Source organism: Triplophysa rosa, linkage group LG7 (assembly GCF_024868665.1).
Source record: "Triplophysa rosa linkage group LG7, Trosa_1v2, whole genome shotgun sequence".
In the NCBI taxonomy this organism is placed as follows: Eukaryota; Metazoa; Chordata; class Actinopteri; order Cypriniformes; family Nemacheilidae; genus Triplophysa; species Triplophysa rosa.
Window position 1 is genome coordinate 2598295 of NC_079896.1, and position 264994 is coordinate 2863288.

Here is a 264994-nt window from a genome sequence, read left to right on the forward strand (position 1 = left end):
TAAACAAGATCCTAAAACATTTCCTAAAAATAACTATATGATACATTAAAAAAAAAAATGTTTTTAATTGTGTTATTGTGTTAATTAGCTGTAATATTTTGAGTTATTATTACTTAATCGAAACAACCCAACTGCAGTTTGATTGATATTAATTGGAATGCACAATAAAAACATGATTTTTGAAAATAACATCTGTTTTTGCGAATGAAACTCTTCATTTGTAGTCGATCTTCTGATATTATTCACAAACGTGACCCTGACGGTAAAATCCAGGCTGAAGTCGCATAATCTAAAAATGAGACTTTAGGAGCATTAAAGACACCATAAACATAAAAATTACAAAAAATAGTCTGCATTTATTTATAAATGATAGATTTTGATAGATATACAGTACTTACTTTTCCATTTATAAAATGATAATTAAGTGATTTTAATGACTGCATTAACACTATGTATTGTAATTATTAAAAAAAAACATTGTGTTCAATTTTTAATATTGACCGAGCAAAGTCATGTCAAAGACGTCAAAGTTATATTTTCACAGAATGTTCTTTACATTATGTAGGATGATTTTATGTAAAACAACAACAACAACAACAACAACAAAAAACAAATTAGCCGTGTTTTCACAGGCTGGGTCACAAATGTGTTGTCAGATTATTTACAAAAGTGATAGTCTTTCAATATTAATTCAATTCACGTTTAATCTGATTCTTAATTCACTAAACTATTCCTAGCATGAATTAATATTATAACAATCTACAAGTCACAAACGAGTCACTTCTGCATCGCTTTAATTGCGTGAAATAAATGAGGTGTGGAGTCATCACGTAAGCAGTACATCAAGATAAGTTTATCTGAAGACAGCTTGTTCTTATCGAGGATAACCATATTTGTCGGAGATGAAAAATAGCCATGCCTAGCAACAGAGACATATGATTGATTTATAAATATGCCCAAGGCACCCGTGTCCTGAGCTGTCAACCCCCAACTAGAAGCACCATGGCTCTTCTTACCGCTCCAACACTTAAATGGCACATTTTATGACTTTGTAAACTCTGTCTTCCCGTCCCCTGATTAACCTGGATTTAGGGAACATTTGGAGAACATTTAACCAGCATTCAGAACAATGAACAGTTAGCATTACTTAGCATTACAACATTAGCCATTTATAGTTATTATGCCTATAACATCAAAAAGTGCATTGTGTATCATAATGACTTATAAAATACGATGCAGTTAACAATTAATAAAGAATCTATGGAAGACATCACATTGCTTGCACGATTCAGTAATCTGAATGAATTAACCGCTTTAGTCAAATTTAAGATTATGTTACAGTAATAACTGCAATTATTTAACGTTTTATATCATAAAAAGAAGCCAAGTACACACAGTGTAATTTACATCTTCGTCAAGTGTGGGATTTTTTTAAATTTAGAAAATAAAACGATCTTTGTCAGGTGCATACCAACACAATCGCCCAGCAATCTCAGGACTGATGAAAAAAACCAATCGCTTCAGAGATCAGTTTATATGATCTACATGTCTTACAAATATGCCTGAAACTAAACTTGGGTTTACGCTAATAGAGCAAACCAGACAGTGTTTAAAAACAGAAGTTTTCTGTGGGCTTCAGTATGTTGGGAATCATTTTTACACTACCCTTACCATGTCAAATATGTTGTTTGTCTGTGGTGTGTAAAACCGTCTTAAGACAACAGATGGTGCAGCATCAAGCGGTCATAAGATGATAATAGGAAACACTTTTGAGTGGAATGAGACCAACATGAGAAAGATATTTTTACACCATCACGTCTGTTTTCAGCTTATTAGGGACTATTTCACTTTCTCTCTGGAATCAAACATTTTCCCATTATAGTTTGATGTGACAAACTGATAAAATGGGTTTACCACAAAAGAAGTCTCTTACATGTACAGTGTTTTACATGTACAGTATATGTTGTCTTTGCAAAATTTTGTGCCCAATCTGTATGAACTTTTAGCAAATTTTGCATTTGCATTGAAAATGCATTTGGAGCAAAAGTTCTTAGTCACACCATACTCAGAGCTCTTATCCAATCATATGCATCCATCCAGGGCCACCATTAAGTTTAACAAGCATCCACGAGCGATCCTGATTGGTCAGAAGTTCCTAAACTAATCCTTGTAAAATATTGTGGAAAGAACTTACTTTGTGAAGCGTTCCCCGCGCTCTTTCTGCCGGCTCTTCACCTTTGCAGTTCAACTTGAGATGGTCCACCAAAGGTGTCCTGTTGCTCCTTAGGGCGGATAGATTTACCCTTGAGCACCCATCAAAGACAAGATGAGGGTGCGTGACTCCTCCCTGACACATGAAATAAGGCCGGAGAATGCAGCAGAGAAGGTCTACTAAACTATCTTCTTATAAAGGAGGAGCGCTGAAGGAGAAGGACGACGGCGATGGAACGGCTTTCTTGGACGATGTGAGGAGAAAGGTAAGTTTATTCTATGACCGTGTAGAAACGTAAGAAATACATGATGTAAAAGATATGGAAAAAAGGTACAAACATTTCACAAAAAGCTATTTTAAAAGGAAGTCATTTTTATTGTGAAATGATAGAAAATATTGATATAAATGCTATTGGGGTTTGGATATCTATACTTAATTGTGTGTGTATATACAGTATATATATATATAGTATTTATACTGTAAACCTTTTCAATTTTTGGGAATTCGTTTTTCACAAGCAAACCTCTCTAAAGTCTTTAATTGGCCAGGACTGAACACCCTTTTCAGTTTTAGGTTACACTGGTATGTTCAGGCCAGGCCTTTATGGTTCATATATGTAACAGAAGAGATGGAGAGGTCATAACTCATTTTGATATAGTGAGTCGTAAGTGTGACACATGAGCACATAACTGCGCCACGGGACCTCTGCACTGATGTTACACTGCTGCACGCTAACTTATGCCAATTTGACAACTTAATGGCCTTTAAAAACCAAAACCAAACCAAATATAACGAGGACAGAACGTTCCACAACGTAGATCCTAATGTTGTCTTTAAGCATGCAAGACTAAACATGACTTCAAACGTTGCATTTTGGACCCATATGTTAAAATGGTAACACTTTACATTAAGATACCCTTTATGAAGCATTTATAAATGTGCTCATTAATGATTAATAAGTCATTTACAAATGCATTATAAAGCAGTTATAACTGCATGAATAAAAAGGTAGATTCTAACGAAATACCTGCCAAATAGTGAGCAGGTATAAGAAAAACAACATAACACCCTACAGTGTCCAGTCTGACGGCCTATATTGCAAACAACATCAAGATAATAACGAACCTGCTTTCGAGTCAAATAAATAATGAATAAATACATTTACAAAGCATTTATAACATGTGAGATAAAAATGGCTTCGTTAGAATCCCTCTTTTTATTCATGCAGTTATAACTGCATCATATTGCATTTATAAATTAGTTATTAGCATTAATGAAGACATTTATAAATGCTTTATAAAGGGTACCTTAATGTAAAGTGTTACCATTAAAATCTTTGTTCATGTAACTTATTAATCTACAGAATCCATAAAAATGTAGTGAAGTTAATTATAGACCACTTTGCAAGATGGTCCAAAAGGGTTTTTTAATCTCACATATATTATTAAATCGTAAAGATATTTGTTTAACATTTTGATTTGGTTATGTTTTTGTCGGTTGAATTTAAACGTTTGTGTAGTGTTAAAAAAACTGAAACAACACCAGTCCAGGGCCCAGTTGCATAAACTTAGCCGCTACGTTAAGACTGCGTCTTAACAACTAGTCTCACTGACTAGCTTACTTTTCATATTTCAATTAGCCCAATCTATCACATTTACATTTATGCATTTGGCAGATGCTTTTATCCAAAGCGACTTACAGTGCATTTATGTCTTTTTTTATCAGTGTTTGTTCCCTGGGATCGAACCCACAACCTCGCGTTGTTAGCGCATGCTCTACCAACTGAGCTACACACAAACACAACGAAACTGATTTGAAGAAGTTATTGCCAAATAAGGAAAATGAGGAAGAAAAAATGAGATGACTAAATTCTAAGACTAGTCTAAGCAGTTTATGCACCCGGCCCCAGAAGAACTTCCTGTTTGAAAGTGACCTATTTGTCAGTTATGGTGACCTCTGCATCACGTTGTGAGGGTTAAAGGTTTTTTTAACCTTTAACCCATCCAGTGAGTAGTGAACACACACACACGGAGCAGAGGGCAGCTATCACTGCAGTGCCCGGGGAGCAAACGGGGGTTAGGTGCCTTGCTCAAACGCACGTCAGTCTCTACCTGCTGGCCCTGAGAATCCAACCGGTGACCTTCTGGTTACGTGTCCGACTCTCTCTATGACCGCTAGGCCACAACTGCCCCATGTTTAAGAAATTCATCTCTCTAAGTGGTCTATAGGTATGAATTGCTGTGAAAAATACAATAAAAATGAGAAGAGCTTTTATAAATGCAACCAAAATATTTATTTTAGCTATTTCTTTTTCTGTATAGTTTAGACGAGGATCTCGGGTAAAGGATAAATAATAAAATCCTTGCTTGTTGTCCTTTAATAAGCAGATTAGTGGTTTTGTATCAGACGATGAGAAGATAAATAACTCCGCAATCACAGTAACAGTTTGTACATACAGAAAGTGGATTATTTAAAGATGAATATATCCATCATGATGTTTGAAGTATATTTTATTTATACCAAACCATTTGTTTGATGATGCAAATCGGAATATTTGCAGGCTCTTGTGTTTCCTTGACACTGTAGCATTTCAGGCCAAGAAAGAACAAGAAAAAAGAGGCGAGAAAATCCAACAGTACAATTCTTTTCCCTATACTGTAGTGCATGCTGAGAAAAATAACCAAAGGACAAATAAATAAATAAATACAATTTTGAGCGACAGTAAAATCCTAAAATCTTAACAGGGTTCAAATGAAATCTTAGTCAAACTGAATTGAGAGCATGCTGCCACAGCACAAGCACAGTACAATGTTTTTTTCCCCTGTAAAACATGACAGTCAGATTTTTGTGCTATGAACTGTATAATGACACACAATCTTTCACATGCAGTTGGTTTTACCGTTATTGTGTAGGTGATGAAATGTACTGCAAGGCACTCTACGTCACTTTGCATGAAAGCATTAAAACAAAATGTAAAAAGGTCATGGCGTAGACCAATTCCCATGTGCCACAAAAATATGCTATTCTGCAAAAACGTTTTTAATACTGTAGTTCTACAAAGAGCCCAAAAACCAGTGAAAACAGCAGAAACGATGGCTGGCAAGCGGCGTGTTTTGATAACCTCATCATGTTGTGGTTTTATTCTGAAAAACAAAGAAAATCATAGTTAGATGATATGGGAATATTTTTAAATGTATATCTTTTTCTAACTAAAGAAATAACTTAACTAAATAATTGAATGTAGAAAAAAAGTTCAGCGCAGCTATTGATAGAACTGTTAGCGGTGCATTGATAGGGCCTTTATAGTACTAAGCAATTTTGTAGTTGTTTTGGGCAAATTTGCAGGAATGATCATAAACTAAATGGGCTACCCTGCTTAAAAATCAATCAAAAAAGCAAAGTCGTACAGCAGGCGAGTGTGTAGAATACATGTTTTAAAGTCTTACCTCTGACGTTGAGTTTGGTAGCGCACTCGGCTCTTCCTAACGGGTTCTCGGCGGTGATTTTGTACTCTCCCATGTCTTTGGGTCCGACTCTGAGGATGAGCAGGGAACACACTCCGCAGGTGTTCGTGATGAGGTAGTTGGTGTTGGTGTTGATGCTGATGTTGTCGCGGTACCAGGTGATGTGGGGCGTAGGGCTGCCCCTCAAGGCACAGGTCATGTAGCACTCGTAGCCTTGCGGGGCCGTGTGGATTTTCAGTGGGACCATGAACTTCGGAGGCCTTTCCAAGTTGCATGTCTTAGACTCCAGGATGTTCAGCTTGAATTTTTCTGCAAGAGATGAACCAGATGGATTTGTAAGGTATATTTCAGACGTCAGGTGAATGGAGATGTTAATGTATAACACACTATGGGTGAGGTGGGTTAAACTTCGTAAGAACCCCGAGGTGAGGTTCTGGGGTAAACAGACACCCCCGGTGGCAAAACATCTGTAAGAGCGAAAAAGTATTTGCAGTACACCAGTACAGTGGTTCTCAACTTGTGCGTTTGCAAGTTAAATGCAAAAATGAAAGGGAAAATGGCTGTTGACATTGTGTATTTTGGCAAAATTTCATCAGTTATTTTGTAATATGCCTAATGCTACTATAATTTTTGACTCTGGGTTTGATCCAAGTTGGTTATAGTTTACTAAAACAAAAACAATTTAAACATTTCTGTTTACAGAAAATCAAACAAAATATTTTCCTAAATATTTGTTTTAAAAACTAAACTAAACAAAAGTCATAAATGTTGCCTTAGGAATAAACTGAAATCATTTTAAGCGGAGGCACTACAATTATTAACAAAAAATAATTAACCTTTTATTAAAACTAAAAATAAATTTATAAACTTATATATCAACAAGGGCTGTTCAACGATTTAACGTGATTAATCGCATCCAGAATAAAACTTTGTGTTTATAATAATATACGTATGTCTGTGCAGTGTGCATATTAATTTTGACTTAATATAAAAATTAATAATATTTTTATATCATTTAAATTATATTATTCATGCAAATATTTCCTAAATATATATATGTCTGTGTTTATGAATACAAAACAAATATGCACAATGAACAGACATATATTACGTAAACATAAACCTTTACTCAGGATGCGATGAATCGTTGAACAGCCCCAACTCAATAAAACAATAGAAAATGACAAAAGCACACAACAAAATTTTACATAAAAAAATTAACATTTACAACTAAACATAGAAAAATAAAAGCTCCTTCAAAATATGAATAAAACGCACAAACAAAACTATAATAACAAACCTTTCTTGCATGTGATGAGCCACTTGGGTGACTCAGATGGAGCAGACAGGCCGATATCGTTTTTGGAGTAGACGCGGAACTGGTATTCTCTCCCTGGCATGATGTTACAGGCGGTGAAACGGTTGTTGAAAATGCGGTCAGCTACCGTGTGCCAGGTCCTCTTGCTGGAGTCTCTCTTGGTCACCATGTAATGCAGGTGATCATCGCGCTTCTCGTCTGGTGACGGTTCCCAGGAAACTGTCACGGTGCCCGGCACGTTCTCATCCAGCTCCGCGGGCCCGGGAGGCTTCGGTTCATCTGCATCAAAACAAACCGGTACTTCATTACCGGAGCTGGCAGTTGACAAAGCCATTACTTGTACATTGTTCCACAGAGCAAGCGTGTTTTGTTTTAATAACTATTAAGCGTCCACAGACGAGAATTCCCTCATCTTACCTGTGACTCTAATCTCAATACTGAAGGTCTCCTGTCCCACCACGTTCTTGACTAAGATGGTATAGATTCCTGTATCGGAGCGTTCTGCAGATGGGATCAGGATTTGAGATCCTCCCTCAGCATTGCTGACAGTGACCCGTTTAGACACTGGACTTCCATCTTTAAGCCAGATGACATCGGGCCATGGAGACGCCTATACAAATATAACAATACATCAGTGTCGAAATAAGACACATGGGTCTCTAGAGGTCTGGTTTTAGAATTTCTCTATACCTCGAAGTTCATGTTGAATCGTGCAGCATTTCCAGCTCTGACCACCATGAAGCTCTTTACCTTAGCGTCCGTGAATCTTGGTCTCACTAAGATCATAAACAAGCGCAGGGATTGAGAGGTGGATGTTACTTTAAGGTTAAGTATTAAGGTTACTTAACCCAGTTTACCCAGGGTAGAAAGGACCCGGAGTTAACAATTGAAACCCCTTGATGCCAACTACTCACCTGGAGGGGGCATTGCCAACACGTAGTTGTTTAGTTCTTGTGGTTCACCTTCTCCACCTTCATTGGTGGCAACCGCTCTAACCCAATACATGCCCATCGATTTCATTCCCTTCACAGTGTAGGAGGTCATGATGATAGCGTTCGTGTTGCATCGATTCCACTCGCGGTTCTCAGCAGGCCTGATATCAACAAAGTACCCTTTGGCTTCGTCCTGCACACCTGCCTGCTCTTTTGGTTTAGTCCAAGACAAGGACAGGGTGGTGTAGGTGGAATCTGTCACTTTAAGATCAATGACCTTACCGGGAGGTTCTAAAGAGGAAATGGAGAGCGTCGGCGTGAGCATTTCCACAACACATTGGTGAGAGAAAATATGGAGAAGCTAGTCAAACCAACAATGTGAGAAATGCGGTAACTTACTTTTTGGATCTCTGGCAAATACAAATTCTGAGGGAACGCTTGGTTCTCCAGCTCCTGATATGTTGACGGCAGACACACGGAATTCATAGTGCATTCCTTCAACTACATCTATGGCAGCGTATTTCTTTGCTGCGGATGGTAATTGAGAGGAAAAGTTGATATGAAATAGTAGTTTGAAATAAAGCCGGGTGTGCGATGTACGATATTTACTTTCCTTTAGGATTGTTGCTCGTCAGACTTTCTTGATAAATAATCACAGAACTTTATTTTTTAATATAATCCACGACACATCAACGTTCTTTTATGTCACAATTGTGTTTTTACTTCATAATATATACAATAAACATTACTGTTTACATTCAGAGGCTGTACTGATGCATTTACTTCCTAAGATAGAATATCTAACATGTATGTTAGTTATATCATTTTAAGTAAATTAATTTGACTAAAAAAAAGAATTTGACCTTAATCATTCTTGTATTGCATGTTGTACATTGCATTATTTAGCAACTTTAATATCGTTCATCACTACTGTAAAATGTTTTTTTGTTCACTCCACACAATTTTTTAAACGTGGTCTCGAATGGACAAAATAGTGCACTGTACACCCGATCTAAACTATAAAAACGTGGGATACTGTTCAAACCTTGGATGAGCTCCGCCTGTGGATTGACCTGACCCCACAGGTTGCTTCCCTTCTTGCGTTTCTCCAAGTTATAACCCAAAATATTAGTTCCTCCGGTGTTGGATGGGGGAGTCCACGTCAGGTTAATGCAATCCTTGAAGGCACTGACTATTTTGGGAGCAGACGGCGGACCGGGATACGCTGTAAAGTAAGACAACATTTTGATGTTTACTGAGACACATCTGGGTGAGCAGCACAACGGTTGAGTGAGTGAGTAAATATGTATTCAAATCACCTTTAGTGCCAGCCTGAACATCTTCGGTCTCCATCAGTTCACTGGTGCCCTCTTCAGTCTGGGCTCTGATACGGTAGCAGTATCTCCTGCCGTGGTCGACGTCGCTGTCTTTGTAGTGGGCTTCAGGTGGGATCTGGCCTATTTTATTCCACGTGTTGCGCCCGATTTGATTGCGCTCAAGTATGTAATGTTTAATTGGACATCCGCCGTCGTCTTTTGGAGGTCTCCATTTGACCTCGATGCAGTTGGAAGATGCCTCAATGATCTCCAGAGGACCAAGTGGAGGGTTAGGCTTATCTAAAGTCATTTAAAGACAAAAGGTACGACAATTATTTACCAAAATGCTATTTATTTAGTTCATGTGGATAATTGGTTTCTACTTACCGAGTACAACTAAATTAGAAAGTGCTTCAGTGGTGCCAAACTCATTTTTGATTTTGATCTTTATCTGCCCGGTGTCTTTACGCTGTAGTTTGTTAAGAAGCAGACGGCTCTGACCCTCTAAAATCTCAATCCTGCAGTTGTTGTCTTGCATAATCTCCTCGCCGTCTTTGTACCACTGAACTTTGCATGGCTCACGGCCAACAAATGACATTTTGAAGGCCGCTTTTTGATTATGCTTCACCACAATAGGCTTGGCGAATTCTTCACTATCATCAGCATTGAATCTTGGTGGATCTTAACAAGAAAGTTGTGAAAATGAACAGATGTGCAGAACATTCCCGCAAACTGAACTGGAATTGGAAAACACACCTTCAACCACAATTGAACATTCCGTTTTTCGCCCATCAGCCTCAAATTTGTATTTTCCCGCATATTCCTCTGTGACTTTGTGAATTTTCAGTTTATGATTGACACCATCCTGGCTGATGGTCATGCCCTCAGTGGTGTCAGTAATCTGGAGAGAATTAGAAAAAAAATCCAGATTATGGTTTACATACAGATGGTCATAATAATATATTACATTACATTACATTACAACATGATATAATAAACTATACAAAAAAGCATTAATTAAAAATAAAAGTTAAATTTAATAAAAAATATTTAATAAAAACATTTTGCAAACTAATAAAATAAAATATTATTATTATTAATAAATCTATTTTATTTTATCCATCTATACAAACAAATATATATATTTAATATGCCTCGTGATGGTTGCAGGACCTTAAAATACAAAATATTTTTGCAAACTATGGTAATAAACTGGATTTTCTGCCCTCTGTATTTATAATATAATTTGAATATCTAAAGACTTTTTTTCAGGTGTAAGGAATTCATTTCTAAAGCCATTAAAGACAGCTTTTTTCTAAACATGTATGAAACAAAAAAATACAAAGAACAAACATTTCTTAAACGTGTCTAGACATTTCATTTTAAAGCTTTCTATTTGTATTAACCGTCTTGCATGTCTTTCTTCGTGCTTGACTCAGAAACACAGTCTATATGTGTGTATGTGGTTGGTACCTCAGTGCCATCTTTGTACCAGATGCCCTTTGCCTCAGCACTGCTAAGTTTGCAGACCAGTTCAGCCGCTTCTCCTACAAAAGCTTTACAGTCATCCAGGCCGGCAGAAAAATGCACACCGGGATCTGCACGTGATTCATACACAAGATTAGCATTGAAAAACACACTTGAGGCCAAAACTGACAGTGAATGTTGCAAATGAAATGGATTTTAGCATGTAATGTGTTACACGTTCAAATGTGAATTCCACAACCTCTCTATCGCCCTCTCTGTTTGAACCATATAATTGCAAGTTACATCATGTACTTTTTTATGTAGGTTGCAGTCAAATGACATCAACTTAAAATTGAATCCAAAATTGTACCCTAAGGTTTAAATTAATAATCATAATTATAAGCGTACCGTTGCAAATCGGGATAATCGTTATGTACTTGCTATATTACTCTTTATTTTTAACAAAGAAGATATAAATCGCAATTTTAACATTGCAATTTGTGAAACGTGAAGCGTCTTGGTAGTACCTTACAATCGTCTTCAGTGTTGACTTTGAATCAATCTTCTTAAAATCCATGTCCGGTCCTGACCGGTTTAAGTAAGTTGACAATTAAACTATTCATGAGCTTTACCACTAGGGACATACCAATTGAAACCTGAGCGGTATTTCAAATTCTACTCGTCTAAAGCCAACATTATATCATCCGAGTGCAAATTTTCTGATTGTCATTTAGTATCATTTGTTGTCTGGGTATCAACCAAACTGAACATGTGTTGAACTGTGCACGACATAAATGTTGTGTGAATTTTCTTGTGGAAAACAGTTGGTCCTAATAATCCTGCTGTAAAGTCTTCATCTGGAACATCTTCAGGTCTTTAGGTGTGAGATAAGTAAACATCTTCTCTTGGTCCTCACGTGTAACACAAGATTCAAGTCGATTGCATTTAAGACTTTGTTGTTGGTTGACTGGCTCTTAGTAACACAAGCCGAGCACAGTGAGGACAATACACGCATGTATACACACAAACAGCAGACGCACACAAACAAGGCATAAGAAATATTTGTTATATTGCAGATAGGTTGACTATGATGTTGAATCTCTGAATTGCACATTTTTTCAAACTGTTTGAAGCTCTTCAGACTTTCTGACATTAGAAAAATAAAGTGCGAATGATTTCATTGTTTTACGAACAAAGTTATCAAACACCAATTGTCATTATGTGACCTGCTATTGGCCAACTAACTTTTTCTACCCAAAGACGCACGTTTTCTAAATAAGGCTGTCAGTTCATCCATTGCTTAGAAAATGTTTTAAACAAAATGTGACTGTGCAAACAAAACTAAATTTAGCAACCAGTTTTTACCCGATAACGCTGAACAATTTTTTCGAAGAATGTGCAAAAATGGTCATCACTGTTATTAAAAGTAATTAAAAGGAAAATGGTGTTTGAATAACTTTGTTTTTTATTATATAAATTAGACCCAGCGGTACATCACACAGTTATTCCAAAACCCTCAAATCGCGGGCAAAGTCATTTTTGTTCTAAATGACTTTGATCACATTGCATTCATGCAACTGTCAAAATTGCTAAAAATCAACCGTCTCTTACCAACAACCTTCTCTGCAACCTGTGATCCTTGCTTTGAGCGACCCGAACGCTTTCTGGCATCACCTGACTCTTTATCATCTTCAGTCCCTTTGTCGTCTTCTGCAGCTTCACCGCTGCCGCCGTCTGATGGACCCCCTGAACCTGGAGGCTTTCCGGGACCTGGTGGATCCCCAGAACCCGAAGCGCTACCGGAACCCGACGGGGTACCGGAACCTGAAGCGTTGTCAGAACCGGACGGGGTTCCCGTACCCGATGCGCTACCAGAACCTGATGGAGCTCCAGAACCGGGTGACTTTGCCGAATCGGACTTCTTGCTGGACCCGGATGGCTTGCCGGTTCCTTTATCTGATGGATTACTTCCACCTTCAATCACACCTTGAGTCGGTGAAGAGCATTTTTAATGAAAACGATGAAGAGGGAACAAAGAATACAAGAAAAAAGAACTAACAAACAAATAACAGCAATTAAAAAGAAGAGTGATAATAGGACAAAAATGAACAGAACAATAGAAACAAACAACAGCGTCAGACATCTTGAATACAGTCACAGCAGACATCTTACACACAAATTGAGCATCCTATTATTTCTTTTTTAGTGTGTATGCAAGAATTTCTGTGAAAAATGATGATGGTTAATATTACAATCAATATATCAATAGGGCTGTCACGATTATGAAATTTGGCTGACGATTAATTGCCTATTAAATAATTGCGATTATGGCGATTAATTGTCTGTTTAAAGGCTTTGACAATTATAACGAATAATTACAATTAATTTTTCATTGAATAAATATAGATCAATTAAGAAATGTGAAAATTCTGTACAGGTATATACTGTAACTCGTAACATTTCCTAAAGAGTGACCTTAACAGAAAAAACTGAGATATGAGGATGATGTCGTCTTTCCGTGTAGATGCAGCAAATCTGGAATCACTTTAATAAAACTCATAAACACAAAAAATACAAATCTGATAAAACTCAAATGATGAAGAAATGTCATTGGAACGTAACAGTGAGTGCAGGTCAAGGACGGTGGATGTGAAATGCTGCAGATCACCTTTGTTTTCGATGGATTTACAATATTGCGGTAATCTGAAATAATTGCAATATGTCAAATAATTGTGATGAGACGATTATTTAATAATTGTGACAGCCCTAGATGTCAATGCAATTTGCTATTTTTATGTTTTGAGCTTTAAAGTGGAGCTGTTGAGTGTCTGAATGTTGACACACTGAAAAACAATAACAAACCAACATCACACAGGAACACAATAAACAAACAAACAAATTCAACAGACAAACAACGTGGTTGAACACCAAACACAAGTAGCATGTTTACAGCAATATCAGTTTAGAAAACTGTATATTTTGTCTGATAATCTGAAAACATTTTGGAAAAGAATTCCCCGAGCAATTTATTGCAATATATAATATGTTGTGATTTTATTTCTCTCCCTATGTTGAACACATTATTTTATCATTACAAATTATTATTATTATTATTAATAATAAGATCTTATACACCACTCCGATTATTAACAATCATTAGCAAAAGCTACAAAAGCGCTGCTTTACAGATGATAAAATGGCCATTTTGGGATTGTATTTAAAGATATAAATATTATTTTAGTTGCTGATTTTATAGTGAGCTACACCACAATGCACTACTTTATTTACCTTAGACGATATTTGTTTGTTATTTGGAAGCAATAGAGCCGTTTAAAGAAACTCAGAAAGTCATTTCGAGCCACGGATTCCCTTGAGACCTTTGAATGGGTTTTCAGAAAAGCGTTTTTCCTTTCATAAGTAACACAAGGTCTAGGGTCTTTATTACTTGAAGAAATGCTTGTTTTGTTCTGCAATATAATATACACACAGTCATCCCTCAAATTTGAATTCTGAAACCAATGTATTCTTTGAAAATGTATGCTGCTTACAATTGGCCTTCAAGATGACATCACTAAACAGCTCTGTTACTCTAAAATAATTGTTGGACGAAATGTTTCCTTGTTAGACTGTTTTTTAGGAGAACCATTACCAGCGTGTTGTTTTTAAAATAAGAGATGGAAACACAACTATGTGTCTGAATCCATCATTCTAAACAGAGAAGGAACATGTGTGACAAAGAAAGCGTCAGGCCCCTTGGTGTAATAAATCCTTACCTATTACAGTATCAGGCACAAGAGGTCCTGTTCTCTGGCGCTTTTTGTCTCCACCTTCACCTTCGTCATCTCCAGCTCCATCACCACCTTCCCCTCCTGAACCACCAGCTCCGGCGCCTCCTGCCCCACCGGCACCTGCAGCCCCACCAGCACCTGCAGCCCCACCGGCTCCTCCAGCGTCTCCTGCACCACCAGCACCACCAGCTCCACCGGCAACTCCCTCTCCTCCAGCTCCACCGGCCCCACCTGCACCTCCAGCTCCACCAGCTCCAACAGCTCCTTTGGCTTCTGAAGCTCCTCCTGCTCCTGTAGCTCCTTTAGCCCCAGCAGCTCTTCCAGGGCCCCCAACACCGCTAGGGCTCCCGACACCGCCAGGACCCCCGACACCGCCAGGACCCCCGACACCGCCAGGACCCCCGACACCGCCTGGACCACCGACACCGCCTGGACCACCGACACCGCCTGGACCACCGACACTGCCAGGACCACCGACACCGCCAGGACCACCGACACCGCCAGGACCACCGGCACCGCCTGCCTTTCCAGCTTCAGCCCCTGCAAGGCCTGCAGCTATCACAGCAGCCGCCACTGCTCCGGCCGCAGCCGCCTCCTCCGCACTCAGGCCCTTGCTAAGGGCTTTAAGCTCCGCTGCTTTCCTTGCTCCATCCTCAGCTTGCGCTTTGGCTTTAGCGGCTGCAGCCAGCGCCGCTTTATCAGCCGCAGCTTTAGCTTCCGCCGCAGACATTCCTTTGGCTTTAGCAGCTTTAAGAGCATCCTCTGCAGCTTTAGCAGCCGCTGCCGCGGCCGCCTGCTCAGCCGCATTAGCTGCTTCAGCTTCGACCGCCGCTCTGGCTCTTTCTTCGGCTTCTGCCGCTTCACGTTCGGCCTGAGCTTTCTTAGCAGTCTCCATCGCTTCCACCATCTCCTTCTTGTGCTTCTCCGCCTGCTCGGCAGCAATCTTCTCCAGATGGGCTCCACCGCCGCCAGCCTGAGTGGTCTTACGGGCTTTCTTCTTGCCCTTCTATGCAGGATCTTTGTCAGCTGATTTAGATTTAAGAATTTCAAAGTTTTTAAAATAGCATTTTAAATGATCAAAATGTTTAATAAAAGTAAAAAAATACATTAAAAAAATTATTTGTGATTTTCCTGTACATACCTTCTACAATAAGCCAAGCATTGCTGGACTTTATTCCAGCTATGGCAGCGTAGATTCCAGTGTCAAGAGGCATACAATCAATTACTTTTAACCTGTGGATCAGTTTATCCTCCGAAACAGTAATCTCAAATTTCTCACTGTTGGTCAGCGGGGTGTTTTTTAGGGTCCAAACAATCTGATTGAGGGGTTGAGTTAGGACACACTCAAAGAGGGCTTCTTCTCTCTCTTGTGCCTTCACCTCTTGAATCTTCAGTGCAAAGTCCACAGGAGCAACTGCAGGTTGAATATGAAGAGATAGAACTGTGGTCAGTCTTCTGAATGACAATATGCAGTTTACTGACATACATAGATCTCATGTAATATCAAAGCCTAAAATATGCTAAATGCAACAAAAATATGTAACTGAAATCTGAAAAATGGCATCTGAATCTGGCCCAAGATGCGCTATGAAACTTACTCTTGAAATCTGTTGAGAAGACATTGACGCCCTCAACATCCACTTGATAAATTCCGGCATCTTCAGGACTGAGATTTTTAACAGTGAAGATGTATTTTTTGCCAACTTGCTTCAAACCGTGCTTCATTTCACCCTCAATGTCTCTGCCAAATGGAATCATGACACCATCCTAAACAAAATGTGACGAAAAAATGAATCGGACCCGTTTGTGACTGTCAAAGCCCTGATGACTGATTCACCGTTCTCACCTTGTAAAGGAAAATACGACTGTTGGGGTCTTTAAGTTCCATTTCCAGTTCAAAGGTGGCAGCATCTTCGCTCTTCACCTCAATGGGTTTCAGATTACTCAGATGTTGGATGAACTAAACCAAAGAAACAAACAGAAAATGTATGTTCAGAGTGGCCAAAATGTGAAGCCATTTTCTTTTTTAGAGAAACCTTTTTACCTGTGCCTGCTCCTCCTCTCTCTCCTTCTTCATCTCCACCAGTTTCTTCAGCAGCCCACGGAAATCCTTGATACCGTACTCGGCGCAAATGTGCTCGTAATCTTTCTTCTCGGCGCTTAGCAACAATTCCCATACTGCTTCGTCAATGTCACCTTCTTTCTTCTCGTCGACATTTTTGCCAGCGCTTTAGTAACATTAGGTTGACAAATATAAGCTCCAGGCCATAAGATAGCACCTAATTTTATTAGCATTCTTAGATAATGCATATGAGCTTCGTTTTAAGTGTATATTGGTGTACTTCAAGACATTCTCTAATGCATGGAAAAAGGATGACTCATCTTGCACTTGCATTTTGGTCCAATCATATAACCTCTAGAATGTGAATGTCCCTCCCCCAATACCAAACAAGGAAGTAGCAAATCATCAGCAAATTCATGTCCGTGACACAACTAAAGTCTGTATTTTAAGGCTTAAAGGATATTGCAAACTAACTGTAGGAGCTTTTTCAATATATAATGGTTTCCTGTTTAAATAGAAAATATGTCATCATATGAAAAAAATGCATTCTTCAAGAAATTTTATGAGGTCTGTAATATGAAAAGGGCTAATGGACTGTGGCAAAAATCAGACATATGAATCAAAGCTAAAGTAAAATTGCATAATTCATGACATGCCGTCAATGACCACGTTTACATGGACAACATTAATCTGATATTAACACGATTAAGACAATACTCTGATTAAGAATTGACCTTGTAAACAGATCTTTTTGATTAGCTTAATCCGTCTAAACTCATAATCGTATGAAACACAAATCGAATTAAGACGGGTGGAGTACTCCTACTGTATTTTAGTCGCATTATCGAAGTGCGGTATAGACATGTACACACCTTAATCGCACTATTACCGGCAGTTTGCGACAGGTTACACACACGCACGGCAGTGGACAGCCGTTTCGCTTTACGGCAAACAACATGGCTTCAAGCAAGAAAGCACAAGAAAGATGCCAACAATTCTAGGAAATAAATGAAACACCAAAAACAGTTTGTTGATACGTGAAATTATGGAGGGAACGTCGAACGGCGTCGCTTAGGGATGTAATGACGTATGCCATTATCCAAACTATATAGTGTAACATGTAAAACGGGAACATGAAAGGTATATTCTTAAAGCAACTCATGTAAACACCTTAATCGTAATATTATCTTACTCAGAATAAGGCAAATAATTTGATTACTGACGTCCATGTAAACGTGGTCAATGTCATATATAACTGAAACAATGTCCCACCTTCTTCTGAGCTTTCTTCTAAACTCTGCAGGGTCACCGACTACAGTTTAAAAATGCAAAAAACGAACAGAAGGAAATTAATTCTTGTTTGTCGTATTTATTGTCAATAGTATTCCCTTAAACCACTGTGATAAATGTGTGTCACGAAGATCTTACCCACTTCAGCTTTTTTCAATTCTCTGTCCTTTTTGAATCCGACTAAAAAAGAACAAAAAAACACTCTATGACTACGGTTTGATATTATTTTGGAATAACCGTTCACTCTATAACATCCAATAAAGTACCAAATTGTATGAAGTCATGTTAGAAGAAAGTACCTTCGATGATGTTGAGAACAACAGTACACACGGCCTTTCCGAATTCATTGGTAGCATAGCATTTTTAAGTATCAGCCTCAGCACCGGTGACTTTGGGAAACTGCAAAAAGAAATAATCCAATTGGAAAAATCAAGCAACGAGTGAGTTGTTGTCATATCACGAAGAGCATGTTGGGAAGAAGATACCTCCAAAGTATATTCATTGGTTGATGGGTCATATTTGCACTGAAACTTTTGCGGGTCTTTCATTTCTCCTTTGGCTCTACTCCAGGTTACAGTAGGTGTGGGATCGCCGACCACTTTGGCTTTAAAAACAGCTAGCTTTCCTGTTTAATGACAACTGAAGTTATGACCGATTTATTTATATAACATTATTTATTCAAAACTACTGTACGTGTGAACAGGATTATCAATATTTAATGAATTCTACATCTTTTTTTTAAAAAGTTGAGGGTATTGAGTCATGGGTGTTGGAGATTAACAATCATTTTTGTTTCATTTCTAATAACTTACATTTCACTTTCCAATTTTTATTAAAATTCATGTGAGAATGTGTTCAGGGATTCAAACATTTTGGACACATTTGACAACATTCAAGCTTCTCATATATACATGTTTTGATGCTTGAATACTTGTTTTTGTAAAATTGTGCCTAGGAATTGTTCTCAATTCTTTAATAAATAAAACATTGAAGTTTAAAATAGTTGAAATAAACTCCAATATTGTCCAAAAAGCATCCCAGGATTCATCTCACTTAGTTGAATGAGAGAATGTCCAAACTTAACTAAACGGTAATAAAACCAAAATGTGGTTATTATTTAAAAAATACAACATATTTTCATTCTCCCATTTGTGTTATTTCATTTATTTATTTATTTAGGATTATTATTTTTTATATACAGACAATTATAATAATAAAGAACAAGTAGGTCAGTCCAAACTACTCATTAAAAAGGATAGAAAACAACAAGTGATCTTCTTGAAAACATTCCTGAGCTGCACTGCATTAGAAGGAGAAAGCAAGGTCAAAATATAATGAAACGACAAAAACATTTAGCTTGAAAGGTCATAAAGTAGGAATACATTTCTCGGCTCGCTCTGAGCCTTCAAACCAGCGTTACATTGGATATATGCTATTTGGTTTCGCTCCCTCAGTACATATACAGTATAACCGTAGTCACATGTTAAAGCTGGAAGACATGCAGTGAACACGGTAACTCAATCACCTGTTAATTCGCTTTATGTGTACATGTTGGACATACAGAACAGGCGTGTTAATCCTGCGTATGTGCTCGCGGCTTGTTAACGGCACACATGAGATTAACATTCAGCTGTCGCACCTGATCGCACGTGCCTTCACTCACTTTTGTATTTTATTCTTCTGTTTTAATGTGCTTACCTTCTTGAATGGTTAAGGCGATGGGCTTACGGGTGAAGTCGGGAGTAGTTTTCCCCTCGGGAAGTTCCTCGATGTACTGTGTAATCATAACACCGGGAACCTTCGATCTCCTCTTGATGCCTGAGAAAAGCCACATTCAGAGTTCAGTGTTACAAAAAACATAAGCAGGTGCACACAGACACACTGTAAAATATACTGAACAATTGTTGCTTAAAAACACTTTTACTTCAAAACGTATAACAGAACCGTGGATTGCATAATGTGAAATACATTTGAAGGCACGAAGCAAGATTTGCTTGAAATGTTTGTCACATATTTTAGAGCTACGAACGAACTGAAAACATGGTTTTGGTTTCAAATGAACACAGCAATTGTTGCCGTTTTGACGATTTAAGACCCAATTAAAACAAAATCGAAGATTTGGGAATTTATGCTGAGTTACTTGTGAAATTTATGTAAGGGATAATGTACACGCAGCCGGTTGTTATCGCAAAATAAGCCCCGACAGTTTGATCACACCAAAGGGGCTTATTTTGCGATAACAGCCGGCTGCTTGTACATCATCGCACTTGTTACACGCTACTTGCCACATGAGAAAAAAATTGGACATGAAATGTGATTTTGAAATATTTTATTAGCTCGTTTTTACTGGATGCAGACCTTCCGCGAGGAAGCCGTTTACTTTCTGTTTTAAGGTAAGAAACGACGTTCAAATGTCACGAACAGGCAATTTGATTTAATCATTTGTAAATATAATGTCATATGTTATTAAAAGACATTTATATATTTTTTGTGTAATATTAAACTATACCTGTCAAAATGATTCGTAGCATCCGGGTTACCGTGTGTTATTAGTTTTGAGCGGTTGTTATCTGGGAATAAAGAACCTGCAAATGTCGCGACTGGCCAATCAGAATTAAGCATTCCAACGAGCCGTGTAATAAAGTACTACAAACTCTATGCACGCAGGGTGATGACGTACGTCTGCTAAAATCTCAGCCGGCTAAGCCACTTCCGCTCTCATAGGGCTGAGGTAATTTGTCAGCAAGCGATAAGGATACGTTTACTAAAAAAACTTTGTCTGAAACAAATCTGCAGGTTATTTGCTAAAGTGAAATGACATGAAACCGGCATTTTCCAGAAAATCTGATCCGACAGCTTAGGCCGTGTTCACATCGGACTTCTTTTCTGACAAGAAAAAGTTGACTTCAATACTAATTTCTCGCTAGAAATGCAATCAAAAGTTATTGAAAGTGAAAATTAAACTTACATTCATACAAAACTATGCTCCAACTGGCGTGTAGGCCGCCATTTTATTTTTTCGAGCTTGAGCCTTCTCGACCAATAACGTTCCTCGCATGTTGTTATGGAAACGACAGGTCTCTGTCATTGGTTAGCTGTGAAAAAGGAGCTTGACGTAGGACATATTTTTCAGAAAAGTTGAACTTTTTCAACCTCAAAAGACGCTCTGAGCTGCAGAAAAAGACGCTGGCGTTTAAAAAAATCCTCAGGACTTTTTTTGAAAAACGGTTTACTTCATAGGATTATAATGTAAAACAGATGCTAGCAGCTTCAAAAAAGAAGTCAAATGTAAACATGGCCTTAATGTATAAATCATTATTATAAGCTTACCAAATCAATAAGATTTTGGTTTATATTTAACAAAAAAGTTACAGATTGCAGCATTAAATACCTGGTTTGTGAAAAATGCATCAGTTAAAACAATTGTAATCTTAATCATGCTCATCTTCTGAATTAATTTAGCTTTTACACCGAATTAGGTCATGCAGTCTATTGAATAATGTCAACCGACAACCATCAGCAAACTTTCTCACTGATTGTCCTGAAATTCAAGACAATACAAAAGTATAACAGGTCGCAATTTAAAAAAACAGGGACAAGGCTTTTGAAATGTCCTGTCTAAATATTTTTGTTTTAATAGGAAATACATCACCACTGGATTCAACAATTTCATTGTGTTTTGAGATGACACCAATCTGAAGATTTGCATGCGCATGATGAAAGACACAATGGCGTGCATTCGTGTGGCACGTTTGACTTTCAATGTGTGCGTGCAGATGTTCAGGCTGCTGTCATTCAGAGACCTTACCTCGTCTCGAGGGCAGAATGTGCAGTCCTGGTACAGACACAACATTACAGTTCAACAGCGACAAAGGAGCAGGGAAAACAAGGAGGGAGAACTGAAATTATAAATCCTGGCAAAATGTCTCAGTTGACAGGGTAATGGACAAACATTGAATTACTCACAAATACAACCAAACACACAGGACAGGGAAAAGACAGGGCAGGTTAAAGCAATAAAACTTTGAATTTGAATGTGAGATTACAATAGACAAACATTAAAAAAGAAACAAAACCAACAAACAAACTGGGAAAACAAAAAAAAGCGCAAAACGTGTTGGCTTTGCGATTAAAAATGATCACCCATGGTTGCTTAAAGAAGGAGGAGTACATAAAAACCGAAGTAAAAATCATTTAAAACAATAAAATCTTTAGATCTTTGGCTCGGTGTGTCAGTGGGAAATATCAAATATATTTGTATTGTTTGACTCCTTGTTTATACAGAAATCTTCCTCTTAATTGTTAAAGTAAAGGGAATTGTTCAGCAAAATACGAACTTTTAATATAAACTTTTCTCATAATTTACTCATTTTATAATTATTTTCCTCATCCCATCCCATATATACATTTCTTTTCTTTGTACATGTTTCCTCACACAAGCAAATCATTTTATATTAAAATGTTAATGTTATCTTATCTTATATATTTGCACCAACAGGACAAAGCCCCCAAAAGCACATGCACGAACAAATCATTTAACAATGTTTGGAAATCAAGGGTTGCACAATGATTAGTTGCGACTAATCGTTTACAAAAAAAGGTTTTGTTTACATAATATATGTGTGTGTATACGGTGTATAATAATTATGTATTTATAAATACACACATACATGTATATATTTAAGAAATATTTTATTTAATTAGTTTATATTATTAGTATACTATTATAAGTATTTAATATATAAATATATATTTTTCTAAAAATTATACATGCGTGTGGGTGTATTTATATATACATATTTATTATACACAGCACACACACATACATTATGTAAACAAAAACTTTTATTCTGCAAACCTATGCAGCCCTATTATATTCCTCAATGACACCAAAATAAAATCATTTTAACCCCTCCTCAAAGGAAATAAAAAATGAAGTGAATACGTAAGAAAAACTAAAATAATCAAACATAACAAATGTTTCATGGGTGGAAGTTTTGAAATGTTCAGCCGGGGCTGAAAATGAAGCAGAGCTGCAGCACGATGGAAATAGTTGTGGGGAAATGCAATCCTGTACAATATGGAATAAAAAAACGGAGATGGTTGATGGCTTGTCCCTTGCATCCATGGTTACACAATTCAAAGAAACCCAACCTAAAAGATGGCAAATGCTTGCGGTTCGCTGCACTCTAGATGAAGGCCACACGAGGCACGAATAAAGGCCCGATTGCGTAAGCCATATTTACAGCATCCTCTTCATTTGCATCTTGTGCAGCGTGGCGCGTTTCCAACCCACAACCCACGACAATCAACAGCTGCCTGATCATTCATGTGTTTAAATAAATTTGTCCGGCTAGGTTAGATTCAACACTTGCTTTTATCTCGTCTTCTTGCAGGCCCTCGGGGACAGATATATTATTCACTCTGCCATAGAGAGGAGGTCATTAGATTTTATCGGGGAAATCCGCCATCACGTTTTAGCGCGGGGCTTACTGTGGTAGAAGTTCTATAAATGAGGCTCTGTTCTTTCGAGTGTGTCAAATAATCATAATGAATACAATAAAAACTGATGAACTAAATTACATCCCTCGAGACAAGTAACCGTTGGAAAAGTAAAATAAAGAATTACGTAAGAGAATAAGAAAAAGCCTTTTTCTCCGCTGGGCTTTTCTACTTTTCCTTCACGTACGACGCCGTGGGATTTTTTGTTCCAGTAATTCAGTAATGGAGCATTTGGACAAGGTTCGGTGCCCGTGTCAGCCTGCTATATGGGAGAGAGGACAATTATATTGTTCTTACCGCCCTGCCCGGCAGCAGTCGGATCCGAAACCTTCGCTTTTTTCCACATCTTGATGTAGACTAATGGCTCGAGACTTCAGAAGCTGCTCTGGGTGTGAGAAAAACAAAACAAAAAGGTCAGATTTATTTCATTCGTATTAAACATGTTTGCTCAATACAAGGTTACGTTAGAAGATGTGTTTGTATAAAAAAAGCTAACACATGAATTACTACCAGTCCTCTAATCTAATTGGCTACCGTGAGAGCTTAAATATTTCCTTTTGGCCCATTCTGCTGTGTTTAAAGACTTCAAAACATTTATTGAGATTAAGCGGGCAGCGCTTCAAAACACAGAAGAATGAACATTTGTTAATGTAAATAATGTAACCATTACAGTAAGTTACCTGTCAGAGAAATTCATGTAAAAACGGAGAAAACGTGCACAAAGATAAGGGCGAAGCAGAGAGAATGTTATGCCGTTCGTTGAGATGTGATGTAGTATGACAGCGCAGTGCATTATTGTCCATTAGACAGGCTTTGGGCCCAGTCAGCAAAACTGCCACAGCACTAGTCAGTCATCCTTTAAAATCCATTCACATGTACAGATTAGATCCAGTCAGTCTTCACTAGCACTTGTGGAGAACCAATATAGGAGTTTGACATATTTGGATTTAACCGTCCCCATCGGGGAGGCATATTTCATTTGAGGGAGAGTGCTTTAAATATTTCATAGCGCCAAATGATTTTTAGCTTTCTTCTGAAACCTAGTGAGCTGTCTATGTAGGTAAACGCCTTCTAAGGCAACATCCTAACTAAAACATAACCTCACGAGTGACCGTTTTGGAATGCTATACATGGCATCATCCCGGGAATAGCTCTCCTCATGTGAAGCACAATTGCTTTCAATTGATCTTATATGTAGAATTTATACTTTAATAAGCATTCAAATACATAACGTACAAATATTGGAATCGGTTTAGTCACTGTGCTCATTTAGGTGCATTCTGGAATGGATCTTTTTCTTGAAGTATACGTGATGCTAGGTACAATTTGGTTGAAATATTGTAAAATAGAAAATGCGGGATTTAAAGGTCCAACGTGTAATTTTTTGGATTATCTATTGACATATATGCCATATAATATACATAACTACTTTTGTCTTCAGAGGTGTATAGAGGTGTACAGAGGTGCTTATTACCTCAGAATGAGCTATTTCTATCTACATATACCGCAGGTCACCTTACATGGAATTCGCCATGTTGTTTCTAAACGGACAAATTGCTCTACAGAGCGCGTTTCATAATTACGTTATCTACTTTAGTAAACGTGACGACATCTTCTGTGTCAGCCAGAGTCTTTTGTACCAAATACTATGAAATTAAATAACTCCAACTGTTATGAAAATACAAATTATTTCCCAGTACTGTTTATTGTTTGCATTTTAACAAACTGCCTTTTAAATGATTTTTAACCCCTTATTCTTTACATTTTGGATCAGCTTGCACATCTTAAGTGTGCTACACCTTCAGCCATCCCTTAAAAAACTCTCTTTAGACATCTCACCATTTTTAAAACAGAGCTTTTGGATTTCGAATCATCCAGTCTTCCAAAGTCTTTGATGATTCTCTTGTCATCAATAGCGTTCCCTATCTCTGAACCTGCGATGCAGGTTCTTTTATTCACTGGATCTTTATTTCTATGCCGTGCTGTGCTGTGCTACATCAGTCAACTGGCCAAGAAGCGTATGGCAGAACGTTTCGTACACAATAGTGTCATGATTGACCTCTTACAGACACTGCACTTAACATAATGGGCTATAAATGCATGCGTTACGGCATCACAATTCTGAAGTCTGATGGATGTGTCATCCATCCGCATGCACACATCATTATGGATGATTTTACTTGTCATTTCGGTCAGACAATGTTTCCATTGCTTGCATAATTGACAGGTGCACACTATGACGCCATTATTACTACTTTCAATAGGTTTTTGCAAATAATTTGCAGCTTTGTTTTTAACAAGTGAATAAAAATTGATGTCTTTTATAATTGGTCAGATACTGCTGCGTACGGTCAAAAATGCAAATTTAATGCAAAAAATAAATATTGTGTATGGTTAGGATATGAAAACATAAAGGCTTTCAAAAAAATAGACTACTGTTGCCACCAATTCATCTGCCACCTGGTAGAAGAAACAAATGCCAAGATGGCTCCAGATGCCAACGTCTTTGAAACCATGAAAAAAACCAAGGAAAAACAAATTACAACACAGACCAAAGTAAATACAGGTTCACTCGCAGCCTGGTGTGTGGTTTTGTTTCGTGGAGTAAATTATTGGCTGTCAAAAGTATGAAACCATCAAAATTTGAGAGGCATTTAGAAGACAAATTGGCCAATTTTCCCACTGAGCCCATGTCAGGTTAATAATTTCGGCTGGAATTGGAACAGCTTTAGAGGTGCAACTGAGCCGGAGATTAAAGCAAATAAGATATATATTTTTGGGCTTGAGCAGTTCAAAATTACACAAAAATATGCTGAGTTGTTTTTAACCCATGGTTGGGTAAAATATGAACAAGCCTAAAGGAACGGTTAACCCCAAAACAAAATTATGTCTTCATTTATACTACCCTCAAGTTGTTCCAAATCTGTATACATTTCTTTGTTCAGCTAAACACACACACACGCACGCACGCACGCACGCACGCACGCACGCACGCACGCACGCACGCACGCACGCACGCACACACACACACACACACACACACACACGCACACACACACACACAAAAGATATTTGGAAGAACAGTTCTTGGCCACCATTGACTACCATAGTAGAAAAAAGGTATAAATTATATAAAACTTTACACATTTCTTGGTTCTGTTGAACACAAAAGAAGATATTTTGAAGAATGTTGGAAAGCAAACAGTTCTGGGCACTTTTGACTGCCATTGTCGTTTTTTCTACTATATATGGTAGTTAATAGTGGCCAAGAACTGTTTGGTTACAAGCAGTCTTCCAAATATCTTCCTTTCTGTTCATCAGAACAAAGACATTTATACAGTTTTGGAACAACTCGAGGGTGAGTAAATGATGATAGAGATTTTATTTTTGGGTGAACTTTCCCTTTAACCGTTGGTTTAAATTAACGTATAAAAGAACCTAGAAAATATTGAAACAACCCAGCATATGTTTATTTAAAGCAAAGGTTGAGTTCGTCCATATTTTACACATCTATGGGCTAAAAAACAGGAGGTTTTTTGGTAACTCTTGTGTGATAAACAATTTTGTCGCTGTGTTGGGTTCCCACCTGATGTCTTATGAAATAACTTGCTTCAGGGTTCAATTTGAGGTCCTAAAAGAAAACCCACTCTGTATGTTTTACTGTAATTACAGAACACAGAGACATTCATAATCTACATTTCAAAACGACTGTTTATGTTGTGTCTTGGGTGTCACATGTTTAAATGTGTCCCTAGCAGCCCTGTCTTGGCTTCTTTTCATTTCTGAAAATGAGCCACGTAAGCCTGCTGAGCTAAACATCCCAACACTTAGACCTGCCAAGCTGCGGGTCTTCTCCAGTTTACATGCAACCTGAGCCTGAGACACCACCCAGCACAATGTCACATGCTTCTGTGGAGGAAAAAATAAGCATTTCTTGACTTCATCCCATTGCTATGTTAAGCGTTCTACACTTAAGGGGACAGTTCGACCATTTTCACCCTCAAGTATGAAGAAAATTCACATCATTCTCTTTAAAACAATACCAGTTGACGGGAACTTGCTTGACAGTCCGCAACAAAGACATTCTGCTTTTATTTTTCAACAAATCAGCAAATCCACTTGCAAGTATCGCCTGGGTTAGCTTAACTTGTAGTTTTCCCATCCTGTGTCTCTGATAAAGAGAAGCGGTGCATAAATGGAAACGTTTTGATGGTGGCGAGAAAGAGCAGCCATGCTTCATAACATAATTATGTGCCAGAGGCCGGCCGGGCCGTATAATAACAGTGTATGAGTAAACTACCACTTCACACGACTATATGAGAAGCGAGTCTAATGACACGCTCAAGTTTAAAACCATACCGTTAACCCTTTTCTTCCGCGTGCAAAATTGCTCTTTTGACATGTTTAGTTGGGCGCAGTCATCTGTCAAATGATAGGCTATCATGCCTCAGCAAAGCCCTCGGTGGTGCTGGGTATTTACATTTCCTGAAACTGGTAAAGTTCATCGAGCGAGCCACTTAGTGGGTAATAGCATACGTATCATTAGCGGGCGATACATTAGTAAGGTGACATTTACGTTAACGGCGATTCTAAGGTCTGCTTAAGGCTACGCCGAGGGCCCTTTTCATCTCCATCCATGGAAATATCTTCAATTACGTCCTCTCTCTATATTTGCAAAAATGAATTTGTTTTAGAGGCATTAGCCCATTACGCTAGGCAAATGCTTTAAAAGGAATTTTTTAATAAAGTGTGTCTCATTTCCGAGCGTTGATTATTTTTGTAATAACCTTATTACGCTAAGTTACTCACACGGCAATATCGACGACACCGGTCGGTCTGCTTTTCTCTTTTTCACTGTCGCAGCATGTGTTTTAGGTGAGGAAATATCCACCATATAAATCAGCCGGCTTGTCAGTACTTTATTTAGAGAATAAGAGATGTGATTCCAGAGGGTGTTTAAGTGAGAGAAAATCACCCTCGGTAATAGGCAAAGCCGATTTTGTTCAGTCCATCAGCCCATTTCTCTGATTGGTGATAAACTCTTCTCTCCTTCTGTCTTGTCAACATCGACCAGTTAAAACGGCCCCCCTCGGATACACTCGCCAGGATCTCACATGTCCCCGTGCAATTCTTAACATTCACCGTAAGCGAGATAAAAGCAGAAAGTAGCATCCGGAGGGCAGCGTTAAAGTTGAATTTATGTAAAGTTGTGACGTGGTGAATGATTGCGGTGCCAATTTGGTTTATTTTCTTTTTCTAACGGCTAACATTTCAAGGACACCTTAAAACGTTGAGATTTGCAGAATCTTTTGACATCACCACCCCTCCAGCTGTAATTGCCTGCTTCCCCCGTAGCTTACGCATTCCACTACAGTAACGTTTTGGTGCTCAGGTTTTTTTTTTAATTACAATGGGAGGAAGTCATGCAAAAAATTAATCACTGAAGATCTATTCCATTGTCTGACAGAAAAACTCCTGTATAACATCATGCACCGATTACATATGCATTATTATACTAGCGCAGATCCATCCACCGATTAAAAATCCATCATGGCTTCATTTGATCCGATACCCCATCTATAGTTAGAACATCCGTGCAACCGTTCTGATCTGACTTCGCGCCACCTGACCACCGGCTCTCATCTCGCAGATTCCACACCCTGAAACCCAAACTGAAGGCTCGAGCCGAGACCAACTCCAATGATTTTTTTTACTCGTGAGGCCACCAGGCTATCCGAGATCTACTGTAACAAAATACACTTAACATCGTTGAATCCCAATATTGCCTATAAACTTGGTCTATAAAGTGGAAGACGGTCTATAAAGTGGAAGACAGTCTATAAAGCAGCAGCAGATCACTTTGAAGTTTAGTGTTAGGAGTGAAGGTAACATCTGAGGTTGTCAGCATTGCATTGTAAAAGCTTCGCAGGCGCTATATTAAGTCGAACTAGACATAGGCGCACCCAACCGAGTGTTGGCTTTTCTTGACAACATTCTCAGTTAGTACACTGTAAAACAACCAACCTAAGTGTCGACACACAACGCACTGGGTGGTGAGAAGGTAGGCTCCTATCACTTTGGGTACTTCATGCACTGCTCAGTTTTCTCTATGAACACCTGTGTAGAAATGTCCCAAATGACCGCATGTTTTTTATTTATTTATACAGCGTGTATGCTTAGGTAAAAATGTCTTTTTTCTACAGAGCGTGGGTTGTTCTGGCTGCAATTTGCAATGCCGAACTAGTGAAATGACATATTGCGCTGTATATGTCTATATGGGCAAATGACAAACAAAACAACCACGAGAAGAAAAAAGTCTGCAAGAAATCCCTACCTGCACACAGATCTGTGTTCCTCTGCTTCTCTCAGGCTGTGCTATGGCCTCTTCTGATATTTGAGTGCTGCCTCCAAGTTGTCCAAGGTAATAAATCCTTTGAGCCGTGTGTGTGTGCGCGCGCGTTAGAGACTCTAAAGCCATACCCTATGCACTCAACCTTGGCTTCCACCAAAATAAGGTTCGCTTTTTCGAAGGGAGGGTCCCGTGAGAAGTTTTAACACCTCTCTGCCATTGGCATCTCATAACGTACTTTGTACAATGATCAATTTGAAATGATCTAGTTCAACCAAACACTAACAGACCAGTGTACACAGAGATTTACGATGTGGTTATGTAAACAGTGAACACTTCTTTAGAAATGAAAATACACAAACTTCTCAGTGGTTTCACTTAGACTGCAATATTATTGAATGGAAAGCAAAACAAGACTTTTGCTTAAGATATTTGTACTGCGATATACTAGTTTCATAAGACATATCAATTTCAAAAATGGTTTTTAGGTACGCCAAGTCACAAATATACGACAAATGTATCTGTATTATCTTACAGTTGTTTTAAGACCAAATGCTTAACTTACTAGCACTTAAATGTCAATCTCAGTATGTTGATCCTTGTCTTTTTATTTTTCTTACAGCATTTAAAGAAGCATCTGAGATGCAGTTGACAGCATCATTCTCTTTAGCATCATTGAGAAATGAAGATTTCCTCCGGGATCAGTTTAACTAGCTAGTTAATTGCGATTATTTACATAATATATGTTTGCGTACTGTGCATATTCATTTTGAATTTATAAAACATACACATACATGCATATATTTAAGAAAAATATAAAAATTCTAAATATGTATACATGTATGTGTATGGGTTTATAAATACTAAATTAATATTCACGGTACACAGACATAGATTATGTAAAAACAAGCTTTTATTCTGGATGCGATTAATCGTGATTAACAGTTTGACAGCCTTAAGTTTAACAATGTTCCAATACCGCAGGTAATACTAAACAATGCACTGCAGCATACTTTATTCTAGGCTTTTTTATAAACGGTATTAATTAACCTCACACATCTAAAATAACTAGATCATAAACACAAAACAAAAAATGTTCCTAGTATCTCAACAGTAACAGAAATCATGTCTCTCTTTTAATTCCCTGCAAAACAAAACAATAAAAAAATTGTTTGCGATACGACTGACTTGGCAAAAACTGTGTGATATTTTATGTCGCTGATAAAATGAAGCATTTTATGTTCCTCCACTGCGAGCATGCAGTGATCTAAAACAGCCCAAGTCAAAGAGTTCTGATGGCAATTTACCATTACAAGCACCACTACATCCACTGGGGGGTCTGTCAAAACAATTACAGGCTAAAACATGGTCCTGTTTCAGACTGTATTACAAAGTCCTATTTTAAATAATGGCTTTCTAATATATCAACATGGATGATAAAGCAGTTAAGAACGGATCACTGCATGCACCTACATTATAAATAAGTCATGTAGCCCATAATGAGAAAAAATATTTACTGTCAATGAAAGAAAGACTAATGTAGCTGGATGCTAGGGGTGTGACGAGACACTTATCCCATGAAACGAGACACGAGACTGGGTTCACGAGAACGAGATGAGATTTTTAGACTTTTTTAAATGATGAAATATATAGAGAATATATGAAATATATATATATTTTATTCACTTTAAAAACACAAAATGCAAAAAATGTAGGAATTATAAAATCAACTTGTACTTTATGAAACAATTAAACTTCTTTTTTAACTAATTATATAATGCAGTAATAAACCATATGTAAACACAAACTCAAATGACAGGCACTAATGGCACAAAAATGAAATGATACTGTGTTTTCTTAACAGGTGCAGCTTTGTAAAGAGCGGTGGTTGTTTTCTCTTTATTCTTTTGCAGAGTGCTGGTGTTAGCAGAGGTGGTGATCATTTACATTTTACATTTAGTCATTTAGCAGATGCTTTTATCCAAAGCGACTTACAAATGAGGTAAACAATGGAAGCAATCCTCCTTCCTCCACTGACAGATACCTCTTTTTTTTTTTAATGCATTTGGCATAACATTTTTATTTACTAACAGATTTTTATCCAAAGCGACTTACATTGCACTATACCACACATTGTATGCGAGTATGTGCAATCCCCTGGGATCGAACCCATGACCTTGGCCTTGCTAGCTCCATGCTCTAACCGCTGAGCTACAGGAAAGTTAAAACTACGTAAACACATCATATTTTATGCTTACATTGCACATATGAACGAGACAGATGATCTGTTTTTGAATAGGTTTGCCTGTGAATGTATTTAAAATAACGTAATGTGAACTTGCAATCGCTATACTGTACTTGTGGTACAGTCACCTCAGCTGCTGTTCAGCCGCGGTTAATTTTATACATGACTTTGAGAATTAGGTCTGAAACATACAGTACAGTAGTTTGATCCACATTGCACTATTCTGTATAATTCTAAAAAATGTGAGAAAAAATACTCTATTTTGAGTGCCCTGGCAGCAACGTTTTACTATATTTTTGGTGATTATAAGGTACGCCATGATGTTTTAAAAGTGGGCTGCTTTCTACTGTGGTTTAAATATTGATGACAAATTTAGGAGAACAGCAGAAAGGCACTTGGCATGTTCAAAACGTGTGAATGTGAAAGAATGTAAAACAGTTGTAGCCAAATGATTGATTTTGGGAACGGTTTATTTTCCACACACATTGTAGCTTCAAATGAATCAGGCTTTGACCTGCTGGAGGCCTTCTAATACTCTCACACTTGGTTATCATTAAGCCATGGGAGAGCTGCTTAATAGACTCTTGAACTTGATTTCCAACACAAACACACCACTGAGAAACTGAGACCGGTGAGAGCAAAACCTAAAACAATTTCCTCTGTATTGCGACAAAATCGCAGCCTGCAATACATTTCATATACAGCAGTTTAAACAAATGAGGAAGCAATTTTAGGTTTTGAAATGAATTGAGGCGGAATAGCTTTATTTCAGCTGCATGTATAGCTTGTATTGAGTTCGTGTTTGTGATCAAAGTCATTGCCGCCGGTTTGAAATGCCATTAGATAATCAGATAAATCTTTAGGAAGAGATGTAGACAGCGTTGATATTTAAAAATGATTGTGATGCATCGTGTCTTGTTTGGAAATATTTGCATGCGTGACGTGATATATTTATAACTACAAGATCCAGCAGTTCTAACTGATTAACTTTGGTGCGACTCTGTGTCCTCACTTGCTGAAATTCACAGATAAGCTGTTGACATTTCATTACGCGCATATGCTATTTTTCCCCCGAAATACAGATGTGTGACAAACAAGAATGTTCCTTCCTGGATATCTAGGATGGTTAAGGTAATAAAACCTAATCCCGTTGAGTGTTTAACTGACAATTCATAGCTAAAAATCATTTTATGTTGGCATAAACAACATAAAAAACAAACCGTTTAGAGGTACCTCTGGAGTAAAATGTATATTTCTCAGGAGTCTGGTTGCTTTTTTATAGCTCAGGAGGTCTAGTAGTGTCAGGGAGTTTTCATTTAAGTGTCAACTTTATCGCAAATGTTTCCTTCAAAAAGTCCATAGGAGCAATAAAATAGAAGCAGATGAGAAGTGTGATGTCTAATATGAGTGCAAAGCTTTGAAATTGAGTAGTAATACAGCTCATATAACTTAAATAATTGTGTATATTCAGATCTGTTCTTCTGAGAGCGTTGGGAGCTTGGTATGCTTCTGGATCTGAGCACATTGTTGAGATTTCTTACAAAGATTTCTTTCTTTGGTGGTCTCAGCAGATCAGATCGAGCTGGCAGCTCATATATATAAAATATAAAATTGTAGACAACATATGACTCACAATTTTATATTTACCCATACTTTTTTTTAGGTACAACGTGTACGAAGTACAATGTGAACATTACATGATAAAACATAAACGTTATGAATGACCACATTTAGGCTACAATGATAAAAATGTGCTTTCAACGACAGCACTGTTGGGTGTCAATAGATCCAGATTACTTTGAAGCAACGTGTATGTGACAGACTTTCCCACCTTCCAGCAACCTCTCCACAGCCAGTCGTTTAATGAGGTCTTCTCCAAAAATAACCTCAGATTTACATGCTGTCTGGGGTTGTGCTCGGCGCTGGGTGTTTTGGAATAGCTGCTGTGAAGGCGCTGTAAATCAGGCGTCTCGTGTTACGGTTTGAATGGATGACCTTTTGTCACTAAAGGCTTTGGAAGTGATGTCGTCCCAACCGTTGCTTATCACTCACTGCTGCTCCCCACACTTAGGACTAGAAAACCAACTGCTTCCTAGAAGTCCAGAAGTACTGTAAAGCATGCTTACGTTACATTATAATACACTTTGCTGTAAAATAAAAGGTTTATGCATTGTTGTACCCTGTACCCTTTTTTGATTTTCTGGGCCATAGGAGTAAAAATAAAACAAAACGAAAAGCCTTATAAATGCTGCCCAATTCTTGGAAATGTAATTGAGTATTCATAACTCAGGTTTCAAATATATTTAAAGTCCGTTAAGCATGATTGCAGCTTGTGAGAAAAAGTATGCTAATATCTACTTTTCACAATGGGACAAAAGTGTAATTTATGGGTTAGGACATGTGACAGAAATTATATGTGTATGAAATCCAACCGTAGTCATGCAATTAAATAAAATGAGGTTTCTGCAAATCGAGTCATTGTATGCAGCGTCTGAGCCTTCTCTGGTTAGATTTTAAGCCTCAAGTTTAGCTGTCCTTGCAAGTACATTATCTTATGATATTGTAATATTTACAAGAATAATATTTTCTGTAGTATTGAATTTGAATGTGCTTCGAACAGGATTATTACAAATCTATTGGAAACGAGAAGAGCAGAGATGATGATTCAGCTGTTGGGTCTATATTAGAATAAAGAAACAGCCCTTGAAATGTACCCTTCAAAAGAGATGAGAACCTGTCTTAAGATTTACTTATAAAGCTTGGAGTTATCGAAAGGACCGTGCTATACTTTGGAGTACTGAAAAATACAACTTCAATACATCTTAACTCAAAAGTGGACTTACCCATAGCCTGCTTTCACCGACTGCATCATCTTAAGCGTTTTCCCATTATTATATTATTTTATTCTAGATTTACAAATGATATTTGTCCACATTGTTGTAACTCCTAACCCTCGTATTCTTGTTCAGAAACCAAGGCCCTTAAATATAAAACATACTTAACATTGAGGAATCCGTGGGGTCTCTGGGACCCCAAACATAAAAACCGTGGTTAATGTAAAGGTACATCTATAGGTTAAATGAGTGCAACCTTGCATTGACTTTATTTTGTTCTTTTTATATATAAATGCACATGACTATTATCTGCATTTGCATATGGACGATAGGCTAACACTTTGAAATCAGCCTTTGTCACTTCCTCTCTTATTTGCATATGTAGCACAGATTAACACCCTGGGAAAAATATAATTGACTTTTTCTCTTTCTACAGATGTTATTAATTAACAATTGAGAAGGCATGAGATAGAGAACAGTGGCTGAAAGACACAGTTACAGAACACATTTGTTTTACATATTTTTAATTTTATTACTCCGTGTATAATAGCTTATATTATATTGAGGTCATGGGCTTTATTAAGGCGATAAAGCTTGCCTGTTTAGCACTTTTTCCAGCTAAAACCATACTGTTTACCATTTAAAAAGAAAGTCTTGAGAATCTAGTTCTCAAGATATATATATGTGCCGTTCTGTTACCAACATTTTTCAAAATATCTTCTTTTGTGTTCTGCAGAAGACAGAACGTCATCGAGGTTTGAAATGACAAGAGGGTGAGTAAATGATGACAGCATTTTCATTTTGAAGGTGAACTACTCCTTTAAGCACAGTGATAAGTGAAAAACCTGCCAGTTTTACAAGACAAAACAGACTTTCTGTGTATTCAAGACACATTGTCTAAAAATGTATTTTAACTAGAAAACAAGACTTTGATATGATTATATGAAGAATATGCTATGGGTTTATGTATGTAGATTATCAAAGAAAAGAGGCAATAATTGAAAATCTTTCTTTTTGTCTGTCTCATTTTAAGTTTGGCACATTGGCAAACTGCATTATACAGTCTTATAACTGGCATTCAGTTTGCTATGCCATGATCTTATGAACATTGTTCATTTACTACCAGCTGTGTGCGCTGGGTTTGTTGTATTAAAAGGAAACTTGTTAAACCAATAGCGCAGCATCACTGAAAGTTCAAATGCTTACTGGAGTGTTTTAAGAGCGCTCCATATTCAGGTCATCAATTTATTTGCAGCCTTCTGTAGTATACGTTTAAGGATCATTTCAATATATTATATGAAGGTGCTCTCCATATTCTCCATATGGGAAATAACATGTGCTTCTTAAACAGATGCATTATTAGTTAGATTTATTTATAAGGAAGGAAAGGCTGTGCTATATTGTAAATATATTCACAGCTGGCAAGCCCTTCAGCCTTCATTATACCCACAATATGGCACAACCTCAAGTGTGTTACTTTTTCTGTGCTCACCACATAATAAGGGCACAAATGTTAATTAGAATGTTGTTTTTTGTTTTTGTCAGCAATATCCCTCCTTGTTCAGATCCCTAATATGTAAACAGTAACAGAATGTTGTTTTGAAACACAAAGCTATGGATGCTGAATAATGATACAAATGAAAGAGGGTCACCATTGAGGTCAGAGAGTTGTTCTTTATTTCTCACAACAGATATTTACATATTCCACAAGTCGAAATAATTCCATTTGCACAAACGATATGGTGTGTCGTTTCTCAATTTTCAAAGATCTGTTTCTATGTTGTTTTGTGATAGAAGTCTCAGCTTTGTGAGAAGTGAAGCTGCCCTCCTCCAGGTGCTGCAGATTTTTTACAGTTTCCAGCATCTTCTGCACGTTTGAGATCTTCCCAGCAGTGGCTGTGTGATGTCGAGATTCAGTTTTTCACGCTTGCAAAAGGTGCAAACATTGCGATGGCAACACGCTATATTAAGAACCAAGGGAGAATAAACTTGAGAAATATGTACTGTATATGGTATGTGGTGTTTCTCTTTAGAATCTACGCAAGAAATGTAGATATTCCTAAAAAGACAAAAGAACAATTCAAACCAAAATCAATAATCCTAAAATCAGGTTGAACTAAAGTTGTCCAGTGCATTTAAAATCTTGCAGGAATAACTCCATCTGTTTTTGTCTCTGAAGCTGAAGGTCATGTGCTTGCGGTCTCTTTGTGATGAAAGAATTCACAATTTTTCTTTGCTTGTGTGTACTCAGCACCACATGTTGTTGCTTATGAGTAATACAGACAAATCACTCATCAACAGAGAATCTGATTCTTCCCTGCATAACTTTGCTCAGTGCACAATGTCACCATTTGTCCTGCTTCCATTTGTAGACTGCGTTACAAGGCCACGTTTCACTTTAATGGGGGGGGTAATAAAAAACTGTGACCTTTGTCATTCACGGCTCCAAAAGGATTAGCTGTCTTCCCCCCATAGTGCAGGTTAGCCTTTACATGCCTAGGATAAACATTTACCGAGTTGCTCAGAATATCAAACGAGTCATTTCTATAGAAATTCAAGTGCTTAGTGTTGGGCTCGATTCAGAGTACACAGGAAGTGACATCATAGAATGTCAAGGAATTGCACGGAAACATGAGTGACTAAAATGAATGCACATGTGCATGGTATATTTCGATTTGCTTTTTAAAAGTATAATGAAGGCTGTGGAGGAACATTATCGCATGCATAACTACATGCCTCCAACAGAAGGTTACTGCCAAGCCAACCAGCAAAACTTTGACCATTGGTCGCACAGACCCCGTATGCATCGCCTCATTAGGTACGTGTCCAGTAGGGATGTGACGAGATCCGACTGGTGTTTTATGATGGAGTGCTGTGCTCGATATTGCGACCATTTTAGAAAGATCTGATGAGCAGCAACAACAAGCGATCTGTAAACAATGCCATGAAACAGTTATGTCAAAAGGTGGAAGCACAACAAATCTCTTCCACCACCTGCAAAAATGACGCGGCACAAAACGAAACGTGATTGGTTGCTTTACTGTCAGTCACGTGGCCTCTTGGGCGGGCCTTGGCCAAAGAAAGCGGTGATAAGAGGCTTGTTCGACTTGATGCGGCGCCGCAAGATCCGACAGGCGGATGACATCAAAGTACCGCGAGAGCCATTCGAAAGCAAACTATTTATCGTTTTTCGAATCTCTCTCGCGGTACATTGATGTCATCCGACAAATGTTATAATTTTTGTTTACAATTTACATGTTTTAAACAAGTGGTGTGCAGCTGTATGTTTTCAAATAGGGAAAAAAACCCTGTCATTGAATTTCTTTTCACAAGCCATTTTAATAAAGGTGATTGTGACATCTCACATGAGGCTTTGACTTGCTAGTAAACATTTATTCCACTTTGTAGAAAATATCGATATACATATCGGATATCGCCTTTCATAAAAAAAAAAAATACAGAGATATGAATTTTGGTCAATATAGCCCAGCCCTATATTAAATGTGTGGTTGGTTACTATGGTTTTGCTACAAATACCATAGTTAAAATATGATTAGTATACTCATGTTTAAATTTCGTAAAGTAAGATGAAGCTCATATGCAGATTTGTGTTTTTACCCTGATATTTATGTTCATATTGAAAAGGTGTATAAGGTAAAGGTGCGTTTTGACATTTCCACACACCAATCCAACCCAATGAACGGAAGTCATCACGCGCCATCTACAGACTTTCATCAATGTAAACGTTGTTAAATCAATGTCGCATTCACTTACCTGTGTCAAACACCATCCTTCGATCAATCCTGGAGACCGTGTCGTCCAGTCTTGAAGTTGTGACAGGATTCTTGAATATTTGGATTTCATTGACACTCCAGAAAAGTCTCTCTTCACTTGTTGATGTGGTTTAACGTTACTCCAAACGGACTTGATGCTGTACAACAATGACGCTGAATTTCAACTCTGATAATAATTGTATACTTATGAGAAAGATTTTCGATAGTTAACTAAAACTTGAATATATAACAAAAGACAAAAACACTTGTTTTCCGAGGAAATTAATTTGAGCAGCATTTCACACAGGCGTGAGACGTTGCGTCATTTGAATATTCAGTCAGTTGCCCTGAACATACGTTGTTGTCCCGCCCTTGCATTCTCCTGCTTTCGAGCTGCCATCTGAGAGAAAAAATGATCTCTCCACGTTGTATTATGCTTATAAATTTTAAATGTATTTATTTTAATCGATTAATGTCATTAATACATTTTTTTGCTTGCCTCCCCTCACGGTCCGCCCCTGCGGTCTGTGTTTGCCTTTATGCAGACCGATCCGCGTATGACATCAAAGTACCGCGAGAGCAAGTCTAAAGAGTACTCCGCAGTCTACTCTCGCGATACTTTGATTACACGCCGATTGCAGATGAAGTCCAACACACCAATGTTGATTCGTGACTGAACGGTGGAGGCGGTGTAAAGACAGTCCTATATTTAATGCGCTGTAGAAACATTGGTAACTTCTGTTCTCTTACACTAAAGCTAGCAGTTAATTACTGTTAAATGAGGCTTGTCCTGTCAGTTGTCTCTGAATCCAATGTTAATCACGTTACTGCCCAATTTAACAAGTCCCAGCAGATAAAATGTTACACTTCAATCCAGCACATAAGGATTTTTTATTATTTTTGTGCACGTTTTACAGAAATGAAAACTTGAATAGAAATTAACCATGTTCAACTACACAGTATGTTTTTTTGGTGGTAAAACCATAGTAATCAGTGTTCACCATGGTTTTACTACTGTTTAGAAGCGTCAGGTCAAGTTGTATAATCATGTTGTTCCTCTGATCTTCACTTTGCAAGTTGACACCAGAACAATCTCAACCTTGAACACAGCAAAAACGTCCCGTCGCATTCTTAATAAGCCTGACATATCACGTGTATCACTAACCTCATGCATTAGGCACAGATCTAAATATATTAAGCACATTAGTCGTGCTTGCGTCGCTCCAAATTCTTGTCCACCTGGAAGTGTAATCAACAGTGGGAGGAGCATGTGAGTCTGTGGGCGGGGAGATGGCCTGGTATGTTCTGTGCATCATGTGATCTGTAAGGCCAGGCTGAGAAGTGAGATGTGTCTATTTACAGCTGCAGTCAATACGTTTCATTTTTCAGCCTGGGATATTGAAATGGGAGATGCCAAAGCTAATTGATATGCTGCTCGCCTCGCCGCAACGTGTTTTTCTCATATGTCCCCCCTCCCTTATTAGACAATCCTGGATATTTGATCTTACCATCATGCTTAGTCGACACAGTTTTTCTTTATTTCTTCACATTGGGGGTCAAGAACGCTGCTGGGACGTCCTCGCACAAGAAGCCCATCTCTTGACCGTGAAACCTTCAGGTCTTTAGCCAGAATCCTGCAAACACGGTAACTGTGTTGACTTGATCCGACAGTCAGGCGGGTGCATTGGTTACGTGTCCGATTAATGCCACTAGATCCCGTGTTAAGACTTGAATAAATGCCTTTTAAAAGGCGAAAGATCACCAGGACATGACTGTATGTGAGAAGGGCTTGTAGAGGTAAAGTAAACAGTATTATTACGGGACGGGAATGCTCAGGAGAGAAAACCAACCACTGGATAACCCCAAGGGCTTTATGGTCTACTTTGATATATGTGTTCAGCATAACAAGGTGACAAATAGCCAACATTACTATATAGGAAGTATATGTTGAATGTAAATGTACAGTATGAAAATAAATACACTGTGTGTGGTGACAACCAGAAGTGTAACATGATACATACTGAGTCATGAATATTATTTTTGTCTTCGTTTTTGTACAATTCTATGTCAAGAACATATGCTATGCACTAGGCTACTAGTGTTCTTTGGAAATATTTCCTGTTAATTCATTAATTGACATCCACTACTGCTTTTGTATTTTCCCGGTGACGTCTATCCATGACTTAATGACTTATAAAATCAATTCATTAAACTGATTAAAACTTACGACCGTTTGGAAAACAATTTAAACGCCTTCAAATCTTTTGACATTTCGCAGGTCGCACCGAGCGTGAGGCACCACTGGTCCGCGAACACAAATATGTTTTAATTATACACCGCTAATGTAGGAGATCGCTGTCCTGTATCTTGCGTTTGGCACGTTACTCGAACATCTTCCCGTTTCCATCTTTCAGCGCGTGTAAATTAACACTGTCACAACAGCAACATGAAGTAATTTGCAGCGTGCGGCCCACTAATCGAGATGTGATTACCGCGTATATCCCCGGGGGACCAGTGACAAGTGCACTGGTCAAAATGACCCACTCCCAATCTGCTGACAAGTAAAAAGCGAGAAATTACACCAGATACTCCAGTGACAAGCCGGGTGCTGGCTGTTAATCAAAACAACTGTGCTTCGGCTGTAATCAATCAAACAGCTGCGCCGCGCTTTTACCCAGTAGCACCGAGTTGGGAACGCGTTGGCCTCCCGAGGCTTGACACGGCAGTCTACTCGACATTCTCTACGGGGCAAAACCAGTGGGCTGGCTCTCATATTGACACTGCCTATTGCTTATCAACTCTCCTCATTTGTCATTTGATGTAATGTCAGTAAGTCAAATAATATGCGCAAGACTGAACTGTTTAAAAGTTGGTTCACATCACAAGTTGGTATCACGAATGATGACTATGAAGTAGGCTGTACCAGCATTCACACCAACAGACATTAAAGGGATAGTTCACCCACAAATGAAAATTCTGTCATTATTTACTCATTCTCAGATTGTTCCAAACCTGTCTAAATTTCTTTGTTGTGCTAAACACAAAGGAAGATCTCATTGACCAAACAGATCTCATTGACTCCCATAGTATTTATTTTCCCCACTATGGCTGATCTGTTTGGTTATCGACATTCTTCCAAATATCTTTCTCTGTGTTCATCAGAACGAAGAATTGTATATTGATTTGGAACAACTTGAGGGGGAGTAAATGATGAAAGACATCTTCACTTTTGGGCGAACTGTCCCTTTAAATTTATGTTTATTCTAAGCTCCTAGTTTCAATGCATTTAACCTTTTAAATAAGGTTGTGTTGTTTATTAGCTTGAAAAATAATCACCCTGAAAGTGATCACAAAAATATTGCTCCTATTATTATGCCACTATTCTCTTAAATTTAGAATGATTTTTTAAACTAAAGTTAGCTATCAGTATCGTCATTGGTGTGAAAAGATCTTGAGATGATGACATCAATGAAATTTGAAGAAATAATTACCCAGTTACACACGCTAAGCAAGCCACGAGCTACTTTTGATTGAAAGCAATTAAAAGATAGTAAAACAACGCTTTGGAAAAAAGTATAGAGCAAAATTAAACATATTTAAGGGGACAATTTTCCGTAATAACACTCACAATTACACTGATGATTTCATCAATTCGTGAAATCCAGAGTATATTTCTGGCCATGAGAATGTGAATTATAATTACAGCATCAAATTGAAAACTCAATACTAGGAGTAAAACCACCAAATGTACAATCTAATCACATTTCTAGATTAATATATCAAGTTGCTATAGCAACCCAGTGAACTGCATCATATGGAAAAACTATCTACAAAAGCGAAAACCCACTTTGTTCGAAGGAACATTTCTTATAATAGAATCACTGTAATGCACATGGCTTTATGTGTTTTGCAACATCACTTTAGTGTTGGAAAATATAGCCTGTTGTTGTAAAATCACACTTTTCTGAAAGCAACTAGACATAATGTCCAGTAGAAAGTGACAAGTTACTTCTCAGTACTTGTAATAAGTACAGTAGATACTTCTGCCCAAAATGATCGTGTTGAGTGACTGAGGAGATTTTCCCTAGAGAACAGAATAGGTAATGCAGAAGTCAGGTGACACTCAGCAGTGAGATTCAGATCAGCAGTAAGAGGGATGATCTAATAGTCTTTATGCTTTAATATGCACAACTAGGGGACGATTATGAGTGAATTTATGGCTTTGTAGATAGGAACAATCCCCTAACAACATTTGACCTAATTCTGTATTATAACACCCCATTGAATTCCTTTATTCAATGCTCACAATTTTAAATATCTGCAAAAGAAGAGAAAAGAATTAAATGTCTAAACCAAATCTAATCATATCATAAATCATATGATTTTATATCAAATCATAATCGCATAGATTTGTTTTTAAAGAGAGTATGATGACAATATACTGTATTGTACCTTGGTATTTGCCATAGTAAACTGCCGTCAAATTCCTGTATACTATAGTAAAAGTCTATTAAAGTATACTAAAGCAATAAGCCCAAAGAAGAATATAAATCGGGGTGTTTTATATCGTCTTAGAACTCGGCTCAGCCAATCAGAATCAAGGACCAGAACTGACCGTTTTATAATACAGTATAATACACTATAGTTAAAGGAAAAGTTCAGCCAGAAAAGAAAATTCTCACATCATTTACTAATCCACATATATGACTTTTTTTCTTTTGCAGAACACAAATGAAGATATTTTGAAGAATGCCGGTAATCAAACAACACTGTCCCCCATTGACTTCCATTGTATGGACACAAAATCACTGAGACATTTCTCAAAATATCTTCTGTTGTGTTTTACAGAAGAAAGGTTTTGAATGACCGAAATGTGAATAAATAAGCACAGGATATTATTTTTGGCTGAACTATACCCACTGCTTCAGAATACTGTATATACATCAACACAGTAAATACCCCAATACTGCAGGATACTCCAATGTACTACAGTAAATACGAAAGCATACTACCAGATATTTTTCTAGATTGAGTGACATTTTGGTACTGTTTGTAAAAGCATGTTAGGAGTACAACCTGGAAAAACATCTGCTGATGTGATTTTATTTTTGACATTTTAATCATAAGACGTGTTAAACTAAACGAAGAGCGAAGGTAACGCCTCCATCAGGAATATTCCCCCAGGAAAAAATTTCACCCTGCAAAAGCTGCCATTTTGATAGATTGAGACCTGGTGCAAATTGCTCGGCTCGACCATAACTTGACACCTCTGGAACAGTAAACAAAAGCGCTTTTCATCACAAAACATTCTGAATGCTGAGCACGGGCAAACACACATTTTCTCTACACGGTCTAATCCATCCTTAAGTGTGTGTGCAAAATTAGTCCGGGAGTCTGGGAATTTAAAAGGTTTAGTGTCTGTTTTATGTGATGATAAGCTGCAGGGATGTTCTTACAGTATTTACGCCAGAATGCAATGAGACCAGAAGATGATAAACAAACCACTTGCCACCGTGAGGTGCTGTTTGACCTGGGCAGAGCTGAATTCTTCTTATTTGAAATGAAATCTGATAGAAATGGGTTAAAAAAGCTGACGTGGAATGTCACTTCTCTTTACACCACTGTCTAAAACAGAATGTGTAAAAACACAAATAAAGTGATTTTAAAGGTGTAGGTATATAAAAAAAGACTGTCTGTAAAAATGAAACAGGAGAGCAACAATCTGCAAACAACAAATACAGAATGCATACAGGATCAACCCACTGAGTCAAAAATCAACTCAAACCAAGATTTTTTAAAATCATTTTAAAGAAATGAAGAAATAATTACGTTGTAAAATGAGAAATATTAAGTAAACAATATTAAGTAAATGAGCAAAATTTGTGACACTCTCTTTGAACAAACGGTCAGATTTCTGCTCATCCCGTAAAACTCAATAGATTGTCAAATAAAGCAAATTCATGTACATTTAAACATTTACATTTGTTTTCTGATAGTATAATACAATGGAAGTTAATGGGGTCCAGTGTTTTTTGGATAAGCACATTTTTCAAAATATCTACTTTTGTGTTATGCAGGAGAGAGAAAGTCAGACAGGTTTGGAATGACACGAAGATGAATAAATGATCATTTCTGGGTGAACTATCCCTTTCAAAATTGCTCATCTTGAATAATCACAAATATCATAATTTAGACCATTGATGTGATTCGTAAATCAACTTCAAATCAAAAATAAATGTCATAGAAACGGACACCATACTGTATATTAACTGAATCAATACGAATAATAACTGCATATACACAAACTGTATAAAGATTGTGTATTTATCAGATAACACATATTGCATATAATGAAAAAAACATTTATTAAAATAAACCAATGCTCATAGTTGGAATAAGCATTATATAAGCTTATGAGATTCAACTCTTGAAAATCCGGTTATAACAACCCTCTTGTGTATGCCAACATACACACACACACGCGCACGCACACACACACGCACACACAATGTATTGATCTAACAGCATCCTGATCCTTCACCACATCAGTTTTTTTTATCAGTTTCTAAGTACTGTCAGCTTTGACAGAGATGGAGTAGCATTCCAATCAAGCGTCTGCTTCATGTCCTGGATTCGAGACGGACCTAAACAAGCCTATCGTGGCCTATAATTTATGTCCTCCACGCTGTTATACATCAGAGTCAAAGCATCTGCGCTTCTCTTTATAGCACCTGTCTTTCCGCCGCTGTTTCCACTGATGGCAGATACTGTACATCTCACACTTAATAATAGACCTTCTGAAACGCACATTATGATAGACGGCTTGCTCTTTTAAAGAATATATCTCAAATTACATTTCTTTTCATTTCCATTGAATGTGTGCTAGGTTCCCGTCTTGTCTGATGAACTAAGTGTAAGAAGAAAACATGACTGAGAAACATAAAAAGAATTATGTGAGAGAATATTTCTTTGTGTTTCTGACAGAAATAAATATAAAATACAACAGGAAGTCAGGGCATTGCGCAATACTTGATCTTTCAAAACAAATTCAAGCTTTCTGACGTTGTTGCAACAATACAATTCTTTTTAAATACTGTACGCTTTTGAAACTTTTATGACATATAATAAATGTTACGATTAAAGTGACTCATTTGGGCTCTTCTATTATTGCCGGTGCTTGTGCCAAGGCAAGCATGAATATAATTCTGTCATGTTATTATTCTTCTGGACAGAACCTTGGGGCGTGTAAGTCGTCTCGCACCGTTTGTGCTACAAATGTGAATTATACCTGCGATTGTGTTTTTATTGAGGAGAGGTTTGTTATTCTTTTCACGCCTGGCGGATGAAAAAATTGCATAGGAACAGATCTCTGGAAAAGAATATCGAAGGGAGATTCAGTAACACCATATGAAGTACATAGCAACACCCCGGCAACCGCCTCCCAAAGAAGCCTATAGCTACATCGTGGCAACAAGTTCTGCACTGATAAGCATCATTTTGCAAAAACAGATAACTCAGTTTAAAAAAAAAAGAAAATGATGTTTTTTATTTGTGCATTCCATGTAATATCAATCAAATTACAGTTGGGTGGTTTTGATTTAGTAATAGTAACAAAAAAATACAGCTAACTTACAAAACAAACATTTTTATGATCTGTTTTTGCAAATAAACTCTTCATTCTCGCCATGTATATGTATATGCCAGAGATCATTTTCAGCAAACACGATGAGTTTTGAAAAATTTCTTTATTAGAAATTATTTATGTATAAAAATTAACATGCTTCACATACCTCATATGTCTTATTTTACAAATACGTTATTTCAGGCACTGTTTCTGACTTTTTTTCTTTAGGATGAAAAGCAAACATTAGCAATCAGGAACACACATTAAGTTGCCATTTATCACGGTCAACATAGACATTTTATTCCGCAGCACGAACAGTGCAAAAAACAAAGAATATCGGAGAAATCATAAGAACTGAATCTTAAAATCACAAACATCTAAAGAGACAAATAGCACGTCTCTCTCCACCGCCCTCCATCTGGAACTTGCCCGGTGATGCTTTGCATTTCTTGCTGAATTGTTATGAACGGTACTCGCTCTTTTCCGGTTCGGTGGACGTGGATTTCAGTACCTCGAGCGGTCACACCTACATCGTGATTTGGGATTTCGTGGACGCGCTACAGATCATTTCGACAACAGGGCAATTTCGAGTTCCTCAACGGTGTGCACAAGCAAACATTACTCCAAAGAGCACTTCGTACATCTTCAACGGTTTCACAAGGCCCATGGTGAGGTAACAATACAGCGACATAGTTCAACAGCATTCCAGAAAGGTTCATTAAAAAAAAAAGATAAGAAAGAAAGAAAAAACAACACAGCACAGGATGTCAAAACCAGCATGCTCAATATCGGTAAACAATGATCTCTGTCTTTGCTGTTGTCTTCACCAAGGAGAAAACAAGAGGGGAAATAAAGCTCCAATTGATGTTTTTTACAGTTTTTTTTTTTTCATTTTTTGAAGCCACCACATAGTGTTAGCATCAATGAGACGGCAGACACTGACATGTGGTCCTTAATTAGTGAGTTTCACCTTAACAATGACATTTGGAATAGATAAAGCAAGCTGTAATGGAATTGTCTGGGTGACAACCGTCATTCCGACACATCGCCGTCTCAACAGTCACGGCCTCCCGAGACGTTCCCGATGTGACTTCACGTAAGCTTGGTTAATGGAAACGTGTCTGTGGGGTCTTCAAACCTTCGGCTGTCTCACTTCTGTCTGGTTAGCGTGAGAGTGATTTATCTTGAAATGCTATCTTCCAGGGGTCACTTCTGGGATTTCGCCGTGGCCTTTTATCACTTACCTAGATTGCATGGTTGCTGTAGCTGATGTATGTTTGTTTACTGCTGAGTTCTGGGAAAGAGAAAAGTAAGATATCATTTATGTGGTTAAATACTGTATAAACGCTGTTTTGTTGGAACGTTTTGACTTGATGTTGGTGTAACCGGGGGCGTGGAAACGCTCTGTAAAATGTTTAAACATGATCGTTTTTGTTTTATTCTGTGAACTAGTAACAATGTTTCTCCCAAATTTTAAATAAAAACATTGTTTCTATTTGCATAAAATGAAAACAGGAGAAACGGGTGAAAATAACAGAAAAGATGCTCTGTATTTTTTCAGACCTCTGCAAAGCAAACAAGTTCATGTTCACTTTTAAGCAATACAAGAGTAATATTTATAGATGTATTTAGGAAACATTAAAACATTTTATGTAATAACCTTCATTTTTATCACAGTTTTCATGTGTCTTGTTGCATGTCACTCCTGAGGTTTGATTTTCTTGAAATTCAACAGACACTGGACTGGAATGACCACAATACATCTAGAAATGCTGATTAAATGAAAAGTCTCTTATTTTTTTCTGCTGCTGTATATATTTATATACTGTATATAATGCTATAATAATGCTGTCATTTTTAACCCAGCTCGATTCAAAGGCAGTTTAGCGACTGTGATAAAGCATCAATGTCTTTGATATCGCCAGTAATTCACAAGTAAAGTGAGCTTCTTAAAGCTTGTCTGATAGTGAAGTCGCTGTCTGATAATAGATCTTGATATCAAAGTATTGATTATTTTGGCTATTTGACCGAAGCTGTTGTCAACATGCACGCTTCTGCAAACCCTGCGTCTGTGCAAGGAATCAAATGAATAGGAGATCTGTTTTTTTCTGTCAGGTTTTAAGAAACAACTAAAAACAGACTGAATCAGATTTAAAAATGAAGACTTCGGATTTCAATTCTTCAAATGACACACGTGTTCAAAATCGAGTTAGTTTACACTAAAATGCCTTTTGTTAACTTCTTAAATGGGACTCAAAATGTTAAATCTCCAAAACACACATCCAACATTAATTGAAAAAAATATTAATCCAAATGACCCAAACGGACAGTTTTGAAAAAGAATTTATTCACCCTCCATGTCATTCCAAACATGTATGACTTCCTTTTTTCTGCAAAACACAAAAGATGATATTTTGAAGAATGTGGATAACCAAACAACAGTGACGCCCATCGACTTTCATTATTTTGACACAAAACCACTGAGACATTTCTCAAAATATCCTCTATTGTGTTCGACAGAAGATAGTCATGTACAGGCTTTGAATGAAATGAAGGTGACCGATGACATTTTTATTTTTGGGTGCACTGTCCATTTAATACTTCTCTTCTGATGCAAAACAGGTTCGTGAGCGAAAACAACATTTTGAGCTTCATTTCAGATCTCGAGACAATACTGATATTTAGCAATATTTTGGGTGTCGACTCTTCTTATAAAGTTACTATACAAAACAGACATACAAACAAATAAAAGGCACTGATCTACGGTTACATTCATTTAAAATGTTGTCATTTTAATTTCTTACTTCCCAACACTACAATGTTCAACAGCTATAAACTTGGAATAAGATCACAAGCGCTACTCACATTGCCTTCAACCAAACCCCGCCAAAGAAAGGGAGTGAATGAAAAAATGGAGCTCATTGCATCTTTATATGAAGATCAGAAGGTTACTTCATGCAATCATGCAGAGCCGTCGCTATAAAGAGGGTGAGCTGCCATGTGATCCATCACTTTCCAAACTACTGGTCCAAAACGCCAGCAATTCTCCAGTTTGGATTCTCACGAGGCTCGTGGAGCACTGACCCATAGAAACGGTCAGACAGATAGTCTAACTGAGTGGCACAACCAATCAGAACCTCTGGTTCAGCCGGGGGCGGGACGAGGGGACTGCTGATGTGTCAGATATATCAATACAGGGGTTTGATTTTAGCTCCGGATAATTAAAGTTACAGTGTAAACTAGGTCATGCACTGCTCTCAAAGTTTTCCTATTGTCTGCTGCTTCTTAAATATGCGTAAGAACAACTTGGGTTTCTATCTTTAGGTCTTCTGTGAATAAATCTTGCACCTACAACACCCGGCAGAACTGAGTGATTTGCAAACACAGATATTCATCTCTTCACAATAATGCGCCTTGCGTGACTATAGCATATCGTTCCCAATGCAGATGTAACAGCATTGACAGTTTAATCATTAAAACTAAATATAACTTGATTCAGTTTAACAACCGACAACGAGAAGCTATATTAAAAGTCTGTTTACATTGTTTAGATATCACTGAAATGTATCAACAGTAGAAACTCTTTTTATCGGATCGGCTCGATTTGAAGTGTACACATCCCAAACCACAGGTGAATGAATGTAGGTAAAATAATCTGGATTTGGGTACATTTGATGAGAAATGTTTGAGATCTTCCATTTTATTGACTTTTGATTGCAGACTTGACAAACCTGAGTTCATTGTTGACATCTCTTCTGAAATTCTAATGACAAACACATGTGTCAGATTTCTCACTCTTTTTCTTAGGAGAAGTATCTGAGACGCAGATGAGTTTCCATTTCTCTCCATTTAATCTCATTGATGTCTAGAGAAATAACTATGATATCACAAACATCTCATCTGTGATGGGTCATATCAGCCAAACAAAGATGACAGATATGAATGTGTTTATTAGGACAAATAATCAATCTAATCAATGTTCAAATCAAAAACATTAAGTCATCCATGTTTAATATCACTGACCACAGACAGAAGACATACCAATGTAAATCTAAAGAAAGGTATTTTGTTCGCGGTATGCAACTGTTATTTTATAAAATATTTTTATTTTCATATGATCTCTCTGAATGAAATGTAAGCTGTTTTTGGTTCAGTGATAATGTGTGGTTCCGACCTGCTGTTGTATACCGGTAGTTGATACGAAACACTTTTGAGAAGTTGACATCCTGCGGCGTGACATGCTATACTCCATTTAAAACAATTTTAAGCAGCAGTTCACTAATTATTTTATAAATTTTGTACTTGCAGTAATTATAATCATATTAATTGAGAAACTATGTAGTATTATAGACTTTTAAAAAGACATTTGTCACACCGTGGGAGCAAATGAACTAGATGAAGTCATTGAAGGTGATGTAAAACAGTGTGAAACTTACAACTACCTCAAATCTTAAGGAAAATTTCTTGTTATTCATCAATTAGATTTTTGTTAAATACAACATTGTTTATATCATAAATAAGCACAATCGCACATTCACGCCTGAATAATGATGCTTAACCGTAGGGTAAAGTTTGAAAAAAATGTGGTAGTTATTGTAATGATTCACAAATAGAGAGCAATTGTGAGGTAATTGTGTCCTCGCCAGAGCAATCGTTTCTCATCTGTGTATATTTAGATCTTCTGCGAAGCCCGGACCGAATAATGATGTAAAAAGCACTTCAGCATTTTATCTCTGTTACAAATTTCCAAACATAAAATAATGTCATATGAAAATAAATGCAAGTTTCTGTGTCTTGAATTGAAAATATAGAGAGCTATATTTTAATGTGGAGCTTCTACTAATTTAGTAAAACAAGCATATTGGATAAAGCCGTGAATATTTCACAAGGCAAAATATTTTATGCTAAATAGTTTATAAGATAGATGGTCATGTAAGACTGGATGTTATATAAATCACAAAAGCTTTATAAAACAAGTCATTTGAATTATTATAACAAAGCAATTCAATTTGATTTAAGCAGCACCATAATACTGTTATTTGGATTCCTGCATTAAAAAATCTCTTCTTAATATTAACTTTGTTAAATCTCAGACTAATGTATTCATAAAATCATATTAAACAGAAATTTGAATGATCGATAGGCCAATGCCAAGCCAACAGAATTCAGAATACACTGTAATGTAAAATCTCTGGGTGTATTGATTATCTCTAGTGTTTAGAAACCCAGTATAAAAAAAGATTTTTATAAATATTATTCAGCCACATGAATATCCACTGAATTTTAAAGCACAAGAGGATTTTTTTCCAAACTCAAGCGACCTTTATTCAATAACCCTGCACAGAAATTGCCAGAAGGCATTAAAAATAATTGACATTAAATGGAAGTCTAAACGAATCTATATATTATCTAACACTAAAAATGCTCAAAACGCAGCTTTGCATGGTAGAATGACCCCCGAAAATCTGGATCTTTATCACATAAACAACAAATATAAATGAATTTAAGTTAAAGAAACAGTTTACAAAAAAATGACTATTCTGTCATGATTTATTTACCTTCAGGTCATTCCAAACCTGTATGACTTTCTTTCTTCCGTAGAACACGAAAGAAGATATTTTGAAGAAGGTTGGTCACCAAACCCCATTGACTTCCATTGTATGAACACAAAACCACTGAGGCATTTCTCAAAATATCTGCTGTTGTGTTCCACAGAAGAAAGAGTCATATACAGGTTTTGAACTATAGATAATGGTGTATAAATGATGACAGAATTTTGATCTTTTTAAGAATTGTTGAATCGTCTCTGTGGTTGAAATGTAAATATTATAACAAAATATGCTTTTTAAAGGGGATGTAATCCAATTATAAAATGGACTGTTTGTTAAGAAGCTTATATTTTCAATTGTCTAAATGCCGTCCAAGTTCAATTACAGTGTAAACTGAGCCTTGCCTATTAAACATATTGTTGTTTCATATGTAGTTGCAAAATTTCTTATGTTCTGGCATATGAGATTAGACTTATTTTAAGTTGGCTCTATACCGCACACAGCTGAAAAACAGCATCTCTAAGCAAAGCTCCAAAATGTAATATTGCAATATTCAATTTAGTCACCAATCAATACGCTTGTATGTGGGCCATTATATCAAACAGAGAATGCATCAGTTGATTTCAGGAGTGCAAGATCATGATATCAAGAGACCATTTCAAGGAGACAAACGTTGATACAAATACTTACACACACTCCGCTGATGTAAAATAGACTCAATTTGGTATTGATCACATCTTCAACTTACCCAAGAGCAAAACTCTTTTCCTTACAGGATACATGAGAGGTAAACCATTGATCTTCAAATAAAGGTGCTATATGAAGCGTGATCGATGGAGCTCGACATTGATCCTCGTTCTTTGGCAAGGTTGAAGCACGTGCACGTTGTCTTTCGGGATGTTTGCATTCATCAACATGCTAAATTTGCACAAGTATTGCATGATGGCTTGCCAGTTCAAATGATATCAAAAAGTGATGGTTTTACTTTCAGAAGTGTATATAGAGCTTTTAGAAAACACTGTAATGGAAGAATTCGACAGGAGATTAAAAAGTGTCTTGGCTTGCAACACTAAAAACCTGTCTTGGTTAAACAAGACATATGTTGATGTCGTGGAAGACCATCAAACTAGAGTAGTGCACCCCAAAATGGTCCCCATTGACTTTCCATAGTAGGAATAAAAATGACTATGGTCAAGTGAATGGGGACCGTTTTTGGGTGAACTATTCCTTTAATGTCAGATCTAAAAGTCTGGTGGTATGCATAGCACCCCCTAATAATGTTTATTAAATACAGAATTTCTTATACATTTTTTGCATGATTGTTTATCATTTGGATGATCACAACTCACAAATGCAGAATGGGAACAGGCTGTTTCCAGCTTATCAAAACTCTCCTACATAAGTAATAAAAATGAACGATAACAGCAATAAAATAATAATACAAAATAAAACTCTTAATTTTATTGTGGCATGCATTTGATTTTCTATTGGGATGAGTACTTGAAATGTCTCATTTGATCAAAACTGGTATAGTACTTGAAATGTCTCATTTGATCAAAACTGGTATAGTACTTGAAATGAAGAGTTTAAGAAGCACTGGAATGGATCGATCTACAGATGTTTGTCCTCAATAAGAAGTATTTACATTTGCATACGTTCTGACTTTTACGGATAAATTAATGAACTTCATCACCCTACACCAGGGGTTCTCAACAGGGGGGCCGGGGCCCACAAGGGGGCCCCAGCTGACTTCCAAGGGGGCCTCTGGAAAGATCACCAACATTTTTAAATTAGACAAAATAAGCATTGAAACACATTAGAAAAAAAAGATGTTTCTAATTATTCGGCCATTTTTATAATACATAAACGTTTTACCAGTTAATGTTAAGCTCAAAAATATTTTATTGGGAAGAAATTGTGTAGAGGGGGGGCCTTTAAATATTAGTGAATACAGTGGGGGGCCTTGGAGTCAAAATAGTTTAGAACCCATGCCCTACACTCTTCAAAATAAATATGCTTCGCAATGCCATGGAAGAACCTTTTTTTTATCTAAATGCTTCCATAAAGAACCTTTAACATCTGAAGAACCTTTCTGTTTCACAAAAGGTTCTTTGTGGCAAAAAAAGTTCTTCAGATAATTTTAAGGTAAGAAAGAGATGGTTCTTTAAAGACTAAATGGTTCTTTGTGGAACCAAAATTGGTTCTTCTATGGCATCGCTGTGTAGAACCTTTCAAGCACTTTTATTTTTAAGAGTGTACAGCTGCGTTACACCGTGACAAATAAAGAATGCACAAACACATAGACTCTATAAGAATATAGACATCAAATCGGTCTAAAACTCATCCTTGTCATTCTTCTTAAAACCTCCGGCAGGTAATATAAAACGTGTGACTGCACGTGCTTCAAAAGACACATGCGGGTTGACAACATCACAAATTTGGCACATATGCTATCTGAAGTCATACGAAACATCTGTCAGTTAAAACCTGTGAAAGCGACAGGAGGGAAATGCGTCACACAGCTGTTTCATAAAACTGAAAATAGAAATCTTGTTATGGTTCTTTACAGGTTCTGCCTTTGTAGCTCACGGTAATGGGGACTAATGGGGATTCCTGCATGTAATGCTCAAATAGAGATGGTCCTCGCTCCAGCAGAAATACAATATCGCACCACGTTATTTAATTATTTAACGCCGTGCATTTTACTTCCAAGTACGCCGCAATGGCTCAACAGTACATTAAGACACTTAACAGACACTTTTACTTAATGCAATTTACAAGAATGTCTGAAAACAAGATCGTGTATCAATTAGAATCGAGATCTAATTTTCCAACTGTGCATTGGTGTAATTGCCCAGCGTCCCTGAGCAGAGGATAGATTATCCGCGAGTTTACTTTGAGTTTCAGCGAGCAAAGAACATGCCTGCGCTTTTTAACAAGCCCTCATTTACAAAAGAACAAAGATCCACTGAAGTGAAGTACAACGTGCAAGCCGAAGCACGGCACATTTTCACAAGATTCACATTTGATGTGGCAATGCAACCAGCTGTACATATTTGTTGAGTCTGTGTCTGATCTATTTACAGAGAACCGTGCTAATTTTCATCTATGTTGCAACCTTGATTATACACATTTAATTCTGTGGTCAAAACACTTCTCATTTAAGACCCACGATGTGTTTTCTGGGTATGGCTTACGTCATAGCCAAACGAATGCAAAGCACAACGTGACGAATACAGAATGGACGCGCTTTGATGTAAATACAAAATGTATGATACATCTCAATTTGTATACTATCCATTATAAATGTTATGCAACATTATGATCAATGCATCCTGAAACACAGTACTGTAAACAGGTTTCATATTATTTGAAACATTCATGTAATTGTATTATTTTACACCATAAGTACCACTGATTTTCCACCATTTATTATTATTTTGAATTTTTTGCTATTTAAAAAAATATTTTATTTTTTATTTTTGTGTGTATTCATGTAAAACAAATATTGTATAAAGCACTATATAAATAAACAAGTCTTGAAATGAAAGAAAAAGATAAAAAACAATAAATTACATTTTTATATGCAAGTCTCTTGTGCTACTGTCTGTGAAATTTCCATCATTTTTTATATTTTTTATTATGAATTTTTTAAATAAGTATTTTTATTGTTTATTTTGTGTTTATTGATGTAAAGCTGCTTTGAAACCGTCTCTATATTGTGTAAAACGCATATAAAAATAAAGAAGCCTTGACATTATAGAAAAAGATAAAACATCATAAATCACATTTTTTATGCAAGTCTCTTGTGCTACGGCATGTGCTTTAACATTTTCATTATTTTTATTATTGATGTTTTATTATTTATTCATTTATAATTAATTGTTTTTATTATTTACTTTGAATTTTTGTGTTTATTAATGCAAAGCTGCTTTACAAGGGTCTATATTGTATAAAACGCTATAAAAATAAAGACGTCCCAACATCATTGAAAAAGATAAAACGTCACTAATTATATTTTCATATGCAAGTGTCTTAAAACATGAGGCTGCAAAATTAATGTAGTCGGGGTTCGAATGGTTCAATTCAACAGCTTAAAGGGCATTTTTTTCGCGAGCAAACCTCATAAACTGCACATTTTTATTATAATAAATGCCTTTACACTACCACATATTGTTGCTTGACCGCTGCCGCTAACATCACACAATCTGTCAAATAAACAATTATACAAATAAAGGTATAAACGGTTCTTTGCCGACTTGTGTGGTTCTATAAAAGCACTTTAACATCCACAGAAACGTTCTAACAAAAGGTTCATAATGGAATAAGATTCTACATAAAAGTGAATAAAGAAACTGTTGACGGAAAGGATTGTCGTTGTTCTGTATGGGAGGAGGGGGGTGGGACTGAGCACACTTCTGTGGTTTCCTTTAGCCATTTAGCATCGTTTTCCAAAAGCCCCAGAGTAATTAGTCACATGATGAATGTTTAGAATCGAGCGTCCATCGAGTTCCTGGTATTACAGACCCTCTTGTTCTCACCTACTTATACCTGTGACTATTTCTGCAATTACTCAGCTCACGTGTGCACACAATTTGTTCAAGTGCAAAAGAAAATGAGTTTCTTTATTCTGTTTCTTATTTCTTACAACCTTAGTCCACACTAGAACATTATGTGAACTGAGACACAGCCTTTACTGTAAAGGTCTCAGGAGTGTGTTTGCTTTACTTCTGCTGAGACAGCAGGTTTCTTCTTCTTCTGCTCTTCTTCTGAAGCATGTTTTTCAGCCTGTGTGTTTTATTGATATTCAAATTAGCCGGAGAATGTTTCTATGAGGACCGTTCTAGCGATTCAAGCGTTTTACCGCTTGATAATAAAAACACACACAGCCCCGTCCACATCTGTTAAAATCCAGCGCCAGGACAAGCCACAGAATCCATTTCAAGGTAAGGTTGATCACGGTGAGGACGTTAAATGTTCTTACTGCATTTGACATTGCAGTCATTCTTAGTCGCTTTGGTGGATTTTAAAGTTGCAGGCTTTGTGTGGTGACATTCATACCAAATGGTTTTTTGTTGTTGTTGAGAAATGCACTTAGTGGTTTGAGAATGTTAAAGATGATTCGAGAAAGCGACTGAGAAACTGTAAAACAAACACTTCAGCCTCCGGAGAGTTTAAAGGCCGCACTGTGAAACTCTTTTTTGCTAAAAAACAAATTGTGTGTAATATATCGATTGCACCTAGATTGCCCAGAACCGTGCACATTCCTGTAAAGATTACATTAACAGTTTATGTCGTTGTAAACATCAGTGTCAATAGCAATAAAGCTTCTCACCCTGAGTTTCCAGGCTCTCACAGAGCTCAGATTTGGCTTCTCCGTTGGGTCTCAGGCTGGATTTAGGGTTGAATTTGTTGGACATGGTGGCGGCGGTGACGACGGCCTTCAGGCTGCGAGTGCTGCGCTTGGTCACGTTCTGCTCCGGGTGGAACAGCACCACGTAGACCTTCGGCATGTAGAGCATTCCCAGAGACACGGATGCGCTCAAACTCACCGAGATGGTCAGTGTGGTGGTTTGTATGTACATCTGCAAAAGAGAACAGAAAAAAACCCATCTCATGAACATGATAGTTAATACTGTTTCTGTGATCTGTTAATATAAATTTTAACAAAATGATTTGATTATCACCTATTTAAAACAACAGCATAACAAAACAACAACAAAAAAACAGGAAAAACAACAACATAACATACACTGTATAATACATAGCATAACACAACACAACACAACACAACACATTACAGACAACAAAACACAGTATACCAAAACACAAAGCTTAACACAACATAATGAAGATATAACAACACAACATAACACACACTGTATAACATCAACCATTGCATAACACAAAACAAAAAATAAATTAAATCACATAACACAACATAATATAACATATAGCATAACATACCTCAAAAGAAAATATAACACACAACACAATGTAACATACACTGTATAACACATAGCATGACATAAAGCAAAACAAAATAAAACACATAACACAACACAAAATAACATTAACATAACAGAAAACAAAATATGAATTAAAACAACACAACACAACACAACATAAAATGTAAACTAAAACACACAACACAATATAATATAACATAACATAACATAACATAACACATAGCCTAACATAACAGAAAAACATCAAATGTAACAAATTTAAACAACACTTAGCATAACAAAATACACACTTAGCATAACATAACAAAATACATATCATATCATATCATAACGTGACACAACACAACACGGCCTATAGCATAATATAATATAAAACACAAAACATAACACAGAATAGCACAATATGTAGCACACTACATAACATCAAACATGACATATGGCATAAATATAACAAGCACATGAATTTTGATCAACATAGGCGAGAGCACATAATGACAGAACTCTCATTTTAGGCGGACTACTTGAACTGATAACAGAGCCACTAGAACTGTTCTCGCTATTTAACTTCATCAGCGACCTGGGACCTCAGTTTAATGAGGTCTTGACAACTTAATATACTCCTGATCGTCCTGACACAGTCAATATGTCAAACCTCAACACACAATCATAACCTCCCGACACTTCGTTACCTAATAACGGAAAGGTTTTCACGTTTATTTTATACCAACCACTTTGGGTGACAATGTTTGTGTAATGTTTTCACGGACACACATAAACAGACGCTGGAGCACTAATGGCTGGAGCCACTCCACAGCTCTCAGTCTGGAACCCCCTGCTGTTGCTGTAGAATGCTGCTGTGTGTTTTGGCTCGGGCGGACGTGACCTCTGCTGTGGTTCCTCTGTGTGCTGTGATTAAGTGTGACTCACTGCTGTGATCTCCATCCAGAGGGACTCGCTAGGAAGCCGTCCCGGCCCCGACACGGACGATGGGTTAGCGGGACGTCATCTGTGCCGGGACCCTTCTGGAAGCACTGGACACTGAGCTATCCAAATGACAGTGCCGTTGGGATATGAGGGAACATCTTAATTGCAAGATCTAATTCGTTTTTTCAAGTGGTTCATAGTAATATCTGTGGCTTAAGAATGTGTGGTTAGCAACGTTAAGAAGAAAATGTGTGGTTTGATGTACTAGTTGCCAAAAGTGATGTCCAACTTTCAAATGGATTATTATACAGTATATTGCATACCCTGCAGGTTTAAAAAAATGTGCACTAAAATTATTTAATTATAATTAGTGCACTTCCATAAGTGTATTTAAAGTGCTCTTTTCCACACATTAAGTTTGTACTTAATATACAAAAAATCTAACATGGTTTCTCAAAATAGCACAGTTGAGTACACTTACTTTTCTTGGTTTATCTTAAAAAGTACTAACGACTTTGTATAAAGAATTTGTATATTAATCTAGTGTGAAATAGAGCAATTTAAATACATTTAAGTGTATTTTAGTGCACTTTTTTCTCCTGGGCATGTTTTTAATTGATGGTGCTTTTTACAAATTTACATTACTGCAAAACAGATTTACATCAAGGTTATTTTAATGTACTAAAATCAAAACTTTTTGTTTATTGAAATTGAAATCAAATAAAATATTGGCCTAACAATTATATTAGAAAAAGTTAAAATTTCAAATAAAAAAAATATTTTGCTACAAAAATAAACTGAAATTAATTGTGTGGTACTAAAATTATAATAATAAACAAAAACTAATAATAAAGAAAAAAAAACATTTTATATAGCAACATAAAAAAGAAACAAATAAATAATAAAATAACAAAAGCTTATAACAAAATTGCTAAAAATTATACTAAAATTGCAAACATCCATAGAAAGATGTAGTTTAAAAAAATTAATATATAGAAAATATAGAATACATGGTATTATTGCAATTTTCTTAATGATGTACTTTGACAAAACTGAAGTTGTAATTAGAATGTTCTATTTGTGGTGCTAATTCAATACAATTGTATTTTATATGTAGAAAGATTACTGAGTTGATGACAAACCAAGCAAACATTGTATACAAATATTACTTTTGGCCACTACTATAAATATAAATTTTAATAAGCAGCTTTGAAAAAACATTTCTGACAAATAAAATACTTACACACATATTAACACAAGAAATGAAAAACAATAGCGAGCAGCATCTCAATTCTCCATTAAGTAAACATTACCAAGTTTCTCAAGTTATTATGTAAGCAAACAGTTTGTAACAACGGCCACAGAAATCAACAAAGAGCTTAAGAAACCTGTCAATGTTGTTTAATTAATATTAATGGCATAAAACACACCAGTAGAGCAGGAGCAGTGGGTACATTCAGCTGCATTTACGCTGCCAATGCATAGTTCCGATATTTTGACACAAATCTTATTCTTGTCCTGCTTGTTTACAAACCAACTGTTTAAATTAATTCCTCAGCAAAATGGACATGTTGACAGTGAAGTATACATTTGAGCACTCACGCATGCATCGCTGCGGGGCACAAATGCTCGTCGCAGGGCACGCGAACACAATCTCACGAGCGTTCAGGCCAGCCCCCTCTCAGTCACACAGCACTTAGATAGAAAACTCGACACTTCCATCAGTATTGTTCATACCAAGCAATATTTGAACAAACCCCCTGAGGCCAGAAAATGACCACCTGGCAGACCACCAGAGCAACCAATTAGAGCGCCTTAGCAACAGGGCTGGACTGAGAAGAAAAATCGGCCCTGGCATTTTTAGGCCCGCATTGGCCCTCCACCGAATCTGTCGGGGGGGGATGTGGGGCATGCATATGTGTCTTTGGCTTTCGCGTTGTGTGCATTTGCATTTATAATATGTCTGTCTAAGCGAGCCAATGCCTCCGTTACGGCCCCATACGTTAGCGGCCCACCGGGAAAACGCCCGGTACGCCAGATGTCCAGTCCGCCCCTGCTTAGCAACAACGTACGTAGCAACACCCTGGCAACCACACGTTATGCACATGTAAGTACAAACTACATTTTTAAATGAACTTCTAGTTTAAAGAACAAAAGAATGTGAAGAGATAGGTGCAGTTTCGACGACTGACACCGTGTCCACACCGGACGTGGCGCTGCGCGACAATCCCATTAGAACAAACCGTGTCGCGTCGCGGTGTTAGCAGCGTTGTCGCTACCTTTAGCGACCTTTCAGATTGACATGAAAAAATACGCTATTAGCGACAAATCTACCGACTTTTTCCAGTTTTAAACAGGAATTGAAAAGAACAAAAAATAAAACTAAAATACTCAACAAAAACTTTTATTGGGCATTTGGCTGTATTAAAACAAAGAATGTAAGCACACAGAGCATGAAAGTAGACGTATGATGTCATCTGACGACATTTAGCAACTTTATAAGCACGCTTTAGCTTCTTTACGTTAAAATGAATTGTCAAAATATAATGTTTTATATAACGTTCTTAACTTATGTCGCCTCTCACAGCACAATATATTGAAGCACATCCACTAACCGCAAAGCTGTGGCTCAAACAAAAACCTAAAAGTTAAATTTGGCCCCCAGTCAACTAAAATCACCCGCGCGATGCCTACGCTTACAAATTTAACCAAATCCATGGCAGACACTGGCCCACAGTGATTAAACTGGACACAAATGATTAGCTTCAGTCTATACTTCGCAAAGTCTTACTAATCTCCCTGAACGTGAAGTTGCAATTACAGTCTCAAATGAGGATTTAATGGTGCACACGACGCACGATTCATAGCGGAATCTCATCAATGCTTCAGCCTCCGGCGCTGTATGTGTCAACAGCACACCTGAAATCCAATGAGGCTCGTGAAAAATACTGAGACAGGAACAAGACGGTGAATCAAGATTAGTCCTCAGATTAGTTTCTCTATTGTCTCAACGCATATCAAGTGTTCCACTTTTGTGCCATGGAAGTGAAACTACAAGTTTAAAAAAGGACAGTGTTATTGCGCTCCAACATATAAATGTTTGGCTTGACAAAACATGGAGAAACTGGATCAACTTTAATAATATCAGATTACTGTTTTTCACAGGAGAAAACTTACACAAAGTCTCAATTTAATCATGTTGTGTCTAGGAAAAACAACTGAGATATTAAACAGATTTTTCACTTCTTTTTGTTTAAGAAGCACAAAGGCTGAGGGTTCCATTCTCAGGGACACAAATATCAATAAAAATGTAAAGATTAAATACACTTTTATCAGCTTGGATAAAAGCATCTGCCAAATGCATGAATGTAAAATCAGTGGGTTCTTCAAGCGATGAAAATAAAATAAAATAATAAATTATGAAAATATATGAAAAGTAGGTCTTGTGTTATTTTATAAAACAGAAAAACAAAACAAAACAAAACAAAACATTAACATCTGAAGCTGTTTAAGAAAAGTTGGTCTTATGTTATTATATAAAATAAACCAATCAAATAAAACATTAACATCTGAAGCTGTTTAAGAAAAGTATAGGTCTTATGTCTTTTACATTCCTCTGGAACACAGCATTCAAAAATAATGTTTGCATTTCCAATAACTCAAAAACTGGACACTATTAAATACCGTCGACTGTTACTTTCCATGAAACCAGCCACCACGTGTCTCTTTTTTTTACACCTTATCCAAAGCAGGGTTTGAGGGAATAAAAATTGGCACGACCTACATAAAAACTGGGACTTAATTGGCGGTGAAAGATTTTATGGATGCAGATTACTTTACGATGTAGTAATGAATTCTACATGACATTATTGGATCGCAGTTTTTGTTTCTTTAAGGGTGGAGTGTGTACTTTTATACCTATATTAAAAAACCTACTATCCCACTTTGACAACTATAAGACCATCTATATGATGATAATATTTGACGAACACTGACAAAATGATGTAAACATCCTTTTAGAAAAAAATGGACCTATATTCATGGATAGTAAAAGCAATGTGAAAAATATATCATTTTGCACAAATGTGTCAGTGCTGTTTCAGTGAATAAGATGCAACTGTATGAAACTTCACACTAAAGAGACAATACTGTTTAGTAAATTCTTCCCGTAATGTTTATCTCACATGACATGTGCGTCTCATACACCTGAGAGAATGAGACATATCTCTATTCTTTCTGCTTGTGTTGTCATGAATGGATAAAAAGAAAAACTCCCACTCGTGTCTATTTTTGTCAGTCTCTGAGTGACATTTAGTTTCAGGAGTCTCAGAGCAGTTTGCAAAAACATTTGCGTAAACGCTCTGAACAAACTCATTCCATCTTAAAAGCCGCCATGTGATTTGTCACGCAGAGACACATAACAAAGATAAATCACAGATGAGATCTCTTTATTAACTCTGTTATTTCTTTCAGACATCAATGACAGTAAATGGAGAGCTAACGAAATCTTTCGCTCGAGTCTCATCTGCGTCTCAGATGTTTCTCCTGAGAAATAGAGGCATAAATCTCACAAATGTCTCCATTAGAGTTTCAGAAGACAATGTGTCAAACTGAGCTCAGATTTGTCAAGTCTGCGATCAAAAGTCAACACTATTGAAGATCTCAATATTTCTCATCAAATAAACTCAAATCCAGATTATTTTACCCCACAATCTACATTCATTTTACACCTCCATACCCTTCATGAATTTTTACAATCGTCTCACTTGTTGCTATTTTTATTTCTCTTAAGCAATTTTATGAGAAACATCTGAGACTAAAATGAAAGTTGATACTAAAATGAAACAACTAATAACTCCATCAAATCTCCTGAGGGCAACCAGTTTATGTTTCTTTTGAATTTATGACAAAATAAACTGCTTAATAAGCCTCTTGTCAAAGAGTCAGTAGCAAGGTTTTTAACTAAAACTGTTAAAACATTCCTGTTATTTGAAATCAAACAAAATACAGACTTAAATATTATTTTAAAAACTCAAATAAAAAAAAGAGAAAAGTTGTCTTAGCCATAAATTGACTTTTGTTTTTAAAAAATCCATAAAAATAGGGCATAAATACTGTATTAATATAAAGAAATTTTCTGTATTTATTTTTACAGTTGTTTTACCTGTATTTAAAATTTTGCAGTGCATTGAGTTTTAGAATCAACGGAAATGTCCGTAAAATAAACAAATAAAGTACTGGCAGAAAATTACCAGTCATATCACCCTGCAGCCCTAGACTGGTTGCCCACTGGAGCTAAGCAGGGTTGAGCCTGTTCAGTACCTGGATGGGAGACCTGCTGGGTAAACTAGGTTGCTGCTGGAAGAGGTGTTAGTGAGGCAGGCAGGGGCTGCTCACCCTGTGGTCTGTGTGGGTCCTAATGCCCCTGATAGTGACGGGGACACTATACTGTCAATAAGCACCGTCCATCGGATGAGACGTTAAACCGAGGTCCTGACTCTCTGTGGTCATTTAAAATCCCAGGATGTCGTAAGAGTAGGGGTGTAACCCCGGCATCATGGCCAAATTCGCCTCTATACATCATGGCCTCCTAATCATCCCCATATGTACTAATTGGCTTCGTAACTCTGTCACTTCTCCACCAATAAGCTGGTGTGTGGTGGGTGTTCTGGCGCAATATGGCTGCCGTCTCATCATCCAGGTGGATGGTGCACATTGGTTTTGGTTAAGGGGATTCTCCCCCTTCCATGTAAAGTGCTTTGAGTGGCCAGAAAAGCGCTATATAAATGTAACAAATTATTATTATTATTTTCCATATTTTTTTTACAGTTTACTAAAAGTATACACTAAAAATAAATAAAACTACTAAAACTGAAATTAAATAATTTAAAGCAATATAAAAATTGTTAAAATCGAAAGCACAACAAAATTGCAAAAATTACAATGAAAACTAGAAATATAACAATAAAAGCCACTGTAAAAAAATCAACAAACCTCAATATAAATTAATAAAATAAAAATATTAACATTTATGAAAAGTAGGTCTTATGTTATTTTATAAAATATAACAAAAGGATAAAAACTACTGAAAATTACAATGAAAACTAGAAATTTAACAATAAGACCAGTGTAAAAAAACCTCAATAAACTAAAATAAATAAATAAAAAATGTAAATAAATATAGTGAACCAACAGTATAGTGTGTCTGCTTTCAAAGAGAGAAAAATATTTTACAATTTCAGAGGGGAAAACCTTTGCTCACAAGCTGCTCTTTTAGTTGACAGAGAGGCTGAAGTTCAATAACGTGAATTTCAAGGACGGCGACATTTAAGAGCGGTCAGGACCTCCCACTACCACAGCTGTCACATCACTGACACACACCTGTATGTAGTATATAAGAGATGTTGACCTCTTTTTGGTAGAGACGGTCATTAATCTGTCAACAACACAAAGGAGGAAAGCCTGCATGTGAACCCGAACGACATGATGGCGCCGTAATGATAGCTTCCAGTTTTGGAGGGCGGTGATGCATACAAATAGCAGTCCATGTACGCTGGAACCGGGAGGCTGAGATATGATCAAAGCTTCCTCCAAACCAGTGTATTTACAAGAGGCTTTCGATAATATTCACATTGAGAAAGAAGCTTTTGTGGAAATGCTTTCATTTACGCATTTGGCATATGCTTTTACTCAAAGGGACTTACAATGCATTCAAGCTATCAGTATACATGTGATCCCTGGGAATCGAACCCACACTTTTTGCGATGCTAATGCAATGCTCTTCCAATTGAGATACACATTGTGTTCCACTAAAAACAACACAGGGATGAGTAAATAACATACGACCGTATTCATTGAGAGCACTCAAAATATTAAGGCTGCCTAATTTGATTTATTATAATGCTTTGAATCTCTATGTATCACAATCCACACTCTCATTTTGGCTGGAGGAAAAATATCAAGCATCTCCTGTTGTGTCTGCTAACTACATTTGACTACTATATAGATAAAAAGATTTTCATCCATTCTGGGCTTTCTCGCAAATTTACCCAACAAAGCAAATCAAAAATCCATCCCGATTCTTTTGAAATGCAACAGCGATTCTTCTGGACCGCAATGAGACCTGCCTGCCAGAATAGCTCATTTAGAAAGCCTTTGGTTAAGCCACAATGCGATGACCTCCCGATTAATCATCTCACAGGCTGATCAAACTCCGTCAGGACCAGACCAGCTGCACACATTCAAATGATCCAAAAGCCTCCCAAGACATTCATTATTCACTTTGACATAAGATGACAAACAGCTGATGGAACCTGCATGCCGATGAGGTATCTGCGTGATGGGCGCGAGGCAGAGAGATAAGGTAAATCACAGGCCGGGAGGAAGTGAGGCATTTAATTGCTGGAAAAAGACATGGCAGCTCAGACTCGCCCGACTCATTGTGTCCGACGGCCTGGATGATTTTTCGCTACACTCTAAAAGTGACTATGTTAAAAAATACATTTTGTGTTCAGGTTAACAAAATGTGTTGTTCTGGGACAACACATTTTTGTGTTAAAAGTAGCACAAAATATACACAAATGATGACATGTGTTAAATAGCATAACACAAACAATGTGTTAATTTGTAGTTTTTGAGAGAGTGTATTCATTTTTCTTGAAAAGCATTGTTGTGCCCTGGCGGTGGTGGGAATCTGTGGCGTTATATTTCACCTAAAACTAATCGGCAAAAACTAGGGCTAATGATTAAAAAAATAAGACTTGAAAAGCATTTTTACGCACGCAGAGATGGAAAATTGACATATGATGTGCGCTTTATTTTCAGTATGCAACAAATTGCCAAAAACTAGGGTTGCATTTTAAAAACATTGCAACCAGAAGAGCATTGTTTGTTGTGAATGTGGCCGCAGGAAATTGTCGTATTATGTGCGCTTTATTTTTTAGCATGAAATAAACTGACCTAAACTAGGGCTGTGAATAAAACATGCAACTTGAACAGCGAATGTGGTCGAAAATTGTCATACAATTGTTGTACAGTGTGAAGAAAATTGGCATAAACTGGGGCTGTCGATTTCAAAAATACATTGCAACTTGAAAAGCTATATTTATTGCGCACGCGGTGGTGAGAAATGGTTGCGCGATGTGCGGAAATAATTGTCGGAAACTAGGGCTGTCAATAAAAAACAACGCAAAAAAGCGTTGTTTGTTACGCACATGCATATGGAAAATCATCGTACAACGTGCACTTTATTTTCAGTGTTAAGAAAACTAACAAAAACCAGCGCTGTCAATTTTGTGTAAAACGTTTGTTAAATATTTAAATGATATGCTAGTTAATTGAACAAACAGGACATATCTATCCTTGTTCGGAAAAGTTCCCGAATGAATGAACATGTTAAATTGACAGCCGTACCAAAAGCACTTCCTATGATGTACAAAGAATGCATCTGACATGTTTCGTGTGCGGAGTAAAAATAAAAAAGCAGATGGCTAGGGAAGAACCGAGAACAAAGACCATGTGATACGAGGATTCCTCCGATCGGCAGAATATATTTATTTGTTTCTTTGTGATTGGTGTAGGCAGAACATCATCTAGTGCAACGTGCAATTACCCAAGTCATCCGAATGAGTTATTCAACCTGGTTAAAAAAGCACAGCGGGAAACTGACTTTAAAGCAATAATGGCTCCCCACCAACAAGTACAACAATACTCAAATTGCTGAAATTGCGTGTTCAAGGCTTTGCTAAGGGAGACGCTAATTAAATAAAGCTCAAATTGAGAAAGGAGAAAGCCCTTATCTTAAGCCTGGGAAACAGAGGGTCTCTTGTTTTCTAATTTGAAACCAGCAATACAGTCGACGGAAAGGTAGACGCATACATAATTCAGGCCAAAAACCAAAGAGCGGTGCCTTTTTCATTCGTTTGGTATTTCGAGCGAGCTTGTCAATTGATTACATCATCTATAAAAAAGCTAACGCTCAATCTCTTTTCTATTTTCAAAGTCTCTTTTATCTCTCGGAGCACACCGCTGGATGGGAAAAAGAGAGAGCCTTTGTTTTCCCTGAAACGTACACCTCCTTTTCAATATTCTAGGCGAAACCACGTGAATACTTCTCAGCGCCACACCAGACATCATGATTCTCAATTTCTCTTTGAAATAAACTGTTTACCGCTCGGTTTGATCTGCAATCCAAATGAACACAGTCGATTTGCTCCTGCTGGTCTGTTGCCCGTGAAAGCGGGCCGCGGCGAACGGCATGTTTTGTAGGAACCCGTAAACGCCGTCATTACGCTCGAATCGAGCAGAAGAAACGTCTTACCTTTTCTGTCGACTGAGACGTCCCGAAGAAAATGGGGATGAAGGCGAGCCAAATGATGCACGTGGTGTACATGGTGAAGCCGATGGGCTTGGCCTCGTTGAAGGTCTCGGGCACCCCGCGCGTCTTGATGGCGTACACCGTGCACGTGACCATCAGCAGCATGCTGTATCCCAGAAGGCAGATGAGCGACAAGTCCGATATGTCGCACTTTAGAACTCCGCGGGACATCTCTGGATCCACCGTACGCTGGTCCTCGTAGTCAATGAGGGCTTGGGACGGGTCCACTGCGAACCAGATGCACACCCCCAGGAGCTGGACCGAGGTCAGGCTGAAGGTGATGGCCAGCTGCGAGGCCGGACTGATGAATCGCGGAGTGCTGATCGTCATTTTCCCCTGCTCGAAAATCCGATATATCCGGTTGGTTTTGGTGAGCAGCGCCGCGTAGCTGATGCTCATTCCCAGGCCGAGGAAAATCCGCCGCAGGGAACAAATCCCTACGTCAGGGGTGGAGATCATCAGGAACGTGGTCGCGTAACAAAGAAAGATGCCGGTGAGCAGGACGTAGCTGAGTTCCCGTCCCGACGCTTTGACGATTGGCGTGTCGTTGTAGCGGACGAAGGTGACCACCACGAAAAGAGTGGCTATGATGCCCAGGATGGCGATCAGGACGGGGATGACGGCCCATGGAGAGCTCCACTCCAGCTTCACGATGGGGATGGGCTGACAACCAGTGTGGTTTTTGTTGGGCCTCAAATCGAAGCGGCACATCTTGCAGTTGTACGTGTCGGCCTGGTACTGGTACCCGTCGCAGCGTTCGCAGTGCCAGCAGCAGGAAATGCCCTTCACTATCTTCTTGCGCCATCCTGGTTTGCACGGCGGACTGCATATGGATGTTGGCACCTGCTTCTCTCCACCCGGCCACTGCATTATTCTCGTCTGAAATGCACAAAACAACACTATTTAGTTTGGGGGTCACTCGACTAAGATGTTTTTTCATGATGAAATGTTTGAATCTTCTGATCTGAAGGCGCACAATTACATTTTTAAATTAGTATTGTAGGCAAAATATAATTTAGCCAACATTTTTATTTCTTCCATTACAAAAGTTCTGAATAATGAATAAGATCAATAACAGCTCAGAATGGATGTGAACTCATCGCAGGGTGAGACCTCAAGAAACCGCTTGATAACACGACAAGAAAACGTTTCTGCAAATTCAAGACCACTTCAAAGTCACTTTTGTCACAACATAATCCCTATAGGAGCATTTGTGTAACTCCATTAGACGAATTTATACTATAATCTACAAAAGAATAACAAAGAATAACCGAGTGACCTAAACTTTTAAACAATAGTGTCTAAAAACTCAACAAGTCTTTTTTTTATGTCCTAGACTCCTTGAATATTTTCTTTAGACTCTTGTATTGTCTATACAAGTCTATACTTCAATCGTCGATACAGTAAGAAGAACTCTTTACGTTCCTCGCTAAAAAAATACAAATGTCATTCTTACGTTTAGGTAAAGTTGGTCTGTCCAGTGGCCGATGATTTTATAGTCGGATGTTTTGTTCTTCATCTGATACTGGTAGATATCGTAGCGGCCCGGAGCATCTCCGTTCTCATTGAACTGCACTGGATTGCCGGCTATGCCTGAAGACGCAAGAAGAAATACGATTAAAGAGATGCAACAACAAATTTCACCCAAAATAAAAATTCTGTCATCATTTATTCACCCTCATGTGGATCAAAACCTGTGTGCGACTCTTTCTTCTGTGTAACATAAAAGAAGATATTTTGAGAAATGTCTCTGTTGTTTTGTGTCCATTTAATGGAAGTCAATGGCGTTCAGTGTTGTTTGGTTTCCAACGTTCTTCAAAATATCTACTTTTGTGTTTCGCAGACGAAAGAAAGTCGTACAGGTTTGGATGGACACGAGGGCGAGTAAATGATGAAAGAAACCTTCCTGTTTCCAAACCTTCACAGTAATAACCAAGTACTCGCATGTAAGCACATTCAGGTCAGTACGCAAAATCTGCAAACAATCCTCATCCGAGATTGATCGTGAGCTGTAAAACGCAATCTTTTGCTGCACTAAGAGCGCACAAGCAGTGTATTGAATACACCTTTGCATGCGGGCAAACTTGGTTTGTGAAATATATTGCTTCAGGGGTTATTTAATCCTCTATCTATTATACTGAATAGCAATGAGCTTTTTAATACAGCTTATTTGTAATATAACAAGCGCTGTATCCAGTCAAGAAAAAAAGCCCCTGATTTATCTAAGGAACAGAAAAGCCTGCATTAGAATAAAACGCACGACCATATTTATTTAGCTCCTCATACGCAGGCTGAAATTCCCTTCGCTGATATTTGACCTCAAGTACATCGAGCGCAATTTCTATTTGAGGCGGATGAGCCGGACAGGGTAACAATGCTGCAGCATCCCATGATGCATTTCAGATTAGTTGCCTCATTCTGTGGAAAACCCTGCTGTCTCAAGCACAAGGTTTTTTTGCGAAGTTATCTGTATTCCATGCGCCTGACCATGTCCAAGTAAATATCCTGAACCGTGTGTTGCCAAGTCTACCGAACAATAGCACAAGAAATCGTTTCTCCTTTACTCCCAACTAAAAACCAAAAACTAAATCTAAGGCCGATTATCGGCAATGGCTGATGAATATCCAGTTTGCTGCTTTGCTTTGGAAACTGAAAGAGGCTTATTTCAATAGATGATGACTCAACCGCTCTGGATTATGGAATTGTGTTTTTTTACAGCCACGCTTGATGCTTGCGCATCTCACCGTATAATGTGCAGAGAGATTCCGAGTACATCGAAGCAAAAATTATTCATCAATATATGAAATCAATTGTATTCCCAACGGTCGCGTCACTCAGTTCTTAAAGCTCTTGATGTCCCGCCAAACAGGAAGTGAGGGCGGGACATACTGAGTGGCTCCACCTCTTTAAAAACACCCAATAGGGTTTATGTTAACCACGGCCTGGAATCTGAGGAGAGGCTGAAATGCAGAATAATGTCATACAATAATTGATTTGTATTGGTGGAAGTGAGAGACTTTAGGTTTGAAATGCTTGCATCATATAAATAAATTATGTCAATGTTTTGGAGGTTAAAGCTAACATATTCATACTAAACCCGCAAATAAATAGTGATTTTATGTGGTTGATTTCATTTAAATGTGCGTATGCTTTATTTCACACATCTAGCAGGATTTACAGAAATAAACTTGTTTATGTAAATATAGCAAATCTGTTCTGTAAAAGTTTTCCTCACACTTACCATCATTAAAAACAACATTTATTTCATATTATTCGGGTATCATTTTAATCAACCAATTTGAACATATGATATGTTGAATAATATTAATTGAAATACTTTTCGTTATAATTATTAACCGAGACAAATACACAGCAAAACAATGCCACCAGAGACTATTGTTGTGCTTTTTGTTTATCATTCAGCGTAGGGCTCGCCTGTGAAGAGTGATGCTAGCAAACAGTGAACTGTCCCCAGACATATATCCTTATTAGAGCCGTGAGTGTACTCCACTGCATCAAAGGCTTTGGAGTTTTCTTCTGAAGTTCATTTGATGAGACATTCTGTTGGATTTCATACAATGGGATCAGGGGGGAACGCAAGGCAGACCTCCACCTCCAGAGAGACGGCTTACCACACAGCCTCTACATCCTTCTCCTGCCATAATATTCACGGGAAAGACACGCGCTTACAGCATTGCAATAAGAATCTTTTCGTCCTGTATAAGCTATTAAAACACACACTATAGTTAAATAAAAGCATTGCTTGCATTTTCTTCATAAAATGTAAAAATGCAATGCTTACAGGGATAGTGACCAAAAAATGAAAATTCTGCCATCATTTACTCACCCTCGTGTCATTTCAAACCTGTACGACTTTCTTTCTTCTGCAGAACACAAAAGAAGATATTTTGAAGAATGTTGGTAACCAAACAACATTGTACTCCATTGACTTCCATCTTATGGACACAAAACCACTGAGACATTTCTCTAAATATCTTCTTTTGTGTTCCACTGAGAAAAAGAAAGGTTTTGTATGACATGAGGATGAATAAATGATGACTGCATTTTTATTTTTGGGTGATCTATCCTTTTGACAATCCAGCAGTTTGTGCATTAAAATGTCTGACACTTACATTGTCACATATTTTAGAGTTATATGTGTAGGATTAGTGTAGTAGATAATGTTTCATGATGACTTTTTAATACATGTAATTATACCGTGTAACCAAGCTAACTGTAGATGCGGGGGACGGAAATGCCATTTTAAAACAGACTGACCCTTTACTTTTCAATTACAGATCCATTAAATTCAGCCAAACATATTAGGGGCGATGCACATTTCTCTTCTAAAACCGCGCGGTAAACGCGAGCCGCGTCACTTTCTCTAGTCAAATGACCAGCGGTGCACGCGCGGCACTCTGAAAACTTGAACTTTTTCCACCTCGATGCGATAGAAAAATGTGCGCGCCTGCTGCGTGCCTACACTTAAAATAACGAACTTGCGCGCTCAAAAGACGCGAAATGTGAATCGCCCCTTAATGTGCAATTCACACGTTTAGTTCCACAAGTAAAAGCGTAAATTCATCTTCATTACAACATGAAAGTTTTCTGTACGTATACCACTTGCCCGTATTGCAGAACGCATCGGTGCAGATGTAATTGACGTTTAAACAGAATACGTGTTAGCGGTTTGAGCTTCGGGAAGCACAGCCGGCAGTTTAAAGGCCATCAGACGCTGTAGGCTTACAAAGCAGAAAGCACTCTGGACAAGTGTGATAGCCACAGACGGAGAAGTGATGGGTCGGCCAGCTATTGAAGTCTCTAACTAACCTCACTCCAACTCTCATCAAAAAGGAAGACCGGGGTTACGGCGAGGGGAGGTTGTTTTTCGCAAGATTTGCGACCCGCTGCGGGTAGCCGAAGCTGTTTGAAAGCCGTGGCTCTCAACACAGCCTGTGGTTATGTAGCAGAGCAGAACACTGATAGTAAATCACTGGCAGACCGTGGATCACAGCTCATCTGCTGCTAATGTCTGCCATCGCCACTTCTCAACTGGCGCGTGTGTGATGCAAACTGATTGCATTTTGAATACCATTATGATTATCAAAACATCCCTTCTTTTGATGGAGTAACGGTGGTGCTCTGTACTAGAAAAGAATAGGGTGGATTTGCAGTAAACAGGCTTTTTGGTGTAAAGCGATACTTGGCAGATTGGTATATAATGATGCAAGAGTCTAGGACTTGAGGGTAAGATGTGCACGTGCTATTGAAGTCTAAAATACTATCATGACATGCAATATAGTATAAAATCCGAGACTACCGCGAATATGCTGTTTTTTGGCTACTTTCCCCCCCAAAACAAATGGTGCTATCAGCATAAAAACTGAGCTGTAATTAAACAATAACCTATTTACATAATTGTTTTTAAATCATCTTGTATTCATAGAATTTAGTTTCTTTCTTCAAATGAGAAACTACACACTTAAAAATAAAGGCTCCCTAATATGTTGTTTGTCAGCTGTATGGTTCCATAAAGAACCTTAACATCAACAGAACCCTTTAGATGCACGAATGGGTCTTTGTAGTGGAAAAGGTTCTCTAGACAATAGAAATGTAATAAATAAATAAAATAAACAATTGTCCGAAGAACAATGTTTAGCATTGCTGTGCCTTTATTTTTAAAGTGATAGTTCACCCAAAAATACAAATTCTGTCATCATTTACTCACCCTTTTGTCATTTCAAACCTGTATGACTTTCATTCTTCTGCAGAACACAAAAGAAGATATTTTGAAAAAGGTTGTTAACTGGACCCCATTCACTTCCATTGGGTTTTGGGTCCATACAATAGAAGCGAATGGGGTCCAGTGCTGTTCGGTTACCCACTTTCTTCAAAATATCTTCTTTTGTGCTCTGCAGAAGAAAGTCATAAAAGTTTGAAATGACAAGAGGGCAAGTAAATGATGACACAATTGTCTTTTTTGGGTGAACCATCACTTTAAGAGTTTATGCATTCAAACAAATCTAAAATCTAAAAATCTAAAATCTAAAATCTAAAAATCTAAATCTAAATCTAAATTACGCCACATTTTGACCAGCAACACTATCGCATACTGTGACAGTGCGTACTGAATTTAAATAAGTACCTACCTACCGGCCGTTAAAACAGTACGTTCTTTATAGTATGAATGAATGCATTTCGGACATACTGCGTCCACCATGTTTTATGGTCATGTGACCCGTATGCTCTTTGACCTATGACGTTTTAACATCAACCTATACGTGAGCGTTTTAAAAACATAACGAGAAATTCATTTATTGGCACTTACATTAAAAACAGAAGTCCGCCTTAACGTTTTCCGCTATATTTATTTGATTTACTTTTGAAATGTGACCGTTGCTCAGCTGCCGTGGCATCATGGGATCAAAAAGTGTCCATGCGATCCACACTCACGAATCTCGGCGGAAGTAGTACACCATCCGGGTATTTCTCGCCTACTGTTTTTTGCATACTGAGGTTTCGAACATACTACTCATGACTCATACTCATACTCACTACTTACTAGTAGGCGATTTCGAACGCAGCATATATGATAAAGGAATGTTTGCACATTGTAAAAACATAACCTTGAAATTACAAATCATGTAACAATTTTATATAAAATAACAAATACTAATGTACATAAAATATAAATAATATAAAATGTGTAATGTGTAACAATTTAACAGTTCAAAATCGAAGAAATAAACATTAGCTGACCTTTTCCATAAAATGATGCTGCAACAAAAAAATCCCCTTTAAGGATTATGCAAAAAGCTGATTCTACTTTAAGTATAAAAATGAAAATTCTGTGAAATTAATATGTGAAGTAGTTAACCTCTAATCGTAGGTTAAAGTAGTTGTTTTAAACAGAAATGGTGATATGAAAGCACACGTTACGGATTGCAGCGTTGCCCATAGCCAAATCCTAACCAACCTAGACAATTCCCATGACAGTGTGGAATATGTGGAATTCAGCTCTTAAAATAATTCACAAAACACCAGTTTTTAAACCGGTCCCCTATGACTCCCATTAAATGCTTTACATTGAGAACAAACATTCGCCAGCTGCTGTAACCAGCGGGCTCTTCATTCATTCAAACAGACCTGTATGCTTACTGCTGGCAAAAACATGTCACTTAAGTTTGGCTAAGTTGAGTCAGAACAGTAGAAAATCATTCGGTCAAATAGCACACAGACTTGTGTGACGGATTCATTTACCTAAAAAAAAATATTCCTAAAAGTCACATTTCATTAGGCTCTTAAACTGGAGAACAGAGGACCACATCATCTTCAGCCTCTGAGTAAATGTGAATACTCGCTAAATTAATTAGTCATACTTCCATTGATAGTCCACGAAGAACATGTCCGAAGGGTGTTATGAGCCCAATGCAAACTGCTTTAATTAACACGTACACGACTCGGGAGGAACCTTGGCTTAAGTGCGCTAAGAACACATGGAAATACTTTTCCGGGGACTGGGCGGCCGCTCCTCCGGGCTTCTTGTTGTTTCTCCTAACTCTAATCCCTTCCTGCAGCTAATCTTCGCCAAAACCCTTCGCCGACGATTTACGGCCAGGGGAGGCCGTGAAAATGGATTTTGGTGGCCTATGGAGAGGCATGTTTGTAAATTGTTATGTGGTAACGATGAAAGCTAAATTCATCGTCGGAGAGCTAATTATGCAAAAATACCCTTTCTTAAGCACCCATAAACAGCTGCTCGCTGTGTGCCGGTAGCTCTGTCACAGGACAAACTGAAAGCTGTAAATCAGGCGCTAAGCGGTTTACCTGCTATCTTGACGTTGCGGATGTACTTCAGCAGAAGGGCTCCGTCGACGGGGTCCATTTTCGAGCACAGTCCAACCTTGCCGGTACAGAGGTCTTTGTGCATGTTGTGGAGGGCGTGGGCCATGGCGTACACGGCGTCGATCACGAACATCACTTTGCCCTCCTGCTCGTACGACGAATCTTTCCCGATCCTCTCTTGATCTGAAAGACAAAAAAGTGCATGACAGTCAAATTAATTCTAGTATTTTTTATTGAACTGCAACACGAACATCAGTGTCTGTTCCAATTGCGGCGGTGCTAGTGACGAACCAATCAGCTTTGAGCTTAAGGCAAAACTTCAGCAATTGTGAAATGAGCAAGACATTTCTTTCCATCCCGTTTTCATAAAAATAACGAAAATCTCTCTGTTCGGGCTCCGTGTAAAACTGAGAATAAAATAAAAGATGATTTAAATTAGTAGGCCACAGAGCGCATAATGAGTTGTTCTGTGAAATACACAATCAATAAAATGCAAAGGAAAATAATAAACATTTTGCAGAGAGGTAAAGTGGCTTGAGTATGATAAAGCAAGGCAATGCACCGATGTTACATCATTGATCACCAAAATAGCTACAATCCTACCTGGAAAGGCAATAATAGTGATTTATACGTCAAACGTGCACCAAGCGCGGTGCCTGTTGACGATGAAATGTTCGCGGTAGGTGTAATGACAGTTCAATATTTAATGTAAACAAATCATTTCAAGAGTTCCTGCCCCCAGGCTGCGTTTAACCTCTGAGTCGAACACAAATGAGGTTTACCCAGATAAAATATGTTCGATTTAAGTGTCTTATTGAATTTAATTGGAGCGAAATTGAGCAAAACAGCTGTTTGGGGGGCAGAGAAGCATCTCTGTAATTTACTGACTGAGAAGACTGTTCAGAGTTGAGTACTTCTCGACTGCCGCCTCGTGACCCAGAAATCACAGCAGGTGTATTCTGATAGCGCTAAAACATTACTAAATGAAATGAATAAAGAGGAACTAAACATATAAACATGCATTACAAAAAGAAAAATGTCTAAAGTCAAAAATCCATCAACCAAAACTATCCAATGTACAAATAAATACAACCCAACTGAAATAATTATGGCTTCACAAAAATACAAATGGTTTGTGCTGACCACAGTGTGTTTTATACTGACTGCTAAAAAAGCAATGCAAGTATTTATTTTCATCATTTATGCATACTTTTCATGCATGCCAAAGCAATGCATATAGCAGCTATACATTTTAACAGTAGATGTATTCGCTCTGCTAACGCGATGTTTTACCAGTTTTGGGGCCTATGCATTTACGAGCAATTTTGTAACTTTTCTATGATGACCTGTGGTTAAAAAAAAGTAGCTGGTACTGTGTTTTGTTGGCACAAGATGCCCATGTGAAATCTGGGTCCTGAAGCAAAACCACTTCATCAAGATAACATACAGCGGCGTGACAGTTTCATTGAGAGTAATGCACTTCATTTACACATCAATTTAATTACTGAAGCTTGCCAGCGAACACACGAGCGGTGCAGCATGCATTACAGAAATGTTTTGTTTCAACTGCTTGATAGTCAAGAAGAGGAACCAGCCAAAAGGAAATCAAGAAAAAACGGAATGAAAAGTAGACGTTCTGTCAAACAGATTAATGCAGATCATGAAGAACAAATGGCATTATTCCACACAAAAAGCAATTTCCTGAACACTGACTAAACTTTTAAATTGGCTGCCGAGGATGTAAATCAGACAAACACTAGTAGCGTAAATTGTCAGGTACCTGCTGTAAAATCTGTCTCGGTTTAAGATATGCATGGTGGGATATTCAATTAAGTTAAGATTTCTAGTCACACATTATGCATGAACCTCACTTTCCTCTTCTCTTGAGTTTGGCACGGTTTTAAAATGCCTTGCTTCAGTTGGATGTCATCTTAAAATCCAAACTTTCCAGAAACATGACTCTAGCATTTTTGTTTTAAATATTTAATAAGTATGCTTAGAACGTTGTTGTGACAACGTAAAAATGCACATTTCTGTGAGATGACAGATTGCGGGAAGTTCATTTTTTGTCAGCAGCTTGGTGCGCCAACTGTGCCAGATGTGGCTTGGGTCATGAATATGAATTAGGCATAGTGTACAGCTCTTACTGGATTCTGATTGGTTGATCCAATCAGATGAAACTTAAAAAGTAACAATAATAATGGTACAAGGCACAAATTGCATACAATACAAATATTAGCACAGAAATACAATGCAGAGTGCAAAATAATAAAAAAATATATTAAAAAAATAAAGGCAATAAAATATACCAAATAGAATAAAAACATTAAATATAAATAAGCATATAAATACAAATAAAAAAAATAAAAAAAATCTAAAAACAAAATGTAGCCTATAAAAAATATAGCCAATGCAAAATTATAGTGCAAAATTAAAATGACGCATATTAAAAAATGCTAACAAATAAGTAATGAATACAGTGCAGAGTGCAAAATAAAAATAAAAAATAAAAAATTATATAAATAAAATACAATTTAGCCAATAAGTTCAAATAAAGCCAATAAAATATAATAACAAAATAAAATAAATATAAATATAGTGCAGAGTACTAACATAAAGCCCGTAAAATAAAATAAAATAAAGCCAATAAAACAAAAAATAGCAAATACAATAACATCTGTGTACATTCAGGCAGCCCACCTCCGAAGCAACTGGTTGGCAAAATCTTATGTTTTCTTTTCAAGTCATTGCTTTCTAAAACCAGATATAATGTTTTGGTCCAGCCAAACAAATCTCAAATATGGAGTACTGGAGGAATATAATTATTAGTAAACAATAGGTGATCCGTTTTAGTTTAATACATTGGTATGCCCTGGTTACATGTGCAATGCACTCAAATAAGAAGAATATATTAAAAATGATCAAATCTGTAAAATATGCCACGAGTTGCCATCTCACATGTTCAGCTATTCAGGCGTCACGTCTTGCTCTTCATGCCATGGATAAATGAGGGTCTGCTAACATATGAGGGTAGAATAATAGACAGGGAGACAGCAAGCAAGATTAATTATCTCTCAGCGCTCATATAATCATGTCAGACAGCTGTATATTCATTAGAGATGCAGTTGCTCAGCTTGGGTTATTTTGTAAGGTCTTAATTGCAAAGGAGCCGTTTCAATTATGACCCTGCCAGAACAAACCGGCGAGATAGCTGTCAGATGTCAGGTTGGCAGATTGCAGGGTACACTTTTCAGAATAAAGCCTGTGCAGTTGTCATCTGGCATTATTTCCTAGCATTTACAATAGTTCTACAGTAATAACTTTCCTCAAATCGGGTACAAAACAGGTCACGAAAGTCTTCGAGAAGTATGTTTTTGTTCTACTTAGGTCACGAGAAGTTACTTTTAGTGAATGTTGCTTTGAATACATTTTGAAACCCTAATTTCTTAAATTGTTGATAGCAATAAACAATAAAAACAACAATATACAAAACTAATATAAATATGAAATAAATTAATGTTTTTCTCCATTTTCACGCCATTGGAGTTTTGGTATGTACGGACTGCTCACTGGAGGACTGCTGATGTATATTAAAACATTTACTTTCTTAATATCTTTTTGAATACAGCAGTTTGATTACTATTCCATGGACAATCAATTATATTTAGTGTAAAGTCAACATCCTATATTATTCTACATCTTCCCTGTTTTTATATCTAATTTTCTTTCTTCTTATACGGTATACACATTTTCCACCATTTTTCGACCCTTTTTTTGCTTAAATCTGAAAATGTTGGGTTTTTTCGACCCATGTGTAAAAATGAATATTGTCCAGGTTTATTTAAACAGTTGGGTTTGTCCATATTTTACCCAACCATGCATTCACTGTAAAACAAATTGCGGCCTTGAATTTTTAAGTATAATATTATTTTCTTTAGAAGTCATTTTTAACCTAATATTTTAAATCTTGAACAGTGGTCAGCTGCTGTAATTTATCAAAATAAATTATGCAATTTCTTAAAAACTTCTTAAAATGAAATGAAATTTAGCCAATAAAATTTAGAAAAAAACAAATAGCAAAAGGGGAAAGTGCAAAATTAAAGAAACGATTAAATAAAAAAAGAACATTTAGCCTATAAAATAAAATATAGCAAATAAAATAAAATATGAAAATAAATATCAGTATATAAATACAGTGCAGAGTGCAAGAATAAAATAAAATATGAAATATAAAAAAAAACATTTATCGTAAAAAAAACAAATAAAATAAAATAATAAGATACAAATTAGTGTAAAAATACAGTGCAGAGTGCAAAAATAAATATTACATGAAAATTACAGTTATAGCATAACTGCATAGACCCATGTTGACATTTAAAGCTGCTTTGTAACAATGTAAAATTGTGAAATTCATTTGAATTTAATACAATAATGGCATTGAATATCTTTAACTGATGAATCTTGCCCTTTTTTTTACAAATAAAGCATCAAACTGCATCCTATTTACAACAAGTACCAAAACCTACAACAGAAATTGTCCCCATTCAGGTTAATGTTGGTTCTGTTACTGCTTCAAATTTCAAAAGGCTCGCTCATTCAATACCATTCGCTGGTTTGTCCAAGATGTACCATTCCCTTCCTACATGCAAAACCCTTTTCTTATCTTAACAAAGCTGCTGCAAAAAGCAGTTGTAACCAAAGGAATGTCAGTTCAATTCTTCTAAGGTTTTTAATCACCGGCTCTTCAGCCCTGCCTTAAACTGAAAACCAAACGCAATTTAACATCCCTGAAAGACCCGCGTGCCTTAAAACCCCTAAATTAAAGAGGCAGGTTATGCTTGTGTAATTGTTTGCCACCGGGGAAAAAACAGGCCGAGTTCCGTCGTGGGAGAAAAAAGCCATTGTGATGCTCCGGGAACGGGGGAGGCGGGTCGGCCCACACGCTTCTTGATGCTGTGCATACTGAAACACACACAAACGCCTTAGCAGATGAACACACGCGCAACTGTGTCATCCATGCACACAAAATCCTACAGATCCGACAAACTCCTCATCGCAGAGTCTGGGCACATCCTCACACGCCACACTGCCGGGCCGAGGGATGCTTTTCAATTAAGAGAGGCATCTCTGAGATGTTGTCTAGGACAAGGTGGAACGAGATGAAGGCCGTGATGAAGCGGCACGCTCGTAACCCGCAGACCCCTTCGCCGCCGTGGGCCGCAAAGACTTTAAACGTCCCGTTCAGCGGAATGCTGCTCGCCCTACGAGTAATAGCTCCGACTTCCCATATTTGCCAGAAAAACCCCAGAGCCTTTTGTCTCACTTAAGTCTCTTGTTTGTGGTTTCGGACGAGTGATTTTCCCCTCGAAAGGTTTTGTGGAAGCTGTGCTGCACCCTTAACCTCGACAACAACAAAAAACCTTTGATACAAAGCGGCTGTGATTCGCGCATAATGCCGGTCAGCGTGTGCGCTACTAATGGAGCGGCAGTTTCTGAATGCACTTTTGCACTTACTGTATAAAAGCAATCCATTAAGTTCCGGCAAAGGAATTAAAATATTCAGTACGGAGATAGATGTTATAATTGATTCAAAGGACAGAGTAAAGCGCTTTGGAAGTCGCATACATTAGTCTTGGATCTCGGACCTAGAAATCCCTCCAGCAATCAAAGAAAGAGCAATTATTTCTGTTCTTTTAGAAATCATTCAGGTAATAATGTTTGGAAGGCTTCAGGCTTTTTGTCTGAGGTCCAGACTATCGAGATGTAGCAGTCTTTAATGAGCCGACTAACGAACAATACATCACAAGCTGAAAAATACATTTTTTAAAGTCTGGTTAAATGTTTGTCTTGGTTAGTAAGCAGTCATTTAGCACAGGAATTTACTTTCGATATCGAGCAGCCACACGACACAAAATTAAAGGATTAGTTCACCCAAACATCACAGTTTTCTTTTAAAATATCTGTCACTTTATACATGTCCCACAATGTTGAAGCTCCCAAAATCCATCATTACATTCATTCAACTGACTCCAGTGAATAAATGAAGGTATCTGTGGGGAAAACCATTCATATTTTGAACTTATTTAGCGAACTGAAACCAAAACAACCGCTGAATTCAAATATAGTGACGCGTTAGCCTTAAAGGCAGGGTGGGTGATCCTGATTTTTTGTCACGTTGGTTGGTAATCTCTTTACATCCTGATAGCAATCAAGAAGTATAGTGGTCAAATAATATTTTTATAATTATATATCGTCTGTGAAAGGCGTAGGACAAAAAAAACATTCGCCCAATCAAAACGTTCTGGCCGAACGCTGTGACTGGTTATGTGTACATTTTCAGCCAACGTATTTTGCATACCGCTGCGCGCCCTGTTCACGCAGACATCATACGTCATCAGCGCGCTCATGTCCCCTGTGTCAATGTAGGGAGAATGGCGGACAATCAGCAACAATCAAACTTTCCTGTACCGACAACAAGTAAATCTAAAACGAAAGTCAGTTTTTGAAAAAGCAGTGACGAAAAAACGTCTGGATCATGAAAGAGGAAAAACTTGAATTAAGATCAGTTCATCTTTTACACGATGGAGAGAGCTCCGGCAGGCAAAGGGTCTGAAAGACGATACCATGGTTGCTCTCTTTCTTTTGGACAGGTATGTACATGCTTCGAGAAGAATTTAATGGATTTAGTTTGTAATTCGTTACGTGGATTTACGAAATACATTCATGTGTTTGGAGGGGGCGTGGCTTTGGACGGCGAATCGCATAGAGGGTGGGATTATAATTTCAGTGCTAGCAGGCTAAACCACCCCACCTTTAAATCTCATAAAACAGACTGGAAACAATGAGTTATCAAATATGTTGCCATATTTATTTATATTTAGTTGCCTTTGGATTATAAAGTTTTGAGATATTGAGCTTTAAAGTTTTTGTATTTTGTTTGTAGATAAAACCTTCACGTTTTCTTAAAAAAAGTCCCAAATATACACAACGCAAAGAAAAAAAACCCATCACAAAGTAAATAAATTGTCACAGAATAATAATGTGAATAACAAAATTTTGACACAAATGTCAGATATTCCAAGGTGGCGATTTGTGCATTACAAGTCAAATGTTTGGATCTTCTTAAAATCTTAAAAACCTTTTAATCTCAAGGTATGCTTAAATGTCTGAAATGACTTTTGTAGATAAAAAATGTAACTGTGCCAACATATCAATTTCTTTTATTAGAAAACAAAAACTTTATTTAAAAATATTTTAGAAATAATGACTAAAGAAACAAAGTGAGTAAAATATGAGAGAACAGCACTGTTCACGATGAATCGCGATTAATCGTATCCGGAATAGAAGTTTGTGTTTACATTGTGTTTACAGGTTCTATCTGACATCTGTGCATATTTATTTGGCATTTATAAACACATACACGTATATATTTAGGAAATATTTGCATGTATCTATAATTCTTTATAAACATTTATTCATTTTTATATTTTTCTTAAGTTATATACATGTATGTGTTTTTAAATACAAAATTAGTATGCGCAGTGCACAGACATATATTATGTAAACACAAACTTTGATTTTGGATGCGATTAATCGTTTAAAAGCCCTGCGAGAGAATTTTGATTTAAACAAGTATGTCCTAAGAAAACATTCAACTGACTTTAACAGCAAATATGGAAGCAAACAGAAGAGCACACATATTTATTTTGCAAACTAACTAACCCAGAAAATGATGTGATGATTTATAGATCATTCCAATCTTTTAGTTACAGTCTTCAACTGTGACGCTACATCACCACAAAAACTTCTGTTTGGAAGAGATGGCGTCAATAGATGAAATCTGCATCACCTTTGCATTTCTCAGATGTCTCTTCCAGATAAAAGACCGGTCCTGCTTTTTGATCAAAGCTCCCGTGCAAAACATTTAAGACGTGTGACGTCTCCTCCGCTCATCCTCCCAGAGCAACACGAGCCTGAGGGTTTCACAGGGAACCCAAGTTTCTCTTTCAACGCCTGGCACTTAAAATCCTAAGAATCGCCTTCGGGGACATCCTTCCATACTGTATCTCTTTAAACACAAACCAGACAAAGACGGCATGTGCGCTCATCACAGTTTCTGCAACTGAGATATATAGTGTATGTTTAACAGCGATGGCATACTGTATTTCAGTTTGTGAAAATGATCTTTTAATCTACTCGCAGGCTTGGTGCTGACTTTTCGATCTGTGTCTTTAAAATTTGGCAAAGAGAAAGATCACGGATCAAACTAAACCGTTTTAGCAATGGGGTACAGTATTCCACTTTCCCTAAAATGTAGTCCTTTTGAAAATAGTAAAGAGGCGTTTTGTGTAGAATCAACCGGGGAATAGGATAATAAACATTTATCGGCAGGAAAACAGAATTTTACGTTCGAAGGGTTGGAAACAACATCGTGCCTGTGCAATCTCTGAAATCGTTTTTATGGATTTATGGATGGATTTTATGGATGGATTTTACTTTAATATGGATTACCATTTATATAACCATAGTTTTACTACTACAGTAAGTACTATGGTAAAACCATGTTTAATTTGTGGTTAACATGATTTAACTATACAGTAGTTACGCTTTTGCAGTAAAACCAAGGCTATTTTCATTAGGGCTGCATGCTTTTTATGTCTGACTTAATATACTTTTGAATAGACAGAATTTATAATCAATTTGAATAATTTCTTGCGTACTACTGCCAGTCACCGACACAGCTTCACGAGATAAACTTGAAGTGGACCAGACATCATGCTGATGGTATGAATCGTGGCTCCGGTAAACTACACGAGAGAGCAGTAAAGTCATGCAGCTACTGCAAACAGTTGTCAACAAGCTAAACGTGGTCCTCCCATCCACCGATATCACATCGATCCATCTTGACATGTGCAATCCATAATCACAAGCCACTCGCCGCGTGGAGCATTTCCTGCATGCGCAACCCTGATAAAAGCAAAGCAGAGAAAAAGAGAGCGAGAGATAGAGAATGAGAAAGAGGCAGAGAGGAGGAGAGACCGGGAGAGCTGAATGCCGAGATATCCAGCCTTTAATCCGACAGTAACCACAGGGCTTTTGTGAGGGCTGGAAAATCACAGCATTGATGTAGCTCTCTCTCCTATCTGTGGCTGCCGGATCTTCGATAAGAGCGGGGGTCAACTCAGTCTTCTCATTTAAGCCGTGCGTTCTGGCTGTTTAACATGCAACACTATATCTTCCTGGACTCATTAGCCTACGGTGTATGATTTCAAGCCACCGTGTGAAAATGTAATGCAGTGCGCTTGTGAATGCTGGTAGCATCGTGCTAATAAGCATGTTGGCACAATGTAAAACTGAATGGTAATAATGATCAAAAATGAGCTTGTTATAAAAATCAGCCTCGGTTGAAAACAGTGATAAGCAAAGCTCTTATGATTTACAGCGTGTTGACTGAAAAAAGATTTAATTGCTGTAAAAAGAAATATTGTTTAAAGACTATTGTAGTCGGACCGCGGGGGGTCCAGTGGACTGTGCGGGCGACCCGAGTTTGAATCTGGGCTTGTGGTTCTTTCCAAAATATTGTACTTATTTATTAAACGTATTTATGCAGGAATAAACAAGACGTTTAAGTAAAATTGATTTTTTTAAGTGAAAAGCCTCAATATGTAACATTTTCGGGGTTAAAAATAAACAAAAAACAAAGTAAAAAATAGGTAAAAAAATCAAGTAATAAATAATATACATTTTTAAATGAAAAAGCAAGAACATAAACCCGTTCCCCGATTCATAACGGTAAGCTTATAAATCATAATTATGATTTATAAGTTGAGCTATTTGGTACGATTAAGTAGAAAATGCCATTTGACATCAAGTAACCTGCAAGTTTGTGTTTCAAACCAATAAGGGGATTGAGAGGCAAAAATGAACACCATGTCTACACCAAATGCGAATTACGCGACGCGACACGACACAAACCCATGGAGAACAAGGCGTTTGTCGTATTGCGTTGCATCCAGTGTGGAGTTTTATTGTCTTTCTTCGCCTCACATTGCACCGCATTGCATCCGGTGTAAACAGGGTGTCGCTATTAATAATTATAATACAGTGTTTTACATTTTAAATTGAAATTAAAAAGTAAAAACTGCATTATTGTTGCAAAAACAGCAACTATATACCAATCTATGTTTGAGAGAGGCGAGAGTCAAGCACAATGTTACATAGAGGTAGGCGGTCACTGCTAAGCTCTCTCGGCATGATTCCCGTTTCCACAGTAACAGTAACATCTCTGATCGAAATAAATCATTTACACAATTTCAAAGAATGCAAATGCCGCTGTAAAAACGTCCCAGGTGTGTATGAATGAATCCGCCCCTGTGTGTCTCGCAGAGCCCACTTTAAATCAGACTAACGAACCAGATGAAAGGCAGCGATGTCGCAGGATCGCCTTTGATTCATAGCCCAAATATGTTTCACAGATCCTCCGTCATATTAGTCATTATTGAAAATGTCAGCAGGAATTTGGGCAAATCTGTGGGCGCCTGTTGACTCACGCCTTAGCATTGTCCCTCCGAGGCTATATTTACACTGTAGTCTGTCTGGATGACTCTGAAAACAGACCCTTACTGTGCCAAAGACAGCAAGCGCCGAGTTTCCTCGAATGGACAACAATTTCAGCTCAGACATTTGTCTTTTTCGCGACAAGATATCATCACACGCATGTTCGGAGACTCCGAAAGCACCTCGTCTAATCATAACAATCCGACTATGTTGGCTAAATCTTAACAGAAAATACAGGTCCTGACTGTTAATCTCTGTTAGCATTTATTAGAGAACGGCAAACACTCAGACCCGTGAGAGCGACGCCATGCTTACTCTGAAATCCACAGTGAAATGAAAAGCTGCAGTGAGAGTGGCCTCTGGTTCTGAATCACCGCTTTCAGACAAACATTACAGCGTCCCTTAGGGACCAAACTGCTCCAGGATGCGACCCAGTTAAGGCTGCATTGTATTTCAACGCCTGGCCGTTTTTCTGGAACTAATAAAGCCGTGCAAACACTCTAACGCCGTTCTCATTTCCCACGTGGCGTTATAAATCTGCTACAATGTGCACGGCAAACGTCGGGTTTGTTCTTGAGGTGAATAATCGAGCCTGATGTCAGCATACGTGCTCACACACACCGGCACCTCGCATCTGAACTCCTCGGCGCGCGAGTGTTCTTAAAGAAAACCATGATTAAAGGGCTTTGTTAAGTGACATATTGTGCATTTTCTTCCACCCTACCATATTTTTTAATCAAGTGAATAGAGGCGGCGCGTTTAATCACCATTGGCTATTCAAGAATATTCCGCGCGGCAACAATGATGAATTTTCTCTCGCCGTAGCAATTAGCGTAAAGAAAAGTGATTTATTACGTTGTGGCTGAGCGATGGATTTAGTTTCGGGCTGGATACCTTCGGCGGTCTGCTAAAGCCAGCCATAACAAGTGAGCTCATCGACGAAGACTTTGCATGAGATGTTACAAAGTTATGCAGCGCTGACATTTAGTGAACTTAGACGTTGCCGGTGACCCACGCAGAACCGTTAGGATCAAATCTCGCCTGTTTGCTGGTGCACTGCGGTAAGCACTGTAATGCTTGGCAGGCTGCATGCTGAGAATTAGACTCGCTACCAAGGCCCCCTGAGATGGTCTGCCTGGATGAAGCCCCTCCTCTGAAGAGCGCAACCCGCACCGATTGGATAACATCTGAAACGTGTTGCTAGGAGTCAACCTCTCTCTCCAGCCACATGGCCGGGGCCGTCCGCGTATCCACCCCAGAGAAAAGCACCGAATCAATTAAACTTTATCATCTTTTCTCCAATACGCTGGATTGGATTGGTTCGGTGCGGGAATGATGTCGGTCCACATCGGAAAAGATCAAACCCAAAGAGCTTTGTTGCGCTGACTAATCAGACCCAGGTGTAAACAAAGAGAGCATCAGGCCAAGCTTTTTACTGTTGATCTGGCATCTCCCTTTTATAGAGCTCGGTGAGATAGCCAGAGGGAAAGCGTGATTCTCTTACTTGTGCATTTCTTTATTCCCGACCCCTTCTTCAAGGCGTGACGACTGAGCTTGCAGCCGAAGTTGTTCTCCCAGAACTCGGCGAACCAGATATTCCTCCGGTTGTTCTCGAGCGTTCGGCTGGTGAAGTAGCGATCGAAGCCTGCGGGCAGATCGATGAGATCAGTGTCACTTTAATATGTGTGCCGTCAGAACATAAAGCTCTCTGAACTTCACACAGCAACGTGGTTTGCATGTGGCATTATTTTGCTTCTTGTTGCGCTTTATGGGAACAGTTGGCACACAAATGCAAATCCGCTCATTACTGATTTTGTTCAAAACCTCTATGCTGTTATTTTTTCTGTGGGACACGAGAAACATTTTCAAAGAACCTTCAGTGTTTTCATTGTTTTGTTTTTTAATCTATAAAAATATACTAAGTATTAAACATAAAATATATAATATAAACAGTAGAACATGAGAAACATTTTAAAGAACCTTCGGTGTTTTTTCATTTAACAAATCTATAAAAAATATTTAATTTAAAATATAGCATATAAAATATTAGAATAAAGACACTAAATATTAAAATATGTCCATGTAGCTTCGGAATCCACCTGATGAGAGCCAATAATGTTTGAAGATGTCAGTGCCATTCAACTCAACATGATGCACTGAAGGGCATCATCTCAGCAAAATTAATAATAATTAAAATTTCACTGGTTCCAGAAGACACGCTATGTTTCATATTAGGGCTGCAAGGTATTTAAAAAATAATGCAAATATTGTAATATGCAATGCATTAAGTTTGTTAAAACAATTAAAAAATATGACCAACATATAGTACATGTTTCATGGACTGAATTTCATTGTGTACGGAGTTCCACTTCAAAATGTAGAGAATTTATATTTTTATCCACATTACATAGCCTCCAAATGCTATGTAAATTTCATACATAAATAAAGTAAGATTTTCTGCATCCCTGGTTTAAAAATATAAAAAAAATATGTCAGCAAAAGTCCCCCCCAGTGAATCCCTTAAAATCATTTTCTTACTGCAAAGTGCAAACCACGGCGATATGCACATTTGTGATCATTTCAATACGTCGTGCAGCCCTAATTTTTATGAACTACTTTTTGTAATATGTACAGAAAACATCTGCATAATAATTCATCATTCCTCTCTTTGCAATCCACAGAAAAAAAACTACAGCATAAGAGTAAATAAATGACATTTCATTTATTCCATGAATGCTATTTATGTATCAGTTGTTGTGGTGGTTTTTAATGCATTTCCACTAAAGTGGATTTAACCGACGTTAAGCAGACAATCTGGTTTATAATTGGTCTCTAATGGAGAAAAGCGGAGGATTTCATTTGTCACTCACCTCTGATGGACTGCCGTTTGGGTAGGATGGTGACGGCTCCTTCTCCCATCTCCTCTTGGTGAAGTACAGGTGCTATCTTGGAGCCCCAGCTATCTGACCCCACCCACAGGAAGTGACCCGTCTGATTGGCATTCTTTGCCGCCTGCAGCAGCCGCCTATAGAGAGACGAATGACACGTTACGTAAAGACTCGTCTGCCGGCCTTTGAGTCACATCAACTCTAATTTCTGGTTTGCGTCCTGCAGCGCTTCGGTGATTCTCCGTTTACAGTAACTGCAAATCAATGCGTTATTGAAAGGTCAGTATTGACATTGATCTGCGCAGAAATTTCAAAGCATTCTCTGTCAGGCACAGTAGCAATTGATTTCAAAATTAGTCATGCACAACCGACGGCAAAAACACCTCCCAGAGATAACAATGGCTCAATAAAGCCTGAGCGCACAAAATCTTTTTTTTTCTCAACTAAAAAGACACAGACACCAGGGTGAATTCACTAAACAATTGCAACCCCTTTAGCGCATGGCTTTCTACGCAAAAACAAAACATTTATCAAGCCATTATCATTATTTTTTGACAATCGCATGTTTTTACGACGTAAATTGTTATACAGTAATTATTATTAATTGTGCCTTGGTCACGAATCTCTGTTTGTCTGGCACAAATAACATTCAGCTATTATCGACAGTTTAAATTCCATTTCAAAGGTATGTTGGTGTACATTGTCTAGCGTTCATCAAGTGTCGATTAAATGAAGCCTGTTGCGAGCGCAGCATTTTAAACAGCCAATTGGATTGCAAGACGGGGAACTACATAATGCAAATTGTGTTCAGCACACATTTTGTGAGCATGTTTGCACCGTCACCCGATTTGCATAATTGCTTCAGTAAAACGGGTGCTAAAACAATGCAGACGGCACATGCGGAAAAACGCTTCTATCAGTCGCCGCAATTCAGTGCTAGCGAGTTTCCTCCAAAGAGTTTTTACGTGCATTTTATTTCCATAAGCTCTGGAATCAATTTAACAGGTGTACATGACAGAAACAGGCCAGTATTTTCAAGAACTATATATAATAATTGTATACACACAATTTCAAAATACATTTTACATTTAATTACATTTACAATTTACAAGTATTTCACTCATTTGTCACATTATTATGTGACAGTTTTCAGAGTAATAAAAGACTTTTGATTATTTGATTTATTTCCCATATGTAAACTTGCAAATTACTGTATTAACTAATAAATAAGTGATTACCCACAAAAAAATATGTCTAAACAGATATCTGACTTTTGGTTACGATCAACCAATGATCTGCACACAACCTATGACATCAGCCAAGAAGGCAACACTGAGGCGGAGCTAATTTTCACATTTGAACACACCCTTTTTCTCTTTTAAAGGGATAGTTCACTCGAAAATGAAAATTCTTTAAACACAAAAGAAGATATTTTGAAGAATGTTAATAACCAAACAACACCTAACCCCATTGACTTCTATTGTATGGACACAAAACCACTGAGACATTTCTCAAAAGATCTTCTTTTGTGTTCTACATCTCAAAGAGTCATATACAGGTTTTAATGATATAAGGGTTTTATTTTGGGTGATCCCTGTTTTGTTTATATCATGTTGACTTTTGTTATAGTCATGACAGTGATAACGCACTATTAGTAAGGATTTCACACGCCTTCTAAATTAAAGATGAATAGATGTGAATGTACACATAAACAAATCATTATGAACTCAAGGATAACGTCTGATAAACAATAATTAGAAAAGCATGATTAAACAGTCATCGCGGACACTCTGCGAGCAACAAATTTAAAAAAGTTTGGCCATAATTATTCCTTCAAATGAAAACGATTATTATTCAATGGATGTCTAATAGCACATTTATGTGACGGCGTTTTGTCAATTTCCAGGAGGACAGCTGGGTTCTAATAGTTCCGATTAGAAACTCCAGGTGCAACACTCAATGCAGGGCCGACGCAGACAATCCCACGAGGCAAATTAAATGTGCTATAATAGAGGTCACGGAAAGCAGTTTTTCACCTTGTTGTGAATTTCAGACATGTTCCTTCTACTTGTAAGTCTAAAAAAAACAATTGTGGGCAGAGTTCATCTGCCGGATCATAACAAGTGAAATAATAGAAAAACAATAGAAGCTACTTACCTAATATCATCTTCGTTTGCAAAAACAATAACAACCCTTGCGTTCGGATTCTCTCCCAGTCTTTGAATAATCTTATCAAACTCTCCGACTTTTGGCTCTCGAGGGATCTTCACAGACTGTGAGATACACACGCTCCCTGCAAAAGAAAAAAAGTGGCTCTATAAAGACAAATTATGTGTTGACAATGTTTACATCAAATGTGAAACCAAACAAAAATTCATAAATGATGTTTGTCTCAAATCATGACCAGGGCTGTGTTTCCCGATAACGTTGTCTCTTAGCGCGCTTACTCCTTAACTCAAGTTAAACCTTTTCTAGGCGTGTTCCCCGAACTATACCTTTTGAGGTAAACCTTCTTAAGTGCGACGTTAGCAGGTGCTGTCCATGACGGTGGTGCTGAATAGGTTGACATCGATACTTCGAGAATCCATTGTTCTCTCTACCTTGCGTTATAGAGTGGGTAAAGTATTGAGAAAACAATGTTTATTATAATGAAATGCTTTAGAAATAGTAGAAATTGCATTTATCAGGGATCATTGAAATAGTATAAAGAAAGAAAGAAATATGTGTGTGTGTGTGTGTGTGTGTGTATTTATAATTTTGCAAGTGTCCGATCCCGCACCCTCACGGCCATACGTTTTCTGCGTTAACCAGCTACATTAACTGGCTGTTCGGCTTCGTTTGTTTTTGAAAGGGTCATTTATATTCTCATAGTTTGCCATCGTGTGTTAATGTTCTCCACGATCTGTGTTGATTCACATTATTGGCGTAAATCACTCATTTGTGTATAGGGATAAGTGTCCCATCCAGAATGCCGATCACTCGCGGGACACCCGCAATGGCATGGAAGCCTTGATGTGCCTCCTTCACGTCGTGCCTGGCTAAAGGCATTCGTACGTAATCTGTGGCATGACGGAGCAGTGACTGAGTGAACGCACCGCCACACCGAGGTCTTTCTCAGCCCATATTCATCCCCAAACACCTCCAGAAAACTCCCCATGGCATAAAAACGAAGAGCCACCATGCAGCAGCTGATTTTCGGGGCTGAGGGGGAAGCTCCGTCGAATTTGTCTCTACAAAGTTGGGCCAACAAGATGGAAGAACTGCAGAATTTGCTCCCGTGGCAGGCTAAATCTGTGTAGGATTTTCTCTTCTGACGTGGTAGCCAGGGCACTAAAATGTTCTCTAATGAAATTGTGCAAATACACTAACTGGCTCCGCGGACGGCGCCGTCTTTGATTTAAGACTACTATTGGCTGTCTCGCTGCCATAGTTTGGCCAAACTCCCCATAACATTCATTCCCTTTATATAGACTACGCCTTTCCTGTCAAATGGTTTGCCAGGTGATGTGCCTTGGGATAATAGGCTGTAATTAAAAACGCTAACGTGTATGACAATTTGATTCATGAAAACACTTCAATCACTGAGTGTATTAAACCCGAGTATTTTATTTGTAAAATTAAAACCAAGTTAAAGTAAACATGTAAATTTAATACTAAATAGAATTTTATATTAAATTATTATATTAAATTTTATATGTGAAATTAAACTGCGATGTAGAAAAGCTTTTTGCATAGCGGTATGAACCATCAAAGGTGATAAAGTATAGCTAAGAGCGGTTCAGACCAACCTTACGAAAGTATGATTTACAGAAGGTATACTTAACTAAGAAGGTTTCGGGAAACACGTATTAACGATAAGGTACAGCTTAAGGTATAACTTAAGAACGATGTAGCGTTAAGAAGGTTTCGGAAAACGCAGCCCTGACCATCCAAGACCAATACCAGAGCCCTAAAACACAGAAAGACTGTGATGCTCAGATTCCAGACATAAACCCTGGACCTACATCCAGACCTGATAGTTTAAGAACCAGGTGGTCAATTTTAATCAGCTGGAGAAAGAAAAATGCTGAATTTATTGCACCAATATACAAGCAGCCATTCAGTGCCATGACGTATGAAGAGAATGTGTGAAAATATCATGCCACCTGTGCATTATAAAGGTGCTACTTTATAATGTTAGAATTACAATGTGAAACTGTCTGAGAACATAAGCCAATACCACAATGCACAATGCACAGTGTGTCATTTTTTAAATGATCCTAAAATACATGTAAAAAAATAGTAAAATATTATTATTGCGTTGTTTAAACATGAATATGAACTTGTTTGCCATATTCAAGATCTGCAAACATTGGGACTTTTTTGTTGTCCCGTTTCAATATTCAGGAAGTAAAAAACAAACAAACAATATTTTCATTTGAAATTTGGGAGAAATGTTTTCACTAGTTCACAAAAACAAAAATTGTCATTTTATAAACATCTGTAGCTAAATGAAGAGTTCATTTGCAAAAACAGATCACTTAAAATAATTAAAACTTTATTATAAAGTAATAATAACTCAAAAATACAGCTAACTAACACTATAAAACCCAATAAAAACATCTTAAAAAAAGGAATAAAAAACATGATTTTTTTGCAAATAAACCAATATTAAATTCAGATAGTAAATTAAAAAAATTCAGATAGTTAACTAAATTCAAATAGTAAATTGAGAAAAACTGAAAACAATTTTGGAGTTGTCTCTTATATTTTTCTGTGGCTGTATATGGGTTTCTGTGTGTTAAACTCCAAAGTGACATTAAAAAATGTAAAATCTGTTTCAAAGAGATTAAGGTTATGAACCGTTGTGTGATGCATAGTAAAATTGTGGTTGTTAATCACGAAAAAAAAAACATCCATTGACATGCAAACTGCTGCGAACAGACTACTGAGTCTGATTTTGACATTCATTCAAAAGAGCCAGTTCAAAAGAATCATTCATTCAAAGATATGATTCTCAAGTTCTACAATTCACTCAGTGATCCACTTCATAAAACATTCACAAAATTAACAGTTTTCATTTTCGTATTGTTTTGGATCTTAACTGCATGACATGATCAGTGAACAGTTCTTTTACAGAAATAATCCACGTGAAGAAACATAGTTTTGTGTTTTACTGAACAACTCAATGATGAAAAGATCCGTACTCGTAAAGGCCTCAGGGGAACAATCTGGCTTTTCTATGAGAATTCATGCTCTGTCGAAAACTTCATTGTTTAGCCTGAACCCCCACGTGTTCTCTGCTCCAATGGATCCCGAAATTATATCAGTTTCTCATTGTGTTTAGTTATGATGTGTACCTTTAATAAACACACAAACTCATTTAAATATTTTGTCACAATCACAAAGCCCAATCTTTACAGTCTTCTCATCCATGTAGTGTGTCTGTTTCTCTTTCGACAGATACCTTGAATTAACCTCTCACCTTATCAGCAGATTAATCGCAGCGTAATAATACGCTTCTTTTCTGAGAAGCCCCCTTGTAAACTTCCATATTAACTTCCATACCCAAGGAGAGGGTGTGGAGAAGCGTCTGGCCTGTCCTCGCCGAGAGACGACCGCTCATTTGCATCAAAGGCGTTTATGAGACAGAAAAGAGAAGCGTGGAAGATGCCATATGGAGAGGTTTCCTGACGCCTGGAAGTCTTGCAGTCACTCGCATGCCCTCTGCTGTGTGCATATGCTACTTTCTTACTTTTTGAATGAGTGGAGGCCTGAAGGTAGAACTGAATGAGACGAGCGTTTTGAGGAAACCGTCACGGAGTGAACGGAAACCATTACTTATCTGTGTGTTATTAAAGACCCAATAACGTGCCTTGAAATGTGTCGCTTTGTTCGGTGCGTCGACATCATTTTCACTGAAACAGAAAGTTAGGGTGGGACGTGAGGAGTGGCTCCTCCCCCTTTTAATATAGCCAATAGAGTTTTGGAGCGCACCAGATTATGTCCTTGACGGGACGCCCAAAATAAAAATTCTGTTTTCATTTATTCATCTCAGGTTGATACAAATTTGTATAGGCCTACATTTCTTTGTTCTGATGAACACGGAGAAAGATATTTGGAAGAATGTTGGTAACCAAACAGTTCTTGGCCACCATTCACAGCAGGAAAAATGACAATGAAGTGGCCCAGAATGGTTTGCTTACATTCTTCAAGATATCTTTCTTTCTGTTCAACAGAACAAATACATTTTTCCTACTGTGGATAGATTTCATTCTGTTTGTACACATGTCAAAACGTCAATGTTTACATGCACAACTATGCACGGAAACCGTGTCAGAAATGGTTCCCATTCACAGTGAGTTTGATTGATGTATTTGTAATCATTCACCTTGCATGATACAATGCATTATGCAACTCTGCAGTTTATATAAAAACAATTCCCATCTGAATCCTCATTTTTGGCAGCTGATTTCTCGTCAAAGTAGAATGACATCTTATTTCCTCTGGCAATACATCTCATTCAACATCAGATTTTTAAAAGCCTGTAACACAGCCCACCAATAACGTCAGGGCGAGAATAAACACAGTTACGCCCACTAGTGACCAACAGGGGTGACCTTCAGAGATAATACGGCAATCTGTACGTTATTGCCCATCCGGGCGTTTCTATCTTGCCATTCACTGCAGACGTGTACAAGAATGTTTACCTTATTTTTTTAACACGGTTATTCTAATACTCTTTATCAGTTCCTATCAATGCATTTCAGGACCAAACAAGGAACATATTTTCCCACTCAAACCACTTTCTTTACCCAGTACGATTTGTCTGGCTCTTTCTTTAGTATAACAGTGCCTTTGCCCAAAGCCTCACACTTCAGGATGAATTCTGGTGGCTTGTTTGAAAAAGTGGTCACATTTGATTCTTAATCAAAGCAGCGTACAGCAGGAGGGTTTAGATGAGAACAGATGGGAAGGCAAGAACAAGATGGATGAATTGACACAGTTACTGTACACTTCTTTGTGTGGGTAGTCCTGTTGTCTATTTCTTCACCTTTGGAACCAATGAACAGGCTGAAAAGAGCTGTCTCGCTCTCGCTCTGTGCTAATAAAGAAATAACAAAACGTGTGTTGTTTAACTAATAAAGAAACTGATGCAATAATATCAGGAAGAAATGAAGACGAAATCAAAAAACAAAAACAATAGAAACCATCACAGAAATTCTAATGGATTTAATGGTTATAATGGGAGTTGCGTTGGTTTTACGGGAAACTATAATGGTCTCTGTGGGTCTCTATTGGTAATGTGTTGGCGGGATGTTATCAGGTGAATGGGAACCAACAGAACATCAGTAAATCCTACTGGAGCGAGAACCAAAACACACTACATTAAGGAATCTTGGTTTCATGGTTTTAATGGTAAACAGCTGATGGTTTATAATGATATTTGTAATGGAAACCATTTCTATTGTTTTCAGAAGGGCGGGCATGCTCAATGGAATTTGTTTGAAGTAAACCAAAACTAAAAAAAATCTAGTTTAAAAATAGCTTTGAAACATACGTTTGTGTAATATTACTGGAACAAACGATGTCTGAATGAGAGATGCCGATCTGTGTCAATAGCTTCCACCATTGACTAGACCCTTCCAGGTTAATACGAAAGGAGAAAAAGAAGGAATCCTGAATAAAAAAGCCTCGGGTCACATCATCTCCTGCTCAACGCAAGGCTACAGATTATTTCAAAAAGAACAAGACACTTTGTTTGTGAAATATCCAAACTCCTTAAAAAAGAAAAGACAGATCACCATTTGAAAAAAAAAAACAGACAGCCACTTTATTTCTCAGCCTAATGTTGTGAGAAAGCTCAATAATAGTCGTGACACATTCAGTGTCGAGCCCTGAGTCGAAGTGACAGAGCGTCAGAACTCGATCCTCTGATTTGTGGCAGAGTAAATTATCCTTTCCAGACACGTTGTGAGGAAAGAGGCGACACTAACAAAGCATCCATATGTTTTTAAACTCGCTTCAGTGCCACTTCATAGGTGCATATCAAGTCACCTCCTTTCTATGAGATGGTTTCTTACCCATGATTTTCACTTTAAAAAGAAAACGGATGCATTGCTTCAGACATTTCCAAAGTGGAACAAAATGGAAAAAAAAGTTTGTTGTTTCAGAGTTGCGGCTTAGTGCCTTGAGACTTCACGGCTCTTTCTGGATTTACCGTGTTCCATTTTAAAGAGAAACAGCGCCACGGTTTCACGAGTGACTGGATGTCTGTCATGTTTTCCTCTAGCACGATAAAGAAATCTAGCAATCCAGATAGTCGACAAAGGCCCATCAAATATAGATGTATAACATGTTTTCCCATAGATGAGAATGCGTAAAAATCACAATATTCCTTACTGTGCATATTCACAGCACATTTTGAGTTAAGTTAGCATTTTCGATCACCAAGTGAATCTTGTACAATACACCTTGAAAGCGTCCCGCTCAATTTACGTAGAAATGGACTAAAAACACTCGCTCACATTTGTCCCACACATTTTATCAATGCAATAATACCTCCTTAAACATTCTACTATGCATTTTCGATAACAACATTCAGGACACCCGCGGGGGGAGTATTGCATTCATGAGATGGCCATTTATTTCTACTTTTAGGGCTGTCACTTGATTAAAAGAATAAATCATGTTTCTAGCATTACTGTTACGGTCTCTGATTCTTTGATGATACTTCATGTCTGTCAAGCTCCAATGACAAATTGTTTCATACAATATGGTTATTATTAGCTGCACTTGCTAAAAACGGCAAGAAACATAATGTCAAAGTAATCTCAGATATAACGTATATTTTATATATAGCTATTTACAAAACGTCTTTACACATAATAATTGAAACATGCATTTAATAAAAACAAAACGGTAATCCATGTGTTTCTTCACATCCTTCACTGCAGTGTTTGAAGTCTGTTGTTTCATTCCAACAGCGCTGGTACTAATACCTTTACTAGTCTCTTTGAACATTCTGTGATTTGTTTTCGGTGGTAAATTTCTGCAACAGTTCTCCGTGTGAGGAGAAGCAGTAGTAAAATGCTTGTGTAGAATTAAAGCTTTGAATCTTCTATTCCACTCCTCAAGACAATGCACACAGCAATGTTCAGATAATATCTGGACTTCAAAATCATCTTTTCGTTACTCATTTTAAGTGGTGTTTAAGAAACTAGGAAGCTACCATAGACAGGAGATGTCGCAATGACCTCTGAATAGTACTCAACAATGCCGTCATATTGGACATGACAAGACCACTCTAAAATCACAAACAAAAGAATGGGCGAGCTGTGTTTTTGGATAAAAGCAAAATACCTGTTTTCCAATGCTTGACAAACATGAGTCTTCACAATTCAATAAAAAAAATGATCAGACAATGAAAAAGTAAATGGATCATAAATCAGTGTTTCTCAACTGGTGGGTCACAAGACCTTTCTAAGCGGATCAGCGGAGTGTACAGTCTAAGAAACAACATCGACAACAAAAAACACAATTCTGATTGCTTTTCTGCTGCGAGACTTTTATTTTGAAAGACGTGCGCGAAAGCTGTTGGTAGATGCCTGAGCGAGTCCCAATTCAGTATCTGCGTTTACATTTACATTTACATTTAGTCATTTAGCAGACGCTTTTATCCAAAGCGAGCAATAAGCGATATGTACCTACAAAACACATAACTGGTAAAAAAGGATTTACCTGAAGGTATGATATTCATATTCGTCTTTCATTAAAAGTTCATGTTAGTATTCTGTATTCACCAGGGTAACTATTGTTTCCATAACCCCAAAATGCCATGTTATTTTCGCTTTGTGTTATTTAATATGTTTTTATCACAGTGGTGGTTCAAACCAACAATTTTGTGAAAAAAAAACTAGTTTGGGATTGCTATTTAATAACCATAACTTCTAGGCTGTTCACTCATCAGTATTAGTCATATTAGTCACAAATTTTTGTTAGTATTTTAGTATGTCACTTGTTTTTTTAAACAAACTACATATGACGTCACATATCCTAAACTATTAGAAACAATAATGGCCAAACAACATACCCAGATAGCACATGTCCGTCTGTAAAATGTCTGCTGAAGATCTGGAAAACATCTGCGGTGTAAAAACATCTGATAAATGTCTTATAAAAGGCAGTTTTACATACATTCTTAATATAAATGTCTTTTAGATGTATATATGACATCTGACAGGAGACGACTCGGAGACGTATTGCAGTTGAGCAAACAATAAAAAAAACATCTTACAGATGTAAATGCAGACATCAAATAGACGTCTCCCAGATGTATGTGTGCCAGTGGTGATCCGTGACTCCTCTTGCGGGGAAGCAGTAACGCGAGGCTCGGCAAAACATGTATTTAGCCCGTCATGTGTGTGGCGCGTCATGTCAAAATACGCGTCTGCAGCAGGCATGTATTTTGACATGACGCGTGATGAGCATAGGTTCACGTGAAGCGCTGATCACGTATTTTGAATTCCTGCTTCCCCTGAAGAGGAGGCACCGATCGCCACTGATGTGTGCTATCAGGGTAAGAAACCAAAAACAAAAAATGGTCACATAATTTTTGTCTTTTTTTTGAAACCTCTAAAAAATACTTTAAATTCGTAAAAACTTCAATGTGCTAATTTAAATATTCCGCCCTCATTTCAAAGATCCACTGCATCCAACATCTCTGGATTATGACATGGCTGTTGGAAGAGAATTGCAAAGAGAAAATCTTATAAGCTACGGTATGTGTAATATTCCCCCCGTAATTATGAAGGTTATAATTGTTGATCCATTATTACAAAGCCTTAGGTAACCCACCACATGACTAACCTCCCCCTTGATTAGATTTACCAGCGCCTCCGAGGTTTTTATTTGGATCTCCGCATGGAATCAATTACTGCGGGCAAATCTTATTTATCAAATATTGGAGATTTATGTATGCTGAGAGCAGCATAGCTGTTTACTCTGTTATTGTGGCGTGCTGGGGCTGAAGATTGCTCATCACTCAGCGGTGGTCCAAGTCAACTCCACGGTACCACCGGGCAGCCATTTTCCACGGTGATGTATGCTGGTGGCAGTCACCTTTCAAAAATCACCAAATCTACTCCTTCGTTTCCAAATTTGACCCTTTTTAAGTCCCTCGGTTGCGTTATAAATCTGCCCCATTACTGCAACCCAGAAGATATTGAAAACACTCAGCTTGAGCAAAATCAACACGAATCACCCCTTCAGTGCTCCTTTCCCGTACGCTACTTAATAAACACGTACTCATAGATTACTGGCATACTGTGGCATTAGATAACACACATTTGAATTAAGTAAGAGATGCCGATACAGGGTTAAGGTGCCATGAAGCCATGCTTGGAAACCAGCACGAGAGACAGAGGAGAAAAACAGTGAGGCGTTTCACAAACATAGTGTTTTTTAGCTCAGTCCCTGTAGGCAAGACAGGATTGAATCATGTGTTGGTCAGGGCAAGAACAAAAAATAATTCTGTCAGGTGTGCCCCCGGTCTGGAATAGGATAGGTTTGCTTTGTTTGCTATCAAACACTTCGTGCCATATAGACTGATCTCCCAGTCTGGTTCCAAATCTGCAGGCTAAAGTTGAGATTCGCTCAGCGTAATGAAACATCCAGAAGTCTCTTTTCACATTTCTGTGAATGCAGTGAAGACCTAAAGAGATTTGTGTGTTGTGGTCAGGGCAGGTGCAAAAATACATGAGATTTGTATTCCTCTTTTCATTTGAGCCATTGAGTATAGAGCAGTGACTCCAAATTGATTTGTTGTGTCAACAACCATATTGTATTATGTTAAGTAGCTTCTACTTGAAAATATACAAATTCATATATTTTTTAGCTTAACCTAAAATCCTTTGTTCATGCAACACAAACATATAAATTAGAACAAAAGCTCAAGAGTATGCATGAAGTGAATGGAACATGTTGAGTTGAAGTAAACATAACATACATTTCCAGTGCAATTAACGTAATGTTATCAGTACAAATGCTGTGAGGTATACCCATAAGCCCTTGCACCTGAAAAGTTTGCTTATTCATTCTTTTTTTAAATAATAAGCACTTTTGGGGCATTTACAGTTTGTTAATAAGATGTATAAAGATATTTAAGATGTATTTAGTATTATTGACGTTGTTTTGTTGTGAATAATTGTTACCATTCAGGAGATTCGTGTTTGCTTTGGCACATTTACATTTATGCATTTTGGCAGACGCTTTTATCCAAAGCGACTTACATTGCATTCTACTATACATTTGTTTCTAATTATGTGTAAGCATAGACCCTGTTCAACCCATCGTATTTCTTACCTCAATAAGGAAGACACACATCAGAAATGCAGTATCTTCTGTAGAGAATCATTCAATGACTGACATCAAATCAATCATCAATTATTTCAATACTATTTGTTATAATAACACACTTTACTATGTGAACATTAAGGTAAATTAATTAAATATTTAAGTTCAGCCTACATGGGCACTGTAAGTTGATTGAACTCGTGCTACACAATTTTATACGTAAAGTGAACTCATATATTTGTGTAAACGCAACAAAGATTTTCTTGTTATTTTGACTAAAAAACAACTTGTTTTCTTTGCCGTATTTGAGGTCTGAAAAATACAAAGCATCTTTTATGTTATTTTCACCTGTTCCTCCAGTTTTCATTTTCTACAAATGAATGCAAATAGAAACAATATTTTTATTTGAAATTTGGAGAAATATTGTTAGTAGTTTACAGAATGAAACAAAAACGATCATTTTACCTAAACACATACCTATAAATAGTACATTTTAAAATCAGAAAAAAATGATTTTGATTTTTTTTCTGTACATTTTAAAAACATATTAAGATTGATTGGGACACTTTCTGACATTGAAATTTGGCAAAAGTTAAACATTTGTAGCTGGTTGTAGGTTTTTGTAAGAGTGTTTCATACCCCCACCTGACGACGGCCCTGAATGCAGTTCTATGCTTTATGTGTTTTCACATCACATAATATATTACATTAGGTAAGCAATATTTATCAGCCTATCATGCATAAGCAAATATTCTATCAGGAGGGAGACGCTCTCTGTGGTACACCGCAGCTCTGTCTCATCTGCGTTACTTATTCATTTGTTGCCATAAATTATGAAGGAATTTCTGCCAGCAACCAATACTAGACAAATAGACTTTCACTCAGAAACATCTACACTGGAGTCCAATAGTCTGAGACCACACCATTGTTCTTTTATTATTTAAACGTTGAGGGATAAAAGCTTAAACCAAGAGTATGATGCAATGAATAGAAAACATTTAAGGTTTAAGGCTTTATAAACAAATGTGTGACATTGTCAATGTTAACTACACGGTACAAAAAGTCCTATTTCATTGCATCCATTGAAGCACGCCAGATGTTTTCTGTGAGATTCTCACATCATGCTGGGACTGGCACAAGCGTGTGGAGTCCATGCCAGCTTCACCCCATGCTGTCATTGAAAGTGCAATGCTTAACTCTCTATCGCCATCTCTGTTTGAAACATAAAGATGCGGGTTACTTTACGTATTTTCTTTTCACGTGCTGAAGTCAATTGACATTCGTGAGAAATCGTATGCAACAGCTCGAATTATAAATCAATATTATGAGCTTACTGGTGTGAATCGTCAACTTGTATGTTATTCTTAACAATAGACTGTAAAAAAGATGGACAGCGTGACGCCGCTTCCTTCCATTGTTACGAATTGAGCGTAAAACGTCCGACTCTGGGCGCTGACATGTTAAGCAAAGACGTCAGTTTGGAGCCTGGGCATGGGCAGAAGGAATCGTCAGTGGAGTCTGATAACTTACTAAAACCAAACTTATTCAAAAAACTAACACTTGGACATACATCAACGTAATAAAAACTGACTAAAATAACAGAAAACATTTTGAAGTGTAATTGGATTTTATAGTTTGGCTCCTGTCCCATTTGTTTAAATGGAGAGGGCGGGGTTTATGACCTGTACTGCCGCCAGCCACCAGAGGGCGCTCAAAGAACCCACAGCTTCACTTTTCAGGACGTGTGAGGCACCCCTGTTTTTAACCAAAAACAAAGGATTGCAGCTCTGAAGCATTTTGAGTTACAAATACTAAGATATTCTGATTTTTGTTCGATTTAAAGGGATAGTTCAACCAAAATTGAAAATTATTTTCAAAAATATTTCACCGCCAAACAACGGCGGTACCTGTAGACTTGATCAATGGGTACCGCTGTTGTTCAGTTACCATTCTACCAAATATCTTTAGTCTTGTGTTCTGCAGAAGAAAGTAAGTCATTCTGGTTTGAAATGACAAGATGACAGAATTTTTGGGAGAACCATCCCTTTGACCGTAAAATGTGACTTGAAATGTTCAGTGTAATCAAGTGTAATGTGAAAATCTCTAATAACTCAGACAAATGCAGAAATAATCAGTAGTGAGTTCAGACTATTGGACTTCACTGAAGACAGTATGCCACAATCACAGCTAATAGGATTCAAAATGCTCTCATTGGTGCTTAAAATAAACGTAATTCCTAAGTGATGGGAAAACGTAATTGGACTATTAAGTTAGACATCCTACTCATCTATTTCTAAGGTCCAAAGGCAGATTGGAGATATATGCGAGTAAAGCTCAACGGGAGATGTTCTATCGACCAGCAGAGCCGAGACTCCAGCTATTAATTATTTTTGTTTGTTTCTACCGTTCTTCTCTCCTTTCTCATTCTGCAGTTCTTTTGTCTTGGCTCTCCTTCTTTCTCTACACCCTTGACAGATGTGCAAACACTCTATAAGGACACAACATGGGTCTGCAGCGAGGTCCATGATTATTCATATCACGGCCCTCGTGTCCCACGCCAGCCGGCCAGCATCCTCCAAGTACAGCTGCGGGAGGGATCTGGTCAACCGCCACTATATAATGGGACATTTTAGTATGTATAGCATTCATATAAAGTATCAAATATGAAGGAAACCTTTTTATTCTATCCTTAGAAACAACCTTGGAGGTATTACATATTAAAGAGACAGTTCGCTCAAAAATACAAATTCTTTAAGCATTTTCTCACCCTCATGTTATTGCAAACCTGCATTACTTGCTTTCTTACGTGAAGCACAAAAGAAAATATTTCGAAAGGAATGTCTCAGTGGTTTTGTGTCCATTCAATGGAAGTCAATGGGGGCCGATGTTTGGTTACCAACATTCTTCAGAATATCTTCTTTTGTGTTCTGCAGAAGAGTCATATACAGGGTTTGAATAATATGAAATGTAGTACGAATACCAGTAAAATCTTAATAGAAATTACAATCCAACAGCAAAAGAGTAATGCAGTATTGAACACAGATCAAATGCAAATGAATGTAAGTTAAATTAAAAAAGCATGTAGTCTTGAAGTGTTTCTCAATTAAACACTGCCCACAGCTAATTTTCGTAAACGGTCGCTAATATAACAAATACAAAATACATTTTAAGTCAATTTAAACAATGCAGTAATTGAACAAATATACAAAAGCACTGGAACTCAAGATAAAACTACTAGAGTTATTAGCATGGCTTTCAATGCATGATTGAAACTGATTCTGCCATCCAAGCATTCATTCAGCAATGAGCACCGATCTGTTTTTTTTTTTTCAATAATGCTGTCGTGTGATTAATATTATCAACGTAATAGACAGTGACAGGCCTGTGTTTACACAGCAAGGCCTTATATTTTGACACATGTGATTTCATTGGCCCGCCTGTTTACAGCCACTTAAGCCATAACCCACTGCGTTTACATTAATATCTTGCCAACATTGGCATTTTGACCAATAAGTGTCTTTAACACGCGTTTGGTGCATTAGCACGAGGTGAGAGCTCAGAGCCTGCATGCGTCTCAAAGCAGCCATCTGTCAGTCAGACCACGCTTGTTTGCCACAGTACAAATTACCAACAATACATCTACTTCTATTTATGACATCTCAAGCTTGAATTATAGTGTTTTTGGCTTTAGCGAGATATTTATAGGTGGGGTGAAGACAGGACACAAAATCAGAAGGAGAGAGAGGTAATGAGATGGGCCAAGATTTCCCATATGAACCTGAGTGCACTAGAGTCTGGACTGCCACAACTCTGATTTATCGTCCATTTATTTTTCTAATTAAGCAGGCAACAGTACAATTTAATTATACAGTTTAATAGGGTCTCATAGTACACTAGCAAAGCATACCACATAAACTGCGCTGGTATTTTAATTCTTTAGTGTGAAAGACTGACAGCATGACAAGACACAAAGAAAGCTGTGATAAAAATCGAGGTCAGAGATAAAAAACAATTTTGCAACTTTTCCTAAACACATGTAGAAATATGACTGTTGTATTGCTCAAAAGTGAATATGAACTTGTTTTCTTTGCAGGATTTGAGGTCTAAAAAAAGAGCCTCTTTTCTGTTATTTTCACAAGTTTCTCCAGTTTTCATTTTCTGCAAATAGAAACATTTTCATTTAAAATTTGGGGGAAATATTGATAGTTCACAGAATGAAACAAAAAAAATGATAATTTTACTTAAACACATACCTATTATAACTACACAACTATTACTACATTTTAAAATAAAAAAAAATGATTGTGAATATTTTTCTGCGGCTGTATATCAAAATTATAGAATTCATGCAAATGTCAATAATTGCATGATTTTTGCACTTACATTTTTTTTGTGTAATCCAAGTTTTAGGATGCAGATTGCAGAGAAAGTTCATTTTAAATATATTAATATTGTACAAACTGATTTTACATTATTGGTGTATTATCGTACTGCATATTCTATACACATTCTTCAATGTAATGCAATTCATATATATGCTGTATATATATATTAGGGCTGTAAACGTTAATGCGTTAATGCATTCGATTTTTTTTTTCAGATTAACCCGTTAAAATATTTAACGCATTTAACGCAGCATCCGTTTATTTTGTCATCCTCTGTCTAGCCTTACATTATATAATCAAGCTGTTATTCATGTAAAGGCCTTTAAACCATTTAATCGCGATTTGAAACAGTTGCTTTGATGTGTTTTGTATAGATAGACAGCTTTTAGCTAGCCTAATGTTGCCTTTCATTCATAAAAAGATGTTGTTAAAGAAATCTGTTGTTTCTACATTAATTTGTAGATTATATGTGAATTTTTTTATCTGTTTTGATTTTATGTTGATTGAAAAAAATATGTACACACCGCTAATTTTGAGTGGCCTGGAACAAAGATGCTTTGCCTGCAGTTATGTGATCTACCAGCAGGGGCCAAACCCAAACCTTTTGATAAACAAGTAGGCTACTCAAATAAATAACTCAAAGGCTATTTTAAATAAAAACAGCATTTTTTTTGATAGAGCCACAGTGTTTACTGTTTCGGGGAAAATAATCTTTTGAATAGCTTACTTGTCTTTGCTTGATAAACTAGGACAGGAGAAAAATTGAACGTCGAAAACTTGCACACATCAACTTCAAACAATACGCCATTTCTGAAAGCCACAATATGAATTTTATCAGTAAAAGTAAATATGACCTTTGGAAAATGAACTTTTCACCATTTCTCTAAGCTCTTGCGACGAACGCGGCTTTCACATTTACATTCCTAACAGAGCAGTTTCTTATTAATTCGACGCTCTGTAAGCGTGAGTCCATTTTTCATTTCATGGTTTTTAAAGGTTTCCTCTTTTCCAAATTGATTGTCTTTCCTATTGGTGAATATAATTTGAGTCATTGGAATCAAATTTGTCCAATCCTCTCTTGGGCCGCTCCAGAGCAGGTTTAGGAATGAAGATGCTTTCGATCACATTATTTAACTAACAAATGCAGTATTATAATGCTTCCCTACTTATTGTAAATTTCTAAGTTGGTCCGCCCAAGTTTTTTTAAATAATGAGTACATTACATAAGCAATCCATTTTTTTATGTTAGGAGTCTTTTCAGATCGTTCCTGTATCCCTGCTTATATCAGCACTTATTGTCCCCAAAGGGAAGTCCTTACGGACCTCACAACCTGGTACTGTCTGATAGATTTGAAGACTCTTGTTCTCTGTTCAGGTGGAAGGGTCAGATCTCAGGGTAGAATATGGAGGAGGAACAGATGTTTATAGCTTCAATGTTCAAGAGAAACAGAGGAAAGTATGAACACAGGAGTGGTGCTCTGTTACTCTAGAGACAACAAAAGGGAATTGGACTTCATTTCCCCCAGAACTTCCTCTGGGCAGTTTCAAGTGTTCTCACAAAGATGATTCTTACAACTTGACTTCAAATTTAGCATCCATATGTTTGCATGCATCATGGCCTGAGACTAGTTATAAAACTTTTGAACACAAGATTTAAAGAAACATGTGATATGAGTAATGACACCCTTTAATATTTACAATATAACAATGCATGACTGAAACAAAAATCTATGCTGCTGAAACAATCTATGCGCAACTTGTTCAAATTTGCAGAAAACAAACATGGTTCTCATTGCCCAGGGGCAACAAATTGGTTCCAGCTCGTCCACTAAACTTGACCTAAAGCATTGGTGACAGTATATGGATTTAGAAATCTGAAAACATATACAAGATATCTACCACAGAGTCTGTATTCCTTACCCAATCATAAGTCAACTTTTCCCATGAAGAAACCTTATATCTCAGGAATGAAATACAGATTATTGACCACTTCCCATTTGCACTGGTCCAGAAGCCCCTTCAGTTTTTTTTCAAATCGTATACTGTATATAATAAACAATAATAGGCCTAATAATATCTTGCAGATATTTGTTTAATGTCGGTAATGAAGAGTCTGGTGGTTATATTTTGTTCAAACGCTTGTGTAGTGTTAAAACTGAAGTTCTTCTGGACAAACGTTGTTTACGTCTAATGAAGTATAGTCACAAAACAACTAGAATTTTCATAGACGTAAAAAGCGTAGCGTTCAAATAGACCTTAAAGAGTAAGTGGCCGAAGAGATTTCAACAACATTCCTAAACAGAACGCCCTCTTACCGTCTTCCCGGCACTTTTGAATGAAGGCGTCCACGCCACTCTCTCCGTAATTGCCCTCTGACGCCACCGTGGAGACGTAGTTCCAGCGCATGGCCCTGACAATATCCACCATAGCCTGCGCCTGGTAAGTGTCCGGAGGAACCACGCGCGAGAAGAAGTCATAGCGCGTGTTGTCGCTCAGCTCGGACGTCGTGGAGGCATAACTCACCTGCGGGATCTGTAGGAGGGACAGAAACATAAATCCTGTTGAGATACCGAGGCACACAATTCCCGAACTCCAGGTGTTTCACAGCTACAGTAAACTCTGACAGATTCCAGCATGCTCCATCATCGCACACTACATCCCCAACCAACCCCTCTCTTACACAGCCACAGGTGGTACACATTCAAGCCCGCACTGGCCGTTCGGAAATAAGGTGTGTGTGTGAGGAACTGTCACAGTTTACTGGAACCCCAACGAGACAAGAGTCTCTTAAAGGGCTCTCATACTAAGTCATTTTGAGAATTCATATCCAGGCTATACGCCGAACAACAGACACACAAATCAGGCGTGCTGTGAAACTTGAGCAATCACCATACAATGGATCGCCCGCGATGCTCGGAATACATTAAGCTAATGTCTCGCATAACATAATGGATGGCTTGCACCAACAGGAATGTAATTTATACAAGTTTATTAACTATTGTGAGCATACCGTGGCTTTTAGGCGCACTCGTCGCTGACAAAATACAGACAGTACTGCTCCATTAAAAGGGGTCATAAATGAATCTGCACGGAGGGCGAAAAATGTCATGCAAAACAATGAGCGAATATGAGGCTCCTAAATTCTAAATTCATTGGTCATTGTGTCCTCTTTGATATCGACTGCTATTCATTAAACGTTTGAAAAACGCAAAGGTCGGTTCTAATTAGTAAAGAGTGATTTTAAACATTTTAAAGCTACGTTCGAGACACCTAGGATTTATGATTATTTCCCCCCTCAACCCGGAAAGAATTTCTAGAACGGTGCTGTTTTAATGTTAATAAAAACTTGTAACGTTTTAATGCAACTAAACCATTAATAACATGAACATTTTACGTGTAATGTAACTAAATCCAGATGTTACTGCAGGGTTTGTGGGGGGAAATTTCCAAAATCCGAAATGTCTTGAACGCAGCAACCTCCTGGAAATATCGTGGAAAGTGCACTGTGAAAAGCGAATAAGATGCTGCATTCGAGACAACTCAGATTTCGGCTATAGAGGGTATGCATTGACGTCACATGTCGGGAACGCCCTGGGACACGCACCCCTGGGTGGCAAAACACCCAGCAAAATGGCTGAGGAGAATTGGAGAAACAAATAAACCGGGACTAAAACACTCAATTATTTGCTGAAATTACAAGCAGCTGGACTTGCCGGTGATCCTTACGACTTCCCCATGACTTACAAAGGAATCAGGTGTTCCTGGAAACTGAAATGTTGCACGGAATTGCGTTTCCTGATATTGTAAGCAGTCTTTTTGCTGAGTGTTTTGCCACCCACGGGGGCGTGCTCTGGCGTGCTCGCGTGGTAAAGTGACGACACGTCCATAGCCTCTATTGCCTACCTCAATCCCGGAAGTGAACGTTTGGAACGGCAATCAAAGTCGGTTATATAACTCGGCGCAGATCGATCAACTCAGCGAGACGCGTCATTTGACATGATGGACAAGACGCCGACTAGCCCTTCGCAACCTTATGTGAACCTTAAACAAACTTTAAACTATTTGTACGACAAGTATATGTATGAACACTAACGTTAATATACCCAGAAACTGTTTATGAACAAATGCCTACGTCTGAAAAGCTACCATATAACGTTCTCTCGGCGTCTCTTAGTGACATCACGTGGTAAACATGCGAATGTGACGCGTGGTTGACTGGAACGGATTGAGGTCGGAAGTCGGATATTTTACGTCATAATATCCGAAACCCCAGTTGTCTCGAATGCAGCAAGAGTTCCAGCACAATCTGTCCCGCCTCTCCAAAATTCTCATTCGTTAACAGACGCGTACTGAGTTTAGCAACATGTTGAATTCTTCTGCGGATTTGATTTAGCGTAACTGGTGCAAACGTCACTTCAGAGAGAGAACAGTCATTGAAACATGGAAGTTAATTCCCTGTTTGTTAAAAAGACCATTATTCATTTTCGAACCTGCACGCTTTAATCCTCTCACTGTGTATGATTAATTATTTGAAGGCAATGGCAGACCGTCGCGTTCTCTGATGTAGCGCAACTCGTCAGATGTCAATGTACATCAAATGTCTTAAAAACTGAATGCTAGGCTAATTATAAGTTAATATGTGTACTAGTTATGCCTCTAGGCAGCTAGTGGGATTTCTCTTCGTATACGGCAGGTAGCTGCTTACTGTCGGATGGGTCACACGATGAAGATAAATTACACAATGCTCGCAGTGTGTGCGTAAAATGCACACCTGTTTATCTGCAAACAGGTGTTCGACTTCAGTGCCACCCAAGTGGGTGTTGCAAGAAACAGGTGGCTGCAATGCAAAATACAAGCACTACAAGCATATACAAGCCTACTCTTAGCAGTTAAGACAAATAAGCTAATATTTGGAAGTTTGCATTTACACCGTACAAGCCAAGAAGTTCTGCCAACTTGATATGTTTGTAGTGTCATGTTTATTTTTCACCCAGGGAATATGCTAAAATACATGGATACAAATTCTGTCAGGGCCAATAACTTAACACATTACTCAAGAGATAAGAAACCGACTCACAAGACATCGATCGTGACAACAGAACAACGAAGACATTGCGTGGAATCCTGACTGACGTTATTCTGGTCGATACAAATAAATCATTCAGAATAGTTTTCCAAGCGCATAACCAACATCATTTGTTTGGGGGAATCTCACATAACTTGTCAAGAACATGGCCAGGTCACATTTCATCAAAGTAAAAGGAAGAAATCAAATTCTAAACACAATCGTATTACAAACTGCTTTAACATAAAGCATAAAATCCATGCACGCAAATCTTCACAAACATGCCGTGCAATTCTGGACAGTTTCCGTGAGATTCGAAATGTGACGCACATTGAAATGTAAAAACATTTGTCAACATGTCATATTTTCCAACTCTACCAATCTGCCATGTCAAACCTTGCCGTCCCCGAGTTATTTGTAAATGTCAGAGGATTGGTTCAAATGACCCTGTTGAGTTCTCTAACAATGTTTGATTTAATATTCTGCGCCAAAACAGAGGACGGGAGACGGATTGTGATGAATCTCTTTTCTTTGTGTCCAAACCTCTGGGGTGTTCTTGAGGTGAGCAACAAAGGTTACAGCTGTTGCTTCTCCTAACACGTGCACGTCTTAAGTAATTTAAAACAAGATTTATTAAACAGACGGTCTAGGTGAAGGGCACCAAATCATAGACGCCAGCTTTGTCTGAAATTAATGCGTCTGTCCGTATTCATGGCTTTGAGCAATGTGCGTATGCATGCGCGTTTGCATAATTATGTTTGACTGGTACACTGGAGACTGTAGCGTTTGTTTAATAAATAGCCATATGCAATAGCAAATTTGTAGTAGTGCTTTGATTCAAGCATTGATTTGGTTCGTAAACAGTGAAGCGACCTATTTACGGCATTCTCTGTCAATTGCATAAATCTTACACCTGCTGCAAATATTAGCTTCGTGTTTTACTGAATAGCTTAATACGGCGAATATGCTGTCGCATCAGGTGCCGGTGGCATTTGTGGGCAAACTAATTTGAAACGAATATCCATCTTCCATATCTAACAGCTTCTCAACTGATATCAGCTGTTGTTTACACTCATAGTCGGTGTAATTTTAACATCTGTTACTGTCAAGCCGAGCGGGACGGCAAATGGCTGAGCTATGGGAAGAGAGTGACAAAAAAAGCCTGCGTAATTATTGAACAAAACAGATTGGTTGCGCGCTACGAACATATTCTAGCCAGGCGAGAGGTGTCTGAGCCACTGAAACAATTTCATAAGCCTGGCTCAAGTTTCGGGGAATATTTGCCTGAATAATTGTCGCTCTAAATATAGCGAGCATATTTTGTCACTGTGTATTAACTTCTGCACAAACGTTTCACGGTGTTCTCAGGCGTAGAGCCGCAGCACACCCCTTATTTCCCCATCAGCGGATTCCAAATGTTGTAATTGCTTTTTGATAATGCAAAATCAATGGGTGTTTAGCCGTAGTAAACCACAGACACGAACAGCTTGATGTGGCATGCATTAGCTGGTTTTCCTAATTGCCGCGATATGTCCGTGGGTCAAAAAGGTCAGAAAGGTCAAGATCGGTCGGTAAACCCTTGAAAGTGAATCGGCAGAAGCAGGCTGCACGGTTCCTTTCTTCCACCGACTTCACACAATTTGCTTTGTTACGGCATCGCATGTCATCATTTATTCACCCTCATGCCGTTTAAAACCTGTATGTGACTCTTTCTTCTGTAGAAACACAAAGTAAGATATTTTGAGGAATGTCTCAGTGGTTTTGTGTCCATTTCCAATAGAAGTCAATGGGGGTCAGTGTTGCATTCTTCAAAATATCTTCTTTTGTGTTCTTCAGAAGAAAGAAAGTCATACAGGTTTGGAATGACGTAAGGATGAGTGATAAATCATTTTCATTTTCGTCTGAACTATGCCTTTAATTCCACTAAAGGATTACTATTTTTGTGGGTTTTACTTCACTGTTGTATAATGGAGGCACATTACTGTATACTTAAGGTCCACAACAAGATTAAAGTCCTCATAGAGATTTATTCTCCGAACCAGAGAGCGTACATCACATTAAGTCGTGTGAGCGCTCTCGTTCTCACACACACCCTTTTCCAGGAAACCCGCCTTTTTTAATGCACTATTTTAAGTGTATCAGATATAAAACCAAGACTGTCTTGGGCCTATTGGTTTTGACATCATATCCACATAATACGACCATTTATTTATTTAGTGTAATTTATATCTATACTATTTATTTATATTCTATTTATGTGGATACGATTGTTCACAATATCGTGAATTCTTTAAAATATTATACTTATACTAAAAAAACTATTTTTTATATGTTGTATTAAGTGGATTGTATGGCCCATATTATATAAACCATAGATGTGAGATGTTGACAGCTCCAATATGGCGATGCAGAAGACATATCTGGAGCAGCCGAATTCTGCAGCTGCTTATTATCCATGTGCGACATGACCAGACAAGCCCATTTTCAGGCCTCCATGGAGCTCACTGGGGTATTTAGAGACTTGTCTGTCCTTCTTTAAGCAGAGGGATGACTGAGGAAGCCGTTGAGGCGTTGGTCGAGCATCCCTCATGTCTGACGGCGAGCTAATCTAGACTCCCCTATCAATATCACGTCTCTATTGCAACTTGTATTCATGCTTGTATGAATTTTAAACCCGTGTAATTTTCTTTCTTCTGCAGAACGTAAAAGAAGATATTTTGAAAAATGTTGGTAACCAAAAACCGTTGGTCCCCATTGACTACTAATGCATGAACACAAAACCAATGCAAGTCAATGGGGACCAACGTTTCATCATTTTCAAAACATCTTCTTTTATGTTCTGCAGACTAAAGAAATGGCAAGAGGGCATGTAAATAATGACAGAATTTCATTTTGAAGATGAACTATTCCTTTAATTGTATGCAATGTGCTGCCAATCGAGTTGCTTTGAATTATGAATGTATTTAATACGCGAGTCTGTTTTAGAATAACAGCCGCTTTCAGGCCTTATGCAGAAAGTGAAACTTTAGATAAAACATTTTTCAGAGTGCGCGAGAGCTCAAATGTGTTTAATTAATTATAAAGAGTCGCACCTTAGAAATGCAGCGTTCATCACACATGCGTCAAAGCAAAAGGCTTCTCATTAATAGGCTGATCTTGCTCTACAGTCTGAGAATCCGACCTGCTGTGAATAATATTTCCCAGCATGCCTCAGATCTCCATTTAATATCTCCATCACTCAGTGTTGACCTTTGTAGATTTACTGCTCCTCGGCACGACGGAAAATGGCATCTAGTCAAGCTTATCTTCTTTAGCATCTCCGCTCTCTCGGGAAGACCGTCACCATGGTGCTTCCTTATGGCATTTTCCTGGTCAATCAAATTATTACGAGGTTGAATTTCGAACTGAGCTCCAAATGCTTGACTGAGCGGATCCTACTCTATACGTTTCTACAGTAATGAGACACTCAGGTAGCATAGCGCCGGGTAATTCAGACACTTTCAGCAGACCGAGTGATGAATGAGAAATTGGGAATATAATTTGGAAAGGTCAAACTACTGATCAAAGGTAGAAATGTATCCGCTGGAAGGGGCCGGTACTCAGAGAAGGTTCATTATCTCCTTCGAGCAGATCAACATGTCACTTGTTAGAGTTGACAGTACTAGAGGAGCTTATCGAGGCAAACGCTCAGAGGAAGGGTTGGGATATAGGTGTCGCGGGGGTCAATTTAAACAGAATCGGTAGCAGACATCATCTTGTTTGTTATGGTGGAAAATAGCTAAAAAAAAGCTTGTGATCGACGTAGTTCTCAGGAAAGGCTTTTGCACGTTTTAGAAATACCTGGGAATTTATTTGGGAACACAAATGTCATGAAGTAATCCTTTGAGGAAATATTTATGGCATTTCAAAATTGTTTGCTAGTACTCTTGCGCTCGCTTTTGAAAAACATGCATTAGTCCGTGATATGTTGGGAAAGCTGCCTTGAGGTTTAATCGCCTTAAAAAACATTACGCACCTCTTTTACACGTTTGTCAGACGCTTTTATCCAAAGCAACTTACAGTACAGCTGGGTATACATTTTTGATTAGTCCTCATGCTCCCTGGGAATCGAACCCACGACCTTGACGTGGTTAAAGAGCCAAGCTTTGCCAGTCGAGCTACAGGAACTCTTACACTGTTTAATGAACATTAATGAAAAAGTTAGACGTTTGTTTAACAATGAGTTTGTGTTAATCAGCAATGTCAATGTCAAATCATCCACAGACAGTTTGGAGACCGCTGATGAGTGATGCTGTTTCAGATGGCTGCACTGAATACATTAACAAGATCCTGGAGGAATCGACTATATGATCATAATCTTCCATTTTTGTCGCTTTAACCAAAAATCTCATCAATGACACTCAAGTACTTTATCAACAAAACCCAAAATGTTGTGTTCCAAAAGTTGCCTTGGTTACATTTCATTTTAAATATACACACACACACGCACACACACACACACACACATATATATATATATATATATATATATAGAATGAAAAAGTGATGTTTATCTATTTTTTCAATTATATTTTTGTCTACAAAATAATTTTTATTATTGTGTTGTATTAAGTACTATTATATTTTATAAATGGTAGGTATGTTATATATTACATTACATTACATTACAATACATTACATTACTATATTACATTATATTATATTATATTACATTATTTTATAGACCGTTTCAAAGTGACAACACAAACAAATGTTACTGCGCATGCGCGCGTTCATGGACTGCCCTTAACTTCCGATGCACTCCGATACCAAGCTCAACTGCTAGATGTCAATGTACCATACGGATTCTCTAAATACGTTAAAACTACAGGACCCATTCAACAAATTGTTCATTAAAAAAAAAAACACACAACAAAATTCATCAAAATGTTTATATAATGCAATTATTAAAAAATACAATTATAATATGAATTAATATTAACATAAATAAAATAAAATATAAATAGTATATTAATAGACACTGGCCAAACACAAACCGGAAGTTAACTGCAGTCCCAGCCTGCTTGTCCAATGAAACGGTCTATATTATTTTATATAATATTATATACTTCTCATTTTTCTTACATTAACAACATTTTCCAGGTTCTGGAAGGCCTATATAAACTTATGACCTTAACTGTATATAATATGCTATATGTATGCTATGTATTTATACTTTATTTATATGTTTGTTTTATAGGTTTAACAAGGCATATTCATCTTTCCAGCTGCCCCTCTGGTACCTGCTTAAGTACCTTGTGGTTCAGGAGCCATAGACGCCCTGACAGTGTCTCACAGAAACACATGTCAGCTCCTCTTTTTTGTTTCCACTGCAAAGGCGTTTTTATTCCAGCAGAATCTTATTACGTTTCATTACAATTCTGACAAATGATGGAAAACACGACCCAACTAGGCAAAAATGAAACAACAGACCCAAAGGAATATCACGTCACATACATAATCTGAATTGACATTTTGCTGAATGTCGCGTCGGGCCCGGCTAAAGCTTAATGCAGTGCGAGACGTCGCTGCGGCAGAAACCCATCGATAAATAGTTCGGCCGCGGAGGCTGCAACAGATGCTATTAACAAGATGTTCGGGATAAACCCAATGCTAGAGAATTCCTCAACAACACATGCCTTGCTGCCTTCTCCGATGGATAAGGGCGTAAATTGTAAATGCTCACGAGCGGCATCAATTATTCAGAGTTGCCTCGATGCTCTGCAGCTCTCGGTGGCTGATGTCGGTGAAATATTGGCAGGAGAAAATACCACCTGCTTAATTATGGTGATTAGCTTTGGGGGCATCTCAGCCTGCCGAAACCATACATTCTTCCTTATCTGTTTGACTGCGAATGAAACCACTCCAGATGAGGCATTAATAGCATGATTGTCGGTGATCTATTTGTTGCTGGGTCAAGTCGTCCCTGAGAAATTGCTTAATGACGGTAATAGCATGTCACTACGGGTATTTAAAAACCTACAAATAGTCGAAACTAATAACATAAAGACCTCGCTATTAGAAAGAAAACCCTGCAATCCTTGAGATGTTGTTAAACCAATTAAAAGGAAATGCAATGTTTGCTTTTCACAGTTTTTTATCTATCAACTAAGAATTTTGTGTTGTGGTCAGCTAAGTGTTTGTGGTGAGGGCCCTGGTGTTGAGCTTGTTTCTTGCTCATGTGGCCCGAGGCTTCCGAGGCCCCTGGCGGTGTGATGCCCTAGGGCGCTGGTCCCAGTGGCCCGACCTATAGTCATGCCCTGAGCATACTCCTGTTTAAAACATTTAGCCTACTGAAGCAAAAATGCAAACTATTTCAGATATTATGCTAGAAAATTGTTAGGTAATATATTAGCACAGCATGCAGTACAGAAACCTTCTATTTCAATCATACAGTGCGTGAAAGCTTGGCATGGACAATTTACTGATGAGAGACCGTCTGGATTTATGATTTCATAAAGTTTTCATAATGAAGGCATTATTTTCCACGTTGTGTTTTTTTACCACTTGCACAAATTATACAAATGATTAATACGTTACTATTTATATATTATATATTTATTTTTATATAGTATTGTTTATTTAAATAAATTTAAGAGCTGTCTTGATATAAGATTTTCACTTCACGGTTATATCATGGCTAAAAGAATTTGATGTAGTGATATTACCGTGATATCTATTTTTTATGTTCAAATTCATCTTAAATTTTTTTATTGTCTTTTTTTAGCCACCAAATAAAACGAGAGTGTAAGGACTAGAGAGAGTTTGTAATCATTGTGGCTCTTAAGGCAAAACTTTGAACTTTGCTATGATATTATCATATGTGTAGCATGCACAGTTTCAGAGTATCGATAATCATGGTTTTAAAGTCCCAGTGAAATGAAAAATTACAATGCCTATTTTTTCATGAAATATTGCAGTGTTTATTGTAAATAGTTTATCAATGTGGGTCATTCTCTTTTTAAAAATCGTGTGCCCTCATAATCTTCATTTAAAATGATGTTAGACGGCTTGGGCGGAGCATCCGTTAACTCCTCCCCTTCAACTGTCGGTCTGCTGCCAGAACTATTTCAAAATGCAACGGCTGTGAAAGACGGCAGTGAAAGACGAAAGCCACGGCCAATATTTTTCAAAATTCCATTTCACTCGGAAATGCGTGAAAACACTAAGTAAAAACGATCGCAACTTCGGGTTCATGGGGACTTTAATATCACGGTTATTGACACACACACTCTCTCTCTCTCTCTCTCTCTCTCTCTCTCTCTCTCTCTCTCTCTCTCTCGCACTCATCCCCATTACCACAATTCATATAAGAAGAGAAAATGCCTCCACTGAAACACTGCAGTCATTCTGTTGCCCTCTGTAGTCCTGTAATCATATTTCTTTACATTTGTTTCATGTCACCTTCACCTTCCCAACCTCTGGATTGGTAATTAAGTCAATGCTTCCACAGCTCCCCATTTGCTGTGCTTTCTGCACTTGGGCATTGAACAGTTATTATCATTCATGGAAGGTCAAGCCACCCCAGACATTTCCCAGCACGAATGGAAAGAGTGACCGGTGTGCCGAATTCATCATGGTTTTATTGTGTCCTTTCGGACTGTAATAAGCCTTTGCTCAGCTGCCAAGATTTCTCGGTGGGTCCTCTATCGGCTCAACCTGCTGCGATTCACGCCATATGCAAACAGATGCAAAATGTCGAGTCCAAAGAGGTTTGTGATTTCCAGAGCCCGAAAAATCAGAGGGACATTGGTAAAAATTAAACAAATCCTGAGCTCGGCGCAATGCATTATGGGATTGCATCCTCTGATAAAGATACACGGGTTCTTTGCTTAAACGGTGTATTTTAGGGGGCATAAGAAAGTTGCCAACTCACCTTTACATTGGTGTCTATGATGTCGCAAAAACGCTGCTTACAAGGTTTTGGAACAGAGGCAATGTGTCATGCACACACAGAGCATTTTCTAGAATTGAAAAGCGTAAACGTGCTTTTGCGCCGCCATACTGAGCCACGTTTAGATCTCAGCATGGCACAGAGCGCTAAAATGTCCCTCCAAATGTCAACAGCCGCATAAATACATGCATATTTGCAAACACAAGCGCATTGTTTTCGCTTTTGTCACACGAGAGCTGCTGGCTGTACGGTGCACTTTGGTGTCGTGTGATTAGAGGTACAAATCTCTCTTTTTTTGTTGCAAGAGCTAATAGAACACAAAATTAAAGAGAACGTTAATTCACCATCATGTCAGTTTATGACCGACTTTATCTGTTCAACGGAACATAAAAGATGATATTTTGAAGAACGGCGGTAACCAAACAACACCGGTCCTTATTGACTTCCACTGTAAGAACCACCCGACATTTCTCGAAATATCTTCTTTTGTGAAAAAAGAGTCATATACAGGTTTTGAGTGGCATGAGGGTGAGTAAAAAATGACAACATTTTTATTTTGGGGTGGACTGTCCATTTTTAAGCTAGCATGAAAAATATCACAATTCAACCCTGTTGACCAAGATCTTTGTATATTAACAAGAAATATTGTTTGAATAAATATAAAAGATGACGATTCAATAAATGGTCATCCTTAATAAGAATAAATAAATAAATGTAGTGTTTTGGAATTTCTATAATGTATTTCACTAACCCTATGCTTCAGGTATCTGCTCCACAACGGCTTGCCGGATGCTCCCGTACGGTAGTTTAAAACTGCAAATCAACACAGATCAGGAGGCTATTGACCTCAGAGTCAGCAGATCAGCGTCGACTTTATCACCGGCGAGAGGGCAGCTGGCGCATCAAGTGGAATGACAGTTCACAAGTCGCCCGAGGGGCTAAGCGCCTGCTCTTAACATCCGCCTGGTAGGTTTCGACACTGTCACAGACCACGCACAGAGCTTCCCCGCCTGGCGAAACTGCCACTGATTCACGGCCACTCAAACCACCACGTGCAAAATAATGATAGATGGCAACTCATTGAAAGAGAGCTAAACTGTTGGCTTATTTGCGCTCGTGACAGCGGAAATGAATATATGTGCTTAGAACAGTCACGGCTCTTAAGTAATTCATAACAATCAAGAGGACGGAGAAGCGGTGTCTGTAATTTGTCATGCATTAACTGTGCTCTTTGTCACCGTGAAAGCTTTGTGTTATCACTGCCTTATCACTGTTATCACACAAAAACTACATTATTTATGGCTCGCTCTCGTCGGCGGGTCGACGCTCAGACGCTGGAGCTGAAAAATGTTTTTTGTTATGTCAATATCCGAGCGGCGCGTACGCGGGAGAGTGACCGGGTAAGGAGATAGCTGTTATGGGGGAATATGTGGAGGCATAATATTTTTTTATTTGGAATTATAATTCAGCTCTGGGTATGTTCATTAAGAATTGAAAGGAATTTTTTTGCCAGGATCTTTGGATTTCCATAAGCTCATTAGTGATCATGTTCCTGCAACGGATCAGCGGGGTTGGGCCGAGTCGCCATTATGCAACGGCAAGGCTACGCTGTTTAAAGGGGAATATTTTAATTAATAACTCCTTTGTGCGCAAACCCATTCAAATTCTAGCTGCGAATGAATGCTCAGAATCTTGTTATGGGCCAACGAAAGTAAATTTGAAAAAATGAAAGAAATAAAATCAGTTGTAGCCAAGACCTTGCCTTTCCCTTAAATGTTGTGACGGATACATGCATCGCCTGATCTGCTTTCCACCAGATGAATATTTAACAATAAAATGCATTGAAACTTGAAAGACCTGGCTTTGCAGGTCCGGGGCTCAATAAATAAGCAAAATTGTACTGCATTATATAAAACGATCAAAAATGTCACAAACGTTACCTCATGCATGTGGAAAATGAAATTTATCGAGGCCTTCGAATGACTTTTAAAAATATAGCTTTTTTGTTCTAAAAAAAAGAACACGCACTAATATTATTTGTGTAATATAACTTGCTGGAACGTCTTAACTGTGGTGTTTTAGCATTGATGCAGATTGCCAATGTAAAGTTAAACATAAAATCATTTTTCAACCGTTTTTAAAGGTATTAGGCTTTGATGAGTAAACATTTCTTACGCAATTTTCCATGCACAAATCAGGATTAATCAACCTGAAAAAATAAGTAACTATTTTACTAGGTGGTTACTAATCACACAGAAACATAACTATTCAAAAAAGCTATACATACGCCCCTCCCCTAAACCTAACATCACTGGTGCGGAAGCAAAACGTACTAAAACATACGAACGAAGACCTCATAAAACAGTTACACATTTCAGTGAGATTCACAAAAATGTGTACATTTGGAATCATAATTCTCCTTTGGCATGTCTCAGTCTCCTATAAACACGCAGACACACAAAAACACGTCGGGCTTGAAGTCATTATGCTGCAATCTTTCTCATTGGTCCTATGACAATAGACTCAACAGAACCCCAGGTAGAAATATAGCTGCTCTGCGAATAAATTCACACCAGTAAGTTTCCTAATTGGAACAGATTTTTCTTTTTACAAAACAGACCTCAATGTGAATTGAACCGGTTGCTGATTAATCTAATTGTATTGGCAATTCATGTGCACATAGAGGAGATTTGTTTAGAGATCAATTGTGCCCAATTTTGGCACAAAAAGTAAACGTAAACAGCTGATTTACAAAACCGCGAGAAGAGGCGATGTCACGGTGGCCTATTTTAGAGAAATCTTTTGGAAACAGCGAATGCAGCTCGTCCAATAGGAATACAGATCTCACGGGCCGGTAATGCATTCTTCAGCTAATTCACTTTTTAGCTTAAAGGACTCCAGAGATACTCCAGACATAAAAAGAACACACCCACAGGGCTTCAAAGTAACGCTTTGAAATAAATAGTTATGAAACAGCATCCATTGACCCAGCACATAATAACGCAGAAGTTGTTACATGATGCCTTTAAAATTAAAAGCAATTAAAGAAATGGTTTACCCAAAAAATCTAAATTCTGTCATCATTTACTCACCCTCGAGTTGTTCCAAATCTGTACAAATGTCTTTGTTTTGATGAACACAGAGAAAGATATTTGGAAGAATGCTCGAAACCAAGCCACCATTGACTGCCATAGTAGAAAAAATGACAATGGTATTCAAAAGTGCCCCAGAACTGTTTGCTTTCCTACATTCTTCAAAATATCTTCTTTTGTGTTTAACAGAACACAGAAATTTAGAAATAAAATGGTCCTACTATGGTAGTCAACAGGGATGTAATATCAAAATCTCACTGCCTCGGTATACGGTCCGATATTTATTGCAATAGTTTAAATGACAAATGATGACTTGGAAACGTGCCATAAGCATCCTCTTTTCTTTATCCTCTAACTGTTGCTTAGAGGTGAGTTATAGTATGAGATGGGTCAAAAGACCTAAAAATCCCTTTTATAAAATTAAATAACTGCACCAGACGAACCTTGCCAAAGGTGACTATTTTTTTTTCTAACGTTCTCTATTTTAGGCCTGGATGACCTATCGTTTCATACAGTCATGTGACCGTAATATTAAGACAATTTTGCTATTGCGACAACTCAATATCGAGAATATTGTTACATCCCTACCTAGTCAATGGTGGCCATGAACTGTCTACGCATTCTTCCAAATATCTTTCTCTTTGTCAATCAGAACAAAGACATTTATACAGATTTGGAACAACTCGAGGGTGAGTTAATGAAGACCGAATTTTTATTTTTGAGTGAACCGTTCCTTTAATGCAGTAGTGGCCAAAAGTGATGTCCAACTTTGAAAATGGAGTTTCTCGCTCTTTATTGTAATATGTACTCTTAAAGATGTATTGAAAACGATGTATGCAACTCAGCTTTGGGAAGAATTGGCAAAACACAACACATGAATCTTATTGAGCCAAGACCCAGGAGAATGACTGCTGTAAACAAGATTTGTAGTCAGTGCATGCTTTATTTCCTATGAGCTTTTAGTTTTTTCTATGCATTTTTTTTGTATGTTCAAATAAAACCTGTATTCCTTGAAACACTTGCCTTTTGCTAAAAAATTCAATAAATACCTCAAAAGTTTAGTTTTTTGTTCATTTTATACCACACACCTCATACTTTGATGGTTTAAATGAATCTGAGAGTGCATTTAAAGCAAAATATAATTCAAATTTGCTCTGCGGATATCACTTTTGGCCACTACTGTATATACAGTACAGTTTTTGTTTTGATTTTGGTTTTCTCTCAAGTGGATTGTTAGTGTTACAGATGCCAGTGTAACGCTCCATTAGGGATTCTTGTCGTCTTCAATACTCGCTCGGGTGTGATTTCCCTGTACACTTGCAACTCGCCGCTCCGAAACGACGCCTCCAGCGTGTAGCGGCTTATAAGGCAAATAGAACAGTCAAAAAGCAGGAGGTTATCAGATTGTGAAGCAACCTAATAATAAACTCAACACCCAGTGGCCGGAATTTCCTGTTACACAGCCTGCAACCATTGATTTGTCTCTCAGGTTGCCGTTTCAATTAGATACAGTAGACTCGGCGCTCCCAGGGCACTGGATGCAGTATTGCTCTCATTGTGTCTTACTCGCTCAACTGAAATATGCTGGCCTGTGCAGAAAATTGCTCTTGTCTAAATCTAGAAGTCCAAAAACCACCGCTGATGGCTAAATAACAGCGATAAAGGTGATTAAAGCCAACGTGTGGGCTAACACAAAGACGTTCCCGTTTGCTCGCTAGGGCCGACACGCGAGTAATTACACTAACGTATTTATGTCGATATCGATCCTGACCCTACAGTCTGGCATGAAAACAATCGGTCGCAGTTGCAAAACACCTGCCAGACGTTTTCTCGTCATAATGGTGAGTCGATATCATGGTTCAACTTCTTCAAGCTATGAGGCAAATTTGAATTGATGTGTGTACGATAATCCATATTCAATTTGCCATCTAATGGCTTCGCTCTGGCGGTTCTGATATCATTTTCTCAAATGCCGCGATCTTCACGTGTATAGGGATATCTTTACCGACACAGCAAACAAGAGTGATGGAGAATGATTTGTATTGCTCTTGTTGCTCTTTTCTCGCTGAGTTATGGTGTGTGATTTGTTAAAGTCAAATAAAAACTGCATTCCACAAATACTGCATTCTCTCAGACTTTTTACAAATGAAGAAAAAATACTTATTCATCAAATGTTCCTCGTATATTTTTAAGTTAAAAAAAAAAGTTTGTCTAAAATCTATGTACTTTATATTTGGTGGTCGAATGGCCCGGTTGCACCTTCTGCAGATCATGTGCTTCGAACTGAAAATACTGTCATGTCCATCCTCAAAGGAGTTAATACCAAAATGCTGCTTTTTCATATAACAAAAATGCATGGCGCTGTCACTAGCTGTCAAGAGGTAAGATGCAATTTTGATGATATATTTACATAGTAAAAATGCAGGTTGGAGTTTGAACCCAAGATCCATGCATGCACACTGAAAATTCATCATTACACGTTTTCGATTTAGTTGATTTGTTTTTCACCTTCAGTAACTGAGGCAGGACTCTCACTACTGCCCCTTCAGGAAACCAGCTGCATGACACCCCATCGTCACTTTTTACGTGAATGTACAAACTCAAAACAAATAAAACAAATCAGAAGTCAACCCGTAGCGGAGCAAAATATGACCCTGAATCTTTATTTCCTTTTCTTCTCGAGATAGATCGAAAGGTTAGAATCAACAATAATAAATTAGAAATATGTAAAACTAGTGGCCTTGAGAGCACAAAATAACACGTACAAGGTGCTTCGCAGCGGTTGCCTTGACTACACGTTATCTACTTTTCTCTTAGCCGTTTCTTGTAAAACTAACGTTTTAACACAAATTTAAAAGTTAGGAATAAAACGTTGTAATGAAAATTAATGGTGCTCATTAAAGCAAGTTAATTAGGAATATTTCAATGAAGTGTATCGCTGTTAAGTCATTCGCAGTTTTGCCTCTTCTGTGGCTCAATGGAGCTATGACTCGTGTCAACTGAGACATGAAAGAATGAAATGAAAAAATGTGGTTATATGCTGTCATGAAAAGTCAGAGTAATTCACTGAGGGTAATATTAACAGCAGCCTGGCGCAGTGGGAATAACCGAAACACTGGCTCTGGTGTTAATACTGGTCTAACTGACATGGTGTATTAGCACACTGGTGTGTGTCCGTCTGTGCGTGTGTATTAGAGTTCTGGAAAATGAATTCTTCATTTGACTGCCCTGCTGAGTCCCTGAGTAGGTTCCTACAATGATTTAGGGACCCAGATCACGTTAAAGGGAACATAGATCTTTTAATCCTTTGTAAAGCCCATTTCCAAGCTCAATTAGCGATGGACGTTAATATTGGTGTTTAATATTAATAGTCATTTTAAGAATTAATACCATTCAGAAAGTGAAGACATATTAATTTAATCTTCAGAATCGGTATCGGCACATATCACTCTGAATATTCGGCTAACGGTATCGGTGGAGAAATTTAGTATCGGATATATTAGTATTTAGTCATTTTTCCTTTCTGATGAGCATTAAAACGTTGACATCCAATCAAAATCCATCAAATTTAAAGGGTGTGCGTATTTAACATGTCAACCTTTTTCATATGAGTTTGAATAAACAAAGTTATTGTCCACTGGTGTAGACACTAATTTAGTTATCCGTACAGATATCGTTATAGTTATCATTCTAGTTGTGAATAGGCCTTTAGTCTAAAATGATGTCAAACAAGCGTAGGTCCTCAAGCGTATTAAACAAAAGTGTGCTACATTAACCCAGACGGAAGCGACAGAACATTCATTAATGAGAATTTTGGCAAATCGGCCCGAGAACGACATCCGCCCATCTGCCCCAATTAGACCTTCACAATCCACGTTGTTCCGAATAAGCACATCATCTGCTTCCTCCTACCGTTTCAGATACCGCCATTGTCATTTCCGCAATAGCCGGTGTCATCTTCTTCCATCAGCCTGTCACCGTTTCAATGGTGCCACATAATCAAATCTTTTCTATTTCTTCCTTGCCATTTCTCTTCAGAGGACAGACCAGCACCACCTCTAGACTCTATTTAAATGTCCTACCTGCCAATGTCAAAGCAAACTAAAGCGTAACCAGCAGTGTTCAGAGTCAAGTGATGCAGTGCTGCCATGAGGAGATTAAATAGCATCTTTAGTCTCTCTTGAACTCATTGACTGTGTGGTGTAAATGTATGGTGGCTTGAAACTGTTGGACTTTCATCATGTTCGAATCAATATGAGCTTAAAATGACTTTAGCAAGTACAGTAATGATCTGTGAGTAAGATGGTTTTCAGGAAAGTACTCAGCATGGTTAAATCAACTTAAATCATGTTGTTAAGTCCACTTTTGCCTGTGACTTGCATGTAATCTGCATATTAACAGAGGGTTTGTTGACTAATGCTCTGGAAAGGGCTGTTTTTATTATTATTAAACTCAAATGATAATAGCTAAACAATTTTTGGAGAATCAATTGAAAGAAATGCAATATAATATACATAACTACTGTATGTGTTCAGAGGTGTAAAATGACCTTACATAATGAAGCGTTATGATTCCTTTACCTTACAATTAGCTATTTCTATCCACATACACATGGAATTCACCGTGTTGTTTCTACAGTAGCCCTAAACGGACAAACTGCTCCACAAAGCGCATTTTATAAACACGTATCTCCTTCGTTGGGAGGATTCTCAACCTCACTGCTAGATGCCGCTAAATTTCATACACTGGACCTTTAATAAAAAAAACGTTTATTAATACATTTAACATAATATGTATTATTTGGATATCGTAGTATTGCTTGCTTTGTGAAACTTTGATGTACCTTGGTTTTAATAAATAGTTTTAGTTTTAATATAAACAAATATAATATTTTCTAATAATAAATATTATAATATTGCTTGCTTGTTGATATTATAATGTTGATGTCGTTCCATGTGCCTTTTAACAGCGTAAACATTAAATGGTTTGTAAATTCACTACACACTGTAAAAAAATCTATAAAAGAAAGACAAATTCACCGTAATATATTATGACATAATTTTCTGTATTAATTTTTCCAGCTTTTCCACTTGTATTTTTAATTTTGCACTGCATTGCGTTTAATTTTGACACACATTTGTGTTAAACCTAAATTATTTTTGATGGGTTTTTTGTTGTTGCAGAAAGCCGAGCCCAGAGTGCATCTTCATTTCAGAATTAGCCTACATTACTCACCAGTGAACATAGACTAACGTATGGCAGGTGCTTCATTCATCCGCCTACGTCTGCCGAGACCCGAGCCAATATGCACTTGTGAAAAATATGAAAACCAACCAGTGGACATTAGAGAAGTGTTGTGTAAACGTAATATAAACCGAGTTCAATTTCACTCTAATCTGGGGATCAGATGTATAGTAATGCGAAGAGGCGCCTTGTTAGGGGACGGCCTTTTTATCCTGAAACATAATCTGCCTTGAAACGTGGAAAAGCTCCGGTGGAAAATATCCCTTGATATTTTATGAAAGCAAACAAACGTTCAGTCCATTAGCCCATGTGTGCAGTGTTGTGTCTTTTTAAAAGTGAAGGAAGTATGAGCAAATATTTTCAAAACTGACTGTTTGTAAAAACTATTAAATTTTTAATGAATCATTTTTAAACAATGTATGAGAAAAAAATATACTATCATCTATTAATAATATGTTTTATTAATCAGAGTGCTGTTTACATAGGGTGACTTTATTTAAACATAGAACCTGTATGACGTTCTTAAAGAGACAGTTCACCCAAAAATGAAAGTTCGTGTCTTTCCAAACCCGTTTGACTTTCTTTCTTTTGCATAACAAAAACGGAGATATTTAGAAGAACGTTGGTATCCAATCAACATTGGACCCGATTGACCTCCATTGTATGAACACAAATCCACTGAGACATTTCTCAAAATATCTTCTTTTGTGATTCACAAAAGAAAGAATCATAGACTCGAGGGTGAATAAATGATGACAGAAATTGTATTCTTGGGTGAACTTTCTGTTTAAGTGGTATATAAAAGAAGATGCAGAATGTCAAGTCGAAATGATTTACTGTGAGTTCAGAATTAAGTTCCTAAAGCAATTGTATGGCTTTAAAAACTCAGGATATATTGCTAGAGTTGTAAGAACTATTTTTATCATGCCCTTTAGAAGTCTGCCAGCCTCTAGTCCCCATCTACTCTCATTTGAGGAAAAACAGCCGGTCTTTGCTCTCTGATGCTCCACAGAAGATCGTTTCACGGATGAGAAATAACATTAGGGTGAGTAAACGATGATATCAACCTGCTCCTTTAAGTTCAGAGCATCACTATTAGTTACTCCACGACACTGGAAGCAAGACACATTTAGTTTCCGATAGCACTACATCCATTTGAGAGCAATGCTTGATTCTGATAGACCCCTCAGAAAACAGAGAGCGGTTTTCCTCTCTTCATGAACAGTGTCGAACAGAAAGCATCTTTAATCTTGATCTCAATAGCATTGACAGATTTCTTCCATCTTCAAGCGAAGGGCAACTATATGCAACCAGCTTTATATAAGCAGATCGAGATGAGGGAGCGTCACGAGTTCAGTCTCCCTATGGAGGGCTCATGCATTTTTCATGCAGACGCATGCCTTTGAAAAACCCAACACAATGATTCCCATCACCGTTCTGTTCTTCTGTCGCAATGTATATGTTCTCTGGCTCGGAGCGAGATTGCATTGCCTCTCTCGATATGCTATGAGCGAACCCAGATGGCTGAGTAAGAGAACGAAATGAGCTTCCTATATTAAAACACATTTCATTCATTCAAGAGCTACTCAATGCACGTAAATAACCATTAAATCCTTAATCAACCCAAAGAGGAATGACAGAGTTTGTGGTTGGCTGAGAAGAACAGTAATGCACAAGAAATGTTTGTGTATGTTTATGTTCTTATTACTCATCCAAATGCCCAAAGGACAGTTGTATTGCCTAAAGGTTTCTCTCGGGAGTCTTAAAGGTAAAGTGTGTCATTTTTAAATATTAAAATACTTTCTCATATCTTGGCTCAGTATGTAAAGAAAAACATTCATTATGATTTTGAAGCCCAACATAGCAACATTGACTCATTGATTGTCATTCATTTTGGGCATGTTTGTCCAAATAATGGAAGACGGTAATTCCAAAGTATTCACAAAAGTTGATATTTTTGGAATTACATTTGGTGACTAAAAAGGCACAGAAATGAAATACTTAACCTTCAATAGAGATCTTGGGTTATGCAGACACAAATGAGACATTAGGAGCATAGAAAACGATAAAACTGGAATTTAATGAGAAATCTTTAGAGAAGTAAAACATCACAGAAACAAAATATCTCTGTTTGCTTTTTAATTTAATCTCAATGTTGTAACAACAGAGGAAAAGCAGATATTTAAACCATCTTTTCTATGGCATACCATCAAACAAAATTAAAGCGTGCCTTATTTCAGTTTCCAAAGACAGCCACAGAAATCCGCATTGGAGAGGCGACGATAAATGAGTTTTTAAAAAACTACAGAGGATATTAGATAATGTGCGAAAATTAAGAGACTTAACTGGATTTAATTGATCTGTGAAATGAGGTCTTCATTTTCTGTGTTAAAAATTGAAAACTACCCGCGCTGTCGACATCAAGAAGGCTTTATGGGAGGAGGTGTGTGAGAAAATCAAACAGATTTAGTCAAAATCGAAATATTTAGGCCCTTCAACATGACAACTCTGAAGTGGCTTACACACAGCCACGTGGGTTTCCCTTTAAAGGATCAAAGACACACGTCATCGAAATAATCCTTGACATCAAAAACCCAATTACATGCCCTCACGCTGACATTTAATAATCATAGAGTCCTAACTGCACAAAACATCCCATTACCCATCCGACCGTGGCCTCGTGGAGCGTGTGAATATCACGCCGGTGTTATGTGTGACCTGAGTTTGAGACCCTGCTTTTGAGATATTTTCTCAACCGTGTTCCCTTCTCTTCTACACTGTCATATCTAATAAAAGCACATAATGCACACACATTAACAATGTGGTAAAAATAATGTTCTAGTAATGTCTGTAGGGTATATTTGTACAATATACTCTTTTAATGACCCGGCTTTTAGCTTTGAGTAAACCGACTGTAATACCTTAAACTTGGCACATGTATTTGGCAAAAAGCAATTTACAGCACAAAATACAGATTTTATTCTAGACAGTTTGACCATACTGACACATCTGGCCCGTAGTTAACTTCCGGTCCGTTTTTGGTTAATAAATAACAATTAATTTTATATTTAATTTACATTCATTTATATGAATATTTTATTATAAACATAAAATAAAGTTTATGTTGTTGCTGCTGAAACCGTCAGAACATTTCATCGTCCGCGTGCACGCAGGGACTGCAGTTAATTTACGGTCTGTGTTTGGCTAGTGTCTAATAATATAAATATTTTACTTAATTGAATTTACTTTATTAATATTTATTTATAATATTATTTTATTGTACAAATACTGCATAAAATAAGATTTGCTGAATTTTGTTGTACGTTCATTTTATTAAATAAACAATTTGTTGAATGGTTCCTGTAGTTTAATCGCATTTAAAGAAACCGTATGGTACATTGACATCTAGCGGTTGAGATTTGTATTGCAGTGTAAATTCAAAATATCGGAGAGACAAGTTTAGCCAAGTTCTCGGTTTCTTTTGCTTGTTATCAGAAATAATCTACTGGTACTTTTATCGTTTGTGAACGTGTACAGGAAGTTAGGGGCAGTCCACAAACGCGCGCATGCGCAGTAACGTTTGTTTACGTTGTCACTTTGAAACAGTCTATGCAAAATAATCTTACAGGAAATAAAGCAAATATTGAGTACAATTTTATCCGTTATTAATATTTGTTGATCCTATTTTGTGGTAATCAGCTTCATGCACTAAACATACAAAAAAAAATAGTTTTAAGTACTTGAGATTAACTTTTAAGATAAAGATCTAAATGTACTCAAATGTGCTGTTTCAACACACCATGAATAGAAGCACAAAAGCTATATTTTTAGTACATTAAGTACAACATTAATGTGTGACAATAGAGCACTTCAAGTACATAATGGAAGTTTACCTAAATAAAGTGCACTTTTTACATACTGTAGGTCCTTAAATTCTTCTGAAATTTGAGCTTTAGATCAAACTTTAAAAATGACATACAAAATTCATACAAACACATTCAAATATTTAACATCACTTTGGCCACTACTGCATACACACTCATGTACAGTATATATATGGTTCTATTTGTGATATGTTATAGAGGATGCTGGAGGGTATAACACATGCCTCCAGATAGCGTTGACAGTCTGAGAATAGATAAGACTGGAATATCAGTCAGTGTTACCGCTGGCCGGCCTCGGCGCTGTGATCACACAGCAAGTGAAAATGAGAGATTGATGTTTACACCACATCAATAGGCATCGCCCGTTTTCACAGTTATCGCCAAGCAATCTTCCATATGCTACCGGGTTTCTTAATGAATATTTACATCATCGCCGAGAGTTCTCCTGAAACAGTGGGCGGAATATAACACAGCGGCTTCACACAGCCCCTCCACTCCATTAGCCGAATGTGGGGGGCTGAAGACGCTCTGGATGGTTGAGAATGAGACACTAGAGAATCATTTACAAGATCCTCATCGCTCACACAGAGCTCCACTTTGGCGTGAAATGTTTCACGTCCGCCTGCCCAGCCTTTAGCGCTTGGATAACTCCACGTGAGATTGGACAAAGCTCGGAGGGGAGCGGCTAGCACCTCGTCCGCGTGTCCCCGTAGGTCCGACTGTGTACAGTGTGCGTTTGCTCATATTTCCCAGAAGGCACTGTGCTTTATGATGCAGTTTTTGTTTATCAGCGCTGACGGTGTTAACCCTCTGTGGACACCACAGGTATGCGCAGAACAGCCGTTATGATCATAAAATACAACATATTTCAGCGTAAGACTAAATGGGGGATATGTTATATATCGTATTTCATTATTACGACTGGTCAAAGAAGGCATTCTGCGGTTAAATGTTTTTCTATAATGGCCGGTACGCTCCAAAAATGACCAATGTCGCACCGTGTGTTCGTTTCACCCCTCTCGTTCTTCTCGCATAAAAAAGAAACCCAAATCAATATTTCATGTCCATTTATTTATTTAGTGTACTAAGCGAGATAATGCATCTTGTGCTGAGAGATGGACGTGCATTATCTCTTATAGTACATTCATAATATATTACATCATATATACATGAGGTGTATAGAATACTTGCGGAACTATGCAATGGTCAGGCTTAGACAAATAAAGCTAATGTGACATTTTTTAACCAGTCCCTTTATTGAAATCAACCTACAAATGAATGAAATGTAGTTGTCTCTGAATATCAAGCAGAGGGTTCATAGTTTAACTGACAGAACTTCTCACTAATAACAAGAAGGTTATGGGTTTATTTCCCCGGGAGCATATGAACACATGCCTAATGCAAATGCATGCCCCGACTGCACTGTCTGCTCAAATGCATAAATATTAATCTTTTGAGAAAAATTACGAACTTCGGCTTTCAAATGTACTAATTATAACTTCATTTATAATGAACAGCTTTATGAATAAATAATGCATTTACACAATAGCAAGGAAATCAAGCACCTCTGATTGAATTCTTCAGGTAAAACAATGTTTGTTTTAAACACTGCGTGTTGAGAATTAGAAAAACTACTGGAATATTTCTAAATGTATTTACATTTTCTCAAGCAATAGTTATTATAACAAATTAAACTAATGAATATGAGACCAAATGTGTGTTTAGTATTAAGGCTGCTCGATTATGACCAAAAAATATAATTATAATAATTATTACTCATAAAAAATAAATAGCTTGCCAATTTAACACTGGATTCAATAACAAATATTAAATAATGTAAAAAAGATATGAAATAGCATATGAATGCATACCTTCAAATAAAGAATTGCGATCCAAATGGCGACACAATAATTGTTTACCTTGATTTTGTTTGGTTTTGTTTTCATAATTGTTGGAAGCCAAAATTTAAAAAATTGATTAAGATTAATTGTGGTAAGAGCATGGTGTTAACCGATCCCAGGGGATTGCACATACTTAGAAACAAATGTATAGGATAATGCGATGTAAGTCGCTTTTATCTAAAGCATCTGCCAAATGCACAAATGTAAATGTACTCTGAAAAGTAATTAATTACTAGTTACTTATTACATATACAATTGTGTACTTAGATTACTGTACAAATTATTCTCTCCAAAAAGTATTTAATTATTTATTACTAATTACTTTCTATATCCTATATCAACCTTGATTAGAACTGAATCAAGGAAAGACATGAAACAGCTTATTTAATTCATTCAAATAAATAAACTAAAATATATTCTTATTAACTGACCAAAGTAATGTAAGAAGGTTATATTAAAGCATACATTTTCAAGTTAGACTTATAATTTTGATGTCGTTTCCACTATTGAATATATTACACAGTATTTAGTTGAATTACATCAGAAGTAACGGTAAAAGTAAAAGTAATTCCTTACTTTACTTTTTTAAGGGAAAATTATTTAAATTACAGTAACTAATTAGTTGCTACACCCAACACTGATTATATACAATATATGAATACACACTTAAACAAAACAAACTCAAGTATCCAGTTTAAAACAACCCACCATTTTTTTCTATATGATGGAGCCATAGTAGAAAAAAAACCCATAAAATATATAATACATAAGATATCATAAGGATGAACATAAGTATGAAGTAATCATAGCACAATCTGACACCTGTGAGAGATTGTGCCATGATTATGACACAAGTGGCTCTATGAAAGCGCGAGGATAGAAATGTTTGTATGATGGTGCTGATTAAATTCATCTAGGCTCACCGAAGGCTCATCGCACCTTAAAGCACCTTAGCCGGTTTTATAAGCGATGAAGGCGATAAAAAAGCACATTTGAGGTGGAAACAAATATTGATTTGGTTTTGAAATGCTGCTTTATTTCAAGCAGCGGGATGAAAGAAAGAACATCATACAAAGAGCAATTTTTGAAAACAATGTTATCTGCGCTTTAACATCTGTTTCTAGGTTATGCAGGGTATGTTCGGTCGAATCTAAATTCGGTTCTCTACGCGCTCTTCTTTAGAGCCATTAAGGCTCTGTCTTTCCATGGCAACATCATCCTTCTCAGCCATCGGCCTGAAGAGCGAGCGGCTCGGAAACCGTCTCCAAGTGCAATCGATCCGTGCATTTCAGTGTCTCATTTACCCTAAATGCATTTCTAGCGTTCAGAATGAAGGTGCCCTCGGTTCAATGGTGCATATGGAAAATGCTAAGAATCAGCAGAGAGAAACATAACCAGCCTGACAAAATGAATCATTTAGCTCTTAGAATCCATCCTGTACCTTTAGAAATGCAAACAATGGTGAGCAAATCACCAACCTGTTGCATATTAATCGACTAACTCATAAAACTCATGAGATCTCTTTAATATCTCAATCATTTCTCCTAGACATCATTAATGAGATTAAATGGAGAGTAAATGGAAACGGCAAGTTTTTCTCTGAGAAAATAGCCGGAAATCTCACAAATGTCTCTGTCATTAGAGTTTCAGAAGAGATTTCAACAATGTCTCAAACTGAGCTCAGATTTGTCAAGTCTGCAATCAAAAGTCAATATAATTGAAGATGTCAATATGAACATTTCTCGTCAAATTACCCAAATCCAGATTATTTTACCTCTACAATCTACATTCAGTTTACATCTCCACACTCTTCACGTCTTATTTGTTTCTGTTTTCATTTCAGCAGTTGATACTGAAATGAAACACAACTGAGCTGTAAAAGAGCAATCTCTGAGCAAAAATAGTTCACTTCAAAATTTGTCCCCATTGACTTTCCATAGTAGGAATAAAAATTACTATGGAAATTGAATGGGGGCAAATTTTGAAGTGAACCACTCCTTTTACAAAATTAACATGTAAATGGCTCACTAAAGCTGTCTCTATGAACTGGGATAGCACAAAGTCATTTTACATCAACAAGAAACCACCTGTCACCTTACAAAACATTTACTTGCATCGGCGTAAACACAACTCTCAACTATGACCCGTCGTGAAAACATCTTATTTTTTCCCTGTACATAATGCTTCAAAAGTACCTAAGCGTTGGTTTCCTAAAAGCTTGGGGATTAATCCGTTTGCTTTACTTACATAATTTAACCAACCTTTTTATGCAAACGTATATCAGAGGCAATATGAATAATTAAAGCATCACACACACACATAAAATACGACGGCCCGGAGGAAATGCATTTTATTGTGCCTTCCACTGGATGCCATTACCCAGCGCCCATAAATCCAGAGAAACACATAGTGCAGGTTCAGATCGAGGTATCTATTGCATTAGTGCAGTGAAACACAATAACCTAACAACTCTCTATTTAAGCCCACTTTACAGCTGGAGGAAGCTGATATGCTAACAGAAAAAACCATGCTAATTGAACACGCGTGACGCAACTCAAAGATGCAATATAAAGATTTATTTATTCAGCTCATTTGGAGCGCCCATAAAACACGTCCCCAAAAATCCTTTAGCCGTCTTCACCATGCCAAGTTTTGAAGCAATGACTAACAACGCCCATAATTTAGCCCCGCTGCCCACCTGCGACGCTCCTATTATTTAGTTCAATGGTCCCTATGCCTAACAGCAAAGTATTAAATCAGACATGACTGAGGCCAGATGGAATCAATAGCTCTCTCTTTTGCATCCTCGCACTGTGCTACAAAAAGTGCAGCAATATAATGTGTGATTACGGCCGGCGGCATCGTGACGACACTTCATTCTCGTGGTTTGTGGCCGTAAGGCGCTGACGTGATTTATGATTGTGATTTACACGTCGCTTGCGTTGTTCCTGTCTTTTCCTTCCGCGGCACACGTGCGGGCTTAAGAAATGAGATGCTGAATAAGAATCAGGTCGTGATTTGGAAAAATGACTGAAATGCTTGGCAGGTTTGTCTTTAATGAAGAGACTAGAACAAACACAAGTTTATTTTGAGTTGAGGTTGGGGATCCATGTTGGGAAGCCATAAAGCTGTTGTTTTCAGACATGTGGTGTTGTGATTGGCAGGTTGGAGTTTCATTAGGTCCATAAAACTCCATAAAAGCAGAGTCAATAAACATCGATAGCCCCGATAACCTTTATCCTGGGTACCTGCAGCTATATGAAGTGCAGCATGAAGTCTATGAGCTGCCAGAAGCATGATGCAGATATTGACATCATTGCAATTTAACAAAAAGGCATGCATCAAAATGATTGAACGATTGAACTGAATGCTGAATGCGTAGTCTCCCTTTGTCTTGAATTTGCAAAAATGTTCTCTTGTCGTTTTATCAAAGCAGCTTCTTGAGGTCTCACCAAAACTTCAATTAAAAGTTTTGAATGAAACAAAAGAATCGTTCGCACAAATATCTTTTTTGTTTACAACAGGTCTACTAATTTCTGACTTATAAGCATACACCTTCAGATCAAAAGCTTCAAGGGATACATTTCACTCAAGTTAAACTTTTTAATTGTTAATCCCACAGTGCCATTTATATTTCATAGCTTTGATGAGTTTACTATTATTCTAAAATATGAACAAACTGAGTAAGTGACCCTCAAGTTTTGACTGGTAGTGTATGACCTTCTTAAAGACTTTGTCATTGACCAAGACCTCATAGCGGTTTCCAGTTGACGGCTAATGTAGTTTCCAGTCAATGTTGACTTTCCTCTCCAGCTGCTTGGGTTGGCGAGTCGGTAACAGCAATCAGTTTAAAGTAGCCTCTAAAACTCACATTACATGTGAATACTGGTTCAGCGTCACGTTTAATAGAATGCTTGTGGGATTCATTATGCTCATCGCAGCGGCTATCTTTCTTTTGAGAATGGACACGTTCCGATAACACTCTTGACACGCTGGAACAACATGAAATTATGCCCATGGCGTCTCAGATAGAGTGGTCCATTTGGACTCTGCTATCTGTTCCCTTTCATACTCAAATAACAAGCGATGACACACAATACAACAACACAGAGGTGCAGTGTCACACTTGGGACTGTGGCCTGTTTCATGGTAACTAAATTTTGGGGTATAGTGAGATATACAGTATAGAGACACAGAGAAGAAAATCTGGGATTTGAAATCTAATTTTGGGAATAAAGTAAACGTTTCATGGTTTAAACATCTAAAGCAAAGAAACTGTATGATGTCGAATAAAAAAAGAATAAATAATATGAAATATTTTAGATCATTAATTGAACAAGCAAATTAGTGATCTTATGTTAATTCCTTTTTGCAAAAGGTCATATTTCCAAGATTAACCCATAATGCTCTCGGGAACGTTCTAATTTATGCTTTGCTAACATGGATCATCAGGTTTTGTGTAACTTGTGATGCTATTATTATGAAAAGGTGGCATAAGAAATCCTAAAAAATAAGAAATGTATGTTAAGTATTGACACCGATGCATTTATACTGCACATACATGCACTTTATACTTTATAAAGTTTAGGGTCAATTACTCATTCTTTATATTTATTTCCACATTTTAGAATAATATTGAACAACTATAATAACATAGTTATTATAATATATCATTATTATAACATATAAAACCGCTGATTACCACAAGTGTCATTTTGTTATATTTTTTGTTGTTTTTTGTGTTGTGGCCAAACAAGTCTGAAATACTTCCAACTATGTTATATTAATACTGTACAAGAAATAAGGAAAATTATAAATGGAATTTGAACACCAGAGAACACATACTAAAAAATTCAAAAGGCAATCAACAAAAAGTGACTGCACAAAATAAAAAAAATTAAATAAAAAATGTATCATCTTCAATGTAGTCACCCTTTGCAGAATTTGCATAATTCTGCATAATAATGTTTTTTAAACATTTTATCAAGCAACCTCTTGAGCTTTTAACCAGAGATTATTTTAAACAGTATTGAGGGAGTTTCCATCAAGTCATCCTTAAAAACATGATAAGCATATTTAAAAATTATTGAAATATAATTATTGTAATGAAAGAAACTAATATGTTGGCACAATGTCATTTTATTGTAAAATATATATAAATATATACTGTATGTATATATAACATTAATGTTGTGCTGTGAATATATACCTGTATATATACTGTATACACACACACATATAGCCTATATGTATATAGTGTGTGTGTGTGCGCGTGTGTGTGCGTGTGTGTGTGTGTGCGTGTGTGTGTGTGTGTGTGTGTGTGTGTGTGTGTGTGTGTGTGTGTGTGTGCGTGTGTGTGCGTACGTGTGTGTGTGTGTGTGTGTGGGAAGGGTAAACCCTACGGTAGGGGGACACAATGTCCCCACAAAGATGGCAATATCCAAAATCCTTGTGCTTGTGGGGACATTTTTTTGTCCCCATGAGGAAACAAGCTTATAAATCATACAGAATTAACTTTTTTGAAAATCTAAAAGAGCAGACAGTTTTGTGTGATTGTTTGGTTTAGGGGGTGGGAACATGATATACAGTTTGTACAGTATAAAAGCCATTGCGTCTATGGAATGTCCCCATAAAACATGGAAACTCAACATGTGTGTGCGTGTGTGTGTGTGTGTCTGTGTATATATATATATTTTTTTTTTCACAGCACAAAATTAATGTTTCTGTGGATGAATGACATTACTAGGTCACCCATCTACTCGGGAAGCAAGAAAACATCTCACAATGGTACATTTCTCATTACGTTTAAGTCTTTCGGTCAGTCTGTCCGGTCTGAAAGCTCCAGTGATCTGGCTCTCAGTTGGATAAGTGGCTAGCACTGAGATGAACAGGTAGGTAATGCTTACAGCTCTCTTTTTGGCTGTTATTAGGGCTTTACTGCTTTGTAGTGGGCCACACTAATGCTCAAAAACAAAAGAGCCCATTGTCAAGATCTATCTAGTAAATGAACTCTTCCGGCTGAGGGGGCACCTTTAAGAGGCACTCTACATAAAAGCAATAACCCAGTTGTTGCCTCTCTCATCTGACTGCATGGTTTGATGGTTTGTGAGTTTTGATTTTCCCCTGAGCACGTAAATACAGGATTTTCTTTATTTCAGCGCGCTTTAATGGTCGGATCGTTGACACGCCGGCGGTCTTTTTCTCCAGAAATGAGCCCCTCTCTCAGGTAATGCAGAGAAAACACTCTTTTTTTTAAAACCTGGAACAGCATGTACAGAACGATCCAGCAGGTTTGCCAGAACCTGCTGCGACAACACCATCTTAATTCAGAGAGTCTGGCACAAATACACGGCGCTGTGCGGTGGAGGAAGAATACAGAGATAAACCCTCAACTTTGCCCTTGGTCATTTGTCTCCTCAGAGATTGGAGAGAGGGGCTGTGAGAGTCTCTGAAGGCCGTTGTTGACAGAAACAAAGTCTTTATAATAATTCCAATACAACATTTTTCGCCGACCTCCACCAACCTTCCAGAAGAAAAGACTTTGATGAAGGTTTGAGGTTCAGATGGGCAGATTCAAAGAAAACTGAGAACGAAGGTATCAAGACGGACATTGTGCCTCGAGGTGGACACGAAATCAGAAAAACACCATTGAATCCACAGATTCACATCACGTGGGTTTGAATGGCTCTTATCATTACAAAACTAATATAATATTGTGGAATTACAGAGAAATTTTATGAAAAATCATACACATTTTGTTATATATTTGTTATATAAATATGAACTAATTAAGTCGAAACAGGAAGTGTTTTTAAGTAAACACTGCTAAGTGTAGTAAATATTTATTCAGTACACTCACAATTAGTCCAAATAAGAAGCGGTGAGTGGTTTTCTCTCATTCATGTCAATATTGTTGTTTGAGTAATATCAACAGCATAAATGACAGCGGGAGGCTGTATTCATACTGCACGGTTTAATGCTCAGATCTGAAATTTTGACATAAATCTCTTATTTGCCCTGTCTGTTTATGTCCACATAAGACAAACCCGCTGTGTTTACATTAATAAGACTCCACGACTCTTCATGTGCATGGCTGCGCAACCGTCAAAAGTTGAACTTGTTCATCCAACAGGAACATTTTTCCTTTCAGTACATTTTGCGAAGTAAAACGTGTGTTTTTATAACCGCAACGACAGATACGTGTACAGTCATGATGATAATTATATCCACTAATAATAAGCCCACAAATATTAGTCATGCATTTCTACAGTTTTCTATACAGATCTTTCGACCTCCCTTCAACGCTTTCTATTAACGGAAATGTTTACATGTCAGCGACTATATCCTCTAATGGACAGATGGAATTGAATGATTTTGCTTAAAGAAAAAATAAACATCTGAGTCCTTGATGTTTTTACATGAATATCTATTGTAACCACGGCAACTACTTAATAAAAGCAATTTAAGCACTTATATATGCATTTGAGGTTGTGTGATGTCGTGAATACAATCACAGTACATTCACAAAACATTCTTTACCTCTCTACCCCTTATTTCAATAAGCTATAATTGCACTTATATATCATACAAGAAGCGTGAAAACATGTCTTTCTATTTTTATTTTTCTGTGACATCATTGGAATGGACAGCGAGCTACAGGTACACCAGAAACACTTTCAGCGTCGAAGAGCACATCTCTACTGTCTCTTACCACCTCCGGTTTCCACGACATCGCATACATCCCAGCCGTGAGCTTATCTATTGAGTGCCGCGGCCAAATTGGATGTGACAAAAAAGTACAGACACCCACCCTTTACAAAAATGTCCAATCGAGCCAACCGCTCTCAAGCAACCCATTAACTAGCATGCGGTTAAAAGAGAACCTGACGCGTGACCGTACACACGTGAAAGACTACGTTGATGAAGAAACTCCCCGCACGCAGCTTATCCGTCAACGTCGTGGCGCCGAGAAAATGAAAAGCTTTCATAAGGCGGCCTGTTGCTGCGGGTGCATTTGCCATTGAGTGCGCTTGACAGTGTAAACAGATTTGTTGGCCGGCTTGGCTATCACCCCTCGACTAATGGGGTTGAAGAGGAATGGGCACGGCACGCAGATATTGAGCAGGAACGTTAATCTTGATTCAGCTGTCATTCCCTCAATGAGGTGTTAAATCAATACAGATATGGCTCCCCGGCGCTGAGCTTTACGTCTCAGGTTGGCTCTCAAGAAGAAAGCTAAGACTTTAATGAGGAGCGTGTAAACCACTCGCCAAGACTCTTTGAGCAAAGACGGATTCGACGGGCGGCATAGTCTATCAGCTCGATCACGAGGGGCTGTCGGGAAAGAACGGATCTGCACGGCACGCTAATAACGTAAGGCGCTGTCTGTTCTCCGCAGTGCCTCGTGAACCAACTAAGCAAACAGCAATAATCGGTTTAAAGAAACGGCCGCGCTGATAAATGGCCGCGCTGATAAAGGTTGACTTTGTTTAGAAAACACACGCTGAAAAAACATTGTTGTTAAAAAAATGTGTTGTTAGGGAATACGTGTATATATCAAACCGTTTCCAGCTGAGAAACCACCTTTGCCTGTGGAGTGATCTATGACTTTGGCATTTCTGGGGTTGTTCATTGACACTTCTGCCAGACTGAATATTTGCATGGGAAGGATGATTTGCCCACACTTTTAACAATAAAAAGGAAGACAGGAGCACCACTAGAGAATAATGAATTGCTTTGTTCTTATCAATTTGTTTTTTTATATTTATTTATTTTCCTGAAGGACAGATATTTATTGCAACAGACAAAGAAAATGGCTGGCGAGCTTTACAATTTAAAGGTTTGTTAGCTCGAATGAAATTTGAATGAATCGCTCAGAGCCAAGTTTCATCTCGGTAGGCAGTGATGCGGGGTTTTTTGGGACTGAGAAACAGAATATTTTTACACTGAGATGGTGTTTTGGTGAAATAGATCACAGTCTCTTTATATTTTTGGATTAGGAACTTTTCCATTTATTTTCGGAATCTTTAAAGGTTTTGTTTACATCTTGCTTCGATTATAACTAACAATGTCAAAATCTCACTGCACGATAATACCGCGGTATAATGTCCACGGTGCAATATTTATTGCTGTATTTAAAATGACAAATGATGACTTGGAAACGTGCCATAAGCATCCTCTAATCATAACTGTTGCTTAGAGGTATGAGATGGGTCAAATGGATCAAAATCCCTTTTATAAAATAAAATAATTACACCAGGTAACATCTATTATTTTTTCTAACATTCTTTATGTTAGGCCCGGAAGACATATCGTTTCATACAGTCATGTGACCACAAAAATATGGACACAATTTTGCTACTGCTATAACACGATATCGATAACATTGTTACATCCCGAATTGTAACTCATAACTTGCAACTCTGTCGAGGTGTCGTGTGTTTGAATCCAGTTTTGAGGCTTCAAACAGATTGCACAAAATGATGTCATTATTCAGTTGTTTAAAATGAATTATGAGACAACTACTGTCTACATGAAGCAAAAATATTTAATGGGAAGTAAAAAGAATGCAGGGGGGACCTGAGACACTTTTATTTATTTATTTTTATCAGTAAGTGCGTTCCCCTGGAATCAAACCCATGACCTTGGTGTAATCAGCTTCATGCTGGAGTTGACCTAGAAGGAACCTGTATTTCTATTTACTGTGAATTGATTGGATCATGAAAAAAATCTGTGACAGATGATTGGAGGAGAGGGGGTGAAAGACACTTATTGACTGAAAAGCAAAACATCACTACACATGCATATCACAGGGCTTAAAGTTTTCTCCGGCTTGCGGCGTCTGACTGCCGAAAAAAAATTACATTTAAAAATCATATTGATATCAGTTCGAGTTCATAAGTTCGCCTACCAATGGTATGAGAGAAACACGGCTATCACTTTCAACCAAACGAAAATTACTAGCCAATCAGAATTAAAATGGGGCGGGTCTTGGTTGCCGGAGTGGAGACGTCACGTTGGAGAGTACCTGAGCAGAGCAGCAGGCGAACAGTCGGCAGGATCGAGAGTAAGTTTATAAAGCAATTTTCTCAATATTTTGATTTTTTGCACTCTCAGATTCCTGAGTTTTGAACGGTTGTATCTCAGCCAGATATTGTCCTATTCTAACAACTCATACATCAATAGAAAGTGTATTTATTCATCTTTCAGATTATGTAAAAATCTCAATTTCAAAAAATTGACCCATAAGACTGGTTTTGTTGTCCAGGGTCACATATGACATGCACAAATTGGAGACTGTGACATAAAGATCGATAACTTTGTTTTGTTTCGGCAAATCATCTAATCAGACCTCCGCTTCCACTTCTGCGCGTCACACACACGCGCTCATGCGATTGTGATATCAAGGATCGATTTCTAAAGCGTCTAACTCTTTTTTTTCACAGCTTATTGCACCTATCTCACAGAGTTAAGTCATAAACATGGTCGTTTTTGTATGAAGTGAGCGTAAAAAGTTGAGAAAGAAAACGGATGTCAGTACATTAGTGACAGCAGCCTAACATTCCAAGTAGGGGTCTCTGCAGGTCGGAGAAATGGGCGTGTCGAAAGGTAGTGGGCGTGCCGAAATGTTTTTCATTGGCGTTAACCACACATATACAGTACGTCACATCTTTTAAACAGGAAGAAGATCGCAATAAGGTGTGTAGTGCTAAGGTTTCAAATTGTGAATTTGTGATCATAAGCCCTTAAAAACGAAATAAAATTTTATCAGACAAGTCTGTGTTTTTGCTAAATTGCTTAATAATAAATTACAGAAGGTAGGCCTAAGTAAATAGCTCTTACTCATCTAGAAGCAGCTGTCGTTATGTTTTATGAGTATTTCAGTGTTTTTCTGCATGTTTTTGTTTACATATACTAAATCATAGTTGTACTAAAACGCTAGAAATGCCTTTTACAGTATGACATGTTGTTATTCTATCATGACACCAAGGAAAGTAAATTATTTTGAACTTATAAAACGCTAGTGCAGTTGTAAGTGTTATTATTTTAGAGACATTGTACCACCCTTTAAATGATATTTGTAATTCACATTTGATTGTTACACTTATCAGCTGTTCCTTAAATATCAGTTATTTCTAAATAGTTCAAATCCAATATGTGCATCCCCTGTACCTTCATTTTACATTTACAATAAAATGCAATATGACATTAACACCTGCTAAATAGTTAAGGTAATGTGATTATTTTCATTTTTAATCAAATACAAAACACATATTATTGTAAAGTATAAGAAGTACTTTGCACAATAGGGAAAAACAATTCAGTCAAAAGTACACAGGAAGACTACGTTTAACTAATGAATACATACAGCCAGGCTGTGTATAGTTATGAAACTCTGACTGACCTCAGTCAAAATGATTAGTCTCGAAACTAATAGATTCTTCAGACCAATGATTGCCCATTATGAAACGTAACCAAAACTAGGCTAATAATCCTATTACCACTTAAGTGATATTAGAGGCAGCGGCCAATTTGAGGTGTATTTGCTGCCATCAAGCTGTTCTTGGCGGCGCTAACATCCCGGTGATCACGGAGAACTCGCTCATTAGATTCTCATAGAGGCCAATTTTAAAATAGGCACTAGTATCTTTATAAATCAACTGCAGATTCTTGGTTTCATATTTAAAATCTTCTATACAAAAACACCACAGTGAAAAAGTGGCTTTAGATGTAGGCCAATAGCGTTTAAGCTAATGTTGAACAGGCAGCTTTCGTGTCCAATTGAAAAGAGCTTTCGGCCCTCCCCTACCTTTCGGTACGCCCAGTTCTCCGACCTGCAGATACCCCTGTCTCTAATATTCCTGCTATTCTATGTGGTTGATATGACTCAAACAAATGAAAAGAGAAGCACTCACTGCTGACTCTCATTACTGTGTGTTGTGGATGTGACTTGTGCCATATCATCACCATTAATACCTATGAAACTAATGATTAAATTACTACTAGAGCACAAAATAGTTTAGTAGTACAAAATGAATCCTAGGTCTGGGCTGCGTTTCCGAAACCTTAATGCTACGTCATTCTTAAGTTATACCTTAAGCTGTACCTTATCGTTAATACGTGTTTCCCGAAACCTTCTTAGTTAAGTATACCTTCTGTAAGTCATACTTTCGTAAGGTTGGTCTGGACCGCTCTTAGCTATACTTTATCTCCTTTGATGGTTCATACCGCTATGCAAAAAGCTGTTCTACATTGCAGTTTAATTTCACATATCAAATTTAATATAATAATTTATTATAAAATTCTATTTAGTATTAAATTTACATGTTTACTTTAACTTGGTTTGAATTTTACAAATAAAATACTCTGGTTTAATACACTCAGTGTAGGCTATTGAAGTGTTTTCATGAATCAAATTGTCATACACTGATGGTTGTTAGCGTTTTTAATTACAGCCTATTATCCCATGGCACATCAGCTGGCAAACCATTTGACAGGAAAGGCGTAGTCTATATAAAGTAGGGCTGTGCCGATTAACGATATCATATCGAATCGCGATATAAGGTATTTCAAAAACGATGATAAGCTATTGGCATTTTGACTCGATATGGATTAATTTTACAGTCTAACAGTACGCAGATATAAACGCAACAACAGTCAGTGAGCGTGCAGCTTTTATCATGCGCGTCAAAGTACAAAGTCCATTTCATACTGCACTTGGCAAAGAAAACTCAACATCTGGAGGAAAACATTACTGGAAGCGGAAACAAAGGTGAAACTAACCTCAAGTTGTCATCACGCGGTTTATCAAGTTTCTTATTTTTTTTCGCAATCGCTGGTTAAACAAAACAAACTTGAGGCGCAATTGCAAGCGAGTTACTTCGAAACTGAAGCACCAACGTTTGTTTTCTTTTTAAAAAGTAGGATTTTTATTATGATGAATTTGGTATGTTAATCTATGTTTTTATATACCATAATTGCATAAAACTATGGTTTTGTGGGTTATAATTATGCCCCCACTCTAGTCATTCTGTGATCCATACACATACCATCAAAGTTTAAGAAACATCTGTCTGAGAAGCTAAAAAACAGCATGTTACTAGTTAGTTTCAAGGGAAATAATGTTTAAATAATGTTCTTTTTTGTTTGACAAATAACCCTGCGTATGTGTCTACTCTCGCAACCCTGCAAAAAGAAACTTCTCGCTCAGGATTTTTTTTGCTTAAACCCCTGGCGCTGATATCACACCCCACACAAACCTATATCACACTTCCCGCACACACACATACTGTATATACAGCCGCTGAAATAAAGAGAAATTTTCATTTAATCAGCATTTCTAGATGTAATGTGTTCATTTCAGTCCCGTGTCTGTTGCGTTTCAACAAAATCAAACCTCAAGAGTGACATGAAGTCATCCAACAAGAATGTGAAAGACTGACAGCATGACAAGACACAAGAAAACTGTAATAAAAATCAAGGTTATCACAATAAAATCATTTTGGAACTTTTCCTAAATACTGTACACATGTAGAAATATTATTGTTGTATTGCTCAAAAGTGAACATAAACTTGTTTTCTTTGCAGTATTTGAGGTCTGAAAAAATACAGAAGTTTCTCTAGTTTTCATTTTCTGCAAGTAAATGCAAATAGAAACAATATTTTATTTGAAATTTGGTGAAAGTTTTGTTACTAGTTCACAGAATAAAACAAAAATCATTTTACCTAAACACATATAACTATACATGTAAATAGTAAATTCCGAAAAAAAATTGAAATGGTCTCTTAATTATTTTCCGCAGCTGTATACACACGTTTGTTTGTGGGGACTTAATTTGTATATTTTATCCCATAATAACCCTACCTTATAACCTAACCGTCACAGAAAACATTCTGTATTTTTACATTTTCAAATAGACATCAACTAACACCTTTAATAATCACTTTGAATTGTGTGTCCTCACAATGAATAGAAACCTGTACACACTTACACTTATGTTGGGTTTCCATGTTTTTCCATATTTTTGCATGGACTTTCCATAGACATTTTTTTGTTTATGTGTACAGTATTTATAACTAAATATGTGTATCCCATAACCCTAATCCTAACTATCATAGAAAACTTTCTGCATTTTTACATTTTTAAATAAACATTAATTTGTTTGATTGACCAAAAATGTCCCCACATGGTCAAACATCACTGGCATGACTATCTTTGTGGTCCCCACGCTGTAGGGTTTACAAGGCCTCACACACACACAAGTTCATTAAATACATAATAATTAATTAAAATATAAGTTAAATACATATCAAATTGATCAAATAAGGATAAATATCATGTATGTATTTGTAGCTTCACAGCCATTTTTTGACTTCCCCTGTCCTCGTTGAAATTCATTATATGAAACAAAGCGGTCTGAATATTCATCAAAGTTCACCTTTTGTGTTTCACAGAAGATTGAAAGTCACACCGGTTCAAAACGACGTTCGGGTGGGCAAATGACAGAATTTTCATTTCTGGGTAAACTAAGCCTTTGAAATGTGTTGCATTGTTATATGAGTGGATGTAGATATCTGCGAGATGAAGGCAGTGATTTCATATCTGGTGTAGATAGAGGCGTGAGCTCCCACTCTTTGTGATGCTGTTGTTGGAGCCGCCGCACCTTTCAAAAGAAAGAGAAAGGATAAAGTAATAGGATGATGGGGGTGGGGGCTGTTTGCTTTGAGGGAATTGACCACCTTGACAAGTGAGGTGGAATGGAAGTCGAAGTCAATCTGCGAGCAGCTTCAGCGCCGTGACAAGTATACTAGAGAAATCCCTGGCGGGAAGGGCACTCCAAAGAGTTTTCCCAAGTTTAGCGGCGGCCACAAGCAAATGGGAGGAGTCCAACCTGCCACCAACCCACACATTCAGACTCCTTTTCAATTTGATGTTCTTTTCCAAAGTTACTCCCAAATAAAAAGTTATTCATTTTTTCATCTGTTCATTCACTTGTACGTTTTTTCTTTTATTCATTTATACAGTATGTGCATTTATTTATTCCTTTATTATTTAATTTCTTTATTCATTCATTCATGCATTTGTTCATTGAGTGGTGCATTCATTCTTTAGTCTCTTTTACAAAAGCACGAGACCATTCCATCTGTCTATATTGCATTTTTCTACTTCAATACAAAATTGTCCCTTACAGATATATGACCAGCACAACAGTTTGAATGAAAGAACATACATTTCCTAGAATTTGTTGCGTCCTCCTTTTGCTTTAATGACAGCATACGCTTGAGCTGACATGAACTCTGCACGTTTGTGCAAAACCCGTTGATCCATGTCATTTCAGCATGAACTGAGAATGTTCTAAAGAGCATCTCACGTGTGCCTTGATAAAAAAACCACGAAATTCTGACCTTTTGTTATTTTGAGTTAACACGGTCAGTGTCACAGATCTGCAACCTAAAAACGAGCGCAGAAGATTTCATTTTATGTGAGAAGCATTTCCCGAAATCCTTTCACTTTGCTTATTTCTAGGACCTGATTTTCTGAATGTGATTCCAGACTCCCGAACCCTGCCGTATACAAGCAAACAAACACAAATTACATGTGCATTATGCAGCAGGTAAACAAATCATGCAAGAAAAAAGCCGACGGAAAAATGTAAAGCACACAAGCATTGGAGAAAATGCTGCGATTATATGTAATCTGGCTCTCAGATGTGCTCCCTACCAAACAAAATGAGCCTTTCCTGCGTTCATTCAACATGACAGTGACTACAGGCGTATCAGTCTGGTTTGTTTTAAGAGGACATGATTCAGTCCTTGAATTAGCTATATCACCCCAGGCAGATTTACACTAATTCACTTTTACAGGGCTGCACTGAAGACATGGAAGAAGATTGGACCGCGTGTATATCTGTCAGGCGATGCAACCGGCTACAGTATCACGCTGAATTTAAAAAGTACACTCTTAAAAATAAAGGTGCTTCACGATGCCACAGAAGAACCGTTTTTGTCAAAATGGTTACATAAAGGAGCTTTGACATTCGAAGAAGCTTTCTATTTCACAAAAGGCTCTTTGTGGCGAAAAAAAAGTTTCTTCATATTTTAAAAAGGTAAGAAAGAGATGGTTCTTTGTGGAGAATGGTTCTTTGACACAGAACATCCAAAAAATGTAAAAGATTGATTCAGGGGACCGGTTTGTTCCCCACCGAAATGTTCCTTCTGAAATTCTTTGAACATGAAATTGATGAAATGAATTAAGGAATGGAAATAAATGTTGATAAGACGGATTGTATTGTTTTGGAAAAGTTAGACTTGGAAGACTCTTCAACGCGGTTTGTGACACCGAGTGCGTTCACATGCACAGTCTTATAACAAGTAAGGTCATGTAAACGCGTGAAACGGGTTTCTTTTATCGGGGAAAGCTCATTAATGGCATAAGCACACCCCGCTCGGCAGAGGTCCCTGATAGCACACATACATCTGGTTTACGTCTATTTGACGTCTGCAAGACATCTACAATACATAGTTTGCTCATCTGCAATACGTCTCGGAGATGTCTGCTGTCAGACGTCATATAGACATCTAGAAGATGTCTGTAAGATGTTTATGATTTAGAATGGATGTACAACAGCTCTTTCTAAGATGTTTAGCAGATGTTTTTAAGCAGCAGATCTCCAGATCTTTAGCAGACGTATTACAGACGTTCAGACGTCTCCGAGACGTATTGCAGATGAGCAAACTATGTATTGCAGATGTCTTACAGATGTAAATGCAGACATCAAATAGACGTAAACCAGATGGATTGTGCTATCTGGGGTAGTTTTTTGCCCATTACTCCGATGTAAACGCCTTGACCAGTTTTCTCTCAGTTTTCTTTATGTGCACATGTCTGACGGCGCAATAGTTAAAGTCCCAAATAGAAGTAACAGTAAAATAACGCTTAAAAGTCCGCTCTCGAATCATGCAGTTGATGTGGAAACGGCAAAATTAAAAACTATTGTTGCATTTGCAGGTACTGCGGACGTGAGAAGAGATATAAAAATACAGCTTCTCACCGATTTCCCACAGCATTTTTAATTACTAGTTTAACCTGGCAAGTCTCAAATTTCCATGTAAACTCGGTTTTCTGCGTAGCTGGTTAAATGGTATGCATGTAAACACGTGAAAACAGGTTTCTTTTATAAGCTGATTTTTGATAGATATCCGTTTATTTTGCGCATGTAAACGCACTCATTGCCGTCTTAATAAAAAATCTTCATCTGATCTCTGTTTAATGTAATGACTGAAACAAAAAATTCTGTCATTTATTCACCCTCACCTGTATGTGAGTCTTTCATCTGTGGAACACAAAAGAAGATATTTTGAGAAATATCTAAGTTTTGTGTTCATACAATGTTGTTTGGCTATCGACATTCTTCAAAATATCTTCTTTTGTGTTCAGCAAAAAGTCATAGAGGTTTGGAATGACATGAGGGTGAGTAAATAAAAAATAAATGATAATATAAACGTAAAATAAATATTTGTTTATTTTTGGGTGAACTATCCTTTGAAAGACATCTAAGCATAAATCTTCCCAAAGCGAGAACCAACTACGGTATTTAACATTGCATTTGAATAAATGCTACAAACAGTCTGGGAGAATTCAACTAATAGCTCTGTTGTATCGCATATGGTATCTGGTTAGTGTTTATGCCGAGTGTTTTGTAACTGAAGCAATTATCTACCGGGATCTGGCATCCCCCATCACTCCAGATACCTGAATCGCCTCTTTAAAATGTACAAACTGTGCTCGTCTCCATTGTGTTTGGACACACGCCCGGATATAACACGGTTCTCTATTATTTGATCCGCTGTTGACACTAACTGCTGCTACAATCGATGGGAAATGTACACAAACGGTATGTTAATTTCACCAGCAAAGCCTGAGTATTGTGAATAAGACAGAGATATTGTGGCTGCTTAATATGAATCTTGAAGTTTTGGTGCAAACATTCAAATTCACTCTTAATATGGCACCAGTGACTAGTGTTAAAGGTGCTGCATGTAATTTTTTGAAGGATCTATTGACAGAAATGCAATATAATATACATAACTATGTGTTCAGAGGTGTATAAAGACCTTACATAATGAAGCGTTATGTTTTTATTACCTTAGAATGAGCTCTTTCTATCTATATACACCACGGGGTCCCTTACATAGAATTCATCATGTTGTTTCTACAGGAGCCCTAAACAGACAAACTGCTCTACAGAGCGCATTTCGTAAATACGTTATCTCCTTTGGCAAAGAAGCAAAACGTGACGACATCTTAGTCAGCCACCGTAGTGCTTCGAAAGGGAGGGGGGAGGGGTGGAGTGAGCCATTGGCTGCAATTCGAAACCTCACCGCTAGATGCCGCTAAATTTCACACACTGGACCTTTAAAGCAAACATCTCTAATACCTTATACATTAATACAAGAAAACCCTCTGACAAGCGGCCAGTAGGACACTGTGAATGGGAAATTATGTTTAATTTGTCACTTCAATCCCTTGCAGTAGAGAATCAGTTTGTAAAATGCTGGAAACATGATCACATGCTGGGTCGGTGTAATTGAAAAATGGAGGATCTCTCAGGTGGAAGGCTATTACAATGCAACCTTCTTTAAGACAGAAAGGAAATGTCAAATTGAACCTCTAAGCAAGCTACTCAAATGAAGGCAAGTTTGCTTCAGAAATCAAAGAGACCGAGCGTGGTGTTTTTCTGCTGATGGCTAAAAGCCCTCTTTCTCACACAGGAGAAGAGACTATTTATTTGACATAACTTCAGCTGAAAACACAGCAAATTAAAGTTAAAAGAGGGCTGTCAAAAGCATAAGAACACCAAAGTTCATATGACGCGTAAGGCCGTGTTCACACTTAACTTCTTTTTTGACAAGAAAAAGTTGACAAAAGCGCCTTTTTAGTAAAACAAAACGCTGGCAGCCGAACGCCATGACTTCGGAAGCAGCGTCTGTGCACGAAGGCAGCCCAGAGAAACAGATATGCAGCGTAACAGAAGTCTATTTGAATTATAAACGGAGCGTCTTTGCAATAACTAATCACATATTTAAAAACTGCAATACTAATTTCTCGCTAGAAATGCAATCAGAAGTTGTTGAAAGTGAAAATTTAACTTACATTTATACAAAACTATGCTCCAACGGGCGTTTCAGCCGCCATTTTATTTTTTCGAGATTGAGCATTCTCGACCAATCACGTTCCTCGCATGTTGTTATTGAAACGACAGGTCTCTGTCATTGGTTAGCTGTGAAAAAGGAGCTTTACGTAGGGCGTTTTTTTTTCAGAAAAGTTGAACTTTTTTCAACCTCAAAAGACTCTCTGAGCTGCAGAAAAAGGTCCGATTCACATTTCGTGTCTAAAACCGCGCAGAAAACGCGAGCTGCGCCTCTTTCTCTCTTCGAATACCCGCGGTGCGCGCGCGGCACTCTGAAAAGTTGAACTACTGTATTTCCATTTCGATGCGATGCCGACGTGCCTAGAAAAAAGTGCGTAAATGCGTAAAAGTGCGTAAAAAGTGCGTAAATGCGTCTACATTTAAAATAACGAATATGCATGCGGAAAATACGCGAATTGTGAATCGGGCCAAAGACGCTGGCATTTAAAAAAGCACTCAGGACGTTTTTTGAAAACACGGTTTACTCCATAGGATTATAATGTAAAACAGATGCTAGCAGCTTCAAAAAAGAAGTCAAGTCTGAACACGGCCTAAGAAAGAAAAATCACAGATAATATATCTGTAATTACTTCTCTTAGAGATCAATGAATTGAGAGCAAATTGAAACGTATGAACTTAAAGGGAAAGTTCATCCAAAAATGTAAACTCTGTCATAATTTACTCACCCTCTTGTCATTGCAAACCTGTATGACTTTTTTTCTTTTGTGGAACACAAAAGAAGATATTTTGAAGAAAGATGGTAACCGAACAGCGTTGGCACCCATTCAATTTTATTGTATGGACACAAAACCAATGCACGTGAATGGGTGCCAGTTAACAACATTATTCAAACTATCTTCCTTGGTGATCTGCGGAACAAAGAAAGTCACACAGGTTTGAAATGAGAAGATGGTGAGTAAATGATGACAGAATTTTCATTTGTGCGTTAAGTCTCTTCTGCGTCTCAGATATTTCTCTTGAGAAAATGAGTCAGAAATCTCACAAATGTCTCCATTCAGAAGAGATTTCAACAATGTCACAACCTGAGCTCAGATTTGTCAAGTATGCAATCAAAAGTCAATATTATTATAGATCTCAGTATGAACTCAAACATTTCTCATCAAATTCAAATCCAGATTATGTTGATCTGAGACTGATGATACTTAAATGAAACACAACGGAGAACTCCATCAAATCTCCTGAGCTATGAAAGAGCAACATCTGAGCATTTAAATAGGTGTTATTTTGGGTTATACTTGGCTTAAATTTACAGCACTCCAACAAATAATTAAAAAGATGCAAGCAACAATGAGAGCGTTTGTTAATTTCAGTCTTTGGGATTCACCGTGTCAAAAGCTCTCACTATAAACCACAAATCATATGTAAAGGTCCAATGCCTCAGATAATAGTGTGGATCAATTGCAATTTTCCTGCTGTATGGGTCTAAACAATTGCCATTGTCTGAGATAAATTTAGCGATTCGTTCTAAATGTCAACAACGAGTGTGCTTGCAACCGCTCTCATGAAACATACCAGAACTTCGCAACACCGCCATGAGATTGATCCAAGAGATTGTACCGTACGTAAGAGAATGAACACACTGGTGAAATATGTTCTCCTAACCCGACTTGATATGCCTGTTCACTAAAACTGCTTTCAGTTTGGTGCATCTTCTTCTTTCAGGTGTGAACATTGACAGATTCCTTCACTGACATACTGGTGAACCACATTTCCTAATTGCCTATCTCAAAATCTCCCAGCTCTCTCTTCCAACATCACGTCAAATAAAGCCATCAGCTGTGGCTTTTCACAAGTTACCGAGTGTGAGAGTTTGAGTCTGAACTCTCCGAAGACGTGCGAAAGAAACAGCAAGGCAGACGAAAAGAAAGTTGTTTTTGTCAGGCGTTCGAGAGGAAACAAAAACCGTGAAACAGGTCAATTTAAGACAGAGTGTTAACAACTGCTATTGTGACCCTTCAGATGGCATTGTGGCTCCCCGCGACTCTTTATTACTCACTACGACTAAAACAATCAAACATCCAGACACGCACAAACAACCATTTAGTGTTTCTGTCATGAAGAGACTTTCCTCCTCAAAGCGTCTGGGCGGGAAAGAGAAATGAGCGGACAATAACATCGGCCTACAATTTAGTAGCTTACGGACACGGCACAGAAAGGTTGAGTTAATGAAGTAAGCAAATATAAAACTCAATGCAAAGCCTCAGTATTGGCAGGCGATTGCAATAGGAATAAGTTGATTGGAATCCTTGACTTGTTTTTAATAACAAACAGTTCAAACACAGTGCGCAATCCTTTTGTTGACATGACACATTTTCATGTGGCGCCGGATATTGAGCGAATGAAAATCAAGGTATTTGATTATTTTTCACTGAGCAATGTTTTACACAGGAAGATGAAAAGTTGTTTAATTACATTTTTAAAAGATATACAGACAAACGTTTTTCGTTATGAAAGCAAACTCGTTTGACAAATACGACCAGAATGTGCATTAAGAAAATGAACAGGTTTAATTTTGGTTTTTATGTTTCTATTATGGATTTCATTATTTCAAAACCTGTAGCTAACAAAACATACAATCTTTCTAGTCAATATTCACACTAAAATAAAAGTATACACGTCTAAGAGTAACTCTTATGATCCGTAATAGCAATTCAGATGTCCTGCCACATGATAAAATTTTAACACACTGTTTGTATTACTTCCAAGTTAGAGAGTTTGCTTTATAGCCATAAAACCGAGAGATTGTAACCGACCATTGTTCATTTCACAGATCCAAAATGCTTTGGACGGTTTAATCTCGAGTCGTTTTGGCCCTGAAAATTCAGCGATTAATCCCAAACAAGCTTCCATTTGATTTAAACAATAAGAGATGGTGAGAGGACACGGCTGTAAAGTTTATCACTGCTGTGAATTTGACTGAGCAGCTCCCTTGTTAAATAAATAATGCCGCCAAATGTCTGAAAACTCGAGTCGGCCCGCCTGTTACTCTCAATGCGCTGTCGAAATATTTTAATGCATAGATGTTTGAGGGAGGCTCATTTGCAGCTCCAAGCTGCTGTTATGTAACGCTGATGTGAAATATTAATCATGAAAAGGCCGGGACCGCCAAATCTATGCTGGGGAAAGTGCTTTTTGTTAACCCCCTAAACTGCACGTAGGTGGCAAAACTTCCAGCTTGAGATGTGTGTTCTTGCTGGAGTATGCAGTTTTCTTTCTGTCTGGTGTGTGTGAATATGTGCTGTAAGCAAGTGTGCATTTTTCCTACTCCTCACTGCTTTAAATTCAATAACTGAAAACTAGTGAAACACGCTAGCGGAGGCCGAAAGCTGCAACTGGTCAGAGAGCATGTTAAATTCAGTGCGACTGACTGTCTGCTGCGAAAAATCTTTCTGATGATCCACAAAATCTGTGCCTGTCTCCAGTAAGCACACATCGCTTCTTTAAGCAAATGTGAATCTTTTTTTTTACTCTGTGATGCATCTATACTGTAGACCCCCTCATGCTTACAAATGTGGCGTATATTTACAGTTTTTATCTCGTAATGCATCTATAGACCTCCACGTACGTACAAATGTGACAGATATTTACAGTTTTTACCCGGTAATGCATCTATAGACCTCCACGTACGTACAAATGTGAAGGATATTTACAGTTTTTATCTCGTAATGCATCTATAGACCTCCACACACGTACAAATATGAAGGATATTTAAAGTGTTTACCCCATAATGCATCTATAGACCTCCACACACGTACAAATGTGAAGGATATTTACAGTTTTTATCTCGTAATGCATCTATAGACCTCCACACACGTACAAATATGAAGGATATTTACAGTTTTTACCCCATAATGCATCTATAGACCTCCACACACGTACAAATGTGAAGGATATTTACAGTTTTTACCCGGTAATGCATCTATAGACCTCCACACACGTACAAATGTGAAGGATATTTACAGTTTTTACCCCGTAATGCATCTATAGACCTCCACACACGTACAAATGTGAAGGATATTTACAGTTTTTACCCCGTAATGCATCTATAGACCTCCACACACGTACAAATGTGAAGGATATTTACAGTTTTTACCCCGTAATGCATCTATAGACCTCCACACACGTACAAATGTGAAGGATATTTACAGTTTTTACCCCGTAATGCATCTATAGACCTCCACACACGTACAAATGTGAAGGATATTTACAGTTTTTACCCCGTAATGCATCTATAGACCTCCACACACGTACAAATGTGAAGGATATTTACAGTTTTTACCCCGTAATGCATCTATAGACCTCCACACACGTACAAATGTGAAGGATATTTACAGTTTTTACCCCATAATGCATCTATAGACCTCCACACACGTACAAATGTGAAGGATATTTACAGTTTTTACCCCATAATGCATCTATAGACCTCCACACACGTACAAATGTGAAGGATATTTACAGTTTTTACCTCGTAATGCTTCAAATGTGACCGATATTTACAGTTTATAACCCTGTATTTTACCTTGTAATGCATAAAGATGGCCTCAGACAATTACAAACAAGTAAGAGTGGTAGTACCATGATACAATGATGGTAACAAAATTTCTCAGTATAAACAGTATGGGTGAGTTGAACCAATCTGAAAGACACAGTTTTGACCTAATTCGAGCTTAAGAAACTAAATTATAAGAAAACCTTTACAAGATTCTATTACTATTTTTTCAACACGGTCAGTTTCTGAGATTTTGGTCTTTTTGGATAGTACAGTAACCGTAGATATATAGAAGCTATTCCAAAATATGGCCACCCAATGGACACACATATTTTTTATATTACAGGGTTTACATGTAATTCTTTAAATGACCTTGAAGTACCATGATACATGCACCCAAAATACCGCGGTATTTACATTTTTTTTGTGAGTGTGGTGCGATAAGACCACTTTCTCTTCCATCTTTCCAGCCCTGTTTTATACATTGTACTGTGATGGTCAGAGCTGAAGCCATTATCTAAGTAGATTATAAAAAGATTACATCAGCGCCGACTAAAATCTTTCCAGGCTTCTGGTAAAATGGCCTTGAACATTCTGGAAGAAAAGATTCGATGTTGAGGATGAGCAGAGGAAATTGCAAATGACTGGGAGGCAGTTATGTCTAGAGTGCCTGCACAGAGAGGTTTACGGTCGAGGTGCATTTTCATTAACCGCAGCCGAGGCGGCTCAGGCTGCGGCGTGGACGTCTGAAAGAGAAAGTGTTGTAAAACCGGTGATCTGAAGATTCTAATAAGAGGGTTTACACAAAACTGCTAAGCAAATTTACGAGCGAGAACTCCCTGGCTGCTGCACCTGCTGCCTCTTTTTCTCAATAACTCCAGTGTTTATCTGCGAACTTTAAACGCGCTTATATCAGCAAACGTGCCGGAGTCTTGTCATCTGCGGTGATGCTCTGCCTGCGATCTGTCTTTGATCACAAGTCTCTGGCTGATGAATGACACAGTGTAGACGGCATTTCAGAGGGTAAATATCCATTAAACGCCGGGCATCTGTCTGTGGGCAGCATGGTCGAGGGATGAATGAGAATAGGCCTCGCTGACGCTAGGTCAGTGCTATTCTGAGCTAAACATGTAGTCCTGCATTATTCATACACCTGTGCTGTGAACAGATGCAAATCTGATCTTCAAAATCACATTTCGCATCTTTAGCATGCGCAAGTTCGTTATTTTAAATGTAGACACGAGGCAGGCGCGCGCAAATAGGGAGTGATGCGGTTGCGACGCGCATAGGCTACAGTATGGCGCGCACATTTTTTCTAGGTTCGTCGACGACGCATGGAGATGGAAATATTTCAACTTTTCAGAGGCGGGCACAGTGGGTCATTTGACAAGAGAAAGCGCCGCGGCTCGCATTTTCCATGCGGTTTTAGACTCGAAATGTGAATCTCTTTAGTGGTTACGCCTTAAGCTCCATTAGCCTCTTATTGTCGGATTGATTTTTATAATTCACAGATTCAATTAACAATTCACACATTATGTACGTAAGGCACGCTACTGTAGATCACGTTCAACCCGCGATATGCATTTATCCTGCGTCTCCATTATTGCACGGAAACTGGATTTGCTCTCGGATGCAAGACTGTTTTATTTGCATATTCAGATTCCTCCCCCGAGGTGATCGTCAAACTGCGCAGTTCAACATTCATCAAGATGAAACATTACCCTCCATAACTAAAAAACACAAGATGTGCCAGGCTAGAAGGGCCGTATCCTAATTCAAGAATCTCTTCATTCTTTTAACCCAAGTTCTATTCAGTTAACATTTGTTTTGTGTTTACAGATAGCAGCTTTGAATCTGCAGCACAGAGCTTCTCATGGAAATGTTACTGACCCTGATCACTGGTAAGTGAACGTAAGAAACCTCAGATTGCACTATTATCAATTATACATTGACTGGGACATGGCTATCCACTCGGCAACCAACAGAGAATACCAATGAAAGATACAAACGCAGCAGCAGCAGAATCCAATCTCAGACATTTGTATTGACTTCAAGCATGCTGAAAAGACCAACATATCTACTGGTGACCAGTCTATTTCGTGTACTTAAAAGAATAGTTATTATTCACTCTCACATCATTCAAAAACTCTAACTCTTTTATCTGTGGTACACAAACGAAGATATTTTGAGAAATGTTTTGTGTCCGTAAAATGGAAGTCAATAGGGTTGAATGTTGTTTGGTTACCAACGTCTTCAAAATATCTTCTTTTGTGTTTTGTAGAAGTAAAGTAAGTCATACAGATTTGGAATGACACGAGGAGGAGTAAGTGGTAAAAGATGTGTCTTTAACCATCAAAACTTCAATAAGAAAGATACACTTTCTATTAATCATGGTGTTTTTTATAAATGAATTTAAGTACGAATTGTTTACTACGGTAAAAATGGCAAAGCCTGGTAATGCTATGTCCAAACACTAAAGGCGCAAAGCTAAACATTTCTTGGAGATCACTGGTGATGATTTTAAGCAAAGAAGTTTAAAAACACTTACACTTACCTCACAATATAATTGCCTTTCACTTTTGACCAATAGGTGGCGCTCTCATTAAATTGATATGGTATACGGTGACAATGACACATACTGAATTTTATTTTTAATAAACCAATGCATTGCCAAAGAAACTTAATGAATTTGGGCTAACTTCTTGTTAAGAGCATTTACAGATGATACATAAATGTTGAACAGACTTTGTTCTGAAAATTCTGAATGGCTGAAAGGATCATTTTGTAACCCCCAGAATCATAGGTTAAAGCAGTGGTTCTCAAACTTTTTTGTTGTAAGGCCCCCTTTGTGTAGAGTGCATTGCTTTGCGGCCCCCCAAATAAAGACTTATAATCTTAAATTTAATATTTTAATTAAACCAAGAAAATATTCAGTTAAACAATGCTAAAACATCAATTATTTTGGTTGGTGGCGTTGTTTTTCTGATGTTTTATTGCACAAAATTTATGATAAATATCTATATTTCTAAAATGCCACAAAATTTGTGGCCCCCGGAACCATTTTGGGGCCCCCGAGGAGGCCACGGCCCCCAGTTTGAGAACCACTGGGTAAAAGTATATATGTTTATGAAATAATTATGGTAACAATTAACAATAAGGTTGTCTTTGTTAACATTGGCTAACATAAACTAACAGTAAAAATACATTATTGTGCATTTACCTTAGTTCATGTTAATTTCAGCATTTAAAATGAAACGTTGTATCTGTTAACAGTAGTTCATTCACAATGAACCAAAATGAACACAGACTGTATATTGGCATCAACTATAATTAACAAAGGTTAACGAATACTAAAAAACAACTCTATTGTTCATTGTTAGTTCATATTAGTTCATGCATTTACTTATGTTAGCAAATACAACCTTATTGTAAAGAGTCCCATCAATTTTTGTATCCTCCGAAGCATGTTTAGGGAATAAACACAATGGAAGAAAAACACAATATAGATCCACACACCAAATGCTTCTTACCTTAAACAAGCGGAGGATATTCGCCACCATTATGGATACAGAACTGGACGACGCTCCGATGACACCCACCACCCTCTCAGGTTTGGTAATGATGGGCGATCCTCCACCCTGACACTTCACGTCCGTTCCGTCTTTCTCAATGAGCGCCTGGACAAAAGTAAGTGACTGCTCCAGAGCGTGGGTGTCCCGCGAGCACGTGTCCAAAATACGGGCTCCCAGCGTAATGTTAGGAAGCAGTTCGTGGTCGTTGTTGATTCGGTCCAGTGCGAACAGCATAGCTTCCAGACGATGGATGCCCTTTTCCTTTTTTATCTCGCCGCACGGTTTGCCCTCGTGCCCTCGAGCGTGCACTGGAAACAGGCCGCCCAAAGAAATGTCTCCATCAATCCTGATCGAGTTCAGATGCGTGTGGCCTGGACCTTTGGGCCTGGTGGCCGAAGCAGTCAGAAAGAGATAGAAAAGAAACGTTGCTGAGACCTGTGCGGTCCATCCAGCCATTTTACCCGAAACCAAAGACATTGCAACCCGGTTTTATCCCAAGCGTGTCTATTTTTTGGATGCAAGATGTGTCACCGCTGAGTTGATGGGTCAATGGACGCACCCTTTCGCAGGGCACAGTCCTTTAAAGTTCATACTTATATCTCTTGTAATTGAATGGACCGCTCATCTGGTTGTGTAGGCGGCGGTTCAGAGTCGATCCGATTTATCTTCTGGCACAGATTGCTCTCCTCGAGCGTCTCTTGATGAGATTAAAGGTCAACCGAACGTCTTTGGTCGCGCGCTCCCTCTGGGTTCCCAATCTCAAGGTGAAGGAGGCTTGGGGTCTTTCGCTGTGAACACAAAGCTTTACCCACCTGTGAACGAAAAGAGAAAAAAGACGAGCAAGGTAAGAACCACAAGAAAGCAACAGAGTCAGATGTTTCGGCATTGATGCGGCCGGTCTTTTTCGTAAACTTCCTCACTCAAACCCTGACATCTTGCTTTTTCTCTCACCGTTCTGCTTTGAATTTAAAACGTTGCTATGGGCTCCCAGGGTCGAGAGAAATATGCGTTGGCTCTCACGTGTGTCTTTTCAACATTGTGAATGAAGGTTTTGCATTCCAATGAAGATCCAGAGAGAGAGAGAGAGAGTTATCTTTAAACTGTAATGTGCTGTTTCAATTTTGCCCATTTGCAATGACAAGCTCCGATAGAGAATATTTTGAATTTTCCATGCTTTATCTCCCGCTGCACTTGTGACTGCAGGACATTTAAAGTTCTCGGGAGGAATGGTTACTTTCGTGACCTCAAGGTCATTTGTTAGTTTGAGAAAATGAGATTTAATTTGTACGACACTGATCTAACGTGGAGTCTTGGAGCTTACAACTTTGACAGCCAATATTAGCAATGGATTAAAAATAGCATCAGGTTTTTGAATGTACACATACGGTACAGTATTTGAATCGCTTATCTGGTCTGTTTTTATGTCAGCTGAGTTTCGTCAATGTACATTATATCGAGGAAAACTGCAATATTACCATTATAATACCATATATTGTGTCGTTTATTATATTTATACGCCTAATTGTACACAAAGCTGCTTTGCGACAATGCAAACATTATGAAAAGCTTTACATAAATAAAAAATACATTTTATTTGATTAAAAATTGTAATTAAATTGAATTAAAATGAATGTTCCCATATGAAAATTAAGCATTTGTTTCTTTTTGAGCGTTATAGAGCTTTAAAATCTCCTTTCCTACTGCTGATTTGTGTTTTCAAATGATCGATATTAAACACAAAGAACCAAATTGGATGCCGATCTATAAAAACAGTATTCCCGCTGTGCCAAAATACATGGAGTATAAACATCTCTGACATCACACTTATAGCACAGCACCCATAGAATACCAGTATCTTAAAGAGCTGTATATTCATATGATTATTTTCTGAAATAAAATCTATAAGAAATGCGTACACTATATTTATAAATATTTAATAATTTTCCATTTTATTGTAAAACTACTTTAAAACAATGAAGCATAATAGTGCTATACAAATATATTTGGATTGAATTTAATTTCTGTGCCACTCTTGGCTCTTATGTATATATATATATATGCTATTATAATAATCAAAGTTTTAAATCAGAATTATTCTGCCCCAAACTCACACTATGCCAAACAACACTATCAAGCAAAACTATATTCACCTACATATATACAGTATATACACCTCTTTTTTATTTACTTTCCTAATTATAGCTCTTAAAAACAAAATGCTGCGCATCAAATTGACACGGTTTAAACATTTGATCCCGGAAAATGTATTTGCTGACCTCACTTCTTTACGAGACAAAAGAAAATTCTTAAAAATTCCCATTGTAAGGCCTTTTTAATTCAAACTGACCTGCTGAATCTTATTTCCACCCTCTCTTCCCACCCTTTCCCCTATTAGTACCATGCACTTGCTCTCTAGTGCATAGCACTTCAAAGAATTACAACGGGGCCTCTGAAGTGACTGTGAAATGCTTTTTCAATGTTGGCAAATGTGCTTTGATATTAAAGAGCGAACTGGGGAATCCTTCCTCTGGGAATGAAGTTCGTGTGAGAGAAGCTCGAAGCACATGTTCCTCTCTCCCACGCTCGCGGCTACGGCAAACATTGCCCACCACGTGAGAAATGGAGCTGTGATTCTGAGGTGTTGTCTTGAATAACTTACGGGAAGGTGTTGCTTTGTATTTATATACAGTAATAGTGTGCTCTATGTAGACTTATCGAGTGTAACCTGTTTGTTTCATTTCCACTAAAACAGGAAGTTAGAGGTGGGCACATTGCGTGGCTCCTCCCCCCTTTAAAACAGCCAATAGTGTTTAGTTTACAGCCTGTAATGTGATGAGAAGCTGAAGTGCAGAATGATGTCATAAAAGTCATTGATCCGTTTTAAACGCTTTTATCTTCTATATGGGAATTTTGTCAGTGTTTTGCAGCACACTAGTTTATAGAGATACTTATTCATATTAAAATCCCCAAAACTTCAATTTTGATTTTTCAAAGCTTTAATTTTAATTATGAGTCAGCTACAGTTAAAAATGCAGTTACTTCCACTCCTGTTGTTAATAAACTCCTGCCGATTTCACGGAGAAGCCATGCTTGTTAGGTGGCTGTTGACCCATATGAAGCTGTCAGAGTGATCTGCGATCATTGCCGTGATTTGCGGGGAGTGTCAGTCCTACCACAGAAGTTAATTTAATTCATTAGTTAAAGTTAATTGACACTGCATGGCTGCCTGATGATGTAATGGAGATATAATAAGCACCGAGAGCTTCTATATCAGCAATGGCTTCGAAACTGATGGCGGATAACAGCAATTACATATTTTGCCTAGTTTGGGGTAATATTCGGTAATTTCAGGTCTGGCGTGCCAGGAACAGTTCAGTCTTTTAATTAGAATATTCATAATTATTCAAGTGTCGAGGCTTGAGGTTATATGTGAGGATCGGCATCAGTACACGAGGGTAAAATGAAACCAGTGAAATCAGCACAATCGTTGTTTTAGTTTGTTGTATGTTTAGCCTAAGAAACATATATTGAGAATTGAAAGTTGTTTGAAGGTAAGCACCAGTAATACTACTGTTAAGGGTTAAAGGGATAGATCGCGAAAAAACCGCGAAAGATATTTTGAAGGTGAACACTGAACTCCATTGACTTCCATTGTATGAACACAAAACCCCTGAGACATTTCTCAAAATATCTTCTTTTGTGTTCCACAGAAGAAAGAGTCATACGACCAGTGTTGGGTGTAACTAGTTACTATGTAATTATTTACTGTAATTTAATTACTTTTCCATTGAAAAGGTAAAGTAAGGGATTACTCTTATTTTTCTGTAAGTTAATTACAGTTACTTCTGATGTAATTGAACTAAATACTGTGTGTAATGTATTCAATAGTGGAAACGACATCAACATAACTTTAAAATGTATGCGTTAATGTGTAATTCTCACATCTGTATACTTTGGTCAGTTAATAAGAATAATTTCAGTAGTTATTTGTTTGAATTAATTAAATAAACCGTTTCATGTCTATCCTTGAATCAATTCTAATCAAGGTTGATATAGGATATAGAAAGTAATTAGTAATAAGTAATTAAATACTTTTTGGAGAGTGTAATCTGTACAGTAATCTAATTACACTATTGAATATGTAATTAGTAACTAGTAATTAATTACTTTTTCAGAGCAACTTACCCAACACTGTATACGACATAAGGGGGAATAAATGATGATAGAATTTTTTGTTTTTGGGCGTACTGTCCCTTTAAGGATTCAAAACCATGTTTACTATAGTTAAACCATGGTTAATCTAAAAGGAATTTTTAAGTAAAAACTAATACAAATTTTTTATTTTAGTTGAAACAAAAATAAAAAATATAGTACGACAAATATAGTAGAAACAATAAAAACATTGTTTTTTTTAATGATTTTAGATTATTTCTGTTGTGTTATTTTAATCAGTTCAGAGCTCACCCTCTTTCTGACTTTCTGAACATCAACAGACTTACAGTCAGACTCGCAAACTTTTGTTGCAATAAAACAAACTTAATATCATTTTACCACGGTCTTAGAATTACAGATGCTTAATCGGCCCTAAATTCTGTTTATGGCATTCTGAAAGACCTGCATGTGTCTACGCTTTCCTAAAATGTCTCCCGCAGTCGGTCGCAGCCCATAGCCCGATTGCTAACCAAGGGCACATTAGAGCTGGTGAGTAAGCAATCGTTCAACTCCTTAAGGAACGAAGGAAGGCTTAGAGCAGACATTTTGTTATCCTTTAAAGAAAAGATCTCCTCAATTTAGACACTTTTTTGACATTTATAGGTTGGGATAGCTGTCAAAACAACATTTACATACTGGCACAAGTTAGTATAAATAAGACCAAAATGCACAAATGAGACAAAATGACAGCCTACAGCAGCCGGGCGTATACTTTGTGTTACACGCTGGATAATTTTGCCGTCTGTTACTTTCCTCAAAACACAGAGCAGACACAATAGCAGTGTGGTCGATAAACAACAGAATCACATATTCAGCAGACTGCACGCTATCTCCGGATAGTAGGTTATACAGCTTTTGTAAAGGATACTGTGTAACTGTTTATAATATTTCTTCTTTCCGCTTTAAACGCACTTATGAAAAGTTATTTTCATTTTCTGTAACCCTCCGGCAAACAGTGACTGTGTACTTTAGTATGCATACCGGAGAGTACCATCCCGTACTCTGTAGTGCCCAGGGGAACTTTCACTTAGCAACAGGCTAATAAATCCTTGCCGGTGCGGAAGAGAAATTGTATCGTTCCTCATATCGTATCTGATATCATACTTGAGTGTGTGCTCGAGGAAATATTAGATATGGCAATTATAAATACTGCTAATGAGATCATTATCTGTTTCCCATAATGCATTACATATCGGAGGCTTGTATTAGACTCCGCCTCTGAACTCTCAATGCTGAGCCATTACTGTTGTGCATGAACAATTACTTATCGTGCATGGCGAAATTAGAAGCACAAATTGTCGTCTCGCAGGGAATGTTTGTACGGCGTAAACACGCCTGATGAAATTAAGCCGTCCTCGCGGCCTGCGGAACATCCCGCGCACCAGCTGCAGAATCTGGATCACGGCGCACCCACGCCTGCCACTCATGGGTTTCTTTTTTTAAAACACCTCCTTGTCTTGGAGTCTTTAAGCGTGTTGGGCTGACACCATTCAGTCAGTTAAAGCTGTAATTGATCTTAAAGGAATAATCTCTCCCCATCTCTTCCAGAAACGTGAGAGACGTGGGCCACAATGGAAGCGAATTCTGCAGCGGCCCTCTAATTCTGGGAGAAGACCTTTTGTGAGGAGACTGAAGGTGACACGGGAGGTTTAGTGCGCTCCGTTTGGAGTGGAGAAGTCATTTGGACCTGATCATTCACAGTAAATTTAGTTTAATCAATGCCGAGTGAATCAGGCAGGGTAAGGTCAGACCCATTTTCCAATTCACGGCCAAACTATAGCTTCACTGTGATTCTCTGGGTAGATAAGGGGCTTACACAAATAAAGTATGTGTCATTAGGAGAAAACGGAGACATTGAGAAGCACTGACTGGTGACTTTCTTTCTCGTCCAGAGCTTTCCATTAGTGCGTCATTCCAGTCAATAATGTCAATACTGTTCTACTTGAATTTGAAAAGCTAGTCTTAAAAGACGTTGGATTGTTAGGACAAAGTGGTAAGAAGATATAGTTATTAATAAATCTATTTTTGGTTTTGGTACTATTTGGAGTCTTACAAAAACATGTCTTGAGTATTCTATAAAAATATAAAAAGTGCTTCAATAAGAAAACAGATAAAGACAAGGCACTGATAAAAACTATTTACACTAAGTGAATATAGCAGCATTTCTTAGCGGTATGCTATTTACACTAACCAAAAATAGCTGTAGGGCATATTTTCTTTGGATTAAGTAGAAATATTAGTTAGATGCTTTTTACTTATAAATAGTGGCAGATAATGTTACATTAAACATTATGCACTAATAACGGACAGTAAATCATTATATTTATAAAAATAATTAAAATGACGGCAACTTATTGAGATATTAAAGCCCTATACCTACCCCTAACCTTACCCTAAACCTAAAGTTTATGAATAAAAATGAATTTTAAGTCTTAAATCAATTTTATTGAAAACAAATGCCTTTATGATCTGTAAAGTAATAAAAAAGGTTAAAGAAGATTTTCAGCGGGATTAGAACCCCAGTCTCCCATGCCGTGCTATACAGACTTTACACTTTATGACACTTGAGTCGCTGTTTGAATTGGTGTCAGTCTTACACTTTCTCTATTTCAATCACATATTGGTGGGCTTAGCTAGTGTAAATAGTCTCTGCCAACAAGGTGGGCTATTTGTACTCACATTACGCACATTCTTTTTATTAAATTAACTTATATTTTTATTTATAAACATTTAAATCAAACCCTGAATAATTTTCTATTATTTTGTAGAAAACTGTTAATGTAATGTCTTTGCAAAATGTGTTACACGGTTTCATATGAATATCATCGCTGTCCTTCTGAAACCTTGTATGTCCAAATTCGCCTTTTTCAGGATAATAAACCACTATAATTGTTTAATGATATAAATACTGTGTTGTCAAAGTTGACAAGCACTTTTTCATACTATTTTTTGTTATTGCAAAAACCAGTGACAGTTGTAAAGGGTGTTAATAATTATGATTTATGGCAACAACAAAAAAACACGAAATATGGAGGTACAAGGTTTCAGAAGGACAGCGGCGATATACTATATTGATATGGAAACACTGTTGAAAACTTTTCTTGTTTAAAGATTTAAAAATTATAAAAGATTATAAAAAATAAAAAATGAAAGCTTTATTAAGAACCGTATGATGTTTTGGCTTTGTCATAACAATTAAGCACTTTTTGTTCCCAAAAAGATGAAAATGGACATTTTACTTTTGAGTTTTGTTTATAGTTCCCATTCTTCTCAATGTATTCTCAAAGCAGTTTTTAAAAATACCACATAGGATAAAAATGCTTAATTGTCATGAAAATAAAAGTAAGGTATTATTTCTTGCGCTTGCTTTTTGGATGAACAATGCAGATCTTATGAGATTTTCCCAACTATAGTGATTATCGACATTTAAAAATGTTAAACATCAGCTATGTGACAAACTCTCTGACTAACACCTGGTTGACTCGTGGCTCTTAACAGACTGAAACTAATTGAAACACCACCGAGACAAACACAACATGACAATTCACAAAGCTTTGTCAACCTTTCCATCGCATTAGTGGAATAACAAAGCATGTTATCACATCCAAATTACAGTACGGTCTACGCCTGAAATTAGCTTAGGGATCAAGAGAGCACATCAAGAAATATTGTTCGTCTGAGAGTCTGTTCCCCGAGGCCGTCTTGCTGATTTAGGCAAATATCACGCAAGTTTTCGGCTCCGGCTTTCAGACGTGACAGCGATAAGCATTTTGTTGACTGACTGACCTTAAGGGCTGTTATTGTAGTCCTGTGATGGTTTGACGGCTCATGCAGATCTTTTTGTTGGCTCTTTTTAAAGTACAGTGAACTCTCAGCCTCACACTGTACAAAGATAAGAGGCCACGGCACTTAATATTTTACTAGCCTGGCAGCTAGTTAGCATCAGGGGGCTTAAGCTCTGCCAAACGACAGAGATAGAACTGGAATGCGGGATGTCATGGTCTGCAAAAAGCTGTGAGACTGCATAGCAAGCAACAAAGCGAACAAAACAAACTCATATCTAAGGCCATAAATATATCGCTGTCGTTTTTGTTTTTGTGCATTGCCGTGGCAGTAACTTCAGTACTCGAGAGGACGCCTGAACACCAAATGTGTTATAATTCATGTAGCTAGCTATAAATATGCATAATCAACATAACAGGTGTTAAAGGTCCAATGTGTATTTTTTGGAGGATGCATTGACAGAAATGCAATATAATATACATAACTATGTCTTCAGAGGTGTATAAAGAACTTACATAATGAAGCGTTATGTTTTTATTACCTTAGAATGAGCTATTTCTCGTTTCGTGTAATACGCTATCTCCTTCGGCAACGTGACGACATCTTAGTTCTGTGTCAGCCACTGTAGTGCTTCGAAAGGGTGAGGAGATGGGGGTGGAGTGAGCCTTTGGTTGCAGTTCACAACCTCACCACTAGATGCCGCTAAATATCATACACTGGACCTTTAAAGAAATAGTGCACACAAAAATAAAAATCCTGTCATTATTGATTCTCTCTCATCTGATTCAAAACCCGTATATGACTCTTTCATCTGTGGAAGAGAGGATCTTTTTCCTATGTTTTGGTCCATAGAGGTCTATGTTGTTTGGTTACCAATATTCTTTAAAGTATCTTGTTGCATCCTACAGAAGAAAGAAAGTCAAACAGGTTTTAGTAAATTATAATGTATTTTCATTGTTGTGTGAACTACGTCGTAAACACGTGCTGCATTATGAGACAACATTTAAGCGCTCACATTCTTGCCTGGAGTATTTTGATTCACACCATCACATCCATTGAAAGGTTCAATAGTCATAAACATGATGTAATTTTATATGATGTGGCGGCCTACCACGGTTTAATTGAACATTCTGATCATTTCGCTCCACACTGAGATATAGTCGAAAAATATAGCATTTTGGTCAGCCGGCAAAATGAAAGCTGTAAATATCTTCCCAAACACATTTGGACTGGAGCGAATAAGCAGATATCTTACAGCGGCGAAAGGTCACACACAGCTATGGGAGTCCCGCACGGCACCAACACACATGGCAATATCTCGACGTGTTTGCTGAGGCCAGTCGCGGCCGAGAATAAACAGATATTTAAAGGTTGGGTCTGAGATCCTATAGGGAACTAGATAAATGTCATTTCACATTTCCTTAACCTTTGGACCGATAACATCACCTGCCGGAGTTGGAATTGTCGTGCAAATGCTGACTCGGCGAAATGGCATGCGATTTTCAGAAATGTTCCAGTCTAATAGAGCTTTGACAGCAGTACCTATCTACAAAACTCGTTCTCCCTGCGAGTAACGTATATTGTTGCTGACAGCGAACAGAAAAGGAGCACATGCTGCGCTTACATTACGCAGAAGTTCTTCTTCCGTGTTTTAATTACACGTCTTGCAGATGAGCTCTGTATTGATATGCCTTCGTGTTTGTTTGACTTCAGCTGTTTTTAAAGCCGGAAGTACTCCGTTTCAAAATGTGTTTTGTAGGAAATCATTTCGATGCAACGCAACAAGCTGTTCGTCTGAATATATTTACATTGAATTGACTTGAGTGCATTAAAGTCATACATTTTTTATCAGTATGTGGGGATCAAACCCTTGACCTTTACGCTGCTAACTGGATGCTTTACCAACCGAGCTACGGGAATACGAATAGGCTGCTTTGCAGATTGCATCCAGTCTGGAGATATTTAATATTTAACGTAGTGTTGTGAGTAAAACAAATTTTGGAACGAATAGAAACCAGGCCAAATCACACTTTATTGCTTGTTATTTAGCACTCTCCTGGTTAGGACACGGTGCGCAAATCTACTTAACCGTTTGCCTGTAACAATTCCATGAACGTTTTTTAAATGTAGCCAATAAAAGTAACATTAAAAATGCTTTAGCTGAATATCATTTCTTCACGCATGAGGAAAGAAATCACATTCAAAGCGCATTAAACACACGCAGAACGGGCTAACCCCCACATTCATTTTACAGTCAGCCATGCGGCTCATTTTGAAACCGGCACATCTGCGTAGAGGTGCACATTGGCAGCGGAGGGAAACCACCAGCCGTCTATTTAAACTTCAAAAGGAATCCGTGTCGGCTCTCTGATCCCAACACATTGGCACAACATTTGGAAAAACCTAGCAAATGAGGACAAGAAGCAACATCAAGAAGCAGTCTTACCCATGACATACCCATCTCTCTCTCTCTGTTCTGCAGGAGGGGTAGGCGGAGCTCTATAATTCACATTGCAGAGGAAGTGATCGCAGCGGGAAGGTGATGTAGGGAGGGTGAATAGAAGAGACCTGCACACAGGCGCACACACTCATTTACTCCACAGCTGCCTCTTCTGTCCGCAGGTATGCTGCAGTGATATCACAGCAACAGTCCAACGCTCAACCGGTTTCTGGTTTTGCTTGATTTTATGCCGGACGACCCACCAGTGTGCCAAAACTGATCACACAAAAGTAAGCAAAAACGTCGTGAAATGAAACGTATTAGTATTACAGTTGACTTGCATCGGCTAAAACTGCTGAATGATTAGGAACATAATCTTTTCTTGCATGATTTCTGTGCATTAGCGTCAGCAAGTTTTCCACACACAACCATGGACAAAACCGAGAGCTCCACCCCAGTCACCCCTTTAGTGTCAAACGTTTCATTTTTTATTTTATCATTTTCACAGGGCCCAACGTCAACTGCATGTAAGAAGCATTTTCTCCTTCCTTTTCGAAATGAAATCTATTATGATGTTCTGTCAAAGTGATTATACGGTAATTTACACTTTAACCACTTTGTTTTTCTGTACTGTGCATGACCCTAACAGTGACCTACACCCACTCGTGCACACACACACACACACACGCACGCATACGCACACAAATACTTGCTTTGAATTTATTTTGAATTCATTTTTCTCAACTCAGAACTGAAGTGCTCAAATGTATTCCTCTGAGAGCCTCTTGATGATTCTTACATAATCTAATCTTGAGTTGAGTTGAGTTGAGTTGAGTTGAGTTGAGTTGAGTTAAGAATAATTTTCTGTTGATGATACAATTAAATGATTACCATTATCATCCATATAACTAATAAGCTATGAATTTCAAATCATAGCATCTACGATCTAAATAACTTTATTTACAGTAAATGAGGCATATAAAACAATATCTTCTGCTAACCCATTTCTAATGTAGTAGATAAAGTTTATTATAATTCAGTGTTATTTAGTGACGGACACTCTATAAAATTAAATGTAAAATGTTTTCAAACTGTATAATTTATTGACGTTTATACCACGGTCTGTTTGGCTGGAAGGTGTGCATTAAAACTGTCTAATGCACAGGGAGTTCCAGTCAGTTTGATCAATGTTTAATTGGTTTAATTAACTGACATAACTGTCATTTTCACCTGTCTGATCAAAAAATTGCACTGTAAACATCAATAACAGCTTTAACTTGGCAAATGACCATGGTATATGTGGGATAATCCACAGCAAACCGTGCGTTAAAGGATTTTAATGCATGGCTAGCCGTGGATTATCCCTTACTCATACACTATGAAAAACAAAGGTGCTTTGTTCAAGCATCCCGTCCACCCGTAAGAAAGAAAAATTTGTTATTTTTAATATCTCAATGATTTCTCCTAGACATGAATGGCGACCAAATAGACACTTTTGCTTAGGTCTCATCTGCATCTCAGATATTTCACCTGCGGAAAAATGGTCAGAAATCTCACAAATGTCTCTGTCATTAGCGTTTCAGAAGAGATCTCAACCATGTCTCAAACTGAGCTCAGATTTGTCAAGTCGGCAATCGAACGTCAATATTATTGAAGATCTCAACATGAGCTCCTAGAAGCAATTTTGAAAAGAGCAACATTATCTCAACCAATAATGTACAGTAAGTCCAATACAGTGAGTGTTTTGAGAATCCGCTCGAAACAATCATTCATTTCCACTTCCATTTGGTGCAAAAATTGCGCTCCAGTTCAAGACAGATGGTTAAACAAATGGTTAAAGAAAACTGCAATATTTTCTCCACGGGAATCAATGTGCACCACGGCTATGATCAGAACATATTGACCCATCTGTCAGAAGTCTCAGACGTCTGCCATGCAGAGCAATGCGTCCACATCAATAATTCAGCATGCAACTGCAGCACGTATGTTCATAAACTTCTTCATCATGCATCGGCCCTGGCCCGCATTATTCCGCACACTTTTTTGGTTAGGGCTCGCTATCCAGCCGGTCCAAACTGTTTTGATTAAATTGTCAGTTTCATGTCACGCCGTAAGACAACAAGACAGCCTGAGATACTCTGTGTGACCATTTTCACTTGAAGATTGACAGCGGTCGATACCGCGCCATTTCTGCGCGCCCGACAGCAGCTGTGTCACTCGAGGTAGAAGAAACATATTAAATCGCGCCTTTAAACATAAAGTCTGCACCTGATAAAACACCTCTGCCTTTCCCCCCCCACAGGAGTTACTTCTCAGCCTGAAGTTTTAAAGTTTTGCAAGCTACGCGTCAGATCCGTAGAGGCGTTGTTATTTTCTGAAGGCATTTGTTGCTCCGCTGCAAAGTGAGAACTCTGCCTTTAAGAAGTGCAAATTACTGCGAGTCTGTTCGTCGGAATAAAGAAAGGACACTCTCATTAAAGCGAAAGGCAGCGAATGAAGGAATGATTCAAAGCGGGAATCATCAAAGGTAATAGTGTGGGCTCTAATGAGTGCAAAAGAGCAAAGCAAGGTGAATATTTTACCATAACAGTCTAATAAAATGCCCAAGTGATCGGCTGGAAATTAATTAACCTTGTTATGTAATGCTGGCTGAGAGTTGTTTTGTTTTGGTTTGGGGTTTTTTTCATTTGAATTCCCAAGTGCCCATTCACAGATGTTGTCAATGAACAGAGACCGTGCACGTGTTAGTGGCGCTTTCTAGGGTTAAGAATCATTAACACACCATCGCCAGAGCTGACAGAGTTACATTTACCTTTATGCATCTGGCAGACTCTCTTTTACGAAACGTGACTTACAATGCATTCTACCTTTACATGCGTGTTTACTGGGAATCGAACGCATACGGCTAATGCAATGCTTTTCCAAGTGATGAGAACACCAAATTCACCTGATGTCCTTCACATGAAATCTAATATATTATAATGAGGCTTTTGTTTGCGACATTCTGGCTGAATTGAAACCCAATTGAAACCATCACCGAAATTCTAATGGTTTCCATCAAAATACCATTAGAACCATTAGATTTTTCCATTTAAACAATTACAAAATGTATTTTTGTATTGTTTTTTGGCCATTATTCCAATATTCCGCCATATAACACCCCACCAACAGAATCCATCACGTACCAGTTGACACCATTATAGTTTCCATTAAAGCCAAAAAACTACATACCTTGAGCTTATTTGGCAAAATGAAAACCCATGACCCATATAACTTTGTTTTTTAAGGCTCGTGACTAGTCATAAGCTTTTTTAACCTGATCTCACTGGAATTTGTATGTATTTTACGAGGTGGCGAATTCGTATAAATCCGCACATGCAAATCATACAAAAACGTAAGAATATCAGCCGCCTCGTGAAATACCAACACGATCTCCCGGCAAAAACGTAACTATTTTAGCTAATTTTGGCAAATTCTTATGAATTCGTACCATCTTATTCGTACATATTAGTACGATTCGCTTTCGCGCCAGTGACATTAGGTTTAGGGGTGGGGCTTCAATATTGCTTTTTCTAGCAATCGTACGAATTTATACCACCACGTAAAATAGTTACGAATTCCTGTGATATCAGGTTGAAAATACGCACGAATTCCTGTGAGATCGTGTTGGATATTTTGACACAAGACACATTCGAACAATGACATTTGAAGTTATCAATGAGTCGCCATATTTAAATTTATTTTATGTGCTTTTGGTTTCAAACTATGAATGGTTTTATCATTTCACTTTCAAAGACATTTTTTAACCTTTTAAGATGCATTTATGTGCTTGAACATGGCAACCATGAACACTATGTATATAAATGGACGGATGTATTTTTAATCCTCATTTGTGTTTGACTTAAGAAAGGAATTGATATAAATCTGTGATGGCATTAGGATGACTAAATGATGAGACCATTTTTGGGTGAACTCTCCTTCTAACACTGAAATAATCTGATTATAAATGTAGGATATAGCGATGAATGAGCAGTCCGACAGAAATAATGAATGAATAATGTACCGAAATAAAAAAAATCAAGTCAGGGAGTGTGTTTCAGTGAATAAAGAGGACATGATATTATGCATGATCTGTCTCTCCGCAGCTGTTTGATTTCCCCCGGTTCTGAACTCCGAGAAACACTGGTGCAATTTGTCAACTGAAAATACTGCCTGAAAGACATCTACACCATCCAGAGACTCCAAGTCGCTCGGCTGCCGTGCCGTGATGCCGTCCTCCCGTGGAGCTCGCTGAAATGAATGCAACACTTATGAAAATAGAACTCTCAACTGGGCTTCACGACAGATAGCGAGCCGGGCTATTTTTGGGAGACGGAGCCTTTCGCTTCATCCTAGAACGCTCCACGACAAACTACCTCCAGCCCCCTATGCTAATTAGACCCTCTCCTGAAAAAAGGAGACCTCTTTTCGCACGGCTAACTTTTATTTTAGTAGCACACTTCAAAACCCTAGATACTGAGAGAATCAATTAAGACTGCGTGCCGTACCGATGGTCTGAGATGAGACGGGAGGAGAGCCCTGACCTAGTTTCAGGTACCGTAGTGCAGAGACGATCTTCACAGACCCGAGGAAAAATAAAAGGGTGTAAATGTAAGAGGAGTCAGACGCTCGCAGGCGCTCTCCTCTGTTTGCGCTTTTCATTATTTTTTCCCACTCGCCATCCTTCCTGACCGTTCGACCTGTCGGTGGAGTGCCAATTTACTCATTGCAGAAAAGAAGTCACCGCTGGTGTCCAGCAGCACGCTATATTATAGATAAAAGACTTGATCTGTTGCATTAAGCCTTGTGAAAGTGGCTGTTTGTAGAAACGGTGATTCAAGATTGAGCGTTTCTTCAAAGAACAACCTTCCAAAGAAAACATAATTCTCGCACATTAGAGTATTCTTAGTTACAAGACATTTGCAAGGCTTTACCTTGATGCTGAGGACCCTGGGGAAAACGTTATTGCTCAGATGTTGAGTTCTCAGTTTTGTTTCTTTTTCAACTTCGTCTCAGTTGCTCAGAAGAAATAAAAATAAGACAATTGTTGAAATACATAAATACTCTAAATGTAGATTGTAGAAAAAAATCTGGATTTGGGTAAATTTGATGAGAAATGCTTGAGTTCATATTGAGATCTTCAATAATATTCCATTTTGATGGCAGACTTGACAAACCCCAGCTCAGTTTGAGACATTATTGAGATCTCTTTTGTGAGATTTTGTGACATTTGTGCGATTTCTGGCTCAGAAATCAGAAACTTTTCATTTGCTCTCCATTTAGTCTCATCGAGGATCTTAAAAAGATCTCATTCGAGATTTTTCTTTCTTATGAGAAAAGAAATGTCAAAAGAAAAATGATGTTTTACAAATACGATATCAATCGTTCCTTCCGCTATTCCTAAACGAACACAAAAAAATATTGTAAATGACATCCAGACAATCGATTCCAAACATCAATCCCAGTATTTCTTGGAATATCAAGGAACCCTGTGTTATTTCCCAGCTGCCTAACTCTGCGGCACATCACTCAAAAGTCTCCTCGCTGTCTTGCTGTATTAAGATGAAGTGGCTTCATGTGATTGAAAGCTGTTGGTTAATGGACCCGTGAGGGGATGGAGAGGCGATCACAACAGCGCGTCTACGCTGCCGGCTTCTCAATAACGGTATCGACACGGAGGCTTCGGTAATGATTCAGAACAAGGTGGATGAGAGTGTCTCGCTTAGTCACTCAAGGTCTGACCGGACCTCGAAATTTGTGTATATGATTTATTTTCATCTTTTATAAAAGAATAAATTCACGTAAAAAGAATATGCGACCCACAGAGCAGTAAAAAGAAACAAAGCTTTTGGAAACTAAAGAGTTTGTGTTTGTTACGTAAAGCTTTTCCATTTAGAAAAGAACCCATTTCGTGCGTGTCTGGTGCCGAATATAATCCAATAGTGGTATCATTAGGACACGGCTTGGTGAAGACTAAGTAAATTACGAAGTGCAGACACCAATTTCTTGGAGGAAGTGTCTGGTGACATCTGGTCAGAGTTACTGTAAGAACGGATCTCATTCACGTTAAGCTTTTGAGTGAATGGATTCATGCAGAAGTCAAGATTCATTCATGCGGTTTTGCTCCGTTTAGCATAACATGTCAGATAAAAGATCACCTGCTTGCCTTAGAGTTTAAGAATGTATATAACTTTTTAAATTATTATTAAAAATGGAATAACAAAGTTATTATATTAAAAAATGTTCATCACTTCATAAAAATACAGTCAGTCATGGACTCAAGGCCTATTTAAGTGCTTGTGTTTCTAGTGGTTTTGAGAATGCATACTTGGCTTTTCTTGAAGACTGTGCTATGTGCACTTTTCATCATAAAAATGTTGAATGGATGTCCCTTTTTTGGGTTGCCAGACCCAAGATATTTCAGTCCATTGACAACTCAAAACCTCTATGAAAGAAATATTCTTTCACAAATGGCAAAAACGTATTTGATTTCTATACTGTGTATAAAGTATTCTTATTTGGATGGGTTTTAGCTGTTTATGCATAACTTTTTAGTTTAAACATGCCCTTCCACTCAGGTTTCCTTTCTTCACTGCATCAGGCCTTGGGTTGCCAGGTATTCGGTCCGAGTATAAATATGCATTGAAGGGATACTCCACCCAAAAATCTAAATTTTCCTGTATAATTTCTGTTCTGTTGAACACAGAGAAAGATATTTGGAAAAATGTTAGCAACTGTCATTTCTAGGACATCGTTAACTACCATAGTAGGAAAAATAATTGTATCATTGTTTTGTTCTGTTGATATATTTTTAAGAATTTAGGATAGCAAACAGTTTTAGGGCACTGTTGCAATTTTTCCAGCTACGAGTCAATAATGTACCAGAAATGTCAATTGCTAACATTTTTCCAAATATCTTTCTTCAGAACAAAGAAATGTATACAGGTTTGGGACAGCCTGGGGGGAGGGGGAGTAATTCAAGACATTAAAAATAATTAGAATTAATAAAATTATTATTTGTCCACTGCTTACAAGCTAACATTTTGGCATCCGGAGTATGTAATAAAGTAGATAACATAGTGAGCGCCAGAGCTTTTAAATACTTTCATAAAAGCCCTGAATGTTCATGCCTAGATATTTTACAACTAAAATCATTCAGAGCTTCAGTTCTGCTCTACAGGTACATCACATAACTTGTGATCTGAGGGCATGCCTGAGGCTTATAGGTCTACTTCAATAATAAAAGATTTAATTAATATAAATGTTACAAATGTAACATTTTTGTGATCAACTTTCTTCTGTTTTAGTACACTTCACTTTCAGTGTATGCCAAATAACATACATGAATCAGGAATGCAGCAGCAATAAAACACGCAAATATGACCATTCTTTTTCAAATTCTTAAAAAACAAATTAGTATTAATACAAAATCATCAAATCGTTATTTAATAAAAAAGTGAGTACGTTATGAATAACTAATATCAACTAATATGTCATTTTTGCAGACTTTGTACTTCCAAAATTATGTATATTATACAAGGAGGCCTCAGGTCTAAGCTAAAGCTAAATTATCACACATTATTTATATGACAAACATCACATCCCGACTGGTGTTTCCAATATAGACGCAACTGTCAACCGTCATGTGCGCCATCACATCAGGGTAGACTATATATAGATGAGCTAAGACTCGCTGTCAGGTTACAGATCGTATCGCACCCATCAAAGACTCGGCAGACTGCACGTCTTTGTTTAAAAGCAAAGTGGCACGTCAAACGCAGCAGCGCAACTATGACAGCGCTGTCAGCGCTTATCTTTAAAGTCCAAGTAAAATGACTTGATCACGCAGAGCTTCGAACTAAGTGAAAAGGGGGCCGTTCGGATGTCATGCACGTATCTTTCATCCAAGGTTGCTTAGAAGATACAGCCGGGGGACGAGAAAGCGTTTGCTATTCCGAGTCCGATTGGCTCAATCAACGTGCTTCCACAACCCAATCAGTGTTCCTCACGAGATCACGTTACCAAATCTTTATCCTCTTTATGAACAATCTCGCACCTTGATTTTCTCCTCCCTTTACGTGAAACAACTCATTGTGTAAAATCTTTAGTGTCTGGATTTACGCATTGGGTTTAGCGGTCCCGCGCGTAACGCGCCTTCTGCCACGACCCCCATTATTTCCCCTCTTAGATGTCACCAATTTTCCACTTAATCAGTCGCTAATTAAAATATGACTCCAGAAGCCCTTATGGGGATTGATTCCTGGGGAAAAACCCTCGAGGAATCGTATAACATGTCTAAAGAACGACTAATCAACGGACTAAATTGTCAGATAAACCCGTTTGGTGTAGTTTAATGTCGGTAGCGTCGCCTCTGTGGAGGCGGTCTCACATAAAGATGAACAGACGCTCATTTTTATCAGCGTTGAATGCAAAATGCTCTAAATTTACAGCAAACTGTCTTTGTTATCCTGACAAGTGCATTTTATGTTTTTATCACATTTTTATAAACGTTTTAGCATTGTTTACATATGCAGAATGACGCAGACAGTCAGTTTAACAATAGTCCGTTTATATAGAAAATAATAATAATAAATTAATAAATAAAACAAATAAATGAATAAATACGTGCTTTGTATTTTTGTGTCACCTTCCCATGAAACCCATTGCAGGCATTTTTTTCGTTTTCTTTGTATCTGCCTTGAGATGTTGTACACAGGTATTCATCTTCCAATTCACACATTCAGTTCCTATGATCTGATGCATAATTCATCTACGTGCTTTGTTGCATTATATGGGTTTTGTATGTAAAAAAAATGAAGGGATAAATCAGGGTGATGGATCACAATGCTAGGCTCAGGTCTCCGGTTGTCATGGAGATGGGTAGGCATGTCAGCATTTCACAGCGGCTTGTCAGAAATGGAGTGCAAACCAGGATTACGCTCTTCATCCACAAACATTTACAACAAAGATGATGTATGTGCTCCAGTCATCTGATCTGAGCCACTGTCTTTTCCAGCGTCACTGGAAACGTGGCCAGACGTCTCGTCGAGGAAGAGCCAACGCGCTTCTGGAAAGTGAAATTCCTGACAAATATATGCATTGATTTATTTTTTATCTTCGTCTGCAGTTCCCAGCATGTGCAAAGCGTGCCGTGTAAGTTTTGGTATAGAGAACACGCCGTCTGCGTTCCGAGATATGTCACTCATATATCTGCATTTAGTGGGTCGGCTGTCCAACGGAATATATTGATTTTCTATCAGATGTGATAGATAGTCAATGTCTTGATACCTTATCAATATATTGCACTGGGGATTGATAAAAGAGAGGGGACACTGTCATGTTCTCAGAAATCTTATTCACACAAGATCTTCAAAGAGAGAAAACAAATCAGTAGATAGTCATAAGTGCTCAGATATTTTCCCTTGAGAAGCAGTTACCAGAATCTAATCCCAGAAATATGACTCGCTTTAAAAAGATCGTTCAGCCAAAAATGAGAAAAATGAAAAATCGTTCATCGTGTACTCACCCTCAAGTCTTTCCAAAGGCATTATGGTAACCAAAAGGTAACCCTTTTCTGCAGAACACAAAAGAAGATATTTGGTGAAGAATTTTGGTATGGAAACAACATTGACCACCATTGTATGAACCAAAATCACATTTTTTGTGGTTGAGACATTTCTCCAAATTGAGACATTTCTCCAAATATCTTCTGTTGTGTTCCATAGAAGAAAGAGTCATATACATGAATGACATGAGGGTAAATAAAACATGACAGAATTTTCTTTTTTTTTACTTTAAAGAATCATAGTTATATTAAAATATTGATATATTCATAATTTCTGAGGATTACAAAGGAGCTTGGCCTGATACATCGTGCCATCAAATCCAAAGTAAAATATTTCTTAAAATATGAAAATTTTGCATAAAATATGATTTTTATTTTTTTAATTTAACAATTTATTTCAATATTTTTAAATAATACAAAAACGTCTATCAATCATAAACTATTTAAATATTTATTCTATGAAAATGACAATGCATTTTGCACAAATTTTCGGTTTGTTTGATCGTTTCCAGCATGGCAATTTAGCCACTAATGAAGTTTTTTTCAAAAGGTAGTGCACTTGGTTACCAAGGAGACAAGGATGTCAGTGAAGAGCTTGCTTGAGATGAAATCTGTGATGTGTGAAGAATCAAAGAAAAATCAAATATCACCTGAGAACAGAATATCACTTCATCTGGGACTGGGTAAAATGTTGTTTACTTCTATTCTGAATATATAAAACACCTAAGACATAAAAGAATGTGACTCTTTTCTATGTTCTGTCTCGGTTGTTTTCAACAGACAATGATATCAACAAAACCTCTTGAGATGCTGTAGAAAACAGAACTGTTGGTTCAGGAAAAAAAACTGACGGAACAAGACAAAATTGATTTTTTTCTTGTCTTTATCTTATAAAAGCACTGAATGAATGACCACAATCACAGAACAATGAATGAAACCAAACTGAGTTAAGTATTTTAAAACGGTGATAAAAATGTACAGCAGAATTTATGCATGGATATAAAATGAATGTATAGAGGCAATGTTTGAAGATAAAATAGGGAAATGTTGTAAAAATCACTTTGAAGTAGCCTATAACAGAAATACATAAATGAACTCATTTTTCTGTTTAAGCGTAGAACAAGGAGTTAAAAAATCCTGACAGTGCAGAGTGAATCACAGGCGAGATAATAGTTTAGAAAGAAAAGTGAAAGTAGAACAAGAAAATAAAGTTTTTCCAGAAAAAAGCACACAGAAGTCTTTTGCTGCACACTCAGTGTGATCTATATATGTCAGTTTAATGCAGCAAAGCAAAGATGAAATGTGCTGGGCCTAATTCCCACCATTTTATTATTCATCTGCTGGGAGAACGTTGGTAGTGTGTTAGACAAAAATGCATTTAAATGCAAGGTTGGAAAATAAAAAGTAAACAAATATGTTTGTGTGTGTGTTTTTTATTTAAAGGGTGTGCTTTTTATGTCATCATTTACTCACCCTCCAGTTGTTTCAAATCCTTAAAAATGTCTTTGTTCTGATGAACACAGAGAAAGATATTCGGAAGAATGCTTGTAATCAAATAGTTCTTGGCCAACGGTAGTCAGAAGTGGCCCAGAAGGGCATGCTTTCCTACATTCTTCAAAATATTATTTTGTGTTCCACAGAACTAAGACATTTATAAAGCAAGAGAGAGACAGAGAGAGAGAGAGAGAGAGAGAGAGAGAGAGAGAGAGAGAGAGAGAGAGAAAGAGAGAGAGAGAGAAGAGAGAGAGAGAGAGAGAGAGAGAGAGAGAGAGAGAGTGAGAGAGAGAGAGAGAAGATGAGAGAGAGTGAGAGAGAGAAGAGAGACAGAGAGAGAGAGAGAGAGGAGAGAGAGAGAGAGAGAGAGAGAGAGAGAGAGAACAGAAGAGAGAGAGAGAGCAGAAGAGAGAGAGAAGGAGAAAGTGAGAATGAGACAGGAGAGAAGAGAGAGAGAGGAGAGGAGAGAGAGAGAGAGGAGAGAGAGAGAGAGAGAGAGAGAGAGAGAGAGAGAGAGAGAGAGAGAGAGAGAGAGAGAGAGAGAGAGAGAGAGAGAGAGAGAGAGAGAGAGAAGAGAGAGAGAGAGAGAGAGAGAGAGAGAGAGAGAGAGAGAAAGTGAGAGAGAGACAGAGAGAGAGACAGAGACAGAGAGACAGACAGAGAGAGTGAAAATGAGAGAGAGACAGAGGGCGAGAGAGAGAGAGAGAGAGAGAGAGAGAGAGACCTGATGCTTCCAATATATATACATAACATTATATTACTGTATATTACTTTATTTGTGTTACTTAAATGTATATATTGCTTTTGTAAATCTTCGTTTAAATTACACTCTATTTCTCTTTTTATATATTTACATATATCATAAACGTTTTTAAGTTGCACTACAAACATCACACTTTATTTTATTTTATCCTATTTTATTTTATTTTATTAACATAATTATCTTTATTTTCTTGCACTATTTGTACGCAGCCCGGCTGCAAATGCTTTGGCAATAGGAATGTACATTTGGTCATACCAATAAAGCACACTTAAATTGAAACTGAAAGAGAGAGAGAGATTTTTGTTGCTATAGCATCAGAACCAAATCTTTAAACAGTACATGCCTTGAGAGATTTTTCGAATCAGAATAATCCTTTTGGCATTGATGGTTTCTACAGTTAATCCATTGGCAGTGAGACACAGCTGAAAGTTTGTTCCATACAAATTTACACCTCAGGCCTTCCAAACATGTTCCAGGAACTGAGCAGACCTCCTCTCTATTATAAAGCAACAGACCTTGTGTCAAAGCCAGTGCCCACGACAGGGTTTTCAGCAGCTGCATTTAACGTCCCTGATAACCCAGCGCTCCATTCACAGGACCGCCCCGGAGGAACCGCAAGTCAAGATGAACAGTGAGAGGTGTAGCTCGAAACATCATCGCCTTGTCAGGAACAATGTGACTGAGATAGGAAAACCTTTTTTGGAGGGTCACGCTGCGCCCCCGACAGAGCCGTTTGAATTAAACTTCGTCTGTCACGATCGCATTATAATCGCAGGTCAAACGCCAACGACTGTCACGACCTAAAAGTCAAAAGATTCAGCACTGAATTCTTTCAAGTTTCATTATTCAGAGATGTATTTTGCTACAATTTTATACTTAATGAGGCAATAAAAGTGCTTAAGAATGAAAGGTGAAGCGACGGTATTATAAAAAGGGAATCCGAAATCTAATTAAATTTAGATGACAAGTTCATTCAAATCCAGTTCTGCTCCATTCGTTAGTCAAAGCCACTCGATGTACGGCCGAAGTCCAACCTCCCATCAGCCTTTGTACCTCACATAATTTCTGACAGAGATTTTCCTGTACCGCCGTGTGCCCACCCAGGCGGGCTCTGTTTTCCGAGCCCTTCGAGGCCATCGAAGGTTGGGTCTCGGGAGACGACTGTTCCCGCTGTAGAGCTCGACCAGTGACTGCCTCGTTACGCTTGACTTCCCCGGCTGTCAAGCTCCTACGGGCCCGTATGAGTGGGTTACCATAATGCCTGCTGACAATCTGACAAGCATGTGATTGTTGGGAGTGTACGAGGAAGGGACGGGGAGGGTGCACGCTCTCACTGGGACCTTTACGAGTCTTTTAAAAGCCTGCAGAGATGTTTGGTGATGAATGCACGCTTTAGAAACGGCAGAAAACGCTGACGCCGCATGCCTGGGACAAAGGGAGCGTGTAGATGGACTGCTGGAATGCGAGTGCTTCTACAATTACACCTGGTGACTCATAAGCTCCTTGCGCTTCAAGCAGCTCCTGTCATCTGTGTTAACGACAACACTAATACATTTATATTTTATTATCTTTAATGATTTTTCTGCTCTTCCGGTTAGTGTTCCGTGCGGATTCAAGTTGTATGCTTAAAGGCCAGTTCAAGCAATGTACGATAATGCTAACTATAATTTGCATTTATTTATTTGTAAGATTATTTCAAAAGATTTAAAAAAATATGAAATGAAAAAAATGTGTCAATAAAACATTGACAACCATTTAAAATCCATTTGAATTTAAGGAGCACGCAAGACTAAAATAAACGTTTTTATAGCGTTGATTATAACCTTTTTTAAACGCAATGTTAAAGGAGTAGTTCACTATAAAATTCAAATTTCCACCACGTGTGTTCATTTTTCTTCTGTCGAAAACAAATTGATGCTTTTGAGGAAAGCTTTCCAAATAAACACACGGACGGCTTGTATGAGTGAATTATCATGAAATTTGAATTTTATAGTGAACTACGATTGATAAACAACGCGTCTATCGTGTAATAAAGTTATCGTTATTTGTGTGAACGGTCCTTACATTTACACTAAAATCATCAACACATTTACTTTTTTGTCCCAACAACCGCATCACTGGATCAACCAATGAGGGGAGTTTAGGGCGGGACTATCTCTTAAACCAACCAACACAACCAAAACATAATTTTACAGTTTTTCTCGATCGTGCAGAAATAAACTTTTAAACCTGTGGAAAAAGTGCTAAAGTGAAGATTTAGTTTTAAAGAGATGCTGAGAAACCAATACGAATTCTCAGATGAAGCATCTTAAAAAAAAGCATTTGGATACTTAAAGGCGGGGTGTCTGATTTCTCTTAGCCGTTGTTGATGTTCAAATCACCAAAACAAACACACCCCTACCCCCATCTTTCGCTTTCGTCAGTGCTCGGCCTGGCTAATGTCCGTCCTGTGCACTGTGCACCTTACTGCTGATTGGCTACAAGGTTGTTTTGGTACTCGGCCCGACTCAGTTGTCTAAAGCGTAATTTGGAAATCGGTTACCCCGCCTTTAAGCTTCATTCATAAATGTAATTTCAGCAAATACAAAATATCTAACCAAGGGACATTTGCGTTTAAGTAAGATGGCCAAAGAATGCATTTTCAAGCAAAACGTTTTACAAAAAAGAATGGGGTTTTAAATAAAACAGTACACTTCCTGTTAAAAATTAAGGAAACATGAACTCGGGCACTTTCTGGTTGTTAAACGTAATGGCACATTTATAGGTTATAGTTAATGCATGAACTTGAGGGGAACAGACTTCATACATCCACTGAAAAACTACCACGGGACCAGTTGGTTAAAATTAATTGCGAAATGATGTCTGAAAAAAGTGGAGCTCTTCCTTCCATTCATAGATGGTACTCGATTCAATATCTTCTTATTTTTAGATGCTGCTAAAGCGTCCGGATGCGTTTCGGCATCACCGTAGGTTCAAAGTTCAAAACCAAACTGTAAAGTTTGTATTCGGCATCACCGCAGGTTCAAAGTTCAAAACCAAACTGTAAAGTTTGTATTTTCTCCTAATGATACTGAATTAGGGCTGTCACGATAAACCGACAATAATATCACGTGATTTATGCACAGCTTTTGAGTGAAGTACGGGAAAATGCTGCTTCACCCACACGCTCTCGAGCGGTAACTCCAAATACGCACTGCAGAAGAAGACCATAACACGTTCTAGAATCTATGAAATGCCTATGGACATCTTTTTATCACTGTTACTCAAGCCTCATCAGGTAATAAAGTATATTTATAATGATCATGTTTGACGGGCGTTGCTTTTTCAAATGCGCATTATAAGCGACTCAAACTCGCACTGCTTTAAGATCGAGCAGCATTTCCTACTGATCCCAGAGACGTGCTTCACGGACAAGCTACGTATTAAAAAAATATCGACACATTGCATATCGCAGTCAGCTCGATTACAATAGGATTTAGTGGTATCGCGATAAATTACCGTGCAGCCCTAAATCTGAATACTGTTGAGAGGTTGACATCTCCTGAACTTGTGACACTGTTTACTCGAGAGACTTTCTGCCCGCAGGCTCGCTGTTGCCTTCTGGGATTGCTCTATCCGCTGCGATTCTAAAAACAGTACAAGTTGAAAATAATTCTGTGGAGTTCAGGACATCTCCTGCTGTACCAGACCTCTGCTCATATATGCCAACGTCAGCCCTGTTATGCAACCGTGTATTCAAATGCTGTGATAAGCAACTGGACACACCACATGCTATTTCCTCATCCAAGAGGCTTATGCAGCAACAAACGTGAAGATATTTGACAACTCGACCAGTGAGGAACTTTTAAGCGTAAGCTTCTAAAAATATAGTCGTTCATAAAATACAGATTTTGAAGGGAAGCGACTGCTGCCTTCATACTCCGATAATGTTGCAGCTTCAATCCAAAAAAGGGTAAACTCCACGGTTCTTATTAGCTGGAAAGGTACGATAAAGAAAATGCCGTCTGCAGCAACTTTTGGGTGTCCACTTATGTGTGCCTCAGGCAAACCTGAAATTAACGAAAGACAAAAACAAGGCTTAAAAAACTTCGGAACTAAACAACAAATATGCCTCGTTTTTAAAAAATCTGAATGACGCTCGTGACACATTTCCTACTGACCTGAATAGAAAGATTAATTCTCTTTGCATGTTTTATTATTTCCTTGTTTCATTGTAGCTGATGCAGAATTTCTCCTGACAGCTTCTTTGTATTTGTGCAGTATAGGCTCAATGTTATCCGCCAGCGTGGTGCGGCTCGGCGAGAGCATAATGTCTGTGTTATTTCTTCTGGGCTCTGAGATAATCAGCTAGCAGTCACAAACAAACCCATACAAAAATATTGTTTGACTGACTCATTCTGGCGTATGATGGAAACATGCGAGCGTGTAGGTGTTGCTAAGCTCTTAAAAGCTGGCGTACTTGTCCATGAAACTCATTTTGAACTATTTAAAGCTACAGCTTGTAATTTCACCAAATGTGGTTGCAATCTGTTTGTTTCAGCAGCTTGACTCAGCCGGACATAACAACATGGCACATGGCTCAACAAACACTGAGAAATTAGGCACAACTACGTTCTGTTTTGTGCTGAATGTGGCACGGAAATTGAACTGGGAATGTCTACTTAAAGGTCAAGGGGGTCATTTTTTGGAGGATCTATTGACAGAAATTCAATATAATATTCATAACTATGTATATTATATTGCCTTCGGGAAAGAAGCAAAAACGTGATGACATCTTAGTCCTGTGTCAGCCACCTTAGTGCTTTAGAGAGAGATGAGGAACGTGGTGGAGTGAGCCGTTGGTTGCAATTGGTTAATTAATACTTGATTAATTGATTAATCATTGATTTTCATTTTTAAAAATCGATTTTCAAAATCGATTTTCATTTTTTTAAGTTACAGATAGAAATATATAAATGAAATGAATTTAATATGTAAGATAATATTTTTTTTAAGTATTTAATAATAGAGTAACAAAACAAATATAAAAAAATGAAAAGTTATTTAAAAATTACTTAAATATCCTAAAGTAATAAAAATGTAAATGTAATATTAATTAATAAAGTAACTCATAACTGAATTAAAAACACTACAAATCAAATAAAAGATTAGTTAAATGAATAAATTAACTCTTGAAGTAATAAAATTGAATAAAAATAACAGAACAAATAATACAAAGATTACATTATTAAAATTTTAATGTAATTAATTTAAAAATAACAATATAAAAATGTTACATTTAATAATAAAGTAACTTATTATTGAATAAAAACATATTAAAAAATAACAAGACAAATACTACAAAAATGATTAAAATAACTCATACATTTATAAAAAAATATTTTAAAAATAATAATATTAAAAAGATGAAAAAATAATAAAAAATAACTTAAATATCCCAAGACAATAATATTTACTTAAGCTTAATGAAACATTATATTGATGGAAAGAAACTTAACTCTCTGACCCACACAGCATGACTGTTTTTAGTGTTATTGTGCAAATAATATAGATGCTAAATAATTTCCAGTATGATATTAAAATATCCAGTATGATGTTACAAAGAACTAATATTTGAACACTGATGGGGTTGTGAGAGTACACACAAAAAAATAGGCTTTTTCTCAATAGCATTGCTTGTATTGATTACAAAATTGATGTTGTTAATGGTTAAATCGCACTGCAATCACGGCACAGTTATTCCATTCACACGTTTATGCAACCCAGAAAGTTACAGCGTTTTTCTGAATTGCCAGAGTAATAGTTCTAAGTTTCATGCAAGAGGCGTTACACAGGCGCTTTCTCGATGATCCGCAGCACATAGTTAACACAGCCAGTGGTCAACCTTGTTTGGAATCCTGCAGTGTGTTTATACCCTGATATCTCCAGTACACCATCCATTATTCTGCGTTTTTTTCACTCGCCGCAACAAGTGAAACTGAATCTGTTTGTCAGTGACAAATGTGAAAGGGCCGCTAGGAGCAGGAGGATGCAAAAGTGCCTGCAGCCATTTTAAGCTCCTCCGAAAGGGAATCAAGACGGCGACTTTGTACAAGTGAAAGCTCAGGAGCCAAAAACACTGGTATGCATATCCTGATGGGAGAGTAAATGAAGGAGGGTGTTTTTATGGTCTTAGATGATGCTTTTCAATCATCCGAGACTTAAAACTACCCACGCAACACAACAAGAGCATCACCCGTGGGAAAGACAAAGAGAAAACACCCACGTCGCACAGCCATGGGCTTTCAAACATCACTCATTTTGCTGCATATCTCCCTGTGTGTGTGCATGTGCGTGCGCCTCTATCTAATATCCTTGGGGAATTTGCCATTTTACCATTATCACTGTCAGATAGCGTACGGCTTGAGGAGGGGAATACCAAACGAGCGTGCCACGCTCTGAAACAGAACAAAAATGCATTAACGTGCTAAGTTACAACAAGAGTTTCCTATTTGTTGACTCAGATTTACATTTCATCAAACGTGCATCTTTTATGAAGAGTGCATTTTCCAGATACAGGTAAAAAAATACACTTGCTGTGAAGTAAAGCGTTTTTGATGCCAGAGATGTCACGACCCGCTTGTCATTTGTTTAGCCTCATTTGCGTTTTTTGTTTTGTTTTTAACTACTTTTATATCCCGGCGGTGCTTTTGATTTTAAACAGTCAGGTTGCGCGCAGTTTTGTCAATTTATCCAAAAAGCATGAAAAGCATTCTTTCATTGTATTTAGTCTGGTTGTATGTAAATCCAACATTTTGTTCCAAAAAAGTTCAAAATGTAATTTTGTCAATAGAGTGCTACAAAATAACAACTAAATATTGCATTATATGGGGAAATGTTTGCACAGTTTCTGAAAAGTAAACTGTACAAATGAATTAAAGTGCTAGTTTATTTTTCAAAATATTTTGTATTACTGAGTTTCTACTTTGTTCTGTTTCTGATTCTGATTTGTTTGTTAGTTTGTTTTGACCTTTGTTTGTGACCCCAACCTGTTTGACACATTTGAAAACGTATATTCTACGTTCAACTTATTCAATTTCTTCATTTCTTCAAACAAAATCACTAAAAATCAACATGATTCTGTTACCTTTTATTGTGTGTATTTTCTCCTGAGGTTTGTTAGGTAGGAACTGAGGAAAGAGAGATTTATTTTTGTTTACTTGTTTATAGAGAATTTAGACAGTCTCTCTGATAGATCTCTGTTTGCTTTTGCCTTTTTGGTTGTTCGGCTTCCGAGGTAATTTGTATTCGGGAGGTTTTTCTGTTTCTAAACAGGGTTTAAACAAGTGTGTAAATAAGTTGTAAATATGGAAATAATTTTCCTTTCTTACAACGTGTCCCAACCAGGTGCGGCGTGATAAAGTGTCAAGCAATACCGATTTTATCCACATCAATTACGGCTGCCATAAGAGACAAGTGATCACAAATAAGTTAGTTCTGCAAAAAGTTGCATCATCGTTCGTTTGCAGGTGATGCTTGGTTTTAGATTTTGTTACCAATGCATATAAATTTATGCATTTTATTTGAAAAACATTAGGATTAAAAAAACGCACGATTAAATAGAGAGCAAATGGAAGTGTTTGCCTAGTTTCCTTTGTCACAGAAATTTCTTTTAAGAAAAAGTGTCAGACATCTCACAAATGTGTCTGTCATTAGAGTTTCAGAAGAGATGTCAACAATGTCTCAAACTGAGCTCAGATTTGTCAAGTCTGCAATCAAAAGTCAATATAATTGAAGATCTCAATATGAACTCGAATATTTCTCAGCAAATTTAACCAAATCCAGATGATTTTACCTAAAGCTACAATCTACAATTTAGGTTATACCTCCATTCTCTGTGTTTCAACAATTGTCACATTTCTTTATTTTGATTTTCGCTACCGTCTGAGACTAAATTGATACTTAAATGAAACATGACTGAGAACTCCATCAAATCTCGTGAGCTATAAAAAAGAGCAAACTCTAAGCAATAACATTTACCTCCGCGGGAAAATGCATTCCGCTGAAAGTATTGTTTTGTGTCTAAACCCACTGGAATATCAATTTAGCTCTTGATTTCGCCAACAAGCTGTGACGACACATTCGCTGAATCCAACAGAAACACAATTACTTGCTCTAGTTTTGTGAAGCGAGAGCATTGTGCTCACCTACAGCGTCATGACTCCCTCAGTGAAGGTCTGACGTATGTTATGTAGGACTGGAAATAATCAGAGAGCAGGACCCCTGAAGCTGTGTTTCTGCAGAAACACTGAGAAACAAAGCATGAGGTGAGTAATATATGCAGTGATGGGTTGACACCCCGTGGATGCAGAAGTCATCTCCACATAGACCTGTGAAATGAGACTGAGCTAATCTCCAGCAATGGAGAAGTAAGGTCTCCGGCAGGTTAGCCGAGGTGTTGATGTCATCGGATAATTGTCATTTCGGGAACACATCCAAGTAAGACCCTGAACACTGCAGGCGACCCCGACGGGACTGAGCCAGTTTCGATATCCCTGAGACGAATGTAAGAAGAGGGTAAGCTTTAAGAAAACTAACCATGGTTTTACAACAGTAGTAGAAAATTCATAGTAACCAGATATTTACTGTACTATGGTCTCACTATTAACCGTCTTCGCAAAGGAACAAAAGATGTATGCTAATGGTATCTTGATTATTTCTTTATTTAGTATTTGTCTTTATTGCCCTTTGTATTTATATATTCTGTCCTTGGAAGCTGCCATAAAGTTTTTATTGAAATATGACAATAACGATTCTATTCTATTCTTTTCTATTCTAAACAATACTATAATAACAGGATAATAATAATAGGACTAAAATATTACAGCCCAAGACCTCTGTGTGCTCTCTTGCATGCTCCTTTAAAATCTCTGTACTGTTCGTGGATACAGTCCTCTATGCGAATAATCAGTGTTGTGTATTTCCAAACAAGATTTCACACCTAAAAAAAATCAATGGACTCTCGGGATGGACTCCAGTTGAAACGCTGCCCATTCATTCAGCTCTGATTCAAGAAATATTTTTCCCCACATACAGTATACTTCTCAGTAGTATACATACTGCCTTCTGCAATGACTTTTTTCCATCTACGCAGTAGCAACATCAAACACGTGTGGGTGCGCACACGTGGTGTTTAGAGAGGATAGTGATGGCCGCTGGGTTCATTGGACATGACGGGGAACTTATAGCCATGACATTTGCACTGAATGCACGGGAAGTCGCTTTGAATAAAAGCTCTGGTCAAATGCATAAATGTAAATGCAAAAATGTCTATAGCAGGTCTAGCCAACTCTCTAGAGAGTTTAAAGGTCCGGTTGAACGCGCAGTTTTTGCCAATCTCATATTAATCTTGAGTACCTATAGAGTAGTATTGCATACTTCGTATCTTCGTACCGCTCCATCTATCAGTTTCAAACGATCTGCAAATCCAGCATTATATCCACCGTTCATATAACGTCCATCACTGAAATGCCGTGAACAATCAAACACACCTCAACTTCTCTCACTATCGCAAGAGTAACAAGCTGCAGCTGCAGCCCCACAGCGCAGCCAATCTTGACAGTAAGCACGTCGGTTGACGCGTGGGCGGGCTATTTCTTTTGCCTTGCCGTGGGCGTGCTTTTCCAGGAGAATTGCCAAATAAAGGACTAAGAAAAGTTGTTACGTAACGTTTTTTCATGTTCGAAAAAAACTTTCCAAAACCTATACGAACCTTGGATGAGTGTATCGAGCACAGAAATACTACGTAATACGTCCAACTCGCTTTTTGACAAGTTGACCGTATTAGGCATGAGAAGCCAGCACGTTTAACATTGTAAAGAAGTCAAATGCACGAAACAGCGTTAAATCACCCCATACCTAGTATAATACACTCAAAACTAAGCAAATCAAAGCCTTTGACAACTCTTTAAAATCACAGACAGGTGTTTAAATAGGGTTGAAACTATGTTCTGGCCCTTCAGGAATGGAGTTGACTAGGTCTATACTGCCCACAGAGGGAGACCTGTAAAATGTCTGGGAATCATTAACATTGCAGTAGTCTTTTATGTAGAATTTTGCCTGAAAATGCAGATGTGGTAGCATCTCTTCTCCCAGGCTTGCAGAGCATGCATTATTAATTGGAGCGGCTGAAAGTAAATAATTACATCTCATTATCAAAGCCCTGGTTTCTAGTATGGAGGCTCGTCCTCTCTGTTTCCTTAATGAGACCACGAGCTGGCCCATTTTGCATTGTTAGAGAAGTTAGGTTTGAAATAGGCAACTCCTCCCCAACTGCGGTACTGTATTGTAAAATCAGAGGTTGAAAGAGAACAAACTAGCACTATCAGTCGCCTACTTCCTGTGCCACATCAGGGCTGGGCTTTCATTCAATGACTGCATTCATTATTATTGGCCCAGCTTTTTCATTCTGTTACATTTAGCCGGTGCTCACTGTGCTGGTACTCCCCTTCTGGGGAGAGAGGGAGAGAGAGAGATAGCTGGTATAGATCTAACAGATATAGACGGTTCAACGCTGGTCCAGAACAAATTTCTGTTTACTACACAAACGTTTGAATAAGATACAACCAACACAATACAGTTCCGCAGTGATGACGTATTTTTTTTTGCAATTCCGGAACCAAGTCCTTGGGTTTTTTAACGGGTTTTTGGTTAAATGCCTAAAGTAAGGTATGTGGTTTATGAAACCTTTAAATATTTTCATGTTTTCAATCTATGACATAAAACACACCAGTTACAACCCGCTCATGATTTTTTAAAGCGTTATTGTGTCTTAAGAACGGCGGTTGCTAACAAGTTGCTAAAAGCGAAGTACATCCTTTGGAGGGATGTTAGACGTCGTTGCGCATATAAATCTCACAAATAATGCAACACGGGCACAAATCTTTAAAAACGTGGACGGAGTAATTACTTACCAGGGACCACGTTTTTAATAAAGTTTGAAAAAGTTGGCTTTGCGACGTTGATATCGAGCGACCGTATAGTCTGTTTATAGCCTCATGTTACTTTTTCACTTATGGTGATTGTATTTAGACTTCAAAAGTAACAAATGTTGTGTTAATTTGTAAAGATGATCTTGATAGACAAAATGTGTAACCATCGTAAACCTTAATTTTTTTCAAGTCTATGGGGAAAATGCAGGGAACCGGTGCGGCGCTAACATCCGGGTTGGCCTACAAAAATACGTCATATCTGCAAACCTCTAACGGATTAAAAATGTTAAACAAATATCTTTAAGATTTAATTATACAGGTACGATTAAAAATACTAATGATAAATCAATAAAAATTAAACCGGAAGTGGTGCTAGACCAGTGTTTACATCTTGCAAAGTGGTCTATAATTTAAAAACATTATAAATGATAAAATGAGAGTGAGAGAGAGACAGACAGATACACAGTTGTCAATTATTTTACTTATTTACGGTAAATATTGTAATATATCATACTATGTATATATTTTACATTATATCTACTGTATTAATCTTACAAATATTATGAATCATTTTTGAAAGTAATATATTTTATACTCTATACTATAGTGTACAGTATACTGTGTTCATGTATATTTGCTTTATTTGCTTGCTGTGGGAAATCTTGATGTGTTTAATAGTGCCACATCCAGGAAATTTTAATGGGGTGGCTAGATGGGCCCAATAAAAAAATCTCAGCCGAGCTGAATCACAGGATTTGTAGCTGTATAGCTGCAGATTGGTCGATGGGAGATTGAGTTAACCCGGGTGAGAAGCGTGAAGAGGAATTCTCAATAAACACACTTCCATTTGAGACTTGAGTGCCTCGCACATTCATAGGGGACCGACGGCTACATCTACATTCTGTCATTCACTTCTAGAACTTCAAGTTAACACGAAGAAAACACGTTTTTGGTTCCAAAACAGTCACTACTGTAATGTGGTATAATTGACTTTTTCTTTCCATTTCAAAAAGATACATGAAAGCGGTTTGGAAAAAAAACACTTATCGCAACTTGAGTAATGGTGAATGGAAGCCGCGCACTCTCTAAAAGCATCCACCGACATCGGTGGCCACCGTAGATCTTGAAATGGCAGGCCAGGAGCTGATCGTTTTCATTTAACCTCAACATGTGGCCCCGTCCCCTGGTGTCAGAGACAAAAAGGAAATACATAATCTGGCCGGGTGCGATAAAGGAGCGGATATGATCCAATTGGCAGTGTCAGGGCAGCGAGTCTTTGGCTGTAAGTCTGCCTGAGTCCAGGTCTGAGCGTGATGCTGCCGGGCTAGTTAAATGTGCTCATTTCACACGCCATTGCACATGAGGCGTATACAGGGGGGTCCGGCTGCTCCGTGTGACAGAGGGGATCGCTGGACAGATCTCTTTGGATATGTGGGAGAAATGTGTAGAACCGTGTTGGAATCGTGTGGGTTTGGCGAATGGGAATCTTGGCTCGGGGTAATTTATATTACATGGGTAGCGGAGGGCAAAGATCAATATAACAGCGCAAAATCTCCTCAGGTGGGTTAATGGTGAGTTTTACTCCAGAGGCGAAATTACAGCGCGTGGTCAATCGGATGATGATAAACTCGCGTAATAAAAATGTCTATGGATTTGTGCAACTGCTGTTTAAGAAAATGTCTGTAGTTTCGTGTTGGATTTTGAAGTGAGGTTACATTTATTAATTCAGTAAATCAATAAATAAATTGTGTAGTCATGCATTCATTAAATCAAATGGTTGGTTGAGTTATTCGTTCATGCAGTCAAGTGTCCAAACATCTATCTATTCATCCATTCATTCATTCGTTAAGTCACGTAATTTATTCTTTGATTAATTAATTCATTGATTGATTCATTGACTCATTCATTCATTCTTTGATTCATTCATTCTTTGATTCATAAATTCATTATTTGATTCATTCATTCTTTCTTTGATTCATTCATCCATTCTTTGATTGATTGATTGATTGATTGATTCATTCATTCTTTAATTCATTAATCCGTGCTTTGATTCATTCATCCATTCTTTTATTTATTTATACATTCTTTGATTCATTCATCCATTCTTTTATTTATTTATACATTCTTTGATTCATTCATCCATTCTTTTATTTATTTATACATTCTTTGATTCATTATTCCATGCTTTGATCGATTCATTCATTCTTTGATCGATTCATTCATTCATTCGTGCGGTCTCGATCTAACACTTGTAAAAAACAGCACGGATTTGACATTTATAAAAAATAACAGATACCACTTCTACGCAGACTACTTCAAATATTTGAGGTGTAGCATATGATTTATTGCCCCTTTTTAATTTGCCTGTCATTTTTTCAAAACTCACTGTTCTGCCACATGACTAATGACCATTTACACATCATTTATCACCGCGGGTATCCAAAAATACCTTTTTCTGCTTTTCAAGCAAGCCCTAAATCAAGCTCCCAGCGCAGTCGAGCAAAACAAAGACCGTTTAAAATAAAATTGAGAAGAGTTTCTGAGAAAAGCATGCTTCTCTGATGCCGATGCAGAATGCCTAATGAGTCACCTCGAACCCGAGAGTTGCACGACACCCCGTAACCATCGCTCCATCACAACCGATACACAGTTTCTTATAGTTCATTGAGTTTCTCTGAGGGAGTACGATCATGTGCCACAGATCCTCTTAGCCAAAACACTACACGGACCATTTGAGGTAATAGAGCAAGTAGGAATATTTGGATGTGTATTCTGAGGAGTCTTTAAGCAGTTGGCCGTGGTCTCTGTAAAGCAGATGGTTTGGAATGAAGAGATTTAATATGACCTAACATGTTTCATTACACACAAAAACGCACGCAAGCATGTACCGAAGCGCTTATTTTAGATTTAAACAGACCGCAGATCCTGTTTTTGATGACTATCGGAGTCTTATTTTCGAGTAAAAATATCCGAATAGACAAAATCAAGATGTATTTAGCTGAGAACATGCGCTCGTTTTTTACATGAAGCAGCATTCGCAGATCAGAGCCAAACAAGATTTTCAATGGGACATAAAATATGTAGGGCAGGACTTGATGTAACCCACCAGGAATTGATTGTATTGTAAAAGGTGGCTGTACGGTACAAAAACGGAGCCAGGACTGAATGCCAGTTAGCATTGGATTGTGAAGGTCTGTTCCACCCCTTCGACACATCCACCACCCACTTCTGAAGAGGCTTTCAAAATAAGGTCAAGTTCATCCCAAATGTAATGCTTTTTCAAATCTGTTGCCTTTATTATGTTAACATTAACCTGCCATAAATTGTTTTTTGGCGAGACTTTAAAAATGGTGGTGTTATCTACAACAACAGACTAAACAATGCACAAATAGATATTTGACAATAATAGCTCACGTGACCAGTGTTTCAAAGCCGATGACAAGGATTGCGGTTTGTTTCAAGATTACAACAACAAACATTATTGTGCAGACATATCGAGCACAACATCATCACAAACACGCATTGAGAAAGTCAACACAATCTCATGGCCATTTGTAACTATTTTAGTATTTTTACTGTAAGTTTAAGAGTCGGCGTTTGTTATTGCTTCCTTCAGGTAATTGGTCATTTTATAATTTTTTTATCCAAATGTACATTTTAAGCATAAATCTCATTTGTTTTTTTCTATGCTTTTCTATTTTTGCGTCATATCTTCAAGGCAAACATACTTCTGACTTAAAGTGATAGTTCACCCAAAAATTTTAAATCCGGTCATCATTTACTCTTGTCATGTCACACCTGTGTGACTTGGCAAAAGGACCTTGGGTGTAATTTTGATGAAGACCAGTGGGGGTGTATAAGCGAGAATGTTTTTACGCCATTATCCTGTAACAAAATTACAGAACAGAATTTCAGATGTATGCACAGGGTGTACCTCACCCCACTCCGTCTGAGTAAAATGTACCCTAAGGCATCACCAAGGTGTCGCCGATGTAAAACACAGCACAGGATCTATCATGCACGTCTTCTGGGAATGCAGAAAACTTAAGTATTTTTGGAAAGAGGTACACAGCTTTATTTCTAAAGTTTTGAAAACTTCATTGGACATTTTGTCTATACGGTACCTTTTCGGCAAAGACCTAGATGACACTGGATCCCATATTTGTTAAAAGATTGGTATAATTTCATATATAGCAAAAAAATGCATTTTGCTCAACTGGAATCAGCAACGACCTCCAACATCTGCTCAGTTCAAAGAACTACTGAATGACACATGGAACAATGCACCTACTATCTAAGAGGCAAGATTTGACACTTTCTGGAGAATGTTGGAGCCTTTCAGTGACCTCTGACCCCTTGCCCATTCTGGATGGACATGCTTTATAAATTGCATGACCATATTTCTGACCATTGTCGGAACCGGGCTTTTCTTCCCTCTTCTCCCTTTTTCTGTAATTATCTAATTTTAGTATTTTTTTCCCTCTTTCTTTAATGCAACACTATGACTATGACTGTTATACCACTTGTCAGTGTTTTTCATTTTTTATTTATACATTTATGTATATACAGTATATATTTTTTTTCTTCTTTTTTTTTTAAATTAAAAAATCAATAAAAATATAATAGAAAAAAAACGGTATGACTTTCTTCCACAGGACACAAAAGAAGACATTTTAAAGAATACTTATAACCGAACAACAGCACTACCCATCCACTTCTATTGGATGAACCAATGCAAGTCAATGGGTACCGCCATAGTTTGCTTACCAACATTCTTCAAAATATTTTCTTTTGAGTTCTGCAGAAGAAAGAAAGTCATACAGGCTTGAAATGACAAAGAATTTTCTTTTTTTTGGTGAACTATCATGGTATAGCTTACATCGTTTTGAACGTGTAAAACTTAATATTAGCATAATGTTCTTTAATTAAACGCTGCCATGCCACAAGTCTTCAGCAAGATTGAATTTGCACAGCCTTTAAAGGTAAGGCGAGAATTATAGCGAGAGACAGAGAGCGAGAGAGCATCTGATAAAGGCATGTCACTCTGAACTGCATTGATGTAAAGAACAGATGTGGGCGCTGACCTGGTGAAAGCTATCACGCTACACTCAATACACTGTCTCCTCTTGGACGCCTCGGTGCCAGAAGGTGTCATCAGATAATGTGGGCAGAAAATCCATACCCAGGAGCCTCTGACACAGGATTAAATTGAGTCAGAATGTGTTTTTATGCTTACTCAGTTGGTTTAAGTAATTAGTTTGCGATATCAGTCGAACTCGCCCCTATAGCAAAGGGTTTTGATCTGAAGGCGACCGCTTGCTCGCCGGGGACGATAGCGAGTCTGAAATATGCGCGCCGGCTGAGGACAATATTACAATAATCTTATCCACCTAAATTAAATTAAATATAAATAGTTTTTATATTATTAGTTTTATAATATTATTAGACACTAGCCAAACACAAACCAGAAGTTAACTGGGGGTCAGGCGCGTGCGAATCCATAGTGGTCTCCCTTTAAGGGATATTGACCCAAAAATAAAAAAATTCTTCATCTTTAACTTGTCCATCTGTATGACTTTCTGTTGCAGAACACAACAGTAGATATTTTGAAAAAAATTGGGTAACCGAACAACATTGAACCCCTTTGACTTCCATTGTATGGCTACAAAACCACTGAGACATATCTTAAAATATCTTCTTTTGTATTCTACTTTTGAAAAACATGTAAACAATATTTTTATTTTGGGGTGAACTTTCCTTTTAAGAAAACAGCACAAAAATGGTTTAAAAAAGCGTATTTTAACTTCACATACAATGCAGCTTCTCTATCATCGAACCACGTCATCAAAGCCATCAATTAAGCACATCATTATATTCATTCAAATTTGTATCTTTTTATCAACCCCCAACATCAGTAGTTTATCTAAATAAGATTTATTTAGAATCGAATCGTCTCATTATTGTTTTTTATCTCATTAAGTAAAACCAATGAACAAGGCATTGCTAAATCCAGGCACAAATACAAGCACAAATACAGTATATAATGCTTTCTTCCAAGGTCTGGTTTCTCCTAAACACCGCTGTAAAGAGCATATGAGCACCTGTCAGTGGTTCACGTGTAGGTTAACTGCATTCAACAGTTTAGAATGTGCAAATTACTGCAAACACATGCCACGCATGTTCTTTTGACAAACAGTTCCTGTGGCCATTCTGAAGCTATTCCTCGTATGTATTTGTATACAGAAAGGTGAAAAAGGGTGAAGGAGGCGAATTACGACTTACTGGGTTTATTCAATCTGTCTGTGTTTTCTGCAGCTCTCACCGGAGGTAAACAACGTTAACCAATACAGACTCTCAACAGGAGAAATCTCAGGGTCAAATGGCATTTACAGAGCAAGAGTCCTAAGAACGCTCATGAATAATGTATAAAGCCAAGTGCCGTTTCTCTTTGCACCGAGCAGCACTTACAATACGGCTCGTGATTGGACTCTTAAAGAGACAGACTCCATCAATCGAGGGCATCAAGATATGGAAGCGGAGAAGTGCGCGATTTGTCGCAGGCCAAAAGTTTACAAGTTGGCGCCGTACCAGTTGCCTGTGATGGAAAAGTTCATTAACTCATTCAATTATGTGGCAGAGACGTCTTGGCCGGGTCTGAAATCGGTGCTCCTTAGCATTCCAAGCAAACACACTTTCCATTCCTGTAAAAGCCTTGTCTGGACTAATGAAGTGACTTCATACTGCAATCGTTTGTGCGCACACAGACAGGCGTCTTTCTCCATTACACAGCCTTCAAGCTTCCCTCGTTTTCCCTAAAGCTTTGGTGCCGTTGGGCGCCTGTGGATGTCATCCAACCAAAGGCCCCAGAAAACTCCTTTTCAGTGGCAAAACACTGAAATGGAGTCCTCTGTGGTTTATGATCAATGGTTTTGTAGAGCTCCCACTAAGACCCGGGGAGTGAGTCATTCTTGCGACAGGCTCTCCACACTACAGAAGTCACTGCACTCCATCAAACATTGTTATAGCAAGTCATGTAGGTGTATCTACTTTTGTGCTACATAGCAGACTCATTCGATCTGACAATGGAATACCGCACGGTATTGTGGTACAAAGTTACGGATTGCGGCACAGAGATACATCCACCTGACACCTAACAACAGGTGATTCTTGTCTTACTGATTGAATATGATCGCATACGGAATTAGGCTGCAATGAGTATTATTCATAACAAAACGCATGAAGACGTTTGGAAAAGTTTTACACAGAGGCATCTTTTGAACAAGGCCATCTGGTCCGTAGTGCCAAAGGGTTCGACATCTGCAAGGCTGATAAACATCTCTGCTTGCTCCAGACTTCCACAGCCTAGATCATATCTCAGCAGCCAGTGACCAACACATTCCTTATGTCATTTGCTCAGCCATTGAAATATTCTCATTGTGGGGAAACCCATCAATCCAATTTACAGACACGTCTATCTACAGTAAACCAAAATTGAAATGAAATCCTGACAGGCGAGCTCTATAAATCAATGCATATTGCGTTCACTGTTACGCAGGGGCGTTGATGCAAAACAGTCAAACCTGTTGTATTAAATAAAGTAATGGGTTACACGTAACATTACTACGTTGACTATTTTCTACACGAAAGCAATAAAGCCAAGCACAAAATTATCATGTGAGAAATCACAAAAAGTCTACGAATCTTGCTCGCCATGGGTACTGTAACAGTACCGCGTTACTGCTCACTATTTGCATGCATCCTCTTTCTAAATTTCTCACAAGCATCGCGATTACCTCGATTGTTTCGTGGAAACGAACAGACAGTGATACAAAACCGAAAACAATGAAAGAAATCGAACTCTTTTGCGCACGGAGCGCGCGAGTGATGTTCAAAGTTGACCCATTTCCGAGCGTACTCACCGTTCCTTTATTTGGCGATGCTGTAGTCAAACACCTCCAGCATGATCACCTGCAGATTTTGTTGAATGGCGCAGATCACTTGAGGTACGATGGCCCCCCGGTTCGACAAACTCCATTCCACGCGTATGGAAATCAAAGGCAAATCTCCCGGAGCGCGATGCCAAGTGGAAGAAGCTGTTGCGCTGTCCAGTCGAAGTGGTGCTGAAACGGTCTCCGGGGCGAAGTACTTTCCATATCTCCAAGCGTACGTGTCCGTTCGTACAATATCACAAAATGTTGCTCATCACGGGTTAGTAGCTCATACCTGAAACGATGCTACTGCACTGAGGATAACTGGAGACGCCAGGCGCAGAGCAAAGGCGTGCTGAGATGTAGGCAGTGCGCTCTTCAGTCGAAGCAGTGCGTTCAACGCCCACATAGCTCTCACTCTCTGTTTGATCACACAGACGCACACAACGCAGAACACACGGTGATGAAAGAGCTCAGTTAATGAAAAAAAAATCTTTAAAAGAATATATCTGGGTAAATGACCAAATCGCGTGATCTCAATGGAGATTGATTTTTAAATAAGGCACAGGGTCAAAAGAAGCGCTAATGGTATTTCTATTTTCATTTGGAACCGAATCTTACGGGATCCAAAAAGAATCCTCAAAGAATCCAAAAAGATCCTGGTGGTTAAACTGAAATGAAGGGGGAATGGAAAGAAGGGCTTTTCGAGTTGTCCAGCAGAATATAATAGAGAGCTGCTTTCAAATTCCAAGTTTTGTGACACTGCATTATTCACTGCATTTACTGTTGTTCCGTTATTCTATAAGGGAAAAGTAATTTCATCAAACGGAGATTTTTGGCTATACAGTACAAACAGACGAATGCGTTTGTGCAACCAGAGGAAATATCCTGGAGACAATTGTGCATCTTTTAGTCCAAGCGAGATTCAAAATATAAAGCATAAGGAGTCAGGGCACCACAGAGCATTGAGCAAAAGAGGCTTTATAAAAACGGAATGTCCCAAAGGATCCTTTTTTGGAATGCTAAACATACCCATTTATGCATTGCTGGTTTTAAGGACAAATTTAGTCTCAAAGCACGTCAGTGCAAATCTTGGTTTGAATACTAGGCAGAAAGCGTCTTCCTTTGGATGGTGTTGCTTTTGAGCTCTTGATATTTCATTCTGAATGCGTAATTCTAATTTATTCGCATACATGCTTTTGACTTCAGTGTCTTCTGCACCATTACTCGAGGGAATATGATTATAAAAACCACTGTAATGTAATGCAATGCGCAATATATATTAATAGCTTACACGTGTTCACCTTTTATAGCTCGTTTCTGGCGTTTCACTTAAAGAGACTGAATGACATTTTTGGTTAAACAGTTTTGTTTAACCAATTTATTAAAGGAAGGCTATATGTTCTTTTAATGCTTTTAATACACATACTGTATATGCCATATGATTTAAAGTGATTTTATTTGAAATCACTTGTTTGATGTTTTTGTCGTTCGTTCTTGCAATTTTATAACCCCTGAATTTCGTGCAATTTCATTATGTTGATCTTTGCAAATGTGAAGACATTTGGCATTACGTGTTATCCAATTCAGCTATAATTGAATGTTCTATGACTTAGCTCAGATAGTTTATTACCAGACAGTCAATGGTGAATCTCCAATTACATTTTATTTTCTCCAAATCCTGTGCTTAATGGGCGTTTTGGGAAATCTCAGAAATGAAAGGGTACTTATATTGCTCGCGTTTCGAATGGTGCAACATCCCCCCCTTCTGGAGATGAATGAATTCTTAGCCAACGTTTTTTTTTCTGCCATTCCTGCATGCATAAACAGAAAATATGAGTCCTTTTTAAGGCAGTTAAATAAAAAACAAAACTATTGAAAAGAATCAAACTGAACACCCCCACATGAAAAAAATACTAAAGTATACTTTATTATTTACTATAGTAAATTGCAGTGTATTGTCTTTAGCATTGAATATAGTGAATTGTAAACTTAAGTAAATACTATACTTTAATATTTAATATTAAAAAATAAATAAATAATTAATTAAAATTATAATAATAAAAAACGATAGTATTTTACTACGGTTTACCATATTTTACTATACTCGAGGATACTGCAGTAATTTTTCACACGGCAAACCTTAAAAACTGTTTGTATCAATACAAAAAAATGCATTTAAATATAAAACCACAACCAAAAATCTGACTGCACTGCGACACCGCCACTTTTTCTGTGGCATTTAAAGTTCACAATCTCTTTCCAGAAGCAGTAAAATAATTTTGATCTACAACCACACAAGCATCGCATACAGAACTAGATTTAGTACAGTCCAGCAGTGATGTTTTGTCCCCGTCGAACAGAGCTCATACCTCTCTGGTGTCTAGCCAACACATTTACTGCCTATGCCAGGCTGCCAAAGCGCTGCAGGAACATTGGCCAGCCCGCTATAAACTCCTTAAAGCGGTAAATTGCAATGCTGCCAGTCTCTGCTCATCTTGGCACTACGTCCAGCCATGTATCATGCAACTTTTGGTACAGATCTAGTGGTTTTTACAGCATTGATTTCCCTATATACTGTCTTTTGTCTCAGTGCAAGAGCTGAGGGAGGACAGAAAATGAGGAAAAAGAGGAAAACAGGACTTAATGTGGGCCAGATTTCTATCATAAGTAGCTTGGTTTAACTTTTCGGGACATGTGTGCTTTTACTACAAAAGAAAATGCTGCTTATTCTATATTTATAATTGTGGTTTCAGAGTGTAGTTACCTTTTCAATCAAGTATTGTAAACAGTTTTTAATGTAAGCTTATGCCAACATGAACTAACAACCCTGCTGAAAAAAACAATAGAAATCATTGAAGGAGTTATAATGTTTTTAATGGTTTTAAAGGGATTTTTATTTGTTGTAATGGAACCATTTTGTATTGGTTGTAATGGAAACTGTAATGGTTCTACTGGTATGTGATGGAATCTATTGGTGGGATGTTAGATCATATTGGAATAATTCCCAAAACACACTACAAAAAGAAATTTTGTTTTGGTTTTAATGGAAAAGGCTATTGGGTTGTAAATGTATTCTAATGCAAACCATTAGAATTTATGTGATGGTTTCTATTGGGTTTCTATCCCTGCTGAAAAAAACCATAGAAACCATTAAGGAAGTTGGATTTTGTAAGGAATTTGTATTGGTTTTAATGGAAACTGTGAGAATTTCTGTAATGGTTTCTGTTGGGGTTCTATAGTTTTTTTCTGCAGGATGTCTCCCTGCTGAAAAAAAACAATAGAACCCCAACAGAAACCTACAGAAATTCTAATGGTTTACAATAAAATACCATTATGAACCATTAGCTTTTTCCATTAAAACCATTACAAAATGCCTTTTTGTAGTGTGTTTTGGGCATTATTCCAGTAGGATTTCCCTGCTGAAAAAAACAATAGAAACCCATCAGACACCATAACAGAAATTCTAATGGTTTCCATTAAAATACCATTATGAACCATTAGCTTTTTCCATTAAAACCATTACAAAATGTATTTTTGTAGTGTGTTTTGGGCATTATTCCAATAGGATTTTACATCCCACCAATAGAATCAATCACATACCAGTAGAACCATTACAGTTTCCATTCAAACCAATACAAATCCCTTTAAACCCATTAAAACCATTATAATTTCTTTAATGGTTTCTATTGTTTTTTTCAGCAGGGTTAACATCCCACCAATAGAACCCATCACATACCAGTAGAACCATTACAGTTTCCATTTAAACCAATACAAATCCCTATAAAACCATTAAAACCATTACAACGTCCTTAATGGTTTCTATGGTTTTTTTCAGCAGGGCAATTTTCAGCAGGAACATAATTCTAATGGTTTACAATAAAATACCATTATGAACCATTAGCTTTTTCCATTAAAACCATTACAAAATGCCTTTTTGTAGTGTGTTTTGGGCATTATTCCAGTAGGATTTCCCTGCTGAAAAAAACAATAGAAACCCATCAGACACCATAACAGAAATTCTATTGGTTTCCATTAAAATACCATTATGAACCAATAGCTGTTTCCGTTAAAACCATTACAAAAAGCATTTTTGTAGTGTGTTTTGGGCATTATTCCAGTAGGATTTAACATCCCACCAATAGAATCCATCACATACCAGTAGAACCATTACAGTTTCGCCTTGTGATTGGAGCGCCCGTCTCCCATGTCGGAACATTTGCCGGTTTTTAACGGCTCTTCTTCTCACAACGTTCACGCCCATTTTAATTGCATTTTTCAAAATCGACAGTGAGGTATAATGTAGCTGAAAGGGGAGGTTTCGTGACACTTTAAAACAGCGTCGTTAAAATTTCATTATAAAACGGTCAGTTCTGGTCCTTGATTCTGATTGGCTGAGCCGAGTTCTAAACCGTTATAAAACACCCCGATTTATAACGGCTGGCCGCATTACATAGCCTAAATATCATTTAATTTACTTTACAGTTACATTACATTTATGCATTTGGCAGACGCTGTTATCCAAAGCGACTTACATTGCATTATACTATACATTTGTTTCTAATTACTTTATTTTATGAAACCTTGCTATGCATATGGAATAACCGTTTTATAAAAGCAATAAGCCCCGCGAAGCAACAGTGTATTTTATAACAGCCGCGGCGATATGATATAGGCAGGACACCTTTAGCTGTTATAAAATGCACTGTAACCCACTGCTTCTTGGGGCTTCTTGCTTTAATCTACGAGTAGTTTGCATCTTGACAAGCAACACTTTCAAAGTCGTTTTTTAAAAACTGATGTGTGCTAACCACAAGGGCCCTCGTTCATTTTTTTAAGTTTTGAGGAAGCTTTTCTTATCATTACTGTTGTGTCTATTTGATACCGTAGCCTACACTTTGTATGCAAAAACAAAGGAAGAGAAGTCATAAAGGCAAGGGAACAGACTAAAGTGAGATTAAATATAGTCATATTTTTACTCTTCCACATGCGGCAAATATTAAGAAGTGAAATATCTCAAGGAGTGAAGTTGTTCAGTGGGCTCAAATATCTGTGACACCTTGGATCCAAAAGTCCTGGATTTAGTGAGCAGATATTTGGCAGAAAGAAGGCATGCATCTGAAAGATCCCTTTAAAGTGAATAATGCACACTTAGCAAAGCCCACTGTGGACTACAATTATTAACGGACATTTAAATGTTCATGGGTAGTGTTATGTTATCCAATCTATCACGAGACATGCTGGGAAGGGATAAATAAAACAAACGCACAATAGAGATGCGGATAAGGCTGAGCCAGATTGGATCATTTCAATCCATTTCAGTTCATTTTCTGTCCCACGCCCACGTTACACTTGGCAAATCCAACGTATTACTGATGCACCAGTGGCTGTGAGTAGCAAATATTGCTTTGATGGCACAATAATCACCATGCAATTTAGTCACATCTGTGTAATGCAAAAAAAAACTAATTGAAATTGTTCACCTGAGCAGTCTCGAAAAATATCTGTAATTTTGAACTAATTGATATTTGCTGATAAAACACATCATAAACCCCATAACGTCTAGATCCGGACACGACCGTATGGAAAACATCTTCAATCTCATTGAGTTAAGTGGCAGAGCTTTAAGTACATTTGGTTAGTGTCTATTGGAACAGTGCATACTTCAATTAACAAACTACTTCTGCACCATTAAACTGACAGAAAATGGAACAAAGTGGCTCTAAAGGTAATGAGTCTGTTAAATAACTTTCTGATTGGCTCCAAAGTAAACAGTTTTTGACAATTACATGCGATCGCATGCAAACCTGGTGCTTCTCTTTTTGTTGTACTTACAACTCGTCACAGAATGACAACATTCAATGTTTAACTGAACCTGTGTGTAAATTGATAAAGACTAAAAAGTAAAAAAAAGTGAATTTTAACATAAAACTTAAATAAAGTTAGGAATTAAGAACTGTAAGATATTCGCTTAATAGGACTAGGTGTTACAATCCCACTATTTAAAGCAGCAAAAGCGCAAAAAAAAGAAATAAAAACATTATATACAGTGTGTTGATGTAGGTCACATGTTCGCAGCTCAACCAATAGGATTAAACTCATGTCATATGGAAAAAATGGCAATAGCTCTATGATACATATTGTATTTTTTTGTATCAACAAACAATAAATGGTCACATGTCCATTAGGTGGCCACATCAAAAGCGATGTCAAAAGAAGTCATAACATATTGAAACTATTATAGTTTTTGGTATTTTTCCATCATCCCATGCAGCGCATTGTTGGTTTTCATTTTCAATCTATAGTCACCTCCATTTAGTCTTTGACATTTACACGTAAAGCCATTTCAGAATAATGAGTGTTTATAACTGTAATGGTAATGGTCTGAAGCATGAAGGTTTTGAGATGAATTCTGTTGGTTGTTCTGTGATACGGCTAATGCTGATGCCCACATTTATTTCCAATTGAGTAGTTTTGGCACAACAGATGGTGTGGACGGCACATCTAAAAAAAGCATCTGAGACTTTACAAATAATGACTTGAGGCCAAAAGGAAACAAACTGAATGATTCTTGTTATTACCACAGGTCATCTCATATGTTTCTATATAGACATACACTGTATGTTTAAGTGTATATAATGTATATAATATATGTAATACTGGGTTTCCAATGCCATAGTGTCACAATATTTTGAACAAGATTTGAAAATGGAAACACACAAACAAATTCTAAAAATGTACAATTCTCAATAACATTTTTTTGTTTGGCCAATAAGTGACAGTATGCAATATTTAGAAGATTGACATGAATGTTAAAAAAATGTAATAGGTCTATCACTGAAAAATAAAACTCATTTTAAACAAATGTTTTATAAAGCTAAGAATTGAGAAAGCTAAAAACATAGGACAAAAGAAAAAAAAGGAGAAAGTCGCATAGCTCTATAATACGCATTTTAAAGGGGTCATATGACACGGCTAAAAGGAATATTATTGTTTGTTTTAGATGTAATGCAATGTGTATACACGATTTAAGGTTCAAAAACGCTGTATTTTCCACATACCGTGCATGTTTGTATCTCCTCTTTGCCCCGCCTCTCTGAAACGTGCAGATTTTTTACAAAGTTTATCGCTCTGAAAAGCGAGGTGTGCTATGATTGGCCGGTTAACCAGTGCGTAGTGATTGGTGGAATACTGCAAGCGTGTGATGGAAATGTAACGCCTCTTACCATATTTGGAACATCAGGTTCCAAAGCAATTGAACTGGCAGGTACGCCCACCTAACTTGCGTATACATTTGGGCGGTCTTAGTCAAATCATACCACGAACTGACGTGGATTTGTGGGGGTGTGGCTACACGAGGCGTTTCAGGCAGGTCTGGGTGAGCAATCGCTTTTAGATAGAATGCATCTTTTGTTCCGATGCTTTCATTTTTGCAATTTTATGTGTCTAATACATGCATGGGCAACTTATAACACACAGAAAAACACGTATTCGCACCATACGACCCCTTCAAATTTTTGTATCATGATATATCATGCCATGGTATATTTTTACACCTCTAATATATCTATTTAAATACATGTATACAGTATATAAACGGCCATCTCATTCTGTGCTGTTTTTACTCAAACATGGAAGTTTTGAAAGTTACAGAAAATAGTATTCCACAACACATCCTGTGTCAGGAAGACATAATGCCAAAAAAATCCTTCTTTGTACCATCAAACTGACAACTTTAGAGATCACCTTAGTTATTATAATGTTCCACAGGAGAGCAATTGTGACCGTAGGCTGTGAAGGAGAACATCTGCCACACTTTAAAAAATAATGCCTTTCAAAGAAATGATGGACCAGGCGTGTCCATCCATCCCTGTTGATCACACTCTGAACGTTCAATATTGATGAATGAATCCCGCAGTATGATACAGGCGAGTCTCTCATACTAAATCCCTGTGTAGTATACAGTAAATACTCGCAGATTCAGCCCTCAGAGCCGTTCTGCAGAGACAGCAAAGTCAAATTCACAAGTATCTGAAGCATCACCGTTTTATTTTTGCTTACACCTCACAAGCGCTGTAATTTCTGCAGTGTCTGTGAGTTATAACTGCAACGCTGGAGATAAGCAACCGAATTAAAGGTCCGACTCGGGAACAATCAGTCTCAAAGCAGCTATAGTGTTCTTCTGACATGTTTTTCTCTTCAGGCTAATGCAAGACTCCTGGACTACTTCTAACAGCAATTTTCTCTGCTGTTAAGTTTCATATGGAAGTGCTATTAAGGCAGTCAAAGTTGATCAAATCTCCATACAGTGCTTTGGATTTGAAGCGGGAGGGTAGTGAACATTATTCATTCGTTCCAGAAGCTTCTCGGTATAAAAAATGACTATACAGTTTGGTATATTTGATGTAATTTACCAGCTTATAAGATAAAACCAGTCTTTTACAAATTCAGAATGCATATGCAAAACCAGCCGGAACAGATTTCATGCCCAGCGGTAAAATTGATATGGCAAAATCATAATTCAGAAATGATAATTAGTCAAAAAAGCAAAATTTCAGTCTGATATAAGGTACACACTATATATATATATATATATATACTGTATATAATGGAAACACTTACAATATGTATATGATAAATATAACAATATAATAAATAGCATGAAATGTTTTTTTTCAATCAAGGTTCCATTGATTAACATTATTTAATGCATTAACAACGCGTAATATTTTTACAGGATTGTAAAAAAAATATTTGATACTATTCGTTGTTATATTTATTTATTTAAAATGTATTTTTATTCTTTTGTTATTTAATGCAATACAGTTCTCTACAGGTCACTTTTTTGTTCATTTTGTGCATTGTGCATAAACCAACAGATCTTAACAGATACAACCACTGATTTTAAACATTCTGTTGTAAAAGTGTTATTTTTTGTTAGTTCATGTTATCTAATGTTAGAAGCTTATTGTAAAGTGTCACCATTTTGTTCAAGTCTATAAAGATGTTTTACAAATCTGGGCAGAATGCATATGCAATGCATAAATGATGGCATCAAGTAAATATGGCAATACCATAAACATGCTTACTCTATGGTTGATAGATCATTTTAACATAAATATGTTTACTAGTATTGTAGGCCTTTACATTAGTTTTAGGAGTATAGGTATTTTAGCTTTCATACACTATAAAATATACTTTTACACTAATACAAATAATTTTAGAGGATAGTGTATAAAAGCTATATGTATATGTATATATCCATCATATTAATCAGGAATTGATTGGATCATAAAAAAATGTGGGTGCACCAAAGCGAATATGAATTGAAAAAGAAAAAGGGATTATTTCACGTTGGTTTCAGATCGACTTTACATCACACTCTTTTACTCCGTGTCCTGCAATGAACTGGCCGTCTATCCAGGGTGTATCCTGCCTACTTCCCATCATGCTGGGATAGACTCCCACCCTCCTGCAACCCTACAGAGAACAAGCAGATTCAGAGAACGAATGAATGGATGTTTAACTCCTTTGAATTTGTACGTCAAATGTTAATATTTTTGTCCCATGCTAATGATCTTTGCCTCACAATATAATTTTCAATGGCTGAGGGTATAAAAGTAACCATAAGTTCCCATGGTTTCCCATTGGGCTGTAATGCATTAAATCTGCAGTGTTTTCCTTTATTCTCATGAACAGAAGTGCAAGATATTCTCATGTGCCTTAAGAGACATCTCCTGCTCTGTTCACTGTAATACTGTTGGGACATACTGTGTTAGCAAGGGCACAGAAATCAGTGTGACAAAGGTACTATTTGGATTTTTAACAGCAGGGGGCAGAACTGTGCTCAACTTTCCTTTGTCCCAGTTCACAAAAAATTAAAACGGACAGCTTGCTTTAAGTTAAGCTGCAGACATTTGCATAGACTGTCAAAGCACACATATCTATGCATTCCTCTTTTTTATTTTTTAAATGCAATGACTTTCTTTGAGTTCTTTCGCATGTTGCAGTCACCCCATGTGAGGACAGAAAGAACACCCACCATTCACTGACCAGCTATACTTATCCAACTGAAATCTAAACACCCCAACTTTTACATTTCTCAAACTGACTTCTGCAGAAACGCTTTTGTCAAAAGATCATGCATAAGTCAACGAGATGTGTTTTTGATAGACATGACTCCGAAAGCTATCGGTAGTAAGCTGAAGGATACATCTGCGAAGATGAGGCCTCGGTTTTCTCCAAATCATTTAAACGTTACCGAAAACAGCTGAAGCGTGTCATTTATGACACTTTAGTGCAACAGCACTGCTCAAAGGAATGAAAAGGAGAATAGAAAACAATATAATGTTTGAAGTAACTATGGAGAACAGCTCAGAGAAAGAAAGAGAGAGAGAAGGGGGGCAGAGGCATTGCTTTATCCCTTGTGTGTCACACAAGGAAACCTAAAACTTATCCCCCCAGCACCCCCCACCCTACACAGAGAGAGAGAGAGAGAGAGAGAGAGAGAGAGAGAGAGAGAGAGAGAGAGAGAGAGAGAGAGAGACAGAAAGAGAGAGAGACAGAGACAGAGAGAGAGAGAGAGAGAGAGAGAGAGAGAGAGAGAGAAAGAGAGGAAGAGAAGAGAGAGAGAGAGAGAGAGAGAGAGAAGAGAGAGGAGGAAGAGAGAGAGAGAGAGAGAGAGAGAGAGAGAGAGAGAGAGAGAGAGAGAGAGAGCACATGCTGCAGGACCAGGCAGACTTGAACAAACACACGCTCAGGATGGCGACACTAACAATGAAAAAATGCCACAAAATGTTGTCCGGTGCTTTTGTGATCTGTGTTTTTGCTGTGCTTTTTCAAGGTGAGTAGCGTTTCCTTGAGTTTTGTCTCAGTGCAGATGTTTGGCTCTAACTTTGCATCAGTTAAGATGTTGTGCAGCTTCAGAACGGAGGAGGGTGCGGTCCATTGAGACTTTACAAAGCTTCATTGGCTACTCCTCGATCTTCTATGACTACAGTGTCTGTTAGATCAAAGTCTTCGTATTTAAAGTTTATATTTATCGTTTAAATCTTTTGGTTTTCTATCAGCAAGAATATAGATCACTTTGTATCCCAGCAAGTTGTAAACAACATTTCCTCGCAGAAGTCAACTGCTTGGGATCAGTAGTAGCTACAACTGCACACTGTCTCACAGGTTCTGTATGAATATATCTGTAATGAATATATTATATTACGCTACCAGGTGGCCATGTGTGCATCTGTAGAAGAAATCGAGGGTCCATCTGTTGCATTCCATTGGGTATAAATAGGGGTTTGTTCATTTGGCAGGCTGTGAAGCAACCAGGTGTTTAGAAGTGCCACAATAACCCCGGCAGATAAAAGTTTAGAGCGGGATCAAGTGGTGTAATGCATATATCGTATTCAGAGACGAAAATAAACGTGAGGGAAATAAGTGGGAAACGTGAGGGAAACTGTACACAACAGAGCAAATGTTAATGAGAGGTTGTATTATTTTCTTAACCCTTGTTTGTCTTGTTTTGCAGTAATATCAAGATACATTTATTAAAAAAACAATACTATGATAAATATATACAAGATATTCAGAGAATTTAATTTGAACTACATTTATGTTTCCGAACCCGCCTCAGAAATTTCTCACAAATTGTTATATTCCTTCTTGTTAAAAACAAAACATATTATTTAAAATGCAAATTACACAATAATATTTTTTAAAGGATGTTTGGATATTTTAATGAAAAAAAGGTAGAGATTAATATACACGCAAATAATTTTAATAAAACTTTGTATCTTTAAAATAATTTCGAAATATTTAAAATAAATTATATTATATATATATACATTATACATTTAATAAGACTTCAATTGTGTGTAAATATGCCAAAATATTTAAAACAAACAAGATAGGAGAAACATAGAGTGATAGAAACATCCGCAAAGAGAGTAGTTTTAATGTAATTTAATACAATTAATATGCAATAAAATATGAATATCAATTAACATTAATATCAATAAAATATCATATAAATGGTTTTATTATAACCAGACCGGAAGTTAACTTTGAGCCAGGAAAGTACATCCAATGAAACCTTAGCTATACCTTGACTATATCCTAATATTTGTACAATTTCATTATTTGTACAAACGTTGATTTTTACAATGTATGCATCCTTTACACATGAAAACCAGGAACACATTTTACTCTCATTGGTCCCACACTTCATGTATTGTAGCTTGAAGGGGGTACACTCTTCTGATAATGATGCTTTGGCAGCGTGTGAGAGTTTTGGGCTGTTCACAGAGCGTGTGATTGGAAACATAAGAATCTGTTTTTTCTCCATATGTTTGTTGCCCTTCCCATATGGGCGGAGACGATATGAGAGCCATGCTCATTTACTGAGAGAGGAAGAGAGGGGTCAGAAGTCAGGGGGCACATGCTGAGAGAGGGAGAGAGAGAGAGAGAGAAGAGAGAGAGAGAAGAGAGAAAGGCAGGTCCAAAGTTATTCCTCCTCCTCTTTAACGGGATTGTTTTAGTTTCAAATTCCATCATTCCTACGGGATCTCTTACTATAGCGGTGGACCACCGGGCATCCTTGAGAATGTTTCTATACCATCACAGATTTCACAACATCAAACCGATAAAGTGAGATATACGTTACGTTTTCATCATTTATCATTACGGGTCCAGGTCAAAAGAGCCCACCCCTGGTTTAAAACTATATGGCTCTGATCCCTCCTTCAATGTGAATGTATTTCTTTGAGAAAATTGTAAACCGTTTTTTAACCAAAAAAACATTCTTAACGTTGCAAAAAAAAGGTGTCGGGCCACCCTGGTTTGGGACAAACACGTAACCCGAGCATGGGCAATGAGAACAATGATTCTTGCCTTAGAAAGCACAGTTAAAACAGTTCGCTCACGGCAGACATGCGAGGACATCGCCTTGGGGAGACAAAACTGACAGATGCATTTGGGACGGGGACTGGCGGCATATGCTCCTGCATCTGTTATAGTAAATCTGATCTCTCATAACAGCTGACGGACCGTCACTGTTGAAGTGTGATGCGCAGCGAGCTCAATTCCAGGATTTGGGCTTTTTTCTTAAGCATCCCATCAGTGAATAAATAAACGTCACTTTATTGACACCTCCACACTTTCCGCATTCTCTCCGTGCATGAATCTTTTATCAACCTCCCCGTCTCTGGCTTAGCAGGAATGCATCCAATCCCGCTCTTCAAGCGTTCCTGATGGTTGGAATGTCGAAACATTCCACAACTGGGAATTCCCAGAGGGCACGGGGAATGGCGGTAATCGAATGAAGGATGTAACTTCCTGATGGTTCTGGGATGGGATTTGTGGAGGGTGGGTTGGGGAATTGGGGGATGGGGAGGGAACAGATCCAACATCTGTTTGGAGGGGGCGTGAGGGAGGGGGATAGCTTGAAAATGTGCCCTATGGATGTAAGGGGCTCGATTGTAAGGGGGAGGGGTGACATTCTGAGGCACGGACGCGTGTGTGAATTAAGTCTGGGTCATTTATTGATGTTAACAATAAATTTGCTTTGCTTTCTGAAACGAAAATACAAATACAGCCCACACATACATTTATGCATTTTGGAGATGTTTGAATCCAAAGCGACTTCAGTGCATTCAAACTTATCAGTATGTGTGTACCCTCAAATCGACCCATGACGAACCCAACAATCTACACAAGAACACCATAAAGTACTTCAAATGTTCTTCAGTCACATGATGTTACCGCTACACCATCCGCTCACAACATATCACACACATCACTTTGGGTTTTTTATAAACAACTGCTCATTCTTGTTCCCCTTTGACCCAAAATCCCTTACCAGATCTAATGCTCTTTGGCATTAGAAAAGCTTTTACAGTACATGATACTTCTTGAGTAAAAGCTTCTTTTGTGCTTCTCGGTCTCAGGGTGGCTTCACAGGTCAATTCCTTGTTTGTGTAGATAGTTTTACTGTTGTTTGAGTGGTTTAATGGGGTTCTACTTCCTTGGATTTCAAATGTTCAACAACTTTGATGGATGGATGGATGACAATCCAACCTGGGGCCAGTTGCATAAACATAGCCACCAAGTTAAGACTGCGTCTTAGCAACTATTCTCACAGACTGGCAATAAGTTAGGACTTATCAGTCTTACTTTTCATATTTCAATTAGCCCAATCTACCTTTTTATGTAACTGACTTAAAGAAGTTATGACCAGTCTTGAAGAGAAAAATTAGTTGACTAACTTGTAATACCAGTTTACGCAACCGGCCCCTGATCTCACTGGAATTCGTAACTTATTTTATGAGGTGGCTAATTCGTATGAATTCGTATGTTGTGAACTGTACAAGAACGTAAAAAAGCAATACAGAAGCCCCGCCCCTAAAGGTCTTTGCACTTACACACCGAAATTTTCGTATGCGTTTTTTCGTATTTGGCACTCGTTTGTACGGTGTCTCTGAATTGTCAAAACGCCTCTCAAAATGCTTGCGACGTATGCGAAAAACGCAGAAAATCGAACCCAGTCCGAATTTTTTTATGACGGACGAAAATGTCGGAGGCATTGTATAATTGTGATTGACACAACGTGAGGTCGTATTTATTTTTTAACGTGCGACAATTTCGGATGCAAATTTCGGACTCATTGCGCAATGGCCTTAACCCTTTCTGGCGCGAAAGCAAATCGTACAAAAATGTACGAATGACATCGTACGAATTCAAACGAATTAGCCACATTGGCCACATCATAATATGGTTACGTTTTTGCCGTGAGATCGTGTCGGACAATCTGGAGCAGTTAAACGGGCGTGTGACAACTGAATATTTTGTGGTTGAAATGACTCATACACTCAAATCATTTACACATTTAGGAATTTCTGTTGATTTGGACGCAGCGTGAAATGCAATATTTCAAAGGGTTGAAATGTTGTAAAACGCTGGGTGTGTGCATTATGAATTTTAAAGACCAAGACGTTCTGCTTCCATTTGGAGTGTGAAACTTTTTAGAGCCGTGGGCGGGAGTCACGTGGTAACAGACCTATGTTTGTCAAAGTGCATATCAAGTTGCTCTCACGTCGGGATACATTTTCTTGAGCATCAGCTGTCACGGGCCAGTGTCATACATTGCAGAGATACCTTGTCTTGGTGAAATAATTCTCTATGAAGTTTCTTTAATGGTTCACCCTCTTTTCATCAAAGCCATACATTTACGCATTTGGCAGACACTTTCAAGTGCATTCAAGGTATACATTTAATGAGTATGTGTGTTCCTGGGAATCAAACCCACAATGTTTGCTAATACAATAAGAGCAAGCAGGTCTTTGTCTCTAATTTTAATTTTATTATTGAACAAAGACATAAACCTGTATCCGACTGCAGAGACTGCAGGGGGGCGAGTGAAAGAGTAAATACCGCTGAGATGAGGTCATGTTAAAGTAGTAAAAGAGCGGCAGGAGGAGGTTACCGGGGTATAGAAAGAGAAGAAAATGAGACCCTCGAATATTTTTTGCATGTAGTGTAGTGCTCTCAAAGAAGTTGTGGGATTTTACTTCATGGGGTTGAAAACAAAAGTCTCTCATTCGTGGGTTGCGTTGGATAAAAGCCTCTGCTAAATGAATAAACGTAATGCAGCGTGTTTGGCCACTGGTACAGTAAATAGAATCTGTGATTTAGCCGTCTCTTTCCAAAAATGCATGAGATGTATTCAGAAGATTCTTGGACAGTTTATTGCACTTTCATAGAGATTAAGAATTGCATTCTGAAGAAATGTCACAATATGTTCTAGTTAACAATGCAATAAAAAAACTTTGGTCTGTAAATGTACCGCTTTTGTCCATATGAAGTCTAACGTTACATTATGAATGTGTTAGGATTCATATGTTATGCATCAGCCAGATTTATTGGTGAAAACTTGCCATAATGCCAATCAATTACAATTAAATAGACCAAGAGCACCTCACCAAAGAGTGCACTGCATATTCAACAGACTTAAGCCAATAACAGACAGAACGAACGTCTTAAAAGCATGCAAAATAATTCTGACAAAGGTCTTCATTTAATCTTTCCTTAGACTAGCCTTCTGAACACACGGCCAATATATCGTTTTAAAACAGAATCACTCTTTTATTCCCAACATCTCTAGCAGAAAATCTCATAAATCAAAAATTCTGCACATAATCATGTGCAAAAGAGAAACGGCTCCAGCAAGAGACATAAATAATAGCCTCTTTTATTTCTACAACTCTTAGTCACTATTCTTTTCTTCCCGCTCCCTGCGGTCTATAGAGGGGAGTGTGCTACGTCAGGGTCAGAGGTCAGGACCTGGTGTGGTATGGGGGAGGGCTGAGGGTAAAGTTTATTTATATCTATGTTCCCTCAGTCCATTAATTATAATGCACCAGAGCATTTAGTTGACTGATTCAGCAGAACAGCTCTTGGCGCAGCTATTCGGTACAACAAGTAGGTCAAAATATTAATAACTCTGCCTCTGAAAAACATTAGGCAATGTATTGACCTGAAACCAAAGCACAGTGAGAAAATGCTAAAAATCCTTCGGTTTAATATTGCGTGGGAGCTGAGAATATACCAATGTACTAAGAAACAAATCAAACATCATGTACTGCAAGCTTTTCTTTTTCTTTTTTGGGGAACTTTTACTGGTGTGGGAGCCAGTGCCCAGTCGGACTCCATCAGGAATGTTTCCAAACTACTGGTTTAGAACCTGGAACTAGTTATGGCAAAGACCATTAGATGGGAAAAATTGACATAGATGATCCATTGAACACCTTGGCTCTTTGGGCCAACAATTCTGCCATATAGGGAAGGGCAATACTGCCCTATAAATACAGGTGAAACATAGAGGTGAGCTGCATTCCTTTAGTGAAAAAACCACAATAACATTTACATTTCTAAAACGGTTTGGTTGACAAGCCAGAGTTTTCACCAATCCCTAAAATACAAAATAAATATAATAATAATGAAGATGTATGTGGGTATATACCGGAAAATATAATGCAATATATTACATAATACGTCTCTACATTTTAGAACCAAGTGTTTATATGTTTCAAAACATGTTTCAAATTTGCTGTTTTTTTTCAGAAAATTGAACTTTTTCAATGATTGCATACTGTGTTGTCAAAGTTGACAAGCACTTTTTAATACTTTTTATTGGTTGGGTATGCAAAACCCAGTAACAAAAATAAAGGGTGACTAATAGTAATAATTTATGGCAAAAAATGTAAAACACGAAATATGGAGATACGAGGTTTCAGAAAGACAGCAGCACTATGAAAAGATGCAATATTGTGAAACATTTACAATGCATTATTCTATACATTTTCTATATACTTTCAAATATACACTAAATTATTTAATATATTGATAGCTAGGAAAATATATTTTCTTTGCATAAAGAGCATAAGGCACGAAGGGTATGCCGAATGATACCAAAAGCCAAGAATGATTATGATTATGATTATAATTATAAGTATCACAATTTGATAACATGACAAAATGATGCTTTTGTTGTAAATGGCTTATTCGACATATACCTTGTTTATCAGGTGTGATTTGTGAAGTGATCAAGGATGAGTACGATGTCAACCCTGTGATCCGTGGGGATGGTGATCCAACAGCAATTAAAGACGGAAAAGGTAAAACTGTAAATCCTAAAGAGTGTAAATGAGTTTATATGAGAACATTTCACAAACCATACTAAACTTACGGTTTATTCGATACATACTGTATAACAACCAGATGAACTTAGCATTAGCTAGTTAACTAAGAGCACTAGACAGCTACTTTGCATCTATTCGTGCAAATTTTGTGCACTCATTTTATAACAAAAGTCTGCTGGTATAATGCATTATATTTGCTAAAAGCCTACATGATCAAACTGACACCGTCTTACTATGACCACCCATCACATTCAAACTGTAAACTGTATGAGAAAAATGTACACGTCAAATGTTCCCAACAGATAATGTTCAAGTCCAGATTGTAGAGTACCCCACCATTTCATTTGGGCCAGAGAGCTCAGAAACACCAGCGGTTACACAGCCAACCGAGCCCACCACAGACCAGCAGAGCACGAAGACCCCCGATCAGACTGACTCACACCCACCTAAAAAAAGCAGCATCACATCCAAGGTGAGACATCTACAGCGTTGCTTTGTTAAAGCTTCAGTAAATTAAGAACGAGCAGCAGAAATGTACACTCTTAAAAAAAGGTGCATCCAAAGGTTCTTCGATGCCATAGAAGAAGCGTTTGGTTCCATAAAGAACCTTTAACATCTGAAGAACTTTTTTTTTCGCAAAAGGTTCTTTGTGGCGAAAAAAGGTTCTTCAGATTATAAAAAAGTAAGAAAGAGATTGTTGTTTAAGAACCTTTGACTGAATGGTTCTTCTATGGCATCGCTGTGAAGAACCTTTTAAGCACCTTTATTTTTAAGAGTGTGGTCTGGGTGACTTTTTTGTTGCAATGTTTTCTTCATTGTTCTAGAGTATGAAAACATGCAACTAATTGAATTAGCCTTTTCATCCTCTATTTTAGATGAAAAAAGCCTATTTATTCCTGATGTCCCTGATCTGATCCTGCACATTCGCTCCTGTAACTTTTATTTTGCTCCGTAGGGAAATGTGGTATGTGTGGATGAAATACCAGTGAGATACAGATACGACGTTCTGCTGAAACTCAAGGCGCCCTCCACATGTGTAAGTTCTGACCTGCTCTTACCCTTCTGTGAGTCGAATGTGGAAATGGACTTGACGAAACTGTCAAATTATATTTAAAGCAACAAAAACTGTATTACGATCATATTGGCTTCCCAAGTCATTATGAATGTTTTTACACGATTTCAACTCATCCAAACAAATCATGCAATTTCAACGTAATGGTATTTTTGTGAGTCAAAGCAAATCGCCACAGGCAAAAATTGAATACAGTAAAGCCATTTTGATTGTCCTTAAAAATGTAAGAAATCCATTTTCTTTTCTTTTTTTAGTGTACTATAAAAAGACTCAAACGGGGAAATTTAATTCAATTTTTATTGCCTGAAAAACGTGTATTTATATTAACAGGCACCCATTAGCATCTTACATTTAGGATCCATTAAGTTAAATTCATTCGTGCAAATCATTTCTTTTAAATTAAAGGACCAAACTTCAGATTACTCTCTTACAGAAAGAAGAACACGTGTTTTCTGTGGCATCTTAACTATGGCAGTCAAACATTATACAGAAGCCTTTAACATGTCAGTCTGTAAAAGCGTCTTGTATCTCGACTGGTACAGCATGGTGCATGTGACCCCAGGGTCACTGTGTAATTCCAAAAATGCATAAACTGTTACATCATACAGCTTAAATGCACTGATAGTCGCTTTGAATAAAAGCGTCTGCCAAATGCATAAATGTCAACGTGTGTGAATGCTCTCAGTATGTCATGTGATCAGGGCCTCATTGGGTGGATCAGTCACAGAGGTCTTGTGGCGTGCACATCAATGGCATTCTAGAACACCCTTTGGGCGGCGACCGTTTGGAATCCATGCAAGAAACTTTGCCAAGATACACAGCCGGGCATCTGTGTTTAGTTTGAGAGCCAGTAAAGAGCTTCATTCTGTTGAAGTATATACTACAGTATACAAGTACATACTGTGCAAATGACATTGTGTTACTTGAACCGGGAGACAACGAGGCTACAACATGTTTCTGTTCTCAGTCTTTAACAGACCCATTTGTAATTTTATCAAATTGCTTTTCGGCTCGTTTCTGCATTTTTTAAAGCGTTTGCATTATTTTTGGTCACACATTTTAATGAGACACTGAACCAGAAGAGAGGGAATCTGTTGCTATAAAAGAAAACCTTAATATGACCTCACAAAGAAAAAAAGAAGGTTTAAGATGGAAAGGGTACAGACTCAAATGTGACAGTAAATGCATCTGTAGTTGCTCTTGAAGAAGTGTATTTCTATTTTAGGTATACCGCATATGAATTTGAAGTGTTCTACATTCATTAAAATGAAGTTAATACAAACAACTTCTCATCCAATAGGAAGACACTAAAGACAAGATTCAGAGTGTACTGGAACATCTCTGTGGTGAAGACTGCAAGCTCGAAATCTTCCAGAAAGACAACACTGATGAGATTATTGTTTATGGAGAGAGTATCGAAGGTTTGCTATCTTGTTGTTTATTCATCATTGCATTACAGTATACGGCCTCACGATACTGGGTTCATAATGATGGCGTCACAAGATTTTTCAAACATGAAACTAAAACTCAAATGGCCGATTCAAAACATACATTTTCAATAACAATTTTGATGTTTTTGTTGTTTTACATACAATGTGGAATAGAATTGACAACATTCAATGTTTAATCAAACCTTCTGTATGTGAATTAATAAAAAACATTACAAATTTCTATTTCAAATCAGCGTTTATAGATGTAGTGTGGCCATTTCAGTCCAGTGTCTCTTGAATTTCAACAAAATTGACATAAAGTCATCCAACAGCAATGTGAAACTTGAATTATTACCATTTTTAGAGCACTGAAAATAGTCATAAAAATCCAGTTTATCATATAACAAATATTTTTGATCTTTTCCTAAATACATGTACAAATATTACTTTTGTATATGAACTTGTTTTCTTTGCAGTATTTAAGGTCTGAAAAAACACAGAACATCTTTTCTGTTATTTCACCTGTTTCTCCGGTTTTCATTTTCTGCAAATAAATGCGAATAGAAACAATATTACAATTTGAAATTTGTGAGAAATATTGTTAGTAGTTCACAGAATGGAATCAAAAAATTCATAAACACGTACCTATAAATAGTAAATTAATCAACTGAAATGGTGCTTTGAAATGGTCTCTTAATATTTTCCTCAGCTATATATGCGTATAATAATAGTGATATGTCGTTCCTATATATTCATCTCAGACTGACTTTATTGATACAGAAATTAAATGAAATAAATAAATGATATTGTTTATGCATGCCTACAATCATTTCCCAATGTTGTGAATAAGTGTACGAAATCTGTTTTTTTTTCATTTCATGAAGCCAATCCTGAAGAAATGGCTGTGAAATTCAACATCGACAACATAATGGATAAGGTCAGCAACTATTTCACAATATTTTAATGGCAGATTACATGACAAAGTCAAAAATGCACAAACTTTCCCCTACAAGAGTAAAATCCGAGCATTTATCTGTTATAAGGGTTTTACAAAGCAGAGAACGAATGAGGTTCATGTAACCCTTTCCTATGACTCTAAATCCTCAAACACTTTATATATTTACTACGTGGTTGTCTTTATGTGATGGTGAGGAGGTAAACAGCCATGTTGACAGTTTGACTCCAATTAACTCATATGCAGCAATGAGCATGTTTTATTATCACCATGCGTTGATTTGTGTTTGTGTTTATAGGTTGAAGTTGAAAAGGCCGTGTCTCGTCAGCGCTCTAAAGCTGTCTTCATCTCCGTGTTGATAGCGGGTTTACTTCTTGCTGCTTTGCTAATTGCCGGTTACCTTCTAAAGTCACGTCAGGAACAGACGAAAGGACTACGACTGGTGAGTGCCTACAGCCTGAACTTACTTCTTAAATCAGTATGTTTTATACACAGCTGTTTTATTGTCATGTGATCTGTTTGTTCATTCATGACACCTAAAAGAAACTTATTCAGATGTTGACAAAAGAACTATGAGGAATACACTTCTTGGTCTCTCTTACACTTGATTATATCATTGCGTTTCGATTTGGCGGTTCCTCAGCCTAATAAGATGCAAAAGTGTTCACGCAACACATACTTAAAAAGAAAAAGCAATAGACTGTTTGAGTATGTCTTGCAAACTGATGATATAGTACGCTTACTATATAGTACGAAAATATGCAAAGAGGTGATTTTAAATGGAGGGTGTTGCACAGCAGTATCAAGAAATAAATGTAACATTTTAATCTTTTTAACAAAATCTTTTAGGTGTCACAATATACCAGTATTGCCGCCAATAACCGTGATATTAAAAGCCACGGTTATCATTACCATGTAAATTCTACACATATCGTAATACCGTCAATAATTCAGCATCATTTAAACATTTGTCTTTAAAGGCACCATGGTTACGCTCTGTCTCCCTACTTTTGTATGTTGAGTGTAATTCATTGACCAAATTGATGAAATGAAATTAAAGATGAATTTGATGGTCTAACAAGTTCACAAATGAAATATTATCAAACTGTACAACGGCCCAACCAAATGTTGTCTTGCGACTCAGGAAAGCTTGTACGAATGAGGCCCTACTGTTCCTAACTAATGTTTCTTTGTCCATCAAGGCTGAGGAGTCCTTCCAAGTGGATCAAGAAAACCAAGGCAACACATTGCTGTCTGTAGCTCCCCTCCCTCCACAGGAGCCTTTGGACAAGCCCGTCATCAATGGAGAGTCCCCCGAATCTCCCCCCACCAATGGACATTCTGCCACACAGACACAGGTGGCCGACACGCCAATGTAAGAGGCGTCAGCATCTCACCTCAACGACCAGAGAACAAGGTTATCATAAACGTTAAACTCAGGCAAAACAGATATTCCAGATTTGAAGGATATTTGTGAATATGATGAAGCCAATGAGAATAACAAATGATGCAGAGAGATTGTACAATATAAAGACGACAACGGTGATTTTTATCGGTAACGTGAAAGAATGATCGCAGGTTTAAAGGAGTCTTGCAAGCGTGAACAAAAGAGCCAAAGAAAAGAATGCGCCTGTGATGTTAGCTGCTGATCTGGCAGATTCGTGCTCCGTCTAAACCACACTCATTACAATAAAATGAACCCATCTCAAACATTTACATATTCATAGATGCTCTCACACGCAAAAATAAAGGAGATGTCCTTTTAGGTAATTAAGAAATGGAAAACAGTATGATTTGCATAAGCATCTTTAGTTTGGAAAAGCTTTCTGAAGTCTACGAGCGATGCCCTGATAGTTCACCCAAAAATGAAAATTCTGTCATCATTTACTCACTCTCTTGTCATTTCAAACCTGTATGACTTTCTTCCTTCCGCAGAACACAAAAGAAGATATTTTGAAGAAAGTTGGTAACCGAACAGCGCTGACATCCATTCACTTGTATTGTATGGACACAAAACCAATGCAAGTGAACGGGGGCCAGTTAACAACATTCTTCAAAATATCTTCTTTTGTGTTCTGTGAAAGAAAGAAAACTCATACAGGTTTAAAATGACAAGATGGTGAGCACATTTAAAACCATGTTTTTTTTTTGTAAACAAGCTTATTGTGGGGTGTTTTTATTCCTATATTGTTTCCTGTTTATTTTTTCCTCTTGTACTTTTCTTTATAACTATTTTTGTTTTCATTTCGTTTTTATATGTACATGCTTACATTTTAATTTGTAAAGCGCTTTGAGAAGCACGTTCAAAGGCGCTAGAGAAAATAAAGTTGCTATTATTATTATTATTATTATTATAAATGATCATTTTTGGGTGAACTATCACTTTAATGATAACGTATATTTGTGACACAGTTTTAAACACAAAATCCTTTATCAGGTACTTCAGAACAGAAATACAACATTCAGCACAGACGCGTGTTGAAACCCTTTCTCTGACACCTGTCATGTCTTCCTCAATGGTTTTGATGTTCATGGTCTTTTATTTAGATTTTAGTACGTTTATTCAGTTGCCCAAAGCTTGTCAATGTGATATTTTCAGTATGCATGTTTTCTGAGAACCTTATTTTCAGCACTATGCTGTAAGCTACAGAAACTGGAAAAAAAAACATAAGCAGAAACAAAAGAACTGCTAATATCCTTGAGCTTTACACGTGTTCAGAATTGTGCATTTAGTAAAAAAATTGTAATGAAAAACTGTGTGAACAAATGTGTGATTGTTGACCAGTAAGCTTGTATAAGGTCAAAACATTTTACCTTAATGTTTTTTGTAATTGCCTATATTTTTATACAAAGTATATTTTGCTTTATACTTTTTTGTTTGGTGTGTAATCTAAGCATTTAGTTAGATGTTTGAAAACATGAAGGCGGCGGCAAAGACCTGTAGATGAACATGAGTGAGTGGTTATATCATTGTGTTTGTTTTATTGTTTTATGTACTGTGGAAAAGCCAAATTTCCGAACAACTATCAAATAAATGACAATTTCAATACATTACTTTTTTATTTTGTTGTGTTATAGCGATCAGTATCTGTTTATTGTATAACCTTGTCTTAACATGATCAAAACCCTAAAACTGTTTATTTCATTTACTTCAATTAGCAGAAATGTTTTCTTGTCATTCAGATCAAACAGCTTCTTGAGGTCTCACCCTGAGATGCTTTTTAAACATTTTTGTTCCCATCTATTTTTTTCACGTGGTGAATACAGAATGAAAATTGTGCATTTTTGCATAGATTATAACTTCCTACTTTAATTAAAGACCACTTTAATTCCTTAATTCTAAATGTGTGATCTACTAAATGTGTTTTGCTATTGTAAATCACTGTCTACATAAAAAGGCAAATAAGCGTCCAAAGAAAACCCAATCCCATGGGTCACATCAAATGTACTGCGTGGAATTTCAGTGGGTTTACACGTGGGAGCGTGAGATTAAATGAACTGTGTTAAACCCTTAGTGAAAGATTCTGTACTATAGTACTGTATACATTATATGGTTTCCTCTCACCACCAGATGAATTCGACAAGAGCAGAAAAAGGCCAGTGTTGCCATGGTTTCAGAAGAGAAAGAGAGATGGGGAGGGGAGGAGGAGGCGGGGCCAAGACTTTCCTCCAACTATAAACCAATGACGTAACTCATTCAAACTCTATTAACTTCACCCACCGAGCCAAAATAACAACAGCTGTATACAATGTTTTGTACTATAAGCAGAAACTTTTCATAAAATTTGTTTTCTTATTGGCAACTTAGTCGACAAAACATTTCTGCAAACATCTAACTGTTAAATGTATGCTGCTTCTATCACTTGCAAACAGTGTGATATGATATTTCCACACTGTGCTTAACAGACACCTCAATGCATGCATCATCTGAACACCACAGAGCTAAATAAAGAGATTTATTAACAGCTGCATGCTTCAGATGCTCAGTGTAGGTGTTTGATAGCACAAGCATGCCAGCGACAACAACAGCTCTACATCAATGCATTTCACAACAAACACAAGCGCAGGGTTTTTATTCGTCCACCTACAACATATATGTAACACTGTGACGGCCCAGGCGTACCGCACCAAAACAATACATCCTACACGACAGGGACATGCATTGGAAATTCAAACTGAATTAGGAATAAATGCCATTCACGGGGCGAGAGAGTGTTGAAATGGATATAGGCGAAGTCATTCATTAAAAATCTTTGCTTGTCAGATTTTCATTTCACTACTGGCTCTATATTCATATAACTGTGTTTCTGTGAATTGAAAAACTTTTTTGAACGCTTCTTTACATACTAGAAAGGCAAGGCGAGAAAGAATACAACAGACAACATTGGAAGTTACATTAAACGTGCAGATGTATAGAACTAATAAAAAATCAAGAAAGTGGAAAAACATTTCAGAAAGGTGGAAACCCTTTACAATAACATTTACCCAATGTTATTTTTGAACACATGGCGCCCCCTAGTGGTCATAAAGCGTTATTGCTTGGGGAAGGATGTTGCTCTGATAAGCTAATTATTATTCTTTAAGGTCATGGAAAAAGTAAAAACTCTTTACCCGAAAATCACAAACAACTAGCTCAAAAAATAATGTATAAAGATAATTGTATGGAGAGGTCCAAGGCAGTTTTATGAGAATTAATTTATGTAAACTGTCAAGCATTCACAAAAACATCATCAAGACATATATCAAAACTAGATAATCTAATATAGAAATGATCATAAGCACAATGGTTTATTTCCAGAGAATCTGGATTTGGTGTCATAGAGCACCACTTCTTTTGTTTTTGTTGTAATAGAAATGTTGCGTCAGGATCCGGTGATGCGCATTAAATGGTCGCCTGTACCACGTGACCTCATTCAATGTTTGTAAACACGCGTCTAGCACATGTGATCCCGAAGTGTTTGGGAACGTGTGGCGCCTTGCAGCCTATCACGCGCTGGGGGAGTGTTCGGGGGCGGGGCTTAGAATCGCGCTCTGGAAAAAGCGATAGGGATCTGGTAATGATGCGTCTCAAGAATGGAAAGAGTAGAGAGTTGAGGTTGGACCGAAACAAGAAAAAGTCCAGCGAAATTTGGAAAACAGCCCATATGAAGTCTAATGCCTGGATGTATACGTGTAAGTAAAATCATTTATACTTGTCACGAGAGAGATCATGCATATGTTTGTAAAACTAAACAAATGTACGTCACAATGGGGAAACGTCTCATTGCCTCTAATATTTGTCCGAAACAGTTTGTAAAGAATATCTCACAAATAATCACAAGTTGTTTTGTTACATGCTACTTTAAATGTGATAGTGAAGTGATCTGACGATATTTCAACAGTATATATATTACTGCGTCATGGCTATTGCGACAAGAGGAAGATCCATTCGGGAATTTCACCTGCGTAAGAGATTTCTGGGCCGCTCATACTAACGCCATGCGACAAGACGCGATCTAATAAAAAGTCGATGGAAACTAGCTCAACTAAACGCTCGCGTCGAGTTAAGAACAGCGGCTGGTAAAGGATGCTGCGCGAGAGATGTGATGCGATGCGCACGTCAATAACGCAGCATGGTGCGCACTTCATGCCATCGCGTCTAAAACCTTTACAAATCTATTTATTTAAAATAAAAGTTTATTGCTAACGATCTTTTAAATAATTACTAAAACTAATTTATTGAATCATAATCTAAAGGAGTTTGTGAAAGATTTATGATAACAGTCTAAGACTTAACATAATCTGTAATTGTTTGTAGGTATAGCCTACTCCTGGAATGAGTTTTAGCAATAAGTGCATCATCGTCATAAAAGTATTTTTTTGACGGGTCGCAACAATAAGGCGTTCATGCTCTAGTCTAAGGTGTCTGATAAACTTGGAATTTTCTAGTGCGCACTTGACCAGACGAGGTAAACACATCATTAGCGCAGTGCTGTCTTTTCTCTCTAGGGGGCGCATCAGAGCGCATTGCGTATTTAAGCATGTACAATCCGGGACGTCGTTATCATTATTTCTTTGTGCGTATTAGAATTGTTTAGCATAGCCAAGTGAATTTCTGCTGCCTCCCTGAACACAAAATGAAGGTTATATTAGGTCTCTGGCATTATTCTTGTCCGAGACAGATCTGTTTTTTAATCATTCTACAGTAACAACAATACAATAAGTGAAAATTAAAATATTACCTGCACATTATGCTTAGTCAAAAAATACCTGAGAAATATTGAGAACATTGATATTAGGACAACGGTTGAACCAAAATAATATGCAAAAAAATAAGTTTAAATATTTCCTTTCCTTTAAATAACTACAAGTTTAGATGGTGTTCATATACGTTTATTTAAGTGTGTGCCCTGATTTTCGTTTTTTTACTTATTCCTGTATAAATGTTTATGAAGTCCTTAAGATACGGTTTTAGACCATCACGGGATAATAAGGATTAGATTTTTATCTCTTGGGTATATTCACATACACTTTATTTCTAAAAAAATACTTTTTGATTTAGAACAAATAATGGTGTCATAACTTTAGTCTCTGTTTATCCTTCTTATATATTGCATTTCTAAACTGATTGAAATCTGTTGATTCTGGACTGTAGTCACTGCTGTCATTGGCTATCCCGTATACAGTAAATGACGTGCATTCAGATTGCAAAAGTCCAAAGTCTCAACAAAGATGCCTTTCCCTTTAAGAGTCGGATAAGCATTACACAAGCGGTCAGGTGCACAGGGGGCTAGAAACCAAGAATAAACCGTTCTGCCTGAGCAAAAAAGAAACTTGTAAACAAATGCCCTCCCTCCCTCACTCTCCTATTCTCACCCATCATTTTCTATTGTAATACATCTATTGACTCAGGTCACTGTAAAAGTTGAAATATGATAAACAACATCTGCCTTTTTTTCTCTTTTCTTCTTTTCAGTGTTATCTACTTCTAAATGATAGTCTACATGGTGGTCTGGAGTGCCGCTTCTGGAAGCTGAATTCAAATGGTGCCATAGAGTATTCCATGTCATCTAGCACCATTTGAAATCAGTGTTCTTGGGGTGGTCTATGACGTCATAACAAGAAATCCAAATGCTTCAGACGTTACATTCTGATTAAACACTTGTGATGTTTCTATGTTTTAGATTATTTGTTTTGAAACAAAAGTGAATTAAAATATTTTTAGCAAATCGTTTTCTCTTATTTACCACCATTTCGAATGTTAATTTGTGTTACAATTTCATGACATTAAAAGGTTTCTATAATGAACATGATCTTGCGTATCTCACCCTTTTTGTATTCTGAATACCTTCTTCGGTGTGAAATGTAAAGTTATTGAAAGTGACTTTTTAACTACTAGGCTACTGATTAATTCACTTCCTGACAGACATCAAAAACCAGTAGGTGCACCCTGCTGACAAAAAAAACACTACAAATTCCAATGGTTTCCATTACAAGTACCATTATGAACCAGCTGTTTAACAATAAAACAATTACAAAACTACTCATTCTAATAGGATTTAATGATGTTTACCAACAGAACCAAACACATCATCAGCAGAGACTCAATGCGACTCTCAGCTCTCAACAAACTCCCAAACTCTTGAAAGCATCTTCGGTACGCATGGCGTACAGTACCGAACCAGTAATAAACAGATCATGATAGCTTTACCTGTTCCCTTCAGTTTGACAGACGTACATCAACCAATGTGTGCTGTCCGTTTAATATCACCCAAATATGTGTTTAGGACTCCGCGTGGCTCTCCTGAGAATATAACAATTACGACATGGGGACAGGACCGATATATCGATCTATTTATCCCTACTGGAAATGACGAGAATCATTTATAAATAGATATGACGCCATTAAACCATGTAAGAATTTAACATTTAAACGTCTCGCCACGAGATGGCGATGTCGGATTTAACACGTGTCGAGGCCGCACAGGCTGCGCGTTGCCAGACTCGGCCTTTTTCCGCATAATTGAAATGTACCATTATAAATAAATATTTATGCACAAAATCCATACAAACAACATTGATGAAACAATTAAAGTGAAGTAATTAAAATAAAAAGAATGCGATTTTATTTTATGACTAGTTTTTATTCCTTTTGAGCGAGAGTCACGTTGTTCCTTGAACCTGGCAACCCCCACTCCGTCTGTAGATAAGGGAGACTTCCAAAACAGTTCTGTCATGGCCCACAGCACCGCATATTTCAGATGTTTCTTTTATCTCACACACCTGATTCGAATTATCCCGTTAAAGGAACGGGACTGAGTGTGTTAGAAATATTAGAGAAGGGCCCCTGACCAGAATTAGGAAGGACAGCTAGAGAGATCATGAACACTACAAACAAACGTGATTAAAAGATTCTTTGCAGTGATGACATAACATTTTCTTTTAGTCAAAGAACACACCCAAGCACTATAAAACATAAAAACATACTTTTTAAAAACAAATATTTCATAAAATGTTATATAATCTGTGGCCCCCTGGATCCATTTTAGGGCCCCCCAGTTTGAGAACCACTGCATAAAGGGCCCCTCTTGCCTAGGAAGAAAGACGTATGGTTATAACTTTGGCCTTAAGGTCACTTTCCCAACATTTTAAAGTGTTGGTGTCAGTTTTGTGTGTGATTAGATATGTTGTTATGGTTAAATATATATATATATATATATATATATATATATATACGTGAAAGCGGATGTACTCTGCTGACAGCACATTGACGGACAGTAAATGATTTAAGAGATCCAACTGTGAGAACTGTCACTTGATGGAACAAAGACCATTTTAGCTCATTTTAACTGCTGTCAACAAGTGTGTATGCACATGAATCCACTAAATCAGTTATAGTTCATCTTGCCCTTTAAAGAGTTTTTATTTCATGATAAATGTGTTTGTGGGGTTCATGAAATGTGCCAAACTTACCAGACTTTTCTTCAAGGGCGTCAGACTTAAACTTCCTGAGGGATCTAAACCTTCTGTATTCCAAAAGCAAGTGTTTCCTAAATGTGACCAGATGATTCTTTAAATTAAACAGTGACCCATCAGACCACACTCCAGACCCAAACCCACAACAGTGTGAGAAACCCTGTTAACCATAAAACATCCACATGACTGCTTTACCCCATTGGTCCAGGAATGACAAAACAAATAACGTCATTCGGCTTCAGCTCATTCAGTGCTCAAAGGCTCTCCGTATTTCTTTTCTCTGCCGTCCCGTCCCCTCCCTGACCGGCTGTGATTAGAAATGATGTTTCCCGAGACCTTTGTGTCATACTGTCTGGAGTAAATGAGAATGTTTACCCAAGCGGATAGCCGGCGAATCCAGGTTACCAGAAACCCCAAACCACAGAGACAAGAGAAAAAGGGTCACACTGAGGGAGGTTGTTAAGAATGCGAATGGCCCTATTGTGCGTGAGCAGGAAAATGTTTCAAATGAAATACGCAGTGTTGCTGGGAATCACATGAAATCGCTCGCAAACGACGTTTTTTCAATTTGTGAGGGCACATTGTCCTGCTAACTGTCTGCAGACAAGCATCTTTACTATCATTGCTAAAAATAGGAAAGGGGATTTTTAACAAAGCCCTGACCTTGAGAATAAAGATCATTGTGTTTAACAGTGCTTTTTTGGTTTACATTAAAATACTCAATTAAATGTGTAAATAGGCTTTCCTGTCGGCAACATATAATGTATAGCTTAAATGCACAGTAACCTACTTTGTATCAAATTGTCTGCCGAGTGCTTAAATGTGAATCCAAAGAGAAGACTTTTTTACTTGAAGCCATTAAGTACCCACCCTAGCAACCACATAGCATGCTAAAAACTACTTAGACCACCTTAGCAACCGGCTAACCAACCGTGAGTTTTGCACAGACAAGCACTGCTCACATATTCTTCTTTAGCAGTTATTTGTTTACCATTTTTGTTTGCTCTGTGGCGACTGTGGAGAAGTTATTGTGATTCATTACTTGGTTTGAATAGCCACAACTATCTCTGTCATTGTTACTCCGGCTGCTGACGTCAATGGGCAGCGGCGCTTTCAGAAGGGATGGACGGCGTGTTACAACACATTACAAATGTTTGCTCATTCTGGCTTATTCACCATATGGTCATATAGTGAACGTGACGCCTTGAGAGGACGACAGCTATGGTGCAATGAAAATATCTCATTTTGCAATGTGTCGCTGAAATCGCACTTCAAGAGGAAACACTTGAATGAGATTCCATGGGAGGAGACTTGATTAGAAAAAGGGGAATAGGGTAATCGTCAAAGGTCACATGACCAAACTGAAAAACAGTTCTCATTACATCCGCTTGTGGGAGAAAATGTGAACAACAGTGTGAACGATATCAATGGATTTTTTTAGGTTATCATCTAACCTAGTTCTTTTCATGTTTGGTGTTTTATCCTATTTTAATATTCAAATTTCAGTGAGAAGCAAAGCAAAAAAATGGTATGAATCACTCTAAGTTCATCTTCATCTTTTTGGGAGGCATTTTGAATAAAACATCTGCGTATGTAATGAAGTGCACATGACGGAAAGAACACACCCAAGCACTATAAAACGTAAAAACATACTTTAATCAAATATATAAAAATATAATCTGTGTGTTTATTCATGTCTGGAATACATTTTAAAAAGTAGAAAATACCATTTTTAATAAATAAAGTACAACATTAAGAATATAAATATTTGCAGCTTTAGGAAGTTAATACTGTATCCACAAAGTGCAGACTAGGCCAGAGGAGCGGTCCGATTGTTTGCCCTGTAGTTGACAATCCAGAGAAAACACACTTAGAAGAATCAAACCACTCTTTGATAGTGATCCAAATAACAAGAAGATAGAAAAAATCATTAAAGAAGATGTGCAACTACGCCAGAACATATTAGTCAGAGATGAAATCATTTGATGACTTTGAACTGATATACCTTGGCTTTTGAAATGGTAATAATTCTTCTTCTTTTGTCCACTGTCCTTCACCAGTATTGTATGAACTACGCAGCATTGTAAAAATGAGGAGATGAAATTATTACAATACATTTTATTGTTAACATAATTTCGTTAATATTCAAACGCAATCCGTGGTACATGTCGTACATGGACATACATTAGCTCTTCATAAGTTATTCTTGTCATTTTGTAAACACGCCACACCTTGCATTTTTAATCCCATTGAGCTCATTATGTGTCCAGACGTATTGTAATACGCTTTTACAGGACACACAAGCAATAATCAGCCACGTCTGAGGTTGTTTTTCATTAGTTAGTAACCTGCTTGGCATGCTGGGAATTTGCAAGGGTGTGTATTTAAAGTGAAAAAGGGAGTCACGCTTTATTTTTCTTGAGTTCACGTTACTGTGGATTTACATAACATGCAATATTTCTAACAAAGAGACTGTCAAATAAAGCGGCCCTGCCAAAATGTGTGTAAGCCTTAAAAGTCATGGAAACGTTTTTTTCTTACTCTGATGAGGTATACAGTTGAAACTGATTAATGATTAAGCTTTAAAACTAAATGCAACTAAGCACATAAAGCAAAAGAAAAGGAAGCTTGTTGATTGATAACGGCCAGCTCATATCAAGGACGATAACTAAAAAAATTAACATGTTCAAAATGGTTCTAACTTTGAAGGGATAGGTCACCCAAAAATAAAAATTCTGCCGTTATTTACTTATACTCAAGTTGTTCTGAAACGGCATTCAAATCTTTGTTCTGTTGAACACAAAAGAAGATATTTGAAAGAATGAAACTAAACTGTTCTGGGACACCATTAACTACCAGTTAACTACTAAGTAGTTTTTACTCTATGGAAGTCTATAGTGCCCCAGATCTGTTTGGTTATGAACATTCTTTCAAATATCTTTCTTTGTGTTCAACAGAACAACTAAATTTACACAGGTTGGGAACAACTTGAGCGTGAGTAAACGATGACAGAATCTTCATTTTTGGATGAACAGTCGCTTTAAGAGACTTCAACTCAGAGCTATTTTTTACCAGCTGATATCAAGCCATTCAAATATAAAGAGCTCAAGCCTTTGAAAAGTGAAAATCTGTTTGCTTAGAATAAACAGAACGTTTTCGTCTGTTGGTGTGGACGCTACATAGTTATCAGTAAAGTTATCGTTCTTAGTGTGAACGGGCCTTAAATCAGCAAATAAAAGCCAACGTGACCATTAAATGTAACAGAAAGCAATGATCTATAAGTGCATTTCTAAAGCAAAATGAATCTAAAAAGAGTGATATTAAAATCAACATGATGTTGATGCCAGTTTACAGAATGAGTAATGTGCTTACCCCCTTTGTTTATGACGATGATGTACCAACCATAACACCCCACCAATCACTAAAGGGAGAAGAGATATTGTTTAACAAGAACTACTTCAGCTTTAAAATAAGTGTAGTTTTAATCCAAAATCAAATACTTACTAATGGCAAACACAGAGATTAAAATCACTGCCGTTTTGACACCATCTAGAAGAAGAGTTATACAGTGAGTTTTTAAAGAAATGGAATACCATCTTTGTTGCAACGGGTTAGGAATCATAGTTTTATGCTTTACTGCAACTGGCTCCACGGTCCGATGTGGAAGATTGCTGTTATTGGAAGGACCAACATCCTATTAAAGGGACAGTTCACCCGAAAATAAAAATTCTGTCATCATTTACTCACCCTTAAGTTGTATACATTTTTTCGTTCTGATGAGCACAAAAGAAGATATTTGGAAGAATGCTTGGAACCAAACAGTTCTTGGCCACCATTGACTCCCATTGTAGGAAAATTTACAATGGTAGTCAAAAGTGCCCCAGAACGTTTTTCTTTCCTACATTTTTCGGGTGAACTGTTCCTTTAAAGTCAGCGGTTTTGAAATGCTCAACAGGGCACATGTGGGTTCTTCGGGGTTTTGTGCAACAAAGGAAGTAAACAATCATTAGCCATGTGGTGTCCCTCAGTTACACTCATAACGGCTCTGATCTTATTTACTGTAGATGTTCAAAGAAGACTAAACAACAATGCATTACTAACTGAGGGTACCGTAGTGAGACGTTTTATTCAGAACACTAGACAGAAAGATGACTTACTTAGTGAATAAACAGTGAGCTGTTCCTCTTTTATTTCTGCAATGAAACAAATTAAATAACCATTCAAATGTAACCATGACAAATAATGTCATGAGATTTGAGAGATGCTGTATTTTCTAGGTTGAAATCCTTACTATTTAAAATTGTGTTGGTTGTGGGTGTGTTTATGGTAACGCCTGCTGTCGTCTGTTTTGCGGTGGTATCCGCTGCATTTGATTTCTCTGAAAGAATGATTCACATCTAAACATGTAAACACAATTGCTAACAATCAGGCTATGCATGCAACGCTACTGGAGTCAGTCTACAGTTTTGTCCAGGTCTTACAAACTTCCACAGAATTTCCGAACGTCAACGAATTCCATATTTAACCTATATTTTCATTATGTGGATTCACGTGTTTAAAGTGATTCTGTGGATTTTGTCTTTAAAATCGCAGCAGGACATGTCCTCCGATTCTGTCTGGGCCTGTTTATCTCTGGTATTCCGAATACAAACGCTGGAAAAACATTTATGTAACTTGAAAGAATAAACATTATGGGAAAGGTTAGGCATACCTTGAACACATTCAGGAATGGCAGACCAGTCGTTCTCCTCACACACTGCCGTGTCTGAACCTTTCATGGTGTGACCCGGCTCACATTTAAATCTGGCTTCACTTTTATAGGAGTAAGGGGGATTTCCTTCAATCTGGATGCCAAACTTAACTTCTGGAACTTGACATTCGATGGCTGAGGAAGAAAACGTAATTAAAGTCAGGGAGACATGCAAAGTAGCTGAAATTTTTTATGTGCGTAACAAAAACAACATTCAAAGCACATTTAAAACACATTTGAAACCGTTCAATGTCTACAAAAATGAGTGAAACCACATCAAGACATCCATGAAGACATGTGGCACGTATCCGAATCCACGGAATTTCAGTAATGTTAAGCAGTCCCATGAAGTGTTGACATAAGATGCCAAACACTTAAAAAATTCAGCATTGGATAAGACCGTGGATTTCTTAGGAACTGGATTATATGTTTTGTTTTCCAGACGTGTATGTTCAATTACTGTATTTTACTATTAAACTGACCTATTTTTTGATCAATATTTACACTTTTATGCACAACGAGTTAACGGTTCCTTAATAAAAATGTAATTATATATATTATATTCTAATATTATAAATGCAAAACATTGCATTAAAACGGCAATCTGTAAAATTGCAGGTTACTTATCTTAACTCGTACATGTGTTGATGTCAAATGATGTAAAAAGGTATTGTTTATAAATTATTACTATAATTTGGGGAAAATTAGGGAGACAGGTTTTCATGAACTCCATCTTAAAAACAGTAAAAAAACAACAACAAAAATCTACATTTAAATACTGTAAAAATACTGTGTAGCATAATATAACTATTGAACTAAATAAAAAAGGTTCTGTATCAGTAATTGTTTTTGAAAATCCTTTTTATGTATATTTATTTGGTTTATATAATATATATATAATCTATATAGCAAAATATGCATACAGTTAGACATGTGCCGATATTCGGTAATGCGATTAACCACGGTAATGGATTCGCGCGTTGTTGTTATCGCGGGCACTTTCAAATACCGCGAAAATATATAGATCAGCATTTTGATTTTTAGAACGCGTATTTGTTTATTTTTCATCAACCGGATAAAAGTACACTGCGTGTATGCTGCGTAGGAATGCGCACTCTGATCTAAACAATCCCATTCCCCATGTGGAGATGCCTACGTGTGTGTGTGTGCGTGTGTGTGTGTGTGTGTGTGTGTGTGCGTGCGTGCGTGCGTGCGTGTGTGTGTGTGTGTGTGCGCGCGCAAAAGACGCGTGCGCACTCTGATGTAAACAGTACCACATGGAGAGGAAGCATGGCGGAAGGAGGAACGCCGCCGACGATTTTTTCCCCTTCTAAAAGGGTGAAGTCTGAGGTTTGGAAATATTTTTGGTTAAAAGTAAGCCGAGTAATGAAATCTGACAGTGTGGCAGAATAATTATTTTAATTATACGTTGATGGAACGCAATAGTCATACACTGTCACAAAGTGCGAGTGAATTTGCTGTTTATAAATGTTTAGCTTGCTATAATAGTTAACACACTGGTTTGGCTTGTTATTCAAACAATAATAATAATAATATGAATTGTAGTACTAGCGTTGTACAGACATAAGTATATTTAAAAGCAGTTAACAAAAGTTGTTCTTTTGCAGTTTGCATTTTATTCTGTTTGAATAAACTCACTTTATACATCATTACTGTGTGTTGTTTTATTTATATTTATTTGTATTTATAAAGTTGTTATCAAGAGGAAAACACTCAATTTGGTTTATATTTTCAACCTGCATTTCTCATAGAATTGAATACTGCGATAATCCCTCTTACCGCGACAAAACCTAATCAATTAATCGAAATTTGATACCCACATGCCTACATACAGTACGTATATGTGTGTGCGTGTGTATATATTTTTATTTGTTTGTTTATTTATTTATATTATGTATATAAATTAGGGCTGTCAAACGATTAATCGCGATTAATCGCATCCAGAATAAAAGTTTGTGTTTATATAATATATTTCTGTGTAGTGTGGATATTAATTTCTTATTTATAAACACATACATACATGTGTAAATATTTAGGATTTTTTTTAAATCAAATTATGTATTTATTTATATTTATCAATAATTTAAATTAATTATAAATGTTTATTCATTTTTATATTTTTCTTTTTCTATATGTATGTATTTGAATGTGCTTATAAATACAAAATTATTATGAACAGTACACCTACAAATATTATGTAAACACAAACTTTTATTTTGGATGCGATTAATCGTTTGACAGCCCTAATATAAATATATTAATTTATGTAATTTATATAATCTTATATTCATTTTTCATTTATGCATAATAAAGAATTTTTATTTAAACACATTATTTATACTGTGCTTATACATAGTATTTATTTATATATTTATACACAGTTTAATATTTAAAATGATTATAAATGTATAATTTTTGTATTTTTTTTTGTACTGCATTTTTATATTCTTCCAGCACTGGCACAATTGTGCTCTTTATCAGCTCTTTCTCAGCGTTGCAGACAGCTGATAAATAATCTCACACTCCACTGTTGTTGTACCACAGTTTGATACATCACTTCCCCCACAAACAAGCTAATCATCCACCAGATGCCCGTCACCATCAGGACTATACAGCCTTTGAAAAATGAGCTTCACATGTACAGGTTGGCATGTAGAATACAGACGGGAAGCTAACAGTACCACAGACTAAACAAAACCACAGACCAAATAAAAGCCATGGATCACAAAAGACCGGATGAACGACAAGAAGAAGGCTTTCTGCTAGAAGTTTAACTTAAAAATGAACTAAAAGACAACCAGAGCAGAACAAACGATCAGATTAATATGAAACCAAATAAAACAGCAATCTTGTGCCGTGTCCGAAATCACCTCCTGTCCCGAGACGCCCTGTTAGCTAGTGAATGACATGACAAATAAATGAGCGGATATGAGTGGGTGAATTCAGACACGGATGTAAATATTGTCGGTCAGAGAGGGTTGTCGAGCCGTTTCATCTCATACAGTACACAAGAGTTTACACGTGTTTGTTGAAATGTATCTTGGATCAGAAGGTGTTCATTCATACAGGTGTTTTTAAATCCTCTCCTGCCTGCTATTGAACATGAAGAACAATTTGAGAGACACGCCTGTTATTAAAAATAGGCGAACCATGTGACGAGCTTTGTTATTTTTCTCGACGCCCATGCTTAGAGTCCTGCTCAGAGCGGGTTGGGTAAGATTTGGTTAATATGGTGCCATGACACGGATGGGAGTGAGGGTAACGGATTAAACTTCACTCCCTGATTTTAGGTGCTTTTGCAACAGCCCAAAAATCAGATGATACATGAGAAGTCTATGAGATTAAATGGAGAGCAAATGGAAACTCCTGCGTCTCAGATATTTCTCCTGTCATTAGAGTTTCATAAGAGATCCCAACAATGTGTCAAACTGAGCTCAGATTTGTCAAATCTGCAATCTAAAGTCAATATGACTGAAGATCTCAGTATGAACTGATCAACTCAGATCCAGATTATTTTACCTCTACAATCTACGTTCATTTTACACAGTAGTCTTAAAAATCCCCAAACCCAAATATGAATCTGAGAAACATGCTCTTACCTTTGCATGTTGGTGGTGGTGAATCATATTCCCCATCATCATTGCATCTCATGAACCTGTTTCCGTCAAGGACATAGCTGGCATCACAGGAATACTCAATGACATCGTCCATGACTACATCCTCTTTATGCAACTGTGTCACTATTTTGCCATGTGCAATTTCAGCAGGCTTTTCGCAAATAATCACTACAAAAAACATGAGGACACAAAAGTAAAGTGGCCGGATACAACTGGCATCACAGGTAATTTAATATCAGTTCTGTTCTTGCGATTTGTCAAAGATCCAGCGTATGAAATTTAGCGGCATCTAGTGGTGAGGTTGCAAATTGCAACCAATGGCTTACTCCACCCATCCCTCTCCCTTTCGAAGCACTACGGCGGCTGACACAGAAAAAACATGTTGTCAAGTTTTCGCTTCTTTCCCGAAGGAGATAATGTATTTACGAAACACGAGCAGTTTGTCTGTTTATAGGGCTATACTGTAGAAACAACATGGCGAATTCCATGTAAGGGGACCCGCGGTGTATGTAGATAGAAATAGCTGATTCTAAGATAATAAAAACATAACGCTTCGTTATGTAAGGTCTTTATACACCTCTGAACACATAGTTATGTATATTATATTGCATTTCTGTCAGTAGATCCTCCAAAAAATTACATGCTGGTCCTTTAAAGCACTGAGTATTCAATCCAAAACAACCACTCACGTGAACACATAGATTTTCCACTCCAGCCCGTTACAAGACACTGTCTGTAGCTCGACCCTTCCAGGTAATATCTGCACAAACCCTACAAGAATAAACCGTGACCGTTCGTCCCATTAGACTGGAAAATGTGGACCACAGGTGTTCTTACCCTCTCTGGCATATGGGTCTTGTATAAGAACCAAACAACGTTCCCTCCGAGATGATGTAGGTCATATGTGGTGAAGGCTTGGGTTGTCCACAGTCTACCTCTGAAACAGCACCACACACAGACACTTAAAGGAAAAGTTCACCCAAAAATGATTTTTTTTAATTATTCACTCACCTTCATGTCATTCCAAACCTGACTTTCTCTCTTCTGCAGAACACAAAAGAAGATATTTTGAAAAATCCTGATAACCTAAGAACACTGGACCCCATCAAATTCCATTGTACGGAAACCACTGCGACATTTCTCAAAATATCTTCTTTTGTGTTCCACAGAAGACAAAAAGTCACATACAGGTTTAGAACCACAGTAAAGAATTAAAAACTGAATTACTTTTGCATTTTAATTCCACAGCGCTCCACTCCCCGTTAAAGCAGGAGATTGAAGTCGACCCTGACTCTCTCTGAAATCCATTGAGACACTCCAGAAAAGCTTCAGAAGTGTCTGGAAAGTTGTTTTGCAGTATGGATCTCTCAGACAGCAGAACACTGCCATTCAGTTGAGGCAATGGACAATCCGCTAAACCAACCGCAGACACAAAATAATTATGCATTAAGTGACAGTAATTTTACTTTAAAAAATACATTTGACATCATGAAGGGATATAAAAGACAAAAATGTGTTTCCTTATTTATCAGGAAAGTTGGACCTAATAGATAGGAAAAGCTGGCAACAAGTGAGCACACATGGCAACTCCTTTAAAACAGTTTCCGTAGTTTGGATAGAGAAAGTCATCCCTTATGAAAACTATAGTAACCATGGTTTTTTTTCTTTTTTTGGTAAAAGCACAGTAACCACAAATTTACTATGGTCTTTACTAAAAAAAAGATTATAAAACTATATTTTAAGAATATGACTTAAAATATTGCCGCTGTCCTTCTGAAACCTCGTATCTCCATATTTGTGAATTTCATTTTTTGGCATAAATCATTGTTATCAGGCACCCTTTCTGTTCATCATTGGGTTTTGCAAATAATAAAAAGTATTAAAAAGTGCTTATCAACATCTGCAACACAGTATTTAATCATTTTAAAAGTACAGTGTTTTTTGGACATCTGAGTTTTTGGAAGGACATGATATGCTTGTGACCAGTAGCGTATAATAAAACTTGTCGTGTTATTAATTTGTTGCATGATGGCTTTACTTTCATGAACATTAACCATAGCAACCATCGTTTCTTGGTTTAAGTTCTAGCAGAACCATAGAAACCACAAATTTACTATGGTCTCACCGGTCACCACACTATTTGTAGTAAAACTACACAAAACTGTACAAATGGTAATCAACATGGTTACTTTAATTGAATACAATGAAACCATGGTCCATAATGTTTGTTCAGATGATAAAGATATAAGAATATAAATTAATTAAGTATAACAAGGTGATTCTGACTTTGTGGTGTATATGATTACACTATAAAGCATCTAAGAAACATGTAAACACATTGCTCAGGGTTTTTCAGTGCTTTTAAGAGCAGCTGAACGTTTTATTCTGATTTAAAACAGAATTATGTAAGTGTAAGTCTTACCTCTTCCCATAGAGACGAGCGCAAAGTGCAACAGAAGCAGCAGCCAAACCTTCGCGTTTGCCATGGTCACTTAAATAGATTTGAATGTTTACACTATAAATAGACTCGTATTAAATATATCAAGCGGCAGAACAGCTATGATACTGAGCGAATAACGTGAAAATGACAACAAATCACTACACAAACAGAGGGATTCCCCATACTAACTCAATTTGAACTGTTGAAGGAGCGCAGAGAAATCCGTTCCAGACGACGCACATCGCAAACTACTAGGGACAGCTGGTGTTTCCCTCCTCCTCTCACTGACAAGGCTGTGTTGAAAATAGTCCACTCCCACTCCTTTTTCCCCCCTTCTGGGCACATTCTGGGCCACTACTGAAACAGTTGGCTATTTTGGAATGAGCTTTCTTCTGTAGTAAATACTGTAGTACACTTTTTGCGATGGCAAGGCAAAACACCCATACGAAAATTGACCATGGTTTAAACCCCGAAAACATGATTTTACTACAGTTAAAACTAAAAAACATGGTTACTATAGTCAAATAAAAAAACATAGTTAAAACATGGTTACTATAGTAAAACCATGGTTTTGCCAATAGTAATCAATGCGCAAAAAAACATGCTTACTACACTTTTACCACAAAAATGCACGGTGTCTAAAACCCAGTGTACTACTAAAGTATACTACAGTACTAAGTATTAAATACAGTGAATTGATAAACTGTAGTACAGTAAATACTGCAGTTTGTTATTTAATCAAGTGAGGTTCAGGTTGAAAAACACTACAGTATAATTTCACTACATTAACTATATTAAATTGAGCAACTGTAAATGCTATAATATACTTTATGTATACAGTATTCTTTTCATGCGGGTGGCTTATCCACAATGTCATAAGCATTTTTGAATGTAGGCTATAGTTACATTCAAGAATATCTGGATGTTCTTCTATAGTCGATTTGCACTGTACAATAATACTGTTGCTATAGCAAACATTTGATTATCAAAAGGGAATAAGATGAATCCAGCTTGGTGAGGTTTTGATGGCATGGATCATTTCTTTTGCTTGTATGGAATGTATGAGTCAGTAAGGGTGTTCCCAACACAAGGGCGTCCCTGCGTGAAGATTTCACTGATTGTGTTTGACAGCGTAGTCAAGGTTACAAGTCATTTTCTTTCTTCAGCCCCTCTTGAAACTGGTCACCCCGGTTTGTTTATGCTGTACAGTTGTTAAAATCAGCATTAGGTTTAATGTGGAACTTTTTAAATGTGATTCGAACGTCTCCATGGAGACTACATTTTATATTGCTATAGCCACTTGGTATATGTTACCATGCAACTGTTATATGTTACAAAATAAACGACTCACGGTAACTTTAGACACTATTTGCATGCTTGCTTTTGAAAAATGTAAAGTGTTGATGATAGTGGTCTAGTCTTGCGGGACTTTGTCCTTTGTCAAATAAATTGCGTGTGATGTTGTAAATTGCCTCATATATGGCTTTGCCTATGACTAAATGTAAATGCACCAAGGTGTGTCATGGTTTTTTACATGACACTTCTGTACTTTGAAAAATAATGGTACTACCACTGTAATAATGGCCAAAAACATTTACAGTACCATGGTACTTTTACGACAACTTATCAGAACATTAGGTCATTGAAAACATACATTATTCTTGTGTAGAAGAGGTCGCTATGAGGTTAAAGAGCCACCGACAAATTTAAATCCAACTTGAAATAAAAATAGAAGGATAGTCGAATAACTGTCTTCCAACTCAGAGAAGTATTTTTGACAGTTTAGACATGACAACACTGTAAAACTGCTCTCCGGTCTTATCTCAAAAACACACACCCCACCCATTCTCTTCTGGCAGAATGATAATATTTTATTCACGTTTCTTATATGACTAAATGAAAAGCAGTCCGTTTTTTATCCCAGCGTGTCCAAGAGCCAACATAAATGAAGATCTGTAGAACTACGTGTGGTCCATTATTCCCACAATTTCTTTTTTCTACTGTGTACAATGGCTATTATGAGGTCACTTAAAGTGACAGTTCACCCCCCCAAAAATGTTTTCATCAGTAACTCACCCTCATTTCATTACAAACCTGTATGATTTTCTTTCTTCTGCAGAACACAAAGGACGATATTTCGAAGAACGTTGGTAACCAAACAACATTGACAACCTTGACTTCCCTTGTATATAAACAAAACCACTGACACTCATGTTTCATGGAAAAAGATCTTCTTTTGCGAAAGAGTCATGTACAGGTTTTAACGACATGAGAGTGAATAAAGTATGACACAGTTTTTACTTTGACGTGAACTATCCTTTGCAAAATCTGGTGTCTTGGCATAGCAACCAAGAAATGTTAAACGCTTTCCTTAATCATATTTATGCTATATTCCTTTATGTAAGACCTCACGGTGACATGTTAAACATTTCAGAGATCGTTAACATGAACTCCTTGCTCATTACATTTATATTAATCCATGTAATTAGATTCAGATTTTACCGCTTGTAACCCTTTAGCGACACCTGGTGGCAGAAATATAAAGACTCGCATTCTTTCAAGCGTTACAAAATGTTATTTTATCCGTTCACTACACCTTTTTCTTAAAATATCACTGCACTTTCCATGGGTATATATATATGAATACTTGCACATCCCCGATGCTTATCTCAGTAGAACAAGTGCAGCTTACTGCAAGCCATTAAAATAGTCGACATCTTATTCTTTTTGACAAGCCATGAGGGGAATTATCTGTTCTAGACAATGATTTAGGCCTGACATAGCAGGATAAAACATCTTTCTGTGGATAACTTCAGGCAGGAGTGTTATGGTCACAGTCATTGCATCTTATAAAACATTTAGCTTCGAGTACTTTTAAAATAGTTTCACACTTAAATTTGAATTGTTTAAGCTCATCTGTGTCACTATGAGTGTGTGTTTTATGATTTGTCATAGCCTACTCGATATTCTCTTCAGAACTCAGTGGTAAATGATTTTAATTCAAAATTAAATTAAGATCAAGTCAAATATAGAAATTATAATGCAATTAAGGTATAATAGACATATTATAACACTTGATAACACTATCTAATTTTCTTTTTTAGTTCAATAGAGTCCAAGGAGCTTCACTAAGAGTTATCAAAGTACTCTTAAGATACCCAAATCAATATAAGACCATATCAAATAATATAAGAACTTGATTTTTGATCAAACTATAAAACTCACAAACAGAACACCGTGGGCAGGACTTTATTATTTTATTCTTTCTACAGACGTATTTTCTCGCATTTTAAAATAATAACTTAGAAAAATAACAGAATAATTTACAGATCTGTCCCTTCGTCTGAGAGAGCAAGCACTCACCAAGATTTTTTCTTTTAAAAAAAGTGCTGTACAATATTTAAACATGTACCTATAAATCAGAACACATTATGGGGATTTAGATAAATCTAGGCCTCACTTTTGAATGTGAATAATTGATATGAGCTGAGAATGTCATGACATTGTGTCCCATTTTAACAGGTAATATATTTAATCAACCTTCAGTTTCTGTCATACGCACCACAACTTAATGAGAACCATAATATTCTCATTAATTGGTCGTGTTTAAATACTAATTTATATTAAAGCTGTGTTACACAGCTTATAGATGCACATTCACACCCTGAGGTCATGTTCAACAAACGTCTCACACACATGATATAAGGAACGGCCATCAGTACTTTGGTATTGATCGATCATTTTTCAGACCTTAAATAAGGATCATCCAGGCCAAATATGCACACCTCAAACCCCCTAAAAATGAGCCCTTACAAAGACTTTCCACGTGTGTCGTAAGCAAGCATGGACAATATGTATATATATTTTTTTGTTAAAAGACATGCATACCCGCAATTTTCCTTTAGGAGAGAGGACATTTTCCTAGTCTGTATCTTTTACAGTGAATCATTTTGCATTTAGATGAATCTCATGAAAACATATCTGAGTCATATTTCACCCTAAAATTGAAAGGAAAAAATACGTTTGCATAAAAAAATAAAGTTTATTTAGGACAATTATGATTTCTTTTTAAATGAACACATTACTTTTAATACAACCAACACAATTCCCCCCCAAAATCTCAATATTGTAATGCATATAACGTTTTTCCTTTTTCATAATTCATTCGTTTTCAATTTTCATTATTCCACATAGTTTTCATATTGGTGTTTATTTACATAAATAGGCATAAATTATAGGTAGCACATCAACTTATCAAGAAATATCTGAAAAGTCCTAAATAAAGGCTTGTTTTTATTCGTGATGAATATCTTTTGATGTTTAATTCTTTTCATTTTAAAGTGAAATATGATTTTGAGCATGTTTACCACTGTCTAGCCTCTCAGAAATGAGGGGTTGAATTGCTTGCATTGCTCTCCTTTAACGAAACAGGAAATAAAATACAATAAATATATATATATCACTATATTAAATCTGCTATTATTTAATATTTAAAAATACATCTGCATGTACCATTTTTTCTATGACTAGTCAAAACATCGTTGCTACGAGGTAAAACTACCACGGTGCCCGAGCCTCTACACCGAAATCATTTTACAGTTTCATATAGCTACATGTCTCTATATTCATATACACATCTCAATAAATAAACATTTCTTCATCTTGGTATATTAAAAGCACAAGTTTCTGGTCATTTGCAATGATAATATTTGGAAATCGGGGGGGGGGCAAAGATATGGAAGAGAGAGAACAGTCTAAAACGTCCCGGTGAAGTCTTGACGACAGTTCATATTTACAAAGTCTGGCAAAGTTAAACAAACTGCACGTGTCTAAAGGCATGCGACAAAACAAGGATCTGTGTCTTATTTTGCATGCAGAAAACGTGGCTCTTTGGAGCAAAGGCGTGCTTGTTGGTGACCGAAACCTTGCTTTGATGATATTATGGGATGTTCCCTTAAAAGTTGCATAAGGAAGGATTGCATTGTTAGGAAACAGAGTCCTTATGTTGTTTAAGGAAGGAAATGAAGTCCAGACAAAATGAAGCTTAGTGCGTCCGGCAACAGAAATGCGATGATATCGAAAACCACATAAAGGCAGTTTGAATAAAATGTCGTGTCATCGTATTGTAGATCAGTGAAATTGCTGATTTCAATCGTTGGATTATTAATACAAGAAACCTACAAGTTGTGAGACGAGCCAAAACCTGGATGGGAGACCTACGGAGAGAAAGAAAGAATGCAAAATGTGGTCCACGATGCTTACAAACCTTAGAGTAGCCTAAGTATCATTAAACCCAGTGTGTTATATTTCAGCTCAGCAAGATGCAAACTAACTTCACGTTGTGCGTTCTGAGACGTTATTCTGAAATGTAATTGAATTTGCGTCGTCCCACATGACACCATCAGCCGACCACGGTGCACCGTCTGGACTGTTGGATAGTTGGCCAAAATCTTCGACGAGGGAGAGAAATCCACCTTAATCAACAAACCTGAGATCATTCGCAAAACGAGCCTGTCGTGAGTCCTCGAGGCTAGTCAAACACATCCCGCATCACTTCCTCCCGCGTGAGAATGCGAGCATAGCTCGGTATCTTCCACAGGCCGTTGGTTACGGGACTGTCGAAGACCAGACTTGACCTGTTGGTGACTGGGGCGGCGTCATTGGTGCTGTTTGTGTCCTCATTATTACTTTCGTTTTCTTTCGTGTCTCTTTTCCTGTCCGTCACTTCATTCCGACTATCTTCCTTAGAAGATCTCTTTTCCTTTGCTTGTTTACTCTTCTTCTCTTCCTCGCGGTTCGATATGTGGCCGTCGTGTAGTTGCCGTCCATCTTTTTTCTTCCTTTGGGCTCTTTTCAGATCAACCTCTTCTTCACTCTTTACTTTTCTCTCAGCTCTTCCCCTCTCCTTTCGTTCTTGGGTCTCGTTTTCTTTCGTAGTCTCCGGTTTTCTCCTCTTCTGAGTGTCGCTTTTTCTTTGGTCCACCCCAGGAATCGGCCTTGCACGGCGTTCCTTCTCCCGTCCCCGCTCCACGACAACTTCTGACTTCTGCGGACTGACGGAGCGACTCAGTCGGTTGGACAATGCGTGCTTGTTGGTGCCTCGTTGCGGGTTTTCTTTGTGGTTGTGAGCTCTGTCTTTGGCTTTGGATGGGGTTTTGGGTTTCTTTGTATCTTCGACATCAATGAGGTTCTCTGTGGACCAACTCTTGAGACGGCGTTGCCGTGAGGAGCTGGAAGCGCTGGGCTTTTGTGGTTTGGTACGCTTCTCCTTGTTGCTGTCTTTGGGGTGGGGATCCTGGAGAACGAGATCTAAGGAGGCTGGAGAGCTGGCGATGGAGTTTGACAGGTCTGAAGTTCTCTTCTTCACCGGGGGAGAGGATGGATGATGGAGGGGGGAACGGAGGGGAATGTTGGAAGCGTTGGATCCCCGCGGGTCTGAAAGAGGAACTTTTTCAGAAGAACCTATGGGCGAAAAAACTTTTAAGTCAGCATCTGTTATAGGGAAAGTTGTTACATTCATTAAAAGTTGAACAATTTTAAATCCCCCCCGAAAAAATGTTCAGTTTTGAGAATAGAATAAACCCCTAGCACCTCGCCAGCTGCCGGTGTTTTTTAAAAACCCAGCACTCCCATTGCAAACAACTGAAAAAGAGGCTGGTCTTTTAAAAAAAAGATCAAATGCAAATCATTTTTTACTATTTTAACCAAATTGATTATTTAAGCGACAAAACCAAACCAAACCAACAACATTTACTCTATAAACTACACAATCTCATAATTTCATTAAATCTACAGTCTTGACAAAGAAGAAGAGATGTTTACTGCAAGCAGTAAAAGCAAAGGGAAGAAAGCGAAAGTTCGGTTACCAAAGAAAAGAAATGCGGGTTGTTAGTGATGATGCTCCTGGGGGTAATAGCACACTGCAGAAGAGCTTACACAACCTGCAGAGAGAGAGAGAGAAAGGAAGAAAGGAAGGAAGGAAAGTTATCAAACACCCAGAGTCTATCTGATGTGTTCATGCTCGAGTTTGTTCTGAACTCACTGTTCTCAGATAAGAGAGCTTGTGGCTGCAGTAAAAGATGCACTATATTTCCTCCGGCCTGGATCAGCTCGATGGCTCTGGTGTGGCTGATGCCTTGTGTCTGCTCTCCATTGATCTCCACCACCTGATCACCCACCTACCGGACACATTTTCTTATTTAAGTCTTGTACTACAAAAAGAATATCAAAACATTCTTAAAACAGGACAGATTTACTTGAGAAGAACAATGATACATGAAAACTGGACAGAATAATGCATCCGCTTATATTTGGCCATTGGCGAAGTTTAAAGGTCCAAAGTGTCATTTTTTTGGAGGATCTATTGACAGAAATGCAATATAATATACATAACTATGTGTTCAGAGGACTTTATGTTTTTATTACCTTAGAATGAGCTATTTCTATCTACATACACATACACAGAATTCGCCATGTTGTTTCTACAGGAGCCCTAAACGGACAAACTGCTCGACAGAGCGCGTAAATACGGTATCTCCTTCGGCAAAGAAGCGAAAACTTGACGACATCTTAGTTCTTAGCCACTGTAGTGCTTCGAAAGGGCGGAGTGAGCGGATTGGTTGCAATTCGCATCCTCACCACTAGATGCCGCTTAATTTCCTACACTGGACCTTTAAGTAAACGTTCAGCCAATTCTGCCCACGTCTATTTTTCTATCATTACTGCCCGCTCTCACATGTTAGTAACAGCATCCAAAAACATCACAAGTTGTGCACTAACAGGAAATTCTTACTGTAGGTCATTTCCTGTGATGAACGATTTGGCCTTGTGAGTCAAGGGGCGAATTTAAGTCGGAAGTGCGCATCCGTCTGCCCTGCTCACTCAGAACGGCAGAGCCTTTGAAGTGGGAACCGTGGGGCAAATGCGTCTCGTAACATTGTCGTTTGAAACACATTTGGCGAGGGAGGAAATACAAACAACGTCATTTTCTTGTTATCTCGGAAATGACCCTTTATGATGGCATCCCCTTAAAACCTCGTTTGGAATTTGCTCAACTAAACAGTCCTATTTTCCTCAAACTCATTTTAAGAATACACAGAGCTTTAAAGATCTTTTTAATTTGACGGATCAGGGAGGGTCATGTAAAACTGAATGATGACACACATTGGCACAAAACTCATGGCTAATAAGTGAATCTAAAGGGAAATATTGAATTACTTGCATCACTGAGCTTTACTCTACTTTTGAAATACTATTTCGTCTACTTTTTTTCCACCGTATCACGTATACAGATGATGGAAAGATTTTTGAGATGAAGTATCTGGATTCAAAAGCATTTGAAGGCCCACACAGAATCTAAACCCACAGAAAGCTCTGGAGATCAGACCGCCCATCATTCATAGTTCTACGCAACCCCATCCCACGTGTGTAAGTTCATTCAATATCTTCAGTTACGAAGAAAATGATTCTCTGTTTAACACATTTGGCAGATTTTTTATCATCATTTTCTGTCATAGTCGCTACTCACATGTATCCGACCGTCCTTTAAAGCGGGGCCGTCCTCAGCCAACCGCAGGATATAAAGACCCATGTTGTACTCCGTTCCTCCTCTCAAACTAAAGCCAAAACCACGAGAGCTACGTTCCAACTCGACCGCAATACAGCCCTGTGTACCACACAAGCACACGTTCGTCTTAATACATTTGCCATGCCATCTCTTTTTATCCACAACCACTTAAGTTGATTTCATGGCTCTTGGAAGACTAAATTATAGGTTCTATATTTACATATTAAGTATAACTCTGGCCATAAACGGTTACTGCTGATTTATATTGGCATGTGTCATAGTCGTATGCCCTTGTTCACAGTCTTCGGGATTACAATTTTTTCTATATTTGAAAATATTTTATATTTGAAACGCAAAGTAATGTCCATTTTATTTTAGACATGGCGTAATGTTGCTTTGCTTTGTAAAATATAAATGTGCACATGATGTTTCTCGCCTGTTTTGAGTTGGTGACACACATCGTTCCCTGCTCGCTCAAAGGAAGAGCTTTATACTCCATCCACGCCAGCTCATCCCTGAGTTCATCCATATCCAGATTATACCTGCACATAAAACACACACACGTTATAAACCATATATACTTGATCCGAACTCCCGCTCACATTTAATAATATAGTTAAGACAGATTTAAATGACAAAATGTACAGCACCTCTCATCCTGAGTGCTGGATTTCAGAATCTTGTGCTGTGGCGCTGGACTTTGTTTGGCTGAGCTGGCTCCTGAAGGCGGGCCTTTGTACTCTAAGTAGCCAATCAAAACAAGTTCAAAACACAGAACGATAAACACCTGACAAAAAAGGTCATTTCTTACTTTTGTTCGTAAAGACTTTATACGTCACTAAATTTGTGGATGCAACATTACACAAAAGCAAATGTGTTTGGAAGTAAATGGTATTGTAGAAATTTGGGCTGTTAAATGATTTGTTGCGATTAATCGCATCCAGAATAAAAGTTTATGTTTACATAATGTATGCTTGTGCATATTTATTTGAATATATAAACACACACACACACACATACTGTATATACATATACAGCAGAGATAGAGGGTCGTCTGAGGGCCGGAGATGAGCTTATTGGCATAATTTAAATTATACATAAACATTCATTGATTTTTATATTTTTCTCAAATATATACACGTACTGTATGTGTTTATAAATACATATTTAATACGCACAGACATTTATTACATAAACAGAACTTTTATTTTGGATGCGATTATTCACGATTAATTGCGATTAATCGTTTAAAAGCCCTAGTAGAAATACAATATTTACACAAATCATCCATGATTGTGTTTTCGCAAATAAATTATTTTTGTGTAATAACAGAGGAGTGCATTGCAGTCTTCACAAATGCAAATATATTTGTCAAAAGTACTTGCCGTCTTCGGGAACCACGGTGAGCGTGACAGCGTTTCCGGCGTCTTTGATAAGCTGAACGATGTCGTTGTGCGAGAGCTCCACGATGGACTGACCGTTCACGGCGGATATGCGGTCGCCCACGCTCAACAGGCCGCAGCGGTCGGTCGGGCTGCCCTCGATTATACGGCCGATTTTATGAGGGATTACTGCAACACACACTTATTCAAATCACTTAGCAGCATTTCATCGGTTCTGTGAGTTCAGGCTATGAATGCGTGATGTGTGTTTTGTTATTATCTAGGAATGGTTTGTTCATGGACCTTCTCTTACCTCCTGGTGGCGGTTTGCTTTTCGAGGTGAGGATGACAAAACCGAAGCCCTCGTTGTCTTTACGATGGAGGGTGATGTCGAACGACTCCTGGTCTTTGAAATTCGGGAGCTGGATGCGCGGGTGCCTCGGCGAGCCATTCACGAGGGTCAGAGCTCCGCTCCCGACATCCTCCGAAGCATCTACAGAGGAAAAGATAACACGAAGTGACCTTTAATGAGAGCTTTTCAGACAGTCAATTACATCCCAGCGCCGGTTTTTATGTCTAAGAGCCGTCAGTCGGCAGAGCTCACCTTTGTAAATGACCTTTCGCCGCACACACAGGAGAACCTGTCCGTTGCGGGCGGCGTTAGTCATCAGATCCAGAACTTGTTTGTGAGATTTCCCTTTTACCTGGATGCCATCGATGCCAATAAGCTCATCTCCGGCCCTCAGACGACCCTCTTTCTCTGCTGCTCCCTGGGGTATGATGGCACCGATGTATACCTAATGGAATAAAATGGATGGCTAGTTTTAGGTCATTAAGTTTGGGATTTCTGGTAAAAAATATGCACGAATTCACTTTGTCTTGGCAAAATGGCTTTAGAGATTAAGACTTAATTAAATTTTTCTTACCACACTGGCAAATAGATTTGTATTGCTTAGAAGTACAGTATAAATCTCAATGTTATACATTTATGCTTAATACAAAGAAAAACGTTGCCAATAGCATAAGAAAAAACAATCTACTTGATTGAAGCTAAATTGACTGTGAACACACCATTTCGCCTCTTGAATAACTATAATCTTGTTTCAATGATGTTCACATTACGGGAAACCAGGCAAAAATACTACTTAAAAAAAAAAACATTTATTACAGTGCAAGACAAAGTCCATCTTCTGTTAATAATAACAATAATGTACCAATATAAATACAGTAAATGAATATAAATGTACAGAAGTTAATAGGGGGGACTTACTGGCTGTTCAGCTCCTTCTCCTCCCAATACACGGAAACCAAACCCTGTATCCTGATCTCTCTTAATAAAAACTTCCAATTCTTTATGATGAGGTCCTACTGAAACAAACCAAAGAACACAGAATTATATAGAGGCACAATAAATAAACCACATATACTTTAACTCATCATGTGCGGACAGAAAGAGAAGTAATCAAACTATCTACAAATATTGTTTAGTTTTTATTCATATTTTCCTTCAAATATTAAACATTTTTACATTTTCTATGAACTACTTTGCCGTATTTAAGGTCTGGAAACATGAAAAGCATTTTTTTTGTTATTTAGTTTGTCAGGTACATAAACGCAATTAAAAACATATTTTTATTTGGAATTTGGGAGGAAGTTAGTATTCAGTACATCACAGAATGAAACAAAAGTGAAAAAACGGCAATATATTTCACCAAATATTACGTTTTATTTCACTGTAAAATGAGGTCAAATGTAATGTTGTTTCCATAAAAGCTATAATCATATAAATTTATAACCATGTTAAATTGATATAATGTTTTTGACAAAACATACTGCTATAATAATATATTTATGGTTTCTTTGATCATTTCAGTATGAATAGGCATCATCGGCATTATTTTAGTTTTTTAGTTTTGTGTAGTTCTGTATTGTTGCTGTATTGAAGATCTCTTCATGTAGTATTTTAGGAACACTAGAAGAACCATAGAAGAACCTTTCGGTTCTATAAAGAACCTTTAACATCTGAAGAACCTCTCTGTTTCACATAAGGTTCTTTGTGGCTAAAAAAGGTTCTTCAGATGATAAAAAAGTAAGAAAGAGATGGTTCTTTAAAGAACCTTTGACTGAATGGATCTTTGTGGAAGCAAAAATGGTTCTTCTATGGCATCACTGTGAAGAACCCTTTAAGCACCTTTATTTTTAAGAGTGAATGAAACGTTTGGCACTTTTCATTACAGTGATGTTCCTCATTTGCCTTCATTCATTTTTTGAATTATTTCCTCCTTACACCTTAGATACACACAGCAAAAAACTGATAAAACAATTACAATACTCAGAATCCTCTTTACAACTTCAGTTGCTGTGCACAGTACTCGTGTTGTCAATCATCTCAGCACAGACTCACCGATGCTCTCGATCAAGGCTTTGGATTTGCTGTACTGGAAAGTAGCGTTTTGTTTTGGAGAGCTACATGGCAGTGTGTTTGAGTGATAAGTCAAAGCTGGTGGTGTCGTGGTGTCATGGCAACGATCCAACATCTCGGTACTGGCGCTCATCCCTGGTCTCTGTAGGGATAATAGAGGAGAGAGTGTGCTTTTAGGAGCATCTCACAAAATGTCCAGCAGACCAGCATGGGCGCCAATAGATAGGGTCTGTAAAAGCAACATTTCAACCGCTCCGGCTGTATCTTCACAGGGAATGAATGCATACAGATAGATTTATGTCATCTATCATTCTGTAGCATGTAGATACAGAAAGGCTGTTGTGAACAGAAGGCTCGTGCCTGGTCGGGTAAACAGGGCGATGGAGATTTCCATAAATCACATGCAAATACAGCCTGTTTCGATTCAACGTCAAGGAGGGACAAACAAACATCATAAACATCAATGTGGCATCGACATATACACATCTATGGTTCTGGGAGGTTGCAGGGGCGTTGATAAAAGATGTTGTGAGCCGTGTTGGGTGTAGCTAGTTACTGAGTAATTAGGTATTGTAATTTAATTACTTTTTCCTTAAAAAGTAAAGTAAGGGATTACTCCGATTTTTTCTGTAATTTCATTACAGTTACTTCTGATGTAATTGAGCTAAATCCTGTGTAATATATTCAATAGTGAAAATGACATCAAAATGATCAGTCTAACTTTAAAATGTATGCTTCACCTTTTCACATTTGTATACTTTAGTCAGTTAATAAGAATAATTTATGTAGTTATTTATTATTTATTTAAATGAATTAAATAAGCCATTTCAATCCTTATCAATTCTTATCGAAGTTGATGTAGGATATAGAAAGTGATAGTAATAAGTAATTAAATACTTTTTGGAGAGAGTAATTTGTACAGTAATCTAATTACGCTATTGAATGTAATTAGTAACTAGTAATTCATTACTTTTTCAGAGTAATTTACCCAACACTGGTTGTGAGGGGTTGCTAAGTGGTTACTTGCTGGGTACCGGACGTGTGACACACCAAGCATGTTTTTGTTCATGTAACTGATCTTTTTTCGAAGGACTAATTAAAATTTACAAAAAATTCAATGCAGACAATGAAACATTGAACTAGCTCCCCAGTTTCACGAGGGCATTATCACCTATGAAATCTAGTATCATACTCACAGGTCTTAAACTCTTCACAGGCGACGTGTGACCTAGAAAAAGGAGAAATGTGCAGCATTTGAGAGAAATAAATGAAAGGAAGCACTTATCATCAGAAGAATAAAAAACAGAAAGTCATTACAGAGATGGAAAGTCATCTGCTTTATAATAAAGACGACGCTTGACAAACTCGTGAGAACACATTGTTTCAATGCTACATTATTAAGTGCAATCCATCCGACCGAAAAGCAACGAAAGCGTCATTCAAATCCTTCAAAGCGAGGCGTCTCCCGAGCCGACCGTGAGACATGCATCAACCGGCAGCCATGAAAGATGGAACACGCGTGAGAAGAAAAGGTGATGGATGCTACAGACGATTCCTCCGGAGAGAACCGCCGTCAGAAAGTCATGCATAAAATAATAATCACCTCCATTTGTCAATACAACGTGCACATCGTTTCTCAACTTCCTTTGTTTTTTCTCATCTCTCCCTGTCTAATTTTCCGTGATTGGTGTGACTTCAATGCGATTCATGAACGGACGATGAATAACCAAAGTCGGCCTTCCAGGGCCTAATGGAACTGATTAAAGCATTATCTCGCCCGAGCTTCCTCGCTCGCTAGACAATAAATCCTCGCAGATCTCTTCGCAGGCACATCCTGAAATTCCCTCATGATCTAAACTCATTTCCTAAATTCCCAGCCAGCCAACAGAGTGGGTGAAAATGCAAAAAACGCCGTCTTGCCAACTGTGTCAGAAAGAACAGTCCATCATTCTTGCGTAACGTTCCCCTGAGGGAAGCACACCTCTAGATCGGTGAGATGTGGAGGAGAACAAGACAGACTAAAATCTAAAACTGGGGTAGAGAAAGGATGGATGTGATCGCTCATCTGCTTAAAGGCCTGTTCACACGGTAACGTGTGAAATTTGTGACAATTGCAAAGTCCACACAAATATAACAATAAAGAGAAATGTTCTCGTTGGGATCACTGTCAGTCCGATTTATTATAGTTTATAAGATTGAGAAAGTCTTGAGAGCGACATGCATCATTAAGATCACCATCTGAGACAAAAATCACGTAAAAACACCAAGCCTACACGTTTGCATTTGCGAGAGACGTTCGTATATTTACCTCCTCTCAACACCAACAGATCGACTTCGCTCCCAACGGGCAGGTCCTTCAGTATTTCCACCACCTGCGCGTGACTCAGCGTCTGCACGTTCTGCCTGTTTATCTCCTTTATGACGTCCCCTTTCAGCAGGCCTCGGCACCACTGCTCATCCAGGATCATTTTAACCTTCTGACCCAGCGGGCAGTCCGCGATGGCGAATCCGAACCCTCCAGGTCCCTTCGCGATGGGCACGCTCACCAGCTCGGGCTGCAGCATCCCGCTCTCGGGTCTGTCGTTGACACCGGGAAGTGCGGCGACCACCGGCCGTCCGCTGGCTTCTGTGGTTACGTAGTGAAGTTCTTGCGAGCCGTGGAGGGCGTCGCCTTTGACCAACAGCGGCTGGCCGTTGATGAGGGGCACGGCGGTTACGATCTCTCCCGAAGGAGGGAGAGGAGGAGGCGGGAGATCCTCGCTGTCCGCATCTACGTCAGGTGGAAGAGAGTATCCACGTCACAGGACCATGTCCACGTACTGGTTGATGGGAATGCACTGGAACATGTGGACCACGTCGGCATGCGTCTTGCCTAAGACGAGCGTGCCGTTGATCTCGACTATAACGTCACCTGGGATGAAATGTGATCGAGAGGAATGTGGGAAGAATCGGAAGAGAAAGAAGGAAATTAGAATCATTATAGGAATTAAAAGAGCAGTTCGTTTCAAAATTTGCCCTCATTCACTTTCCAGTCATTTTTTTATTCCTACTATGGAAAGTCAATAGGGGCAAATTTTGAAGTGAACTACTTCTTTAAAGTTCCTGTTGAGCATAGTGCTAGAAACGGCAAGGTCATGGGGTCAATTAACATTTTTTTATAAAATTGACATAAAATCACTTGCCAAAATGCACTAATGTAAATGTTTGTTCATGAGGTTTATTATAGTTATTTAAAACGATTCAAACATTTCTGTTAGTTAAAATAAAAATTGTCCTAAATATTACTTGAAATATAAACTAAATAACTAAACGGAAATGAGAAATGTTGCCTTAGCAATATAGTTTAAATTATGGCACTAAAACGATCAAAAATAAAAAAATAGTATACATACAATAAAAACTAGACTAAACCTAAAACTCAATTATAGAAGATAGTCTTATGTAGCAACTAAATAAATAAATAAAATGACAAGCACATAACAAAATTGCTAAAAACTAAATATACTGATAAACTAAAAGTAACATAAAAAATATGAAAATAAATAAATATTGAATATTAATAAAACAAAAACGAACATATGAATAAATGCTGTTAGTTTACATAACAATAAAATTGTTATAAAAATACTAATTTGGAATCGCAAATAGTGATTTAATTCATTTTTTAAGTTTTTATTTTTCAGTTGACAGAAAAGTTTTCCTTTACCTATATTGTTTAAAACTGTTTTCTATAATCCTGTTATATAACTGTTTTTAAATGTCATAATTTATCATTTGTGCATTTTTCTATTTTTCCTACATTTCATTCCTTGAATGCTTATAAACAAAAGTTTGACTTTGTCATTCTCATTAATTAGTCATTTCATCCGATTCTGTAAATGTACCAGCTGAAAATAAAACATCAGATTGTTCTGATATACTGTAATTATGAACATAAAACACCCCACTGTTTATTCCTGGTACAATAACAGCCCAGCACGGGGAGGAAGAGGATGTGATTATTTCAATGCTAAAATACTTATTATTATCCCATTACGACATGTAGAGACAGCTATAAGAAAACAATGTCAACACTGTGACTCTAAGTCCCGCCCCAAACTCATGCCATTGGTTGAGCCAACATTGCTGGGTCAGGCTGGTCAAGATGCACAAACAAGCACAGCAATGTTTTCACTACTTATTTAGAGCTATTGTACATCTTTATATTAAGAAGGAATGGAAAAGCACCCTTTTATTTACCGGAGGCCATTTTCTTGTCCTGTGCGGCTGGGCCGTCTGGAAGAACGTTCTTCACCTGCAGGAATTCATCGGATCGGTCTCCTCCGATGATGGTGAAACCAAAGCCCTGCTGGCTCTTCCTCAGAGCCGTATGATATAGTTCACCCTTCAGTAGAGTCGGGTCCCGTGTGAATCCGGGCGTACCAGACGCGCCACCTGGAGACACACACAACATCTGTAATGGCTCGTCCTTCAAATCTAAACTGAGATGAGAATGTCCAGAAATAAAAAGCACACCGCATTCCAGTGCCAACGGCACCGTTTGAAATGCAAGCTCATAAAACGACTTCAAACTCTATGACACATCCATAAATATTGTGTTTAAATGTAGGACTATTAAAACACAACCACATGCACTGGCTGTACCAGCATCAGATATGATCAAATATTTCCTCGTGGGAAACAGGGTGGCTTTAAAAATGGTTTAAAAGGCACAAACGGCTGATTATGATTTTTTGGGGTCTTCGGGCAAAAAACGCTACAAACATAACGAAACTTTTTGTCAGGTCTGCAATATTTTGAAAACTTTAACAGTACTCTAACATCAACCACACAATTTGTTCAAACTGTATGACAGAACCATAAATATTGATATAACAACACATAATCCCCCTGTGTCTATACTGAAACCGTACATTTTAGGCAGGTCCTGTCAGACGGAAATCCAAACATCTGGAGTTGTAAACAGAACCATTAATAAGTCTCTGACAGCAAGAGCGAGAAAGTTTGTCATCAGCAGGCCGACCTCACAAACTAACCTCCATCCTCAGGTACCCCATGAGGATGCTGAGTGCTGACAACTCTCGCATCCTCAACATCAGACAACCGTCATAAAACATACTCATTCAGCACACGGGTGTGGAGTTTTCCTCTGCTGCAAGTGAAAGATTTAAAGGAAGTTGGTTGCGCTTCCCATCCGCGACTCAAATTTCTGTACTTTCTGACAGAAAGACACAACAATGGTCGGTCATGGAATACTACACAGTCAAAATTCAAGGGTTGAGAGAGACCATCAATAGAGAAATCTACAGTATGAGACAGTGAGCGTCACACTGTTTTAATGAGCTATTATATCTCTGAACAATAAAAAAGCCACGCTGAGCGAAACACAAGGTTGAGTGTGACACTGTCAATGTGTGTGTGTGTGTGTGTGTGTGTGTGTGTGTGTGTGTGTGTGTGAGAGAGAGAGAGAGAGAGAGAGTATTTGTGTATAGAGTCTTGATTGCTTGTGATAGCTTTGAATCTTTTTTCTTTGGCAACATTGCTTTCTGCTGGCTGGGGGAATGGAGAAAGAACGGGAAATGATGTGGGGAGAGAGGGGGATTTGAAAGGAAGGCAGCGGGACGTTAGGTCAAAGGTCTTCCGCGTGAAACGAAAGACAGCAATAGCATGCATTTCTATCGAACCATTTTACAACAGGAGATTTGTTCATTTCATTTCATTATAAAATATAAAAAGGAAGATATTTGTTGGTCACGATTCAACCATGGTTACTTCCCAAAATAAAGACAAACGAAAGAGATCTCTAATATCTCAATTATTTCTCCTGGGCATTAATGAAAAACGTTTGGTTGAGTCTACCGTGTCTCGGATATTTCTCTTGAGAAAATACGCCAGAAATCTCACAAAATGTCTCTGTCATTAGAGTTTCAGGAGAGATGTCTACAATGTCTTTAACTAAAATCCGATTTGTCAAGTCTGTAATCATGAGTCAATATTATTGAAGATCTCTTGAATTTTTACCCAAATCCAAATGATTTGACCTCATTCATTTCACACCACATACTCTTCATGAAGTTGAACAATTAAAGCCTCATTTGTTTCTATTTTCATTTCTCCTAAAATTGTTTAGGAGATATAAAAATAGAAAGAAATGAGGCTTTAATTATTTGAGGCTTTAATTGTACGTCTTAAGTTGAACGAGAAGTCCATCAGATCTCCTGAGCTACAAAAGATTTCCTCTGGGTCTTATACTCCACGCTGGACATGTCCCTTTCAAAACAGATAGAGGGAGCTCGACTCTATGGGACAGAATGCATGACTCGATAGGCGTTTTTTAAAAACCCTGCTTTAACTTGTCTTAAAAATGTGAAAAGCTGCGAGACACACGGCGCACCACCCCAGACGTGTGAAACTACAGACCCTCATTGTTGATTTATCTGTCGAGCACTTGAGTATTCCAAGTGTCCCTTCTTACTATCTAACACATGACATTGACACATTTCAAGTGCTTGTGCGGGCAGGCCTGCATGGGTGCCGCTGTCTCACCACTGCCATGGCAACCGTGCATTTCTGTAAAGCCAAGAAAATGCCTGTTCTTCCCTTGATTCCCCTTCAACCCCTGACGACTGAATAGATCTTCTGTTGTACTTCACATTTGTCCGGTCACAGTCCTCTGATTCGTGTATCTTACATTCTCCTGCCGTTTCTGTCATCTCTGCCTCTTTTATCATCACTTCGGTCTATTTCCACGAATGAACACCGGCCAATTGGATTGGACGTACACAAGAAAGCTCATGGAGAGATCAAAGGCTGGCAATGGTAATGCATGGTGGATTTTCGTGTGGCTAGACCCAGTTTAGGGGGTCGTTGGACACATATTCTATCTCTCAGCCCACCTCAAAATCGATTGGGAAATTTACCTTTTTTTACTTGTAAAGCTTGGTTACGTTACAGGTCCAGTTTGGGAAATTTAGCGACATCTAGCGGTCAGGTTACGAATTGCAACCAACGGCTCCGTCCACCCCTCCCTTTCGAAGCACTACGGCGGCTGACACAGGACAAAGATGCTGTCACGTTTTTGCTTCTCTGCCGAAGGAGATAAAGTATGTACGAACTACGCTCTGTAGAGCAGTTTGCCTGTTTAGTAATAACATGATGTAGATAGAAACATGGATGTATGTAGACAGAAATAGCTCATTTTAAGGTGATAAAAACATAACGCTTCATTATGCAAGATCTTTATACACCTCTGACGACATAGTTATGTATATTATATTGCATTTCTGTCAATAGATCGTACCCGAAATCTCAAATTATAAATCATTAATATAAGCTTACTATTACAAACCAGTACATAGGCCTAGCAAAAATACTATAGTTTAGTGTTTACTGTAGTATACAGTGTCTTATAGTAAAGTATATTTTAATATTTACTCTATACACTATAATACGTAGTCATTTTACAACAGTTTACTTACTATACTGCAGTATAATAAATACTATGGTATACTACAGTATTTTCTCATGTAGCAAGGTTAGGAGACGGTTTTCTGATTTTTATGCTTTATTTATTGATTCGGCTTTGAAAATGTCATGTCGGGATTCCCAAAGATTCACATCAGCTCATGTCAGGATGCGGGCTGAGCCTCTTCAAGACTACAAGGCTAGAATCAGCCCTGATGGATGCTAATGTTGTGTTTTATGTTAATGCAGTCTGTTGTGTACTGGAAAGCTCTATATCATTTATACGCCCGTTCCACCACCCTAAAGCATCACGCTGACTTTCTCGCTTTTCCCTCTCTGCCATATTGCCTCTGCACAAGCTCAAACACATCTATAATGCATCCGGGGTAATGGAAGAATCTTTAATTCATCATATTGAGAAGGGCCTAGGACTGACTGTTCTTCAATCCTACCCATCGGTCGCGTCTTTCTCTTGAACACACAACTGCACAGTGAGTGAGAACCCTGTTCGTTAGTCTCCGAGCTATGGTTGAGAACGCCACCATGCCGAGCACCTTTGTTTTTTCCTCATCCAATCATAAATCCAGGTAGTATTCACAGACAGAATGTGTATGTACCTGGTGGAGCTGCTGCCCTCTGTTGGTTCTGAGTTGCGACTGCAGTGTCTAAACCGAGCTTTCTTTTGGCCTCTAGAACCGGATTCTCAAACTGGGTTCTCTGGTTTATGTGACTGAGAATCAAAGGAGAAAAAAGCACATGCTCGCATACAATCATAAAGGCAGATGAACAGCATAACACACCCAGACGTGCATTAACATCAGGACCTTAAAATCTGCTGTATAAGGAAATTACACATTCATCACAATTTCTTTGAAGTTTTTCATAATTTGTCTTCGCTAGTTTAATAATTTAATAAACTGTCCTGTGGTGAGACAAATTCATTTTTAAAAAGTACAGATATTCCATGTCTCTCAATTACTATGGGGTTATTAAAGCTTAATGCGAGATAATTAGAAAAAGATTGCTTTGTAAAACAGCTTTACAGTTTAGCAAGGGGCGCTACAGTTCACCTCAACATCCCGAAGAGTATATTATATACACAATGTATGTTATATGACTTACTCGACAAAGTATGTGCCGTATTGCGGGTCGTCGATCTCCTCCCAGCCATATGGTAGTTCTAACGATTGGAAGACAATTTACATCAAAAATATTTTTATATTTCTATTATTTGATTCCATTCCATTCTATTTAATACATCAAACACTTAGCTTTTTCAAAAAATGATATGCGTTTCTGTGTAAAAGTGTTATGTTAATGTTGGTAAAGCGTTGTGTTAACGTTGCAAAGGTTGTGGGTTCAATACCCAGCGAACACACACTGATTTATACTATATGCACTGTAACCTTGGACAAAAGCATCAGACAAATAAATGCAGTGTAATTAAAAACAAGTGATACTGTGCCAAAGTTGCATGTTTTTGTGCTCAAACAGCCAAATAAACAGGCGGAGTAAGTAGCCGTGTTCACGAGCATGTGTGGAGCCCCACTGCTGTACGTACATTATGCCCTGATGAGCTAATGAGGAGAAAAAAAGAGGCGTTCACGCTACACAGAGCTTTAAACACACATGCACGGCGCAGCACAGGGCTTTAAAACCCCCTCAAAAGACAGAATCAGCCGCATTTTGTTAGATCCAGTGTGTGATCGTGTGTGAATGTGCATCATGCAGACGGAAAAGTCAAGAGGAAGTCAGTGCATTCAGATGAGGTTACGCAATCCTGCCCTGCAGGCCTACGTGTGACGACATATGTGCAAATGTACACGCATTTGACTGAATGAAACGTATGCTTTTATCTGTTTGTACAGGAATAAGCAAATGTGAGTCTTTCGTTGGTGTGTGCACGAGTGTATTTAAATAATTCACCTCCATCCTCGCATTGCTCGGGGGGCTTGGCTTTTTTGACAAGACGAGGGTCCAACCACGTAGTTGCCTTTGTGTTGTGGCTACAAAACAACAGAGAGAAATAAGAGACACTAGAGAAAAGATGTTTACACAAGTGTGCTATTAGCATACTTTTTTTAGAAGAAAAAATAAAAAGTATACTTTCAGTCCATTTTCTGTTCTGCACTTTACATAATATAGGTCTGTGTACTGTGCATATTCATTTTGTAAATATAAATAAACACATGCAAATGTTTCCTAAATATGTATACATGTACGTGCACGTGTATGTGTTTATTAATACAAAATGAATATGCACAGTACACAAACATATATTATAACAACACAAACTTTTATTCTGGATGTGATTAATCGTTTGACAGCCATATCTATTGTTACATACTGTACTATACTTAAATATGTATACTTAAATGTAGGGATGTAACGATTCACTCAGCTCACGATGCGATGCGATTCACGATTCTGATCTCACGATGCGATTTATTCACGATTTACTCACGATTTATTTTTAAAAAATGAGTTGAAACAAATTAGAAATGAACAACTTCCCTTGCATTATTTCTTAAATGCTTCACGTTTCTTTGCATAATAAAATAATGTTTTATTTCAAATAACAAAACTAAACTGCGATTTTATAACAAATTAATAATAGAAAAAGTCTCTTTAATATAAACAAAC

The 264994-nt window shown here is 37.6% G+C and overlaps 5 protein-coding genes across 7 annotated transcripts in view; 1 reads left to right on the forward strand and 4 right to left on the reverse strand.

Moving 5' to 3' along the window:
• Positions 1 to 4546: 4546 nt before the first annotated feature.
• Positions 4547 to 29736, reverse strand: LOC130556620 (immunoglobulin-like and fibronectin type III domain-containing protein 1). Its single transcript, XM_057337801.1, is given in 27 exon segments — positions 4547 to 5355; positions 5659 to 5985; positions 6977 to 7273; positions 7412 to 7604; positions 7685 to 7770; positions 7909 to 8217; positions 8326 to 8454; positions 8972 to 9151; positions 9246 to 9542; positions 9630 to 9923; positions 9999 to 10143; positions 10716 to 10840; positions 12321 to 12683; positions 14483 to 15523; positions 15639 to 15911; positions 16096 to 16264; positions 16344 to 16457; positions 16542 to 16725; positions 17832 to 17871; positions 17988 to 18029; positions 18149 to 18248; positions 18335 to 18474; positions 19548 to 19667; positions 21658 to 21684; positions 23649 to 23731; positions 26938 to 26982; positions 29686 to 29736. Coding segments are annotated over 25 exon segments (5049 nt in total). The 5' UTR covers positions 23698 to 23731; positions 26938 to 26982; positions 29686 to 29736; the 3' UTR covers positions 4547 to 5350.
• Positions 29737 to 46286: 16550 nt separating this feature from the next.
• On the reverse strand, positions 46287 to 232200 carry grm4 (glutamate receptor, metabotropic 4). 2 transcript variants are annotated; one of them, XM_057338126.1, is made up of 13 exons: positions 231885 to 232200; positions 231687 to 231763; positions 230425 to 231305; positions 160352 to 161205; positions 108318 to 108534; positions 91442 to 91577; positions 89267 to 89421; positions 87901 to 88041; positions 75822 to 76022; positions 69451 to 69587; positions 67938 to 68873; positions 57061 to 57310; positions 46287 to 47470 (listed from the first exon to the last, which is right to left on the reverse strand). In XM_057338126.1, the coding sequence occupies exons 4-13, from the start codon at positions 160868 to 160870 to the stop codon at positions 47421 to 47423; spliced, it is 2742 nt and encodes a 913-aa protein (XP_057194109.1). In that variant the 5' UTR covers positions 160871 to 161205; positions 230425 to 231305; positions 231687 to 231763; positions 231885 to 232200; the 3' UTR covers positions 46287 to 47420. The 2 variants fall into 2 exon arrangements, with proteins under 2 accessions (XP_057194109.1, XP_057194108.1); XM_057338125.1 differs by lacking the exons at positions 230425 to 231305; positions 231687 to 231763; positions 231885 to 232200 and adding an exon at positions 201579 to 202003.
• On the forward strand, positions 212261 to 225870 carry si:ch211-286o17.1 (uncharacterized). Its single transcript, XM_057338127.1, has 8 exons — positions 212261 to 212430; positions 219164 to 219253; positions 219580 to 219749; positions 220233 to 220313; positions 221650 to 221770; positions 222664 to 222716; positions 223033 to 223176; positions 223937 to 225870. The coding sequence occupies exons 1-8, from the start codon at positions 212307 to 212309 to the stop codon at positions 224111 to 224113; spliced, it is 960 nt and encodes a 319-aa protein (XP_057194110.1). The 5' UTR covers positions 212261 to 212306; the 3' UTR covers positions 224114 to 225870.
• A 1126-nt stretch (positions 232201 to 233326) lies between the features above and the next one.
• On the reverse strand, positions 233327 to 242789 carry im:7151449 (membrane cofactor protein). 2 transcript variants are annotated; one of them, XM_057338045.1, is made up of 13 exons: positions 242707 to 242763; positions 242500 to 242568; positions 241305 to 241490; positions 240915 to 241014; positions 240767 to 240837; positions 240060 to 240245; positions 236401 to 236574; positions 235981 to 236067; positions 235847 to 235882; positions 235194 to 235238; positions 235062 to 235110; positions 233695 to 233760; positions 233327 to 233530 (listed from the first exon to the last, which is right to left on the reverse strand). In XM_057338045.1, coding segments are annotated over exons 1-13 (1101 nt in total). In that variant the 5' UTR covers positions 242708 to 242763; the 3' UTR covers positions 233327 to 233499. The 2 variants fall into 2 exon arrangements, with proteins under 2 accessions (XP_057194028.1, XP_057194029.1); XM_057338046.1 differs by having other exon boundaries at positions 242500 to 242789.
• Positions 242790 to 245760: 2971 nt separating this feature from the next.
• LOC130556533 (membrane-associated guanylate kinase, WW and PDZ domain-containing protein 3) overlaps positions 245761 to 264994 on the reverse strand; it is a 104368-nt gene continuing 85134 nt past the window's right edge. The window contains 16 exon segments of the mRNA XM_057337636.1: positions 245761 to 248979; positions 249560 to 249695; positions 251045 to 251182; positions 251520 to 251625; positions 251734 to 251824; positions 252469 to 252654; positions 252779 to 252958; positions 253070 to 253262; positions 253736 to 253833; positions 254870 to 255029; positions 256084 to 256115; positions 257196 to 257798; positions 259127 to 259321; positions 262969 to 263081; positions 263474 to 263531; positions 264278 to 264357. Coding sequence (XP_057193619.1) covers positions 248048 to 248979; positions 249560 to 249695; positions 251045 to 251182; positions 251520 to 251625; positions 251734 to 251824; positions 252469 to 252654; positions 252779 to 252958; positions 253070 to 253262; positions 253736 to 253833; positions 254870 to 255029; positions 256084 to 256115; positions 257196 to 257798; positions 259127 to 259321; positions 262969 to 263081; positions 263474 to 263531; positions 264278 to 264357 — 3301 coding nt within the window. The 3' untranslated portion in view covers positions 245761 to 248047.

Coding starts and splice junctions, on each gene's coding strand:
- grm4 (XM_057338126.1), bottom strand. CDS start 160,870: ATGTCTTTGGTTTCGGGTAAAATGGCTGGATGGACCGCACAGGTCTCA. Junction 91,578..108,317: donor TCAAAAGTGCCGGGAAGACG/GTAAGAGGGCGT, acceptor TTTCTTTTGCAG/GGAGCGTGTGTATCTCACAG. Junction 47,471..57,060: donor TGAGAGCCTGGAAACTCAGG/GTGAGAAGCTTT, acceptor TCTCTTTCCCAG/AACTCAGCAGTAAACAAACA.
- im:7151449 (XM_057338045.1), bottom strand. Junction 235,883..235,980: donor AACCAACACAATTTTAAATA/GTAAGGATTTCA, acceptor GTTTCATTGCAG/AAATAAAAGAGGAACAGCTC. Junction 235,239..235,846: donor GCTCACTGTTTATTCACTAA/GTAAGTCATCTT, acceptor CTCTTCTTCTAG/ATGGTGTCAAAACGGCAGTG.
- si:ch211-286o17.1 (XM_057338127.1), top strand. CDS start 212,307: ATGCTGCAGGACCAGGCAGACTTGAACAAACACACGCTCAGGATGGCG. Junction 212,431..219,163: donor TTTTGCTGTGCTTTTTCAAG/GTGAGTAGCGTT, acceptor CTTGTTTATCAG/GTGTGATTTGTGAAGTGATC. Junction 220,314..221,649: donor TCAAGGCGCCCTCCACATGT/GTAAGTTCTGAC, acceptor CTCATCCAATAG/GAAGACACTAAAGACAAGAT.